Source organism: Delphinus delphis, chromosome 6, assembly GCF_949987515.2.
Source record: "Delphinus delphis chromosome 6, mDelDel1.2, whole genome shotgun sequence".
Lineage (NCBI taxonomy): Eukaryota > Metazoa > Chordata > Mammalia > Artiodactyla > Delphinidae > Delphinus > Delphinus delphis.
In genome coordinates, this window is record NC_082688.1 from 10,569,800 (window position 1) to 10,858,157 (window position 288,358).

General features: G+C 43.9%; 3 protein-coding genes, 1 long non-coding RNA gene and 1 pseudogene across 5 annotated transcripts; 3 read left to right on the top strand and 2 right to left on the bottom strand.

Moving 5' to 3' along the window:
• The first annotated feature begins 294 nt into the window (after positions 1 to 294).
• On the top strand, positions 295 to 201,606 carry NR6A1 (nuclear receptor subfamily 6 group A member 1). Of its 2 annotated transcripts, none has more exons than XM_060014169.1 (10): positions 295 to 581; positions 28,996 to 29,037; positions 167,118 to 167,360; positions 176,478 to 176,533; positions 183,985 to 184,139; positions 185,495 to 185,722; positions 187,031 to 187,285; positions 194,598 to 194,719; positions 199,429 to 199,581; positions 201,318 to 201,606. In XM_060014169.1, exons 1-10 carry the CDS (start codon positions 482 to 484, stop codon positions 201,404 to 201,406), a joined length of 1,443 nt encoding a protein of 480 aa, XP_059870152.1. In that variant the 5' UTR covers positions 295 to 481; the 3' UTR covers positions 201,407 to 201,606. The 2 variants fall into 2 exon arrangements, with proteins under 2 accessions (XP_059870152.1, XP_059870153.1); XM_060014170.1 differs by having other exon boundaries at positions 185,498 to 185,722.
• Positions 17,794 to 18,498, top strand: LOC132426514 (large ribosomal subunit protein eL6 pseudogene; annotated as a pseudogene).
• Positions 35,987 to 86,915, bottom strand: LOC132427077 (uncharacterized). Its single transcript, XR_009519800.1, has 4 exons — positions 86,391 to 86,915; positions 57,055 to 57,161; positions 38,591 to 38,643; positions 35,987 to 36,791 (listed from the first exon to the last, which is right to left on the bottom strand). It is a non-coding gene; the product is annotated as an uncharacterized lncRNA (long non-coding RNA).
• Positions 201,607 to 219,274: 17,668 nt separating the features above from the next.
• NR5A1 (nuclear receptor subfamily 5 group A member 1) lies at positions 219,275 to 239,745 on the top strand. Its single transcript, XM_060013305.1, has 6 exons — positions 219,275 to 219,376; positions 219,519 to 219,660; positions 221,711 to 222,336; positions 229,846 to 229,965; positions 231,860 to 232,007; positions 239,498 to 239,745. The coding sequence occupies exons 1-6, from the start codon at positions 219,275 to 219,277 to the stop codon at positions 239,743 to 239,745; spliced, it is 1,386 nt and encodes a 461-aa protein (XP_059869288.1).
• A 5,145-nt stretch (positions 239,746 to 244,890) lies between these two features.
• On the bottom strand, positions 244,891 to 271,596 carry ADGRD2 (adhesion G protein-coupled receptor D2). The gene is given in 23 exon segments (XM_069540733.1): positions 244,891 to 245,141; positions 251,622 to 251,813; positions 252,639 to 252,761; positions 252,834 to 252,962; positions 253,703 to 253,856; positions 254,138 to 254,247; positions 254,452 to 254,545; positions 255,764 to 255,876; positions 257,059 to 257,099; positions 264,218 to 264,225; positions 264,838 to 264,943; positions 265,363 to 265,486; positions 265,967 to 266,101; positions 266,834 to 266,945; positions 268,121 to 268,387; positions 268,390 to 268,404; positions 268,676 to 268,761; positions 269,127 to 269,225; positions 269,630 to 269,723; positions 269,725 to 270,272; positions 270,590 to 270,802; positions 271,159 to 271,222; positions 271,561 to 271,596. Coding segments are annotated over 23 exon segments (3,114 nt in total).
• Positions 271,597 to 288,358: the final 16,762 nt, after the last annotated feature.

Below are 288,358 nucleotides of genomic sequence, written 5' to 3' on the forward strand. Positions count from 1 at the left end.
AAAGACTCATTCTCGGGGCGGAGGGATACGAGGCGTCATAGCGGATGTTGAACATGGATAAATCACAATAAAGAGAAGGTCCTGAAGCAATCTTTATTCAATTTTTACCAGAAGTTTTCATCAGGGTTCATGATATTGAAAGGCCTTGGCCTTCCCTTCTCAAGGCCGCTTTTCCTTCCTCCCACCCCTTCAGTTGGTGGGGTCCCGCGTGGCCGGCCTCGCTCGGCGGACTCCAATTCCCAGCGTGCCCCGTAGGGCAGTGCGTGGCAGCGGCGCGTGACGTCGGGGGTGGGAGCTGGCCAGTGCTGAGGGGGCGCGGCGCGGAGGGGCGCGGAGCCCGGCGGCTCGGGGCCCAGAGAGCGCCGCGGCCGGCACCCCGCCGGCCCCTGACAGCCCCCTCCCCCCCGGCGGACGACGACGACGACGAGGGCGCCGGTCATGGCGGAGCAGCGAACCGAGCGCGGGCCCTGAGCACCACCGCATGGAGCGGGACGAACGGCCGCCTAGCGGAGGGGGAGGCGGCGGGGGCTCGGCGGGGTTCCTGGAGCCGCCCGCCGCGCTCCCTCCGCCGCCGCGCAACGGTGGGTGAGGGGCGTGCAGAGTCTCGCCGGGCGAGAACCAGTCCCCTACCCCGGGGATTCCTCTCCTCTCAGCGGACTCTCACTCTGGGAAGCCGCGGCGGCCCGGGATCCCCTCAGCGCGGACCTTCACCCCGGTCCCCCTCGGCGCGGACCCTCCCTCTCCTCCCCCTTCTTCCCGGTTCCCCTCCGCGCGGATCCTCCCCCTGCCGGGTTCCCTCCACCCCGACCTTCGTTTTCCCCTCCCCTCTGTCCCCTCAGCACAGGCCTCCCCTCCCCCCGTCCCTCTGCGCGAATCCTCCCCCCTCCCCCAGGTCCCCTCTGCGCCGGCCCCTCTCGCTCTCCCCCGGTCCCCTCACCTCGAGTCCCGTCAGTGGGGAAGCCCCCTCCCCCTAGGGTTCCCTCCGCTCCCAGCCTCCCCTTCCCCCCCCCCGGGTACTCTTCTGTGGGGGTCTCTTCCCCAAAGGGTCCCTTCGGCGACGAGCCCCTTCCCCTCCCCCCCACAACTCTCCCCCACGCGGGTCCCTCCTCCCTCCGTGGACTCTCCCTCTGCGCCCTGCCGCCGCCACACCCTCGACCCCTTGGTTTTCTCTGCCCCTCACCTTTATGGAGCCTCTTTCCCTCTCTTCTGCGGTGCCGCGCTTCCGTTGCTGCCCCAGCCTCCACCTCGGTGCCGACCCCCAGTTCCGTAGCTGCCGGCTCAGCGGTTCTCTTCTCTTTCGGACCCCGCACCCCGCCTTTCTGCGCTCCTTCCCCGCGCTCTCCTGCCCGCCTGTTCCCCCGCCCTGCTCAGCCCCTTCTGCCCGCTGGCTCAGAGCTCCGGCCCGACCGGGTGCCCGGGACACCTGCCTCTTCCCTTCTTAAACCCGTCTGTCTTGGCCCGCGCCTGCCCAACCTCAGTTCTCCTCTTCCTTTCGCGATCCCGGAGCCCAGGGCCGGAGGATTCCTCACCTGGCCCGGCCCTTCCCACCGCTCTCTCCCTGCCCCCACGTCCGGGCCAAGTCCTCAGGTTCCTCGGGGCTCTGGCTGGGCCCTACTCACCCTCCTCCCCTCGGCTCTGTGCTACCCCCGCAGGGTGTTTTATTTGTATCTGTTTGATATTTTCTCCCTCAGTGTTTGCCGCGGAATGTTTTTATTGGTAACGTGTAAGGAGCTTTTGTGAGGTCGTAAAAGGTGAACTTTTGAACTTGGAAAGCTCCCTGGAGCAATTAGCGCAGGCGTTAGCCCCGGGAGGCCTGCATTACAAAGGGTGCTCGTACCGGCCCGCAAACGCTTCGGCGGCAAACCCGATTTATTTATTTATTTGCCCTGCCTTCCACCTTTCAAATCTCCTCATTTCCGAATAAAGGGCAGGCTCTCGGAGATCCGTGTCTCCTCCCCTCTCTGCGCCATAAACGCCCAATTCTCTGAAAGATCTAGGACCGAACAGTGTCTAACAAGTAACAGATTTCAAATTGAATGCAAACACCCGGGACAGTTAGGAGGCACTAAAAATTAATTGCTTTAGCAAGAAGTTTCTCAATCAGGACAGTGACCTGGCAGGTGTGAAGAAAGTAACCTGAAAATAAGTCACTTGGGTGCTCAGTTGTTGAATGAATGAGGAGTTACACAAGGGGAGAAATCTTGGGGTGGATCTGCGCCTTTATAAATTTATTAACTCATCAAACATTTATTGCCAGTTTGAGTAGATCTGGTATTTTTTTTTTACCAGTTAAGGGAAAAGTCTGTTTCCAAGAGAGCCTGGTTAACTTCACTAAATGTTGCTGACCAAATAGTGATATGTTTTCAAAGCTCTTGTCCTTTTCTGAGATGTCTGTGATGTGCGGTATCTAGGTGGCTGGCAGTCCCTTGGGATGTCTTTGGAGACTAATTTCTGAATGTGAACATGTTTGAGATCAATAAAATCCCGTGTCACAAAGGAGGAGGCTGGAATCCAGTTAGGGTAGAAGGAGACAGTATCATAGGAACAAAGGATTTCTTTAGTGCTTTTGACTTGTGAGCTTTTTAAGAGGTGATTTGGTTTGGTGTTAATGTGTTAAAGTTGTAAATCGTGACGTAAAATTTATCATGCTGATTTTTTACCCAAGTCCCAGATCTATGTTATGGCCCATATTAGTGTGTGTATTTTCATAATGCCTTTCTGTGTGTCTATACTTCCTGTATCCACCTGTGCGACACGTAGCTGATGGATTGTACTACAGACAGTACTTTCAGTTCTACTTGAGAATATTGTTGTAAGGGAAGCCTAGGAACTGCATTTGCTATTAATTATTCATTAGTACATTTTAAAGAACTCAGTGGTAATTTTAACTCTTAATCAGATTTCCCTTTCACAGCCTCATTTCCTCAGTCGTCTGGACCATTTAAAAGAATGTTATCAAGCAATACATTTAGGCTAAGGTGGCATCAGTCCAGTTTAGTGCTACAAATATTTCCTTTTTGTTGAAAACAGAATGGGATTTTGGCAGTTTGATGGGCTTTAAAGAAAATATGTGAAACATTAGACTGTTGTGGGAAGTTTTATTTTCTAGTGTAAAAATGAGCATTGTCTACTGTTTTACAATTTATGTTCATTATATTTTATAACTTAACATGCTCACAGAAGAATTACCAAAAAATGAAAAAAAAATTTGGAATGGTGGGACCTTTTTTTTTTTCTCGTTCACTTACTAATTAATATTTTTCTCCAAAAGTAAATGAAACTGCTTAGGTTCCAAGCAGAGAAAATGAATTCTTCTGGCTTTTTATCCTAGCGACTGATTTCTATTTTATATGACTATTTGCAGTAGATAGCTATCTAGATAGGAGGTCTTTTGGTTTGTGTCATGAAGAAATAAACTGGAGGTGGAATTTTAGAAATGTTTTCCTGCCAGAAATGCCACTGATGCTGAATTTACAGTCCTTTAAATGGTTTTAATGGTTTTTATTATTCTATTGCAGTAGAGTTGCTAGCCTTTTGATGCACCATCACCCTTCCAGGAATTCCCTGTGCTGACTGCGCTAGATATTTTCAGTTGTTGCTTTTAGGTTTTGAAGACAAACATGAACTCACTTAGTCATAATTTTAAAGGAAGATGAATGATTTGAGGAAGTATATGCTGAATATTGCACTTGTTCATTTTATTTTAAGAGAATAAGGGAGTAGACAAATATTTCAAGCAAAGGAAGATAATAAGCCACTCTAAGTAATTAAAGGCATGTTTTATATAATTACACTTTAGAGGAATTGGAGAGTTCACTAAATAACATCATGCCCTTTTTTTGCTAAGACCATAGCATCCGAATGTTTATCCCTGAAAATACATTAGCAGTTGTTTTCCATGACAGTCTAACTTTTCAGTTCTGTGGCTTTAAAGATCAAAGTTAGTTCTGAGTCACCTCAGAATTTTCTACTTCCATTAAAAAAAAAACATACTATAGTACTGTTGTTCTTTAGTAAAACAGCAAACAGGTGTTTTTTAGTAGGTTCTGTGACCTCCGAAGAACAGTGAAAGGCAACAATGAACAGATTCATTGGTGATTTTGAGCAGCTGAGGTGTGAGATGACCACATTTCCAATCTCATATTTACCATCCACTGTCTTCTTTCTGAGCATTTCTGTTTCATGTAATCAGAATATGAACATGACATGTTCCTAACCCATAAATCATTTTGAATTCTATAGCAAAATTGTGTGTGTGTGTGTGTGTGTGTGTGTATATACTGCATGAATTAGCATGTGAAAGGGAGTTAGCCAGGGGGAGGAGGGAGATGAGCTAATGAAAAAACTGCTGGTAAATTTCCTAACATATGCCCAAATCATGTATTCTGTATTCATAACTTATTGGTTTCTCAGATTTTTCTACTTTTTCCTGGGGTTGTGGAGCAAAGGTTTAAATATCTAGGTTTAGGTTAGTGGAGATTGGAGGGTAGAAGTGCCAACTGCAAGTATGATATTGGTAAAGGAAGTTTCTACCACTTCTTAGAGCCTGTTGTGCAAGATGGCTTTAAATTGCTAATGATGCTTGCATGTTCTGGGGCCTGGGGCTGTATTTGTGAGTTTCATCCTGTATTAAGACACCATCACTTTGTTTTTATAACTAGGTGGGTATTTATTGGTTTGTGTTGAATAAATTGGTCCATTAATGAATTGTATTCAGATGGTAGCTTTTGGCTTCAGAATTTCAAAAGCCGGGATAGCTCCTTCCACATTAGGAGACTATTTTCAGCGAGCCCATGTAGGACTTCAGGGCCTTGTCATAATTTTTGGTTCTTGTATACTTTTGTGTTGTAGCCAAGTTAAATGACATTTTCCATTTAAGTATTTTTTCCATTTATATAATTAGGTTGAAGGTTAAATTTGGGAAGATGCCACTTACGAGTAAATTTTACATTGTTGGTCAAATCTACTCTATTAAAGTAGGACAATAAAAACGCCTTATTTTGTGTGAACCAGTCGTCTTATATGTGAAAAAGGTTCACAGTCAGAAAAATCAGAAGTTATGAATCAACAGATAAATCTTGCATTTCAGCAAAGAATAAGAGAGTCTTTGAAACAATTTTAAATAGAAGGTAGCTATTGAATATGTCCACACAGGTAGCGATCTAATATACCCAACTCTTTGTAATACTTCGAAAGTATTTCTGAGACCAACCAGTTGTGAAAGAAAACGTTTTCTTTCAAACTTTTGTATTCTTAAGGTCAACTTTTTCCTGGTTCAGGTAATTTCTTAAGGGCTTACGGATGCCTTTGATCGATAACTAGGGTTCAGAAATACCAGCATTATTTAAAGTCAACAAGAAGTACTGAGCAGGTAATTCTTTTTCGGTTGTTGCGTCCCTGTTAGAGCTGAAGATTCAGATTCGTCTGAACTTATTCTTATATTAAAAAACAAACAAAAAAAAAACAAAAAAACAAACTCTGGATTAACTTTGATATACAGTATTCCAAGAATCAGGCCCAGTCTTCTATTTATTGCTTGTTTTCCACCATGGCTTGTCTTTATGAAAAAGATAAGACTGTTAGACCTTAGATAATGGAAAATTAGAAGAAAACCATTGTGAGGTGGCTAACCTGCCTTTTCAGTGTGGTTTAGAAATAACTATAAATAGAAAACTTTACTTGAAAGATTAAAACATTTCCTACTGTATTTCATTCTTCCCTTACTACCTGCTGTTAAACAGTAGCCTGCAGAGAACAGCTTTTCAAGAAACAGATTTTTTTTTGTTTACGATTATTTAAATAAGACTTTACTATGTAACCTGGTAATTCTAATTAACAGTGATTTAATTGGGGAGCGAACCAGGATTTCCTCATCTGGCTGCCGGGGACCTGAATTGCTTTTTTCCCCACCCCCAGCAGCACCAAATCTTTTGATCCCTAAGCTACAGTGGTTGTCATTTGAGAAAGCAAACTGAGAGAAAATAAGTTGCGAAAATAGTCTACTTTGAGGCTTCATTTGCATCTTGGAAGTTGTTCTTAGAAAAAAAATTATAGGGATAATTGAATCTTTAAAATTTATTTTGAAGGGCGCAAACTCTCATGTCTAAATAGAAAATTCCTAAATTTCCTTAAAAATACATTTTTTGCTTTAAAAATTTGGGGGATGTTTTAGCATTGACAATCACTATTTCAAAAGAGAAATTATCCTAATTATAAGTCCACAGGAGGCACTTAAGTGTTTTGAATTTCTTTAGGAATGTGTGTTTGGGGAAAACAAAAGTTAGCCTTTATGCAGTGGAAAAATTTTCATTCAAAGTAGTTGTGGTTTCTCCATCAGCATTATATTAAAAAGTTCAAATAGAGAATCACAGATTCTTATGTCATATACTTAATAAACTGTACAGTTTGTTATATTAAGAGTTAATTTTAAAAAGTATCTTTAAATGATGAAGTCTTTGGATCTTAATTGCGAACCTTACACCTTTCAGTTTGTTTACATGGGAGAAGCTATTCAAGCATAAACCACAGATGGCAGTAGCAGCATATTTTTCTGTTTTCTGGACAAACTCTGGCCTTTAGGTTGGTGTCAATTCTACGGGCACTGTTGATACGTCAGCTGCCAAGTATAATGTTTCCTAAACCAATTCCCTAGGCAGCAACATGTAATGTGTTCTGGAAACAAATCCGGGCAATTGATTTGAAGATACACTCTGTGGGTGGTTTGAACCAGAGTAGTGATTTTGCTCTCATCTCAGAGTGAGAAATCATAAAGAGAAATTGGTAATAATGATGGAATTGTTTGAGTAATAAGCTGTAGCGCATTGGAATGGCAGTGGTGATATTAGCAAAGGATATATCAAACATAGATACTTGCTTGAACAACTGTTTGCATTGGAAACAATTTGTAGTTTTTTAGAAAATATACTCAAGAATTATAATTTTGAGAGAGAGAAATGCACAACTAAATTCTTCATGTGGAAAAGGTAGATAGCCTTCTCAACTCTTTATTTCCAACTCTTTATATTTCATAGTATCAGGGAATTTTGTATCTGTCTATAAAAGCATTTCAGAGGTCTGTGAATGCTTGCTCTTCCATCCCATCATTGTAGTGTCAAAATTTCTGTGTTCTTAATTTTTCCCTTTAAAACCATTGTTTGAAAAAGGACATAATTAATTAAACAGGTTTTTTTTTTTTTTTTTTTTTTTTTTTTGGCGGTACGCGGGCCTCTCAATGTTGTGGCCTCTCCCGTTGCGGAGCACAGGCTCCGGACGCGCAGGCTCAGCGGCCATGGCTCACGGGCCCAGCCGCTCCGTGGCATGTGGGATCTTCCCGGACCAGGGCACGAACCTGTGTCCCCTGCATTGGCAGGTGGACTCTCAACCACTGCGCCACCAGGGAAGCCCCTTTCTTTCTTTTTAAAAACTCTGTAAAGGGGCTATGGAGGAAAAAAAATGAAAATGAGTTCATATTGAGTTTTCTTTACTTGAGACTAAATGAGACTAAATGAAGTTCACGTCACTGAGTTCTCTGATAAGGCTTTTGTTACCTGCTACATGAAACCTGTTGCTTAACTGTTAATTATTTGTGTTAGAAATTTTCCAATAGAACCTGCTTCCTCACCAAGGGTGGATTTATAATTGTGGAAATAAATCTGACAACACAGAAATACTTTATTACTTGATAAGAATCATTGCTATAAAAATTAAATACTTATGAGATAAAAATCCTATCTTGCTTTTTAAAACTTCCATCAAGAATAGTTGTGATAAACTATAATGGAAGAGAATATTAAAAAAAAGAATGTGTATATGGATGTATAACTGAATCACTTAGCTGTACCGCAGAAATTAACACAACATTGTAAATCAACTATACTTCAATTAAAAATATAAGTAAAAGAAAAGAACCCAAAATTATGAACATAAAAGAAAAGAATAGTTTGCTTGTTTGCTTTCAGTAGACATGTTTGGCTTTCACAGAGCCTTCTAAAGTTGTGATTTTGGCAAAGTCAATTTGTAGATTGGTTTTCCTTTAACCTGGTTTGCACTGAGAGAGGTGGTAATAAAATCTGTATAGGAGAAGTATCTCCTCTTCTGGTGTTAAGAATACCCTTTCCTAGTGTGAGTAACATTTTAGTGTAAGTCAGTTACTGTGTTGTTAAAGGGTTAGGGATTTTCTCCTTAGGGTAGTTGCTAGGTAGAATTCATTCTGTAGTGAGCTTGCTGGCAGAAGAAGTGTCACAGAACAATGTGAGTAACAGTAAGGAGTAACTGGATCAGAATTTAAGATGAAGATTGGTGGATGATGAACGATCAGTGTGATATTTGGGCTACCTTCCTGAGAGCTCTCTAGTTATCTTGATGTTCTTGGAGTTTCACGTAATGTACCTTTCAAAGCATTTTTGTGTTCTCCAGGTAGGGTGGGGGGGCAGCTTAGTAATGAGAAGGTACATGCCTTTCCTTTTTCATTTTAATGCTTGGATATTATTTCAAGTTTCAGATGAGTTAAATCGTGCTAATTACTGAGCTTAATAACTGAGGCAGATTTGGTTTTTTTCTTCCATATTTTTGCTGTGCTCTCGAAATCTAACCTGCTAGGAGGCTTCTCTCTAGCCTTACAGCCCTTCCTCCAAAATGCCTTTTTAGCAGGATAATAAACCACCTGGGGGGAATCCCCCACTGATATCTATTCAGAGGGCTTTGTTTTTTTGGAAGTCGCAGTAGTAGTCTCAGCAAAGGAGGAAGGATTTTGGTTAGATAGTGTGAGAGGGAAAGAGCAGGGACTCTGGAGTGTGGCAGAACAAAGATCACAACTGTGTGACTTTGTCACTTGACTTCTTTGAACTTTAGTGTTCTCATTGAATAATAATAGCTAACATTTATATAGTTATTATATAATATTCTTAGCACCTTACATTTATCAACTCACTTTATTCTCATAACCCTATGAGGTAGGTGTTCTATTATCATCTCCATTTTACAGATGTGAAAACTGAAGCCCACAGAGGTTAAGCCCTAGATTTTACAGTTAGTAACACCATTAATCATTTGTTTCCTAGGTTTAATCTCTCCTTCCACTCCTTCTCCCCACATACTATAATGTTTCTGAAATTGAGGGTAGGGTTATTAGGACTTGTGACAAAGTCTGTAGAGTGCCAAGCATAGTGTCTGCCTCAAAGCAGACACTTGTGAATCCAGGCCATTTATAGTTGTTGAGGAGGCCCAGAACTCAACTCCCGATATTAGAGAGTCACAGAGATCCACCCTTAGAGTTGCAAGTGATTTTTTTTTCTTTCTCTCATGTTAGCTTTAATAAGCCAACCAGAAAACAACTGAGCAGAAAATAATTTTGCAGAATCAGAGATAATCCTTGAGTGCTAAGGAAAGAAGGGGTTTTGAGCCATTCAAGGCAGGGATATCATATCTTGTATCTGTAGCGTCAGCACTAAAAACACAAGAAATTGGTGTTTCATGAATGTTGAATGAATGGACGAATGAAAGCGGTCAGGTCAGGAATCTTGAGTCTTTTGCTTTAATCAGAGCCCTTTGAGTCTGAGTTCTTTTGCTGGTAGTCAGAGAAAGTCTGCAAAATATAAGGGAAGGGAATGTGCTTTTCAGTCACTTCAGAAAATTGGGGCAAGTATGTAAGTCAAGCCATGTGTTGAAGCTAAATCCAAGGTTTGACAGGCCCTCCTGGAACCAGAATATAGCTACATTTCTGTTTGGAAATGTAGCTCTCATTATACCTAAAGTGACCAGATACACCAGATTAAGATGCGATGGCCAGTAAACCCCTGGCTGTTTGCTTGACTATGTTGGGGAATGTGGTTTAGGAAAAAGATGAGCTTTGTCCCCTATACCTTTTTTATTTCTGCCACACAAAAGCTGGCTATATGAAAAAGAGGAGGACAAATCTAAGGTTGATGTGACCCTTTGAAAATGGAAATATAAGAACCAGTTGTCTAAAGTTTGTAAAATATAGATAGTGATTTCCTAGCAAGGAGATGGTGAGACTGATGTGGCAGTGGGGGTTAATAGATCGTGGTAGCAATGTAGTTTGAGCAGGAAAGGACTTGCGAGAGGAGGCCAACTACATTATTTGAGGAGGTATGAGGCTCAGGAAATAGTTGATGCGCCTAGGTTTTGCCTGGATTCTCATTCTAGCTCTCTTATAAAGGCATGTCTCCATGGGTCCACGTATAAAATGAAGGAGCTAAATTAGATAATCCCTGAAGGAATTTTCCAGCTTTATGATGAAATGAATTGGGTAAAACAGGAAGTTGCAATTTAGGAAAGCCCTGCCAAAAGCAAATAACTATGGTACTCACAGCCCAAATTCATTGGGATGATTTTGATTACAGATACTGTTCAATAATCCCTCAAACAATATTTAACATTCCTTAATGCTTACCATACCTTGTTTCCCTGTTTAAATTTTAGAATACCTGGCTGCTGTAAAGTCTGTAGGATCACATAATTTACGTGTAAATTCTGTTCTCTGGGTCTACCGCAAAGAAATGTTTGCAGTTAAAGTTATGATATTATGACAATTTGTAATGTAAACTCGAAATTCAGTGTAGAGTTTTCATTTGTGTTTTTTTCTTTTTAACACGATCACTTATCTTCTCATTTATAACCCCACCCCCTCAATGTCACACTTTTCTTTTGTAAGTACATTTTCATTCATTGAGTTAAACCCACAGTTCATTTCAGAGTTTTCTCTTATTCCTTGTAAAGGAATTTTTATCTGCAAAACTCATTCAGCATTGAGAAGAGTCCTATCCTCTTAAGATCAAATGCTCTGAGTTTGAGAACTTGGATTCATTAAGGAAAATTGCAAAACCTTCTTAAATGCTGTTGGTCTGGAAAAAGGGAACCCAGCAGGAAAGGGGCGGCAATGTATGGGGGAGGGGGGGAGGGGGGTTAGCAAGGGAGCTGCAGTTGAAATATTCATCAATCATTTTACTGGCACCAGGAAACCAATCAGCCTTTTAGGGGAGAGAACTTAATCAATCACCTAATGTGGGAAATTACAATTGCTTTCCCACAAAAAAATATTCCCTTACTTGCTGACAGATTAAATCTGAAAGATAGTTGGGCTGGCTGGAATTCAGAGCTAACTGCTGGTGAGCAGTTACTGAAAGTACTACTGTGATGAAAAAATGCATTTAACATTTGAAGATAAAATGCACTATCTGCCGTGAGCCTTTTAAAAATATTTCAAAGTAAGTTTGCTTTTCATATAGTGTGCCCATTAATAAAAAAACAATTACCGAGCATCTATGGGTAGTATGAAGTGTGTGAAGTACTGTAAATTTATTCTCCAAAGCTAGTTTCAGGAGCATAGACAGGGCTCCTGGCTGAAGGATACCCAGTGTTTCCAATGCTGTGTTTGGAAAGCAAGTTTAGAGCGTTGTTTAAGGGACGCTTCCTGGGCAACACAGTTGGAAGTGCTTGCATACAAGCAGGAGGGATTTAGCTCTATCTTGTATTTAGATTTTAAATGGTGTGATCTCTGAGTTCTGTGCTTGAATTGCCTGTGGCCCTTAGGTTCCTTAGGTGTGAGCAGTTTAGGAATCTAATGATTTTAAAATTAGAAATGTGTAATCACTGTAGAAAATATGGAAACTGAAGGGAAAATTACGTATAATCTTGTCTCCAAGCAACTTTTATTAGCATTTTCTTATGTTTTCTTCTAGACTCTTCAAATCCTAGTTTTTTTGCGTATTGTTCTGATCATACAGTATATACCGTTATGTTTTATGCTTTTTGTTTAATTTTAAGCCTTTTTCTCATGTTATAAACTTTACTGATTCAACAGTAACTTATTTAAAACTTTTAATAGCTATATGACAGCCCACTGTTTTTCACTGTTGGACATTAAGATAGTTTTTAGTTTCTCACTGGTATAACAATACTGCTCAGACTATCTTGTGCTTTCTTTTATTTTGGCTTATTTTTGGGGGGATAAATTTTTAGAAGTATGTATCTACCTCGGTGTACCATCGCCAACAACCAGTTTAATTTACACTAAGATATCTTGTATACTAACATCTAGGACTTATTACTATTTTTTTAATAAATGCCTCATGCTTGAGATAGAATTGAGACACTGGTAGGCTATTTCCTCTGTTCTTATGTTATGGAGGGATATGTGAAGTCATTCCCAATGCCTTTTGTCCTCTGAATCTTTTAGATTTCTGGCACCAGGCCCCCCATGCACATTGCCTTCTATCCCCCACCCCAGTATCTCCAGCCTGGTCAGAGCAGTGCTTAAGGACCCTTCTGAGGCTGCCTTCTTTTTCTTATAGATCATGGGTGAATGGGTCACAAAGACACTCTGGAGCCTTCTCTGGTTGCCTCTGAAAATTTCAGGAGGATGGATTGGGGTGGGGGGGTGTCTCTCTGTCTTCAAATACAACTATATCAGCTTCCTCAAAGTCTTGAATATGACCTGAAACTTAAAACTGAATTTGATTGGAAATTAAGTACATGGAGAGAGAAGTTAAACTTACATTCCTTTAGATATCTGCATAATCTGCATGGCTTCCTCAGTGGCTGAAACACTGACCCTGCACAGGGTTTGATAGTGAAAAACCTAAATAAATTTTATGCTAATTTGAAGGGCATTCATAATTTTTAACAGGGCTGGTTTCAGAATGGAAACATATTTTCAGAGTCTGGCTATCTACAAATTTTGAATTAAATCATAAATCATACTTGCTGAAATTAAGATTTAAGAGTCTTCTAGTAATTTTAAAAGTTGAGGTTGATTGAGAGTAAACACAAATGTTTGAAGATCATTTGCTCTGCTTCTTTGTGTTCACCACTGGTGGTAAGAGAGTTTGCAATTTGCCAAGACACAGTTTTTATAAGGCTCTTTAATAAGAAAGTGAATAAGCCAGCTGCTCTTTCCCTCGACTATACCAATTGCAGACCCTCTCAAATCCTGGTTAGTAATTAAAAGCCTTGAGATGACCTTGAATCTAACTGAAGGACAAAAGCTGTCTTGAGTTAAATTTATAGTCCTTGTTGTTTTCACAAGAGGTTAGGAAGAATCATATTCTATTTGCTAAAACATTAAGGGTAGCCTTGGGTATACGTTGAAGATCAGAAATAATAAGAGGCACTTTTAAAGTGCAGAAGAGAAGCCTGGAATGGACCAAAAAAAATTAGCTTTGTCATTTCTTCGTTAAGCATTTGAAATATATATTTGAAGAGGTTTAAGGTAGGGTGATGTTTTTCAAAGTGTCAGTTTGCTTAAAAGATCTTTCTTTTCTCCATCTTAACATAAAGAGATTTTTGAACCCAGTGTTCAAAATCAGAATAAATGTTTAATGCCTTTTAAAAGTAACAGTTTAATTCATTCTTAAAATATTTTACAGGAGTGGGAACTTTGTTAGTAAAAGTTCCTGATTATGCTGAGGCAAAAATGCTTTATATTTGGGCTGTATCATAAGATCTATGAGTAGAGAATTTTTCTGCTTACCAAAAAGAGCAAAATATATTTTCAGTTGTTTAGAGAGCCTTGAACTACTATCTTATTGATAGGAGGAAAGTTGAACATGTTGCTACAAGAAAAGTCAAGTTTTATGTGTCAGTAGGTGAGATAAGACATTTCTCTTAGCATCATAAATGTGATAAATCCCTGAAGACCCCAGTAGTAAGGCAAACAGTTTGAGCAAGCACTGATGTCTTATATAGATTGTGTAGACTTTAGGATTATTTTAGTTTTTACATTTACTTAATGAGGCTAACCTACACTTTGACCAAAATAATTGATCATAAAACTATATACCTGTGTGTTTGTGTGTATGTGTATGTGTGTATATGTACACACACATCAGGGATTGTCAGTGTGGTATCCCTAAAGATGGTAGTACGGGTTCTCAAGCAATTTCAGTTGTGCAAAATTTGATCTAAAATCATGAGTAATAAGGTTGTCCAGCCTAAATAAAGTAATAATGTCTCTACAATCTTGACTTTTGCCTTGAAAGTATTCTAGTTTAGTCTGGCAGCAGCAGTGCCACTCAACCTCTGAACAGCAGATACTAATTTTTGCAGAAGAGGGTAGAATAAATAGTTATTGTAGTATGGTAGACAAACTGCATTGGTATGGGTGGCAATTTAAAATTATTTCAGAGAACTATTATTATGATGTAGTGATTAACTAGGTGTGTTAAGGCATGAGCTCTAGTTGGACCTGGGTTTAAAGCCTGTCTCTCCTACTTTTTTGATTTTTTTGGAGGGTAGTGGTGCTGAAAGGATGTAGAATCACCACACAAGTTACTGGAGAATGAATTGATGTAGTGTGTGAAGAACCTGGAGTGTAGCTGTGTTACAGTACGAAGGTTATTTAACATTTCTCAATTTCCTTATCTGTAAGTAACGTTAATATACCTACTTCTTGGGTAAGCAAGCCAGTTCACCGAAATCCAAGTCATTGAAACTGGTTTGCCAAATATCCACTTTACCCAGTATTCAATTCAACAAAAATCAATTTGCTAAATCTAATTTGTAGAACTTACAGAATTTGTTGTCAGTTTCCTTCTTCTAAATTGCTACCCTGTCATTTTTTGCCCTTTTCTTCTCTCCCTTTTCCTGTACCCCATCTTTTCCCCCATTACCTGCAGCCCAGAGCAGACTGTATCTTTCCTCCAGCAGAGGTCCCCTCTCTGCCCTGGCTCTTTCCAGCTGCAGGAGCAGCAGAGAGCTGGGATAGAGACAAATTGAACATTCTTGAAAATGCTGCTGTGCTAACTATCGATCTTAATTTGGCAGAAATCATTTTTTAAAACATAAATTTATTTATTTAATTTATTTTTGGCTGCACTGGGTCTTCGTTGCTGCGCGTGGGCTTTCTCTAGTTGTGGTGAGTGGGGGCTACTCTTCCTTGCAGTGCACGTGCTTCTCATTGCGGTGGCTTCTCCTGTTGCAGAGCACGGGCTCTAGGCACGCAGGCCTCAGTAGTCGTGGCATGAGGGCTCAGTAGTTGTGGCCTGCGGGCTCTAGAGCGCAGGCTCAGTAGTTGTGGTGCACGGGCTTAGCTGCTACGCGGCATGTGGGATCTTCCCGGACCAGGGCTTAAACCCGTGTCCCCTGTGTTGGCAGGCAGATTCTTAACCACTGCGCTACCAGGGAAGTCCCCATGAATTGATTTTCCTGTCTACTATGTTGTACTTTGTCTGTGCTAGGTTATATCTTTGAACATTTACTGTGGATTCTTGATAAATCATCTTGTGAAACCTATTCCTAATAGGTTTCTAATCCCAGAGGCCAGACTGGTGTAGTGTATGGCAGGTCAAACTTGGTATAATTGATACGTTAATAAAATTTTTCTAGTACTTGGCATAAGCTAAAATATATGATTCACTGTTCTTTGACACTTTGAACCCAGGGTTTCAACCCAGAGCTTATCCCAGGGTAAAATTTGTCAGCATGCCCTGGTATGAAGTAATGGAGACTTTAGAACAAGGGTTTGAAATTTTATTATCTAGCTCATATGCTCTATCTAGAGGAGGATCCTAAGGGCCATTTGTACCTTAAGGAGTCTAGTGTTTAGAAGACATTGCTTTAATGGCAGATGCAAAAATTAAAACCAAACTTCAGAGTTAATGCCACCTCCATTTTTAGTCATGGGGACAGTTGTGCCCCTTGAAAATTGCTTGTTTAAATTCTTAACTTTTTTTTTAAACTGGCCATTTAAAAATTTTATTTTTATTTACTTATTTATTTTTGGTTGCATTGGGTCTTCATTGCTGCATGTGGACTTTCTCTAGTTGCATCGAGCGGGGTCTACTCTTTGTTGTGGTGCGCGTGCTTCTCATTGCGGTGGCTTCTCTTGTTGCGGAGCGCGGGCTCTAGGCGCGCGGACTCAGTAGTTGTAGCTCACGGGCGCTAGAGCGCAGGCTCGGCTCAGTAGTTGTGGCGCAGGGGCTTAGTTGCTTCACGGCATGTGGGATCTTCCTGGACCAGGGCTCGAACCCATGTCCCCTGCATTGGCAGGTGGATTCTTAACCCCCGCACCACCAGGGAAGTCCCTGACCATTTTTTTTTTAAAAGATACCTTTTTGTGTTTCCAAGGAAAAGAATGAAGTCCAAAACCAATTAGTGGTGTTGGAGAAGGATGCTGTTGTGGGATTTAGGACATGTCCTTGCAAACAGGGAGGCAGTGCTGGCCCTGGGCATGTGACACAGAAGTAGATCTCTGTGTGGAATGGGAAGGAATTGTAATACTTAATGGCTTTTAGGAAATAAAGCAAAATAACATTAGGCTACTTAATACTATGTGGAACAAGTTAAAAAATGAATATCGTGGGCTTCCCTGGTGGCGCAGTGATTGAGAGTCCGCCTGCCAATGCAGGGGACATGGGTTCGTGCCTCAGTCCGGGAAGATCCCACATGACGCAGAGCGGCTGGGCGCGTGAGCCATGGCCGCTGAGCCTGTGCATCCGGAGCCTGTGCTCCGCAGTGGGAGGGGCCGCAGCGGTGAGAGGCCCGCGTACAGCAAAAAAAAAAAAAAAGAATATCGTGAACTGAAAACACGAAGACTGTAACATGGTCGTGACTGTAAGCAACCAGTATGTCTACACAACTTCAGTTTCCAGGTCAGCTTGTATTTCAGTCTGCCTTGTTGACCTTATGAGTACTCTCTTCTCATCTTGACATCATTAGCTAATATTCTAAAAATATGGTCACTTTGACTTATTCAGGAATGTGAAGCATATGCAGAAACTGGATTGCTAAAGTCAGATCAGAAGTGCTGTATACCAAGTAACGGTTCCCCACTCTGGAAGCGTGACATTTTTGGTATTTCACTTAGTTTTGAGATACATGTTTGGAAGTAAGAATGTTACATTATGTTTGTGCTAATGCTAATGCATGATACTGTTAGAAGATGAACTTTACCCCTAAGCTGACAGACCTTATAACAGGTATCAAAAGTTAAAAGGATGCATGTATTATACAAGTAGAGTATGATTTTAGTTGGGCAGGGTAGACTAGTATCTGTAGCTCTCAAACATGCCCCAGACATTTATTTCATTGGTCTGGTGATCTGAGATCTGAATGGTTGACCCAGAGGTCAGTTTTCACATGAATGCTATAGCTTCATCAAGAAGCCAACATCTCAATAATAGCACTGAGTGATGACTTAATAAAAGATCCTATTCTCTATGTGTGCACAGAGTGGAACAGTTTCCCTAGAGCTGCTGCAAAGTGGTTTATATTTTTTAATCAAGAAGTCTATTTCACAAGTATACTTATATTTGTGGCTTGGAGGGTGAAGATCAGAATGACTTTCCCAACTATGATAATAATGGCTAACTCTATTTTCCCATCTTACAAGATGGCAGTGAAAAAGCTGAGAAGCCAGATACTAAAGAGAAAAAAATGTGAAGCCAAGAAGGCTGATGTGTAGAGAACAAATGTATGGATACCAAGGGGGAAAGGGGTGGGGTGAGAGGAACTGGGAGACTGGGATTGACACGTATACATTATTGATACTATGTATAAATTAGACAACTGATGGGAACATACTGTATAGCTCAGGGAACTCTACCTAATGTACTGTGGTAACCTAAATGGGAGGGAAGTCCAAAAGGGAGGGGATATCTGTGTGTGTATGGCTGTTTCATTTTGTTGTGCAGTGGAGGCTAACACAACATTGTAAAGCAACCATACTCCGATAAAAATTAAAAGAAAAAAAAAAAAAGGCTGATGCTGGTGACAGGGTTAAAAAGGTTAAGAAGGGGAAGCCCCAGTGCAGCTGAAACCCTGTCTTGGTCAGAGGAATTGGCCAGTATTCCTGATTGGTTATGTATTCCAGAAAGGCCTTGTACAAGATGAAGTATTCAGCAGCTAAATCCAAGGCTGAAAAGAAAAAGAAGGTGATGGTCCTTGCTACTGTCACAAAACCAGTTGGTGGTGACAAGAATGGTGGTACCCGAGTGGTTAACTTCACAAAACGCCTAGGTATTATCCTACTGAAAATGTGCCTGGAAAGCTGTTAAGTCATGGCAAAAAACCCTTCAGTAAACATGTGAGAAAACTGCGTGCTGGCATCACTCCTGGGTCCATTCTGATCTGCCTCACTGGGCGCCACGGAGGCAAGAGGGTCATCTTTCTGAAGCATCTGAGCAGTGGCTTGCTACTTGTGACTGGGCCTCTGTCCCTCAATCGAGTTCTCCGCAGAACACACCAGAAATTTGTCATTGCCACCTCTACCAAAATTGATATCAGTGGTGTGAAAAATCCTGGAACATCTCACTGATGGCTTACTTCAAGAAGAAGAAGCTGTGTAAGCCCAAGCACCCGGAAGGTGAGATCTTCGACCCACAGAGAGAGAAATACGAGATTACAGAGCAGCGCAAGGTTGATCAGAAAGCTGTGGACTCACAAATTCTATGAAGAATCAAAGCTGCTCCTCAGCTCCAGGGCTACCTCCACTCTGTGTTTGCCCTTACAAATGGAATTTATCCTCACAAAATAGTGTTCTAAACTTCTTACAAAGAACCTAATTGAATAACTGGTCCATCTAAAAAAAAAAAAAAAAAAGGCTAACTTTTACTAAACATGTACTATGTACCAGGTGCTCTCTTGAGTGCTTTAAATTTTCTTTCATTTCATTTAATCCTCTCCGGAGCCCTGTGACATGTACATACTATTATTGTTGCCATTTTTAGATTGGGAAAATGCCAAAGCCTTTAGGAAAATGCCAAAGCCAAATTGTTTAAATCAGAGAGATATTACAGATATTACTCCCTTTACACAGTTTCTCCCTTCTGTAAAATGGGGGCTAGAGTGCGATGGAAGAGATTAGGGATGGTTTATAAGGTTTCTTCTAGTTAAAAAAAAAAAAAAAATCTAAGAATCTTGGCAACCTCTTAAGGGTTCCTCAAGTGTTAACGTTATATCCTCTGTATCCCCTAGTATACACAACTGCCAACTTTTGAAAAATTCATAGACTTTAGAGCTGAAAAAATACTAAGAAAATTGGCCAGACTTTCTCCTTTTACTGAAGAGAAAATGGAGCACAGAGGGAGTAGATCCCTTAGCATCACACAAATGGCTTATTAGTACCAGAGTAAGGCTAGTGTTCAGGTGTCTTGCCTCCCTGGTGTATCACTTTATTGATGTCTCAACATTAGGAAATTGCTTTAACATCAGAGTTGGTATAGACGTTTTTATCTCTGTATAAAGAGTTAAGAGTTTGGAAATAGGAATTGATGTTTTACCCTTTCCAAACTTCATGATGAGTCAAGGAAAAGAAGGTTCGAAAAAGTAGCTTTTCAAATGTTGGACTTGCTTATTTCTATGATTTTTTTTTTTTTTTTTTTTTTTTTTTTTGGCGGTGCCACGTGGCCCGTGGGATCTCAGTTCCCCGACCAGGGATCAGACCTGGGCCCTCGGCAGTGAAAGCTTGGAGTCTTAACCACTGGACTGCCAGGGAGTTCCCTATTTCTATGATTTAAGGCCTTCCATGCCTTGCTAAACATGCTGAAAATCGGGAGCCAGCCAACAGGCGCATGAGAAGATGCTCAACATCGCTAATCATCGGGGAAATGCAAATCAAAACTACAATGAAGCATCATCTCACACTTGTCAGGATGGCTGTCATCAAAAAGAACACAAATAACAAATGTTGGTGAGGATGTGGAGAAAAGGGTACCCTTGTACACTATTGGTGGGAGTGTAAACTGGTGTAGCCACTATGGAAAACAGTATGGAGGTTTCTCAAAAAACTAAAAATAGAACTACCATATGACCCAGCAGTTCGACTCCTAGCTATATATCCAAAAAAACCAGAAACACTAATTCGAAAATATACATACACCCCAATGTTAATGGCAACATTATTTACAATTGCCAAGATATGGAAGCTACCTAAGTGTCTGTCAACAGATGAATGGATAAAGATGATGTGGTAATATACATACAATGGAATACTACTCAACCATTAGAAAGAATGAAATTTTGCTGTTTGCAGCAACATGGATGGGCTTGGAGGTTATTATGCTAATTGAAATAAGTCAGACAGAGAAAGACAAATACAAAGTGTTGTATGATATCACTTATATGTGGAATCTAAAAAAAATAGAACAAACTAGTGAATATAACAAAGAAGCAGACTCACAGATATAGAGAACAAACTAGTGGTTACCAGTGGGGAGAGGGATTGTAAGAATCTAGGGGTAGCCAGCTTTATTCATCTTTGTATCCTTTTTAACTTAGCATAGTGCCCTATATTGAAAATGCTAGGTAAATATTTATTGAGTTTAATTTTAGAACGTAGGAAAGTGTAGCATATAAGAAGCAGAAGGGGCTTCCCTGGTGGCGCAGTGGTTGAGAGTCCGCCTGCCGATGCGGGGGACACGGGTTCGTGCCCCGGTCCGGGAGGATCCCACATGCCGCTGAGCGGCTGGGCCCATGAGCCGTGGCCGCTGAGCTTGCGCGTCCGGAGCCTGTGCTCCGCAACGGGAGAGGCCACAGCAGTGAGAGGCCCACGTACCGCAAAAAAAAAAAAAAAAAAAAAATAAGCAGCAGGAGTTTTTCACCCCTAATCCTGTTTGTGGAGTGTCTTTTGCATTTATGTGGTGCTCTAAACATATGTTGGTTTTTGCTCTTCTATCTTGACTCCAGTTCGAATAGTTAAAAAAAATTTCTTTTGGGGTTATTTCATAGATTGGTTAACTAGCAACTAGCTTTGCTTCATATTTGAAAGATTCTGGGGTACAAGTTTAAAGATGTTGTATCTTTTTGTTGCCACACAATGGATTTCTAAAGCTGAGACATGAGAGATGGTACTGAGCTTTAGCATTAATGGTTAACGAGTGTGTCAGAAAGATTAGTGCCCAGAATTATGTTTCTAATAAGAAGTACTTTAAAAGTCACTTAGAGAATGTTTGGGAGGTTTTTTTTTTTTCCTTCAGTTGAACTGGTCAGTTTTAGAGAGTTAAGGTGAATCATTTTGTTCTTAGGCTTTTTCTTTTTTATTGAAGCAAAGTTGCTTTACAATGTTGTGTTAATTACTGCTATACAGCAAAGTGATTCAGTTATACATATATATACTTTTTAAAAATATTTTTCATTGTTCTTAGGATTTTTAAAATGTGCATGTTTCTGTTTATAAAAACAATATATTTTCAATCAGAAAAGTTGAATGGAGGAAAAAAAATCATCCTCAACAGATGGTTCTGAAATGACCTCGAAAGCTCTGTGACCACGGTCAAACAAACTCCTTTGTCTGTAGGACTCTTCTTCAGTTAGTCTTTGAAATGACAATGAGCAAAAAAAAATCTCCTTCACTCTCCCTACTCCTGCTGGGAGTAACATATATTTTTCCAAAACAACCTAGTTCTTGTTTAATTACAATATTGCATTCATTCATTCATGTAAAATTTTATACTTCGGTTTGATCTGGTTAGTGAAGTTACTCTAGCTGCTTCTGATTATCTTGGATTATTCAAGAGGACATTAATAATGGACTCATCTAAGGTGTGGTGTTTTTTTCTTGGACTCTGAAGCCCTGCTTTTGTGGGAATGTCAGGGTTTGTTTTTTGAAATAACGTCAAGTTCCCATCTAGCTGTTGAAAAGCATGTACCTTGCAAAGGTGGGGTTTTATTAGCCCAACTGCTCTGAAGAGAAGTTCTCTTGTTTTGACTTTTGTGGCTCTTTCCATGTAACAGAATACAATAATCTGTTTAAACCTATAAGATGGAGAAAGGAAGAATTCGTGTAAAGCATCACGCCAATGCCAGGCCTATAGTAAAGATTCAATAAATGGCAGCTGAGAGATTATTTTATACATTTTATTGTATGTGTGCATTTTGAAATTTCTTTAACCTCCAAGCTGAATGGAGAATTATCAACAATCTCTTTTGTTACTACAGAGATCCAGGAATTGTAAATGAAAAATGTCAGAGGCTCATCAGTACATGCAGTTTTCTGAGAAATGCCTGTACTATATTTCCATAGAAACACTAATGACCTCTGACTCATCAAACCGAATTGCCTTCCTAAACTGTTTTCACCTTCTGATTCTCTAGCCACAGCCTTGAAGCTTTGTACTGCTTTTATTTTTTAAAATATCTTAAAATTGAAATGTCATAATCTTGAGCTGGTTTTTCTGCCTTCAGTATGGTTTCAAGGCTGCCGTTACAAAGCTAGAAGGCTGAAAAACTGTATGAAAGGTGATGTAGGTTGATCAGATGGAACTTATTAATGTTTCCATAGAAATGTAGACACTTCTTGTAAGCAGCATTTAAGCTGAGCAAATATGTGGGCACAATAGGTTATATAATTGAGAATCCTTGGCTTCTCCTCCCCCCACTCTTTTTTTCTGCCCCTAAGACTTCATGTTAAAAAAATGACATTAGGGAAAGGGCTTTGTTTTTGTTGCAGTTTTTAAAATGTGGCCTTGACATTTGTAGGTGGAGAAAGGGAAATATGACTTGTTCTGCCAGCCAGCTTTTGCTGTGCGGACTTGTGCTGTCTCTGTATTCAAAAGCATTTTCTGTTATTCCTGAAGTATAGTTTATCAGGTTGCCTGTGAGAAACAAAAGCTAATGGCACAAGTGGCATCCCACTCACTGGATAGAAAGGAAAGAGGCAGATGTGAATTTAATGCTCAGCCAATCTAAAGAAAAGTGTTTCTGTATTTGCTTGGGTCTGGGGCTAAATTGTAGGCTGCAGACTGGACTGTAAGGCAGGCCATGGTTTGGCTAACTAATGTTTGTTACCAAAAAAAAAAAAAAAAAAAGCTACATTTCTTTTCAGCCGCTACCTAAGCCATTCTTTGTACCAAAAGCAGTATAGGAGATGGAGTTGGGAGGGGCCCTGAAAAATGGGAAGAGTTCCTAGAATTTCAGGAGCTGTGGATGGTTTGCCATGTGTATCTTGTCTACCCTCTCAGAGCGCTTTCCTCCCATCCCTTTAACCCTTATGCTTATAGTTACCTGGTTGAAATTTTAGAACCACTATATTGAAGTTAGTCAGAGTTGGGCTGGTATTGACACACTTCCTAGGTGTATCCATGTATTTCCTTTACTCAGTGACTGTTGCCTATAGAATAAAAGCCAAAAACTCCCCGTGTATGGCAGTTAAAACCCTTTATGATATGGCCCTGGCTGGGACTCCAGTCAAATCACATTACCAGGTAACACTGTTCACTTTCTCTGTTCATGCCTTTTACATGTGGCTTCCTCTGCATATGTTTCTCAAATAGCCCTGTTTGTCTGGTGAATGCTTATCCCTTGCACATGCCCCTGGCCCCATGGTTGCTGCTGTGTTCTCACTAATATTGATAGCGGCTCTTAAGCGCTTTCCACTGCCCTAAGTGTATCATTTCATTGAATCCTCACAACAGTCTACAGATGAGGAAATTGGCTCAGATAGGTGAAGTCACTTCCTAAGTTAACACAGTAGTAAGTGATGGTGCCAGGACTCAACCTATTCTGATAGCAAAATATATGCTCTTACTACTCTGCAGTGCTTCCCAGTTTCACCTTGTCCATCTGTCCCAATCTGTCCATCATTCACTCCCTACCATTAATTTTTTTAATGTTATTATCTGTTTCACTATCTTTTTTTTTTTTGGCCGCACCACACGGCATGTGGGATCTTAGTTCCCTAACCAGGTATTGAACCTGTGCCCCCTGCAGTGGAAGTGTGGAGTCCTAACCACTGGACCACCAGGGAAGTTCCTTCGCTATCTTTATTTCATTTGGCTTTAATCTTTTCTTATTGTAGTAAAATACATATAACATAAAATTTACCATTTTAACCATTTTAAGTGTACAGTTCAGTGGCATTAAGTACATTCATATTGTTGTACTCTGTAGTTAATTTTTATTCTGTACCCCTCTGGACTATTCATTCTCTGACAGTAGGGTCATTCTTACTGATACCTGTATCTTCCAGGCCTAGGAGCTGCTACAGTGTGGGCAGGTACTTAATAACATTTGAGGAAGTAAGTGACTATATTTGCTAGGCTGATGGAATTACTTTCTGATAACAACCGATAAACTTATGAATTGGTTAGTAAATAACACTAGCATAAGCATTTCCATATTTCATTTACTTTAAAGCTGCAACAGAGTCCAAAAGGTGGCATAATACATTTAGAAGAGGGAGGACTTTTTTTCTAGTCTTATGTTTTCCATTATAATAGCCACTGGCCTTATGTGGCTACTTTAATTAATCAAAATTAAATTAAGTTAAAAATTCAGTTGCTCAGTCACACTAGTCACATCCTAAGTGCTTAATAGCCACATGTGGCTAGTGGCTATCATTTTGGATAATGAAGAGAGAGAACATTTCCATCATTGTAGGAATTTCAATTGGACATTGTTGGTCTAGACTTCAAAGGCAGAGAATACTGAAACAGTTATTTTCTCTTAGAACTTGATATTTTGGCAAGAACTTCATTGTGGTATCATGTGGTTTAGTACCATTGCTTTTTGGAGAAAGAAGTAGTTCCTCCACATTTACTGAGCATCCTTTCCTGGGATCCTGGGATGTGCCTCAGCCTTGAGGCTGGAGATAGTTAGGGCTGAGACCAGGTCTGACTGAAAGAAGGACACAGAGTTTCATTGGGAACCTAATCATGATCAGGGGCACAAAGCAGATGGGAAACTGACACAGATGACCAGAGCTGTTGGTCCAGAAAGTACCAGTGAATGACTATTTTGTATCAGTACAAATCCTGGGTAAAGATTTTTAGCTTTTTTCTTAGGGAGTATGGAAAACAAAATTCTCTAAAACCTGAATTCACGGTCAGTAGCCCTGATGGTGATTTGGTGAGGGAAGCAGAGGGAATTGGGATCACAGAGTAGGGAACCTAATAAGGCAGAATAGTTTCAAAATCCTTCTAGATCCCTGACTTCCTTCTGGAAGCTCTGCTTCACTTCATATCTCACATTTTAAAGTACATGAAACTTGAATTGCAGTTGACTAGGTAAAATAATGTTATATATCATATTTAATTAAAACATTTAAACTAATGTTAATATGTGATTTCTGTTTTGGGGAAAGATGAGATGTTTGATTAAAATTATAGAATTTTGCCTTTTAAGGGCCTCACCTTAATTTTGCCTTGTGGGCTTCAAAGTAGATTGGCAGAATCCTGACCAGGATCCAAGTCTCTGTTGCACCATGCTGCCTTCCTACAGTCAAATTGAATGAAATTAAAACATTCCTAGAGTAACATTTAACTTGCTTTTGTAAAAAACACATTATAGATTACAATTAGCTAGTGTTTTAGACTTGAATTTGTTAAGTGGCATTACCCATAAGCTTTTATTTGTTCATATTTGGAAAAAAATTGGATACTCAAAGTTTATTTAAGATCCTATTGTGGTAAATATATAACTTTATAGCCAAAAATAGTAAATAAAGAAAAAAATCAATATTTTCAAAATCTTTTACTGTAGCCAATCACAGATTAAGGAGTCACTGATCTTTTTGTTTTTGCCAAATTCTTTCCTATTGGAGAAAAGCTTGTCAACTGGATCTTCCTTTGTATTAAAGAAAATTCCTAGACTGAGAGCCATTTATTGACTCTTGCCATAAAGTAGGTTATTTATATATATTCACCAAATCCCACAACAGTTGAACAAGATGGTTATTTTTATCCCCATTTCAGGAAGTAGCTATAGGGTAGTTAATTAAACAAAAATAGTGGCAGATATGGGATTTGAATCCAACTCTTAACTCAGACCCATGTCCTTTTCGCTATGCATCTGCCTTTTAAGTTAAGCCGTGGTAACAGAATATATATAAGCTTTGCACTAAATTTCAGATTGCTTATGAGCATGCTGATTTAGTGGTATATCTATCATTTTAGGAACCAATCTGTGTCTCTTGTCTCTCCCTTTTTAAAGCAATTTAAGTCACCAGCCAAGGACTCTGGATTTCTCAGAACATTTCCTAATCTGTTTAATGTGTTGTATTTTGTGAGGCAGAAGGTTTTGGGGTTATATTTGTGTATTTATGTGCCTTAGGAGTCTGCTTTTTACTGAACAATTCTGATATCCTTTGCCTCTGTGTTGAATTGAATTGAACACACATTGGGGTTATTTCTAGCAGTGGTTTGGATTCTTCTAGCTAGGAATCATTTTGCTAGCTGGATCTGGTTGCTGAGAATCTGGGTGAGACTGTTTGAGAACGGTAGCCAGATCTAGCCATTCCATTGACTTGTCAGGAGGTAGGATTAACATTGTTCTCCATATCTCCTCAAGCCTCCTGCATTAGTGATGATCTGTAAAGCCAGAGACAACATTATTAGCCAGTGGTCTCAGGACTGGATGGAGGGACTATAGACATAGTTACTGAATTCCATAATCAGGGATCTTTGTGACCACTGGAGGAATTCGTTTTAAGGCAAATATAAAGAGTTCTTCTTTTCTCGGGGGGTAGCGTACTACATCTGGAATTATTGCATCAAGCAATTTATAGGCTCAAAATATTAAAAAAGTTCAAGAATCACAGCAAGTAATTAAACTACATTAGTGATGTTAGGGGGTTCCATTCCAGGTCTTTGAGGATGGTGTCATGAATGAGTCAATAGTTAACCCTCCTATAATCTCCTCTTTGGTACCACAGATACAGCACTAGATTGGATGGACCCTTGGGGTTAGTTGGTTAGTAATAGCTCACATATGTTGAGCTTTGACTTTGTCAAGTACTGTGTAAAGTCTTTACATGCACTATCTCATTTAATCCTTTTAACAGACCTATAAGGTAAGTGCTGTTGTTAATCCCAGTTTATAGCAGGGTTAGGGTCAATCCTACTTGGGTCATATCAACTGAAAGTGTAAAAGGGATAAGTCTCCAAAGTAAAATCAGAATGCCATTAACCAGAAGGGGGGAGTGGTTGCTAGGCAGATAAAAGCAATAGATGTCCACTTTAACTATTTTTCATAGTATTTCTTTTTTTTTAGTCACCCTGTCTTTATTTGTGTTTGATCTAGTTACTTTGAGTTCCGAATGTTGTTTTTAGAAAATGTGTTAGGCTTTGTCTTTTCTTGAGACTTCTAGTACAGCTTTTTCATTTAATGTCCAGAATCTGAGGTCCAGAATAGGGAGTGACTTGCCTAAAGTCATATGACTAAACTAAAAGTGGCTTGAACTATAACTTGCCCATTATACTATTCTGCCTTCCCATGTTTTTTGTCCTATTTTTGAGTCAATTTATGTTAAGTGAGTGCTTATTCTCAGTTTCATTTCTGGCAGGATGTTCAGTATTGGACCCATGTGTAATGAGTGATTTCCTCATTGCCTGGCATCTCTCCACAGCTTTTCTGATCCCCATGTGTTTAGGTAGAGACGGTTTAAAGTTGCTCTGAGGTGAGCCTTTTTAGGCATCTCATCCACTTTAGCAGCTTCCAAACTCTGGTTTTCCAGATCAGATTTCCTCATTCGGACATTCCACACACTTTCCAGGCTAGACTTAGATTTTCTGATCCTGTGACTTCCTTCCCCTAGACTGTGATCTAGAGGAGGGTTGTGTTTTCTGTTTAGTTCATCCTGCATTTGAGCACCTTACGTAATGTATCGGCAACTGTTTCGGGCGTAGAAGCAGCTCTGCAGATGAATATGGCACTGTCCCTACCCTTGAAGAGCTCACTGTCTAGTGGAGGAGGCAGTTATTTAAGTTGTGAATGCAGGAGAGGCCTCTTCTGTTTTCCACGTTTCATAGTTGTTATATTTGAGCTGGGTCTTGAAGGATGATGAATAGTTCTTTACCAAGAAGGACTGTGGCTTGTTTGGTGAATGCCCAGGAGTGCAAGGACTTTAAAAGTGGTGTTTAAACAGTCTACTTGCTGTTTGAATCCTTCTTCTCCACATGACGCTCAGTTGCTCTTTTGGCTTCTGATTGCCTGGCTCTGATGACAGAAAATGTTCTTATATTCCTCTAGTCCTAGTTTTGCTCCATTGTTTTTGAATTTACCATTGAGATACTACAGTTGATATTTATTGAACATCTGCTTTGTACTAGGCTTGTGAGACATAATGGGGTTACAGCTGTGAACAAGACAGGCCAGGTCCCTTCCCCTGGGGTGGTGGAACACTGTTAGTGGAACAGTCTAATAGTGGCATGAGACATTGAGCCAATAATTCCTTGCTGATGAGTGCACAAAACATTATAGATAATTATAACAGGGGGCTTTGACCTTGTGTATGAGACAAGGATAAGGGAGGCAAGAAAAAGCTTTTCTGAGAATGAGTAGAAGGCAAACTGGAGAGAGTAAGCAGTCATTCCAGGAAAATAGAACTTTCATCACCTGTGTATATAGAACACCTACTGGGTGTTTGCCACTCACTGTGCTTGATTTTTCTCTTCAGTGTGATAGTTACACACCAATCAGAAAGATGTAGCTCAGATTTTTTGGGCCTGAAATGTGCTTTGAGAGGTATTTATTCCGACTTGAATAGCATATTTATTAATGGAAGAATTGCTCCCATTTGTGTGTATAGGTAAAATTCTTAAGCAACTGTGAAAATTTTAAGTAAAATTATCCTGTTGGATATTTTATAAGTTCATATTTTGTATATTTTACTTCCTTTTGGAAAATAATTCATTGATAACATAGTAGAACATGACGAGTATTAAGTACATTGTAATTTTATTACGAACTTTTTACAGCTAACTTTGGCATTGCTTACTCATAATTACTTGTGCTGTTGTTTATTGAGCTCCTCTGTGCCAGGGACTGTGCTAAATAAGCATTTAATATTAGTGTCTCACTTAATCCTCATTACTATCCATGATAGGTGCTGTTACTATCTCCATTTTTTTATATAAAGATGATGAAATGGAGGCTCAAAGAAGGATGTACAGTAGCTAAACGTTATAGAGCTAGGATTCAAATCCAGATTTGACATCTGAGTCTGGATTTTTTTTCCCGCTATATGATACTTGATTTTTCATATTTGGAAGCACCTTGGAGTAATTCATGAATTGTAATCTTTTTTTCCTGTTCTTTTCTCTTTAGGTTTTTGTCAGGACGAACTGGCAGAGCTTGACCCAAGCACTAGTAAGTTCTGAATGTTCCCCAGTGTTCATGTGTAAGAAAAGTGTATGTGTGTGTACTTTGAAATGTATAACTTAAGATGACATTTATAGACCTATTGACAGATTTTTTTTTTTTTTTTGCGGTACGCGGGCCTCTCACTGTCGCGGCCTCTCCCGTTGCGGAGCACAGGCTCCGGACGCGCAGGCCCAGCGGCCATGGCTCACGGGTACAGCCGTTCCGCGGCACGTGGGATCCTCCCGGACCGGGGCACGAACCCGTGTCCCCCGCATCGGCAGGTGGACTCTCAACCACTGCGCCACCAGGGAAGCCCTATTTACAGATTTTATTTCACTTTAATTTATGATTATGGGGAGGGCATTCTCTCTTTTCTAGTTATGTTTTCTTTTTCTTCTCCTAATGTTATTTGGTGGCCAGAGTCTAGCCGTTTAATAGAAAATTCTTTGCTGAAAATTTCTGTTTAATACTAGTTTCTTGTTCTCCATCATCCATGAAACCACCACCAACAAAAATTGTGCTTTCATTTATGCATACATACAACCATATACCCACAACCACTTTTTAAAATGTTGACATCATTTTGATATAATGTATTTCAAAGAAGGATTATGTAAAGGTTTAGATACTTATAGTTGATAACCTTCATACCACAGTTTAATTTCTAAAGCATCTTCAACTACATTCTTAAGTTTAAGTTATGAGAATGACCATTTCAAAGTCTAATTAAATGATGCTTTTCAGGACTATATAAGTCTTGATCATAGATAATCATCTGTGTTTATAGTGCTCTCATAATGTGGCATACACCATTCCAGGATATGGAGAATATTCAGTGTATACATACCTTATTTTGCTATAATACCAAAAGGTCGAATGATACTTTAGATTGAGACTCCATGAGATGATTTAGAGTTATTTTTTCTAGTTCTTGTACTTGTTAGGGTCATGGGGCTGGTTATTGGTCACCATTCTGCTGTTGAGGTAAGCGGTAAAGTTCACCTTCTCACCATCCTGACTAATATCAGCTGTGGCCATTCTCATGTTATCCTCACACACTTTAATAGTATAAACATTCATGTTTGTTCAACTAACTTATTAATTACAAGATAAAATAAGTCTCATAATGCTTATCAAACACCAGGGAAATAGATTTGTCTTTCTACAAGTCATAAAGTTCAGAATCAGCTTTGTAGGTAATATAGGCTCAGTTTACCCCACCTTCCTACCTGACATCCCATTACCTGTGAGTGAACACACTATTTTCACTGTCTTTCTCTTAATGAATAGCCGTCATTTAGGAGGAGGAAAAGGTAAATTCTCGAGTCATGGTCCTCTCTTAGAAGCATTTTTGAACACTAGGAAGGATATTGACATGCCCTGTGGTCTTTCAGGTAGAACTACACATAAAACAAGCCAGATAATTGAGAACTCAGTTTAACATTGAATGTTCTCTGCAACAGGCCCAGTTCTAGGCTCTAGGGATACACAAATAAATAAATCTGTGTCCTGCCCTAATTTATTAATAGTCTATTGGAAAATATTTCCTTGTCTGGAATTATTTCAAAATACACTTTTTTAAACCTCTAATTTAGCACATAGTATCCAAATTTATTCTTTTTTTCTGCACTTAGTAGCAATTGAAAATACTCATGCCCATCTTCTAGGAAAGGCACTTGATATTCTTATGAAGATTATTATTGGATTATTGTTCTTTCTGGGCCAAGTAATTCTAACTCATTTAACATTTCTGCATAGACTCTCTAGCTAGATATTGTGCTTTATATACCTCTCCATTCCATGAGAATGAACAGATATTGAATCATAATTTTATATATCAGTATAGAATGGGAATTACCTAAAAAAATCATTTTTCTTTTAAAAGTCCTACTTAGCTTATGTGGCCAATATTTTCAATAGTCCCCATGTTATTTTTGTGAAGTTAGTAGTTTTGGTCTTTCTCTTTGAAGAAATACATAAAGATCTGACATTATAATAATGAATGGGAAGAAACAAAAGTTTATCATCTGGTCTGAGTCAATCTTGGGGTTCAATTGAGCATGCTCAGTCCTACCAAGTCATAGCACACCTCAAGATTGAAATGGGCTGTACACATGTGTTGTGTAAAGTTGGTTATGGTTGTTGATACTACAAATTCCATGGCTTCTGATTGGGAAGGAATAACATCTGTGTTAATATTTCACAACTTCTGCACATTAGATGGAGAATAATAGGGTTTTCTTTGTGATGCATCTTTGGAATTTAGAGGCTCCAATGTCTCCCTTACCCCCCAAATTCCTGATAAGGAAGGCCTACTCATACTTGCTTATTTTGGACCAGGAAATACCATTGTTGCTGATTTCCCATTTTGCTTGGCAGTGGTTGTAGACAGCAAATTTGGGACAACATGTTGGAACTGGATGAGGAAAGACTGACTTTGTAAAATTTGTATAGCCTTTTTTTTTCCCCTACATTTTTTGTGATAGACCATATGGGTAGCATGCTTAGAATATGGGCAGCTACTCACACTCTGGCTGCCTTCCTATGGTTCCTGGGCTTCCTGGAGTCCAATGTTACAGCACAGGTTCAGGCTAAGTTCATTTCTACAAGAAGCATCTCTGTACCCTGCCTATTAGCATAAGGGACAAGGGCAGTCAAAGGTCAAGAGAAGTTCAAAACAGCATAACCTTTCTGTGCTTCTGTTTCCAAATAACCCCAGTCTGCCCTGCTCCGCAAGTATTTTCCTCAGCCATCGTGCTTACCGTGTAGTTGTAAAACTCAAGAGAACAAGGACTGACTTGATGTAAGGGAAGTTAGAGAATAGAAGTCATTGTTTCTTAAAACAGGAGAAATAATTGATTTATGTTTGGGGACCAATTAGGCTATAAAACAAGAACAGTAAAGGGACCTATGACTTCAGGACAGTTACTTGCTCTGATTTCTGTCCCACAGACAAGGGGCTCCCCAATAAAGGCTGTCGGCTATCTAGACTAAATTATTAATTCCTTTCATGCCTCTCAGGGCTTGTAAACAGCACATAATACAGGAAAACAATTGATACTGTTCAGTTATTGGCCAGATAGAGGGTCAAAGGGTAAATAGTTGGATTAGCAACAGCTGTTCTTCCTCCCTAGTCAGACTTTTGTCCCTTATTCTATTTCAGCAAAACCATTCCTGGGTTCTTGGCCTCTAAATAGTTTAATCCATTTCTCTTCTTGTAAAATAATCCTACAAATAATTAGAGAATAAACACTGACCGAAATTGAAAATACTCGTATTTTAATTCAGTTTCCAAATTTGAAGATGAGCATTCTTTTTGGTATGTGCTGACTATGTTGTTTCGTGTTCAAAGGGTATTATGCCAAGGAAAGTTAACTACTTGAAGTTTAGACAGGTTAGAAGCTTTTTAGCTGTTTATACCAACTGCTTGAGGATTTTCATGCAGCTTGATTAAAAGAAAAAAATTGCCTTTGTTTAAACTGATGGTAGGATAATGCGTGTTCATTGTGGAAAACACTAAAAGAAAACTGTAAACACCCCTAATCCCACCACCTGGAAATAACCATTGTTTCTTATTTGAGAATATGTCCTTCCAGTTTGTGTCTGAGCTTATTTTTTACATGGTTAGAAATCATATATACAATTTGTATGCTGTTTATTGCTCCCCCACTCAACATTACATTGGGAACACTGTCCCAAGTCATGAAACAGTTTTCATAAATATTTTTAATGGCAAGATAATATTTCATTGTAAGTGAATAAGTTTACCATGGTTTATTTAACCATTTACCTGTTGTTGGGCATTTAGGTTGTTTGCAGTTTTTTCTACATTATAAATAGTGCCACAGTGAACATAGTTTTTTTTTTTTTTTTTTGCGATACGCGGGCCTCTCACTGCTGTGGCCTCTCCTGTTGCGGAGCACAGGCTCCAGACGCGCAGGCTTAGCGGCCATGGCTCATGGGCCCAGCCGCTCCGCGGCATGTGGGATCTTCCCGGATCGGGGCACGAACCCGTGTCCCCTGCATCGGCAGGCGGACCCTCAACCCTGCGCCAACCAGGGAAGCCCGTGAACATAGTTTTATATAAATTTTTTGTCTGCATTTCAAGTGAGCCCTTTAGCTTTTTATGTAAGCCAAAACTCTTCTGAATTAAGAGCATGGACTCTGGCTCAAGATTGCTTGAGTTCAACTTGGCTTCAATATTTACTAGCTCTGTAATCTTGGCTAAGTTATTTAACCTCTCTGTGCCTTAGTATTCTCATCTGTTAAATGGGGACAATAAAAAAGTGCTTCTACTTCACAAGGCTATTGTGGAGATTAAAGGAAGTAATATATGCATTTGGAATAATGCTTGGCAAATGGTAAACACTATTAAGTGTATGCTGTTCTAGGCTATGTAGCATAATGTTGAAATTCTCAGTCTTTTTGTACCTAACGACTGTTGTAACCACTTTATTCAATTAAACTATCCTCTGTTGCCTAATGACACAAAGATAAATCATTCCAGATGTTAGCAGGTGTAAGTTACTGCTTCAAGTAAATAGTTCCCTCAAAGGAGTGGAGCTCACGTACTGCTGGCCAAGACTGTTCTTACCATCTGGTTGACTGTTAGGGTGTTTTGGGCCCCTTCGCCCAACCAGCAGCAGGTAACCAAAATGACCATCTGCCAACCCATTTATTTAACCTCTTAGGAAACTAAAGTAGTTAACCCTCTGCTTATTTAAAATAAATACTCAGATTATGCACTTTCTCTTTGGTCAGTAGCAAGGTCTTAGAGCATGCTGAGGAAGAAATTTGTGTAATTAAAGACGTGCCATTACCATTTAATTTAATTTATTTATAAATCCTATGATACTTTTTAAAAATTATTTTTTTTGGCTGCGTTGGGTCTTTGTTGCTGCGTGTGGGCTTTCTCTAGCTGCAGCGGGTAGGGGCTACTCTTCGTTGCAGTGCACGGGCTTCTCATTGCAGTGGCTTCTCTTGTTGCAGAGCATGGACTCTAGGTGCACGGGCTTCAGTAGTTATGGCTCGCGGGCTTCAGTAGTTGTGGCTCATGGGCTCTAGAGTGCAGACTCGGTAGTTGTGGCACACAGGCTTAGTTGCTTTTCGGCATGTGGGATCTTCCCGGACCAGGGCTTGAACCCATTTCCCCGGAATTGGCAGGCGGATTCTCAACTACTGCGCCACCAGGGAAGTCCCTACCATTTTTAAAAGACTGCATACTTGGGATTCTTGCTGACTCAGACTTATATATATATATATATATATATATATATATATATATATATATATACACACACACACACACACACACACACACACATACACACACACACACATACATACATACATACATACACATATGTATATATTTTCCCCTACTGAGCAAAGACCTGGATAAATGAGCATTTTAGAAGAGACTTGAAAGTTAAATTAATCTTTGCCCTCTGTTGCCATACTGATAGATGCCCACCAGGCAGAGATCCATGAGTGATGTGGGATGAACAGGCAATTTAAAGAACAGCTTCAGAATAAGACAGCCTAACATCACTAGTTTGCTCTGGCTTTGCATTCATCTGTCAAGTGTTTTGGGATCCCAAGGAGACTTTTTGTGGATCCTTCAAGCTATAAAAGAGAAATGTACATCTCAGCTAGAGTTACCCATAGGTTCATTCCAAAATTCCAACATTCTGTACCATGTCCTATGGGTCTATTCCTAGTTGTCAAACTATATGTCACAATTTTTTTTTTTTTTTTGGTACGTGGGCCTCTCACTGTTGTGGCCTCTCCCATTGTGGAGCACAGGCTCCGGACGTGCAGGCTCAGCGGCCATGGCTCATGGGCCCAGCCGCTCCGCGGCATGTGGGATCTTCCCGGACTGGGGCACGAACCCGCGTCCCCTGCATCTGCAGGCGGACTCTCAACCACTGCGCCGCCAGGGAAGCCCTATATGTCGCAATTTTTAATCTCAGAAAACAGTTTATATAAACCCAAGTGTGGTCTGCAGATAATGAACTTAAGGTTGAGTGTTAGAGATCAAAGAAAATTAACATTTATTGAGTATTCCTTATGTGCTAGGTACTTTGAACATATTCAGTGGGAGTGAGAAGGGTTGGTTATAGCGTATAAAATATCTAAACTTAAGTTTGACTTTGTAATACCTAGTCCACTGTTTCCTTCCCTCCCCATTTCTCTTTTTCCCTTTGATGTGTGTGCCAAGCCTAAGACTCAGTTCCTGCCCTCAAGGGACTCTGGTTTAGTCAGGAACGACAGACACAAAATTTGATGATATGTGGCTTTTACTACATAATAGTAGTTAGTAATAATAATGACTAATATTTATTACACATTAAATGCTTCATGTGCATTTTTCATTAAGCACTCATAAAGCCTGTTTGAAAAGATACTATTCCTATCCTAACAGATGAGACTGCTAAGGCCTGGGGAGGTTAAATGACTCATCCCAGAGTACACAGTGGAGAAACATCTGGGACTTCAGAGGTGCTGTTTTAATGAATCTTCTATCCTGTTTCTAGCTCTCTTGACTGTGACAAGTCTCAGATGCTAATGGAAGAGTTTAAGGCAGTATAAGGATTTATAACATATATAACGGGGCCTTTTATGTACAGAATGAAGACTATTTTCTAAGTGTCATTTGGGCTCTTTTGCATATATTAGAGTTATTTTGGATGTAAAGTAGAGTAATTCACTGTGGAATAGGTTCCCAAAGAGATTTCTTCTGAGGTTCAGGATTATTCCACTATGTATTATCAAACAGGTTCTTTCCTGAAACAAATGAAGGTAAGTTCCCTTGGTTTTCCCCTTTATGTCACCTTTCCTTCACAACATTCTGTTTGTGATATTGGTATTTCACATTCATAACAGTTCCAAGAGCCTTGCTTCCAAAGCTTCAGCTGAATCTGCTAGATCACTGCAAGATCACGTCGCCTGAATGTGGCCTTTTGCTGGGGAGTTCCTTTCTGATAAGAATTCTTTTGAACAGGGTGGGGGTGGGATGAGATCCAGAGTTTAGGCTGAGCTTCATCCCCTTGACCTTTGCCCCTATTTCAGAGTTTATACTGACTTGATAGAGACTCCCTATGGAGCCAAGAGTTTAGGACTTGTTTACAGTTGATGAAAAGATAGTTGCATTCAAAGGCTCTTGTTGGATCCTTGGATAGTCATGGATCTCTGCCATTATCTATGGTGGGTTCAGGGAATGCTTGAACATCTGGGTCTGGAGATATGTAATGGATGACTAAGAAGGAATGAGAAGAAACTTTGAAATTAGATAGGTTGCTGAAATTATTTCTGTGGGAGCAGTATTGCAGTAATATTTTGAGAGCAGAGAAGGATTCCTATAAACCTGTGCTTTATTTCTTTTTTTTAAAAAAGCTGAAAGTGGTTGTTTAAATTCAGCATATGATAACAAAGGGGGATGTGTGGGAATTCTGTTCTTTTTCTGATGTCTCACCAAGAAGAAGATTTGCTTTGTTAGGCAAATCTATTAGGTAGTGGAGGGAAACCCTGGATTATTAAAGCCACCCTCTTCAGAGTTATACATAATTTTACAAATTGGTGTTTTCTCTCAAAATCTTGGGGTTCTTTAAGTATGTTGAGGAGAGTATAGCAATTCAGTCCCAAGTGAGTCTTCATAAGCCTTTTCTGGGCATACAGGTCAGTTAAGACTCTTAGCTTCTGTATTTGAAGTTACATATCTTTTTTTTGTTGGTCCAGTATTTGTTGTTGTAGATTTGAATCTGAAAGAAAAGATAAGCATCTTTCTTTGAAGGGTGCTGACAGTATGAACCAAAATTGAATAGATATATCCTCTGTTGGTAAGCATAGGAAAAGATAAACTGCATGAATAATAAGATTCACAGTGAAAATAGTGTTATATCATTTTCACTGTAGCACAAAATTCCATGTGCTAAATGTAGTCTGGCTTATAGATGTGTTTTGTTTGACTAACTGGATGTTTAAATAAAAGCATGTTAGTTGTCAACATTTAAAACTTGCAAGAGTTTCATAAAAATTTCCATTTCTGGCCTTGATAAATTGGATGGTCCAGCACCGGGCCTGGATTTCTGTTGATACATGGCATCTGTTGGCTGGAACAGAGTAGTGGCTGCCCTCTTTATTTTTTTATTTTTATTTAACATCTTTATTGGGGTATAATTGCTTTACAATGGTGTTAGTTTCTGCTTTATAACAAAGTGAATCAGTTATACATATACATATGTTCCCATATCTCTTCCCTCTTGCGTCTCCCTCCCTCCCACCCTCCCTATCCCACCCTTCCAGGCGGTCACAAAGCACTGAGCCGATATCCCTGTGCCATGCGCAAAGCACTGAGCCGATATCCCTGTGCCATGCGGCTGCTTCCCACTAGCTATCTACCTTACGTTTGGTAGTGTATATATGTCCATGCCTCTCTCTCGCCCTGTCACAGCTCACCCTTCCCCCTCCCCATATCCTCAAGCCCATTCTCTAGTAGGTCTGTGTCTTTATTCCTGTCTTACCCCTAGGTTCTTCATGACATTGTTTTTTCTTAAATTCCATATATATGTGTTAGCATACGGTATTTGTCTTTCTCTTTCTGACTTACTTCACTCTGTATGACAGACTCTAGGTCTATCCACCTCCTTACAAATAGCTCAATTTCGCTTCTTTTTATGGCTGAGTAATATTCCATTGTATATATGTGTGGCTGCCCTCTTTAAATGAGCATGCACACTCAGGTTTGTCACAAACCCACATGGCTTCCTTCATCCATTTATGTTTCCTTCCAGTCTTCTCTACGCATTTGAGTTTGCAGTTCCTACATTAAAAAATGATAATTAACAGTGCAGATGAAGGTGTGGGAAAATGGGAAGTCTGTGAGTATAATCTAACAATATCTGTCAACACTAAAAATGTTCGGGTTTATTCTTGCAGATTTAGCAGTTTAAAATTAAAAATTTTTAAATTTAAATTTGCAGATTTAGCAGTTAGTACATCTGGGTATTTATCCTATAAGAAATGAAAGGTGTGCAAAATGTATATTCTCAGATACTCTTTTCAGCATTTATAATAGCAAAAAAGGAACAGCTCAAAAGTTTAATAGGGGACTAAAATGGTTTGTAGTTATCCATGTAATGGAATACTATAGAATCATTAAGGAGAAGGTAAATTTTAGTCTGGAAGAAGATACACTGAACAGTTAACAGTGATATCTTTGGGCAGGTGGTATCACAGAGTAACTCACTATTTCTGTTTTAATTTTTATAAATTAATTTATTGGCCACACTGCAGCTTGTGGGATCTTAGTTCCCTGACCACGGACTGAACCTGGGCCCCCGGCAGTGGAGGTGCAGAGTCCTAACTACTGGACCACCAGGTTTTACCCCTTAATTTTTTTTTAACAAGGCTCTTGTATTAAGAAATGAGATATATATTTTTTAAAAAATCTGTGGCTCTCATTTCAGCTGCCAAGCTTCCAAGCTATTCTGTCAAATTGAGTCACCCAGGCTACAGCTTCCCATTTAGATGATAGATTTTACATTCACAATTCTCTTACCTTGAAATTGCTCTGAGGAATGGGAACCTGTATCCTCAAGTATCAGGAACCATCTTGAAGCCAAAAAAGAGGATAAAAGCTTAGAGCAGCATTTTCAGGCTTCTGCTTGCAGCCCTGCCTCCATTCACTAATCAAGCTATCAGAATTGGCCTCCTTTTTACCCTGCTATCAAGAATGTAGGGAGCCTTAAGTAAGCTTCTCGTATGAATTGTGCTGTCCTGGCAGTTGCAGGTCATGTTGCTGAAAGTGACCCTAATGGACACGGTGTGGTGCAGTGGAAAGAACATGAGAGTTTGCATCTTGGCTTTTGCCAGTCCTTGCTAAGTGACCATAGGCAACCTGTGAAGGTCAGTTTCTTCATCCATAAAACAGTAATAATCTCTGTTAGGGGTTGTTTTTAAAAATAAGTTAGATAGTATATGTGAATTGCCAAGTATTTAGCTGCTCTAGCTGTTACTGCATGTTTCTTCGTTGCTGAAATAGATGATGAAGGGTTTCTAACTTTTTGGGCTAATATTTAATGAGCATTTACTGTATGCTAATGGAGCAAAAAAAAAAGTGGTATGATTTACGTACAGTGAAACACATAGATATTAAGTGTAACGTTCAAGCAGTTTTCACAAATGCATGTACCCTTGTAATTCATGTTTCATCAAGATACAGAACAGTGCCATCCCTTCAGAAAATTCCCTTATGCTTTTTCTCAGTTGATCTCACTATTCTGCCCCAAGAAGCAATAACTTCGGATTTCTGTCATGATAGATTAGTTTGTTCTGACATGTCTTATAGATGGAATCATACAACAGGTGCTTTATTGTGTCTAGTGTTTTTCAGCATAATGTTTGAGACTCATCCATGTTGTTGCAGGTGTTAGTAATTCATTTCTTTTTATTACTGAGTAGTATTCAATTGACTGTATCATAGTTGATCTATTCATCTGTTGATACCCGGGCTATTTCTAGTTTTGTACTATTATGATAAAGCAGCTATGAAAATTCTTGTACAAGGTTTTTGTGGATATATTTTAATGTCTCTGAACGTATCTAGGAATTGTTGGGTCAGATGGTAGATGTATGTTAAACTTTTTATGAAATTGCCAGTTTTCCAAATGGTACATTTTACAATTCCAGTAGTATGGTTTCTAATAGTTCGACATCCTTGTAAGTGTTTGGTGTTGTCAATTTTTAAATTTTAGTTATTCTAGTGCGCAGGTAATGGGACCGATGTGGTTTTAATTTGCATTTCCCTGATGATTATTTATATTGATTATCTTTTCATACCCTTATTGGCCATTCATATTTTGTCTTTTAGAAGTGTCTATTCAAAGTCTTTTGATAATTAAAAAAAATTGTGTTCTTTGTCCTATTATTGAGTTGTGGGTATTTTTTATTATGATACAAGTCCTTCATCACATATGTATGTTGTGAATATTTTCTCCCCACCTGTGGCTTTCTCTTCTACTTTATTGACATGATTTTTGATTAACAGAAGTTTTACATTTTTATGAAGTTCTATTTATTAATTTTTTCTTTTATGATTAATTCTTTCTGTATCCTCCCTAAGAAATCTTGGCCTAACCTGAGGTTGCAAAGGTATTATTCTATGTTTTCTACTAGAAACTTTATGGTTTAGCTTTATTCAAGTTAATTTTTTTTGTATGGTGTAAGATAGGAATCAAAGTCTTTATATATGAATATTTATTTGTTTCAGCACTATTTGTTGACAAGACTTTCCTCATTAAATTTTTGATGCACTTGCTGAAAAATAATTTGATCTTATATGTATGATCTACTTGTAGACTCTGTTTTCTTCCATTAACCTACTTATGTGTTCACTAATAGCACAATGTTTTGAATACTATAGTTGTATAGTAAATCTTGAAATCGGATGGTGTTAGTTCTTCAACTCCATTCTTCCTTTTCAAAGTTGTTTTAGCTGTTTTGGCTATTCTAGGGTTTTGTTTGGTTTTGTTTTAATTTCGTTTTACATTTTAGAATCAGCTCATCCAAAAAAAAAAAAATTTTTTTTTTTAAGTGAAAGCCTGCTGGGATTTGATTGGATTTCATTGATTTTATCAATTTGGGTAGAGTTGTCATTTTAGAATTGAGTCTTCTAATCTATGAATGCAGTATATTTTCCCACTTATTTAGAACTTTATTTTTTCTCCGTGATGTTTTTGAAAGATTAGTGTTGAGATCTTGTGCAGCTTTCTTTAAATTTATCCTTAAGTAGTATGTTTTTTTAATGCTGTAGTAAATGGTATTATTTTAGAATTTTATTTTCCAATTGTTTGTTGCTAGTATATAGAAATGCCGTTGATTTTTGTATATTGTGATTGTATTATACGACATTGTTACATTTGTTTACTAGTTCTAGTAACTTTTAAAAATAAATTCTTTGGGACTTTTTATGTGTACCGCTATGAATAAAGACAGTTTTACTTCTTCCTTTTTAATGTTTATGACTTTTAGTTTTCTTACCTTATGGCATTGGCTAAGATTTGCAGTCCAACAGTAGATAAAAATGTTGAGGATGACATTCTTTTTTTTTTTAATTTTTAAAATTTATTATTTATAAGTTTATTTTTTTAATTTATTTAATTTTGGCTGTGTTGGGTCTTTGTTGCTGTGCGCGGTCTTTCTCTAGTTGTGGCGAGCAGGGGCTACTCTTTGTTGCGGTGTGCAGGCTTCTCATTGCGGTGGCTTCTCTTGTTGCGGAGCAGGGGCTCTAGGCACGCGGGCCTCAGTAGTCGTGGCACGTGGGCTCAGTAGTTGTGGCTCACGGGCTCTAGAGTGCAGGCTCAGTAGTTGTGGCGCATGGGCTTAGTTGCTCTGCAGCATGTGGGATCCTCCCGGACCAGGGCTCAAACCCGTGTCCCCTGCATTGGCAGGCAGATTCTTAGCCACTGCGCCACCAGGGAAGCCCAAGGATGACATTCTTGTTTTTGATCTTAGAGGGAAAGAGTTCAGTATTTCACTATCAAGTGTATGATGTTAGCTATAGTTTTTTTCTTACTATTTATTTTAAAAAATTGTGGTGAAATATACAGACCAAAACATTTATTATCTTAACTATTTTTAAGTGTACGGTTTAGTGCCGTTAAGTACCACACTAGTATTGTTATGAAACCATCACCACCATCCATCCATAGAACTCTTCATATCTTGCAAAAATGAACCTGTAACCATTAACAGTATTTCCCCATTCTCCAGACTCCGGCACCCACCGTTCTACTTACTGTCTCTATGAATTTGGCTAATCTAGGTATCTCATATAAGTGGAGTCATGCTGTATTTGTCCCTTTGTGGCTGACTTCTTTCACTTAGCATACTGTTTTCAAGGTTGATCCATGTTGTAGCGTGTCACAATTTCCTTCCTTTTTGAGACAGACTAATATTCCATTGTTTGTTATATACCACATTTTGTCTATCCATACATCTGTTGATGGATACTTTGGTTGCTTATAGCTTTTAGCTATTGTGAACGTTGTGAATAATGCTGCTATGAATATTGAGTGTACAAATAGTTTTTCAAGTCCCTATTTTCAGTTCTTTTGGGTATATAGCCAGAACTGGAATTGCTGGATCATATGGTAATTCTATTTTTAATTTTTTGAGGAACCACCATACTGTTTTCCACAGTGGCTGTATCATTTTACAGTCCCATGCAGCAGTGTACAGGGGTTCTGATTTTTCTGCATCCTCCTATTTTCTGTGTTTTTGATAGTATCACACACACCCAGTAGTATCTCACTGTGGTTTTGATTTGTATTTTCCTAATGATTAATGCTGTTGAACCTATTTTCATGTACTTATTGGTCATTTGTATATCATCTTTGGAGAAGTACCTATTTAAGTCTTTTGTCCATCTTTTAATCAGGTTTTTTTTTGTTGTTATTTTGTTTCTTTAGTTCTAAGATTTCTTTATATATTATGGATATTACCCCTTATCAGGTATATGATTTGCAAATATTTTCTCCCAATTTATGGTTGCCTTTTCACTGTTGTGTCCTTTCATATACAGATGTTTTAAATTTTGATGTAGTACAGTTTACTTATTTTTTCTTTTGTTGTCTGTGCCTTTGGTGTCGTAGCCAAGAAATCATTGCCAAATCCAATGCCAGGAAGCTTTTCCCCCTTTGTTTTCCTCTAAAAGTTTTATGTCTTATATTTAGGTCTTTGATCTATTTTGAGTTATTTTTTGTATAGTATGGTATAAGATGACATTCACATGCATCCTTCTGCATGTGGATATTCACTTTTGCCATCACTGTTTGTTGAAAATATGGTCCTTTCCTCATTGAATAGTCTTGGCAACCTTATTGACAGTCATTGACCATATAGGTGAGGGCTTATTTCAGGGCTTGCTGTTCTGTTTCTTTTGTCTATATGTCTGTCTTTATGCCACATTGTTGTTTTTGTTTTGTTTTAAGTTATGTATGTTTCAAAAACTGTAGATTTTAAAAAATATTTATTTATTTATTTATTTGGTTGCACTGGGTCTTAGGTGTGGCAGGTGGGCTCCTTAGTTGCGGCATGTGAACTCTTAGTTGCAGCATGCATGTGGGATTTAGTTCCCTGCCCAGGGATCGAAACTGGGCCCTCTGCATTGGGAACGTGGAGTCTTGGTAATTCAACTTGGTAGTATTTATTGTAGATTTTTGTGATTTTGTTCAAAAGAGTCAAAGCCTATATCCTTAACCTCAGTGTCACACGTTTGCTTTTATTTGTGTGAGTTTTTATTAGTTTTTTGTGTAGTCTTATACCAACTATCTGGTTTTCTAGATAGGTTTAGGCACTCTCCTTCTGCTTCAAATTTGAAGTCTCCATCTAGTGGTCTCTTCTGAGAGCACAGTGGTGAGAAGCTGTGATGATGTATTGGCATTTATTCCCACTTAGTCCACTAGGTGGCAACAGGCCCTAACTGAAGAGCCAAGAGCAAGGAATCAGACCGAAAAACGGAAAACAATGCTTGTAAAACTCATAATTAAACGGAACAGAAAACCAAGATTTTCTGAAAAGTAATACTGCTAGCCCTCAAGATATGAGAGATGGAGTGAGCCTTTAGCTCATTCTAAGAGCATGTTTGGAAACTCTAATTAATATTATATGGGAATCCATTCTGCTGCCTTCCTTCCATTGCCTCTCATACTTCAAAATCTTGGCTTATTCAGTGGCTATCCAGTTGCTTTTTTTTTTTTTTGAATATTGGGGGATGGAGGGGAAAGGTGATAGAGCTGACCGTTAATGCAAAGAGATCTGAGTTTGGGGAGTCGGGGCAAGAAGGATGTGCTTTTATATCCAAGAGCTGACAATCTACTTCCAGGGAGACTGCAAAAAGAGGCATTAATAGCTCCCTGTTGTCCCTTGGGTCTGAGACTTCTTTCCTTGGGCGTGAAGAAGAGTTTTTATGAATGTTATAGTCGAAGGTGTGGGTTTCCCTTATAAAAATGGAAATTGAGAGAACAGAAATTTTCCTGAATGAGGATTTGTTTAAGGTAGTAGTGAAGGAAGAAGGTCGTTTAAGGGGATGTAAGATTCTAAGAAGCCATGAGTAGAATTCTCAGGCTGTGAAAATTAAAAGATGATGGGTGGGGTGAGTTTCTAATGCTCCCTGAAGTAGTTAAGAAGAGAAAAGGTTTGGGAGGACAACTAGGCTGGAAGCAGAGTGACCTGGCAGCCTGTTGCAGCTTGCTTGATTATGGCAATGGATGCCAACTTTTTTGACCTCAGTGACTTAAGTAGGTTAGAAACACAGCTCACTTAGGCAGGACCCCATTATCTACTTAACCTTCCTTTTCCTGCTTTCCAGTTGAAAATTCATTGACAATGGACTATGACGTGCAAATAAATTTGGAGGGAGGATGATAAATGTGCATTAGCAATTGAGGTCTGGTTCATATTTGAAACATGGCATATACATGTCAAAGTCTAATTACAGTACTAGAAAATTTTAAAATAAGGATACTGTTGGTGTACTATCATACACAGCATGTATCAAACTAATTTGAAAACGATGCTGAATGAGCCATAAGATTAAAAAGCAAGAATAACAGTAATTGAAAACTACCACTAATTCCCTCAACAATGATAATGGAGTTCAGAGAACTGCAAGATTTCCAGTTGATTTTCTGTGTGTGTTTGCAGTAGGATCTTTGCACCATTGCCATCCATTTTGTGGCAGCCAGGCTTATTAGTAGAATGCTAAAGAGTCTCTTGTTACTTTTAGTTTATAAACACCAAATTTTATTGACAGTCCATTAACAAGTTACTTATAGCCTTTATTCATAAGTAGAAATGAACTGAACATCGGTCGCTCATAAGATGGATGAAAGTTGGATTAATATACCATGAGGATCCTTTAAATTCATACCTTGAGAATCATGGGGCTAAAAGGTTGGGAAGGAGGAGGAGAAGGTAGAAAACAGCCACAGGCTAGCTAGAAGAAGGCTCAGTGCAATGGGCCTTTGGAGCTAGGTGTGAAATAGAAAAAATATATGTCTTCTGTGACTTAAAGCAAAATCTCACCATTGTGTGTGAATGTGTGTCTTCACTATGTATGCGCAGATGTTTATGATAATGGCTCCAATACTGTTGATAGAATTACTACTCATGTGATCAGTCTTATTGACAGAATTATTTGTTACGTGAGTCTAACAACAAATGAGTCTTCTAGGAATTGTTTTTCCTTATGTTGAAGGGTAATCAAGAAGGAAGTAAAATCCTTTATGTAATGATTTTGTGCTGGGATTTTTGTTGATGTTTTTTGGTGTGTGCATTATTTAGCATCTCAGCTGTCCAGAAATTTTTCAACATAACTAAGATGCAATAAAAGCCAGGCCCTAAACATCATTTTCATCAAGATAATCTTAATTGTGAAATCTAATCTCTGTCCCTTTGTTTCTCTCTGTCTCTCTCTTTCTTTGTGAGAGGTTTTGTTAGACAAAAACTTAAAATTAAAATACCTTAGTCACCCTTTCCTAATAGTCATGATAATTTTGACCCTTAATTATCTTTTACCAAAAATATATTCTCTTAAGTTTTATAAGTTAAGTCTGACCAGTCAGTTTCAACCTCTGACCTTTGTTTTCTCTTTTGAAATACCTTGGATAAAAATATCACCGAGCAAACAAACCTCAAAAGCAACATTGGTAAATTAGTGGAAATGATCCTACAAATGCAGATGAAAGATAACAGGGTAATTTGAAAAGCTTCAAAAGTACAGTGGGGCTAGAAACAAGTTTGGAAGAAATAGATGTTGATTGAGAGTTGATACGGCTGCTCACATGTTAGTGATGTAGTGCTGTCATATAAAAAGATTGCTGCCCGGCAGGAATTACTCTTGATTAGTTTTCTTGATATACTTGGTGCCATTTAGATCCTAAATATTAGTGATATGATTTTTACCTATTGTTCAGTATGTACAAGTTTAATCAAGCTATTATAGAAAAGAGCTACCTTTAGTGGGGCTTGCCATATGTCAGATGCCGTGCTAAGCACTTTATTCTCACCTTATATGATCCCCATCACAACTCTATGTAGTAGGTGGTAGTTCCCAGATGAGAAGCTAAGGCTAAAAGGTTAAGACCACACTGCCTTTCATTCCCCTGTTCATCATAGCCAAAGAAAACTTTAGAGCTTTGAGAATATGATCTAGTCTTAGAGGTTTGTAAAGAAACTTGGCATAGTCAGAAAAACATGAGTTGAACACAGGGAGCTGTATTATGGCGAAGTAACACACGAAAGTGTGTGAACAGTGCTGGTGCCTGGGAAATATAGACTGGTAGCAAGGGAGGAAAACCAGAGGTGTTGACTTAAGTAGTTAAATTGTAAGAAAGACACTCTCCTTAAGCTAGTTTAAAATGGGGACATTGGTGGAAAATACAGGGTTTCTCTTGGGGCCCAAGGAGGGAGCATTCAGTTGGATTTCATGAAGGAGCAAGACCAGGATTTCTTTCCCATCTCTCTGTGGAGGCTTATCTCTGCTTCTCTGGTGCTTCTGTTTCATATTTCTCTTCTTGTTCAGACTGATACTCTTTGCTTCTGTGTCCATGATGGAAGATGGCTGCCCCTGATTTGCCCTGCCTTGTCATGTCTTTCCAGCAGCCATGCTCAACACAGACTAACTGAAGCATTTGTGTTCAAATCTTAAATACTCAGGAAAGAGGATAAACCCAGCTTGGTGTCCAGATATCCATTTACCTGGGGCTATGGCCACTGACTATCCAGTAGAAGCTGCAGGTGCATTCTAAGGAGAATATTAATAGAGCAGACAAATTTTCTGGTATGATAGTTTCAGTCAGGAAACAGGTAGCATGGAGATTGTAGAAACTCCCCATTAAGTCCGGTATTTGAGGGATAGTGCAAAGGTAGGGCAAATTCAGGGGCATGGTTGATTAGGAATTATTTGCTAGCCCTGGGGTGGGAAAGGATGGGGATCTGGCAACTGCAGTGAAAATCCAGGCATTAGGTAATGCTTGAAGTTTGGCAAGTAGAAAAGATACTTTCAAACCACTCAGTTATTGGCTGGGAGTTATAAGCAAGCTGATGGCTTAATTGAAGTGGCCAGGGCCGCTTGTAGCCCTCAGTGTACTTCACTGCATAACACCTATTTGAGTACCTACCTGGTGACAAGATCTGAGGCTGTCCAGGTACTCTCGCCCTAGCCATGATTGGCTCTGGGGCTGGTTCAGATTGTATACACACACAGAAGATACTAGTGACTCCAACAGTTAGGGCTTTTGGTAGTGGAAACTGAAGATAAATCTTTGATATTCAAGTTTTTGTATTGTTGCCTTTGGGATTTGAAAATCATTCCAATATTCCAGAGTGAATTTATTCCTCTGCCTTCCTCAGGAAGTTTTTCCTCCTAAGTGTATTTTGGGTTTGAGTTGTATTTGAGCAGTTTGTTATGGTATTTGGGTCTAATTTCAGGAAAATAGACTGGAATTCAGACTAGCTGTTTGGTTTCACCAAGATTAGGATTTTATCACTTATGAGGTTTGTAAAAACATACCTGAGGAGGAGATTCATTTCTGGCATGAGTGAGTGAGAAGGTCAACACAGCCTGTCCCCAAAAAGCAACTGTAAAGCTGAATAAAACTATCAACAACCACCATAGGCTTATAACAAATTGAGAAGTAATCAACCAACTTACCATAGCTCATGTTTATTGAATACTCCATGCAGAATATACATTCTTTTCAAGTACACATAGAACAGTCTCTAAGAGTATTCTGGGCCATAAAATAAGTCTAATAAAATAAAGGTTAAAAAGCCCCACATGATCATCTGAGTAGACACAGGAAAAACATTTGACAAAATTCAATACCTATTCATGATCAAAATCTCCCAACAAACTAGGAATAGAAGGTAACTTCCGCAATTTGACCAAGGAACATCCATGAAGAGCCTAAAGCTAACATAATACTTAATTGGGTAAATATAAGTACCTTTCCCCTAAGATTGGGAATAAGGTAGGTAAGAATGTGCTCTCACTACTTCTTTTCAACATTCACTGGAGGTTCTAGCTAGTACAGTAATGTGAGGGTTAGTGGGGAAGGCATCTAAATTGGATGTCTTAAAACTGTTTTTATTCATAGGTGACATAATCCTATATATAATCCTAAATAACTCACAAAAAACCCACAAAACAAGTAGAACTAATTGAGTTTAGCAAGGTCACAGGATACCAGATCAATATACAAAAATCAGCTGTATTTTTATAGCTAGCAATGGTCCAAAAATGAAAGTGAGAAAACAATTCCATTCACGATTGCATCAAAATAATAAAATACTTAGGAATAAATTTAACAAAAGAAGTGTAAGATTTGTACACTAAAAACTAAAATATTTCTGAGAGAAGTTTACAAAGACCTAAATAAATAGATTGTGGCTCTGATGGACTGTCTATGCTGGTGACACGTATACACAGAAAAATGCCTGCATTCAGCCCCAGGTTATAGATTAATAACCTCAGCTAGACATCTTGCAAATACGTGCTTCTGGTTGACAAGTAGGTGAGAGTTTGGGGAGTGAGGGAATCTTATCTACTAAAAGTGAGGATAAGCCATGGAGTAGTACCGTCAAAGGCCAGGATGCATTGGGCTGTACTGCTGTGTGCTGTTTGCAGCACATTTTTTCACTGTGCTCTCTCTGAGGCCTCACAACAATCCTGTGAAGATAGGAGAGGTGTACTTAGTCTCTCTTTCATGGAGAATTAAGGCTTAAGAGGTGACTCACTTGTCCAAGAACACATAACCATGGCAGAAATTGGAATTAAATTCAGGTTTTCTAACTCCATACTATCCCAAACCACTTATTTCTTTTTTACTCTACTGTTTTGCCTCAGCTATTTACAGTCGTCCCTTGGTATCCACAGGAATTGATTCCAGGATCCTCCTTGGACACCAGAATCCGAGGATGCTCAAATCCCTTATATAAAATGGTGCAGTATCTTTGGTCCTCCACATCTTGGATACGGAGGACCCACTGTACTGGGAAGAGAATAGAAAGGGGCATGTGATTTTGATGGATTGTGCATGTAGTTTTCAGTAGATTTAGTTAGTCCGAAGAGTAGGAGGGGAAGTTGGGCTACAGTGTAAATTCAGGGGTTCAATAGCAAGTATAATCAAGATAGCTTTGTCCTGATATCTGGTAGATATTAAAATTATACCTGCGTTGGAACTGTACTTCATGGCACAGATGGTTTGAAGGTATCCTATGCTTACTTCAAGGAGTTTCATAAGTTATAAACATAATTGTGTCATAAAACATAAGGGAATTCATTTGGCAACCATTTATGGAATGTCTATTCCATGGCAGGCCCCTTGCAAGATTTGGGATCACCCAGTTGGATCCTATTGAGATATAGCCTGAGAGGAGAACAGAAGTAGGCTGGAATTTGCTTTGTAATTTTCATTCTCTGAGGCCGATGTGTCTGCCCTCCAAAGTGACCACTTCAACCATGGACCTGGAGCCCTTTACTTTCCACTGTCCCTGCAGCTGTGCTTTCTACAGGTACCCTTTCTTAATAAAAATAGTCCGTCATTTCTTCCTTTCCCTCTGTGGATTCTTCCATATGCTTTTCAGTCAAACGTAGGTATATCTTGCATCTAAAAGAAATCTTTGCTTTTTAAGAAAAGGCATTTAAATAATTTTTCTTAATTGTTGAAATAGTTCATATTTATTGCCAAACGCTTCTAAGACATAGATGAGTTGTAAATGATAAACTTAAAAATCACCTTTAATCCTACAACTTGGAGATTGCAACTGTTAACATTTTTGCTTCCAGTCTGTTTGAACTTCGTCAGTATCTTTTCTGTTTGAGCCAGTTACAAGATGGCTCTAATCCTTTGACCTGGAAAGATGACCGCAATGTTTTAAGTGAAAAAAGCGTTACGGAAAATTATGTGTAATTTGTGATATTTTCTCTAAATATAAATACATGTATTAATATTTTAAATATCTCTGAAATATCTGGAAGAATAATACACTGAACAGAATGATGCGAGCGGCGGGGGCAACTGGTGGACTTTAGTTTTCTCTTTTGTATCAATTTTTCAGTAACTATGTAGTACCCCTCCCCCCCCCCCAAATCTATTTGAAAAACAAAAGGCAACCAAAACCAAAAGCTAAAATGCCTTTTTGAGATATCCTTTTCATTCTGTCTATTCCTGCTGCCTCCCTTTTAGCTTAGCTCTTTTGTGCAACAGATTTCTATTTCTTTTTGTCTCAGATCTCTCCTCCCTTCCTCCTACTTCATCTGCTTGGTGAATCTTCCCAAAGTCTTGCTTTCGTTATCTCCTTGCAGAGCTAACCACTTAAAGTGGCTTCCTGTTGCACTAATTCTAAACTTTTCTGCCTGGCTCACAAGACCGTCCGTCATTTACTTTTTCAGTGCGCCCAAACATAATCTCTGAACTATTCTGCTCTTGTCCACTATACATGCCACATATTTTCTCTGTGCAGGTATTTATTTACAAGTCCCATCTGCAGGAAACACCCTCAAACTCACATAAGTTCTCCCTTCCTGTAGCACTTAGTTTTATCCAATAGAAACTATAGAGGATTTTGGTGGCTAAAATATGTAATTTTTTCATTGGCATATATAGAGACTACTGATTGTCTGGGTAAATAAATGGCATGCTTGTTCAGTTGTACATTTTTCAAAGAACATGTCGGACATTCTTTCTATTTATTTTTTTGGCTGCGTTGGGTCTTTGTTGCTGCGCGCAGGCTTTCTCCAGTTGTGGTGAGTGGGGGACACTCCTCGTTGCAGTGCGCGGGCTTCTCACTGCGGTGTCCTCTCTTGTTGCAGAGCATGGGCTCTAGGCGCACGGGCTTCAGCAGTTGTGGCTCACGGACTCCAGAGCGCAGGCTCAGTAGTTGTGGTGCACGGGCTTAGTTGCTCTGCGGCGTGTGGGATCTTCCCGGACCAGGGCTCGAACCCATGTCCCCTGCATCGACAGGCAGATTCTTAACCACTGCGCCACCAGGGAAGCCCTGTCAGACATTCTTTTCTAATGTTTTCAGAAATTTGGAAATAATTGGTGGTTGAAAGTAAATACCTATAGGATGCATGACATCCTGACAAACAGCGATATGTGAATTACCTCCTATGTGTCCACCAGTATGAAAGAAAGAAAAGTTTTTGATTTCTGTAAAGACTTCTTGGGTGGGACAGTCATCTGAATTTAACCTTGTTCATTCATTAGGTTCTTTATTTTTAAAGAAACTCTAATGGCTGCTTTCTTTCTTTTTTTTAAAATTTATTTTATTTACTTTGGCTGCGTCGGGTCTTAGTTGCAGCATGTGGGATCCTCGTTGCGGCATGTGGAATCTTTTGTTGTGGCGCGCGGGCTCCAGAGCATGGGCTCAGTAGTTGCGGCACGTGGGCTGTCTAGTTGTGGCATGAGGACTCAGTAGTTGCACCATACAGGCTCTCTAGTCATGGCATGCAGGCTCAGTAGTTGTGGCGTGTGGGATTAGTTGCCCTGCAGCATGTGGGATCTTAATTCCCTGACCAGGGGTCGAAGCTGTGTCCCCTGTGTTGGAAGTCAGATTCTTAACCACTGGACCACCAGGGAGGGTCCCATTCATTAGGTTCTTTAGGTAGGTTTTAGTTTTTGAGAGAACATAAACTAAAGTGCATCTGTTTCTATAAAACATCAGATACAATTTGATTTGTTTGGCTGCCACAACATGGTGCAAAGTTTTATTCACTCTGAAGAGAGTTACTCAATAGCAACATAAGTATGGCTATAGTTTTCTGTACTCAGAAGACTAGTGGCAGTATCAGATGGTGGCACAGAAGTTTGGGCAATAGTTGCGAAGTGGATGACATGAAGTGTGGTGGTCAGAATCCAGTGTTAAGTTGGTGGGCTTGACTTTGCTTCAAACCAGCCTCCGGTGGCTCTAAATACCTGGTGAACTTGTTATATAATAAAATACGGATTGTAGGGCCCTACTTGTGATCTGGGGTAGAACTCAGGAACCCTGCATTTTTAAAAGCAACTCTAGATGATTCTGATGTACAACCAGGTTTGGGAAACACTGGCCTGAATCCCATATTTTTCCTGAATTCTCATCTTTTTTTTAAATAAATAAATTTATGCATGCATGCATGCATGCCAGTGTTGGGTCTTTGTTGCTGTGCACAGGCTTTCTGTAGTTGCAGAGAGTGGGGGCTACTCTTTGTTGCGGTGTGCAGGCTTCTCATTGCGGTGGCTTCTCTTGTTGCGGAGCACGGGCTCCAGGCATGCGGGATTCAGTAGTTCTGGCACGTGGGCTCAGTAGTTGTGGCGCATGGGCTTAGTTGCTCTGTGGCATGTGGGATCTTCCTGGACCAGGGCTTGAACCTGTGTCCCCTGCATTGTCAGGTGGATTCTTAACCACTGCGTCACCAGGGAAGTCCCAATTCTCATCATTTTTTGCATTTTTCTTTTGGCTTTGATTTGTCTTTTTAGTTCTTGTCTCACTTCACGGGCACGTCACCTTCCTTCCTACCTCTGAGAAAAAAATTTTCAGAAGGCTAAGTTGACAAGCCTCTTCTCCTGCTGCCTTATTTAATTTGACTTTTGCTATGAGAATCTCTTTCTATCTCAGACTTATGTGTATGATAAATTATTCATGATCAGTGCATTTGTTTTCCTGTCATTATCATGAAAGATTTAGTGGCTTATCTTATTTTAAAGGATTCAGAGAGTTGATCCTACATTTTAATTTTTGCTAAGAGAAATGAAGTGAATCTCCCATCTCACTTGTTTTTTTCTCTTAATTGAGGGATGGGAGTTGCAAAGGTCAGAATGAATGGACCTTATAGTTTTGGTCAAAAGAGAATATTTAAATATATTTGAACAATAATAACCAGGGTGTTCATACTAAGGCATATAACTGTATAGTTAATATAACTATAACAAGATTGTTGTGGAAGGCTATCCGTAATGTATATCTGAGTGAAAAAGAAGATTGTGTGGGAGTAAGTATAAAATGAGGTAGTTTTGGGGAGTTCCCTGCTGGCCTAGTGGTTAGGATTCTGGGCTTTCACTGCCGTGGCCTGGGTTCAACCCCTGGTCAGGGAACTGAGAATTCTGCAAGGCATGCGGTGCAGCCAAAAAAATAAAAATAAAAATAAATAAAATGAGGTAGTTTTTGTTTTAAGCCACCCTCCAAAAAACCACGAAGTTGTGGTATGTATCTGTTTATATGTTCATGGATAAAGGTCTTCAAGGAAATAAAATAAATATTTAGTTTACTTATGATATTTATCCTTTTAATGATAGATAATACAATAAATAGTTTGTTATAATTGTATTTATTATTTTAAACAAGTTATTAAACTGATTTATTATAGTTATAGGTGATTTCCATTGAGGAGATGATTGTAGATGATGAGGAAAGGGATTTTCAGTTTTTATTTATTTCTTATTTGAATTTTAAATAATGAGCATGTGATTCTTTTAAATTTAAAAATTATGAAAACATTGTTTTTTAAAATATGGTATGATGTTTATTCTTTCTATAAAATATTCCCTTAATTCTAAAACATCGTTTTTTTTAAAAAATAAAGGGAGGGGGGCGAAGAAAAGTATTAGGAATGTAGAGGGCTTACTCTGTATTAGAACCAAAGCCTTTAGCCAGTACATTGGAGACAGCAGCAGCTCCCACCCAGCACAGTAGCTGATACACTTGGGTGATTCTCTACACACGATTTTGCTTCCCTTGGGTTGTTTGGTCCGCAGTTTGCATTCATTGATCAGTGAGTTGACTCAGACTCAAACCCACCGACAGCAATGAATGTTGAGTGCAGCCATCAGTGTTTCAAGTTGGTGAAGTTGCCCTGGCCTGTCCCAACTCCTGGCTCTTCTTTTCCACGCTGGATTTTTGAGGTCTGGTTCTGGCATCTCTCTTAGTAACCAGCCGTTGAGGATCCACACAATTATAGATAACATTGACAGTAGAGCTGGGAGATTCTTAAAGATGGAGAAACTATGGTTCAGGGAAGGGAAGGAGCTCTTGGAAAAGCTAACGGGTAGCTCTGTGACTACACAGGCAGTGCTTGCATACTGGTAGGTATAAACAAGAGCTGAGGACCCTATTTCTTTCTCTCTGTTTTGAACTGAGAATTACGAGTGCCTTTCAAAGTAAATTAGCACAGATTATGCTTTGGGTTAAATAATAATAGCTTACATTTATTGAGCATTTTTGTGTGCTAGGAATGGTACAAAGCACTTTATATATTATCTTATTGAATCTCAAAACTCTATGAGGTAGGGATACTTATTATCCCCCATTTTATACATGAGAAAGCTGAGACTCGGACACTTGCTCAGGGTCACACAGCTAGTTAGGGAGTTCTGAGCCAAGATTCATCCCAGATCCTTCTGACTCCAGACGTGACTTTTTACTTGAATTTAACGAACATGGAAATCAGCTTATGTGTGGATGGAAATGGTGAGGCAGTTGCTGTTTTCAAACAGCTCATATTCTAATGGGGCTGTCAGAACTTAACTACCTTAACTGTAATTGGAGGTAGAATGTGTTAAGAACTGTGCAGACATTGGACAGGTCTGTGCTATTTTTGCTTATTAAATCCTCCCCTTGTCCCTAATTAAAGGTTTTGAGGGGACATGGGAGAAATGGCTGTAAAATACTTAACTGGATTTTACTCCAAAATGAAATACATGTTTTTAATAAATCTCTTCTTGCTACATCCAGTTTCTCTCCAGAATGGCCTATTTCTAGGAGACATTTAAAAACGTTAGGTATTATCATGGAGCTTTCCTTATCTTGTTGAAATGAAACACTTGTTTGTCGAAAACACAACAAAAAGCAAGGAACAATGGGCAAGAGAAATAGAGGGGAGCTTTTAAAAAGTTAACTGGACCACCTCTGGGGGATGGGGAGCGGGACTGATTTTGGTGATCTAATGTGATATGTGAAGGCACAGCATGCTCCTTTGCTTCAGGAAATATAGTGTTGTCTATAAGGACCCCAAGGTACAGTCAACGGTCGGTGGTTTTTTCAAATCCCAAACTCACCGACAGCGTTGAATGTTCCTTGGAGTCCTCTGAAGACTGGGTCCTGGCCCTGGCAGCCCTTCTTCAGCCTGCACCCATGTTTCAGGAGCCAGTGAGCCTGAGAGACCACTGCTGATGGAGCGTCTCACATTCTTTTCCGGGTTTGAAGTTGTATTTAAGAAATCACTTTGTGTACAGCGCAGAGCTAACAAACTTCAGGATTGTGAGGCTGCAGTTATTTATATATAAGCAGACTCAAATGGATATCTGAGAAAAGAACTTTGAATAGTATTATTTTGTAATTCTGAAAATATCAGATATCCCATTTTATAGTAGTACTTTAATTATTAAAGGGCAAGGATAAGAAAGAAATTAACATATATTGAGGACTTACTGTATACTGGGATTTATATATTTTTATCTCCTTAAATTCTCAACGTACTTTGACCTCATGAGAAAACTGAGTCTTAAGTGATTTGCCCAAAGTTACACAGCCAGGAGCCAAGGTTGCAAGCTAGACCTTGAATACTGGACTTTATGATAGCAAAAACTCACTGATTGTACTGCCTCCTCCGTTGACCACCACAAAACTTACTGTTGTGTATCTGGGGGCAGGACCTTCAGTGAGATCTAAGTCAAACAAGTAAACATCCTCTTCTTATTTGCCTGTAATAATAGTAGGTGAAATGTTTCATAGAAGAAGGTAAAAAAAATTGACCTTTATAATTGGTGATCTCTCTAGCTGAGATCCTGGATCACCAAGTTACCACAGAGGTTCAGGGGTAGTCTATTTTCCATATTGAAAAAGCAAAAAATAAGAACTCTACCACCTAATAGAAAGCCTGCATTTCTCCTTAGTAAGGTCACAGAGAGTAACTAAAATGTCAGGTGTCTTAGCTTCTGGCAGAAATGGTATCAGTGCATTGTAGACATACTGGTTATTTTTTATTGCCTGTTGAATGTCCTTGATGAAAAATCTGGAAAATGAATTAATTACATGGAATTTTTCAGAATATAGGGTTTATAATGGGAGGGATCCAGGCATGCTCCGTAGAAAAAGTGCTTATAGAACTGCTGGCTGAATTGAGGTTAATCTTTAATCCAGGATAGTTATTACCATTTGCTTTAAGTTTAAATATTAAAAGTTGACTGTTCTCAAATTCATTTTTAAACAGCCAAATGGTACACATTAAAAAAAAAATCAGCCACTGAGAATTTGGTTTGGATATAAACTGTTTACGTTCTACATCAGTTTAATTATCTCACCCTCTGTCAAAACACTTCAGTTAGCCAGCTTTGTTGAGTCCTCAGTATTATGACAGTAAATTGTATACAATCGACAACAAAACGTCAAGCAACTGTTACTGTGTGGTATTTTAAAAACTCTTTAATGGGTTTATTTTAAATGGTCTTCTCCTTGGCCTGATAATATGAAGAGAAGTCAATGTCTTATTCCATTTTGATAATAGTCAGGCTTTAAAAAAATACTGACCTCTGCTCCCCCAAACCATTAGATGTTTACAAAATATGATTTCTTAAATTCATGGCATTCTAAAAAGAATGCTTTTCGTAGACTTGCAAAACTAGAGAAGAGTGAAAGGTTTCTAAAGTGACGTAGGGGTGTTTCCCATTGTGTTTGAGACAGTTAATTTTCAGGGCAATAAAGGCCTTCGTTATCTTCATTCCTTCAATTTGTTTTAAATCCTTAAGTTTAGTTTTTATCATCAAGCAAATTTAAGGCACGCAATGGATCTTTTCAGTGAGTTTGGCCAAGAGATGTATGTACTCAGTGCAGAAGTCTAGGGGTTAAAAAAGTTGAGGGTTAAATTAGCCAGATTATAGAAGCTACTACACATTTAATAAATTGGTCCAAATTAATAAATTCATTTAGACTGGTTCTGAGTTTGTCAAAACTCACCATGCCATCCTTTATTGTTTCACTTACCTCCTTTCTTTCCTTTTCCAGAGGTACTACGAAATATTGTGAAACCCACATTGCTCTGAGTTGGAGATGTAAATGTTTTCATAGTCCTCTTGAGGCCTCTTGATATACTTGAAAGAAACAAGAAGCATAAATTTAATAAAACAATAGGTATTTGAGAGATTAGTAGCATAGAAGAGGAGTCACCGTCTCAGGTGGCTGTCTGCCCATAACTTCCCAAACACTATACAGGGAACATCTCTAGAAGTGTTTGAGGTAATGTTGCTATTCTTGAGGACAAAGTCTTAAGTTATAAAGATGACAACAAAATGTCAGCATGAATCCATGTTTCTCTGAGCCAGACTGCCAATGTTCTGCTTCATCCTTCTACTAACTCAACAGCAGAATCTTTTCTAGGAACCCTTTCTCCTACATACAGCCCTTGCCATCACTGAGCCCAGTGTCTACGCAGAGAACTATACATAGACACAGCTGATGACAAAGAGGATGATTGCTGTGCTGAGGAAATGGTATGGACTATGTTAAGGGAGAATAGAGAAAAGAAGGGTTAATTCTGCCTAGGAGTGAGTGCCAGGAAAGGCATATCTTTTAAATGGTCACATCTGATCTGGGCCTTGAAGGTTTAGTTGAATTTTTACTAGACTAAGAAGGAAAGATATTCAAAACTCTGTACAGGAAATCCTAGAGGCAGGGAAGTTCAGATAATGGTGAATAGTATTGAGAGTAACCCCTCAGAGCCTCAGTTAACTCATCTTTAAGATGCTGGACAAATAGCACTCGCTCTTCCTGTGCACTCAGCTGTGAAAATCACAGGAGGTTATGTATGTGAAAGTAACATGCAAATGTAACTGGTAGGTCTCTCTTCTCATTGCTCTTGGTTCATATGTGCTAAATAGAATAAATGAAGTACCTTATCATGATAGACTTCTCCAATTTGATTTTTATTTGGCTTTTTTTTTTCCCCTTTGAAGTGACTATAGTTTACATTTTTCGTATATTAATTGTTTGGGGAAGCAATATTAAAAGAGCACAGACTTCAGAGCCAGAATCTTGACTTTGCAACTTAATAGCTATGTGACCTTATTTAACCTCTTTGTTTCTCTGTTTCCTTATCTATAAAATGGAGATAATGATAGTATCTACCTCATAGGACTGTTCTGAGGACTAAATGAGGTAATACATGTCAGGTTTGTGTTTTTATATAAGTTATTTCAAAATGATTTAAATTGTTAAAATCATTTACAACTATTATTTATGTTACTAAATAAAATTGCATGTTTTGCCCAGAATTTGGTTTCCAGTGCATATACACTAATGTAAAAACCTTCTTTTATAATTAAAACAATGTCTGACTAGCTAATACATAATATACATATGTATATGTGTGTTTTAAAGACATTTTGAAATTAATGCTCTACCACTTTCTTTGTGACCTTATGTAAAGTTTTTATCTCCTATAAGCTTCGATTTCTTCAATCTGTAAAAATGAGAATAATGTTAGTACCTATCTCATATTGATTGTGAGAATTAAGTTAGGTATATAATTTAAAACTCTGTGGAAAGCTATGGATTCTCTCCCTAAATACATGCACGTAAACACAAAAATTTGAAAGGAGTTTCATTTATGGAATCTAAGAACCCATCCATAGCCTCCCTACGAACTTCAGGATGAGAAATTCTGACCAGAGCTTTAGACCAAGATTTTGCAATCTGTTGTCACTGGTGTAATATTGCTAGTTTTGGAAATCTCAATCTCCATCTTATTAGGAGTGGCTGCTTGCCAGCAGTAGTGCAGACTCACCAGCATCTAGTCACACCTTTCCCTATAGCATAACCTGTGCAGTATAACCTAGGACAATGATAACTATAAAGATGTAATATAATGATGGTCTCTGGAAGAGTGGATATTTAGACTTCATCAAGTTTTGTACGAATTGCAGGTACCAATCATTAATTAGTAACTCTGTGCTTGTACAGTTAGCAGCTTTCTAAAATAAGTTGCAGGAAGAGAAGTTAACACAAATATTTGAATGAATTTATCTTATTTTGCAGCAGTTCCCTATCTCGCGCCTCCCTGCAACAACTTCCCCAGCAACCATTTGGTTTGGATCTGATTCCAGCACTTTGACTACTAATTCTGGCTTTAAGTTAGGCTGAAAAATTGTGTTGTTTCAAGGCAAAGCTTACAAAGGAGGCTGCTAAATTCAGAGTATTTACTTGAATATTAGGAAGCGGGGAAAAAAGAGTCTGCCAAAGATTGCAGTTGTATATGGAATTATTGGTCTTTATTATATTTAGCCTGCTTGAGGTTTTTACCAAGGAGTTGAGAGGTAGGAATAGAAGCTTAAACTTAATAGCTTGGAACATTTTACTATTTGACATGGCAACTTTATATCAGGTTTCTTCAGCTATTTTAGATGAGTCTAGAAGACAGGAGGTGGGAGGCCAACTCAGTGAGATAGCAAATTGGTCAAGTGCCAAAGGCATTATGGGATGCACACTTCAAAGCCTGTCAAAATATTCTAGAGGCCACCTGAATTCTCCATCCTTTAATTACAGTGACTTCATGTGTTTTGAGGTATTACTATTTTAGATTATTTTGCAAACCCACTGGAAGCAGGACTCTGTTTTTCCATGGTAAATTAATTCACAGGATATCTGTTATCAGTGAACTCTTCTAAGTAACTCTGTACCAAGGATTGTTGTCTAGCTGAGACAAATGAGTACATAAATGAGTTAGGCATTGAAAGTTGTAAAAGAAATAGGAGCCCAAATCATGCAGTAGCTAATATTCATGGGAATTAAGGAATGAGCTGGAAAGAATATTGGGTTTTGTTACAGTGTGTGAAAAGTGTTGGAGGAGATTTTTGAGAGTCCTTTAGAGCAACAGGCATGTGTTTGCAACAACCAGTTAATGAAACAGTTAATGAAATAAACAAGAACAGCGATCAGAGGACTCAATCTTTCCTTTTTTATAATGAAACCCTGTTGATGTATCAGTAACATAGGACTTTGATTTCTCCTCTGGCCCATTTTATTTTATTGGGTTAAAAATTTAATCATATGGTATTTTATTGATGCTTTAAAAACTTGACCTCTATTGTTACAAAGTTTTTTATTGCCTCAGGTAGATTATAGCTTTGTGTTAAGGCATCATGAGTCACAAGTACTAATTAAGTATATTCATGCCATAACTTCTTAGTTATTCATAACATTTAGGTAAAATGCTTTTTAAATGTTGTTTTTCTTGACTGTTTCCAGCAAATAGTTGAATCTTTGCAAAATATGTCTTAAAAGTTTTATTTTTCTATGTATATTGTGTAGAAAAGCGATGCTTAGATCTGCTTTCATAAATGAAATAGCAGTGTACTTGGTTGGGTAAGCTATTAATACTTGACATACTGCTCTTAGACTTATGTCTCCATTGCTAACCTGAAATTAGACAATCCTGATGTTTGAGTGGGAATGCTAATAGTGGATAGGGGAAAACATTCTGGGATGAAAGAATAGAAAATAAGTTCCAGTCTATAGTTTTATAACTTTCAAAGCTATCAAGAGTCTTACAGGTCATTTAGTCTAATGATTTCCAAACCTGACTTTGTATCAGAATTAAAAGTGGCGGTGGTGGGGAATATAGGTTGCTAAAAATGCAGATTCCTAGGTATCACCCTAGACTTAGTAAATCAGATCCTTTAGGAATAGGTTCTGTAGTTTTCACAAGCCCTCGGAGGGTTCTGATGTAGCCATTCCACAGACATTTGGGAATCTCTGATTTAGGCTAAGATCTTTCTTTAATTGATAAGGAAACAGATGTTGAAGGGAAATGAAGTCACACAGCGAATCAAAATTGAAATCCTTGACTCTGTGTGTGTGCTTGCATTTTTTGTGTGTTCACTTATACCACACTACCTCTCCACCAATGAAAAAGCCAGTTTTTTGTGGATGTTTCCTAATGTCCTCTTGGGCATCTGCAGAGCACGTCAGGTCATCTGCCTGGCAAGTCAAACATCTTAGCCTTAGGGAGGCACTCAGAACCAGTGCAAACGGACCATTGACTTGAGTTTGGTATGCTGACCTGAAGCATTTGACTAAGTAAGCAATGCTGAGTGGTGTTGGCTTAGAAACTGTTCATGGTATGAAATGAGAAATAGCCGTAAGTGATCAAAACTCTGAAGGCCCTCCAGGCTCTGACATTTATCAGTTGCTGCTACACTTTAACACTTTTCTCTAATCAAAGGTGACTACCACTGGATGGAAGAGGCTTGCCCAACCTCTGGCTGTTCTCTGGGGAGGATTTTATTTTAATTGCCAGTGAGAAGTTAGGAATGATTTCAAAAAAGATCAAGAATCTCCAAATCCACTTCAGCTTGGGCTCCTGGCCAAGTGTCCATCCTCAGGAGGGAGTTGGTGTCAGCTGCTGCCTTGTGACTTGAAGTATTTTTTAAAAACCCAAAGCCATTACAGAAGTCTTTCCGGAGTTGGCAGGCAGGAGTAGCACCAGGAATCAAGGTCTGACACATGTCATCAGCCTGGAAAAAGTGGAGTTTGGACACTAATGATGGCTCTTGTCGAGCCTCAGTGTGATAAAGCCAGGAGGACTCAGCTTGGGGGTTAGTTTGCATAGGAGAGGAGTTATAGCTTAGAGAACACCTGCCAGGAGTTTTCACTGCCCCAGCTGTGTGTCAGTAACAAATCCTTCACCCTTGACTCCTGTCACTTCTTTTTAATGGGTGATGGTAGAGTCGCTAGATGGGTGAGGAAGAGAGGCATTTGGTTATATATCTAGCACATCTCCCTATTTGCTTGCTTTCTTGCCATTTAGTGTAGAACTAAATGTGTGTGGCCATACTCCAGGCTAGTGTTTTGTTCTGTCTACATCTGAAGGTGTACTGGGCCAGAGTCACAGGTCCTGTATTTCCCTAAATGCCCCTGCTGGTGACCACACAAATGTTTTGATTGAGAGTTACGAGAAAGCTTTTTTGCTGATATATCTCTCTGTTAGAAGTGTTATTTTCACATCCCATCTCTGCCATTAAGTAGCTCTCTGACTTCTGGTTTAACTTCTGCTTCTCATCTAGAGGTTAGTAATTATTTGTACTTATATCACAGGCTTGTGAGGATTAAGTGAAAGCAGCAGTATAAAAATACCTAGGACATAACATTCAAATTTCAGTTACTGTTACTATTGTAATTAATTATTTGGTCAAACTTCCTGCTTACTGGGAAGAATGGAATGAGGGGCTTCTAAATTATTGTCTTAGTGAATTCAGGAATCGTGGTCCAGAATGAATGTAAAATTGAAATCAGGAGACCCAGTCTTGACTATGCTGTATGTTACTTCAGTTTTCATAGTTTTCCATTAAGAAAAATTATATCAACCATACCCAAGGTCAGATCTCTAAGATCTTTTGCCATACAAAAACTCTACATTTGTAAAAATTATTGAGGTTTCCAGGAGCTTTTGTTTATTTGGATTATAGCTATCACTTTACTGTATTAGAAATTAAAACTGAGAAATTAAAATATTTATTAATTCATTTGAAATAAAAACAAACCCATTACATACCAACATAAATAACATTTTAAAATAAAAATAAGTATAGGGCTTCCCTGGAGGCGCAGTGGTTGGGGGTCCGCCTGCCGATGCAGGGGACACGGGTTCGTGCCCCAGTCTGGGAAGATTCCGCATGCTGCGGAGCGGCTGGGCCCTTGAGCCATGGCGGCTGAGCCTGCGCGTCCAGAGCCTGTGCTCCACAACGGGAGAGGCCACAACAGCGAGAGGCCTGTGTACCGCAAAAAAAAAAAAAAAAAAAGTATAAAAGTAGTTATTTTTTTCTCCAAAAAGCTTAGTGAGAACTGTGGGATTATTTTATATTTTTGCAGCTCTCTTTAATGTCTGGCTTTATAAAAGTCAACTGAATTCGCATATCTGCATGTATCTGCATCTGCTTTCTATCTGTTTCAATATGTTATTTTGGCTGAGGTATACAAAGAAAATCTGGCCTCTATCCATACATATATATGGAAAAGGGAGGAGAATTTTAATAGTTTCTTCAGATAATTGTATATATTATTATTTTTTTTAAAGATTTATTTATTTTTTTTGATGTGGACCATTTTTAAAGTCTGTATTGAATTTGTTATAATATTGCTTCTGTTTTATGTTTTGGTGTTTTGGCCGTGAGGCATGTGGAACCTTAGCTCCCTGACCAGGGATCAAACCCACACCCCCTGAATTGGAAGGCGAAGTCTTAACCACTGGATAGCCAGGGAAGTCCCTAGAAACACTTTTAAATATTGGGAAGCTGTGTTAAGCACACAGTGGCAGATATAAATTTTCCAAAATTCTAATTTTTGTTTAAAGCCTTGAATTTTATCATTGGCAACAAAGACTGTCAGTTATTCTCCTTGAAATGACATGCTCACTTTGTTCATTTTCAAGAAAATCTGTCAAACATCCAAGTCTGAATTACCATAATTTTCTGTTAGTTGTTCTTTCAAGTAGATTGGTGATCCATGAAAAAATTGGCTAGTTGAGTATACAACTCAAACAGTAGCTCAAAGTGCATTTCCTTTGGGACAGCCAGTGTACAGTAGAATTGCTTTATGTGTACTTACCATTTTTTTCACAAAATATAAAAAAACTATGTACTCAAGCGTCAAGATTTAATAAAACTGATAAATCTTATTGCTTCATCAAAGACATTCTTCAGTTAAAATGTCTGGGTTCCCCCCTCCCCTGCCGCACCTGTACCCCCCAGTGTGTGGCAGTGATGAATACAATGACTATCAGTATATTTTGGTGCCACTGCTTTAATTAGTGCTAAGGCCAGCGATTTAACTTAACACTGTCTTTGCCCCATCAGTGCAAATGTCAAGTGAAAAAGGCAAATAATGTCTTATAATTAGTACAGAAATAGCTTTGATCTTGCAGACTCTATGAAAAGGGTCTTGGGGACATCTATGAACCACACTTTGAGAACCACTACTATGGAGTTCCAAATGTTAGGAAACTCTAGGCAAGTGGTAGAAACTTCCTTAATCCCATCAGACTCAGAGGGCTGCTGTAGGCTGCTGGAGAGAAGACAACCTGTTCTGGGATCCCCAAAGGGCTTAGTTTGCACGTAGTGGAGCTCAGTATAGGTTGATCAATCAATATAAATTGCCAAATAATATATCTAACAATTTCTTTTTTGTGCTATACTTAAAAAGTCAGTTTTTTTATGTTCTCATGGTAAACACTGTGTATTTTCTGAGTCTTGCTGATCCTTCTGTTTGTTCAGTTACCTTTTTATAACGAAGTTAGTTCAATTTACTTAACAGATGGCAGTTGGACATGTGTTACTATGTGTGTTTTATTCTCATTGTGGGTAGATAAGAAGTAAATCACATGGGATTTGCTCTTTTATGATCTTGGGGAAAATAAGCAGTTAAACAACATATCAAGCGCTGTCCAGATGCAGAGGTGAATAGTACCTGGCATAGGGTTCAGTGTTTAGTAGGTATTTATAATAAATACTTCCTTTTCTTGAGCATCCTTTCAGTGTCAGGCATTGTGATTTTTTTTTCCAGCTTTATTGAGAAATAATTGACATATATCACTGTGTAAGTTTAAGGTGTACAGCATGATGGTTTGATTTACATATATTGTGAAATGATTACCACATTAGGCTTAGTTAACATTCACCATCCATTGTGATTTTATGTACATATACATATATGCACACACACACACAAATATACTATATTCAACATGTCACATATATGTAAGTATATATTTACAATAAAGTTTGTATAACTAGATAAAGTATATAGATACGTATTATATATGTATATGTAGTATATAAAAATCTATATACATATGTAAATCATTCACATTTAATCTTCACGACAGTTCTGCCAGGTATTTGGTATTACACTTACTTTATACATGAGACTCTAATAGGGGGTGTGATTTGCTCAATGTCACAGAACCTTGGTCTGTCTGCTGCCAAACTTTCCAGTATATGCCTAATTGCTCAGAGGGGTGAAAGCAATATGGGCTGGACTGGATAGAATTAATTATTTTCCCAAAGCAGATTTTTCCTAAAGCTTTCCTAGACATCTTCCTGGTATCTTGTCTTTCCTCCTTGATTCTATAACATTTCTCATGGTGTACCTTGTATTACAGTTGTGTAAACTCAGTGAAAACAAGCATTTTGTTCAGATATGTATCAGGCACTTGATAAATATTTATATAAACATATTTTATTAACAGTGAATTAAATTTAATTCATTGTTTATCTAAATAGTATATAAATGAAATCATTTAAATATAAAGTTAGTTTTTAAAATATGCTTAATATTTCCTTTTGAGATGTGACTAATAACCCTATAATCTGTCTACTCTAAAAGTTGCAGTATGCATCTGTTTTGGTGGAGCGGAGTGGGTTCAGATGTTTTATTTGCAACTCCTAGGTTTGAAAAGCAATGAAAAATATGAAGATTTTTGTTCATATTTCTAGTGTTGATTAAGTAGTACCCTTTTTGGCTCCTGAGAGATGGTTCTATGATAAGATAATTGGGGAGGGGTTGCTGATTTGAGTTGATACTACATTTACTTTCTGGATGAAGGCAGATGGAAGAAAGTTGTAAAAGTTCAGCTTGCTAGTCTTTTTAACATAAGAGATAGTCAGTTTGCAGCTTAATAAATCAATTTAGAGATCAAAGCACCCTCCATAAGGTGTCAGTCACAATAAAGCCAGTAACTGGCAGGGGGTTATTTATGTCTCCAAAATAAACAGTAATCAGAAGCAGCCAGTATGATAATTGTTCTATTTTTGTATAGTCTCTATAAAAAGATTATTTAAAGAGTAACATCTGTATAAGGGGCTGACCATAAATGCTTAGCTAGCATTGTGAGTGGAAACTTGAAGTCTGGGTAGAGAAAGGAGACTAGTTGTCAGTTCTTTGTAAGCCACATGCCAATTGGGTGTCTTTGCTTCCTAATAAACCCTCAGCTTATCTTTTTGTTTCTAGGAAGTACATAGGGCTGGAGTTCTTCCCTTTGGGGCTTTCTTAATACCATCTCAAATTTTTATTTCCAGTGGAGTCTTAACTAAGTTATATGAAAGCAAACCAACTAAAGGAATTTATCCCTAAGTTCAATTCTTAAGTCTTTCAGAGATACTTGGTTACACAAATGAATTCGTGAAAATTATGGCTTTTAGAAGTAGAATATTTGTGTTGCTCTAGGATGTGGAGGTGAGGAGAGGGCATTTCTGGCAAATTACAGCTTAGTCCATGTAAATCGAAGGGAGTGAGGAGTGCTGAGGAGGTGAGAGAAGTAACACCCTTTCTTTGTGTTATCTTAGTTAATGCTTCCAACAACACTTCTGATAAGGTAGTGGTTATTGCATTTGTCACTGCACTGAGATATGCTGTCCCACTCCACTGTTTTCCAGTTGACCCTAGAATTGCTTGGTTTGCATATACCAAAGTAATTTAGTATATATGTTGTCCAGTCACATGACTATATTAATTTAACAGTGGTGCATATTGCTAAATATATCAGATCAACTAGGTTGTGTCATTTGATTGAAATACTAAATTATGCAGTAACTGACAGGTGGTTAGATGTACATACCAAACATAGGACTTTACTCCATGAAAAAGCTGTTGATTAGCTTTAAATTTGTATGTGTACTAGGTCTAATATTGTGTAGGGATCTGGCTCATTTAGGAAGAATGTCAGCTTTTAGGCATGAGAGCATGGCCTTAAAATGGTTGTGAACTTTAAAGAAAATGTAATTGGGGTGGGATTTATTCAGACATTGACAGGCAATAAAAATCAACATATGAAGGGTTTAAATTTTCAGTTGAATGTTCTTTTAAAAATGGCTTAGAGGGGCTTCGCTGGTGGCACGGTGGTTGGGAGTCTGCCTGCCGATGCAGGGGATGCGGGTTCATGCCCCGGTCTGGGAGGATCCCACATGCCGCGGAGCGGCTGGGCCCGTAAGCTGTGGCCGCGGGGCCTGCGCGTCCGGAGCCTGTGCTCCGCGGTGGGAGAGGCCACAGCGGTGAGAGGCCCGTGTGCCGCAAAAAAAAAAAAAAAAAAAAAAAAAAAAGGCTTAGGAATGTACAGACCTTCTTATTTAAAAAACTGTCTAGTGTATTTTCTTTAGGATTTATTTAAATCAAAATGAATTCCACTTTTCCTTTTGGTCACTTTTATGCTAGCATTCTCAGTCTTCTGCCCCCTTTCAAATGTTGGGGGGCTTACGGGCATTCTAAATATGTAGACTCTTTTTTTAAACTACACTTTTTAGGTCTTTTGCCTGTTTCTACTATTACTACTTTGAGTCTTGCATAAATTTCTTTTTTTTTTTTTGCATAAATTTCTTATGTTTAATGGGATCATTATGGCCAAAAAATGTACGATTGAAATAGACATTGGCAAACTATTTAAGAAAACAGAAAAGTAAAGCCTAGATCTGATTATTAATGGTGAAAGGAAAACCTAACAAGTGAAGAATAATGCTATCTGAGTTCAGAGTATTAGATACATTGGGAGGAAAAGGTTACAAGGGAATCTGTGGGCTGCTGTAAATGTTCCATAATTTTGTTCTGGGTGGTAGTTACATGTATGTATACATATGTAAATATTAATCAGACTTATTTAAGGTTTGTTCACCTTACTGTGTGTAAATTATACCTCAAAAAGTAAAATAGTAATAATCTTTTCTGAAGCAAATGTGGCAAAATCTTGATCATTGTTGAATAGGAGTTGATAGTTCATTTTACTATTATCACTGTTTTTATGAAAATTTAAAATGTTTCATGATAAAAATGAAATGAAAAATCCTGTCACTCTAAACAAGTCAAATTACATCTACTTTATGAGAGCTACAAGTGGTTTTTTATTCTCTCTTTTCTTTAACCTGTCATTTTTCATATTTGGAATTTTGTGTTTTATTGGATATTACTGGAGAGGAGAATGAAATCTTGTTTTTATAATATCACTTGTTGAAAGAGGACAAATCCGGTCTTGATCTTAAAACCAGCTTATATGTAAATTCTTTCCATTCTTGAATCTGAGTGGAGAAAAGTCGGACCACTTAGCTCTATTAAGTTCTAATTTAGCATCAGTTTTAAAGGGTCTTTCATAAGTCTATCTAATACTTATTGAGGATTTGCCATATATTTGGTATTGTGAGGAGTATCTTGTGGGGTGATGTTACTATTTCACTTAGCATTTGAGGACACTGAGGATCTGACGTCAAGTAAGTTGTCCAAGTTCTCATGGCTGAAGTAGGGAGGGCTCCCCATTCTTGGCCTCCAAAGGATACTATCCTAAGCTGCCAATGTCAGAGTATAAATATGAAGAAAATTAGCATTCTTTGTAATTGACTCTTTATTACCACAAAAGGATAATCACTAGTTTAAGAGACATTCATGTACTGTTTTAGATGTCTTTTTAGAGCTTGTGTTGAGTGGCCTTTAAAATCTCAGAATCATTTCTAACACTTTCTTAATACCTTGGCAACATGGCTTTGTCCTTTAAAACAAAATCTGGGGTAAAGGGAAATACTTATTTCCCTGTTGTATGAAAAAGACTATTTGTAGGTCATCTTTTTTAAAAAAGGCAAGAACTTCTCTCTCTAAACCACATTAGAACCCACGCCAACTTGGTACAGGGCCCTTACCAGAGTAATGATGTCAGAATTTGAAAGAGTACATAGTGCAGCTGCCAGAGCTCACACTGTTTAATTTCAACACTGTCTGTCTGCCAGAGTCCACAGCTTGATAAATTTTTCTGTATGTACCGAATTATAATCACATATATTTATCTCATTGGGGGAGGGGAAATAAAGAATTATTGTTAGATAAACTTAACTGCTTTCTGAGGTAATGGTGCTGTTTTGCCTCTCACATACTTCTGAGCATCCCCCCCAGCCCCGCCCAACTCCCAAGTATTTATTATCCTGCGTGAATTTTTCCAAAATGTGACACTGAGGGGCAATTCACACCTTGCCTAGTTTATGTTTTGTGAGGAAACCCTTCCCTTTGCATGGTTCTCTATTCAGAAAGTTCCACGTGCTACATTCCATCCATTTGCCAAGTCTTGGACTCTTATCCATACTTATTTGAGTATGCAATTACACATTACACATACTGGCAACAGCATACTTCTCCCGGCCTCTCTTAGAGAAAGCTCAAAGCTAGAGGAGCAAATCCAGATGGTCTTGAGTCTGGCATCCTCAATTCAGAATTCTAGATGGCAAGACTTCATTTGGAAGCGTACCAGGCTTACTCAGCACCTGTTCTTGCTAACATCACATTTTTATGACCAGAGATTCTGGAGTTTTCCTCCTTTGCTGAGCAGAAAGAACACCACACCAGAGCTGCATGGGAAGAGGCTCTCCATCATTTGAGGGAAGTATTTAATTTGCTTCCACAGGCATGCAGAGGAGGATAGCCTTGCTGCTCGGAGTTAAGTCTGGGATGAGAGCGGGTGCTACTGCAGCTGCAGCTCCTTAACCAAATCTGGCCTTGTTTAATTTTTAAATAGTCTTAAAATGTTTTGGCATCAACATAAGTGAACCATTACAGGCTCTCTGGCACCTAACATAGTACCTTTTACAAGGGGGAGGTGCTCAATGACTAAATTCAGTCACCATTTATTGAACTCTCTGTGTGTACTGGGCAATGTACTAGATGCTAGCGATGAATAAGATCTTTTTTCAAGAAGCCCACAGTCTGGTAGAAGGCATAAACTCTTGAACAGATAAGCTACAATTCATTGATTTTATTTGTTGTCGATGCAGTTCAGTATTTTGTTCATTTTGTGAGTCCGCTACAAAAACCAGTCCACAGGATTGACATCGTGACCTAAGAACAAGCATGGGATTTCTTTTTAATTCTAAAATATGGTACTCGCTGGCATTTTTGCCTCTTTAGATACCTCTTCTGACTTGCCCAGGAAGGAATGAAGATTTGTGGAGTGTGGAAAGATGTCAGAATAATGCAGAAAGACCTTTCTAAGAAGGCTTCCAGAATTGATTATTCTGTTCTAAGCAGTCTTTATCTAAAAAAGATAGGAGGATGTACCAGTCTCTCTAGATAGCTCTGTTGGTTATCAGGCTCTTGTAAGGTAAAAGTAGGAAAAATTATATCCTTCTCTCTGTGCAACGTAGGCTTCCTTCATCTGAATTGTTGCACAGTTAGGGCAGAGCCAGAAAACACATTTTTCCCCCCTATTTCTGGACAGATGAGGTCATATTTCCTTAGTAGTGATAACAGTTCTTGTGTATAACTTGTTATTCTTTCAGCCTTTTTCCCTCCATTTTTGAGGATGAGTATTTGAATATTTTCATTGGGCTTCTCTTATCCATAAGAAGAATGTTAAATTGTTTATGTCCAAACTTATTTCCCCATTGCTTTTTTTTTTTTGACCGTGCTGCGCAGCTTGTGGGATCCTAGTTCCCCGACCAGGGACCGAATCCAGGCCCTCGGCAGTGAAGGCATGGAGTTGGACCGCCAGGGAATTCCCTCCCCATTTCTTTGATGCAGAAGTCTCAGACAAAACATGTATACTGCTGGTATTAAAATAATAACAGCTTATACTTATATAGTACTTATGTTCCAGGTTTTGTTTTTAGAGCTTTACAAATAAAGCAATTAAAAAGAAGGTTGTTTTATCCTCACAACAGTCCAGTGAGATAGATGGTTATTATTTTTTACATTTTAAAGATAAAAACAGGAAGGCAAAGTAAGGTAAATAACTTGCCCAAGATCACATAGCTAAGTGGCAGAGCCAGGATTTAAATTCAGGAGTTTCAGACCCATTGTGTTCTTAATAAGTGCACTATACCATTTCATATGCAGTTTGACATTGAATGATACAGAGTTCCCTAAAAGTAGGGGATAATAATAATATCTACCATTTGTGTGCCTCCTATAGCTAGGCATTATACATGTCACTTTACTTCTTTTCAATCTTAATGGGTATGTGAATTGGTCCCATTTTGCAGATGATAATATCAGCATTTATGGAGAACGTAACTATGGGTCAGGCATTGTATTTAAGTGCTTTACTTTGTATTATCTCATTTAATGTTCACAGTAGTTCTGTGGATCATTACTATTCTCATTCTGGATATGAGAAAACTGAAGCTAGAGATGGTCACTTTCCTGGAGTAAAATAGCTAAGGAGGTCTCTTGCCTATTTTTGCTGTATACCTGAAACTAACACCAATATTGTTAATCAGCTATACTCCAATATAAAATAAAAAATTTTAAAAAAATAGCTAAGGAGAGATAGAAAGTTAAGATTTAAATACAGGTTTGCCTTCTCCAGACCCCAAGCTCTTGATACCACATAATACTTAAAGAGAAGCAATAATTAGCTATAGATATTCCAATGATAAGGCGAATCTCAGAAGACTGAGCCTAGCTCCAAATCTGTTTCTCGTCTTTAATCCTCACATAGTTTGTTGATTAATTGTGAGCCTTTCTTTTCTTCTTCATGTGCTCATAATAGAGAAACTTGAGGTGTCACAGATAGTCTTCTTGTTTGAACACAGGAGATCCTTGTCTATCTGATTTAGTGAACTTGTCCTTTATTAAGGCTTTGAATTTTTCTTTAATTCCATTTGCTGGACTCATCACTCTTTATAGATTTGTTTCTGTTATCTTCACAGGAATTTCTAGAAGTTATAGTGGGGAAAATCATAAGCATCTATGAGGTTCTGTTTTTGAAATACTGCACTTTAGTGTATCTTTATCTTCCTTTGGATTGTAAGTTTATTTTCTTTACCACCTAAGATGTGGTGTTGGAGATTTTTGTTTGTTTTAAATTAATTTTTAATGTGAGAACCTTTACGTGTCTGTCCCGTTGAGTCTCCGTAGTTGCATTCAAGTCTTGAATCTCATGTATCACCCATTTCCATTGGCAGAGTCATATCTAATAATTTCAGAAATGAGTATGTTTTCTGTCCCTTCTTCCTTTTCTAAATATATTTCCCTTTTCTATCATTCTAGATTTTCTCTTCTTTCTCTTCAATCGGTTGGTCACTTAGATTTATTAAATCTACCTCCCAAATACCTATCAAACTCTGGCCCAAAGTACTCAGCATCACTAGATATCAGAATAATGAAAAAATTTTAAATAATGGCCACCAGAATGGCTAAAATTAAAATAACAAACAAAAAAACTGACCATTTAAAGCATTGCAGAGAACAATTGTAACACTCAACTTCTGCCAGCAGAAGTAGAGTGTAAGTTGGTACAAACATTTGAAAACTCTTCAGGAGTACCTTTGCAAGTTGAACATAAGCAATTCCATGTCTAGGCATATACCCAACAAAAATGGATAAAGTGTATGCTGAAAGAACATTTATGAGAATGTTCATAACAGCATTATTTGTAATAGTCCCAAACTGGAAACAACTAAATATCTATCAACAATAGAATGGGTAAATGAATTGTGGTATAATCTGTAAAGTGGAATACTGTACAAACTGTCACAGTATGCAGCAGCATGGATGAATGTCCTATACAAAATGTTGAGCAAAAGGAGCCAGACACAAAAGATTATAGTCAGAATAGTGGTTACGTTTACTGAGAGGATATAATGACTGTGAGGGGGTACAAAGGAGGTTTCTGAGGTATTAGTAATACTCTATATCTTGATTTGGGTGTTGGTTCCACAAGTGTGTTCACTTTGTAAAAATTCATTGAACTGTACATTTGAGATGAGTGTGCTTTACTTTTTACACTGGAACAAACACAAATTTTAAAAAGCTAGGCAGAAGCTTGGTTTAAAAGTTTGAGGGGAAGCATAGGGCTCAAGGACTTGTGTTAAGAGACCATTTCTAGTTAATGACTTGGAGTTAGTCACTTAACAGAGGCCTTAAATTATAACTTTTTAAAATTTACAGTAAAGGGCTGGAAGGAATCACACCAAACCAATAATACTTTGGGTCAAGAGTAGGGTTGTGAGAGAATTGGTGGGGTTTTACCTTTTATTCTGTTTAGTACTTCTCACATTTTGAGTTATTTTTCAATAATATTTTAAGCATGCTTTTTTAAAAAGCAATTTTAGTGAAGGAAATGTTAAGTAAGTAGCATGACAAGTAATAGTGAAAGATACTTGAGGTCAAGTGGAACTTCGGTGCCCTGCAAATCAGATCTCATTTAGCCATAGTTATTTTACAGTTCAGTAAAACAGCAAGAGAATTGCTCAGAGGTTGAATAGAGCAGAATGTCAAAATAAAACAAGCCCTGGCCTCCCATTTGCATCTTAAAAAAAAAAAAAAAAAAACTGTGGTAAAAAACACATAACGTAAAATTTATCATCTTAACTTTTTAAAAATACATAGTTCATAAGTGTTAAGTATGTTCATATTGTTCATCAACAGATCTCTAGAACTTTTTCATCTTGGAAACTTGAAACCCTGTATCCATTAAACAACTCCCCATTTTCCCTTCTTTCAACCCCTGGTAACCACCATTCTACTTGTTTCTATGAATTTGACTACTTTAGATAGCCCATATAAGTGGCAGTATACAATACTTATCTTTTTTTGACGGGCTTCTTATTTCACTTAGCATAATGCCCTCAAGGTTCACCTGTGTTGGAGCATGTGACAGCCTTTGGTCTTTACTGCCACTATTGTGGTCAAAACCATCATTTTTTTCATCTGAATGATTGCAGTAGCCTCAGTATTCTCCTTGCCTCCAGTCTTGCCCACCTCTAACTTACCTTCTACCCAGTGGCTAAATGCAAATTTGACTTTAAAACTTGATGCCCTGACTGCCGTTAAATAAAATCTAAATGCTTTCAGCTGACAAAGGCTTTCACTTATGGGGCCCTAATACACTAGTTCCTAAATCACATCCGTTTCCTTATTGCTCCCAAACTAGGTACACCGTTTGCTCCCAAGCTAGATACACATCTTAATTTTTTTCTTGATCATACTGTTTCATGTTCCCAATCTGTATTTGTTGACAGTGAATCATGAATGAATCATGACTTTTAGTGAGGCACTTTGTCATTTATGACTCTCATTCAGCTGTATGAGGGACTTAGTATTTTCCCATTTTACAGCTGAGGCAACTGAGGCTCAGAGAATTTTAGTTAGAAATTCTTTGATTAAACCCATGTTTTCATACTGTCTCTGCTTTTTCTCTACATTTTACTGCCTGCCCAAAATTAAGGATCTTTTCTGGTGAATTCTAGTTATCTGTTATCAAAAGGTAACCATGAATTTCTAGGAACTATTAAAGCAGAACAAGTGCCTTAAAATAATGTTAATGATAATTTTGCTTTACTATTTACAACAGGCTTTCACATTCACATATAATAATCCAGAGATGCTGTTCTTTTAAGATATTATATATCCTTTTAAATAACATTACAATATAAGCATAGAGCATTGGTGCAATGGACACTAGTCTATTTTAGCAAACACTGAATGTATTTCTCCAAATTAGACTATATTGTTTATACTTAAGTAAATTTTTAAGAGAGATTATATAGTTATTTCTGCTTTTTCTGGAGACTTGAAGCCTAATAAATAAATGATGTCTAGCTATTTTTAAAAGTTCCATGCATAGTTTAGACTGCATACTTGCTGACATTCAGAAATCTATTTTCATCATATGTAAAATTACATCGTACTGTCCCATATTCTTGTGATCCTGGAAACTAGTTCTTTTCAAAGTTAGAAGCAGAAAAAAATTTATCTAGTCTTTGAAAGGAAAAATTTTAAAGAAGGAAAAAGTCCCACCAAACCATAGAAAATCAAACTGCTATAGTGAACTGAGCAGTTCGCCTAGGAACCAGTCGTCTGGACTGTGCTGTTTCTTAGCAGTTTTGACAGTGGACAAGCTTTCCAAGCTTCAATATCTTCATCAGTAAAATAGGTGCTAATAACAGTACTGGATTCTTTAGATGGTTGTGTTTATTAAATGACATGTTTAGAAAAACATTGCACAGGTTCTGACATGTAGTAGACCCTTGATAAATGTTATTTGCTATTATTTGGGGAGGGCGTATTTTTGAAACATATTAGGTATATATAAGTATCAAAGTCTTAGCAGATGGGAAGCTTTACCAGAAATCTGACCTTTCACACTGAGCTGATCAGCTTTCATTTTTGGACCATGCCGTTACTGTGACAATTTCTCTTCTGTGTGATATACATATTCTCAAATATCTGCAGGAAACCTGGGGCATCATTTTCTCTTAAGGAGAAATCCGTCTTGTCAGACTGAAATTAAGCAGGATTTACAGGGAAAATTACAAAGAAATGAAAACTGATAGTAATTTTATTAGCTATTCTGTGGGAAGTAAAAGTTTTTTTTCTTCCTGTCAGTGTTTGAATTCCTCTTGACTGTAGGTACTTGGGTAAACATTACTTTGTGCTGGTATGAGGCCATGTAAGTGGAATCTGTTCAATTGGATTTTACTGACATTGGGCTTTTTTTTTTCTTTCTTAAGAAATTTTGATTTTTAAGTTGATTATTCAGTACAGTGTGTGTCCTCAAAGGTTTTCCTTTTTCTAGTTAAGGCCTGAAATATTTAATGTTTCAGCAATTAGGCAGGGCAAATGTTACATGATGTAAGAGGGCCAGATTGGGAAGCATACTAAAGGCAAGCTTTTTGAGGAAAGAACTCTTTTTAATGACTTTGGATCTCTTATACATAAAAGTACCTGAAACAAAGTTGTCATTCAGTAAAGCTTTGTTGAATAAGTGATATTATTGGTTATTTTCTTGTCTTGGTAAGAATTTATAGGACTTCCCTGGTGGCGCAGTGGTTAAGAATCTGCCTGCCATTGAAGGGGACACGGGTTCAATTCCTGGTCTGGAAAGATCCCATATGCCGCCGAGCAACTAAGCCAGCGTGCCACAACTACTGAAGCCCACACACTCTGGGGCCCATGTGCCGCAGCTACTGAAGCCTAGAGCCCGTGCTCCGCAACAAGAGAAGCCACCGCAATGCGAAGCCCGTGCACCGCAAGGAAGAGTAGCCCACGCTCACCACAACTAGAGAAAGCCCGTGCGCAGCAACGAAGACCCAACGCAGCCAAAAAAAGAAAAAAAAAAAAGAATTTATAGTAATTTCTATTATAAATTTGGGAAACCAAAAATTTATATCCATAGTTAATACTCTTTGCTCACTCCTAAAATTTGAAAATAATTCAGGTGTGAAAATACTGATTTTGTGCATTTTAATTTATCACCACAGTTTTCCATGTTGTTTTTCTCGCAAAGGTGGGATTAATTCTTGATTCATGTCATTGTTTCCAAGTAATGAACACATCTACAAGATAGAGTGATTTGATTTGATTTGTTTTTACTTCTGAGATTTGGGGAGCCTAATGTTCAGCTTCCCTGTATCCTGTTGGAAGGTTTTCAAGATTTCTGTCAACTGCCTATCATTTTCAAGGGTGTATAATTTATCTTACTAGGGAGTTTCTTCTATTTTCTTGTCCTTATTTCACTTTGAGTTTTCCTTTAGAACTCTTCTTTTTTCATTATTGAAGAAATGGAAACCTTATTATATTTGGGTACCAGCTAATTATGTATAGCACATTCTCAGTGTTATGAGCTTAGGGTGAGACAGGTGCTATCAGTTCCTGTTAGTAGGAGTGTAAATTGGTCAAACTAAAAAAATTATCAGAAATGTAGTTAGTGATTTCTGTATAAATATGTTCACTAAAGTATTACTTATAATAGAAAATAACTAGAAACCACCTGGATATCTAAAAAATATGTCATTTTTACAGACTTTTAAAAATGCTTTTAAGGGAACAAATTAGAATATAAAATTGTATATAAAGAATTGATTCCATTGTATATGAACTACACCAAGATATTAATAAGAATTTTCTCTGTAAGTGGGGTTATAGGTGACAAATTTTCTTTACATTTTTTTATTATCCAAATTTCTGTATAGATCAGGTGTTAGGAATATAATGACAAAAACTCCTGGTATTTTAAAAATCACTGATAACTACAAAAGAAGACTAGAGGGAAATTTATTGACAGTGGTTATCTTTAGATAGTGGGATGATGAATAACTTTTTTTTAGATTATGAATAACTTTTTGTCTTCATATTTTTGTGCTTCTCAGTCTATCTTCAGTAAGCATACTATTTTTATAAGATGAAAAAATAAGTTATTTTATAAAGTATATCACTATAGTCAACCAGGAATTTTCTTTCTCTATGAGACTTCCATAATGATCTTTAGGGGAAAGACATACTTTCTTTGCCCTGCTTGATGGCTTTGGTAGACTTGAGAATACAAATCTTTTTTTTTTTTTCTCTAGTTGTGGCGAGTGGGGGCTACTCTTCATTGCGGTGTGCGGGCTTCTCATTGGGGTGGCTCCTCATTTTGTGGAGCAGGGGCTCTAGGGCAGGCGCGGGCTTCAGTAGTTGAAGCACACAGGCTCAGTAGTTGTGGCTCACGGGCTTAGTTGCTCTGTGGCATGTGGAATCTTCCCAGACCAGAGATCAAACCCATGTCCCCTGCATTGGCAGGCGGATTCTTAACTACTGCGCCACCAGGGAAGTCCCTCCAAATTTTAGTTATGTTTCTTCTATACAATTTCTGATTAAATTAACTGAAACAGTAATACTGCTGGAGATAAAGTGCTCTACCTTTTGAAATCTGTGTGAGTGCAGTGATGCATTTCACCATTAACATCCCAACTTCAAAGTATTTTTCTCACAGTATTCTTGCTATCTTGTGTTTAGCATATACAACCAGAAACTTCAGTAATCAGAAGTAGCAGTTGATCCGTTAATGGATCTTGCTCTGCTTAGCTCTTAACGTCTGAAATAAATATTTTAGATATACATAAGCCTTTAAAACCTGTTATTTTTTTTAAAAAACTAGAGTGATTCTCATATACATGGATATAAAAGCAGAATGGATAATAGTAATATCCGCTATTTGTAAAACTTTAGCTATGTTTGTCAAACATTTGTGGTATTCCAGGCACTATGCTAGACGCTGACAAACATATTTTTCACAGCAGTTCTTTGAAGTAGTATTATTTTCCCTTTTTTCTCCTAGAGGAGGTATCTAAGGTTCAGAGAGGCAGATTTGTCTTGGGTCATGCAGTCGGTGAGTGCTTAAGCTGAGACTGGATTCCAGTCTTTGTGACTATGATGCTTGAAGGACAGGACCTTTGTCTGGTTTGCCATTGTATATTCAGTGCCTACAACAACGCTTGGCATATATACTAAGCATTCAACAGATAGCCTTTGAAAGAATGAACTATATACCTAGAAGCTTTTAAGTGGCCAAGCAGAAGAGATTGTCTGTTCTAGTAATATAGGATTATACATAGAAGTGAGCCTGATAAAATGTAATGCTATTAGAAAGCCAAATGGAGATACTTCTAACAAAATCTAGGTCATAGTAACAGATGACCAGATTGGGAGCCTTTTTTTTTTTTTTTTTTTTTTTTGCGGTACGTGGGCCTCTCACTGTTGTGGCCTCTCCCGTTGCGGAGCACAGGCTCAGCGGCCACAGCTCACGGGCCCAGGTGCTCCGCGGCATGTGGGATCTTCCCAGACCGGGGCGCGAACCTGTGTCCCCTGCATCGGTAGGCGGACTCTCAACCACTGCGCCAGCAGGGAAGCCCGGGAGCCTCGTTTTTGATTTAACTGTATAATTTGTTCTGAGTACATTTGCCAGCTCTCTTTTCCAGTTGACCTTGCTATTCAGTGAACAAAGGAAAAGCAAAATACACATGATATTGGGTCCTTGCCGGTGGGGAAAAAAAAATCTGTGTGGAAACCCAAGTTCTGTAAGTGTCAAGGAACAAGAATGGGAATTTCTTTTTGTTTGTTTGTTTGTTTTTTTGTTTTTTTTTTCGTTACGCGGGCCTCTCACTGTTGTGGCCTCTCCCGTTGTGGAGCATAGGCTCCAGACGCGCAGGCTCAGCGACCATGGCTCACGGGCCCAGCCGCTCCGCGGCATGTGGGATCCTCCCGCACCGGGGCACGAACCCGTGTCCCCTGCACCGGCAGGCGAACTCTCAACCACTGCGCCACCAGGGAAGCCCGGGAATTTCTTGATTGGGATTTGGGTACTGGGAGCCTCAGATTCTGTGGAAATAACATTGTGCCATTGTGGTATATGGAGATACTTTATTGTTAACAGCAACTTCTTATATAGTCCTATGACAACAAAGACTAAATGCCAATTGGAAGAGAGGTTAATATTTAGATACCTCATAGACATGGTACTAGTTTGTACGATAAATTGTTACAGAAGCCCGGTTTTGACTCTAGCCCTAGCCCTGCCTTCTTTTCATGTTTATCATCCATGTCTGAAATATTCTTGGTTGCTAAGAGCTAGCTGAGTCATGGGTTGAGCATTAGCTAGCTGTGTGGTCATGATGTCATAGCATGCGCCATTAAAGGAAATGGTAAGTGCTAGGAATTTAGTCTTAAGGAAGGGGGTGAAGGAAATATGTATCACACCTAATGCTTCAGTGTATCACGGTCTGCTCCTGGATTGTTTTTCTATGTTCAGACACCCTTTACTCTTTCCCCTCCAGAAATGTTCTTGTTTTTAATCATCATCTGTCAAAAGGAGACTGAATTTTTGTATGAGATAGTGGTTTGCCACAGATCTGAGTAATGGTCACTGTGAAACCACCCTATGTTTGTTTGAAGGTGTTGGGTTGGCCAAAATTTTTGTTCGGTTTTTCTGTAAGATGGTTCTAGTAGCACTTAGTTGTCTTTAACCTCATTCGAAACGATTTTGTTAGCTTATAGTGTGACAGCTGTCGTATCAGCGTGCATTTAAAAAAACAGCTTATCAAAATTGGTGAATTTTTATGTAGCCATTTTAATATTAAAGATGGAAAAAAAAGCAACATTTTCAGCATATTATGCTTTATTATTGCAAGAAAGGTAAAAATGCAGCTGAAATGCAAAAAAAGATTTGTGCAGTGTGTGGAGAAGGTGCTGTGACTGATCAAATGTGCTAGAAGTGGTTTGTGCAGTTTTATGCTGGAGATTTCTCGCTGGACGATGCTCCACGGTCGGATAGACCAATTGAAGTTGATAGCGATCAAATTGAGACATTAATTGAGAACAATCAACGTTATACCACGCGGGAGATAGCCGACATACTGAAAATATCCAAATCGAGCGTTGAAGATCATTTGCACCAGCTTGGTTATGTCAGTCGCTTTGATGTTTGGGTTCCACATAAGTTAAGCAAAAAAACCCTTTTTGACCATATTTCCACATGCAATTCTCTACTTAAACATAAGAAAAACATTCCGTTTTTAAAACCAATTGTGACGGGTGATGAAAAGCGGATAGTGTACAATAATGTGGAACAGAAGAGATTGTGGGGCAAGCGAAATGAACCACCACCAACCACACCAAAGGCTGGTCTTCATCCAAAGAAGGTGACGTTGTGTATATGGTGAGATTGGAAGGGAGTCCTCTATTATGAGCTCCTTCTGGAAAGCCAAACGATGAATTCCAACAAGTACTGCTCCCAATGAGACCAACTGAAAGCAGCACCCGACGAAGGGCATCTGGAATTAGTCAACAGAAAACATATAATCTTCCATCAGGATAACGCAAGACCGCATGTTTCTTTGATGACCAGGCAAAAACTGTTACAGCTGGCCGGGAAGTTCTGATTCATTCGCCATATTCACCAGACGTTGCACCTTCGGATTTCCATTTACTTTGGTCTTTACAAAATTCTCTCTCTCTTTTTTTTTAATTTTTACATTTGTTGTTTTTTAAAATATTTATTTATTTGGTTGCGCCGGGTCTTAGTTGCGGCAGGCGGGCTCATTAGTTGTGGCTTGCCAGCTCCTTAGTTGAGGCGTGTGAGCTCTTCGTTGTGGCATGCATGTGGGATCTAGTTCCCCGACCAGGGATTGAACTCGGGCCCCTGCATTGGGAGTGCGGAGACTTAACCACTACCAGGGAAATACCACAAAATTCTCTTAATGGAAAAAATTTCAATTCCGTGGAAGACTCTAAAAGGCACCTGGAACAGTTCTTTGCTCAAAAAGATTAAAAAGTTTTGGGAAGATGGAATTACAAAGTTGCCTGAAAAATGGCAGAAGGTAGTGGAACAAAACGGTGAATACGTTGTTCAATAAAGTTCTTGGTGAAAATGAAAAATGTGTCTTTTATTTTTATTTAAAAACTGAAGGAACTTTTTGGCCAACCCAGTATTTTGTTTCCATAATGGCTTGAAATCCATTAAGGTCTTGTAGTTTACCATCTCTCTTTGCTTGAATCAAACGGAGCTGAGGGTGTACCTTCTTTCGTATTCTTATGAACTATGTTAGTTCAGCTTCGAAGGATGGCACGGCAGTTTCTCCAAATCATTTGGTCCATTCTCAAAGTTTCTGAACTCAGATCCCTACCATTTTTTAAATGAGATGGCCTCTAGCCATGGTTATCTCAGTTAATAGCTTATCAGCTCCAAGAGGGCAGCTTCTGTATCTATTTTGTTCATCATTCAACCTGGGTCTAGCACTGTGCTTGATAAATATTTGAATACCCTCTTGCAAATCGAAATTGCTGTCTGTCATTTAGCCTCCAGTATAGATATGTTTTTTGGATCACCACTGGTAACACTTGGAAGTGACTTTGTTAAAAATCGCCTAGCTAGATAGTGGCAGAGCTAAAATTTCATGTCATATCTAATCCAGCCAGTTTCTGGGATTATGAACCTACCTTTTCAGATTTTACACTGTACCACATTATCTCCCCTATAATGTTGTTCTGCTGTTTGCTTTGGAAAATCTCTTGCCTTTCGTACTCTGAAGAGATTTTGTGGCACGTTCAACATTTTTCAGTTATTTGGCATCATCATTAAGAAACACCTACTTTTTCTAGTTTCTGCTAGATTACTTTCAACTTTAAAATGAGTCTACAGATGTAGTGCAGGTCTTGCCTAGGAATTCCTTCTATGGCTTTGGTTTTATTTTATTTAAAAAATTTTTTATTGGAGTATAGTTGATTTACAATGTTGTGTTAGTTTCAAGTGTATGGCTTTGATTTTAAAAGACATGAATTTTCTTTCCCATACCTGCAGGAGGCTATTTTAATTTCTTAGTCATAGGCAATATTAGAATTTTCATGTTTCTGTTTTAATCACCAAGAAGAATTAGTAGAAAGCTTATTCCAAAAAAGTCTCCAGGAAATATTATTTCTTAATTTAAGAAAAGGATTCTTATATATGTAATAGCATTAAATTAGTATCAGTATTAAATACACCTCATGATATTAAAATCTGATATTCCACCTCACTTTTCAAATGATAATTTTCCTGTATTCATTCAATCAGTTCATCTACTATTTCTAAGACTTTGTGAGATTCTTTGTGCAGTGTTGACAGCTTTCATCTTCATGTTTGTTTTAATTAAAATTTAAACAGAGAATGGCCTGTACTATAAAGCAGCCTGGAACCCTTCTATTTCCATTCTCTGTGTTTGGGAAGAGTCTCAGACAATGAATTGAACCTCAAGCCCTTAACTGTGTTTTTACAGAATCGACATTTCCAGGGTGTTTTCCAATGTGCCAGGAGCAGTTCAAGATCTTTTATATATATGATCCTTGAACCTTAAAACGACTGTCAGGAAGGCATTAATATTCGTGGTTTATACATGAGAAGTCTGAGACAAAGAGAGGAAGTGACTTATTCAGGATCACATAGTAAATAAGTGGCAGAACCAGGATTCCAACCCATGTGCACTTGACCCTAAGACCCAGTTTCTTGCATCTAGCAGGCATAGGATGGGTTGAGAATGCATCCAAATTGAAGGACCTCATATTCATGTTTATCATGTCTGATTATTTGATGGTAGATTTGGAGGTTAAGACATGTAGTCATAACACTAAATGCCATTCTGGAACATTTTAATTACTCTGGCCACTGCTACCTGTCTGCTGCTACCGTCTTAATATTCTTCATAACCTTTATTATAGACCAAGGAAAAAAATGAAACCTTTGTTTTCAAAATGCTTCTTTAGACATCTCTCAAGTATCATAGTGCTAGCTACCTTGTCTTGTCGTATTTTTTGCTTAGAGATCACTTTCTTTCATGTCTAGCTGGATGTGCAGTTGAAAACAGGTGTTCTGGATATAAATATGGTCTAGATCAATACTGTCCAATAGAACTTCCTGCAGTTGGAAATGTCCAGTTTCTGCATTGTCCAGTATAATAGCCACTAGTTACGTGGGGCTGTTTAGTGCTTGAAATGTAGCTAGTGCAACTGTGGAACTGAATTTTAAATTTTATTTAATTTTGACTAAATTCAAATAAAAATAGCCACATGTGATTATAGCACAGTTTGAGGTAGTAATTGATTCTTGTGTTTGATGAGTAATGATAGAATTTGAGGAAATCCAATAATTAGTAGTTTAAAAGTTGCTGATTGGTTTTCCAGCAACATAAACTTTGGCATGTGTTTATCCTTAAAGGCATAGGACCAAATAGAATAGAACAGTTCATATTTCTAAAGCACTGTTTGATTATTCATGATCTCATTTGATGAGTATTTCAGGTATGATATCATTTTGGACTTGTGTTTGCTAATGGATCACAGTAGAACAAAACCATTTACAACTTTCTTGTGCAGGGGCTACTCCTGTTGAAATGGACACCATTCTGGCCCCTTGATGCTCAGGTTGAGGCTTGAGGGCCTGGACAGGAACCCATGAACTGTTTTCCACTGCTCATTGAGATTGGAGAATTATCCCTCTCCCCTCACCTAGAATGTCCATTAATTTCATTTTTTATATCTAAAGAGAGGGAAGTAGAGACAGTTTCTAAATTTAGCCAGGGAGCTATAATAATTTGATAACCAACAAAAGAAAATATAGTTTTCCTTTCTAATATTTCAAAATAAATCCTCAGGGCTTTGATTTTAGTTCTTTGTTTTGGAAAATACAACCCAGAACTCAGAAATGTTCTGTGTAAGATGAGTTTTTAAATTGATATATGTCTTCTGAAGAAACTTTTGATGGAATTAAATAGTAGATTTCATATGATATTTTGAAGAAAAATTCATTTCCCTGGAGTCTTGATAGATTTGGTTTCATTTTGATTGTCTGGCCTTATGAAATAATTTGTAAAATATATTAATTTTATTATGTGTTACTAAGTAGCATATTTTTCTCTGTCATTTTAGTTGTAAAATGCTCCTCTCCTTTCTATCAGAGCTCACAACTAATCGACTCTGGGTGCTTTTGATTTTTCTGACTATGCCAAGGCATTGAATGAAGTTCGCTGTAGTGAGAAAAGAGAGCACATGGAACTCGTGACTTTATGTACTCCAACAATAGAGCTTTTATGACATTGGAGGTGGTTAAAAACGCTAGAAGTAGCTCTTAAACATGGCATCGCTGTGTTGCCTTTTTTTTTTTTTTTTTTGTATTCTTAGAGCTGCCAGGAGTGCATCGGGCCTGTAATTTCCTGTTCTCTGAATCCCCCATCTTTTTGCAGCTCCAAGCTTTGTGTCCCACAGCCTGTGACTCTGTGCTAACAAATCGCTATTGTCCAGTGGGGCGAATGGTGGCTGGAACTAAAGAATTGCTGTCTGGTTTCTATTCAAATCCAGGTAGTGAGATATATGAATGGACTTTTCGAATCGTCATGTGAATAACGTCTGCTCGGCATGAAGGCTCAGAGCCACACTAGGAAAGATTAACTCCTGGGCTGACCACTAACATCTTTTGTAGTAGGAGGTAGAAACATTCCCAAGTATCATTTTATTCACACTTAATTTTCCATTTCATCTTCCAAAAGTAGAGTTAGCCGTTGAACTATTTGGCTACTTTTCTCTTAAGTTTAAGTGTTTCTGTTGATAATATGGAAGTTTGGGAAAATGCTAAGTTGTTTTTCTCTTAGAACACTTTTTTTCTGTCAAAAGTTTTCTACCTTACATTTATAATGGCATAAAGTTATCTTTATAGCATACATGCAAAAATGAGAGAGAGGGAGCTGCTTTTTCCAAGAAACCAACCCTTTAAAATACTTTCCAACCATTGAAGGGAAAAATCTCCTTTTTTTCAGAGCATTCTACTTATTTGCATTTTTTCCTCCCAAAGCACAAATTTATAAAGAGAAAATAGAAACAACTTCAAATGCGATGTATTAACCAAACAAACAAGCCTCCTTCAAATTAGGAACCAACTTAAGCATTTGTAAGTAGAGCAGAATCAGGATTTTAAAAATTAGATTTGGAAGCTTGACTATAATTCATAATTTCATTATCCTTGGAAAATTGTTATATTATCTTTCTCCTGTATGCCTGAAAAAATGTCCACAGGCTTAAAAAGGGCCATGCTTTTTACATTCCTTCCATATTGCAGGTACTGTGCAACGGGAGAGCCTTTTATGTTTCTTTTTGTCTTAAACTCAGACAGCTTTGTAAGCAGTAGTGTGTAGATTACAAGAGTTAGACAAAAGCAGGCGCGACTGAGAAGAGTTGAGGGGGGGGAGAGCTTGGGGCACTTCCTGTCACTCAACACATTCCAGATCACTAAAAAATTTCCACACCCTCTGCATTCCCTCTTGCCCACCCCAGATCCCAGTATTTTCTGATTACATATGTTGTGATATTTATCACACTCCTCGCTATCACTGGGCTCTGGCAAGACTGCTTCAGAGGAGATGCATTCCTTTAGATTGCACAAAGCATAGCTGGGAAAATGGCTGGCAGTTTCAGAATCTAGTCACGATCGCACGCATGAGCACCTCACACATCCATGCCCCTTTCCCCCCTCTCCCGCCCCTGCAGCTGGCTGACCTGTCTCACCCACTGCTGGCCTATGGAACGGCCAGGACTGTCTGGTTTTGGCTCATGCCTTTGTCCATGTCTGGCTTAGTTCCTCTCTGTCTACGCTTGCCTCTACCCCCACCGCCCCAGGCAGCACAAGTGTTTGGCTACACAAAACTACAGATAGAAAAAAGGTGGTAAAAACTTCAAACTTTGCTAGATTCTCCAACAGTTTATTCTTTTGTTTATTCACTTTCTCTCTTCTTTAATACTTCGTTTTAAGAAAACAAATACAAAATTAATTATCTAAAGGCAAAGAATGCAAAGCAACCTTTGTGTTCCTTATAATAACTGACTTCATAACTCTCTCCAGCTGCGTTATGGGGTGTGTATAAAAAGCTTCTGTTCTGAGAACAAAGGAGCACGTGCAGAAATGAGACTAAAAAATCCACTGACAGTATTTCACCACACAAATTACTTAAAAGATTTTAGTCAAGCCTCTCAACAGATTCAATGTTAAAATGGTTTTTAGTTTAAAAAAAAAAAAAATTGAAAGTGCTTACCCAGTAAAAGAACCGAAGTAGTCCTGAACTGTTACGTAAGACTTTTTACAGTTGGATCTTTGTCAAAAGGGGGTGGGGGTGATGGGAGAAAGCAGCAACAACAATCAAAAAAGTTCGAGCTGCTGTGGCTTAGAGGACAACTTCTCTGTTTCCAGATAGGATTCTTGCTGTAGAAATGGAACTCCCAGCCAGCACAGCATCCTGTCCCGGTAGAGAAATGAGTTTGTCAGTAAAAAAAAAAATTAGATACTGGAACCCAGACTAGATGAGGTACTGAACCGCGCCAGATTTCCTTGCAGCCCTGTCTGCTCAGCTCGCATTGAACTATATATGACCCAGATGATGGACAGAAGCACATTCAGTCATGTGCACACTGGAAGAAAGCGGATTTGCTGGTCCCTGGCAGTGCAGGGGTTTGTCTTCTGATTGGGCTGTGCCCTGATCAGTGAAATGTGAAGCCCTCACCATTCAGAGGCCGTAATTCAGGACTGGCAGTTTGAGTGTCTGGCTGCCTCTAGTCACTGAGAGAGACTTTGAAGGTGTTGCTTTTGTTTGGTGGCATTACCCACTCAGAGGTTACTTACACCTATGTACTAGCATTAGGAACAATGCTAGCCTTCCTGAAATGCAAGAAGGAAGCCGACTTTTCCTGAATTCTGTCATCTTATTGTTGATGAACTTTGCTCTAACTTAACCCAATTATTTGATTTGAGAATTTTTGTGACCTTAACCAAGGTCCATGTCCAGACCACACCCTGGCCGTGATTTTATGGGTTTGATAAGGTAAAAATAAAGGTGACATTTGACTTTGAAGCTTCCTAGATGATACAAATTGCTCTTAATGAAAATTGGATGGATGGACAGCAGAGAAGTTAACTTTTGGATTTTGGAGTCTTTGAATGTCCTAGGAAGAAACTTTATCTCTTATCGCCTTTGTGAAGCCGTCACTCTTATCCTAGTCCTTAGTCACATAGGGGACTGCTGGGACGAAGCTACCAAAGTATAGGATCCCACTGAACTGTGACATAGGCTTTATGCAAGATAGGCACAGTCTACTCTCTCTAGTCTGTCTGAACTAGGGTCCTTGGGATTATTTCCTGTCTTTCTGGGCCACTAGGAAATGAGGCCATTATTTGGACTGTCGGTTGTGACATTTTTGTTTAGTATATGAAAGTTGCTTTGTTTAATGCAAATTAACACTATTTTTTAAAAATTTGAAGCAATAAAGGAATTAGCTTATATAATCCTAAACTGGTGTTTAGACATATAAATACTGTTTTATTTTCTGCCTCTCTTACACTTGTGGAAATAAATCCATGGTCAGTGTATAGCGTCTGTCTGTTTTGCTGTAAATTCTGGGTTTGGATGTTTAAGTATTTGTAATTTCTTAGATGTTACACAGCATCCTATATATGGGGACTGCCCAGGAATTTTTCTCTTGTCTTAACCTGGAGAAGCTGGGTTGATATGCTATGGGATATAACAATGATCAAAGTCAGAAAAGAAGGGATGCACACCCTCTCTTTCTGTAAACTACAGAACAATCATTCCTTTTTTTCTTTAAGTTGTGGTAAAATATACGTACAGTAAAATTTACCATTTTAACGTCTGTAGTCTGTAACATTAGGTACATTCACATTGTTGTATCATCATCCCCACCACCTATCTCCAGAATATTTTTATTTCCCCAAACTGAAACTCTGTACCTAACATTAACTTCTTATTCCTTCCTCCCCCAGCCCCTGGCAACCACCATTCTTTCTGTCTCTATGAATTTGACTGTTCAAGATACCTCATAAAAGTAGAATCATACAGTACTTGTCTTTTTGTGACTGGGTTACTTCACTTAGCTTAATGTCCTCTAGGGTCATTCATGTTGTAGCATGTGTCAAAATTTCCTTCCTTTTTAGGTTGAATAATATTCCGTTCCGTTGTACGTATAGACCGCATTTTGTTTATCCTTTCATCTGTCGATGGACACTTAGTTGCTCCCACCTTTTGGCTCTTAAGACAATTATTCTTGACCATTCTTCTTGTAATCTTGTGAGGGCTTCTTTACAGAGCTGTCTGACCCATCTTAAAAGCTATTCCATTTTATCAGTTAGAAGGGTTTTGGTATGCCTTTTTACTTTAGAGATTAACTAGGCCCTAATATCAGATTTGCTAGAGAAGGGCAGATTCTTTTCAGCCTTCTTGGATGAGACTTAAAACATAATTCTCTCTATTTATTTTTTATGGGTTTATCTTTTCCTATTACACTGTGAGCTCTTCCTGGGCAGGGACTGTAGTAAATTCCTTCTGAATTGTGCCTGTGCCTCTTGTTTAGGAAGTAGACATCAATAAAAATTAGTTGGAAAAAAATGTGAATTAATGAATAATAATAGAATAATAGCTAATTTTGTTGGATTTTTATTATAGGCAAGACACTGTGACAGATGTTTTATTTACATTATTTAACTTTCAAAACAGCTCTGAGATAAGTATTGTTATCTTCATTTAATAGATAACTTGTTCAGGACCTCATAGCATGTAAAAGATAAAACTGAGATTTGAACCCTTGTCTCTTTTGGCTCCAGAGCCATTATGCAAACTCCATAGTGAGGTGATGATCAGTGGGTTTGGAAGCAGGAGATTAAGGCTAAGCACTGATTCCAAATCAGATATTCTTTCATTAGGCATCAGGAGCTAGAGCCCTGTGATAGAGATGGTTCATGAGTGGATACTCAGAGGAAAGCTTTGCACATTATAGATCTTTAGCTGAACAACCCCTTGTTGAACTCAGTTCACAGATATTCCTGTGTATGTAAATTCTCTTAGGTTATTTCGAAAGTGCAGTTAAGTGAATGCACTAGAACAAATGAATCGATGTTGCTCATACATATATGAATGATACTGTTCTAGGTGCTAGGGTGAGTCAAGAATAAACCAGAACAGATTCTTATGGATCTTGCATGCTAGTGAGGAGACAGAAAAATAAGTTTACAAAGTAATATAACGTAAAACAGGAAACCATGCTATGAGGAAAATAAAATAGGGTAATGTGATGACGGACAATGCCTTGGGGGTAGATTTGGATGAGGGACTCCTTAAATGAGGAAATACCCAGGAATGCTTCTCTGAGGAAGTAAAATATACAAGCTGAGAGCCAAACGATGACAAGAAGAATCCTAGAGGATAAAGAGCTAAAAGAAGTGTGATCTGAGCAATGAGAACGAGATGTAAGAGCTCTAAGATAGGATTGAGTTTGGTGTGTTTGAGGAGCAGAAAGAGTAGCATGGCTAAAGTGGAGTGAATGCAGGTAGGAGATAATGTTGGAGAGGTAGGGTGGGATCCTATCATGTAGGGCCTTGTGAGCTGTGATAAGAAATTTAGATTTTTCCCCAAAGGTAGGAGATTGGAAGGTTTTAAGCATAAGAGTCCTCCTGACACTACCTTTTTTTTTTTTTTTAAATTAAATTAATTTATTTTGGGCTGCTCTGGGAGGCATGCAGGATCTTAGTTCCCGTGCCCCCTGCAGCGGAAGCACAGAGTCCTAACCACTGGACTCCTAGTGAATTCCCCTGACACTACCTTTAACTGGAGTCCTTCCCAAGCTGGAGACTTTGCCAAGGCTTTCGCATGTTAGTGGCCAGCTCTAGATGTCCTAGCAGAATGATACTTCTTTTACAAGAATGCTGGGGCAACCATTGGTTTCATTGCTCTTTCCACATCAAAGAGGGCTCGTTCAACAGGAGTCTTGTTGTTTTCACAACATCACTGTTGTGTGGATAGGGTTTTGTATGCTGGTTTTCTGTATTAATTTAGGCTAAAATTCAGTTCTTAATTAGACCTGATCTTTCTGTGTCAGTACTTTGAAGGACGTGTTCTTGGCAGTTGATGATGGCTGTTTCATTTATATGATATACTTAAGGGCATACTGATGGGAATCTGAAATTGACAAGTAAAGAGGAACTTTCCCAGTATTATTTTTATTTTTTGGCCGTGTCGGGTCTTAGTTGCGGCATGCACGGTATTTGTTGAGGTGCGTGGGCTCTTCACTGTGGCATGTGGGCTTCCTTCTATTTTCTCTCTCTAGTTGACGCCTGCCAGCTCAGTAGTTGTGGCCCACAGGCTTAGCTACCCTGTGGCATGTGGGATCTTAGTTCCCCAACCAGGGATTGAACCCACCTCCCCTGCGTTGGAAGGCGGATTCTTTACCACTGGACCACCAGGGAAGTCCGTTTGCCAGTATTCTTTTTTTTTTTTTTAAGATTATTTATGTATGTATGTATGTATGGCTGCGTCAGGTCTTAGTTGTGGCATGTGGGATCTTCGTTGAGGCATGCGAGATCTTCCGTTGGCAGTGTGCAGGCTCTTCTTTGTGGCGCACGGGCTTCTCTCTAGTTGTGGTATGCAGGTTTTCTCTTATCTAGTTGTGGTGCGCAGGCTCCAGGGTGCGTGGACTCTGTAGTTTGCGGTATTCAGGCTCTCTAGTTGAGGCGCACGAGCTCAGTAGTTGTGGCCTGCAGGCTTAGTTGCCCTGCGGCATGTGGGATCTTAGTTCCCTGACCAGGGATCAAACCCACGCCCCCTGCATTGTAAGGCGGATTCTTTACCACTGGACCACCAGGAAAGTCCCCCCTTCCCAGTATTCTTAAGTAAGGTTGTATTCAGGTATTCTGACTCTAGTAGGGTTAATTGCTAACATTTTTCCCATATTATTTGATTTTTTCAAATACTGTGAAAAATACCGAACATAACATTACACACCTGATAGTTTCATTTTATAGGTCAGTTGTGTTCAAATGGTTTTGACCATTATTCTCTGTAAGAAAGGTATTTTATATTGTAATCCGTTATACACGTACTTGTATCTATGTATCAATATCGATATCTGAAACCATATTTTCATGGTATATAGTACTTGTCCTTATTACATGTAGTCATCTACATTTTTTTTTTTTACTTAAAAATATTATTTACAAGCCACTAAATTGATTTTAAAACCCACTGAAGGGACAATCTGAACTTTGAAAAAACATAGGGGAGAAATCTGAGGCTCGGAGAGGTTATGACTTGTCATTTGTCACATAGCAAGGAAGTAGCAGAGCTGGGACTTAAACCATTGCTAATGATTCCAAAGCCCTTCCTTGTTACCACATTGTATAGCTTTTCTAGTGATTATAACCTTCAGTGAAACTGAACAAAAATGAAAACACCAAAAATGACCTTTAATAATGATTATATAAAATGTAAATTTTCAAAGCAGAGGCTGTAGGATGGGACAGAAATATTCTTCCCCTGATGATGTCCTCTGCCTTTTTCAAAGAGCTGTTGGCCACTTGGCGTTGTCTTCCATATCTTGGACAGCATGCAGTTGATATTACTCATTACTTGTACTGCGAACCAGCAGTTTCCCAAAGCACTTGTATCTCGTTACTCAGCCTACCCCTGAGCTAATCTTGGCTTCTTAAAATAATAGCTGTGTGATACCTAGCTGATGAGAGTGAGAATGTGGCCTCTCAAAAGCGAGCTGTTGCAGTGTAACTTGGAGTCAGTGCTCAGATACAAGACAGGAAATATATCTAGCATCTGAGTCCAGCCCTGCCGTTTTCTGACCTGGTTACGGTACTGGTTGAGTTAATTTTGCTGAAAGGAGAAACCATGTCCTCCTCTCCTGCTGGAGGATAAGGCTGTATCAAAGGGAAAGGGTAGGGAATTAATGCCTGTTGTTTACTATGAGCTAGCCATGCACTGTACTCTAGGCCAGGGGTCCCTAACCCTCGGTCCACGGCCCATTAGGAACCAGGCTGCACAGCAGGAGGTGAGTGGCGGGCAAGCAAGCAAAGCTTCATCTGCCGCTGCCCATCACTCCCCATTGGTCGCATTACCGCCTGAACCATTTCCTCACCCACACCCCCACCCCGGTCCGTGGAATAATTGTCTTCCAGGAAACTGGTCCCTGGTGCCAAAAAGGTTGGGGACTGCTGCTCTACCCACCCCACCCCCGCCTTTTAATCTAATTTAATTTAATTTATTTTTTGGCTGTGTTGAGTCTTTGTTGCTGCATGCAGGCTTTTCTTCAGTTACAGCAGCAGGGGCCGCTGTTGTTGCAGTGCGTAGGCCTCTTATTGCGGTGGCTTCTCTTGTTGCGGAGCATGGGCTCTAGGCATGTGGGCTTCAGTAGTTGTGGCACATGGGCTTCAGTAGTTGTGGTGCTCGGGCTCTAGAGCACAGGCTCAGTAGTTGTGGCACATGGGCTTCAGTAGTTGTGGTGCTCGGGCTCTAGAGCGCAGGCTCGGTAGTTGTGGTGCATGGGCTTAGTTGCTCCGCGACATGTGGGATCTTCCTGGACCAGGGCTCGAACCCCTGTACCCTGCATTGGCAGGCAGACTCTTAACCACTGTGCCACCAGGGAAGCCCTCTAGGCCCTTTTGACATAGGTTTTAGTTTAATTCTCATGACAGTTCTGTGAGGGGAAAGTTATTATCCCTATTGTTTTCATTTATTATTTTTATTTCTTAAAATTAGGATACAGAACAATCAGGACACAGAACAGTTACAGTGCCCCCAAAAACTATTTTGTGTATTATCCTTATTTTACAGAAAAGAAACATTGAGGCTCAGACAAAAGAAATGATTCTTAAACAATCACAAAGTCAGGTAGTGGCTGAGGTTGGGATAGAAGCTACACTATACCTACCTTTAAAAATTGTACCTTCACCTCAGAGCTGAATTGGAGCTCTAAGTTAATGAGACTGTGTAGAAGGGGACATTCCTAGGCTTTAAGAATAAAGGGTTATGTCAGAGGATTGAAACCTTTGAAAACCCAACACTGTGGAAATAGAGCTGCTTTCTTATTCCTGTGTAGTGTGGGGTTTGTTTAGGATACCTCCGACACTTGTTTTTGTTTTTTTTTTTTTTTTGGCTGCGTTGGGTCTTCGTTGCTGTTCGTGGGCTTTCTCTAGTTGCGGTGAGTGGGAGCTCCTCTTCGTGGCAGTGCACAGGCTTCTCGTTGCAGTGGCTTCTCTTGTTGCAGAGCACAGGCTCTAGGTGTGCGGGCTTCAGTAATTGCAGCACTCGGGCTAGTTGCAGCACGTGGGGTCAGTAGTTGTGGCTCAAGGGCTCTGGAGCGCAGGCTTAGTAGCAGTGGCACACGGGCTTAGTTGCTCCGCGGCATGTGGGATCCTCCCGGCGCAGGGATCAAACCCATGTCTCCTGCATTGGCAGGCAGATTCTCAGCCACTGCACCACAGGGGAAGTCCCACCTCCAACACTTTTTTAATCAGTACAGATTTATGTTTTTAATCTTTATGCAGTTGCTTTTCAGTGAAAAACAGGAGTTTAATCTTCTGCTAGCTTCCTTTCTTAACCTGCTGGGTTTTGTTTTTGTTTTTCCTTTTTTTCTTCTGCCATGACATAGACATAGGTTTTTTTCTCTTTTGAGCTTGAACTGGGTTGGCTCTCCAAAGCTTCTGGACCTCCTTGTTTCTTGGGTAGGCAAAACTAGTCAGGTGCCCCAGCGTCTGCTAGGGAAAAGGGTAAAATCACGTGGGTAGGATTGGGTCGAAGGCATGGGTCATAAAACATTACTCCTGTGGCTGCCAAGAAAATGCTCATTTTTTTGTGAAGAGACTGGTCCAATGTTAGTCATTTGATTATATAATTAAAGCAGGGATTTTGGATAATTTCTTTAGATACATGATAAGGCCTACATTTTCTCCCCCATTTTGTCTTCTCATGGATCACATCAAGGGTAAAGATGGGACTTTGCAAAACTGTTATGCAAAACTGTTACTTTGAATTCTTAATAACATCCTTACTAAGTTGGCATTGTCATTTCCTCCTTTATACAAATGAGGAAAACTGAGGTACAGAGAGGTTAAGTACTAGCTTCTTCAAGATTCCTAAGACAGAGCCAGTAATCTAACTCAGGTTTTTTGTGGGGTTTTGTTTTGTTTTGTTTTTGGTGTGTATGGATTTTGTTTTTGTTTTGGTGTGGCTCCAAAGCTGTCTCTTTGTATTACCTATTTGCTGTCTTCACTAACGCACTTCCAGTGCCTCTCAAGGGCATTGCCAGTGTTCAGAGAATGGTGGTGGTGTTTATACCCCTTTTTTCCCTTTAAAGTATCAAATCATTCTTGAGCATTTTAACTTAAAAAAGAGATTCAGTTCAGAGTTGTGTTATGGTGACTTCAACATCATTTAAAAATTCAGGGCATCAAAATCTTCAGGAGCTGATTGTAACATTGAGGAACTTAGGGCTGTTGAGATTTGGAATATCCACTGATCCAGAGCCACATGGTTACTGGGCTGAAGGTGATAGGGCAAAAAGGTACTTGGCTATGGGCTGAGCCCACGTGGGGTCAGACTGTGTCACAGGAAGAAGCCAGAGCTGAATTCCAAGTCACAGAGGGCTGAATCTAGACAGGTACCAGCACTCCCAAGGGATATGGTTCAGATGCAGGCCATTGGTGGCCAGTGTTTTGGCCTGACTTACCATTTGTAATTACTACTAGGCCTCTCCAAGCAGGTTTATTAACTTTTATTATTATTTTTTAAATAGTTATTTATTTATTTGGCTGCGCTGGGTCTTAGTTGTGGCATGTGGGATCTAGTTCCCTGACCAGGGATTGAACCCAGGCCCCCTGCATTGGGAACGCAGTCTTAGCCACTGGACCACCAGGGAAGTCCCTATTAACCTTTTAAATATGTAGAGAGGTCATGTTCAGGAGATACCTGCCACTGAAATTACACACTTTCTAGAAGTTTACATGGTCACCATTCCCATTAGAGTCATAAGTGCCCACTGACAAAACATGGCAGGGATTAATTCACTTAAGCAGTTTTAAGGGAGCCTTTTTTAACTTCAAAAATTGTGAATATATGGTTTTCTTCTTTGTAAAAATTGTACCGCCGTTTTTTCTCCAGGCTTCTAAAGGCAATAGCTATTAATACTTGAAAAGTTAGAAAATTAGTGTTTTTTCTTTCATATGTATTTTATTTAACTAATAAACTTTATTTTTGGAGCAGCTTTAGGTTTACCCCCAAATTGAGTGGAAAGTACAGAGAGTTCCAATATACTCCCTGTTCCCAACGTGCATGACGCCCGACCAACTATCAACATCCATTACCAGAGTGATGCATTTGTTACAGTTGATAAACCTACACTGACACATCATTGTCACCCAAAATCCATAGTTTCTATTTTTTTTATTTATTTATTTATTTATTTATTTATTTATTTATTTATTTATAAAATGACCATTGCTGGTTTCAGCCACTGCTCTTTTAAAAAATATATTTATTTATTTATTCATGCATGCATGCATACATTCATGAATGTATGTAGCACCGGGGGGTCTTTGTTGCGGCGCGCAGGATCTCTGTTGCAGCGCACAGGATCTCCGTTGCAGCCTTTGGACTCTTGGTTGCGGCATGTGGACTTCTTAGTTGTAGCATGCGGACTCTTAGTTGCGGCATGCATGTGGGATCTAGTTCCCCGACCAGGGATCTAACCCAGGCCCTCTGCATTGGGAGTGCGGAGTCTTACCCACTGGACCACCAGGGAAGTCCTCATAGTTTAGATTTCACTCTTGGTATTGTACCTTCTGTGGATTTTGACAAATAGGTAATGATGTGTATTACCATTGCAGTATGTTACAGAATAGTTTCACTGCCCTAAAAATTCTCTGTGCTCTGCCTATTCATCCCTCTCTCCCTCCTTCCTAACCACTGGCAACTACTAATCTTTTTGCTGTCTCCATAGTTTTGCCTTTTCCAGATGTTATACAGTTGGAATCATATAGTATGTGGCCTTTTTAGAGTGGCTTCTTTCACTTAGTAATATGCATTTAAGTTTCCTCCATGTCTTTTCATAGCTTGATAGCTCATTTCTTTTTAGCACTGAATAACAATTCCTTTGTCTGGATGTACCACAGTTTATCCACTCACCTACCAAAGCGCATCTTAGCCACTTTCAAGTTTTGGTAGTTATGAGCTGCTATATATAAACATCTGTATGTAAATTTTTGTGTGGACATAAGTTTTCAGTTCATTTGGGTAAATACCAAGGGTGGTTACTGGATCATATGGTATGAGTATGTTTAGTTTGTATGCAACTGCCAAACTGTCTTCCAAGGTAGCATTTCTACCAGCAAGGAATGAGAATTCCGGTTGCTCTACATCATCCTCCCCAGCATATGATATTGTCTCTCTCTCTCTCTCTTTTTTTGGTGTGGGAGTCATTCTAACAGGTGTGTAGTGATATCTTGTCATATTAACTTGCACTCCCCTAATGACAGATGATGTTGAACATCTTATGCTTGCTTGCCATCTCTGTATCTTCTTTGGTGAGGTGTCTAGTAAGGCTTCTCACCTATTTTTTAATTTGGTTGTTCATTTTCTTATTGTTGAGGGTTTTTTCTTATTGTGGAGTTTTAAGAGTTTTCTTTTATAATTTTGGATAGCAGTCCTTTGTCAGATGTATCTTTTTTTTTTTTTTTTTTTTTTTGGCGGTACGTGGGCCTCTCACTGTTGTGGCCTCTCCTGTTGCGGAGCACAGGCTCCGGATGCACAGGCTAAGCGGCCATGGCTCACGGGCCCAGCCGCTCCACGGCATGTGGGATCTTCCCAGACTGGGGCACGAACCCGTGTCCCCTGCATCGGCAGGCGGACTCTCAACCACTGCGCCACCAGGGAAGCCCTCAGATGTGTCTTTTACCAATATTTTCTCGTAGTCTGGTCATCTCATTCTAATGACATTGTCTTTAGCAGACCAGAAATTTTTCATTTTAATGAAGTCTAGCTTACTAATTATTTCTTTCATGGGTCATGCTTTTGGTGTTGTACCCAACAATTCATTGCCATGCACAAGGTCATCTAGGTTTTCTCCTGTGTTATCTTCTAGGAGTCTCATAGTTTTGTGTTTTTCGTTTAGGCCTGTGATCCATTTTGAGTTAATTTTTGTTAAGGGTGTAAGGTCTGTGTGTAGATTGATTTTTTTTTTTTTTTAATATATGTAGATATCCAGTTGTTCCAGCACCATTTCTTGAAGGCTAACTTGGCTACATTTTATTGCCTCTACTCCTTTGTCAAAGATCATTTGGTTGTATTTATGTGGGTCCATTTCTAGGCTCTCTATTCTGTTCCATTGATCTATTTGTTTTTTCCCCAGTACCACACTGTCTTGATTACTGTGACTTCATAATAATCCTTGAAGTCAGATAGTGTCAGTTCTTCAGCTTTGTTCTTCTATTTCAATATTGTATTGGCCATTCTGGGTCTTTTGTCTCTGCATATAAACTTTAGAATCAGTTTGTTGATATCTACAAAATAAGTTGCTGGGATTTTGATTGAGATTGCATTGAATCTGTAAATCAAGGTGGGAGGAACTGGTATCTGGTGATATTGACTTTTCCTATCTATGAATATGTAATATCTCTCTAGTACTTTTTTGACATTTTTTTCATCAGGATTTTGTAGTTTTCCTCATATAGATCTTGTACATATTTTGTTAGTTTTATACCTAAGTATTTCATTTTGGGAGGGTTGTGCTATTATAAATGGTAATGTATTTTTAATTTCAAATTCCATTTGTTCATTACTTGTATATAGGAAAGTGACTGACTTTTGTTTATTAGCCTTGTATCCTGAAACCTTATTATCACTGCTTATTAGTTCCAGGAGTTTTTTGTTGATTCTTTAGGATTTTCTACATAGACGATGTGAACAAAGACAGTTTTATTTCTTCCTTCCTAATCTGTATACCTTTTATTTCCTTTTTGCTGTCTTATCACAATAGCTGGGACTTCCAGTGTGATGTTGAAAAGCAGTAGTGAGAGGGGCATCCTTGCATTGTTCCTGATCTTAGCAGGAAGGCTTTGAGTTTCTTATCATTAAGTTTGGTGTTAGCTGTAGGTTTTTTGCAGATGTTCATTATCACATTAAGGAAGTTCCCTTCTATTCCTAGTTTCCTGAGAGTTTTTATTGGGAATGGGTGTTGGATTTTGTCAAATGCTTTTTTCTGCATCTTTTGATATGATCAAGTGTTTTTTTTCTTTAGCATGTTGATTCGATGGATTATATTAATAATTTTCAAATGACAAACCAGCCTTGCATACCTGGAATAAATCCCATTTGGTTATGATGTATATTTCTGTTTACATTGTTGGATTCCATTTGCTAGTATTTTGTTGAGGATTTTTAAATCCGTATTAATGAGAGAAATTGGTTTGTAATTTTCTTACAAGGTCTTGGAATGCTGACCTCACATAATAAGTTAAGAAATATCCCTTCTGCTTCTGTATTCTGGAAGAGATTATAGAAAATTGGTATAATTTTGTTCTTACGTGTTCTGTAGAATTCACCAGTGAACCCATCTGGGCCTGGTGCTTTCTGTTTGGGAAGATAATTAATTATTGATTTAATTTAATAATAAGGCTATTTAGATTATTTCTTCTTGTGTGAGTTTTGGGAGATTATGTCTTTCCAGGAATTGGTCCATTTCATCTAGGTTATCAAATTTGTGGGCATAAAGTTGTTCATAGTATTTCTTTATTCTAATGTCTGTGTGATCTGTACTGATGTCACCTCTTTCATTTCTGATTTTGGTAATTTGTGTCTTCTCCCTTGTTTTCTTAGCCTGGCTAGAGGCTTATTGATTTTATTTATCTTTTCAAAGAACCAGCTTTTGGTTTTGTTGATTTTCTCTATTGATTTCTTATTTTCGATTTCATTGATTTTTTTTTCTCTAGTTCTTATTATTTCTTTTCTTCTGCTTGCTTTGGTTTTAATTTGCTCTTCCTATTCTAGTTTCCTAAGGTGGAAGCTTAGATTATTGATTTTAGATCTTTTCTAATATTCAATTTTCAACTCTAATATTGAATTCAAATTCAACTCTAAAACATTCAGTGCTATTAATTTTTCTTCAAGCACTGTTATTGATGCAGCCTATGAATTTTGATAAGTTGTATTTCATTTGATAAGTTGTATTTTCATTTTTAAAATATTTCAAAATATTTTAAAAATTTCTCTTCGGATTTCTTCTTTGACCCATGTGTTTAGAATTGTATTGTTTAATCTCCAAATATTTTAAGTAATTTTCCAGCTATCTTGCTGTTATTGATTTCTAGTTTAATTCCATTGTGATCTGAGAGCAGACATTCACTGTATGATTTCTGTTCTTTTAAGTTTGTTAAGGTGTGTTTTATGATCCAGAATGTGGTCTGTCTTGGTGGACATTCCACATGAGCTTGAGAAGAATGTGTAATATTGCTGTTGTTGGATAAAGTAGTCTGTAAATATCAATTATGTTCAGTTGATTTGTAGTTCAGTGTAGTTCAGCTGTGTTCTTACTGATTTTATGGCTGTTAGATCTGTTCATTTCTGATAGATGGGTGTTAAAGTGTCCAACTATAATAATAGATTCAAATCTATTTCTTTTTGCAGTTCTACCAATATCAGTTTTTACCTCATATTTTTTCATAAGCTAAAAAATTAGTGTTTACTGTATTATTATGATGATTTAAATTATACATACACATACTTTTGATATATGTCACAATAAAAATTGGACACACAGACATAAATAAATATTTTAAAATGAAACATTATGAATAAGTATTCAACCACATTTTGGGTCAAAGAATTGTAAATTTAAATAATGAGTTTATCTCATATTTTGATGCTGTGTTGTTAGGTGCATACACATTAAGGGTTGTTATGTCATCTCTGGAGTACTGATGCCTTTATCATTATGTAATGCCCTTTGTTATCCCTGATAACTTACCTCACTCTGAAATTTGCTTTGTCTGAAATTAATATACCCATTCTTAGTTTTTTTCTTAGCCTGTTAACTTGTTTTTAAAGTTTATAAATTTTATTGTGGAAATATCCAAATATATGCAGATGTAAAGAGAATGGTATAAAGAGCCCCGATGTACTCATCAGTCAGTTCCAAAAATTATAACTTTTTTGAAGTATTTAAAAAACTTTTCCCCAAATATTATTACAAAAATTTCAAACACCAGAGAAGTTAAAGACTGTAGAGTGAATACTCATATGCCCACCTCCTATATTCTCCCATTGTTTCACTCTGCTTTAATCCATATCTATCCATCCATCTGTCCCTCTACCCATCTGTCAATTCATTTACTTTTTAAAAAATAAATATAGGTTACATACAATATTATGTTAGTTTCAGGTGTTCTACATAATGATTTGACATTTGTATACATTGTGAAATGATCCTCATGGTAAGTCTAGTAACCGTCTCTTCCTGTACAACTTTCAATATTATTGACCGTACTCCTTAATGTATATATTACAACCCCATGACTTATACTATGTAACTGGAGGTTTGTACCTCTGAATCCCCTTCACCAATATCATCCACTCCACCAATATCATCCACTCCACCGCCCCCCTCTTTTGGCAACCACCTGTTTGTTCTTTGTGTCTGTGAGTCTGTTTCATTTTGTTTTGTTCTTTAGATTCCAAATGTGAGATTGTGCAGTATTTGTCTCTGTCTGACTTATTTTACTTAGTATAATATCCTTTAGATTCATCCATGTTGTCACAAATGGCAGGATTTCATTTTTTTAGTGACCAAATAATATTTCATTTTATATACATAACCACATCTTTTTACCCACTTGTCTATTGACGGACACTTAAGTTGCTTCCGTATCTTCCTATTGTAAATAATGCTGCAATGAAGATTGTTATGTATGTATGTATATTCAAATTAATGTTTCTGTTTTCTTTGGGTAAATACCCAGAAGTGAAATTGTTGGATCTTATGGCAGTTCTATTTTTAACTTTTTGAGGAACTTCTATACTGTTTTCTATAGTGGCTGCACCAGTTTACAGTCCCACCAACAGTGCACAAGATTTACCTTTTCTCCACATCTTCACCAAGACTGACTTATTGTCTTTTTGACTAAAAGTAAAAGGGTGGAGAAAGATATATCATGGTAACACCAATCAAAAGAAAGCAGGGCAGGGGTGTCCTTAAAACACATCAAACATCAAAACACTTGTTTTTTGATGACACACGTGCTTTCTTTTGATTGATGTTACCATGATATATCTTTCTCCATCCCTTTATTTTTAATCTATATGTGTGTTTCCAATAGACAACATGTAGTTGGGTCTTGTTTTTGGATTCACTCTGACAATCTCTGTCTTTCAATTAGTGTATTTAAGATGTTTAAGGTGATAATTGATATAGTTGGATTAATATCTACCATATTTGTTAGTATTTTCTATTTATTGTCCTTGTTATTTGTCCTTAATTTTGTCTTCCACATTTTTTTCTGCCTCTTGTAGTTTTAAGTGAGCATTTTATATGATTCTGTTTTCTTTCTTTTCTGAGTATGTCAGTTGTACTTCTTTTTTAACTTTTTTTTTAGTGGTTCCCTAGAGTTTGCAATATACATTTACAACTAATCTAAGTTAGCTTTCAAATAACACTATACTATTTCACAAGTAGTATGCATACCTTATAATAAAATATTCCTAATTCCTACCTCCCATCCCTTATATCATGTTGTCATTCATTTCACTTACACGTAAGTATATACAGTAGAATACATGCTATTACTGTTTTTTTTGGTGGTACGCGGGCCTCTCACTGTTGTGGCCTCTCCCGTTGCGGAGCACAGGCTCCGGACGCGCAGGCTCAGCGGCCATGGCTCACGGGCTTAGCTGCTCCGCGGCATGTGGGATCTTCCCGGACCGGGAAATGAACCTGTGTCCCCTGCATTGGCAGGCGGACTCTCAACCACTGCGCCACCAGGGAAGCCCACTATTATTATTTTAAACTGTTACTTGTTAGAACTAAGAATAAGAAAAATAAGTTTTAATTTTACCTTTACTTATTCTCCAGTGCTCTTCCTTCTTATTATGTAGATCTGAGTTTCTGACTTTATTAACATTTTCCTTCTCTCTGAAGAACTGCTTTTAACATTTCTTGCTAGGCAGGTGTACTGGCAATGAATTCTCTCCAATTTTGTTTGTCTGAGAAATTCTTTATTTCTCTTTCACTTTTGAAGGATAATTTCACAAGATACAGAATTCTAGGTTGGTGGGTTTATTTCTCTCATCACCCTAAACATTTACTCTGTTCCCTTCTTGCTTGCATCATTTTGAGGTTAACTTGGATGTAATTATTACCTTTGCTCCTCTATAGGTAGGATGTTTTTTCCCTCCGGCTTCTTTCAAGATTTTTTTCTTTTAAGTTATGTCACCCTTTTTTAATTTTTATATTTTATTTTATTTTATTTTATTTTGGCTGCTCTGGGTCTTAGTTGCGGCATGTGGGATCTTCACTGTGGCATGCGGGCTCTTAGTTGCAGCATGTGGACTTCTTAGTTGCGACATGCGGACTCCTAGTTGTGGCATGTGGACTCCTAGTTGTGGCGTATGGACTCCTAGTTGCAGTATGCGAACTCTTAGTTGCAGCACATATGCAGGATCTAGTTCCCTGACCAGGGATCGAACCCAGGCTCCCTGGAGTCTTACCCACTGGACCACCAGGGAAGTCCAAGATTTGATTTTTTTCTTTTAACCTTTGATTTTCTGAAGTTTGAATATGATGTCTAGGTGTAGTGGGGTTTTTTTGGCATTGATCTTCCTTGGTGTTCTCTGAGCTTCTTGGATCTGTAGTTTGGTATCTGACATTAATTTGGGGGAAATTCTCAGTCATTATTACTTCAAATATTGCTTCTGTTTCTTTCTTTTCCTTCTAGTATTCCCATTACACATACGTAACACCTTTTGTTGTCCCACAGTCCTTGGAGATTCTGTTCTTTTGTTTGTTTTAGTCTTTTTTTCTCTTTGCTTTTCAGTTTTGGGAGTTTCTACTGTCATATCTTCAAGGTCAGAGATCTTTCTTTAGCCATGCCCAGTCTACTATTGAGCCTATCAAAGCCTTCTTCATTTCTATTACAGTATTTTTTATTTTCTAGCATTTTATTTTGATTCTTTCTTAGAATTTCCACCTCCCTGCTTAAATTATCCATCTGTCTTTCATGTTGTCTGTTTTCCATTAAAACCCTTAGCATATTAATCATATTCTTTAAAGTTCCTGGTCTGATAATTCCAACATTTCTGCAGTGTCTGACTCTGATTTCTGATGCTTGTTTTGCCTTTCAGTATGCCTTGTGGGGTTTTTTTGTTGAAAATTGAATGTGGTGTACTAGGTAAAAGGAACTGCTATAAACAGGCCTTTAGTAATGTAGTGGTAACATGTGGGGAAGGGGAAGCATTCTATAGTCCTTTGATTTGGTCTCAGTGTTTTGGTGAGCCAGTGCTGCAGAACAGCGAACTTTACTAGCACTTCTCAGGGTTCTTTTCCCCCTTAGGTGGGACAGGATGGCTGGGTGGGCTGGAGTTGGGTTATTCCTTTTTCTTCATGTGGGATGTTAGAGGAAGCTAGAGTTGGGTATTTCCCGTCTCCTAGGTTGGTTAGGCTCTGATAAAACTCCAGCAAGTTAGGCTCTAATAAAATAATTTTTTCCTGAATGCAGGCCTTGTTAAGAACAGAATGCTCTGGTATATTTCAGGGGTCTTTTTCCCCTCTCTCTTCTGGAAGCAAGAAGGAATTTTCTCTGATACTCACTGTGAGGTCCTGGTAGAGGTTTTGGAGGTAAAACTCACAAAAGTGTGGAGCCCTCCTGTGACTGGGTCCCTCTGGAGTTTTTTGTTTTTGTTTTTGGCCGTGCCATGCAGCATGCGGAACTTCCCCAACCAGGGATTGAACCCGTGCCCCCTGCATTGGAAGCATGGAGTCTTAACCACTGGACCACCAGGGAAGTCCTCCCTCTAGAGTTTTAACTCTCAGAGTTATCCACACTTAGCTTCCAACAATTCATCAACTACAGCTTAGGTGTTCTTACTCTGGCACTGGTTCCTGTGGAATTTTCTGCTCAAGAGTTTCAGCTTTAGTAGGTTGTGATTCTCTCTTAACTGTATCTGTCTCTCCAATTTTGGGGACAGTGTTTTGCCATCTGACCTCACTTCTCTGCCACATCTATGAAGAGTTGTTGATTTTCCACTTCATTCAGCTTTTTCTTGTTGTTAGGACAGAGTGGCAACTTCTAAGCTCCATACATGGCCAGACTGGAAACTGGAAGTGGTATTGATTTTTTAAAGAATTTGAGATAGGGATGTCATTTCTTCCTACTTTTAACCTTATCCAAAAATTGTCATTTAGTTTAGAGAGCTTCCTGACGAGGCATTTACTCACTTTCTACACCCCTCTTTGTAAATTTGGCACATATAAATTTACCCCATGACAAAAATGGGAGTCTTTATCCAGCTGCAATGAGAAAGCTCACCATTTGGATTTCTGTATTTTTTTTTTTTTTTTTTTTTTTTTTTTTTTTTGCGGCACGCGGGCCTCTCACTGCTGTGGCCTCTCCCGTTGCGGAGCACAGTCTCCGGACGCGCAGGCTCAGAGGCCATGGCTCACGGGCCCAGCCGCTCCGCGGCACATGGGATCCTCCCAGACCGGGGCACGAGCCTGTGTCCTCTGCATCGGCAGGCGGACTCCCAACCACTGCGCCACCAGGGAAGCCCGATTTCTGCATTTTTTGATTGGAAAATTTTATTTTCTTCATGACAATTCCAGGAGTTCAGAGCTTGCTTTCTCAGACCTTGTCTCTGGCCCTTAGCATAAGTCCTCTCTCTGGCATCTGCTCCTGCACATCTACAAGGATCACGTTTTCCGAATCCAAAATCAGAACAACAGATCTCACATGAAATTTTTTTTCCCCTTTTAAATAGACTATTTTTTAGAAAGGTTTTAAGTTCACAGCAATATTGAGCAGAAAGTACAGAGTTTCCATATACTCACTTCCAAACATATTGTACAATCTCCTCCCATCAACATCCCATACCAGAATGGTACATTTGTTATAATCAGTGAACCTACATTGATATTGTACAATATTATCACCCAAAATTCATAGTTTACATTAGGGTTCACTCTTCATATTTTATACTTTATGGATTTCGGCAAATGTGTCATGATATCACATGGGCTTTTTATATGGAGATTTAGTTTGAATTCCTGAATATTGGAATTTATAGAACATTGGTTCATGGAGACCACAGAACATAATAATCTTGGAAAAATCAAAGTACGGTCACTGTATGTAGATGTGTCAGGTCAGTTTCAGTGCTTTTCTGCTTTGACTAGTGCTTGAAAGGGCCTTGGAATAGACTACGTAGCAGGTGACAAGCAGGGATGCAGTCTTGTTTGCTCAGGTGGCTTGGCAAAGGCTGCAAGAGTTGCCATGGGGGTCTGCTGGGGACCGGGAGGCTATAGAGCCAGATAGATCTGACTTTTCCGAAAGGTATCAAACTACTGGAATTTGAACATGCATAGGTTTTGGATTCAACTTTTTTTCTTTCACCAATATCTCTAAAATATATGGCACATACTAGAAGCCCTGAAGTTGGTTTAATCTTCGGAAGATCAGTACATACCAGTTTTTCAGTTTTCTGGTGAAAGGATGGAAAACTAACAAAGTCTGTCACTTTGTACAAATTTGTAGTGTTTTTTTTAATGTCTTATTTGCTTTATATTTTTTTTCTGATTATATTTCCTTCTGAAAATAGAATACCTTTTTTTCTGATTTTAATGACAATACATATTCATTGTTAAACATGTCTTTTAAGTTTATTTCTCCTGAGAGCTCTACAATTAAGGCTTGTGACTAGTACTCACTTTGGAACTATAGCTGAAAACATTAAAAGCTCAGGAAACATAAAGAGTGATTTTTATATTTGATTCATAGACCTGCACTGACCCTTCTCCCTAGCTAAAGACCAGAATTCTTAATCCTTTCAAATATCTTTATTTGCATGTCTCTTGGTCCCTTAAGCCTTCACACTCTCCTTTCTTTCTTATTTGTTTTGGTTGGATGAATCACACAGAGTTAAAGCTGTGGTCACCTCCTGTACCTTCTTCTTTCATGATCTCCATATCCAGTCAGCCAGGCAATTCATCTTATCTGTCTTTGTTTTACTTTTACATTTCTGTTTTCATCACTGAGTAACCACCTTCCCCTCCCTTCATTCCCTGCAATTACTTTTTAAAGCTTGTATTTATTGATACTTTATATGCCAGAAATTATGCCAGGTAGTTATCAACCGGAGTTTATTTGGCCATGTCGAGCGCTTTTTTTTTTTTTTAAACTTTTATTTGCATTTATTTTTTGCAGCATTTATTCCCGGGCCATAAGTTTTTGTTTCTTCAATTTCTTCTGGGATATCTTTTTCTTCTGGGCAACCTCCTCTTCTGGTTTAGGAACAATCTGTTCTTTTTCAGTAAGGATCATCTCAATGTGGCACGGAGAGCTCATGTATGGGTTGATCCGACCATGAGCTCTCTAAGTCCTGTGCCACATCTTGGGGGCTTTGTTCACCTGGATATGCTCAATGACCAGAGAATCTACATCTAAGCCCTTAAGTTCAGCATTACTCTCTGCATTTTTGAGCATGTGCAGTAAAAATTCAGCACTCTTTTTGGGCCACCGACCCTGCGTCCAGCCCCACTGTTTGGCCTGGGCACACCTACCAACTCCGCCACTGTAACGACGGAATGGCACACACTGCTTCTTTAAAGTGACATCCTTCAGATACTTGGTGGCTTTTCAGATATGCATACCCTTAATGGCCTGGGCTGTTTCACGAGTGTTCTTAAAGTGAACACGAAGATTTGAACCTCTCGACTTGCATGATTTTGTGGCATTTTCTGGGTCAAGTGAATAGTGAACCATTTTTAGAGGTCACCTCAGGCCACTAACCGGAAAAGGAAGATCGAGCACTTTTGGTTGTCACAACCTGGGGACCAGGGCGGGTGGGGAGGGGACGGGTAGGTAGAGACCAAGGATGCTGCTAAATATCTTATTAATGCACAGGGATAGCTCTTCCATAAAAAAAGAATTATTTGGCCCAAAATGTCAATAGTGTAGAAGTTGAGAAACCTGAATCACATTAATTGTTTCATAGCTTACTTAGTCCTCACAACAACTCTTTACATGGGTTTTATTATCCCTACTTTATAGATGATGAAACTGAGGCTCACAAGGTTTAAGTTAACTTAATCAGCATCACATAGCTAGTAAGTAATGGAGCCAAGTTCAAACTTAGGTCTGACTCAGTCTGAGCTTACAGTGGTCATGATATATAGCTTGCTCATAACTCAGACCCTTAGCTTTTACCTGGTCTACTATAATGGGCTCCTTCCTGATCTTCTTGCCTCTTGTCTCTCCGTTTAAGTCTGTCTTAAACATGGCTTAAGTGTCTGATTATACTCCCTCTCTGCTCACAGTCTTCCAATGCATTTGGAATGTAGTTTTGGTTCCCCAGTCCAGCATTTAAGGCCAGAGCTGCTGCAGTCAGTCCCTGAAGTACCTTTCCAACTCATTTTCCATAACTCTCTTCTTTTCAAAGACATCTTTTCTAAGACATGCTTTATTTTCTTATTTTTGCTTCTTTATATATTTCCCAATATTCTATAACATATATACTGCTGTTTTAATTTAAAAGTTTTTTTTTTTTTTTTTTGGCGGTACACGGGCCTCTCACTGTTGTGGCCTCTCCCGTTGCGGAGCACAGGCTCTGGATGCACAGGCTCAGCGGCCATGGCTCACGGGCCCAGCTGCTCCGCGGCATGTGGGACCTTCCTGGACTGGGACACGAACCCGTGTCCCCTGCATTGGCAGGCGGACTCTCAACCACTGCGCCACCAGGGAAGCCCTAAAAGGTTGTTTTTAATGGCAGAAAAGAATATCCAGCCTGTCTTATGATTTAAGGATTACAAAATAAAATGATTGTATTTTTATTTTAAAGCCCCCAGATTTCCTCTGTGTAATCCTTTGTTCATGCTGTGCCCTTTGGACTCCCATACAACTCATTATCAGCTATTCAAATTCTTTTTGGCCATCAGGGCCCAACCTGAACACTACTGCCTGCCACTGATCCAAAGAGCAAAGAGGTTAAGAGCATGTGCTTTTTACACACTGACAGGGCTAAGTTTGAGATCTGTTTTTTTCTGCTAACTAGCTGTGAGACCTTGAGCAAGTAACCCAACATCATTAAATCTGTTGCCTCATCTGTAAAATTGGGATGGTGTCTAGCTCACAGAGGGTTTTTGGAATTAAGTAAGAGCTCACATGTGAAGTGCTTAGCCCAGGCCTGGCACAATATGAGTGCTCAATGAGTTCATTAATAGACTCCATTATTTGTTACCATATTATTTCTCCACTTCTTTAATTCATGCCTCTGCATCTCTAATAGTATGAGCTGTAGAGTCAGAATTCATGCATTTCAATCCTGGTATCACCACTTACTAGTTGTGTAAACTTAATCAAATTACCTAGCCATCATGTGCTTTAGTTTCCACATCTATGCATATAATAGCATGTGCTCCATAGGGCTTATTTCAGGATTAAATGAGATAATATAGGTAAAGCATCTAGACTAGATCTGGCCCATGCTAAGTGCTCAATTATGTTAGCTATTATTACCACTCTTCTAGCACTTACTAATTCTACTACTTCTTACCTATATTCCACTCATTTGTATACTTGTAGCTCACTTATCTGAGGGTTAGCCCCTTGAAGACAAGGATTATAAAAAATAGTCATCACTGTGCCCTGAGCAGAGTTTTGAGCTTAGTTATAATGACAGTTATTTTTTACTGATACTTGATTAAGGACTTTCATAGACATCACCCTATTTGAGCCTCACAAAAATCATATGAAGTAGGCAGACAGAATGCTAGCTAAGTATGTATGTAAGTGTGTGTAGGAAGGGTAGGTTTGGGTGCCTACCATGCTGTAGGCTTTGAGTCCTTCCTTCTTCACCTTATTTATACTATTTAGCTTTCATAGCTATCCTGAAAGGTAGTGTTTATTACTACATTTTTAATGTAAGGAACTTGAGGCTCAGAAAGTTAAATAACATAATCAAAATTCAACCAACTTATGTGCTTCAGAGCCTAGACATGTTTCAACAAAGTCGTGTGTCCTCACTGTTGAATTTTCACGGCCAGGTGTCAGATTTGGTGGTATCTAAGCCACAGTCTCATTCTGTTCCTATTTCTGCTTTGGGGAATCTGGCTACCTTGTCTTCTGAAATAGCTGTTGATGTAAAATACTGCAGTAATGTCAGGAGAGAGAAAACCTTCAGACAAGGACCATTAGAAAAATTGATCTTAGATTTCTTAGTATTCCTGTGTTTTAGAGACTGCTAAGAATGAGTAGATGAACCTACGTGGTCTGATGCCACTGATTTCAAGGGTTCCTTGAACATTTTTTTTTTTTTTTTTTTTTTTTTGCGGTACATGGGCCTCTCACTGTTGTGGCCTCTCCTGTTGCGGAGCACAGGCTCCAGACGCGCAGGCCCAGTGGCCATGGCTCACAGGCCCAGCCGCTCCGTGGCATATGGGATCCTCCTGGACTGGGGCACGAACCCGCGTCCCCTGCATCGGCAGGCGGACTCTCAACCACTGCGCCACCAGGGAAGCCCCCTTGAACATTTTTATACCACCAGTTTGCTGTAGGCCCAAGTGAGAGCATTCTGAAACTTACATTATAACGTACATAGTATGTTGGAAAGAGCCCTAGATTGTTTGGAATCAGAAGTCTAGGAGTTCCTATACCAGGAATCCTTTTTTGGGAGATTTTGTGTAGTCTTTGAAGTCAAACAGACCTGATTTGGGTTACCTGACCTCTCTTGAGTCTTTTTGCTTGTGTGTACAATGAGGCGTTTTGAACATCAAATGCACTAAAGTATGTAAAACACCTTGCCTTTTTCATAGCAGGTATTTAACAAAATAACTAAACTGTAATAATATTAAATGTATGTTATTCCCACCTGCAGGAAGAAGTCCAGCTGTTTAGCCTAGTATATAAGACCTTTCTAAATCTGGCTTTCCTCAACGTCCCTCAGTCTCTTTTCCTGCCACTCACTGTCATGTGTCTTAAACCCACGCTACACAAAAGTATTCATATTTTCAAAACAACCTCTGCTTTTATGCTGCCATGTCGTTGTACTTGCTGTAGGTTTTGCCTAGAATGCACTTGCCACTTCCTCCCCCTTCTCTGCGTGTTGGTAGTCTACTCCTTCAAAATTGAGCTCTAATGCCACTTCTGACTGTGACGTTTCCATCAGATCTATCCCCACTCCACATAGATTTATCACTCCTGCCTGTGAGTTCCCACTTAGCACCTTGTTTGTGCTTTGCTTGGGCACTGTAGATAATTTCCTGGTCTTTCTCCCCCACACTTTCTAGAGGATGGTGACCCTGTCTTAGTGTCTCTCTAGAATCTGGGGCAGCAGAGTGCATTACTATATCTCACTTGGGGCTTCCCTTTCAGTTTGAGTTCTAGATGTGAAAAATGTGATGGCAGATCTGTTTGTTTTAAACCTCTATGAGATATAGGCAGTCCACATGGAGGTTAATCTCATTGCTCAGATTCAGACATCACCATGTGTGCAGTTTCTTTAATCCTCCTCTAGCTATCAAAATGGATTTAGCAGTTGACATCCTCTTTTTTCTGTCTGGGGCAAATGGAGCTTTGTAGAATTTAGCCTGGAGGAGCAATGACCTTGCCTCCCCAGTTCAGAATGATCCTAGGGTGTAGAACTGGATGTCATTGAGGACCTAGCATGGCTACAGTGTAGCCAGTGACAGAGTACCAGGGCCCTTGCTTACATTTATTCAGGAGACCGGGAATAATATTCAGCCTCTGATTTAATTTTCTGTGACACATTGAGTCTATGTTTTAGCCTACAGAACACTACAGCTGTGTCCTAATTCTCTTCACCCCCTCTCCCTTTCCTAACTTGTGATCTTCATATCACTACCTTTTAAGGCATTTCTGTTCTTGGCTGATAGTCTTGCATTGGAAGTCACCACAGAACAGTGGAAAAGATAGCTCTGAATCATCCATGTAAACAAGCAAAAATCACCACTGCAAAGGAGCTGAGAGCAGTGGCGTGTGTTGGGATCAGTGGTAGGTGATATATTCCTGGGACTCACTTACTGGGGTCTCTCTATGAAGTGGGACAAAGGTCTCAATTAACAGAACAAAGCTGTATAGTTTGTGTAATGATCTAGTGGTCACTGAAGGGCAGTAATCACAGTAATAAGAATTACCATTTTCTGAGGGTATACTGAGTATCTAGCCCAATGCTAGGTATTAGAGGCACAGAAATAGGTTGGGTAAGGTCCCTATTCTGGAGGAGTTTGCAGTTTAGTAAGGGAGATAGATTCATAAAACTGGTTGTCACATTGCAGTAAAATCAGCTCAGTAGTGCCGACAAGTACAGGGTGCTAAGAGCACTGAGGAGAGACATATGTCTGAGACTTTGGGAGCAGAAAAGGCTAGACCATTTTTTATAAAGAAATCATGTGTTTTTTTCTGTGGATAGTTTGCTTTCTGCCCACTCTCCTCATATTCCATTGCTTGAATGTTATTCCACTTCTCCTAGGCCAAGTTTGGTCCTGTAATTGTTACCCATACTTTCTGTACTTACGACAGTTATTACACTTATCACAATTATAATTAAATATTTCTTTATATAACTGCTTAATGTTTGTCCCTTCTACTAGTCTGTAAGGGCAGTGACCATGCCAGTCTTGTTTGCTCTGATCCCCATCATGAGGATTGTAAGCACCCAATAAGCATTTGTTGAATGAATGATTGAATCCTCATGAACTCGAGTCCTTGGATTGTCTCAACAATATATAGTGTGTCTGAGGTTTAGGAAGAAATAAGCCTATAATCTTGTGGGAGAAGCATGTCATATCAGATTTAGTTTCTTCATGGTGACATTGTTAGGTAGTAGCCAAACCTCTGTCCTTTACAACAGCAGTCCCCAGCCTTTTTGGCACAAGGGACTGGTTTTGTGGAAGACAGTTTTTCCACAGACCTGGGGGGGTTGGGGGAGGTGGGGATGGGGATGGTTCAGGTGGTGATGCGAGCGATGGGCAGCGGCAGATGAAGCTTCGCTCGCTCGCTCGCCGCCGCTCACCTCCTGTTGTGCGGCCCGGTTCCTAACATGCTGCAGGCCTGTAGCAGTCCTTGGCGGCCCGGGGGTTGGGGACCCTTGCTTTACAAGGAAATCCTTTAGGTTCTGAGCTACAGTGCAGAGTAGACACCTCTGACACTAGGTCTTCTTTCTCTTGCATTTTCTGCTCTTGGTTTTTGAATAATGATACCACTATTCCCTGAAAAACACAAAAAACGAAAACAAGAAATGAGTGCTATAAATGGCTGACATAGTATTTTTTTTAACATCTTTATTGGAGTATAATTGCTTTATAGTGGTGTGTTAATTTCTGCTGTATTATAACAAACTGAATCAGCTATACATATACATATATCCCCATACCTACTCCCTCTTGCATCTCCCTCTCACCCTCCCTATCCCACTCCTCTAGGTGGTCACAAAGCTGACATCGTATTTTTTTTTTTTTTTTGCGGTACGCGGGCCTCTTACCACTGTGGCCTCTCCCGTTGCGGAGCACAGGCTCCGGACGTGCAGGCCCAGCTGCCATGGCTCATGGGCCCAGCCGCTCCGTGGCATGTGGGATCCTCCCGGACCGGGGCATAAACCCGTGTCCCCTGCATCAGCAGGCGGACTCTCAACCACTGCGCCACCAGGGAAGCCCCCTGACATAGTATTTTGATCCTCAATATCTCACCTAAAAGCTCCTCTCTCAAACTCAATATGCAATTACTTTTCTTTGAAACTGCCAACTTTTAAAGGCATTGGTGTAAGGTAAGTTATTCTCCAGGTATAGCCAGCACGTATTAAGTGTACCAGACGTGAGGCTGAACCTTTTTATAGTCTTTCCATTTGACTGTTGAGGGTCAGGGTTTGAAATTGACCTGGGTACGATCTGTGCCTGCCTTGAGAAGCTGTTGAGACTCTTGACAGGAATGCGTATCTAGCTCACATTCTGTCCCTAGCACCTAGAAAAGTGTCAGTTGTATAATAGTAGGATGAATGTATTTGTGGACTACATAGTACACAGGCTGTATGTATTTCCTTGACGTGTGCCCACTTTTTTCAGTTAGATAGCACTTTTCTTTCTTCTCACCAGGACACTTCCCACCCTTACCCACAATAATTGTTCCTATGCTTCTTTCTTTCTTTCTTCTTTAAATATTTATTTATTTACTTACTTAATACTTAGCTAGCTAGCTGCTCCAGGTCTTGGTTGCGGCACGCGGGATCTAGTTCCCTGACCAGGGATTGAACCCAGGCCCCCTGCATTGGGAGTGCGGAGTTTTAACCACCAGGGAAGTCCTGGCCCTATGCTTCTTAGCAGTCAGCAGAAAAGATATTGAAATTTCTTCTGTTCACCTTTTTAGGGTTGCTGAGCTCTTGGACTGAAGCACCTTAACACAGGTTAGCTCCAAAAGGGTATTTGTTTTCTCTTCTGTTCATCCTGTCTGGAAATTTTGAGGCTCAGAAAATCCCTAGAGCATCATAGCTGAAAGATAGCCTTGCACAGACGTTCCCACAACTTTCTCGTTAAGCAGATGAGAAAACTGAGGCCCACAAAGGGCTTACTGTACCTAAGGCTATCCAGCAAGTTAACCCAGTCCCAATCATTGCATCTTTTTTTTTTTTTTGAAGGTTAAATAACTCTGGCAGGAAGCATTCACAAAAAAGCAAAAGTTTTTTTAAAATGAGCTTGTGTTGAGGCAGTAATTCCAGATCATGACACTTCTGTTATAAGCCTGTTATGAGCAGCACTTTGCAAATTTGGAGAGATTTCACAAAAGGCCTCATAAATCTTCAGAATTCCAAACTTTTGTCCTAGTTCGAAAAGAAAGCAGTAGCTGCTAGAATTGAATAGATTTCAATTTTTCATCCTTATGGGAGCAAATGCCAGAAGAGTTGCAGTGATTTTTGGGGAGAGATTCTTGGCCCCATTTTCCCTACAACGTATGCATCTGACAGCTGGCCTATCATCCTATTTTTAGACATAATCTGTGGGATTACAGAGTGGTTTCTTTTCTTTCAAAGCTATGCTGCAGAAATGCAAGCTGTGTAGAAAATGGTTTTGCTTTGTAGCAATTTGGAGACTATTGAGTACACACTATATTTAAATTTTTGAATTTAATCAACTAATGTAGACCCCTTTATCCAAATATTTCATCTTAAATTCCACTTCCAGTTACAATTGTATTCTAACAAATTCGGGAGAAATAAATGCTGAAATGCTAGAAATACTAGAAGTGAAAATAAGTTTCTACTTTATGTCATACCACTAATCTTCATTTCCCTTTCTCTGGGTCATAGGAGGAACAATAGACATATTCATTATAGGGTTTTAAAAATAATTTATAACAGCATTCATTAAGCACCTATTGGCATTCATTGAACACCATCTGTATCCCAGGAGCTGAGCTTGCCTGATATAGTAGTTCATTTATTTTATATGTTACAAAAACCATTAAAGGTTAAGGGATGGTATCCCTGTTTTGTACGAGAAAGCTGTGAGACTCCAAGCAATTGAGTAACTTGTCAAAAGTATGAAATAGTAGAGCAAGAATTGGAACCCAGATCTGTCTGATCTCAGAATCCGTGTGCTTTCCCCTTTAGTGTGCAGCCTGTACTAGTTTGAAGAAGGAGCTGATTGGTAGAACTGGAATGGCTAAGTTCTGAAAGGTATAATAATTCAGAATATAATTGGGGATTTTATGTAGGTATTTGTAGCTAAAATAGACTAAAAAACCATAAAATAGAATTAACATATAGCTATGTGTTTATAAATATTCATTTTGATTTAGAACTATTGTTTTGCAGGTTATGTCACTTTTGATTACACGAATGAAAAAATTTAGAAAACGTGGCATACTACTTTAGCATCTCAAATGTTCATCTGGAAAAGGTTCTTGCTTTTAGTTCACAAAATGTTTACAATTTCACAAATGATTAACGAGATCAAGTTGCCCAAAATTTTGGAGGAAAAAAAAATCAGTATCATTGGAAGTTAATCTTACCTGTGCCAATGACTACATTATCTAGAAAAACCACGCTAAATGATTTAGAACTTGGCAGGCATGACTTTGTTGTTCTTTAGATTGGAATGTCTAAGACACTACAACTACAGTAGTGTTTATCTGACATTGTCCTTAGAAGCAAGACACCTCAAGAAAGTGAGAGGCCTAATAAAACAGGACCTTGATAGCTTTGGGAAATTGACTTGAGAAAGGAAAAAACACTCAAAACTTAGAGTCAGATCCTAGCTCTGACCACTTAAGCATTTGACTACCATTCTGAGCCTCAATTTCTTCACTGATAAAATGGGGTAATGATACCTTCTTACAGAGTTATTCTGAAGTCATGGTTATAAGTGGATTTTTTTTACAATCAAGATGAAGGAGTATGTTTTGAAACTACTGGAGTTGCAACATTTTATCAGTGATGTAATTCCAACAGTAATTATGTTTAAATAACCTGCTGTCACACTTTGTTGCAGGAAAATATCTTCTCATGCAGTTGGTCTACTTGGCCTATTTTAATGTAGTTGAAATGAACCTCGTTTGGCTTAATAGCAAACAATTCTTGTTTCATTGCTTATCATTCTGCTGGTTCCTATCCTTGGTTGGCAGGCTGTGTACAACAATACAAAATGTGAAATTAGTTTTCCCTGTTAAGTGTGTGCATTTGGGGTAGAGAGAATGTGAATTAAGGATGTGTCCTGGAAGGCCATCTGAGATGTGAAAAGGGAAGCGCTGCAGGAGACAGACCTCTTTGGCTTGGCTTTGGCTTGACTTATCACTTGGACCTGAGGCCGTCAGCACAAAGAGGATGTGCTGGCTTGTTAAGATTAACAACAAAGACCAAACAGATTCCCCCCACCTCACAAACCATCTTTCCCCCATCTACATTTACAGTTCATTGGGACCACTGCATTTTCTATTGCTTTCTTTAAAAAAATAAAAACCAAAACCCTCACTCTTGTTTGCCAAGACATTGCTCTTTACATCCAATCTTTTGCTATAATGATAGTGCTCACATTGACATTGCTGAAAACCCCTCAGCCTGTAGATTTCCAAAGCCTGCTTTACCCAGTGCTTCTTATTTTCTACCTTTTGTGCTTTTTTTGCCATCCCACATCTAGGAATGAGTGGAGGAAGGGAAACAGGTCTGTCATAGTTCATCACCCCTACTTTTTTTTCTTTTTTTAATGTATAAGGGTAGAGACTATTCAGTATGTCTTTCCTACAGTCTGAGATGGGTCGATGGAGTCATTCTGATCCCAACTTTACCACATTCTAGTTGTGTTGGACCTATGCCAAAATTGTCTCATCTTTCAGAGCTCAGTTTGTCATTTACAGAAATGGGAAACATTGTCTTTGTACTACAGGTATTAAGGTTGAATAAAACAATATATGTGAAACACCCAGTACAGTGCTTACTTAACACATGAGAAGGGTTTAATAAATGTTGTATTTTTTTTTTTTTTTAATTTTATTTATTTATGGCTGTGTTGGGTCTTCGTTTCTGTGCGAGGGCTTTCTCTAGTTGTGGCAAGTGCGGGCCACTCTTCATCACGGTGCACGGGCCTCTCACTATCGCGGCCTCTCTTGTTGCGGAGTACAGGCTCCAGATGCGCAGGCTCAGTAATTGTGGCTCACGGGCCTAGTTGCTCCGCGGCATGTGGGATCTTCCCAGACCAGGGCTCGAACCTGTGTCCCCTGCATTGGTAGGCAGATTCTCAACCACTGTGCCACCAGGGAAGCCCATAAATGTTGTATTCTTTTCTTCCAAAAGTATTTTCTAAATAGAACAACATTGATTCTTGCACTTATCTAACAAACATATATTAATCACTGTGTTAATCACTCTTATAAGGATAGCATCTCAATCCTTTGTCTTTAAGCTTCATTTTATTATTGAGGAAAAAAAGCCTTTTAAGTTCCAGGCAGCTGGCTTAAAAGTGACTTTTGGAACATATGTAATTTATAAATCAGGATCTGTCAGCAAAAAGAGCTCTGGAGATAAACCTCTGGATTTATTGTATACATGATGTTTCTGTCCCTTATTATTAGAGCATAGGATGGTCCTTGTGAATCCTAAACAAAACTAAGTCCTAGATATATTAGTCAGGATTCTCCAGAGAAACAGAACCAGTATGGGGTATGTGTGTGTGTTTGTATGTATATGTAGATAGATAACTAAAGATTTATTTTAGGGAATTTGGCTCACATAATTACGGAAGCTTACAAGTCCAGAATCTGCAGGGTTGGCCAGCAGGTTGGAGACCCAGGAAAGTCAGCGCTGCAGTTCCAGTCTGAAGGCTGACAGGCTAGAGACCCAGGAGAGCTGATGTTCCAGTTCAAGTCCAAAGGCAGTCTCCTGGAGATTTATGTCTTGCTCAGGGGAGGGCCAGTCTTTTTGTTCTCTTCAGGCCTTCAATAATGTGGATGAGGCCCAAGCACATTATTGAGGGCAATCTGCTGTATTCAGAGTCCACCAATTTAAATGTTAATTTCATTCAAAAACACCTTCATGGAAATACCCAGAGTAATATTTGACCAAATGTTTGATGTGATGGCCCAGGCATGTTGACACGTAAAACTAACCATCACATTAAGTTTAATGAAAAACACAAGACTTAGAGATTCTTATCAATATTGGTCATTGCTTTTGTGTCTCTTAATAATAATACAACTGCAGCCCTTTCCAGAGTATTTTCACATGCATTATCTCAGTTGACCTTCATAGAAGCTCTTGTTAGGTTATCAGATATAACTCCACTTGTCTGAATAGAGCACTAAGACTGAGACAGATTATCAGACTTGCCTAAGGTCTCACAGCTAGTGAGTGGCAGAGCTACAATTTGTCCAGGTACTTCAAACCTGGACATTTTCCTCTTGGCCATTCTCTCTGTGCTAGCTGGGAAGTTCTGGAAATGGTTTTGAGAATCTGGTGGCTTTTCTTCTTAGAACTATCATACTCCTCCTTGGAACCATTTTGTGATAAAAAGTTAACAAAATATATACTGGTGGAACCTAAAGATCTTTTCAAATGATTCTAATGATGCCCTAAGGCAGAAAGGAAGAAAGAAAGAGGGAGGGAGGACGTTGGCAGCAGAAAGAATAATGTCAAAAAGTAATTAGAGCAGGACAAATGGATTGTGCTGCCATGTTCAAGACTGTTATTTCTGTAGGCAGTGAGGAGGAAGGGCACTAATGCAATGTGACGGATTTGGAGCAAAACCCCGGGCACTGCACAAACTGCAGGGACTCAACCAATAGCAAGGCTCAAATCACAAGGTTTGACTGAACAATATTTGATATCTCAAAGAGTTGTTTCATGTTGTTTGGAGAAACTATTGTGTCAGGGGATCTACTTTCTTGATTTTAGTGCTTTTGGGAAACAACCTCATGTTCTTATGTAGGTAGTTGGTGTGTCCTAGGATAACCCATCCCAGCATTTTGTCCCTACACATCTCCAGGCTGGGCCGGGACATGATGCCAACAGGGATTTTGAAGAGAAGATAACTAATATGAAATGAATTGGGGTATTACCTATTTGGAGAGAGAATGAGATAAAAAAGGAGTCTTATCAATATGCAACTTGGTATTAGAAAATCAACCTAGAAAAAGGCAGAAGGTAATACTCTCATCTGTCTGAGGACAGATTTGCTAGCCTAGATAACCTGTATCCATGATCCCACTGCTGCCACCACGTACGAGGAAACTGCCACAACCCTCAAGAAAGATAGAACTTCCATATTTGCCTGGAAGGAAATCTTCACAAGTAGTTCAGCTCTCTCCCCTGTAAGTAACCATACCCTTGAGGTCTTTTACTAATTGCTGCCACTGCTGTGGCAGGGTAATTAAGAGCTTGTGCCTTTAGTACTCAGACATTCCTGGGTTCGTATTTTAGCTTTGCTCTTTATGAGCTGTTTGACCTTGGGCAATTTACCTAACCTCTCTAAGACTCAGTGTTTTTATTTCTAAAATTAGGATAAGAAGTGTATTTCCAGACTTCTTATGAGATTTTGGTAAGATGATACACATAAAACATGTAGCACTGGAGCCAGGCAGAAAGTCAGGACCCAGTAACGGTAGAAGAAAAAGTATGGAGTGGGAGGGTATGTGTGTGGGGCCAGGGAGCTTAAGTTGTCTACCAAACAGGCCTCAGTGGGGGGCTAAACATCTTCAGATCTCCGGTTTAAGCAGAGATAAATGGTTTATCCCTCAAGACCCCATAGTATAGCTGAGGTAGGGCTAAAAAAATTAAACTAGGGTCTCTTTACTTAGTACTCAGGCAGTAGGAAGGGGAAATTAAGACAGAGTGTTATGATTCTAAAAAATTGGACTCACAAAGTATAGATTATTGCTCTTGGTCATGTGAAGGGACTCACCTTTCATTCGTGGCTCTTGGCTTGCCTGAGCTGCCATCCATCTCTCAGCCCCATCCCTGTTCCCATCCCCACTCTGAAATCCTCTAACAACTCAGAACTGACCAACCAAAGATAGTCTTAATACCCTGCCATCGTATACTTACTTTCTTAAGTTCACTTCATTTTGACAATTCTTTTTCTTGTCACGCCACCATCTCTGCAGAGGGCTGACTGCTAAGAGGGGCAAAGAAAATCCTGCCACAACCTATAGAGACAGACCTTTTATTTGGCAGACTGCAACAGGAAATGTATTTCTGGACCTTTAGAAGTACTCTCTGCCTGGTGTTGGGCTCATAGCCCCCTTGTTAAGATTCTATAGTTATATCACAGTGAATCTTCTGAGGTACTACCCCCAACAACCGTGGATTTATGAACTATTTTCTAAGGTCTGTTTGTCTATGCATAAAATCATGTAAAAATTGAGCCCACTTGTACATTGTGCCTTGCTTGTTCTGGATCTATGTCTCTATGAGAAGGCCTCAGGAGCCAGAGTTGAGCTCAGGTTTTTCTGTCAGATTTTCTAGTGCTTTTCTTGGTCTGCCCAGAATTCCAAAACCCTGTTTGTTTGTGGCTTGTGGCTTTTTCCCTGATAGTCTTTACCTTCTGTTAGGTGCCCAAATCCTAAAGAATATAATGTCAGGTGTAAAGACAAAAGTAAATCCCAAATATGTTATAATGGTCCAAGATTTATAACTTGCTGATATTATATCTTTTCTAGTTTACCAGTTATCTCTAGGCATTTCTTTTCAGAGACCGTGATTAGGTAAAATAATCTCAATTGTCAAGGTTTAGTGCAAGGTGTATTAGTTAACAGTTCAAGGAGTCTTGATCTTTTTAGCTGTGATCAACAGAAAATGCTAAGAAACTTTGACATTTTGCCTGCCCGCACTTAATTTTCCAATGGGAGTGAGCAATATCAACCACATTATCAACCCTATTTAGTGTGACAGACACAGGATTTTTCACACAGAACCAATTCTTTCCTACTAGGTAGTTCTCTGCACCTAGTCAGTAAGAGAAAGCTGTGGGGAAATTATTGGTTGATCGTACTAGGTTTTCATTGTTTTTGTTTTCTTAGTTCCTTGCCTGATGCTGGGAAAGCCTGTGGTGACTGCAGATGCAGGTGGCCTTTTATACTTTTTAGCAAAATGGTTGCCAAAAAGTAACCATCTGGCAAAAAAAAAAAAAAGAAAGAGAGAGAGAGAATCTTCCATATGGCTTATGGTTTGAATTTTGTCTCTTGTCATTTCTCTCCAGTTTTTCTATACAAAACAAAATGCAGGATACATTTAGAATAATGTTCAAATAAAGCCTTTTAAAATTTATAATTATTTTTCATAGATGTTAGAATCATATATTGAATCCCAGTTGTGTGCTGAGCATTTTATGAGCTACTGAAAAGGAAATATCTTGTTGCTTCTGGGAATTGGTCTGTAATGATCTCACTTTTAGCGGAGTGTATAAGGGGGAAGAAAAGCATCTTTTACATAAAATTTCTTAAATACACACTTATTCAAAAAGTTTAAAAAAGTTTTAAAGCCTCTGTCCTTCAGTATTCATCTGAAGTGTGATCACTGTTTGGTGACTATCCCTGGATCTTGCAGGCTTGGCACATTTCTGCTGCCACTTGTATTGAGTTAGTTATGTTTAGGAGCTGCGCTCCAGTTGCTTTACGTGCTGCAGTGGCTATGGGCTAGTTATGTTAACTTCTCTGAACATTATTTTCCTTTTCTCTTCGAAGGGCATGATCCTTACTCTGCCTCACATGATTCTTATGAGGGTCAAATAGGATAATGCATGTGAAAGTCCTTTTCCAAGGGGCAAAGCATTATATGAGCATAGAATAATGCATGGTTTTCAAGGATATCTTTTTCCAACTTTTTTTTTGTTTCAACAACTTCATTGAGGCATATTTTACTCTGTGCAATTTAGTGATATCTAGTAAATTTACCCAAGTTGTGTAACCATTACCATAAATCAGTTTTAGAACATTTTCGTCATCCCCGTAAGATCCCTTCTGTCCCTTAACTGTTAGTCCTATTCCCAACTCCTGATCCAGGCAATCCCTAATCTATCTGTCTCTATAGATTTGCCCTTTCTGGACATTTTATCTAAATGGAATCATACAATATGTGTTCTCTGTGTCTTGTTTCTTTCACTTAGCATGATGGTTTGGAGGTTTGTTCATGTCATAGTATATATGAGTAGTTCTGTTTCTGAATAGCATTCCATTATATGGATATACCATACATTTTGTTTAGTCATTTTTGTATAGTTGTTTTGTTTAGTCCACCAGTTGATGGACATTTAGGTTATTTCCAATTCTTTATTATTATGAATAATGCTGCTGTGAAGATTCACATACAAGTCTTTGTGTGGACATGTTTTCATTTCTCTTGAGTATAAAGATGTATCTTTTAATTATAAAAGTAATACATGCTTGTTCTGAAAAATTCTTTATATATGGAAGTATGAAACTTGGTAAATGAGTCACCTCCCTAATTACACTTTCCAGGGGTGGCGATGGTAATAATAATAATAATCATCTTCTTAGTGTTTTGAGCATTTACTGTATGCCAGGCATTGTTACCTTACATATTCAATTCAATTCAGTTATTTCATATAGCATATATATGAAGTAATCCTTTTAAGTTGATACTGTTTTTCCTTATTTTATGGATGAGAACACTGAAGTTGAAGGACTAAATGTAAAATTGCTTTTCTAGTAAGTGGAAGAGCCAGAATTTGAACTTGGGCATTCTGGTGTATGTTCTTCCAGACTTTCCAAAATATGCAGTTTTTTAAAAACAAAAATTATATACTTATTTTATTCTGTAGCTTGTTTTCACTTAATTTGTCTTACAGATTATTCCATGGTAGGATTTATAGATCTATCTCATTATTTTTATGGTTTCATGAATACATATGCCAGGATTTTTTTAAAAATATTTATTTATTTATTTAGGTTCTACCAGGTCTTAGTTGCACAGGCAGGCACCTTAGTTGTGGCTCACCAGCTCCTTAGTTGTGGCATGTGGCCTCCTTAGTTGTGGCATGTGAACTCTTAGTTGCAGCATGCACGTGGGATCTAGTTCCCTGACCAGGGATCAAATCTGGGCCCCCTTCATTGGGAGTGCAGAGTCTTATCCACTGCGCCACCAGGGAAGCGCCAGAATTTGTTTAATTCGTCTTCTATTAGTAGACATTTGGTTGCTGTTTTTTTTCCTTCTCTATTATGAATAGGGCTGCAGCAAATATCTTTGTATAATACTTTGCTTACTTGTGTTACTTTTTTGGCCTTAAGTCCTAGAAGTGAAATTTCCAAGTGAAAGTGGAAATTTTGGTGCTGTTAAATACCACACCCCCCATAGAAGGTGGTAAATAACCCCCTCCAATTCCCTCACCCTTGTAATCAGCATATGAGAGCCTGTTTTTCCAGCCTCATCAATGTTGCATTATTATCTCTGTAATGTGGTTATATGTTATCAATCATATAAACATTCTAGAGAGAAGTTAATATATCAGTGAAGGGCAGTGGTGAATAGCTAGTAAATTTAAGTAGTTTCCAGCCTTTTGATAGGTAAGGATTTGGCATTATCTAGGCTCTCAAGAGCTGCAGTATTGGAGTAGCCCAAACTGTAATTCAGATTAATTTAGGTTGACTTACTTGGTTGATGATTTAAAATGAACACTAAGACATTTCAGCCACAGCCATTTCCATTTTCTTAGGCCTGTTCCCTAACTGCTCTGGCCTGCTGGTTACCTTTCACCTCATTGCTGCCTACACTATCCTTGTCTTGCCCCCCAACTCACTTTATTTTTTTTAACATCTTTATTGGAGTATAATTACTTTACAATGGTGTGTTAGTTTCTGCTTTATAACAAAGTGTATCAGCTATACATATACATATGTCCCCATCTCTTCCCTCTTGCATCTCCCTCCCTCCCACCCTCCCTATCCCACCCCTCTAGGTGGTCACAAAGCACCGAGCTGATCTCCCTGTGTGCATAGGCTGCTTCCCACTAGCTATCGGTTTTACATTTGGTAGTGTATATACGTCCATGTCACTCTCTCACTTTGTCCCAGCTTACCTTTCCCCCTCCCCGTGTCCTCAAGTCTATCCTCTAGTAGGTCTGCGTCTTTACCCCCAACTCACTTCAAAGTGAAGCCAAGAAGAAGGGAGATGAGAACTTGGACATCTGGGATAGATACGTGTGCTTACCATTTCCATTCTTTCCTTCAATGGAAACTGCCAGAGTGAGGCCAACAGCCTAATGCTATCCTTTTGTAGTCTCTCCAGAGGTAAGGCTCTAGTCATTTCTGTTGCTGGCAGAATCCAAGTTGGCATGGTCTCTGTGGCCAGTATATAGCGCTGTATATACCTGTTTAGGGGGAGGTAGCTTTTCCATCCTGGTTCCAGTAAAGGAATCAAGGACACAAGAGTGTTGGATGTTGCTAGTTGTGGATGATCCCCAGTTGTCTTGCAGGAGCCAGAGCTTACCACATCTCTCAGATATTGGGAACCCTGGTTAGAATTTTCCTGTAGATTTTGCCTTTGTCTTCTGACTATCCCTTTCCTCTCCACTCTCCATGCCTGGTGTCTTCATCCCTAGGCCCTGTTAGTCTGGGGGATGCTGCCCTCTGCTGGTGGACTGTAGGATACCCACAGCAGTTTAGATGGATCTGATCACTAGAGGAACTGACAAGGCTATATAGAGCCGGAGTCGTGAAGCTCTCTAGTCTCCAGTTTCATGAAACGGTCCTAAGACTTTCTGCTGTGAGAATAATTCATCAATCACTAGAATAGTACAGAGACTTTCATTGTAATATCTATTGTGGCAAAAGAATAAAACCTAGGTGTCCAGCACTCGGGATTGTACTTACAGGAGCTAAAATTGGCTGTGTAAAGACAACATAGAAGAATGAAAATATTTGTCACAAAACAAAAAAAGCAAGCAGAATATAGCAATTGCAGCCATGGGAAATATTATATTTCTTATGTAGGATAATGGCTAATTTGGAATCCTCAAGACTAGTTGTCAAATCTAGGATGATCTCCTTTGATATTTCATTAATACTGTTAGTAAAACAGTATGCCCAATGTTTCTTTAGTATTGCTGTATATCTGTATTTTCTCCTGAAACAAATACTTGACATTTGAGTGGCCTGCTACAAACATTTCTATGATGCGTGGTCCTCCCTCAGACCTGATTTCCTAGGACAATAAAGTGGTGCCTTAGGTAGCAACTGACTAAAACAGGTACCCCAGTTGTGACAGGAACTTCCTAGGCAGACTTTTCACCTGTAGTCTCTTTTATAATATAGGAGGCCACATAGAGTGTAGACATTACTTTGTATGATTTGATGAGAGACTGACTTGCCTCCTTGGTATAGGTCTCTACCTCAAATGATGCCCAGTAGGATGGTGACAACCTACAGGTTATGATGTTTCTGAGATTTTCCTTTTGTAAAGAACCATAAGGAGGGAAAGGAGCCTTTTGACAAACCACAACTTCTGTTTTCTAAAACTGAGCACCTCATTACATAACATTTGGATGAGAATAAAAAGTATTGACTCATATATCTTGATCCTTTTCATTTAACAAGTAAATTGCTCAGTTTTCAACAGCAGGACTAGAATGAGGCAAATGAGATACCTATAGTACAAAATTTAAGACAACATTCACTCTCAGGGTCGTGCAAGTTCAGGATCAGCCCTGTTTCTCAAAAAATCCCTGTCAGGCCCTTTGCTCCACTCTGAGGAAGACATCATTCCTGATGTGATAGGATAGATTGTTTATTATCCTTTCTCAGTCTAAGCCTGGACTAGAGCCTACGGCCCCTGGGCTCTGGAAGCAGCTGTCTGGTTGAGCAGGTTTTGATCAACCACTTGATTTTTGGCTGTGGGTTTAGCACAGGGGGAGTAGCCCACTAATGACAGCCTGACTAAAATCCAGAATGAGTCTTGCAAAATGACCGAGTAAGGTCTAAAAAGTCTGGTTTCTTATCTCCTTAATCATTTCCCCGTTTCTTGGCTTTTCCTATATTGATGAATATTTGAGTTTCTTCCAGCTTTTAAAAATTGTAGCATATTCCAGTGATCATCCTTATATGTATATCTTTGTAAACCATAAGTATTTCCGTAAGATAGAGGAGTAAAAGAGGGATCTTTGGGTCAAAAAGTGTGCACAGTTTAAATGTTAATAGATACTATAAGCTGTATTTAAGCTGTGTATCAACTATCAACATTGTATAAGCATACTCATTTTCTCAAGCCTTTTCCAGCACTGAAATATTCTCAGCATTTTAAATTTTTTGCCAATTTGATGGATAAGAAATAGTACTTAATCCTTATTTGTCGGATTTCTTCATGTTTATAAATACTGTGTGTGTGTGTGTGTGTGTGTGTGTGTGTGTGTGTGTGTGTCTGTTTGGGTGTCTTTGCCTTTCAGAAGTTAGACATTTATGTAAACGCAAATACAATCGTCTTTTCCTTAATGATGTCTGGGTTTTATGTTATGTAGACTTTCCCTCCCCGCAATAGTAAAGAAATACATTATTCTCATTTTTTATTCTAATGATTTTCCAGTTCATTTTTTGTATATGTGATTAGTTCTTTTATAGCTCATGAAATTCCTGTTTCATGAGCTGTCAACACATTTTACTGCCAAAGGAAAAATAATGAATTTTTAATTCAGAAAGATAATAAAAACGAAATCAATATGCCCTTTTGGTAATGATTACTTTGGGATTATAGACTTGGGACCAGGGTGCTGTTCTCTTCTCCCTTCTGCTCCAATTATATTTGTCCTTTTCTTAACTATTTTTTTTAAGTACATGTTATTTTTACTAAAAATAATAACTGTTTGACACTTCTGTTTATAAAATGTTTCCACACACGTTGTAATTGGTTCCTCAGAACACTTTTCAGTTAGGACACTTTTCAGTTAGGACAGGTATAATTATCCCCATTTTATGGGTGAAGAAATAAAGATTATATAAGTAATAAGTGATGGAGATTTTTCTGGCTCTAATTATTCTAGCTACGGCTCTTTTTAGTTATCCAAATTCCAAGAACATCTGACTGTTAACGTGTAATCATTCTTCTGTTGTTCATCTCTTTAAAAAAGATTTGTGGCTCAGCATCTGCGTGCAAACTTTTGCATCCTCCTGAAATAAACAAAAACAATATGCCTCACAAATGTTTCTTAGGTGCTTTGTGGGAGGACAGAGAGAGTTGGAAGGTTGGGATAACTAGAAGTTAATGAAATAGTGCTTTCATGAAGTTGGAATAAATATTGTGTTGCTGCTTGCCTGATAACCTTTTACAGTTTCCAGTGTCAGGCCTTTGTAGAATTCTCCATATATACATTTAGAATTTTAAAGGAGCTGGGTGAGTCTTTAATAGACCAGGATTTCACCTCCAGTTCTGTACCTGGCTCCCATTCCAGAACCCCAACTATATGCCTGTCACCAACTGCTTCTCTGAGGTCTATCATGCATTTTCCTTTTGCTGAGTGTTGATTTTCTTTCTTTATTTTTTTTTAAGATTTTTTATTTTGATGTGGGCCATTTTTTTAAAGGTCTTTATTGATTTGTTACAATATTGCTTCTGTTTTTTGTTTTGAATTTTTGGCTGGGAGGCATGTGGGATCTTAACTCCCTGATCAAGGATCAAACCTGTACCCCCTGCATTGGAAGGCGAAGTCTTAACCACTGGACCGCCAGGGAAGTCCCTGAGTGTTGATTTTCATACCACTGTGACTCTTATAGTGAAGTACTTACTGTAAAAAGTACCCTACCCATTTTCCTTTTGTTTAATTTCTCGTTTTAGTAGGTCATTAAAATAATGGCACTGCAGTGTCTTAGCCTGGAAAGTTATCAAATTCATTTTACACTGCATTTATCTGAGAATTCTCAATGTTATATGATAAAGGATCTAAGTTTCCCAACTTTGTAATAACTTGATCTGAACAGAGATGTTCAATGGAATTCACGTATCTTATTTGTGTGAAAGGTGAACTTCACCAAGACTGAGAAAACACCATTAAAAGGGCAATATCAGACTTCAAATTAATAATTATTTCATTAGTACCAAAAGGTCAAGTAAGATTGTACAGAGTTGTTTTCCAGGAATACGCTCAAAAGGATTGCTTTAATGCATTTGGGTGTCTCTTGCAAAGAAGACATGGTGAATGGGAAGGTTGGCTTTGGGCAGAGTTGTAGAGGCTTGAAAAATATCCAAGAAGAAAAGGAGAATTTCATTGTGGTGACCAGTTCATTTAAGAGGGATTATGATATTGTTATCTTTACAGTCATTTTTGTGCTAATTTGCAAAGGGGAATTCTGCTTATAGTGGTGGATTTTGTCCAAGTCAAGATGAGCCTGAGGCAAAGTTTTAGGATCTGCTCTCTCCAGCTGTTGGATTTATCTCTTTGGCTCCTCTTTTTTTTTTTTTTTTTTTTAATTAATTAATTCATTTTTGGCTGCATTGGGTCTTCGTTGCTGTGTGCGGGCTTTCTCTAGTTGTGGCTTGCAGGGGCTACTCTTCCTTGCGGTGCGCGGGCTTCTCATGGTGGTGGCTTCTCTTGTTGCGGAGCATGGGCTCTAGGCATGTGGGCTTCAATAGTTGTGGCACACGGGCTCAGTATTTGTGGCTTGTGGGCTCTAGAGCACAGGCTCAGTAGTTGTGGCTCATGGGCTTAGTTGCTCTGTGGCACGTGGTATCTTCCCGGACCAGAGCTTGAACCCGTGTCCCCTGCATTGGCAGGCAGATTCTTAACCACTGCGCCACCAGGTAAGCCCTGGCTCCTCTTGACTTTATAATCCATATCTCATCCCACAAACCAACCATCACAACCTGTCTTAGATTCTATCCTGTATGAATTGAATACGGCAATAGGTAACTTGAGAAAACAATCAGTGCTTTTAGGGGAATACCTGAAGGCCAGTTGTCAGGGATATATGAATACTAATCAGGATTTCAGGAAATATATTCTCTAATCTTGAACATTTTTCACTCTGGCTGGTGAGAACAAGAGCTATTCCTGGCTCTTGTGAGCCCTGAAAATAATTTCCCCTATTCCTTTTGGGTGGTTCTTTCCCTAGCCTTGGGTAGTTTCCTCATACGTGTACAGTCATCCATCCTCAGCTGAAGACTCAGGAGAACCCTTTGCACATCTCAGTCATGCTCTCTCCATCTGGCGCTCTCTTTTCCAGCCCTCTGCCCTGTTAATTCCAGCCACGCTAGCCTCCTGGACTCCCAACCCCAAATCCTCAGCTCGAGAAGACTTGTTCGGCTCTACCTGAGCTCTCCCTGTGCTCCCTCCTGGAAACTCTCTGGGCAGTTAGGTGGGATATTCATAGGGCTTTCCTTGTTTCCAGGAATCACTGTCCTTTGCTGCCTAAAATCAATACATGAAAATCATTATTTTATATACTTTGTCCAGTTCCAGTCTTCTCTAGTCAGGAGGCCAAATCTGGTTGCCATTACTCCATCTTGGCCAGAGGCAAGATCCATTTGCAACTTTTATGTACTTTTAAATGTACTTAAGTTTTCATAAAAGGGATCAAACCAATCTCTTTTCATTCACAGCATGTTATGGACTTCTTTACATTGCCAATACATAAAAGATCTACCTCATTTTTATAATAGTTACATATATCTTATAGCTTTATTAGATTGCAAAATTTGTTTTGTTATTTATTTAGCTATTATATACAGTACTACAGTGAATACTTTCTCATTCCTGCACAAGTATATCTGTAGGATACTTTTCTAGAAGTGGAATTACTAGGTTAAAAAACGATATGTGCATTTTAAAGGATAGGCTTGGTTTTGATACATAATGCCGAAAGTGATCTCTCAAAATGTTGTACCAACTTATATAATGAGTGTGTGATGGAAGATGCTAAAAAAAAAAAAAATCACCTAAACTACTTCTTTGCATTAACGCTGATAGGATACATGGAGGAGCTCTCTTTCTCTATAGGACAAGAGTTATCATTGGAATTGGGTAATTTCTAAGGATATGATTTCTTGGCAGGCAAATTCTTTTTTTTTTTTTTTTTTTTTTTTTGCGGTATGCGGGCCTCTCCCGTTGCGGAGCACAGGCTCCGGACGCGCAGGCTCAGCAGCCATGGCTCACGGGCCCAGCCGCTCCGCGGCATGTGGGATCTTCCCGCACCGGGGCACGAACCCGCGTCCCCTGCATCGGCAGGCGGACTCTCAACCACTGCGCCACCAGGGAAGCCCCGTAAATTCTTACATTGATGTGAAATTTGAAACTGATCCATCTGCTAACCCAGTTAAGGTAACTCAGAAGAGAGGAGTTTACTAATGCATGGTGTTCATATATGACTGCCTCTACCCACAGCCCTGATACTATTCCCTTTGGCTGGAGTGCCATTTAAGTCCTGCAGAGATGCTAGTGTTTTGGTCCAAGCAGCATTACCAAGAGAAGATGCTTGGCAAATCCCAGGAAAGCATTTCTTGGAAGTCTTTGGTGTCTCTTCAGGCTTAGGAGTGGTTCTTTCTCTGATTTCTGTACTGGTTTGTCCTCATACAGCTGAGTCCAGGGTGAGGTCAATGGAGGCTCTGCATAATTCACTACTTTTGCTCCAAATGAAGGTTGACTCCTTGGAATCTGGATGGACTCTGAGAGGGGGGCAGGAGAAAGAAGTGATTCAGTTCACCAAATGGAAAGTCTTCCTTTTTTACCTGACATCTGGTTTTAATTCCTTGTTTAGCTTTATTTGGAAATCTTATCAAAAAGCAAAAGTCTCTGTGATTAGCTGAACAGTACTGCTTCGCAACTCAGCTATCACTCTCTCCAGGAAGCCCTTCCAGACTTTCAGTTCAGTTCATCAAATAATCAAATATATACTAAGCACCAAGAACACAGTGATAAGCTGCTTCCACCCCAGCTAAAACAAACACATCTCTTCTGAGCACACCTTATATTTTGCCCCCCTTCTAAGACATATATATCATTCTTTCCCACTGGCTTGAGTTCCTCAAGGACAGAATCTTCACTCATTTGTCTCAATGCAGTCACCTCTAGCTTGGCATAGAACAGGAATTGCTCAGTGTTGAACTGCTCAGAATGCTTAATTCTTTGTCTCTAATTCTGGACTAAAGAAGGGAGAATGGTCTTCTCAAAAAATCACTTTATTGAGATATGATTGACATACAAAAAAACTGTACCTATTTAATGTATAAAACTTGATGAGTTTAGAGACAAGTATATACCTGTAAAACCATCTAATTTCAGGCTGCCTCTTATTTTAGTTAGCTGTTTCTTTAGAATTATGGATTCATCAAACATGAATCAAGTACAGTGGGCCCTCTATATTTGCAGATTCGACATCTGTGGATTCAACCAATCATGGATCCAAAAATATTAAAAAAATTTTTAAATTCCAGAAAGTTCCAAAAAACAAAACTTGAATTTGCTGCATACCAGGAACTATTTACATAGCACTTACATTGTATTTTGTATTATAAGTAATCTAGAGATGATTTGAAGTATACAAGAGGATGTGCATATGTTATATGCAAATACTGTGCCATTTTATGTGAGGGACTTGAGCATCTGTGGATTTTGGTATCCATGGAGGTCCTGGAACCAATCCCCTGTCGATACCTAGGGACTACTGTACCCATTTTGTGCTAGGTTTTGTGGTAGGTGCCAGGAATACAAAGATGAATCACATCACGTCCCTATTCTTGGGGACCCATGGGCAGGCAGGCATCCAACGGGATGGAACTGTAGAAATTCATAGGATTGGAACTCTTAGGGCAGGTAAGAATTGGAGATTTCTTGGAAGATATAATGTCTGAGTTAGCTGAGAATTAAATAATTCATGGAAACTAGCCAGGCAGAAGGAACAGTACATGCAAAGGCACATTTGGGAAACTGTAAATAGCACGGTTTGTTGACAACACTGGGAATATGAGAAGGGAAAATGGAGAGGTTGACAAGAGGCTTGATCAGGAAGGCTCTTGTAAGCTTGGGGAGGGTGCTTTATTCTGAAAGAACTGACAAATTTTAAATGGGAGTATGTGGTTTTATTTGAGTTTTAGAAAGCAGCCAGGATGGAGAATGGATTTGGGAGGGGGGAAGGTAGAAAGGTGGAAAAAAATAGGAGCTAACAAGAGAGACCTATAAGGAGGCTCTTGAAATAAGCCAGATGAGAGATAATGGTGGCCAAGAATAGGATAGTGGAGATGAAAATAAATGTATGGATTCAGGAAGATCTGTTTGTTTTGCTTTATATTATTAGATTTTATGCATACATAGAAATACGTAAAGTGGTACAATGAACCCACGTACACAGCCTCAACAATAATCATCATCCAGTGGCTAATCCTATCCCACCCATATCTTTACCTCCCCCACCCCCCCATGTTATTTGAAGCAAATCTCAGGTATCATTTCATCCATAAATATTCCAGTATGTATCTCTAGAAGATTTTTTTTTTTTTAATCTATAGATTTCTCCTCCATCTCTTTTTCCCTCTCATTTAAGAGATTGGGTGATTTGTCTTGTTGAATTTACCACAGCCCAGATTTTGCCGATTACATCCTTCTAATGTAGATGAATGTGTTTTTCTGAACTCTGTAGCTCTTTAATTTTAGTAGTTGGATCTGGAGGCATGATCACCTTCAGATTCAACTTTCTGGGCAAGAATTCTTCATGGGGATGTTGAATTCTTCCATCAGAAAATATATATACCATCTTGTTTTCTCTTTTTGTTATGTTAGTAGCTGTTGATGATCAGTATCTGGGAGCCATTATAGTAACATTCTAATTCCAGTATTTCTTGTTCACTCATTGGCTGGAATGTTTCTATAAAGAGAAAATTTTCCACTGCTGTTGATTACCCTGTTCTGTATTTCATTTAGAAAAGGCAGGGTAAATACTTGATTCTTTCCCTTTTTAGTATTTAATAATTTCCAATATGCTGTGTTAGTTCCCTAGCATCCTTCAATGGTGACAGATTTTTTAGAGTCATTATTAACTCATGGATTTAAACATTTGTGTTTCAGTTAATTGTAATTATTTTTTAAAAGGATATTCTAATTGTCTCATCTATGGTTAGAGAGTGGCTGATTCAGCAGCTTTTGAGGAGATAGGAAAGATAGGAATGATGATAGGTTTTGAATTTAGGTGGGTTAAAGGGGAGAAAGGAGTTAAGGAGAGTCCCAGGTTTTTGGCTTGGGTGGTTGAGGCTGTTCACTGAAACAGCTGAGAAAGAGGAGCAGGTTTTAAAGCGTGGACATGTCTGGACATGTCTGAGGTGCTTATGATAGATGCATCTTTGTGGAGATGCCCAGGAGGCAGTTGGATATCAAGATGTGAAGCTCAGGGGAGCAATCCATGACTCCAGGACCTAGGATAGGGCTCAGTTGCTATGTGTAGTTCAGTCATATGATTATGTATGTTATATCTTGTTTGATAAAAATCAGTCCCTTTGCCAGCTGAAGCCAGGCTGTACCCCAAAGTAAGATTATTAAGCCGCTATTGCTTTCTCTTTTCTTTGTGCTTATCTTCAGAGAGGTTCAATCTCTAGTAGAGTAGGAAGGACAGAATTGGTTGTAGGTAGGTTTGCCACTAGGCCGGTTTACAACCGGTCCTGTTGGTTTTCCGATTTATTACACCCAGTCCCTCAGTTAGAGGAGAGCTCTGTGTATGGGTAGGATTTACTGTAGTTGGAATTGAGGCTGGGTGAACTGGTTTTGGCTTTGCAGGAATGGCTTAAGGCAATCTTTTTGTGAGTATTTGTATTCCTAAAGGATTTTCTTTCCCTCCCCCATGATCCTGCTCTCTGAAGCAACTCCTTTCCTTTCTTCCTCTAGTCAACAAATATTCATTTAGCACATGCTTTGTGTCAGGTACTGGGGATACAATGGTGAACAGGAATAGGGGGCACAGTCCCTGCCTTCATATAACTTGGAGTCTAGTGGCAGATATATGTATATATTATATATGTTAATCAGAAGATCATCAGCAATGTATGATTCCATACTAATACAGGAACTCAGTAAATAGGACATATTGGTCAGAAATCTTTTATTACCAGTGCTGGATCTTCATTATTGGAAGATTCAGTGTCAGGTAGGTTTACAAATGAGAAAAAAAAAAAAAAATATATATATATAACAAAGGGCCTGACACATAGTGACTCTGAAATGGAGTTTGTCTAGGGGAAAAAAAAAAACCTCCTCTGAAGTAAGATGGAAGAGTTAGAAAATGTGAAAATGAAAGTAGACTATGAATGCACCATTAAGTTTATTATTTATTTTTATTATTTTTTAAATATATTTATTTATTTATTTATTTTGGGCTGCATTGGGTCTTCATTGCTGCGCACAGGCTTTCTCTAGTTGCAGCGAGCGGGGGCTACTCTTTGTTGCGGTGCGTGGGCTTTTCATTGCGGTGGCTTCTCTGTTGCGGAGAACTGGCTCCAGGCGCGGGGCTTCAGTAGTTGTGGCACATGGGCTCAGTAGTTGTGGCTCACAGGCTCTAGAGTGCAGTTGTAGCACACCGGCTTAATTGCTCTGCAGCATGTGGGATCTTCCTGGACCAGGGCTCAAACCATTGTCGCCTGCATTGGCAGGCGGATTCTTAACCACTGTGTCACCAGGGAAGTCCCACCATTAAGTTTAATTAAAAAAAAAATGCATACCACCCACTCACCTACACAACACATATACCAAAAGCCTTCTAATTGCTTTAGCATATTATGAATGCCTGCTGTGTGATATATGCTAAACCCAAGGCTGTGCTCTGAAATTACCAAAGCTTGACTCTTTGGGGTTATATTCAGACTAATAAGGAAGGCAGAACTGTAAAATAAAAACAGTAGGTGGCTTGTGTTATCATGATGTATTTTAGGGATCCAGGCAGCATGGAAGAAGGGTGTGGTTTGACTCTGTCTGATTTGATGCCTGGGAGGATGGAGTCTTAGAATACCTCACAGTGGAGGTGATATTTAAATTGAGTCCAGAAAGATGAGTAGGTGCTAGTGGAAGCTATAAGGAAGTAGTGGGAAGAGTTATTCCAGGTAGATGTTATAGCTTAGCATATTTGCAGTCAGTATGGCAGGAGTGATGGGTATTTATAGGGAATAGTGATAAATGAAGCTGGAGAGATCAGCGGGGGCTGGATTGTAAAGGGGATTGGGATTGTGGACCTTTATACTATAGGTGCCTAAGAGCCATTGACTAGACACAGATCATGCCACAGTTATTGGGAGTTTTTATCTTGTACACCTTTGTCCAGAGTCCTCAGTTATACAGCAGTGAGTTACTTGTAGGCAGAAACCTCTTCCTGTGTCATCTTTTTTTTCCCTCTCAGTCAGGCAAATAGATGGGTAGACAAATGAAACAACAGTGAGAAGTCAGGGCCTAGGCCAGAGTCTATCCAGAAACTACTGAGTTTCAAGTGGTTTTCCTTTTTAGGGGCACCAAAGGAGGAAGGCTCTCTGTCCATTTGCCCTGCCCCCAAGTCTTCCTTTTTACTGCGGTGATCTTTTTTACTTCATTTGCACATGTTGCTTAACAGCACTTGGAGCTGTTGATATATTCAGAGCTGCAATATTTTATTTTCATTCATCTCTGGACTTAATTGTGAAGAAGATAGACAGGTAAGGGTGCCATATGGGATGAATAAGTCCCAACTCGTTCAGACTTCTCAGGAGACAGAACAGTTGGCTGTGTTTATATTTATACATTGTATGTCTGTTTCTTTTCTTTTTCTCTTCATTCAAAAGGGGCTGATTTATTCATACTATAATCTGATACTTTAAAAATCCACGTACAAGATCTTGACTGGAGAATTATGGAGATGTTTTAAAGGAGGGTTCACTCTTTCCAGGTCTTAAATACCCTACTCATATTTAAATTTACTTGATTGTCTCAAAAATGTCTTTTTACAGTTGATTTGTTCAAATCACAGTCCAAGCAAGGTACATATTTTGCATCTGCTTGTTATATGTAAGGCTGTTCTATTTTTTTTAAATTTATTTATTATTTATTTTTGGCTGCGTCGGGTCTTAATTGAGGTGCACGAGCTCTTCGTTGCAGCACGCGGGCTTCTCTCTAGTTGTGGCATGCAGGCTGCAGGGCGTATGGGCTCTGTAGTTGTGGCGCGCGGGGTCCAGAGTGCTTGGGCTCTGTAGTTGGCTGCACATGGGCTCTCTAGTTGAGGCGCGCGAGCTCAGTAGTTGTGGCGTGTGGGCTTAGTTGCCCTGCGGCATGTGGGATCTTAGTTCCCTGATCAAACCAGCGTCCCCTGTGTTGTAAGGTAGATTCTTTACCACTGGACCACCAGGGAAGTCCCTATAAGGGTATTCTTAAATCACACCCTGGAGTCTTTTTTTCCATTGCCAATCATGTTACTCTTCTGCATACAGGTTTAATTCCTGACTTTATATCATAGGCATTAAAATAGTCTTTTGTGATCCTTATTCCTTCACGTCCTGAAATACCTTTCCTACCTGTTTACATGTTGAACACCAAGGTTCAGCTCCCTTTCTGTGGCATGCCATTCCAATCTAATGAATTTTCCTTCATCTGTTTCCTTAACTCATAACATCATGTTGTCATTTATCTGTTTAGTTGTTTGCAGTACAAGTGGGTTAATGTGGAGTGGGGGGAAATGAGGCTGGAGAGAGGTCAGCAGATGGTGAGCACCTCTAAGGTGAGGATCACATAATATTCATTTCTGTCACTTCAGTCAGCATAGTGCCTAGCTCATAGGAGACACTCAGTGAATGTTTGTAGAATTGGATGAAAAACCCTAGTTTCTAAAATATTTTTGGTTTGTAGCTCTGAGTTATTTTTTGTTTGTTTTTTCCTGAACTATGGACTGCCCTTTCCAACTCCAGAAACAGATGGCAAAACTGGAAATCATATCTAAGTATGTTCTTTGTTGCTCCTGTTCTTTTTCTGAACTCAGGAGCTTTGCTTGTTAGTCCCAGGTAATGTGGACTTCATTTGACTGTGTTTCATTATTCCTGTTTAGTTGAATTAAACTCCTGTCCTTGCCATAAGGAATGTATGCATCAAGGATCTGACAGATGAGAACAAGAGACCTTGGGCTTTTGGGTTTTGTGGTTTGCAAGGTTAAAAAGGAATTTTAAATATTTTCCGCATAATTCTGTTTTTCTGAAATGGATAGATTTTCTAACTAGTCCCCCTCCAATCAGTGGTCACATGGCTTTCACTTTGCATCAGACTATCATTGAAACTTCTTAAAGGCAAATAAGGCTGAAATGATTCCAGTGATTGTATAGCCACTAGAATCACTATCATTTGTTTTACTTTGAAGGACTAAACATAATACATCTTGATTACCCCCTTCAGCTTCAAAATCTGCAGTCTTCTTTGAAAGGTGCCATTTGAATAAACAAACATGGAAATGTTGTTGAATAGTAATATCTTAAAAGAGGCTTTGTTGTTTCCTGTCCAAGATATGTGGCATAATGGAGGAGATGAGGGACTAGGATATTTGGATTTCTTCTCTCAGTTGATCTGATGACTCTTGCTTTTTCCTTTCTTTGGGCCTCAGTTTCCCCATCTTTAAAATGAAAGTGGAACCAGTTTCTTGCAAGGTTAACTAAGGTTCTGCCATTCATAATTTGGACTCAACTTTTGAATTCTATTAGATATTCAGTATGCAAATGTCACAGGTGTTGGTTGGATGTAGAAGTTTGTTCATCTACTTTTTTCTACATTACAAAACTAGTATTAGCAAGTAGAAAATGTTGTTTTCTTACCTTCTTTTCTCCCCTTCCCACTCATAAATTCCATGAATCCTTTTAATTTTTTTAAATGATTTTTCTTCTCTGCGGTTGTTTTTAACAATCTTATTGGGAGCCCTGTTTAGATTTAGAGTTTGTCTTTTGTATTCACATGGTCACTGAGGTGCATGTTCATGTGCTCTGCCCCTTCTTCCTAGTAGAACCTATAAAGGGCTCTCAAAAAACTGTGGGACTTTGGATACTGAAGAAATATGACTCTATATCCAAAGACAAAGACTTACCTGTCTTAAACTATGTTGAAGATTTGTTCTCAGGCTTATGGGTACATCAAGGATTATTACTAAGACCCACCCTTTAAAATCAAGAGTGCTGCCTCAGTCTTGATACTTGGACCTTGACCAATAGCTCCCCATTTTATATTTTCCTCCAAAGGTTGGTACAGTAAAGCAAAGAGGCTTACTATACTTTATTAATCTCTTGTCTGGGTGGGAATAGGATGGGAACGCTTGTTGATGTGTTTGTGTTGGAGTGAGGTGTGTGATGCCAGTGGCAGAAAATTTATTTTTAGGCAGACAAATTATAGCCTTTTCTCCTCCTGGAAATCATTGGTCACTTTCCCTTTAGGCCATACTTTGTAAGATGACCTTAATGCTGTCTCTTTTGGTTGGGAAAGCCCTCTAGTAACAGTGGTAGCAATATTTGCCATTCAGTTATATGGCTGCCAGTGACAGATTCCACTCCCACTCCTTTTTTATGGACTACTGCTGTAAGATGTGCCTGACCTTTAAATTATTCCCAAGGCTAGCCTAGAGATTAAAGGAGATTTCATAGGATGAAACACTTTGCACAGTTAAAAAACACTTATCCCTGGCAGTTGGTCTCTCTTTGGATCATCCCACCTTCTCAGTGGAACTTGCCCTGATATTGTGTTCTGATATCTGAATGGAGAGCTGAATGTTTGACATCATGTGTCATTAGCATATGGCTCAGATTTGCCAGCCTCTGCAGCTCTGTGGTGGTGTTTGAACATACTCACACACCCAGGGTGACGTGCACTGGTATGGTTCACAAATCAAGGAGGCATGGCATAATGATTGCTTAAGATCTTAGGAGTTTTAAAGGAATGAAGCAAGAAGCTTACTTTAAAGATTTAAGCTCTTGGCTGGGGGCGGGGGATGAAAATTCTAACCTTTGCTTTCCAAAAGAATATTGCAGACCTAGTTCCCTTTCTCCACATTATTTCAAACTAGTGTGTATAACCACAGCATGAAAATTAAGGGCCAGAGTTAAAGTGGACACTGCAAGTAACTCAGCTTCACATTTTAATTTTCTCAGAAGAATTTGCCTTGTCATTGTTTATTATAATGACAAAAAGCAGGGGATCCCACTCCTACCCCACCAACACATGCATAACACGGAGTCTTTGTTTTTTCTTTTCCTTGTGCCAAAGGTTTTAACTGTAAACTTTCTAATCCAGATTATAAAAGAATATAATATAAAATAGCTCTTGAAAGAAAGGAGAGAAAAAAATCCTACATACTAGAACTCTTTTAAATTAAATGAAAACCAAGTTCTTCTAAAATGGTGCCTTTTAAGTTTAGGATCTCAGCTTTAAAAAAAGACTGGAGGAGTATTTCCTATTAAATGTTCCCATAACAGTTTTCAGAGAGTCATGGTAGGCAGTATTGTTAACTAAAGAAAATAAGTCTATCAGTTACACTTAGATAACCTTTGGAAATAAACGAACTCCATACACGTTGTGACCTTAGCGCCTGAACTTTCTAATCACATGACTGGCTTGTAAACTGACCTGTGAGGATGACTGTTGTAGTACAGGCTAAGAGAGAGAAATTGGCCAAGTGTCGGAAGGGTGATCATCAAGCTGGACTTGTCTTGTAATCTCTGTTTCTTCATGGCTGCAATAGAACTTCTCAGCAGACTACGAGAAGCATGAAATGGAGACATGGGAAGGTAAGGGAGCAGACTGTGTCAGTCTGGGCTCAAATCTAAGGTTTAGAAATTTTCTTTGAAGGTTTAGAGCAGATAGTAGCCTTGAGGGAAGAGGGAGGCAGTCCAATCCTTTTTTTGTGTCTTGGCGGAATTCAGCCAACAAGTTTTCATGTAAATAGCAACTAGCTATAAATGTTTTGAAATAGAGAAAAGCAAGGGAGAACTGTAGTAAATTGGTTATTGTGGTTGATGTTTTTAAGAGAATGAGCAGAAAAAAAGGAAAGAAAAAATGGATTGAAATTTTATAGTGACTTGATAAAAAAATCTTAAACTTCATTTTACATCACAGTCCTTAGGTAAAGTTTACAGTTTAAAAAATTATTCCGTTTACTTCTTGACAGATTTTGTTTATATTTTAAATTCCCTAATCCAGTTCACCATCTGCCAAAGCCTTATTTAGTACTGTTAATTATAGATAGTATTGGGGTCATGAGCCCTTTGATAAGGCATCCTCATTCCCTTTGGGGGAACTTAGATACTTTATGGTTTTGGGTATAAGACTAAGCCATTGCTAATTTCTTTTTAAGTGGATTGTTTTTAAAATGGGTAAATATTCTCTCTCTCTTTAATTTAATAGCAAGTAGTTAGTGTTGAATTTGTATACTTGTAATAAGCTCTTGTGTGAGAAACCCCAGTGCCCCACAACTTTATTATTTGGACCTCAAAAGACATAGGCAGCTAAAGAAACAGCTACAAAATGAACCTTAGTGTTTAAGATTTGCTGTATTTGTTTGCTGTGTTTATAAAGTATAGAGTCTAAGAGTTTGCCAAAAGTTTGGTTTCTCATAGGCACTGCTCAGTTATAGCCAGAAGAGTTTCAGATTCTTTGAGGCAGTTGGTATATTTCTAGGAATGGCATTAATCTATGAAATGCTTTCTTAGGAAAGCTTCCCAGCCCCTTGTAGCATGCCTAACATCTGCCATAGGCAGCTTTGCAGTTTAATTCTAACTCTGAGGATGCGCAAGCTAGGGAAATGGGACCCTCTCTCACAGCAACATTCTTCTTTATAGTAATACTCCCTTATATGTTCTTCCCCAGCACTTTGTATGCCAGAATTACCTCATTGGTTTTTATTATAAATCGGTGGAAACTACAAAGTTTATAGAAATTATCAATTACATGCACAACCTGGTATTTTTTTATCTTGAACAACTTTCTCCCAATAGGCACAGAAATTCTTTGTTAAACTAATCTGCTTATACTAGCTTTTCCAGAAGGGAGTTTAAGAACTAAGATTTGCTCTGGATCCATTGGAATAGTTTAGGGGTAAGCAGAGATACCAGAGCAATAGTTAGATGAGTTTGGAGGGGATAGCTCTGGAGGATTTGGACTTTTTTCAACTAGTTTGAATCTGTTAGTGATATGTAGTCCACCAGTTTTTTTTGTTGTTTTTTTTTTAACATCTTTATTGGAGTATAAATGCTTTACAATGGTATTACACCAGTTCTGAAAGAGAAAAAATGTTTGAACAGGAAGTTCTCTCTTAGTTCTTAATTAAATATTGAAACTTCAATTTTCCTTAGCTGTTCAATGGCAGAAAGTAACTTACGGTACTAAAATGAGAACTTTTATAATACAAAGAAGTGAATTTTTAAAATTTCACCTGAATCATCCATACAAAATTCTAATAAGGCAAAATGAATTATCCCAGCTGAAGGAGGTCTTTGGAAGCTTAAAAAGCAAAATCGAACTACTTACAAAAGAGATCAGTGAAAATGCTACTGTAAAAAAGCGTTGCCTGGTTTTAGATATTGGGCCCTTGTCCATTTAAATTAACCTTTGTCACAGCTGGGCATACAAATGTTTTGTTTTAGTTCACAGAGGGTTAACTCTATTCAAGCTTTCACTGTGGCAGGCCTGATCTGTGGAGTCTTACAATCTGGTCTTTCAGCCCTGCCAGTCGCTAGGCAGGAAGTCTTATTTCTTAAGCTATCTTTCAGAATGGGGGGTTGGGATTTGGAGAAAGGTGGGGGAAGGGCCTTGGAGCATCTGTAAGGATCAATAACAGAGAGCAAGCCGCAGAGAGGCCATTGTGCACACTTCAAGATAGATGTAGCCCTTTTGCACGGCCCCTGCCTGGCAAGACAGACACCTAAAACCAAAACAATGCCACTGAATGAATTCCGTGTGAAAATAAGATTGCTGTTTAAAAGAGAAAAAATACTTGAGTGCCCTTTTAATGTTGGGAATATTCTCATTCCTCAACTTCCTGGGATCAGGCAACCCCCACTAGAAATAACTCCAAATTGATTTTTAAACGCCTTTTGTCCTCATGCTAATACTGTATTGAATTGGAGAGGGTGATCATTTTGGTCTTAGTCACGTGCATCAAAGCTTTGAGTAGTCTTTTTTTTTCTTTTTCTTTACTTTTTTCTTCTCTTCCTTCTTTTTTTTCTTTTTTACTCTAACGTTTGTTTTACTCTATTGGTATTGGAGGCATCATTAAAGGAATAAAAAAACAAAATTTGGTTAGGATTTGAGTAACACGTGTGAAATCCCTCCCCCAACAGCTGGTATTGGTTCTTGAAACTTCAGCTGAGCTAAACAGATGCTCTTAGTGTTATTTTGAGATCGTTTAAACCAGATTTGTAGCCAAGAAATCTACAAAAATTATAGGTCTTATTTTAAAATGCACTGAAGTTGTGATATGCCACACCCTAATGCATATTACATGGGTGTTAAACAGAAATACCTGAGCTTGGGAAAGTGAACAAATTCTGCCAATGAAGTTATGATTTTAAAAGCTACCAAGTTTGTTCTTCTTTTACTCCAGCCCAGATTTTCATTTTTTGAATTCCCCTTTTCCAGGCCCAACTGTAACATTCCTGTTTTACTGTATCCTTTTTCAGAGGACCAAGGCAGTAATTCAGTAGGTATTTTTATGATGCAGATTCTTTATGGCAATTGGAAAGAGTAATGGAGTCTGCTGCTTCTCTTCTGCTAAACCTCCAAAGTATTGGTGACAGCTGATGGTAATAGTTGTGGAAAATGGAGTCATAAAGAACTTCTTCCAGTTTAAAAATCTTCCAGGAATAAATGCATAAGCTAACTGGAGGTCTATAATGAAACTTGCAAATATACAAATGGAATAAGTGGGGAAAAAGACCTATATCTGAAATGAGCCCCAAGTTTAAGTTATTTTGTGCTTCTTGAGTTGAGACCTGACACAGTCTCCTGGACGGTTTTGAGGCTTGAGGGAATACATCGACACTTCACAAGATCATCTGGATATTTTTAACACATCTCTAACCTATACACCTTTTCTGTATATATGATGTATATGTATAAAATGAAATGATGTATAAAAAGAAATTTAATCATCACAAACCTCCTTGATAGCATTGTTTTTGCCTTTCTGATGCATTATAATTCTTCATTACAGAAGGGATCAATTCTTTTAATGGGTATTTTCCAGAGAGACAGATATTACTAGCAAAACTTGGAAGTTCAGTTACCATTTGCATTGTATTAAAATGGGGTATGAAACCTACCATGACCCTTTGAACAATGTGGTCTTTAATGTGCTTTAGGGGGAGGGCCTAGTGAAGGAAAAGCCATAAAAGTCTTCAGGGTTCAAGATGAGGTTGGGATTTTAGGCCATTGCTTTTGTCATTTTCACACACAAACATCACTGCAATCATGTTTGATTTAGCATCCTTAATACAATGAGGTGGGAGAACAAAAGGATATCAGAGGCACAAGTATGGAAGCCAAACATTCTCCCTTCCCCCCAGATTTTTTCAGATCATTTTTTTCTTGCTGTGTCCCTGCTACTGAGTTTTTTAAAGCCAAGAAAATTAGTCCATTTGTTAAGAATCTTCTTTTTGCATGCCTCAGTGGTTTGCTTGGGCATTTGAAAAACAAGATGTTTCTCAAATATTTTTTTGTCACATAAAAAAGTCATGTCTCAAAGACTTGGTTAAAAACACCATAATTAAGAAAAATGTACCCACTCATATTTCAAGGTTGAGGGTTTTGGGGGGTGGTCCCAATGCACAGCTGTTTTACATATTTTGAAAAGCCTGATAGATGTAAAGGTCATTGCTAACTCTTAACAGGGTCTTGATGCTCACACTGTGATCCAAGAACCTTGCATTAATTAGGATGAGAAGCATGGAAGGTCAGGAGTCAACTGACTGTGGGCCTTGGTGGATTGTCGTTGGGGCCAATCAGAATTCATATAGGATTTTTAGCCGTTGAAACCAAACAAAAACAAAAACAAAAACGAAAGAACAAAAAACCTGCTGTTGCTTCCATGGCCTCTGAGCAGATCCTTTGGCCTGTATGGTAAGGACTTGTCCTGTGCTGCCCAGATGGCTCATAAAAACTTGACTGCATCCATTGCTTTTCTACAGAACCTCGGCAGCCTGCTCTGTCACTTGGCCAAGTCACTTGACCTCTGTGAGCCTCAGTTTCCTCATATGTACAACAGGGGATGATAATACCAATCTCCACAGGATTGTTATAGGAATTGAATAAGAGAACCTCTGTCTCAGTGCCCAACACATGCTTAACATGCTTTGACATTGAAATAAGTTTCAAATAGTAGCAAATTTAAGGAGATTAGGAAGGAGAAGATTCTTGGGTGAGGCTGTGGCTGGTGCTGTTTATATTCCAAGTAGAAAAGTCCCCAGGGAATGCCTCCATTCAGTGGGGAACAATCAGGGAAGGGCCCTTTGGAAATTGGAAAATGCTGTACGACCAGTGAGATGAGCTGCTGAGCCTTCTCCTACATCCAGTTGCTGTGCTAATATCCTATTCCTGGGCTAATGAAAATAATTAGTAATGAGTGGGTCCCTGCAAAATTTGTAGCTTTTTCCCCGAGAGTCTTTTTTACAGTTGTTTTGTTGGGAAGGAAAAGGAGAAGGGATGGCCTCTAAGTGAGCACACAGATTGAGTCATTAGAAAAGGAAGGATAGTCACGTTAGTCTTATAACGTGAAAGAAGAAGATATTCTTTCATGCGTTTTGGGAGATAAATAGATGCCAATATAATTACTGAGGCCATGCTTAGTAGCCCCTTCTCAGAAGCCTTACCGTGAGGTAGTAAAGTTGGGAATATTAGTAGCACACTAATCATTGCCCTGCTTAACTTTGGTGTCTTCAGTCTCTCCGCCTTCTGGTTGAGAGGCTATATCAGTGGTTCATTTTCTTATCTCTGTATTTAAAATTATAATTTATGTAGCCAACATTCATTGAGCCCTGGGAACACAGGTGAATCAGACATAATTCCTTACCTGAACTGCAGCTCCTCCTTTTTAGCTACAAAGAGGGAAAAATAATTTTAATGTTGTTTAACAGATATTAACTTTATCACTTAGAGTTTTTAAATTTTTATTTCTATTTATTTACTTAATTTTTTTTGGCCATGCCACGTGGCATGTTGAATCTTAGTTCCCCGACCAGGGATTGAAGTCTCACCCCCTGCAGTGGAAGCATGGAGTGTTAACCACTGGACCACCAGGGAAGTTCCTCATTTAGAGTTTTTGATAAAGAAGATGCACGATGGAATACTACTCAGCCATAGAAAAGAACGAAATTTTACCATATGCAGCAACATGGATGGACTTGGAGGGCATTATGCCACGTGAAATAAGTCAGACAAAGAGAAATACTGTATGATATCACTTATGTGGAATCTAAAAAATAAAACGAACTAGTGAATATAAGCAGCAGACTCATAGATACAGAGAACAAATTAGTGGTTACCAGTGGTGGGGGGAAAGGGGGAAGGACACAGTAGTAGTGGGGAGCGAGAGGTATAAACTGCTGGGTATAAGATAGGCTCAGGGATGTACTGTACAACATGGGGAACATAGCCAATATTTTGTAATAACTGTAAATGGAAAGCAACCTTTAAAATAATATAAAAAGTTTAAAATTTAAGGAAGAAAAACCCTAGTATTTGAGGGCAGTTGCTGGGAGAGGAAGAAGAACATTTAGCTTCCAAAGCATTATTCAAAACTGGCATTAGGATTTTGTTTGCACTTTGGGCCTTATATTTCTTTCGTTTTTTTGACTACATTTGTTAGACATTTCTTGAAATGTTTTTGCTCTTACAAGTGTATGGTTGCAAAGTAGAATATTCAAATACTTTTCTATTTTTCTTAATATAGTAAAATTAGAGTCCTGGAATGCATTTGGCAAAAGTGTGGAGAGACTCTAAATCTCATGTCTGTTTCTGTGTTGGCATCCTATTCACTGTCAGCAAAACGTTTTCCTTCCAAGAGGTTTTAGCATGTGCCCTCAGTGTGATGACTGTAGCAACCCAGCTTTGCTTTTCAAAGGAGCTGATAAGTTATGGATAACTTACTAAATGTCAGATATATTTAATTAAAGTTTATTAACTAACTTCTCTACAGCAAATGCATGTTTTGGACCTTTAAAAAAAAAAGAAAGAAGTAAATACCATTCCAGAGGCCATTTAATCCCAAAACACATGCACTTGAGTCTGTGGAAGTAAGAGATGTGTAAATGAAAGTCTTGGCACCCAATAGGTGCTGGTCGTGAAGCCTTGGCCATTGTTACTATTACAATAATATGTATACATGCACATACTCATATGCATTCATAGTTTTTTTAAGTTTGCCATGAGATAGTTGCTAATTGCCGCTGACAAAAAAATCTACTACCCTCACGTCTTTTATTGACTGGGGGCAGGATAGGGGTGAGGTGATGATGTGCCACAACTAGTTTCTCTCCCTGTCGTTGGGTATAGTCCATACCATTGTTTTAACCATATTGCGTATTTAAATGGTACTTTAAGAAACTGGCCATCACACTGTTCTGTTAGGATTCTAGGTTCCTTTTGAATATGTAGAAATGAATTCTCCCTCAGAACCTCTGCTCTCATCCTCACATACATTTTTTTAAAATAAATTTATTTATTTATTTGCAGCTGCGTTGGGTCTAAGTTGCCGTGCGTGGGCTTTCTCTAGTTGCGGTGAGTGGGGACTACTCTTCATGGCAGTGCGCAGGCTTCTCGTTGTCGTGGCTTCTCTTGTTGCGGAGCACGGGCTTTAGGCGCGCAGGCTTCAGTATTTGTGGCACTTGGGCTCCGTAGTTGTGGCTTGGCGGGCTCTAGAGCGCAGCGTATTTGTGGCACTTGGGCTCAGTAGTTGTGGTGCACGGGTTTAGTTGCTCCGCGGCATGTGGGATCTTCCCGGACCAGGGCTCGAACCCGTGTCTCCTGCATTGGCAGGCAGATTCTTAACCACTGCGCCACCAGGGAAGCCCCTCACATACTTTTTTGAGTGTCATGTACACTAAAACACTTGCCATGAGGTTACCAATCTGTTACTAGAGAAAAACTACCCACCATAGAATATGCTTTAGTATGGAAAGTTGTTATATGTCATATGCTGAAAAATATTTGAACTTAGTTTCTTAATTCTTTATTTCCACCAACCATTAGTCTTAACCAAAGGAAGAGAATGATGAACGTTTAGGGAGTCTTGGGGAGTGGTGGGGAAGGAGTACTAGTTTTATGAAAGTATTGATCCAGGGCCTCCAGGAAGCAGAACCCTGTGGTTCTGATGGCTACATTAGTAAAATAATGTGAGTGTAATTGTGAAAGATTTTGTAATATGCATAATTGTGCATAATTTAAGTTTCATAATTTGTGGTCTTAATTATGAGTGCAGAGAGACTCCAGCACTTATTCTGAACATTGTTTTACATATGAAAGTAGTTACAAAAGCACTTTTTGGCATATAGACTGTGAATCTCCAATAATGCAACATGTCTGTGTTCTGGCTCTTTATACTAAATCTGGTCAGAATTCTGGAGAAAGTGGCCTTTTGGTATGGCAACTATGTTTTCTACCCTTCTAGAACATATGGTTTTACTTGAAGCATGCTAATTTATCTCTCTTTCACCAGGATTTTAGAACTGGGCAGAGACCTAGGTAGCAGAGTGCTGAGCTTTGAGCATTGGCATAAGGTTTCTGGGATGCCTTACCAGTTTCTCATCTAGAGTTCTTATAAACTGTGCACTTTGATTTGCAAGTAGAGAAGCTACGCTATTCATTCATTCAACTGACGTTCACAAGAGGTTGCCCTATGCTTAGTATTGAGCTATATATTAGGGATACAGAAAAAATAAGATACTCTCCCTGCTCCATGGAGCTTACAGTCTAGCAGAGGGAGATAGATAAGTGCAACAAGGTGTTTGAGGCACAGTAATAGTAGTCTTGGAAGGTACAAAGGTTGTACACAGGTAAGAGTGCTCTTTTCTGTTCTCTTTCTTCAACCAGGAAGGCATCATGACAGGTTGGTCAATGTTTGTCAGGCTGTTAAACTGAGGAAAGGGTCTCCCATGCAGAAGGAGCAGCATGAGCAAAGGCGTAACAATATAAAACAATCTGACAGAGTACAGGGTGAGCTGTAAGGCCCACATAAGACAGAAAGATTGGTTGGGTCTAGATGCAGGGGAAACCCCAGAGAGAGCCTTGGTCTGAGACTGTATACCCCTACCCCTGTTGAGCAGAAGAGCACCCTCCTCACATTCCTTTCAGTATACCTCTTGCAAATATGTTGAAGAGATTAATGTACTTTGCTAGAAAAGGGCACAGGTCCGCCCCAGAGCTGGAGGACTGGACATTACTGCTTCTGGGACTTAGGGAGAGCATGCTATATAGCCTTGCTTAACTTTGTTACAAATTGCCAGGTACTGCAGAGGGAGGCCTTGGTTAAATGGTTCTAATAAGTTATACTATTTGTGCCCTGGGGGAATGTTCCAAACAGAAATGGGGCCTCTTGTATTTTTTTAGTTAATAGAGAAAGTCTTTTTTTTTTTTTTTTTTTTTAAATTGTTTGTTTTTACTTTTGGCTGTGTTGGGTCGTTGTTTCGGTGTGCGGGCTTCTCATTGCAGTGACTTCTCTTGTTGCAGAGCATGTGGGCTCTAGGCGCACGGGCTCAGTAGTTGTGGCGCATGGGCTTAGTTGCTCCACGGCATGTGGGATCTTCCCGGACCAGGGATCGAACCCGTGTCCCAATCTGCATTGGCAGGCGGATTCTTAACCACTGTGCCACCAGGGAAGTCTGAGAAAGTCTTTTTTTTATTAATTTAATTTTTATTTTATGTTGGAGTATAGTTGATTTACAATGTTACATTAGTTTCAAGTGTACAGCAAAGTGATTCAGTTATACATATACATATATCCATTCTTTTTCAGATTCTTTTCCCATGTAGGTTATTACAGAATGTTGGGTAGAATTCCCTGTGGTATATGAGAGTCTTAATAATATCTTACCCAGACTATTTCACGAGTTTAGACCAAAAATTTCTTTCGGTTTTCTAGGGCAAGTTGTGTATGTTTTTACTGAGATAATCATTGTATTTTTATTTAATCTTGGTGAAATAGTTGATGACCTGGTGATCAAAGCATTAAAATGTTTTTGAATAGGTAGTATTAGATGCTTTCTAAAAAAATTAACATACAGTAAAATTGAGGGGTTTTGAAAGGGGTGCATAGTTCTATGAATATGGGTTTGTGTAACCACCCTACAATAAAGATACAAAGCAGATTCATTACCTGCTCCCCCCACCAAAAAAAACTCCTTCAATCCCTTACCTTAATCCTGACCCCCTAGCAATCACTGTTTTCTGTTACTATAATTTTGTCTTCTGGACGATGTGCTATGAATGGAATCATACAGTATGTAACCTTTTGAAACTGGCTTCTTTCACTCAGTATAATGCCTTTGAGATTCATCCAAATTGTTGTATGTATCAATAGTTCATTCTTTTTTTATTGGTGAGTTGTATTCCATTGCATGTTTGTTGATTCATTGACGTCTTGAAGGACGTGTAGGTTATTTCCAGTTTGCAGTGATTATGAATAGAACTGCTATAAACATTTCATGTACAAGTTTGTGTGTGAACCAAAGTATTTATTTTCTATGGTAAATAACTAGGAGTAGACTTGATGGGTCATATGGTAAGGATATGTTTAACTTTATGAGAACCTGCCAAACTGCTTTCCATAGTGCTTTTATCATTTTACATTCTCAGTTGCAGTGTATGAGAATTCTAACTGCTCTAGGTCTTCACCATCACTTGGTATTGTTGTTTTTAAATTTTAGCCATTCTATGGATAGAGAAGATGTGATATACATATACAATGGAATACTACTCAGCCATAAAAAGAGATGAAATCTTGGGACTTCCCTGGTGGTCCAGTGGTTAAGACTTCGCCTTCCAATGTGGGCGGTGTGGGTTCAATCCCTGGTGGGGGAGCTAGGATCCCACATGCCTAGGGCCAAGAGAGCCAAAACATAGAACAGAAGCAATATTGTAACAAATTCAATAAAGACTTTAAAAATGGTCCAGATCAACAAAAAAAAAAGAGAGAGAGATGAAGTCTTGCCATTTGCAACAATATGGATGGAGCTTGAGGGTATTTTGCTAAGTGAGCTAAGTCAGATGGAGGAAGACAAATGCCATATTTTTTTCACTCGTATGTGGAATATAAAAAGCAAACAACAACAACAAAAATAAATGAACAAACCAAACAAAAACAAGCATGTAGATACAGAGAACAGAGTAGTGGTTACCAGAGGAGGAGGCAGTTGATAGGGGAGGGTGAAATGGGTAATGGGGATCAACTGTATCGTGACAGATGGAAACTAAATTTTTGATGGTGAGCACACTATAGGGTTGACAGAAGTAAAAATATAATGTTGTACACATGAAACTTAAATAATGTTATAAACCAATATTACCTTAATAAAAAATAAATTTAAAAAATAATGAACCAAATAGCAAATCTGTTTATAAAAAAGTATTATGTGATCAGAATCTTCTAAAAAATTAGTTCACATGTAATTTTATTTATTAGTTAAGGACTTATATTTGTATAAACATATCTACTGTGGGAATACATAGAAGCAGAGTGGTGGAAAGAATTGAAAACAAAATTTTTTTTAGCCATTCTAATATGTAGTGATACCTCATTGTGGTATCTCATTTCTCTAACAGCTAATGATGTTGACCATCTTTTCATGTTTATTTGCAGCCACATATCCTCTTTGGTGAAATGTCCAGGTCTTTCCATTTTCAAATTGTGGTATTTGGTTTTTCATTATTGAATTTTGACAGTTCTTTATATATTCTGGATATGGATTCCTTTTTGGATGAGTTTTCTTTACAGAAATTGAATGACTGAAGATGGAAAGGGTGTAGTGTGTAGTTATTAAAGCGGCTTGCTTATATTTCCAGATTATTCTTAAATCATAGTTTACGCCTCATGCTTTTACAACTGTCAGACTTTTTCTTTAAGAGCCAACCTGTGCTTTATGACCCAGGGGTTTTTCTCACAGTTCTACAGTGGGTTTTCTCACAATTCTACATTCTAAATTCTCAGAGTTTAGAAATGTTAAACAATTGAATTGATGTACTGTGATTTCCCCGTCTGAAATCCTCTCCCTAGATATAAATTGCTCTTTTGAAAATGAGAAAGGATTATTTCCAGTGAGTGGAGGAAGGGTAGAATTCGATGAGGTCAGAGAATTAGGCCAGAACCTGATCATATAGGACTATATATAGGCCATGGATTTTATTTCATGTGCAAGAGGAAGTATTTACAGTCTAATGAGGAGAATTTTTAAAGACCCGCCCCACCCCGGCCCGCCCACTACATTATAGAATGGATTGGAAAATGGATTGTAGGGAGCCAAGGATTGTAGGGAAACCATTATTAGAATGAATGGTCATCCAAGTGAGAGATGATGGTAGTTTAAGAAAGGGCTGGGGGGGCTTCCCTGGTGGCGTAGTGGTTAAGAATCCGCCTGCCAGTGCAGGGGACACGGGTTCGATCCCTGGTCCAGGAAGATCCCACGTGCCGTGGAGCAACTAAGCCCATGTGCCACAACTACTGAAGCCTGTGCGCCTAGAGCCCACAAGCCACAACTGCTCAGCCCGTGCACCACAACTACTGAAGCCCACTCACCTAGAGCCCGTGCTCTGCAGCAAGAGAAGCCACCACAGTGAGAAGCCCGCACACCGCAACGAAGAGTAGCCCCCGTTCACCGCAACTAGAGAAAGCCCGTGTGCAGCAATGAAGACCCAACGCAGCCAAAAAGAAATAAATTTTTTAAAAAAGAGAGAGAGAGGGCTTCTCTGGTGGCGCAGTGGTTGAGAGTCCGCCTGCCAATGCAGGGGACACGGGTTTGTGCCCTGGTCCGGGAAGATCCCACATGCCGCGGAGCGGCTGGGCCTGTGAGCCATGGCCGCTGAGCCTGCGCTTCCGGAGCCTGTGCTCCGCAACAGGAGAAGCCACAACAGTGAGAGGCCCGCGTACCGCAAAAAAAAAAAAAAAGAGAGAGAGGGAGAGAGACTGAGAAAGTAGGAAAGCCAGGAGAGAGTGGTATTCTAGAAGCCAAGGGGAGGACAGTGTTTCAAAAAGGAAAGAGTTGAGATGCTTGTCCAATTTCTTTCATTCATCAAGCAAACATTCTTGAGTACTTTTCACTTTATAAGACTCCATGGATAGGCCCAGCAGTGATCAGGACAGATAAAGTAGTCCACTCTATCTCTAAATATACTGGGTTGGCCAAAATGTTCGTTCGGGTTTTTTGTAGGGTGTTACGGAAAAACCCGAACAAACATTTTGGCCAACCCCATATATATAGAGTCTACATATATATTTTAAGGATTTCAGTGGAAGCTATATAGGGATTTTGAGGGCCCATCTATATTCGGTTACGATATTTAAATTTCAGAAAGTTGCCTTGAACACTTTAACACTCATGATTCCATAGTATTCCCAGTTTCTGTTACTAGAATAGAAGGTTTGGTATGCAAATTCATGTGATCCAGAATAACAATATTATTATAGATACATAGGTCATTTAAAGGCTAAATGAAATGCAGAGGCAACTGTAGTGTAGAGGTTACTTACACAGACATGTGCAAGTTACTTTAATTCTCTGGACCTCAGTTTCTCCATCTATAACGTGAGGATGAGGAACTAGTTTATTTCTAAAGCCTCTTCTGGCTCTGAAATTTAATGACTCCATAGTCCAGGACCAACTAATCAGAGAAGTCACAAATAACTGAGATAATGCAACAAACACATCAACTTTCAATGTCTGTAATATCCTTTTCAGTGACTCCTTCAGTAGCCAGATCACCCTCTAATTGAGTGTCTGATGGTGGAAGCACAGGATTTTGATAGTTGAAAGCTACACTAATGAAAGTCCCTGGGAGTGCCTTTGGAATAAACCCAAAGATAATTTTATATATATACATACTTTCCTAAAGGAGATTTTGATGACTCTGGTTTAATGGTTTGGTATAATTGTACTGTGTATATTTTCACTTTCACAAATCTTTTACGTATTTTAATCTCTTCAGTCTCACAACAGTCCTGAAAGATGAATATCTTTGGCTTTATAGACGAAGAAACTGAAGCTTAGAGAGATTGTCACACAGCTAAAATAGTGATTACCAGGGATGCACAGCTGGGGTTGCTTTTGACTTTATAATAACAATAAAAATAAATAAACAAAAAAAAACTTAAAGGGCAGTTTGCTGCAAAAGCTTAATAAGTAAATTTTTAGTTCGGTTATCTAACCTAAGCAGCGATCTCCAAAACCAAAAGTAAATGTAGAGGGGAGCAATCAGGCACTGAGGAAAGCCATATAAGTGCGACTATAGGTGTTTTTCTGCACCTGACTGGCACGCAAACCCAGTAGGCCCAGGCATGAGTTAGAAGCTCACTCCGGTCAGTTACCACCTTTCTTCACAGGTATCCTGAATTTTAGAATATATGGGGCACTTTCTCATACATTCCTGTTTAGTCCTCATAGGAACGTTTCAGGGGGAATCACTGTGCTCATTTTACTGATGGGTATCCTGAGACAAAATGGTGATGATATAATAATAGTAATAATAATATCGCACATTTATTGAGCTTTTATTGTGTGCCAGGAACTTAATGTATATTAAGTTTGTTCTAAGCACTAAGTATGTTACATGTATGAACTCAGTCCTCACAGCAACTTTGTGATGTAAGTAGTATTATTACCTTCATTTTACAAATGAGGGAACTGAGGCCATACATTTAGTAAATGTAAAAGCTGAGATTTGAATCCAGACAGAGATTTGACTTCATAGCTCATTCTCTTAATCACTATACTTCTAATCATTTCACAAGTCATCATTTCAAGTCATTATGCTGTGCACCTTAAACTTATACAGTACTATATGTCAATTATGCCTCAGTAAAATTGGGAAAAGTTATAAATATAACTTGAATACATTTTGATATTAAAAAATCACTATTTACTGTATTTTTTTTTCTTTTTTTTTTTTTTTGAGGTACACGGGCCTCTCACTGCTGTGGCCTCTCCCGTTGCGGAGCACAGGCTCCGGATGCGCAGGCTCAGCGGCCATGGCTCATGGGCCCAGCCGCTCCGCGGCATGTGGGTTCCTCCCGGACCGGGGCACGAACCCGTGTCCCCTGCATCGGCAGGCGGACTCTCAACCACTGCGCCACCAGGGAAGCCCCAACTGTATTACTTTTTGATAGATCACAGCCTGAGATCACAAGCCTAGCTTAACCCTCACCAATTTTGTATAAAAGCTGGAAGTACGGATGTGGAATGTGCGTTGTAGGCTTGTATTGAACACCCAAACCTAGGAGGGAAAGCTCATATCATCTTAATAGGCAGGAACATCAGGGTGACTCAGACAAGGCAATGAACAATCTTTTATTTGGCACCAAGTTCCAGTTTACAGGATGTGAATGAGGCAGCTTAGCAGCAAAACATGAAAAAAAGACTGAGAGATTTGAGTTACTATATACTCAGGACTGATTAATAATATTAATCCATTATCTTTTATGCAGTCATATATATAGTATTATACTGTCACAAATACAGACACCCTAAAGGTGATAAATCCAATTTGCATTCATTAAAATCACAGTATACAGGTCCAGTAATTAGGACTCTGCACTCTCACTGCTGAGGGCCTGGGTTCAATCCCTGGTTGGGGAACTAAGATCCCATAAGCTGCGCGGCGCAGCCAAAAAATATATACATATAAAAGGGAGTAGGGGAAATACACCCCCTCTGTTACGTACTCATCAATCCACACTAGATTGTGAGCATCATATTTTCATAAGATCCTTACAAGCAGGAACATGTCCAGAGGAGAAGGCAGATGACCAGTGTGATAAGAGGACTAGAAATCCTATACTGTGTAAGTCAGTTTTGGGGACTAGGGATATTAAACTCCGAAGGCTGAAAACTCTTGGTGGAAATAAGGAGGGAGCAGGCTGGTTCAGGTTGGGCAGTGTCCACAGATTGAATAAAGATCAATATGGGTTTTTTTCTTTTTTTGTTTGTACCACATGGCTTGTGGGATCTTAGTTCCCTGACCAGGGATTGAATCCAGGTCCCTTCAGTGAAAGTGCCAAATCCTAACCTCTAGACTGCCAGGGAATTCTCAAGATTGGTATGTTTTTACTACAGGGAGCCATGATTAAGCTTCAGGAGCCATAGTAACTACTCTCAGCCCTTATGAATCCATGTGGTATAGCACCTCTGGTTCACTTCATCCCCAGCCCTCATCACCACCATTATCACACAGATGAGCAGCTTCTGCTTTTCTAGAACAAGGCCATCTTACTGGTCACGTTCATAGTTCCAGAGGCACAGAGAAGTCCTCAAATATTTATTTAGTGAATAAATGTCAAGAGATGATTTGAAGTAAGAATTATTAAATAGTGAATCAATGTCTACTTTATACTTCCAAATTCAAAAATACTTGTTTAGAGGCATAATGTGGGGATCCAAGCTATCTATTAATGAAATATATGTTTACGTTTTTTTTCAGAGAAGACTCCTCAGAATCAACCAACTCTTTTTTTCCCTAAATGAACAAGGAATCCTTAAAAGTTCCCATTAACAATCCAAATAGGACAAACCACAAATCTGCAGGTTTTTTCCTCCAACTGGAAAACCTAAATTTGCATGAATATGAAAACTGTTTTCATTGCAAATTGAAACTTGATTCCTAGTTCAAAGATTTCTACGTATAAGAGACTGGAAGGAACTAGGGACTTTGGTCTGAAACTTTATGTTCTTACCCCCACCTGTTGAGTGATGGGATAATATTTTCCCTGAATTCATTTCCTGTGGCATTCAGTTAATTGTAATTTGTGAACCATTTCATCTGTGTTTCCAGGCCTAAGCAGTTAATGGTGGTAACATTGTCTTTTTCCCATCTTTCATTCAGTGACATATAGGGATAATTTCCAAACATTCAGTTAATACCAGTCTTGTAAATTGCTCGCTTGCTTTCATTCAACTGATGTCATTTTTTAGAAATGTCCTCTGTGGAACTCCATGTGTGGCCTCTGGAAATGGATTTTTATGGTGGTAAGTGTAGAGGAGGAAGAATATATTAGTAGAGGAGAAATCCTATGACTTTTACTTATTTCTGTTTGAATTCTATATTCACAAATGAAATTTTGAGGGTACCTGTTCCCAATTTCATTTCTGCTACACTACCTGATGCCTTCATTTCAGATAGTGGCAACCTATAAAACCGAGTGCAGTCAGTACTTAGACTATGGAACTGATCAGTGAGTTAGAACCAGCAATCCAGTTGAAACAGATCCCCTTTGTTTTTGATACCCTTTAGCCAGCCAAGTTCCAGATTGCCTGAGCTGTCAGCATAATTTTGGTCTAGTGAGCAGCTGTACTCTCCATTTCTTAAATCTGGCCTTCATCACAGTCTGAAAAGCAGGTTTTGATAAAAATCAGTTTCCAAATGTAATTTGCGTAACCTGAGCCCTTGGAATGGGTAAAATGCTCTTTGTGGGGTTGGGGAGGTATTTTTGTAACAGCAGTGCTGAGTGGAGGTATGACAGTAAGATGCATTTCAACAACAGGTTTTGGTCTGCATTTAACCAAGTTAAGGTAGAACTGGTTGCTAATATGAAGGTACTTAGTGCTCACTCACAGCATGGTAAGAATACATCTAGTTACACAGATTTTGTTGTGACTCCAGTTGTTTCTTTGGTTAAAAAAAAAAGAAAGGCAGCAGCAGCACTGAGGCTCAATTTTGATACATACCATCCTTCTCTTCCTGTACCCCACCCCCATAGGAGGTAGTTTGTATAATGGGAAGTCTGTCTGGAAAAGTAGTAAGGTTGAGGTTCAGATCCATCACTGACTAGCTGTGTGACCTTGGGTAAATCGCTTTCCTTTTCTGGCACTAGGCATGTGCCTTTATCTTTTTCTTAATAAAAATAAAATACATAAGAAAAATTTTAATGTTTAATTTTTTTACATTTCATTACTTTTTATTTTGAAAGTATGTCTGGATTACAGTTCTTAATCCTCTTAAAAGGCTTTATTCTTATGTTTATCTTCTTTAAATGCATATGAATTTCTCCTGGTTAAAAAATAAACATTTGCTTAAATCTGTTGCTTCTTCCTGCAAAATGTTTCTCTATCACTCTTGGAGTGATAATAAAATACTAATTTTATATCTTTACCACTCAACCTGTTTTTAACTGAATCTGATTTTTGTTCTAACCAGTTCACTGAAACTTCTCATCAGTGATCTTTGAGCCTTTTCTTATTCCTCACACTTTCTGACCTGCATTGTGTTTGACAGTGCTCTTCTTCTTTGTGAAACCCTTTTTGTCCCTTATCTTTCTCACAATCATGGGTTTATATTCTACCTGTTTCTTCTTTGATCATGTCATCTCACTTTCTTTCCCTAACTTCTTACCTTCCCCTCTCTGTGTCTCCATTTTACCTTCCGGCTACTTCTCCACACATCCCCTTCCTCCTTGGAAGCCATAGCTTCAACCCTCCCTTGGGTTGATGACTCCCAAATCCTTCATTCTAGCCTGAACCATTGTCCTCTAAGTAACTGCCTTTGGAAGACTTCTGTTTGACTTGCCCATCATCCTCTGTTAAACTAAAGCCATTGATTTTTGTCCCTCACTTAGCTTTTGCTTTACTCTTTTCTATTAGTGATATCACATTTCTCACAGCCACCTTGGTTTAGAACCTCGAGTTCATTTTTTAAACACTTTCCTATCCAGTCCTCCCCTCATCCCCCCTCTGGAATCTAGTCAGTCAACAAGCCATCTCTAGGGCTCCTGTGCTTTCTTTTCACTTCCATTCAGCCATTCCTTTGTTATCATTCCTGTTACCTAGATGCCCATGCCATCCATCTTGTGGCAACCTGCACATCATTGTGAGGTTAATATTCCTAAAAATACTGCTTTGATCCAGACATACCTCTATTTTAAAATCTCAGTAGCCTTTTATCAGTAGGATAAAATCAATTGCACTCTGTTCCAAACTAGCTTTCTGGACTTATCTCTGACCATTCCTCTCTACTTAACTATAATATCCTATGCAGTTCCTTCAAACACACCTTACGTTTGTGTTCTTTCATTTTACTATTGATGATGTCCTTTTCCTTTCCTGAAGTGCTCTGCTATCTTTTGTTTTCAACCTTTTTATTGTGAAATATAACACTTAGAGAAAAGTAAATAAAACACAAATTTACAGCCTAATGAATTAATATAAAACAGGCACCACTCAAATCAAGAAATAGAACCTTGACAGGATCCAAAAGCTTCTCTCCACCCCAGCACTCTCTTCACTCTGTGTCTCTTTCCCCTCTATTGCTTGTTTGTTATTGTTGTTGCTGTTGTTTTAACTTACTTAATACAAATGGAATCCTACAGTATGCATTCTTTTTTTCCTGGTTTCTTTTACCCCACACTGTTTGTATGCGTCATCTATGCTGTTGCAGTAGTTCAAATATCTTTACTGCTGTAAAGTATTATATTGTACGAATTACACTGTTTATCTACAGTAAGTTGATGAATGTATGGTAATTTTTAATTTGGGACTTTTATAAAGCATGCTGCTGTGAACATCCTTGAACTTGTCTTCTAATACACATGTGCATGTATTTCTGTTGGGTATGTACTTGGGAATGGGTCATAAGATAAGGTGTATCTTCAACTCTAATAATGACACACTTCCATAGTAGTTGTACCAGTAAAACACTTCTACCAATGGTATGTGAAAGTTAGTTTTTCCAAATTGCCACCATAGCTTGAAGTCATTTTTAATTTTTAGCCATTCTAATGGATGTGTAATAGTGTATCACTATGGTCTTAATTTGCATGTCTTTGATTACTGATAGGTTTGAACATCTTTTCATAAGTTTATTGAGTATATGGATAGCCTCCTTTGTGAAATGCCTGTTCAGGTCTCTTGCCCAGTTTTCTACTGGGTTGCTTTTTTCTTATTGATGTAAAGGAATTTTACATGTTCTGGATGTGAGCACTCTAGGTTGTGTGTATTGCTTATATTTTCTTTCACACTGTGGCTTGCCTTATCACTCTCTTGAAGTTCTTCATTTTAATGTAGTCCAATTTTATTAATGTTTTCCTCTATGTTTGTGCTTTTTATGGCCTGTTTCAGAAATCTCTTCCTATCCCAAGATCATGAAGATATTCTTCTTTATTATCTTCTGAGTGGTATATTATTTTGCTTTTTTTTTTTTTTTTGCGGTGCGCGGGCCTCTCACTGCTGTGGCCTCTCCCGTTGCAGAGCACAGGCTCCGAACGCGCAGGCTCAGCGGCCATGGCTCACGGGCCCAGCCGCTCCGCGGCATGTGGGATCTTCCCGGACCGGGACACGAACCCGCGTCCCTTGCATCAGCAGGCGGACTCGCAACCACTGCGCCACCAGGGAAGCCCTTATTTTGCTTTTGATACTTGGGTCTGCTATCTACTTGGAATTAAATATTTTGCATGGGGTGAGGTAGGATCAAGTTTCTTTTTTTTTTTTTCCATATTAGGTATCTGATTGTCCCAACATTGTTCATGGAAAAGAATTGTATTTTCCTCACTGCTCTGCAGTGCCACTCATATCATAAATTAAATATCCATATATGTATGATGATGATGTAGGATTCTCCATTCAGTTCCTTTGGTCTGTTTGTCTACCTGTGAGCCAGTAAAAGATATCTTAATTACTATAGCTTTAAAATGAATATTGGTATGTGGTAGATAAAGTCATCTTATTTTTTCTTAAGTATTTGTGCTATTTTTGTTCTTTTGCATTTACATATACATTTAAAATTAACTTGTCAGGTATACACACACAGACACACACACACACAGAACTGGGATTTTGAATGGAATTTTACTGACTGAAGATCTTTACAATAATAACTCTTCCAATCTGTGATCATAACATACCTGTCCATTTACTGAAATCTTCTTCAATTTATCTTAGAAATATTTCACATTAAATAAGTATATTAAAATTTTTACATAGAGATCTTATATGTCTTTATTAGATTGCAACCTAGGTATTTTATATGTTTAGGTATGTTACCTAGTTAGGTATGTTTATATGCTATTGTAAATGGCATCTTTTGAAATTTCATTTCTGTTTGTGGCTGGGATAGAAATATAGTTAGTTTTTGTATTTTTTTTAAAATTTTACTGTGCTTGCTAGAACCTCCAGTACAGTGTTGAATGAAGGTATTGATAATGGGCCATCCTTGTCTTCCAATCTCAAAAGAAAAGGTTTTTTAAAGCATTTCACCATTAAGTATGATATTCGGTACAGGTTTGTTTAGATAGTCTTTATTATATTAAGCAAGTTTATTTTCTATTCCTAATTTGCCAAGAGTTTAATAATAATAATTTGATATCTATCAAAGCCTTTTCTTTTTTTATTAAAGCACTATTTATTGCTTTTAAGATGGATTGTTTTTAAACAAAATACTTTCCAGAATGTTTCATAAGTTGCAAATTTTTATCAGGTTCTGATCTTACAGGAAATGTATCTTTAATAACAGTGGCACAACTGACATTTATTGTATTTACTGTATATTAGGAATTGTATTAAGCAGTATAGTGTAGTATGAAAGGTCTCAGATCCTAGTTCAAGATTGTCTGCTTAGAATCCTGGCTCTGCTGCCTACTAGATAGCTAGGTCCTGTTGAGGACCTGGGGCATATTTTTTTATCCTATGTGTGCCTCAGTCTTTTACATCTACAAAATGGGGATAATAGAGTTGTGAGGAATGAGCGAATTATTATATGTGACACATATAGAACAGAACTTGTTACATAATAAGCACCAGGTACACGATGACTGTTGTCATATACCTATAATCGTTTATTCCCTAGCAACTGCATGAGGTGAGTACTATTGTTATCTCTATTTTACAGTTGATAATAAGACTTAAGAGAACTGAGTTGTGTGTCCACAGTTAACAAAGCTAGGATGTGGCAGAGCTGGAATTCATACCCAGTGTGTCGTAACCACAAAATCAGTGTATTTTAAACTTTTTACAGTTTGATCCATAGTACATTGTAATCCACTGCACACATGTACACACAGACATAAAATGCACACACTTTAATTGAAAGGAAGGTTTCACAATATTCACCCTTACTACATGTGATGCACTTTGATATTTTCTCTCATTTCTTCTAAAAACGCTAGTCGTGATGCTATGGGTTATGACATAATTTCGAAAACACTGCACTAAGCCATAGTATTTATTCATTTATTCATTCATTCATTCATTCAACAAGATGAGCTTCTTCTGTGTAGCAGTCATGGTACCAGATGTTACTGTGAATGGTTTTGTTTTTTCTTTTAATATATTTATTTATTTATTTTTGGCTGAGTTGGGTCTTTGTTGCTGCACGCAGGCTTTCTCTACTTGCAGCTACCGGGGGCTACTGTTCGTTGCGGTGCGCAGGCTTCTCATTGCAGTGGCTTCTCTTGTTGCAGAGCACGAGCTCTAGGTGTGCGGGCTTCAGTAGTTGTGGCTCACAGCCTCTAGAGTGCAGGCTCAGTAGTTGTGGTGCACGGGCTTAGTTGCTCTGCGGCATGTGGGATCTTCCCGGACTAGAGCTCAAACCTGTGTCCCCTGCATTGGCAGGTGGATTCTTAAGCACTGTGCCACCAGGGAAGCCCACTGTTAATGTTTTCGATTGAGACTTAATACTGCAGTATAATCTTGGTTAGGTGTAACTAAGGGGTCCTGCCACTTTTATAAGACAAGAACCTCAGTATTGTAAAATTCTGGTCAGATTGACAACCAGATAGATTCATTTATAAATATCCTTGTATTCATTTACTTTTTGTTCTTGCTAAATGATGTAGAAACAGGAACATCGATTTGTGTGAGCGGGCGCGTGTCATTGGTACCCTGAAGAGATGTTGCTAGGGCTCTTACCTGGTTCCGATTGTTATTAATCTTCTAAGCCAACCATATCAGCTGCTTATTCATCATTTTCATTATTTCCTTTGAACTTGATGTTTCTGCCTCTGAAGATTAATCTATGTTCATAGTGACCCTAACCGAGCTCTGTATTAGCCCTTCTCTCTCTACACAAGAGTGTTAATGTGTGAAGAAATGAAAATTATATGATAGTTCCTGTGACCTGCCTTAGAATCATTTCTGATTAAAAATAAATTCTTAAGATTGTTTCTAAGTTTTGAAAGACTATAGCAAAGACAAGCATGTTACCTTCCTTTCTAACAATGCCCATGTGTGGTTACATTTATTTCTCATGAGTAACCAGCAAGCATCCTTGAGAACATCTTGCAGGAGAAAAATTCTGGGCAAATCATGACTGTTTTACATATAGAGGGGTAGGACATAACTTGATGTTGTATCTGTGGATATTTCTGCGTAACTCATCTTGAGTTAGTCTTGCTGAAGATTAGTAAACTATATTGGCTATTCTAGAAATGAATGAGATTGTTTTGAGGAAAACCCAAGTTAGAGGTTTCTAGCGCCAAAATTGAGACATTACTTTGTATGCCAGTTGTTTCTTCTGCTTATACCCTCCTCTCCTTTCACTTGTCTAACTGATAGGCATACTTCAGAATTCACCTCCTCTAGGAAATCTGTTATTACCTTACCCTGCCACCAGACTGACTGAATACTCCTCCTTTGTGCTAGTGGAATTTTTCAAGTTTTTTTAAGTTAGAAAAAAAAAAAAGACAGTCAACAATATTGTCTAGTACTTTAGAGTTCATAAAGCTGTCTCATTCTAATACAGACCATGAGGAAGCTAGAGCTCCATGTCATTTATAGGTCATCTGTTAGCTCATTGATTCTCACAACAGTTCCTTGAAGAAGGTAGTATGATCCACATTTTATATAGACTAGAAACTGAGGTACCTCTGGAGAGGTTAAGAAGCTTTCCAAAGTCACACAGGAAGTAAGTCATAGAGCCTAGATTTGAACCCAAGGATTCTGACTTTAGAGACCAAGTTCTTAATCTCTATGTTCTACTGCCTCTGCTCAGAAGATTTTGGAGAGCTGACAGTTGTCTCGTTCCTTTCCATCATTGAGTTGAGACTTACCTTGCCATGGGTCCCGAGTTCAACTCTACCTCCCCACCCAATCCTCTTCCCTTGACTGCCAGGCAAATCTGTTTACCTAATGCCAGTCTTCTCAATTAAAGTTTAAAGTTCTTAAAAACTGTCTTAGTGTTCACCCTCCTCTCTTCTCTTACTCATGGGGAGGAGAGCAAAAGAGGAAGTTTCCAATAGTTTTTACTTTAATGTTTGATTTTTTTCCCCTTCATTCATCAATTTTCAGAATACTGAATTGGTGTCCTAGAAACCTCCAGTGGTAACTAATGAAGTTTTTCTTTTTAATATTATTATGAACTCATTGATTTTTATATCTGAAGTGTTTTAATCCATTGCCATCATTCTTTTTGATGCATAGTCTGCTCTATTTAAGGCCAGTGGGAGGCTTTTATGTTGCTCCCTGTATCCTTTTGACATAACCCCATTATTAGTCTTGGGTAGTACAAGACTCATCTTGTATACATTCTGCCTCAAACCTGAAATCAACCATTTCTCTTAGGAGTCCTGGCTCCTGTTCATAGGAAATGGTATTTTTAGAGTACACTGTCTGAGCCCTTTTACCTTCTAGTATTCCTGATCAAGACAAACATTGAACTTCTCTGATAAATTAGTAAGAGTCTTCTCTCCTACTGTTTTTTAACCCATTGCTATTTTTGTAGATAGCAAGCTGCCTTGTTCAGAGTTTTAAATACCTATCATTTTTCAAACCCTCAGATTTTCATCAACAACTCTGTCTGTTATCTTACTGAGCACTACAGTTACTAAGAGCCATAGTTTCTACTTTGTTTTTGTTGCTATTGTTTCTGTTGGTGGTGGTGTTTTATATATATATATATATTTTTTAATTCAAGTATGGTTGATTTACAATATTAGTTTCAAGTGTACAACATAGTGATTCAATATTTTTGTAGATTATACTCCATTTAAAATTATAAAATATTGGCTGTGTTCCCATAGTCTCTACTTTGAAGTGCTTATTTGCCTGATTTTTTTCCCCGTTACATTTTCAGGTAGACTAACAGATTAAGAACATTGAATAGATTAAGAGTGCTATATGGTTATGAACATCTCCTTTGTGTTGTTAGGCTCACTAGTAAAAGAATACTGTAGATGTAATGAATCTGAAATTTCAGATTTCATGTGAGGAATATAACATGATATCCTTATGTAAAAGATAGACAAATTTCAGTGAGGCATATAACATGATATCCTTATGTATAAGATAGAGAAATGTCTGGCCTAATTAACAGACAAAACTAGTTGAACAGCTGTTTCCAGCTGGTTAATTTGGTTAAGTCAGATTGAGAAGGGGCTCCAACAGCTTGCCTGAGGCCACATTTCTGTTGAATATTGTTTTAAGGTTGGAAATGAAAATGATCTAATATTGACCATACAGTATTAGAGAAAAGGAGGAGGAGTGAGAAATAACTAATATACTGGGTGGCAGGACCGGATCCCCAAAGAGTTCCATAGACCAGAATGACACATAGAATTTCTTATATAAAGATAAATTTGATCAAAGACAAGTGTAAAGTCCTACCATTGGGTTTAGAAATCCTACACTTCCCAAGAATGGAATAAGAAAGACATGCGTTAATGTTAATATGTGATAAATACTTCAGGATTTAGATGTCTGTGAACCAGATGTGAATTAAATGTCGGGGGGGATTGGAAATACATCAGTCTCAAAATCAGAAAGTCTTGAATTCTAATTTCAGTTCCACTCCTGATTATATAACCAATTAAATTTCCTTACCTCTTTAAGCTTCATTTTTTTCCCATTATAAAATGTGTAGCATTTTTATAGCATAGCATTGATAATTATAAAATACTATGTATATACTGGTGTTGATAGCTGCAGATACATAAACAAAACTAATTGAGTCTTAAATTGAGAAAATCAAACCATTTAGTTCTGGATACTTTGTTTTACGAGAAATTTTGATACTATATGATTAAGAATAAGAAATAGGAGAAGAAAAATTAGGAACCCCACTTATCTTTAAATCTCTGAATGGTTGGTATATGAACTAGGCTAGGTTATACATTTATTTTTTGCCCGTGAGCACGTAACTCAGGGCAATGAGGAAAGCTTCGGGTTAATAGACTCTGGCTCAGTGTAAAGAAAAGCTTTTGAACCATTAAAACTATCTAAAACGGAATGAATGGAATGAAGTACCTTACTGAGTCACTGGATATGTGCAAGTAGAGTTCCAACCCCTTGTCTTGGAATATCGTAGAGGGAGTTCATTTCATGCCTCAGATAAAGGTCTGTTGGAGCCAATTTCTAAGGCCCTTTCTTAACTCTTAAGATTCTTGATTCTGTAATATGGGGATAAAGATACCTCTCACAGTCATTGAGATGAATAAATAAGACAGTAAAAACTTCTTGAACACTGCATGGTACACGCTTGGTACTCACCGAATTTTCTTTGCCGTATCTATAAGATAAAAATAATCCATGCCCTGGTCTTGGTACAAGTGAGATAATGAATGTAAACATACTTTAAATACCCTTCAAGTCCTTTATAAGAATCAGAGGTGCAGAAATCTCTATCTGACATCTGGACAAGCACCGTTTGGGACAGTTTGCTTCTTTCTGTTTGTTCATTTACAAAGGGAGACCTTGGCTTTTTTTAAGCTGTGTGTGTGTGTGTGTGCGTGTGCGTGTGCGTGTGCGTGTGCGTGTGTGTGTGTGTGTGTGCGTTTCCCAAGGGAAGGGCCTGACTTACCTGCGTAGAATGGATAGATTTGCCTTGCCGTGGCCACAGAGTATGTTGGTTAGGTACATAGACTTTGGGGGTTCCAGCCCTAGTTCCCTTTCTTACTAGATGGGTGACTGTTGAAGAGTGATATTACCTCATGAGCTTCATGAGTTTCCTCAGCTGTAAAATAAGGGTACCTCAGTTAGGTTTGTTGTGATGATTCAGCACAATAACACGTGTTAGGTGCTTGGCACAGATCAGAATCTTTGCAGGAGGTTTCTTTTTTCCTTTTTGTTTTTTTAATTGAGGTATATAGTTGATTTACAGTGTTCAGGTGTACAGCAGAGTGATTTGGTTATATACATATTTAGATTCTTTTCCATTATAGGTTATTACAAGACAATGAATATAGTTCTCTGTGCTACACAGTAGGTCCTTGTTATCTATTTTATATATAGTAGTATGTATCTGTTAATCCCAGATTCCCAGTTTATCCCTCCATCCTCCCTTTCCCCTTTGGTAACCAGAAGTTTGTTTTCTAAGTAATATAATATGTTATTTGTCTTTCTCTGCTGGAGGTTTCTTGGACCCGCTACCAAGGTCTGACATAGTTCACCAAGGCACTTTTTTTTGTCATATGCCTGTTCTTTGGCAGTTGCTTGGTCCAAAGTGGAATTTGCTTGGTCCAAAGAGGAAGTGAAGAGCTATATTCCAGCCTGAATATCTGCTTTGACTAATTTGTTTGTTGCTAGACAGTGAGTTCCTTGACTGTGGGGATTATGATGATTTATTTCTGAATACCCAATACCTAGTACAGCGCCTGGACACAGAGTAGATGTTCTGCTGGAATGTAAGCTTCACCAGGGTCTTTTATTCATTGCTGTATCCATGCCTTACAACAGTGCCTAGAAGAGAATAGTTGCTCAGTATATATCTATTGGATGCGTGGATGGCTTAGCTGGGCATGGAAGCTTCTTCGCTTGTTAATAATTATAACTATCATTTATTGGGTATATACCATATGCTGGGCACTTACATACATGGTAAGTAATCCTTACCACCTTCCTACAGGGTAGAAGTGATGGGCTGTTGCTAAAGAAGGTAAGGGAGAAGGAGGAGTCAAAGATACCTTCCAGGTTTCTGACTTGGTTACTGGTCCAAGTGGTGATGAAACTCAGAGGAAGAAATGTGAGTTCTTTTTTTAGTTAGGCTATGTTTGTGGTATCTACAGGTAGATGCAGGAGTCTGTTCCTACAACAAGGGCTTTAAAGATGCCACCTCTTTGCCAGTTAGCCTGGAGAGGGTAATGTTCTGGGTCTATCCAGGGTTGCTAATTTTAGATCTGCAGGCTTAAAGCCATTATTTCCACTGTGTTCTAACTTGCATATGTTCAGTTTCTGTTCCAGATGATCGGGCTGAACAACGAACCTGTCTCATTTGTGGGGACCGCGCCACAGGCTTGCACTATGGAATCATCTCCTGTGAGGGGTGCAAAGGGTTTTTCAAGCGGAGCATTTGCAACAAGCGGGTATATCGGTGCAGTCGTGACAAGAACTGTGTCATGTCTCGGAAGCAGAGGAACAGATGCCAGTACTGCCGCCTGCTCAAATGCCTCCAGATGGGGATGAACCGGAAGGGTGAGTGGTGCTTGTGGCTCTGCTACCCACACTTCACCCATCACTTTATCTTTAGTGTCAGCCATTAAGCCTTGGAGTTATTCATTTCCCAAGCCTGCACTTGTACTGTGTACTCATAACCCAAAAATGAATCTTCCTACAGGGATCTCCCAGATTAGGTGGGAGAAAAGACTGGTGAGATGTTAAGGATCCTGTGAGAATGAATGCACAGGGTCCATGTGACAAGACCCCAATTAACAATCAGGTACTAAGTAGGATTAATATACTCCACTAGTTCTTTTTTCAGGGCATGATGAAAGGAAGCAGGAATTTTATATGAAATGGCAGGAAGGCAGTAGGTCCCCTGAATGTGTTATCATTTTGTTTGGTATAAGCATGGCATACTCAGGTTGGGCATACCCAGAAATCTGCATCCAGGTTGGTGAAGAATTTGGGATTTATTGGGAAGTTTTCCAAGAGCCATTAGCCTAAGATGACATGAATAAACCAATATTCTAAGGGGGTTAATCCAGAGGGCAGCTTTGAAGAATGAATTGGGGTGGGGGAAGCAGAAAAAACACTTAGAAAGTATTTAGAAGAGTCCACAAGAAAGGTATGAAGGATCTGAAGGAGAGGAGGAGGGGAAAGTAATGGCACAGATGGGGAGATGTGGGAGAAGCTCACCTGATAGGAGTTGGTGACATACTGACTATTGGGCAGTACCAGAGGTTGAAGCTGATAATTCGAATTAAAGTAAATTAATTGGGGCTTCCCTGGTGGCACAGTGGTTGAGAGTCCGCCTGCCGATGCAGGGGACACGGGTTCGTGCCCCGGTCTGAGAAGATCCCACATGCCGTGGAGCGGCTGGGTCCGTGAGCCATGACCGCTGAGCCTGCGAGTCCGGAGCCTGTGCTCCACAACGGGAGAGGCCACAACAGTGAGAGGCCTGTGTGCCGCAAAAAAAAAAGTAAATTAATTAATAAAAGAATGGGGCAAAATGTTGACCTTGGTAGGTGCTGAATTTGAAGTACCTGAGAAGGACACACACATAGATGTCCACTAAGGAAGTCGGATTGAAACTGAGCTGAAAAGTCCTGCTTACAAGTAGAAGTTTGTGGAGCTATTGGCATAGAGGTGGTAAAGTTTTGTTAGTGGGTAGAAGTCACCCAAAGAGAGAACTTGGATACAGAAGAGGAAGAGGGCCAATGTCAGAACTTTAGGAGTATTCTCATGGAGGGTGGAGAGCCTTGCAGTGTAGTTCAGTAAAAGAATAGAGGTTCAGGAGGGGAGAGGTTGGTGACAGACTAGCTCTGTGACCTTGGGCAGTTTGCTTTATGTCTCTGATGCTAAATCTTACCTTTAAAATGGTATGATAATACTTAACTTTCAGAGCTCTGTAGAGGATTAAATATGACTATGTATATAAAATACCCAGCGAGGTATTAAGAGCTCATAGTAGTAGTATGGGGTGGGGATTAGTCAGATTTAATGAATTGTTCAAATTGGTTTTGTAGCAGACACTTCAGACTGGTTTTTTAAATTGTGTATGGGATAATAAGATTTTTTTGAAAACTTGCCTATTATGAAGAGAGGTAAGAGAGATATAGAAGGGCATTTAGGTAAATATAGGTCATTTATAATTTACTTACAATACTAATATTTACTGAGCATTGTGTGTACCAAAAAGTCTTGTATACTTTCTATGCATTATCTCATTAAATACACACAACAACCCTATTGTTAACTATTACCCTCAGTGTACAGAGGCAGCTTAGGGAGGTAAAATGACTTACAAGTAGTTGGATTAGTGGTTGTTGTATTGACAGTTAATAATTTTTAAAATGTAATTTGTTATTAATCAAGCAAAACTTGTACCTAACCAGATGGACAACACACTGCTTCACATGTCTACTGTATGGGATAACTAGTTGCGTGTTGGAATGTGCTATATTTACTGAATGATAAAAACATTTAATAGGGCATTTAAACTGTTACCAACTTTGTCCCCTGTCTATGTTTCTAACCTCATTTGTCCAGAATTTACTGTACCTCAAGCATGCCTTGCACTGTCCTGCCTGTGCTAGTTTCCTTCCGCTACCTAGAAATCCTCTCCCTTCCCCACTATCAGTTTACTCCTGCAGAAATCCTTACAAGCCACCAAGTAATGTATTGAAGAGAGAGTCTGGTCATCTGACTTGGTTTTGGTCTACAGTTTTCTCATCTTCCTTTGTTGCCTTCACTGAGAGTATTTTATCAAAGCATATTTATGAGTTGCTTTCTTGACTACTCTCTCTGATGAATCGTCCTGCTTATTCAGTCATGAGTGTGAGATTCTGAGGCTTTCAGCCAAACTTGCCTCTTCCAGGGAGGAAGAAGCTTACCCAACATAACCCCTCTAACCATAGCCAGGAGAAGATGACACATGAGGTGTGAGGGATGTAGAGCTGCCTTCCTAGGCCCGTTTGCATGCAGAGCAGACAGGCTCAGTTGCATGGTGAAGGCTGCGTCTCAGAGAGAAACCCTGCCACCTCCTGGTTGGTGCTGAGAAAGCAGAATTAAAATTGCAGTTGCCGCTGGAGTATTTTTGGGGTGATGGAACTATGATGTTTGACACATAATTTTATGCATCTGTCAAAAGCTATAGAACTGAGCACCACAAAAGAAGTGAATTTCACTGTATATAAATTTTTTTTAAGCAACCAGTATAGTGGGCAGGGGTGGAGAGAGACTGTAGCATTTAGCAAATGAGTCTAATATTACAAATAAATCACATAGCCACACTGAAGGGAATGAGGAAGAAAGGAGCTGGCCTTGGAAAATAGTGTTTTGACTGTATGCTGTTAAAACTGAAGACAAAAAGAACTGTATACAAACAAAGCACTCTGGTTTATAAATTTGATTCTCTCAAGGTTATGGTTTAGGAATTCTTTCACTACTTTGTTTGTATACTAGGGTTGAACAAATAAGGAAATAAACTGTTGATAATGAGAGTTGGGTTTCTCACATCAGGGAAAGAAGTTATAAATCAGGAAAGGGGAAGGCTAGAATGAAACCTCTGGTACTAGATTGGAGTCAGAGGTTATTGTAATATGGAGTCATGTTTAGATAGATTAAAAAAACATAGATGTGTGTGTAGATACATGAGTTGGTATACATACATATATTTCCTAGCTCAGCCATTGAGAAGGACTAGAAGCAATGACACCCCCAATAGTAACGAGCACACCTAGCGTCCATATCTTGGTTTCTAAATATCAATAAAAGGAATCAGAAGTCCTTGGAGAACTGGTTGATTTTAGGGCTGAGGCAGGGAATATATAAGATGAGTCTGGAGCATCTTGTGGTGCCGGAAAGTTAGAAGGTGCTATATATATATATATATATATATATATATTAGTTTATAACCCAAAGAATAAAATATCCATGAGTTCATACTGATAAAATGAACTGAATAAATAGAGGAATGATGATTCTTCCTTACAGAGGAATTCTAGTAAGTGTTGAAAAAATGAGGGAAATAGAAAATCACCATTAGAACACCATAGTAGTTGCTATAGGCAAGATCCACTGATGGATGATAAAATAAGAGAGCATGGGTTTAAACAGAAACAGAATATTTAGAATAGTCTCAGAATATTTAGTAATTACAAAGAGAAAAATAGTACATTTCAATAGGAAATTCTGACAGATATCACTTTAGCCAAAGGATCAAGAGTAACATCAGTGTGTTTACATTGACATCATGTACCCCCTGATATGATCACTAAGAAGGGCACGCATATACATATGCACATATACACACACAGGGATGGATAGATTTATCCCCAGTCTCATCATGAGAAAACATACAAGCCCAAATTGAGCAATATTCTTCAAAATAACTGGCATTCTACAAAATACTCTCCGTAAGTGTCAAGGTCACAAAAGATAAGGAAAGACTAAGCAACTGTCACAGATTGGAGGAGACTATGGAAACATAACTGCTACATGCATTGTGAGATCCTGGATTGGATTCTGGAACAGAAAAGGGACATTAATAGAACTGGGAAAATCTGAATAAAGTCTTTGGTGAATAGTGTTCTACCAAAGTTAATTTTCTAGTTTTGATGAATGATCTATGGCTATGTAAGCTTAGTTAACAGAAGGGGAAGCTGGGTGTAGAGTATACGGGAATTCTCTGTACTGTTTTTGCAATTGTTCTATAAATCTAAACTTAACCTCAAAATTTTAAAAATTAACTGTTAAAAAATACAGCTGTCACGTGTGAGCCTACACTCAGCCTATGCCCCCCATCTCTGGACATAGATATCTTTTCAGACCTTGAACTTGGCTGGTAAGGAAATTAATTAGCAAAGCAATGAGGGAGATTTAAATAAGTGTGGTGAGTAGAGGCTGGGCCCTTTCTGTCCATCCCCACTACTACACCAGTACCCCCGAAACACATCCTCCTCATACATCTTGCAGTCTTTAGGTAAAGTCGGGCTCCTCAGAATGATTCTCAAGACCTCTGGCATCCCTTCCCTCTCCCTTCTGCTCTTCCCACATAATCCAGTTCTCCAAGAACTCGGGGATATTTCATGTTTTGGGGGCTTTGCACATTTGGTTTCATCTTCCTGGAATGTTCTACCCCCTCTTCTTCACCTGACTATATATACTTTTCATTCTAGACTCAGCTTTTATTTGTAACATCCTCTAAGATGCCTTCTCTGACACCACCCCCCACCATATAACCCTTTTGTGCTTCCATCGCCCTTTTTTGCTCTCTGCATAACGCTGATCACCTTGTGCTCTTTGTCTCTGTACTTGTCTGTTTCCCCCACTGCCCCCATTATTAGACAGTGATCCTCTCATGGGCCATGACCAAGTCCTACTTTTCTCGTGTCCCAATTAGTGTAGGATGCTTCCTGGTTTGATGAATTGACTGTGGTGGTGGCGGGGGCAGGGTAGGAAACGGGATGGGAGAAATATTGTTAAAATCATCAGAGGCAAGAGGAAGCTACACTGAGCCACATGGGGAATTCATATCAGTTAAGTAATTATGCGAAAATACTTAAAATTCCCATAACTTTGTTGTCTCATAACTTGCTAGATAACTAGTTCAAAAGTGAAAAGGTTAAGGAAAGCTTGGAGGAGGTTGCTGTTTGTAGAACGACATTGTTGAGACAGTGATCCTGTGGCATTGCCGTATCACTTTACCAGGATAAAAATGGAGCACCGAGAAATCTCAAGGAGAGATAATATTTGAGCAGAATCTTGAAGGAATAGAAGTTCAAGCTCCTTACAAACTTAGAGCTTTGTAAAACTGGCTCCCGCTTCTGTCCCTCTCTCTTCTTCCGTGTGTGTGTTCTTAACTATTTGGGAGTAAGTTACAGATTTCATTCCCCTTTCCTTCTAACATAACCACAGCACTATTATCAAAATCAGGAAATTTAACATGACATAATACTATTAACTAATTGCAGACCGTATTTAGATTTCACTTGTTATCCCAATGTCCTTTGTAGCAATTTCTATTTTCTCATCTAGGAGCCAATCCAAAATCACACATTATATTTAGTTCTTAGGTCTTTTTAATCTCCTTTTATCTGAAGTAGTTCCTCATTCTTTTCTTGTCTTTAATAACATTGTCAATTTTTAAGAAAACAAATCATTTATTTTGTAGACCATCCCTCAATTTGGGTTTGTCACTTTCCTCACAATTAGGTTGCGGTTATGCAGTTTTGGCAAGAATGCCACAAAAGCTATGTTGTGTCCTTTTAGTGCATCCTATCTAGAGCACATGGTGTAAGTTTGTCCCATTATTGGTCCTTTTAAGTTGAGTCACTTAGTTAAGGTGGTGTCACTTGGGTAACGTGGTGGTGTTAGATTTTTCCACTGTGAAGTTTCTTTCTCAATAGAGGCAGCAACACGTGCAGAGGCAAAACTGTGTTGTAAAACAGCATGGCATGTTCAAGAACTAACAAATAGTTCTCTGTAGGTACAGTGTAACATTTTTGGCTAAAGATGAGGATGGAGAGTCCCATAAGAACCAGATCACAGAGGATCTTGAATGCCAAGCTAGGGAGCTTGTATTTAATTAGCCCATAGACCACAGGGAAGCACCAGTGGATTTTGAACAGCGCTTTGATGTAGTTAGCTTTATGTCTTTCTACCTTTCTGGTTTCTGGGTTTGGTTGGCTACCCAGGCCTAAGCAAGTGAGGAATAGTAGGTACATGAGTTCTAGAGCAGAAAAAGTATTTGTGCTTCTTCTGAGTAGATAGAAGAACCATAGCTGGTGCCATTCTCTTAGGCTTAGACGAGAGGTGCAACAGAACTGTTCCTGTGATCCTATACCCAGAAGGCCTTTGTTCTGTTGTTTTATTTTAATAACTTCACTACCAGAAGACTCTCAGCCCTGCTGAAAAACTTGCTCTTAGCTCAGTGTAGCATCAAGGAACAAGCACAACTTTAGAATCAGAAAACCTAAATTGAAATCCCAGCTCTGTTAGTTCTTCGCCGAATAACCTTGAGCAAGTTGCTTTTCCTCTTTGAGCTTTCGTTTCCTCGTGTCTAAACTGCATAGGATAATAATAATGTATATACTTTTTAAGGTTGTTGTGAGGATCAAATGCAATCTCATGTATCTGAATATAAGTTTTAAAATATGATCCAGGTTCTTAACAGAGGCACTGTGACATGTGGTATTGCTGCCCACACCTCAGACAGTATCATGCCGTCTTAACAGATGTTACCATCTCTGATTAAACCAGTTGTTTATGTTCTTCTTTAAATTATATTTTTGAAAAAATCAAAGTTAATTTTCAAATGGAATTTTTATCACTTCAGTGAATGGCAAATCAGTATTTTTAATGCACATTAGGATAAATGTATAATTAAGAGTTTAAGCACCACCTAAAATTAGTTTCTCCAATGGGATGCACACACACTTCAGGAAATTGTAGTGTTGGAAAGAAGGTTGGTCTTAATCTGATAGTCTGGTTCTGATATTTAGTTTCTATCACCCTAAGCAAAATACTTCATTTTTCTGAGCATTAGAGTCATCTGTTCAGTGGGAGTGATAATACTAATACTTTCCTCATGGGTTAATTTTACCGATGATACTATCTAACACGTATAGGAGTTTCTTACTCCAGGTGGGGTTGAGGGACAACACGAGTTTTTAGATATCAGAAGGTGAAATTGGCAAGATGTAAATCTTTAAGATTTGTGGCCCTTTAAACAAAAAGGAAAGCAAGTTGAGTTCCTTCCTCACCTCCAAGACACTGAGAGTGGAGTATCAAGTGAGAAATAGTCAGTGTTCTATCTGCCAGTGACAGATCTTTGTTCTGTACCTGTGAGCTGAAGCAAAGATGTGTGAGATATCAGTATTGGAAATATGAGTATCTGAAGACTGTCATTGACCCTGGAACAGCAGAGGAGGAATTTTAAGTATGTTTAGAACTTGAAATAAGGTTGAAAGAGAGCTTCTAGACAACAACCAGCATGCATCTAGATAATATATATCTAGCTGTCTATGTTTCTTGACCCAAATTCACAGCAGCCTTGTAAAGCAGGCTGTTACCTCCTACTTCATATGCCAGCCCCTGTGCTTGGTGCTTTAGCTAAATTATATATTATCCTCACAATACCCCATAAGACAGGTTCCAATAGCCCTCTTTATTCTTAAGTAAACTGAAGTTCAGAGAGATGAAAAAAACTTGTCTGTAATTACACAGACCTGGCAGAAACTGGATTTAGACTCAAGCTTGTCTAATTCTGAGTGTGTGATCTTCTAAGACTAAGAATAATGGCTGCTTTAAGGAAAATGAACTTCCTGTCAGCCTTTCAGTTACCACAGGTAACTGTTAGACTTGGAGCCCTTAGCTTTTGAGGCAACCAGCCCTGCCCTAACGACTTTACAGGTTGTGCGTGTTAATTTTTTTTGGAGCCAGGTGTATTATAGCAAAGCTTGCTCTCACATGATGCCATTACTTCTCTGTTAATATTACCCTCTCCAAGCCACCTTCCACAGTTGCCATCACAAAGATTTTTCAAATATGCCAACATGACCACATCCTCCCCTGCATTCCATCTTATCCTCAGGCTCCTCTGCTAAAGTCCATACTCTTAGCCTGGCATCCAAGGCTCTCTATGATCTGGCCCCAGTTGGCCTCTTCAGCCTTATCTCTTGCTACTCTTCTCTCCCTCTCTCCCTCTCTCCCTCTCTCCCTCTCTCCCTCTCTCCCTCTCTCCCTCTCTCCCTCTCTCCCTCTCTTCCTCTCTCCCTCTCTCTGTCACACACACAGACACACACACACACACACGCTTACTTTCAACTTGAAGCTTTTCTGTATGCTGTCCACTCAACCTGGAGCACCCTTTTCCTGCCTGCATAAATCATATTTATCCTTAAACACTAGGTTCAGAAGTTATATCTTCCAGAAAGCTTTGCCATACACCAGAACCCTTCTGTAATTGCAAATCAGGGTTCCTCGTCTGTGCCCCGGTATTAAGTACTCTGTAAACAATGATGGTAATAGTGTTAGTAGTTGTTAATGAGGCTGGTACTATTTAAAGTCTGCTTTTTATAGTTAGGAAATGCTAAATAGCTTCTTTTTGTTGAATTACATGAGTGGGAAATCAACTGCAAGGGAACTCTACTGACTGCCTTTGTAGAAAAGAGCCAATGAGGTCAAAATTCTGAGTAATTAAAAAACAAAAAACCTGTTTTCCTCATCCTGCAAATTAGTCTCAAACCTAAACTAGAAATAAAAAATATTTTATTTTAAAATGGGAGTATTCTTTTTATCTCCCCCTCCCCCCGCCCCCTTGAATTTATCAAGGCCTTCAAATGCATTATCTTGGTGGGTTATTTGTAACTGTAGGACTATTAATAAGGCTGTCATCTTTGTTTAGCATATTGAATGTATACAGTGTGTGTAGTGTGTATCCAGTGCTTTGGGGACCCAAAAGTATCTGCTGCCTATGAGCTAGCCTGGAATGATGGAAAGAATATGTGCTTTGGGTCCAGAAAGATCGGTGTTTTAATCTTAGCTTCACCAATTACTACTTTATGCTTTTGGCCAAATAAGTTCTCTTTTTGTGCCTAGACTTCTGTGGGCATGCTTCTTACTGTCTTAACTTATGTTTCCTTCCAGCAATCAGAGAAGATGGGATGCCTGGAGGCCGGAATAAGAGCATTGGGCCAGTCCAGGTGAGTTCTAGGACTTACTCTTTGTGATCTACCCTGAAAGCTCGGGCCTCCAGATGCTCCTGTAGCTGCTCACCTTGATCCTCTTATCTGCTGCTAGGGGGAGCCATCTTTACTTTCATAACTGTGAAACTGCTTTTAGAGCCTGGATATGAAAGTGCTTTGAAAATCTTAAATATATAAGATAATGGTTAAAGCTCCACTTGTGATGCCTCAACTCTTCCTAAGGATTTTTACAGAAGATGAATCCAATTCTGGTTCTAAAGCATCCAGAGGATTTTTTTTTTTTTTTTGGCCACACCACGCGGCTTATGGGATCTTAGTTCCTTGACCGGGAGTTGAACCCAGGCCCTCCGCAGTGAGAGCACGGAATCCTAACCACTGGACCACCAGGGAATTTCCCAGAGGACTTTTTATGTCAATCACTTAAGGTTGTAGTTACTTAGTCTGGCAGAAATCAGCAAGACTACTTTGCTGTTCAGTGTCACTAAAGATATTTCAGCAGAAAGTTCATTGATTGCCTGTTTGTAAAGTAGGGAAGGTAATACCCATTCAGTTCCACAAACATTTACTCAGTATTACTTACTCTGTACCAGGCCCCCTGTACTGTAAATTCAGTGTAGTGGGAAAGACAGATATGTAAACGGACATCATAATACAGTGGGTGATAACAGAGGTTGCCCAGGGAGTACAGAAAGAAAGGGCTTCTTTTCTGTTTGGACCAGAGCCATGGTTGAGGACTGAAGACACTCAGGAAAGACTTCCTGGAGAAGATAAAGTTTGAACTGAGCCTTCAAGGAAAAGGAAGAATTAGCTATGTTGAGAAGGGGTGGAAACCCAAACATCTTTTATTCCTGCTAGACAGAATAGACTGTACAAGGAATCTTCAAGGAATGGCAAGGAGTTCATTCACTCAGGCTACAGCACTGGGCACATGTTGTGAAGTGGCAGGAGATAAGGCAGATTCCTTGAGTTTGGAATCAGTTCTCTAAAAAGTGGCCTTCAACTAACTTTGATTATAGCTCCTTCAGTAAAGCCTTTGTGGGGCCAGCCTGCATCGCTTGTTCTTACTTGGCCAGCAGAAGAACTTCATCATGATAGAGAATTGGATCTGCTTACGACCCATGAAGTGAATCCTTCAGTACCCTAGTGGGCAGGGACCATGATTCAAGAATTATGGGGGTAGACCAAGAGGCAACTACTAAAAGGTTTTAAGTAGAAAGAGGGATATGGTCAAATTTGCATTTTGGAAAGATCGTTCTAGCCATGTAAATTGTTTATGAGGAGCTGGGTAAGGGTCAGTGAAACTGGTAGCAGAGAAAAAGCAGTTAAAAGGGTTTTACAGAAGTCCAGGCGAGAGATATAGACAGTGTGGTTTCAAGTAGAACAGTGATAGTGCAGATTGAAGAGAGGGAATAGATTCAAGAAATGTTTAATAGGTAAAATTGATAGGATTTATCCAATTGAATGTGAGGGAATGAGAGAAAGACAGGAATTCAGAGTTGGTTTGAGACATACGCTGATGATGTATGGGAGGGTTTTCTGTCACATGAGCTTGGTACACATGTGCACTCAGGTGTGGGGTGTGTGCTGCATTCATTCTCTTTTTAAAATCAAACATTTTTATTCATTTATTCAAGTCATATGTGTCTCTTGCAAATTAATTTATTTCGGTCTCCATTCATAGCTGCTCTTTTTTGTGTGGTAAAAAACATGTAACAGGAAATACACCTCCTTAACAAATTGTTAAGTATACAGTACAGTAGTGTCAACTATATGCACATTCCGTACAGCAGATCTCTAGAACTTCTTAATCTTATCACTGAAACTTTATACCTATTGAACAGCAACTCCTCATTTCATCCTCCCCCCAGTTCCTGGCAACCACCATTCTACTTTCTGCTTCTAAGAGTTTGACAACTTTTGATACCTCATATAAGTGGAATCATGCAGGACTTGTCCTTCTGTGACTGCCTTATTTTGCTTAGCATAATGTCCTCAAGTTTCATCCATGTTGCAGCATATGACAGGATTCCTTCTTTTTTAAGGCTGAGTAATATTCCACTGTATGTATGTAGCACATTTTTTGGTTTTTGTTTGTTTTTGCTTTGTGTTTTTAATTTTTATTGGAGTATAGTTGACTTTATGATGTTGTGTTAGTTTCTGCTATGCAGCAAAGTGAATCAGTTATACATATACATATATCCACTCTTTTTTAGATTCTTTCCCCATATAGGTCATTACAGAGTATTGAGTAGAGTTCCCAGTGCTGTAGAGTAGGTCCTTTTTAGTTATCTGTTTTATATATAGTAGTGTCTATATCTCAATCCTAATCTCCCAATTTATCCCCCCCCATTCCCCCCGGTAACCATAAGTTTGTTTTCTACATCTGTGACTTTATTTCTGTTTTGTAAATAAGTTCATTTGTACCATTTTTTAAGATTCTACATATAAGTGATATCATATGATATTTTCTTTGTCTTACTTCACTCAGTATGACAATCTCTAGGTCCATCCATGTTGCTGCAAATGGCTTTATTTCATTCCTTTTTTTATGGCTGAGTAATATTCCATGAGTAGTATGTACCACACCTTCTTTATCCATTCCTGTGTTGATGGACATTTAGGTTGCTTCCATTTTCTGGCTTTTGTAAATAGAATATAGCACATTTTGTTTATTCATCCATCAATGGACATTTTAGGTTGTTTCTACCTCTTGGCTAAAGTGAACATGGCCTTGGCTGCTGGGAACATGAGAGTGCAGATATCTCTTCAAGATCCTGATTTCAACTCTTTTGGATAAATACCAAGTGGGATTACTGTGTCATATGATAATTCTGTTTTTAAGTTTTTGAGAAACCTCTATACTGTTTTCCATAGTCGCCACACCATTTTATTTATATATTCTCACCCAAGTGCACAGGGTTCCAGTTTTCCCCATCCTCTCCAGCACTTCTTATTTTCTGAAGCTTTTTGTTTGTTTGTCTGCTTGCTTCCTTGCTTGCTTGTTTGATACTGGCTATCCTAATAGGCATGAGGTGATTTCTCATTATGGCTTTGATTTCCATTTCCCTGATGATTAGTGACGTTGAGCATCTTTTCATATGCCTGTTGGGTATTTGTATGTCTTCTTTGGAGAAATGTCTATTCAAGTATTTGCTACTTTTTTAAAAATATTTATTTATTTATTTTTGGCTGTGTTGGGTTTTTGTTGCTGCACGTGGGCTTTCTCTAGTTGCGGCAAGTGGGGCCTACTCTTCGTTGTGGTGCGCAGGCTCCTCATTGTGGTAGCTTCTCTTGTAGCAGAGCACGGGCTCTAGGCGGGCGGACTTCAGTAGTTGTGGCACGTGGGCTCAGTAGTTGTGGCTCACAGACTGTAGAGTGCAGTCTCAGTAGTTGTGGCGCATGGGCTTAGTTGCTCTGCGGCATGTGGGATCTTCCTGGACCAGGACTCGAACTTGTGTCCCCTGCATTGGCAGGCAGATTCTTAACCACTGTGCCACCAGGGAAGTCCCTAGTATTTGCTTTTTTTAATCAGGCTGATTAATTAGTTAATTGGCTATTGAGTTGTAGGAATTCCTTATATATTTTGAATATTAACCCTTTATCAGATACATAGTTTGCAAAAATTTTCTGGAAGTCTCCTGTTCGCTTTGTCGATTGTTTCCTTTGCTTTGCCAGAAGTCTTTTAGTTTGATTTAATCCTGTATTTCTATTTTTGCTTTGATGTCATATTCAAGAAGTCATTGACAAATTAGGGGTATGGGATTAACAGATACAAACTACTATATATAAAATAGATAAGCAACAGGATAATACTGTATAGCACAGGGAATTATACCCATTGTCTTGTAATAACCTGTAATGGAATAGAATCTGTAAAAATACTGAATCACTATGCTATACACCTGAAACTAACACAATATTGTAACTCAACTATGCTTCAATTAAAAAAAGAAAAATTATTGCCAAGGCCAATGTCAAGAAGTTTTTTCTCTGTGTTTTCTTTTAGGAGTTGTACTGTTTTGGGTCTTATGTTTAAGTCTTTAATACACTGAGTTGCTTTTTGCATATGACATAAGGTAAAACTCTAATTTTATTCTTTTGCATATGGATATCCAATTTTCCCAACACCACTTGTTTTTTTTTGTATTTTTCTGCCGTACGCGGGCCTCTCACTGTTGTGGCCTCTCCCATTGCGGATCACAGGCTCCAGACGCACAGGCTCAGCGGCCGTGGCTTACGGACCCAGCCGCTCCGCGGCATGTGGGATCTCCCCGGACCGGGGCACGAACCCATGTCCCCTGCATCAGCAGGCGGACCCTCAACCACTGCGCCACCAGGGAAGCCCCTATTTTATTCTTTTTGATACTATTGTAAATGAGATTGTTTTCTTAATTTTCTCTTCAGATAATTCATTATTAGTATATAAAAATGCAACTGATTTTCTATGTAGACTTTGTATCCTGCAGCTTTGCTGAATTCTTATATTAGTTCTAATAGTTTTTTGGTGACATCTTTAAGTTATCTACATATAAGATCATATGTCTTCTGTGAACAGAGATAGTTTTACTTCTTCCTTTTTGATTTAGATGCCTTTTGTTTCTTTTTCTTGCCTGTTGCTCTGGCGAGGACTTCTAATGCTATCTTGAATAGATGTGGTAAGAGTGGGCATCCTTGTCTTGATCCTGATCTTAGAGGAAAAGCTTTCCGTTTTTCACCACTGAGTATGATGTTAGCTATGGGCTTTTCATATATGGCCTTATTTGTATTTCTTCTTTTTATACTTAGATACAATAGAAAGTTTATCCATTGGGGAGAATTCTTAAGCATTTCCTCAATGAAAAACCTTCCTCACTATTACCTAATGTTTTTTGAGTACCCTCTGTGGCTCTCTCACCATGACAAGGGATCCTCAGTCATTTACATCTCCAGACTCTGTGTTCTCTCCAGAATTGAGGAGGCTGATGCTCAGAAAAACCTATTTCATCTGTCATTGCTTTTGGGTTTTTGATACTGGGCATATAATTTTCCTTTTAGTCTTTTACTGTTTCTAGGTGGTGTGTTAGGAAGAGAGAGCTGTTATCTCCAAGTTCTTAACCGTGTTTAATTAAAAATAAGAAGTGGGCTTCCCTGGTGGCACAGTGGTTGAGAGTCTGCCTGCTAATGCAGGGGACGTGGGTTTGAGCCCTGGTCTGGGAGGATCCCACATGCCGCAGAGCGACTAGGCCCGTGAGCCACGACTGCTGAGCCTGCGCGTCTGGAGCCTGTGCTCCGCAACAAGAGAGGCTGCGATAGTGAGAGGCCTGTGCGCCGCGATGAAGAGTGGCCCCCACTTGCCACAACTAGAGAAAGCCCTCGCACATAAATGAAGACCCAACACAGCAAAAATAAATAAATAAATAAACTCCTACCCCAACATCTTTAAAAAAAAAAAAGAAGTGATAGAATTTCCATTTATTGAGCACCTATTGTGCACCTTCACTTAATAACTTTATCTTAGATTAACCTCCCAAGTCTATCTGACTCAAACCTGTATGCTTCTTTGCTCCAGCACCCAGTGGAGGGAATCATGAGCTATGAGGGAAGTGGTATTATCTCCATTTTACCAATGAGGGAGCTAAGGCTCAGAGAACTTGAGTGACTTGCCCAACAGGAAGTACCCAGCTAGGAAATGACAGATGAGATTTACACCCAGATTCAAGCACTCCCAACAAGTTCCATCCCCTGTTCAATACATTAATGATTGCTTAGTGTCCCATGAGACCCTCAGGGAGAGACAAGTACAGTCCAACTTTGACTTCCAGCTGGAATAAGCTTGATTTTACCATAACTGGCCCTTTTTACCAAGCTCAAGTACTTCCATGACCTCGACGTTCTGGTTTTGCTCTCACCACCATCACTGAGGCTGCACATTCGGGGCCTCAGTAGATGGCTTGTAATTTGATGGCACCATTTGTCTTCATGTGTCTTATAAAATGTAAACAATGATTTCAGTGTTATAAGGACCTCTAAGAGAAAAGATTTGGGTTTTTTGCTACATGTGACTGAATAAAAAAAGACAAACCCTCTAATTCAATATGCAACCCAAACTATTTAAAACCAATCACTCAACTTGAATACCAGTTAAACATTTCTCGTTTTCCCTCAAAGTCCTCTGTGTTGGCTAATTTCCAGTTCTAAATGCCTATTTATATCTATGATTGGAGCAGCTCAAGGTTCCCTCACAGGCAAAGAAGTATGTAGGTTTGTGTCAGACAGACTTGGGAGAAAATGTCCTCCCAGGCTTTGCATAGGAACAAGAAACAAAAATTCATTTGGCTCTTTTTCCTCAGCACTCACTCTCATTCTGTGTGCTGACTTTAGCCAGCTTGGCCTCAACTCTGGATTAAACACTTAAGAGAAGAAGTGTGTGTCCACTCCCTATATGGCATAGTAGCTAGAGCACTGGACTGAATACTTGGCTACTTTGGCCTCTTCCTCAAACTCCTGCTCAGACATGGGCAAGTCAATTTGCTTGTCTGAGCTACAGTTTCTTCTTTTATTCAGTAGGCTTAGAAATGTCTTTCTTACTAAGAAATCTCATGCAAAGGTATATAGTCAGTACTTAGTAAGTGGACATTTATTCATTTATCCAACATGCATTTATTTGAGTACTGCTTTTTTCTAGATCCTGTCATAGCCTAAGGTCTTACAGAGGATATTTTTATGATACATTACCATAAGTGCTATAAAAATAACAATAATAATCAGGATATCATTGTCAGCCTTCCATAATAGTTGTTATGTGCTAGGCCCTTTTCTAAACATGTGATAATATATTAATTTAATCCTCAAAACAGTCCTATGTGATAGATACTATTATTCTCTCCACTATACAGGTGAAGGAACTTAGGTTTAAATAGTTGTATGACTTGCCCAAGATTGTACAACTAGAAAGTGGCAGAACCTGGATTAGAACAAAGGTGATTTGAGTGTAAAATTCAAACTCTTAACCGTTATGGTATTCTGCCTCTCTCAGAATACACAGAATTATGAGTGGATAGAAGAAGGACCTAAAATTCTGTCTGCGCTTAGTAATAGAAGGATTCAAAAAGAAGGTGACATTTGAATTGGGTCTTAAATGGCAAGTAGGAGTTTGTTATTGAAGAGTGGTGTTTCAGCGGCAGGAAAGAATAGACTAAGGACAAAGAGGAGTGTTGAGGAACCTAGAGGCTTTGTGGCTGGGAGGAGGGTAAATGGACAAAAGGAATGCCATGGTGAGCCATAGTGCTGGCAGGCAGGCAACCAAGCTGTCCTAAGATTAGTGAGAGAGAGACCTGGAGTATGTGGGTGGAGGGGAGGGAATTTGTCTTTCTCTCTAGAGAGTTCTAAGAAGCCCCATGACATTTAAATAAGTTCTCAGTCCTAAAGAAGGAACACCCAGGCTAACATATATCAATTCCTTGTCAAAGATATCAGAGGAAGAGATCGAAAGGATTATGTCTGGGCAGGAATTTGAGGAAGAGGCCACTCACTGGAGCAACCATGGTGACAGCGACCACAGTTCCCCTGGGAACAGGGCTTCAGAGAGCAACCAGCCCTCACCAGGCTCCACACTGTCCTCCAGGTGAGCTTCAAGGCAAACCCAACATCATCTAGGGATCACCCAAAGAATGGACCCACAAGCAACCTCTGAGCTGGGCTGGGTATTCCTGCCAGTCCGTCTCAGCCATTGTACTCTTGCTTCCTCAGTCTTTTGGGGTTGGGGTGACGATGATGCAAAGCAGCATTTTACAGCCCATTTTTTAGCTAAAGACCTTGAAAATGTCAGCAGTCTCTTCCGCAGATTGATAAAGTGCTATAGCCACTATCCGTGCCCATACATTCTTCACCTAACAGAATAACATTTTAATTGTAGCTCTTTTCTCTCACTTACTTTATCATTTAAAAAAAAACCACATTGACAATATCGAATTAAGTTATCATTTCTCTGTCTCAGCAAGAGTGAAGATTTTCACATTATAAATTTTAGGAAACAGTGAAAACTTTTCAAGTTAGATTTGCTGGTGTCATGAAATACCAGTTTGAAGACTCTTGGTTCTAGAATGATATCTTAAGTTAGTTGTTAGGTGTGAAATATAGCCATCAGCTACCAAGGAAGATTTTCTTTCTCCAGAAATCTTTATTTTAGGACAGGGTTTGAGAAACATTTTTTATAAAGGCCAGATAGTAAATATTTTAGGGTTTGCAATCCACACAGTCTAGGTCTCAACTACTCAGTTCTGCCATTGTGGTCTGGAAGCAGCCAGAGACAATATGTAAATGAATGAGTGTGGCTGTGTTCTAATAAAACTTCATTTACCAAAACAGGCCATGGACCATAGTTTGCCAGCCCCTGTTACAGGAGGGGTCATCTAGGTAAAACTAGTTGACTGTTAGATTTCTCCAAGAAAGGTGGGGAAGATAAGAATATTCCTTTCTCTTGATATTTCATTATAACTTTCATTCATTCGTTTGTTCCTTAGTTTGTTCCTTCCTTTGAATGTTTAGGGAGTTGTTGCCACATGCCAGGTTCTTTGCTAGGTGCTGGATTTGTTTTGTGGCCTGGCAAGGTACTTAGCCTGTTTCTGACTTAGTTGTCCTAGCAGTATAAAATACAAACACTCACCTTTGTCATCATAGTCTATGAATATTCTATGAAACTCTCCAAATGTGGCACCTGTACAGAGAGGTCATTTAACCAGTGTTTTTCAGTACAGCTCTGCCAAGTTCTGGGTGTCCAGAGGTGAGCCACACATATGCACATTTGCACAGAGACCGCATCTAGTAGGGGAGACATGCGTGTAACCATTGATTATGTCCTTAGCTTAATGAAGACAGAGTGCATGGCCAGAGAACACCTGAGCCACCTCCTAGCTCACTTCCTTTGAGTAGGCAGTAGACCTGCGATGTTTCTGCTTGACATGAGACTTTTCTCTCCAGTAGGTCTGTGGAACTAAATGGATTCATGGCATTCAGGGATCAATACATGGGGATGTCTGTGCCTCCACACTATCAATATATACCGCACCTTTTTAGCTATTCTGCCCACTCTCCACTTCTGCCCCCACAAGCTCGCAGCCTGGATCCCCAGTCATATAGTCTGATTCATCAGCTGGTGTCAGCCGAGGACCTGGAGCCATTGGGCACGCCCATGTTGATTGAAGATGGGTGAGTGAGCCTTGGTCTATTTAGCCCTGTAGCTTCAAAGTGGTCCCTACCCCACACCCATCTTCATCCCTGGCTGCTGTACCTCAGGCTTTGGAATGAGTTGGGGGATAATAAGCAATGACTCGAGCATCAGAGGACAAATCTTTGCTTATCGTTGAAGTTAGTGCTCCCTCATTTTTCTCTTGAGCATCTTTTCTCATAGAGTGGGGGCTATTTATCAATCCCTATGGAGTTGGGATTAAAGGACTTTTGTTTCTAGTTGGGCCGAGGTACGCCAGTCTCTGGAATGTGTCTGAGTGCTTCTGTGCCAGAGATGAGGTGTAATTCTGGGAATAATCATACATTAAGTTTAGTCTTCTTAACAGGGCACTCAAGGCACTAACTTGTTGTGGCCTGTCTGTATCCGTAGTCAACATACTCATCAGTAGCCTAGGGCCGTGTGCTGTGTGTGCAGGCCTGAGTGGGTGGAAGGAATACTCTTTCAATCCTGTCAGCTCTGCCTGAGTAGATGATAATTCAGCCCACCCATTACTCTACTCATTATTCATTTAGCCTGGAGCATAGGCTGTTTGAGTGTTATTAAGCTTAGACTGCCCCCTCTGCTCCAAAAGGTATCCTGAGATTTCTTAAGCTAGTTTCCAATTTCAGAAGAGGAAATTCAGATGTCTGCCACAAGAAGGCCACCACCAAAACCTTTATAAATCTGTTGTGGGGGTGTGGGGAAGAGTCATGACAGGGGCCTTGAGAGAAAGAAAACTGGGACCCTATCCCCTCCAGCCCAGAGATGAGAAATGCCCTGCTCCTTCCATCCCGCAGTAGCTTACTTTCCTGAACTCGCACCACCAGGGGGTGCAATGAGAGCAAGAAAAGCTTCTGAACCTGTTCTCTTCTCTTTCAGCCATCTCGCCCCGAGGCTCATTTTTGTGCCAGTCCCTGTATTGAGTAGGCACCAGATTCACCCTAATGGAGCCCTCATTTCCAAAACTGGTGCAAAAGTGACGGAATTTTCTTCTAACACATGGAGCATTAAAAGTCATACTCCCTGATAATTGCACAAATTTCTAAGCCTCCTTTCCCCTTTGCAACCTTTTCTTATCAAATCTGCTCCTCCAGCCCTGAGCTTACTGCTGGCCCCAGTCCTGTCCCTTTATCATTAAACTGAATTGAATGGAGCTGGAGATGCTTGGTCAAGGGCAAGGAGCCCACTGCCAGAGACCCTTTGTGCCCTTAGGAGTACTCTCTCCCTTTGCCCCCATCCTCACCATTCTGGCCACTAGAAGTAAATTTCTCCTGTTCCTACCCCCCCAGATATGCTGTGACTCAAGCAGAGCTCTTTGCCCTGCTTTGCCGCCTGGCTGACGAGCTGCTTTTTAGGCAGATTGCCTGGATCAAGAAACTGCCTTTCTTCTGCGAGCTCTCAATCAAGGATTACACGTGCCTCCTGAGCTCTACGTGGCAGGAATTAATCCTGCTGTCCTCCCTCACTGTTTACAGCAAGCAGATCTTCGGGGAGCTGGCTGATGTCACCGCCAAGTACTCACCCTCTGATGAAGAACTACATAGGTAAGAGCTGCTGGCTGGGGAGAAAGTCTCAGGCAACCAAACCATTGTCATCTCTGCAAGGCAGGGCTGCCTGACACTCCAAAGGATGGGCATTAAAGCCACACGTGGCTGGACTTGAATCTTCACTCTGCTGCTGACTAGCTTTGTAACTTTGGTCAAGTCTCTGATCCTCAGGTTCTGAATTTATAAAGTGGGGTAATGACAGTATCTCCCCAACAAGGTAGTTGTGAGGGATAAATGATAATGTGCAGCAAAGCTTAGCAAGTGCTAAGCTGTTATTTTGGTCACATCTAGATTACTGAGATAAGATAATGTATCTGGAAAGAACATTTCCTACAAGGTGAGGGGCTCTGAGCTGTAGTTTACAATCCAAGAAAAAGACTCAGGAGTTATTGTGGTACCTACTGTGTGCCAAGCACTGGGCTTGGTATTTTACATTATTATCTTTCTTTGTCACAGTCTCCAGCACTGTAGGTGTTGTTATGCCCATTTTATAGATGAGAAAACTGAAGTTCAGAGGGGCCTACCCTTGAGGGTTTTGGATTTGAACCCAGAGCCTGGATTTGAACCTATGCCTGCCCAACTGAAAGTCTAGGCTCTTTCAGTGTATCTCAGATGCAGTGAGATAGGAGAATGGGACTGAAATACTAAACTCTCCTCCTCGATGTTTTCTGGCATAAAGTTTCATCGCAGCCAGCTAGGATCCTTCTAACCTCCCTGCCTAGAGCAGGTCTTTTCCTCACTCACTTTGGAGACCTGGAGCACATGGTAATACCCCAAAATCAGGAAAAATGATCTCTTGATACAATTTTTCTGACTTACTGATTTATCCATGTGAAACATAAAGTTTAAATCGCATTTAAAAGCCCTTTCAATAGTTCACCTTTATTAGACAGTTTAAAATAATGGAAGTCATGGGATTCCAGAGCACCAAGAGAGAGGGAAGAAAAGGTTCCTCCATCGAAGAAAGCTGGAGAAGGTAGAGTACCAGCCCCCAAACTTCTCTACACAGGACTGAGGTGCATCTCCCTCTGCCACTTAGTCACCATGGCGTAAAGATAAGTTGAGACTTAGGCTGGGAGCGAAGCTCTAACACCTTCAAAGGCCCTTTGCACAGCTGAGGGAGGGAGGAGTCTGGGTACTTTCTCCCCCTGGTTTTCTAATATTTCCTTATTAATGATGCTTACAGGCTTGATGGTAATCTATAAATGACAGAGTTTTTAACCCAGATGACATTTTGTCCTTAAACAGAGCCATCTGATTTTGCAGATAACCTAACCCCTTGTCTTGAGCCTCTAATTCATTGTTTCCATCAAATTCCTGTCTCCTGCTCTGTATCTCTGGGCTGACTGAGTGTTTGTATAGCAGTCAGCCTGCTCTAATATTGTCAGGGTTTGCAGAGCTGGCCTAGTGAGCCCGGCCTCCCTATTTGCCTGGAATCCACCAGTGCAGCCTGAGGCTGCCTACAAAGTCAGCCTGTGGGCTCCCCTCTCTATAGAATGGTGAGTTTCCCCATGCCCTCTGCAGGTAGGCAAGGATCACTGGCCATGCAGGGTTCTCCGTGGCTTTAAGCTTCATGAAAGACACCCCATCCCACTGTTTCCAATCCCTTGAGCCCCGAGAGCAAGGCAGGGACCAGTAGCAGCTGAACTAGCTGAGTGCTAGTTCAGCTGAACTAGCTGAACTAGCAGCTGAACTAGTTTTATTTTCTAGGAAGGATCCTTACCAAGGAGAATCTAGAGCTGCACTATCAAGTATAGTAGCTGCTAGCCTCAGGTGGCTATTTAAGTTATTAAAATGGAAAATTCAGTTCCTCATTTACAGTAGCCACAGTTCAAGTGCTCAGGAGCCACATGTGGCTAGTGGCTACTGTATTGGACAGTTGCAGATGTATATATATATTTCCATCGTCACAGAAAGTTGTATTGAACAGTGCTAACTCTGGAACACATGTTGCAGCTGAGCTTGCAAGTGGGTTCTGAGGATAAGAAGTAGATTCGTTGTTAGGACTCTCACTCCACTGTGGAATCCTTCAATGGAAAAATACAAGTTAAACTTCAACATGTTAGTTCAACATGCCCATTTATTGAGCACCTGTTGTGTGTGCCTGGAGGAGGGGTGTTGGGATAACAGATAATACAGACATGGTTTCTGAGATGAGAGCCCATATTCTTGGTTTAGGGGATTGGGGGGCAAATAGAAGCAGATAGAATCTACAGTTCAGGGTGATATTAGTGGAGATTGAGGGGCATATGAGGGACTGTGAAAGCATAGACTAAGGAGTGAGTACCTCTACTTGCATAATCAGGGAATGGTTGCCAAAGAGGAAAAGACATTTGAGCTGCATCTTGAAGTGGCATTTTTCTAGGTAGATATAGAGAATAAGAGGCAGGCAGGGAATAACACAGAGTCCTAGAAGGTAGAGATTCTGGGTGGTTGGTTTGTGCAGATAACAAAAAGCAATCCTGTGGATTAGGGTATAGAGAGGCTATATCTGAGAGCAGAGAAATTAGGGGAGAAATGACAGGAGAGAAAGGTACAGGAAAGACGAGTCATGAAGGTGCTCAAATGCTAATCAGAAAAACTCGGATTTTATTGTGTGAATAGTATTAAGTCATGGGACATTTTTAAGTAGAGCAATTACATGTCAAGTTGCATTTTGGAAAGATCCCTGTGGCTATAAAGTTCAGGATGCATTGCATAGACAAGGCTAGAAGACAGTGGCTGTGTAGGAAGCTGTTCCATAGCCCAGGTAAAAATAAACAAGTCCTGGACAAGGCAGCAGTGACGATGGGAATAGAGAGGGCAGCACAGAGTTAAGAGATGACAGGGAGGTAAAGTCAGTGAGACCTCAGTGAGTGGAAAAGTTGGGGATACTGCCAGGCAGGTGGACACCAATTCTCTTAGCGAAGATAATGGAGCCTGGGAAGAACAGGTTGAGAGATGAGCCGCTCTGAGTTTGACTTGGGGTCTGTTGAGTCTGAGATGCATGTGGAACTGCCCAGGAGGCCAGAGGAAATGGAAGTACGAGAACCTTTGGAATCAGGTTCATCACTGTAAGGCAGTCCCCAGACTGTGGAGAGCATGGAGTCTGTAATTGGCCACAGCTCTTCCCTACCTTGCCTACTCTGGCGTTACTCCCACTCCCACAAAATGCCTTTACTTTTTCACAACTGTTGAGTGCAAGCGAGTTCCTGCTGTCATGAAAGACTTTTCCCAGATGATACATGACCACCTCCTTTTCTCTTCTCAAATATTGAATCAAATTTATGGTGCCCATTTTCCTTAATCAGGCTGTTATCAGACAGTGAGCCGGGTGAATTTGATTTAAAGCAGATTGTAGCACCAGCCAGTGACTGCTCCTGGCCCTAATCAAGACTCCTTCACTCTTAGGAGAAGATGCCTTGCACTAGATGGGCTTTAATGGACACTTCTATCTCGTGAACACTAGCTCCATTTCTGCCAGATCTCTGGAAAGTTACCTCACAGCTTCCCTGCTAAGACCCTAGCTGTAAGGTTCAGGAAACACAGTCTTTTCTTTTTGCTGTGATAACACGAGTGATGCTGCTGCTGCTGTTAATAATGATAGTAGCTAACAATTATAGACTGTTTATTGTGCCAAATTCCATCTTAAGTGCTTTGCAAACATTTGTTTAGTCCTCACCACTTCCCTAAGAGACTGTACTAATATTAACCCTGTTCCACACATGAGGAAGGAGCATGAGGTTCAGAGAGGTGAAAACTCAAGGCTCTAAAGCTAAAAGAGATGGAGTTGAGATTATCATCTAGATCTGTTGTGCTCTAAAGCCCAGATTCTTTACCATTACTAAATTTTTCAGCCTTCTCAAAAGTTTGACTTTCTGGAATGTGTCCTGGAGCTGCAGTCTTACTTTTCTCCTTGGAGTCTATATGTGGGTGCTGAGATGGCAGTTCCTCTAAGGATGTGGCTGATGACTGCTTCTGGGAGTAGGTGCATTTAGATGAGTGAAAAAGAGACAACTGGGCCTTTCAGCCCCCTTAATGGGACATAACTTACACAGTGTCAGCTTCAATTGCTGACTGAATGGTCCAGTGGTTTGGGGGATCCTGGCAGGAATGTTTTCCTTGTCCTAACATGCTTGTGTAATGGTAACCTAGAAGAAGAATGGGTGTGTTTGTCCAACTTTCAGGCTTTGAATGTTGATAATTTGTAGACAGGGAATACAGGGGCGTTAGAACTGTGGAGTGGGCAGATGTGGAGGAGGCACGGCTGCAGGAGAAAGCAGGCCCATGGAACAGAGAACAATTTGTTTATCAAGGGGCGGGATGCGGGGTGTGGAGGAAATCTTTGCAGTCAGGCTGTGGAGATTGAGTGGGGGCTGCTGGGCTGGCTGCCAGGGGTCCATGCTGGTTGCCTATCCTAGGAAGCTTGGGAAAGAGGGTATGTGCTCTCCCCAAGAGAGAGGGCAGATCTGGGTCATATACTCAGGCCAGGCATGTGGGAGTTCCTTTGTGTCCCTCAGGTCAAGACTCAACTGGGAATAGGTTTAGCATTGCTGTCTAGGGGTCTGGCTGGTAGCCACACACCTGCAGGTTCTGCAGAGCCAGAGTGAGAGCTTGCGGCAAGAGGTTACTGATGAGGGGAGAGAGTGTTATCTTTACTTGCTATGCTGCTCGGCCACCAGACAGATGCTGACACTGCTGCATCCTCCTTTTTTAAGCCCTACCCCATCCCATCTCTTCCCCACCCTTCCAAACAGATACTGATGGGCATTTTTAGTAAAGATCTTTTCCCTCGCAAGAACAGAAGTAGCTGACAAAGTACTGTGATGAGGAGTGATCTTCACTCACAGGCATACTGCTTCCTGCCCGTCTCAGCATCATGGAGGCAGCGGAGGGGCAGTTCTATGCACTGCAGCGAGTCCGACACCCACTCTGGGTTGGGCCCTGAGCTGAGTTGCTCTGGGAACACAGACCTCCTGAGGTATCCCCTGTGGTAGCATGTGGTAGCCTTTCCCAGTTGCCAGTTAAGAACAAGACAGTCAGGGAATGGACAGTGTAGTGCTGAGAAAGCAACAGACTTGGAATGAGAAAACTTGGGTTTAAACCTTGTCCCCACCACCACTAATTTGTTTTATTCACTTAGAACTTTGGAGAAGGCATCTCTTCTGCTTCCTCTTCCCTAACATGAAGGTGATATTACTTTTCTCACAGATTATCAGGAGGGTAAAATGTAAGAATACAATAAGGGCACAGTAAATAACCTCTCTGAGCCTTTGTTTCCACAAGTGAACAAAGAGGATTATAGTATCCTTTTTTGTGGATTTATTGGAAGTATCCAATGAAATGATGTATGTAAAATATTTAACAAAGGGCCTGGCAAGTAGCAAACACTCAACAAATGGTAGAATAATAGGTATGGTTATTATAGTGGTTATTAAATGTAAGTGTGTCTATCAGCCAATCTGAGAACGTATTAAAAGCCATCGGGCCAGGAGCAGAGAAAACATGGTAGTTCAAACTAGCAAACTGGGACCCAGAGGGTCAGGGCTCCGGATTGCAAGTAGCTGCTGCTGTGGCTCCCCCTGGTGCTTGAGAAGTACAGGTGCCTCTGGCCCCAACAGGAGCCAGGCTTTCCCCAAGGGAAGAGAAAATGTCCTGCCTGGCCAGGAAGCCAAGCCCTTGCGAAACCCTCACAGTCAACACAGAAAGCAATAGGACCCAGACAGCAGTAGTACATTCCCAGGAGTTCTGGACCCTACCCAGATAGGGGCTTCTTGCCTAGCATGGAGCTGTAGTACCCTGATCTGAACAAGTCACCAGGAAGCAACTCTGAGGCTAAGCATCTCTTTGTGACTCAGCTGCATCAGAGGCCTATCTGGATCACCTAGAAGAGTGGATGCTGGGCCTGACCCCAGCTTTTATAAACTATTTCCCCACTAAGCCTTTGCCTCCTTGGTTTGGGAGTATCTCCATTTCTGGTATAAGATATTACCCACTATGACGCAGAGTATTAGTCCCCCAGCCTAGGGCTCCTTTGCCTAAAACTTGGTGTTTCCCCAAGGAATTAACTCCTAATCCAAAGAAAGCAGCATGGGGGCTTCCCTGGTGGCACAGTGGTTAAGAATCCACCTGCCAGTGTAGGGGACATGGGTTCGAGCCCTGGTCTGGGAAGATCCCACATGCCGCTGAGCAACTAAGCCCATGCACCACAACTACTGAGCCTGCGCTCTAGAGCCCATGAGCCACAACTACTGAGCCCGTGTGCCACAACTACTGAAGACCGCACTCCTAGAGCCTGAGCTCCGCAACAAGAGAAGCCACCGCAATGAGAAGCCTGTGCACTGCAACTAGAGAAAGCCTGCGTGCAGCAACGAAGACCCAATGCAGCCAAAAATAAATAAAATTAAAATTAAAAAAAAACACTCCTGAAAGAAAAAACATTAAAAAAAAAAAAGCAGCATGGTCAGCATTGAGTCTTCTCTGCTAATGGATGCTACCTCAGATATTGAGAAAATCATGGCCTTAGGGAGTTAGCCCAGGTTCAAGGTTCTAGCTCTGCTACCAACCAGCTGTGTGCTTGTGGACCAGTCCCTTCTATTCTTTGAACTTCAGTTTCTCATCTGTACAATGGTGATTATAATCTCACCTAGCACGTAGGGCTGAGAAAACTAAATGAGATAATGCACATAAAGTGCCCAGCACAGAAACTGGCATGACATGGAGGCTCAATTTATGTTTCCCTCCCTCCCTCTCTAGCTGAAATCAAGGGATACCAGTAAAAATGTTCCCTGTACATAACCTCAGCCATGCTGGAAACAGTGAACTTAAATACAATCAGCAGCTTTTTCTTCATTGTGGCAGTAGCTCACATAGAGTCACCATGGTAGCTGCCATTGTTACTACAGGCTGCATCGCAACAACAGCAGTATCTTAACGATGTCATACTTCTCTACATTTACATCCCAAACCCCCGTGACCCTTGTTACCCCAAGCAGGCAAGCATTATTTTACAGAGGAGGTCCTCAAAGCTTAGAGAGGTCAGAGGACTTTCCCGAGGTCTCATAGCTTGTATGTGATGGAGCTGGATTTGAACTTAGATTTGATTGACCCCAACTGACCTGGGGAAGAGCAGCTCGTATGAGCTGCCTTGGCCTCTAGACAAACCATGGATTCACCTGTCTTTCACAAATGTGTGTGGATTCCATTTCCCCCAAGCTCAACCTCTTTCCTATCTTAGCTGCCTTAAGGAGCTGTAGGTGACTTCTGTCTCCCTTCCATTATCTCCACTGGTAATCAGAGCCCATTATTAACACCGGTGTCTGTTCCCCAGATTTAGTGATGAAGGGATGGAGGTGATTGAGCGGCTCATCTACCTGTATCACAAGTTCCATCAGCTAAAAGTGAGCAATGAGGAGTATGCTTGCATGAAAGCAATTAACTTCCTAAATCAAGGTGAGTAACTGGGGGTGAGAAGAAAAGACTTTTTTTTTGTCAGTGAATATTTGCCCTTTTGCCTTCATTTCACCCCTACCCCCTTTACCCTCAGGACTGTCACACAATCTGTCACACCATGTGGGTGCCGATCTTGGAAGTCCTGTGCTGCCCTCATCATCATTCTGCCCCACTATAGCACAGAGCATGGTTTGGATTTTTTTCTTCAAACCTAAATGCCACAGCCTCTATAACTCATAGAGGAAGGAAGAGGATTTGCTTTGTTTAGTCAGTTTTAATGCATTTAAACACAGACATCAAGGACAGTACATGCGTCATTTAAAATATGCACCAAGTTTACCAGTGACTGAAGAAGAGCAGAGTGACTGATGAAACTACTAGAGATAAGGGATCTGTGACAGGCTGATGGGCCCCTTCAGGGCAGAGCGGGGGTGCACAAAACTCACACACCCGTATCAAGCATGGCTTTAATTCGAAGAGTGGTGGGTGTGATTTACATGGAGTATTACTTGCAGAGCGGCGCTTGGTAGCTGCTGGTAAGCAGAGTATGCAAGGAGGATTTGTGTTCCCTTTCTTCCAGAGTAGCGTATGAGTACTCTACTCTGAGTGGGGCTGGGCTGTTTCGCGGCCTACGACATTGAAAATGCTGTGTTCCTGTATTCAGTTTCCTAGTCCAGAGACTCTTGATCCCCTCCTCTTTGCCTACTCCTCCCTCATACTGACCTCTTCCTCTTGCTTCTGCACCTTTCATGCATTTATCTGGTGTTCTGTGTGCCTCCCTTGGGCCAGGCCCTGTGTTGAACATTAAAGACATTGAAATAAATTAGATCCCAGGTTCCTGGCCTCAAGAAGTATACATTCTGATGGCACTTGTTACATTGCTTGAGCCTCAAATGGGGGGAGATCAGTAACAACTACTTGGAGGACCAGAAATCTGAGATCTGGGCCTCAAAGGCTGGGTAAGATTTATGTATAGAATATTTATATTCTATATATGAAAAAGGGGATTGTGTGTGTTTATACGTATATGAACACACTATATAATATATATATATATACATATATGAGAATGAGAGAGACGTCTACAGGCGTACCTTGGAGATATTGCAGGTTTGGTTCCAGACCAGCACAATAAAGTGAATATTGCAATAGAGTGAGTCACATGAATTTTTTGGTTTCCCAGTGCCTGTGAAAGTTATGTTTATACTATACTGTGATCTGTTAAGTGTGCAGTAGCATTATGTCTTAAAAAAGAGTACAGGGGACTTCCCTGGTGGCGCAGTGGTTAAGAATCCGCCTGCCAATGCAGCAGGAGACACGGGTTCGAGCCTTGGTCCGGGAAGCTCCCACATGCCACAGAGCAACTAAGCCCGTGTGCCACAACTACTGAGCCTGCGCTCTAGAGCCTGCGAGCCACAACTACTGAGCCCACGTGCTGCAACTACTGAAGCCCGTGTGCCTAGAGCCTGTGCTCCGCAACAAGAGAAGCCACCGCAATGAGAAGCCCACACACTGCAATCAAGAGTAGTCCCCGCTCACCGCAACTAGAGAAAGCCCGCACACAGCAACGAAGACCGAACGCAGCCAAAAAGTTAATAAATTAATAAATAAATAAATTTATTTTTTAAAAAAAGAGTACATACCTCAAAAAAAATATTGCTATAAAATGCTAATCATCATTGAGCTTTCAGCGAGTTGTAATCTTTTTGCTGGTGGAGGGTCTTGCCTCAGTGTTGTTTTTGTTTGTTTGAATTTATTTTTTAAATTTATTTTTGGCTGCATTGGGTCTTCGTTGTTGCATGTGGGCTTTCTTAGTTGCGGCGAGCAGGGGCTACTCTTCGTTGAGGTGCACAAGTTTCTCATTGCGGTGGCTTCTCTTGTTGCGGAGCACGGGCTCTAGGCACTTGGGCTTCAGTAGTTGTGGCATGCAGGCTCAGTAGTTGTGGCTTGCAGGCTCTAGAGCACAGGCTCAGTAGTTGTGGCGCACGGGCTCAGTTGCTCTGCCGCTTGTGGGATCCTCCCAGACCAGGGCTCGAACCCATGTCCCCTGCATTGGCAGGTGGATTCTCAACCACTGCGCCACCAGGGAAGCCCTTGCCTCAGTGTTGATGCTGCTGACTGATCAGGGTGGTGGTTGCTGAAGGTTGGGGTGGCTGTGGCAATTTCTTAAAATAAGACCACAGTGACATTTGCCATGTCAATTGACTTTTTCTTTGATGAACGAACTTTCTGTAGCGTGCAATGCTGTTTGAACATTTTACCCACAGTAGAACTCCTTCCAAATTTAGAGTCAATTCTCTCAAACCCTGCTGCTGCTTTATCAACTAAGTTTATGTAATACTCTAAATCCTTTGTTGTTGTTTCAGCGGTCTTCACACAGCTTCTTCAGCAGGAGTAGATTCCATCTCAAGGGACCACTTTCTTTGCTCATCCATAAGAAGCAACTCCTCATCTGCTAAAGTTTTATCATGAGATTGCATCAATTCAGTCACATTTTCAGACTTCACTTCTCATTCTGTCTAGTTCTCTTGTTTCCACCACATCTGCAGTACTTCCTCCACTGAAGTCTTGAACCCCTCAAAGTCATCCATGAGGGTTGGAATCACCTTCTTCTAAAATCCTGTTAATGTTGATATTTTGACCTCTTCCAGTGAATCATGAATGGCATCTAGAATGGTGAATCCTTTCCAGAAGGTTTTTGGTTTACTTTGCCCAGATCCTTGAGAGGAATCACTATCTATGGGCAGCTACAGCCTTAGGAAATGTATTTCTTAAATAGAAAGACTTGAATGTTGAAATTACTCCTTGATCCATGGGCTGCAGAATGGATGTTGTGTTAGCAGGCATGAAGACAAAATTAATTTCATTGTACATCTCCATCAGAGCTCTTGGGTGACCAGGTGCTTTGTCAGTGAGCACTAATATTTTGAAAGGAATCTTTTTTTCTGAGCAGTAGGTCTGCACAGTGGGCTTGAAATATTTAGTAAACTGGGTTGTGAACAGAAGTGCTGTCATCCAGGCTTTGTTGTTCCATTTATAGAACACAAGCAGAGTAGATATAGCGTAATTCTTAAGGGCCCTAGGATTTTCGGAGCGGTAAATGAGCATTGGCTTCAATTTAAAGTCATCAGCTGCATTAGCCCCTAACAAGAGAGTCAGCCTGTCCTTTGAAGCTTTGAAGCCAGACATTGACTTCTCTCGAGCTATGAAAAGTCCTAGATAGTGTCTTCTTCCAATATAGGGCTGTTTCGTCTGCATTGAAAATATGTTGTTTAGTGTAGCCATCTTCTTTAATTATCTTAGCTAGATCTCTAGACAACTTGCTGCAGCTTCCGTATTAGCACTGCTGCTTTACCTCACACTTTAATGGAGATAGCGGCTTTCCTTAAATCTCATGAAACAACCTCTGCTAGCTTCAGACTTTTCTTCTGCAGCTTCCTCACCTCTCTCAGCCTTTATAGAATTGAAGAGAGTTAGGACCTTGCTCTGGATTAGGCTTCGGTTTAAGGGAATGTTGTGGCTGGTTTGATCTATACAGACCACTCAAACTTTCTCCATATCGGCAATAAGGCTGTTTTGCTTTCTTATCTTTTGTGTGTTCACTAGAGTAGTGCTCTTAGTTTCCTTCAAGAACTTTTCCTTTGCATTCGCAACTTTGCTAACTCACAAGAGACCTAGCTTTCAGCCTATCTCGGCTTTTGACGTTCCTTCTTCACTGAGCTTAATTATTTCTAGCTTTTGATTTAAAGTGAGAGATATGTGACTTTTCCTTTCACTTCAACACTTACAGGCGATTGTACGATTATTAATTGGCCTAATTACAATATTGTTGTGTTTCAGGGAATAGGGAGGCCCGATGAGAGGGAGAGAGACAGTGGAACAGCCAGTTAACGGAATAGTCAGAATGCACAACATTTATCAATTAAGTTTACCGTCTCATACGGGCGCGGTTTGTGGCACCCCAAAACAATTAAAATAGTAACATCAAAGATCACTGATCATAGATCCTCATAACAAATCTAATAATAATGAAAAAGCTTGAAATATTGCAAGAATTACCAAAATGTGACAAAGAGACACGAAATGAGCAAATGCCATTGGAAAAAATGACACTGATAGACTTGCTTGGTGCAGACTTGCCACACACCTTCAATTTGTAAAAAATGCAATATCTGTGAAGTGCAGTAAAGCAAAGCACAATAAAACAAGATATACTTATACACAGAAAAAAAAACTGGAGCGACCCAGTAGAATACCAGTGGCCCAGGTAGAATAGTATGAGTAGAAGCACATAGGATACCATGTGTAATTGTATGTAGAAATGTGAAGATTTCTGAATGGTTCCAGCAAAGAGCAAATTTAAAGATACTGTGAAGGATAAATTGGGAAAGGTAGATTATTCAGTTAGTTGTTCAACATCCGCTGGTGCCCATTTGTGCCAAGCCCTGTGCTGGGAGCTGGGTACAGAGTTGAGAAAGATAAGCCTAGCCCTCAGGGGGCTCAGTCTAGTGATTGTCCTTGATAATTTTTTCCTTTATCTTATTTCTCTTCCCTGACCCAGAGCTTTTGTTCCTCCCTGTCAGAAACAGAGAAGATCCCCTGTTGAGACAATGTTTAATAACTTTTCATTGAAAGATACACATATTCAAGGAGCCAGTGTTTCTTCCACATTATAAAGCCCCTCCCATTTCCTGTGGTTTTTTTCACAGATATCAGGGGTCTGACCAGTGCCTCGCAGCTGGAACAATTGAACAAACGATATTGGTACATTTGCCAGGATTTCACTGAATATAAATATACACATCAGCCGAACCGTTTTCCTGACCTCATGATGTGCTTACCTGAGATTCGCTATATTGCAGGTAACATTCTGGGTCCTGGGCTTCCAACCCTTCCTTGCTTTTCTTAACTTGTGAAGGGAATGAGGAAAGCAGTGTTTTCAGGATGCTTGATGCCAGGCCTATCACCAGCTCAATAAAAGAGGTACTACCCCTGCCCTCAGAAAAGTTATATTATAATGAGAAGTTTGTTTTTTCTTTGTAGGGAGGAGAATCTAACATTTCCTAAGCTCCTGTGATGTGCAGGGTCCTTTGTGACCTGATATCACTTAATCTCAATTTCTGCAGGACTGGTGGTTGGTGATATTATGGCCATTCTATGGATGGGGAAAGAAGCTCAGAGTTTCTCAAATTAACGTCATTTCCTGAATTATATACGTTAAAAGGGTGGATTTTTTGGCATGTGAACTAACTATATCTCAATGTTTTAATTGATTTTATTTCATAGAATTGCCTATAGGTTTTTGAGGATCTTTCATTAAAAGTGATATCTTTAAAATAATTCTCAAAAATCCTGTGTTCATAAGGAATTTTTGTTTTAGTTGTTTTGTGGTCTTAACCCCTTTCTGAGCTTCTTGACATTTAAATACGTCCATTTCAACATGAAATCCTGGCTTTTGTTGTTGCTTTACTTCATTTGATAAAGATTCTTGTTTATAGTTATCTAGCACATACTGAGGGGCAGCTCAGAAATGTGACCTCTGGGCTGAGATTGTTCCTGTAAAATTCAGCCGTACAATTTTGAAGGAAAAAAATTTTCAGTCTGATAAAATCAAATTTTACTTTTTGGGCCACAAAGTAGTCTAGGAGGTGTGAACTGGACTTAAATAAACTATTGGAATTTTAGGAGTGTTTTGATAGTGTATGTCTCAGCATTTTTAAAACTATGTTCTACCAAGCAAAATATTAATCAGGTGCTCTGTGAAATACAGGTCAATAATTATACCCCACTCTCCCCCACAGAGCTGGGTTGTCAACACTGACAGCCCTTGGAATCACCTGGGAAGCTTTTAAAAAATATCCATTCTTGTGCTGCACCTCTAAAGATTCTGACTTAATTGATATGGAGTGGAGCCTGGTCATCAGTATTTTAAAAAAAAAATTACCAGGTGACTGTAGGGTTCTGTCAGGGAGAAGAACTATAGCCTCATATTTACGAAGTATATTAGCATTCTGAGCGCTCTTAGAAATCCTCCAATAAAAAAAAAAACCTGTTTTAACCCTGAATTTCTCAATTTATTTGCCCCTGTAAACCCCATCTCCTTTTTCCTTGCTACGTTTTATTAACCCATTATACTATTCTGAAGAGCAGTATTTTATAGAATGCTAGTTAAAGAATCTACTAGGAAATGAAATAGGATATAAGTTTCTCATTATTTTCGCTCTAAGAGGACATCAGGGAATACCTTTCAGTTTCAGATTCCTCATCTGTAAAATGGGGATAAAAAGTAAAATCTGTCATACAGAAATACTGTGAGAATTAAATGAGATAATGTATTTAAACACCTAGCATAGAGTTCAGTATTCTTTGGATAGTAGCAACAATTAGAGCTTGCACCATTACTGGACTCCCTAAGGCACCAAAATAGGTCTGGGTAATAGGATGTTAGCCCAGTCTGTTTTACCTTTGTAATAACTCATGGCACTTTCCTCGCCCCAGTCACTAGAAAAGGCAGTGTTCTTTCACCAGCCCAAGAGGAGGCAAACACGCCCTTCTACTAGTGGCCACGGCTAACTCTTCTTTTTCTGCCTTTTCCCAGGAAAGATGGTGAATGTACCCCTGGAGCAGCTGCCCCTCCTCTTTAAGGTGGTGCTGCATTCCTGCAAGACAAGTGTGGGCAAGGAGTGACCTGTCCCCAGCACCCCTCCTCAGGCCAATGGCAAGGCCTGGGGTGGGCAGGACAGGCTCCGGAAGAAAGAGCCAGAGAGACCAAGATGGAGGCTGTGGAGCAGCCTTGCCAGTTGCCTCCATAGCAAAAGAGTTTTTGTTTGTTTGTCTTGTTTTTTTAACCTCATTTTTCTATATATTTATTTCACGACAGAGTTGAATGTATGGCCTTCAACATGATGCACATGCTTTTGTGTGAATGCAGCTGATGCATTTCCTTGCAGTTTACAGAATGTGAAGATGTTTAATGTTACAGTGTTGTCATTGTTTAGAGATAGTTCTTTTGTATTTTGAGGGAGAGGGTGGGATGGGACTGAGATGACTATTTCCATAATATTGACAAAGATGACTACCTCATTGGAAAGGGAGGGGTGTGACCAACCCTACTTTTTCCACATGTTCTCAGCAGATTCATACATTTGTCTGTCAGAGAGCAAACTGCCTTTTTCTAGCTACAGAATTACCAGGTAAGAGAGCACACCATAAAAGGGAAAGTGGTATTAGGAGGTTTACTAAGCAAAGTGGATGAGACATTGGGAACAGGACCAGAGATGGGGATTTAGCTATCTCCTTTCTTTGGAAAGCATGAAAGCTGAGAGTTGGGCACAGTGACCAAATCTAAGTTAGGTGTCCTCCCTCCAGACGAGTCCTCAGGGAGAAGGGTTTCTTCTCTCACACCACACTGTGGGGCCTCCCCTCCCCACCATCCATACGACCACTACTAATTTCTGCCACTGTCACCTTTTCACCTAGGCAAAGCCCTAGCGGTCAGCTAATCCTTGGGATTTGCCTACCATCTCCCTTGGGGCTCACAGCTACCTAGTTTCCTTACTTTCTTTAGACTCATTGCCTCTCCCTTATAAACTTGACTTCCTATTGGCCCTTTGAAAAGAACAGGTGAGTTCAGAATGTCATGTCCAGAATCCTGATGCCCACTACTGATTTACTCTCCTTTCACCTTCAAAGAGTAGTGGGACAAAGGCCAGACTGCTAATAGCATAAACACTCCTCTTTTGGAGTTCCCTGTTTCTCTCCCCACCCCATCCCATTCCACCTCCAGATCTGAATCTGAAACTGCAGTCTCTTTTCCAAACAGCTGGAAGGATCATTCACCCATCTGCTGACCAGAATTTTTGTCCCTACATTCTACTCCATGCTCTCCTAATCTCTCCCAAAATGAAACCAGGTTTCTTCAGAATAGTAAGCCCAAGATCCAGAGTGGCCCAGCTGCCCCTTAGAGTTATCAGTGGCCTGACTGACCAGGGTCTGGAGGGCTGGAGTCCACAGCTTCTGGAAGGGAAGGGGGGCTTTAAACTACCTCATGTTTCTAAAGGCCTGGCTGCCCCCTCTGCAGGTATGGCCTGGAACCCTTGTTCTTTCACTACCTGCCCCACCTAGTCCTGGGAAATGTTCCTTACCCTCTTGGCTTTGGCCAGCAGTCACACAAGGTCTGTCATGGAACTCTTTCAGGTGCTTTTCCCTTCTCTGCCTTACTACAGCAGTTGTCCCTGCCTAAACCCACGTACCTCCCACAGCCAATGCAGCAGACAGGCCAGTTAGCTGGGTACATCCCTGGCTAGGCTTGAGGGGCCTACAGGACCTCCTTTTGCCTGTTTAGTCAAAGGCTGTTTGCTCTCTTCCCCGCTCAGCCTAGCACACTTACTCAGAGGGCCACCACATTGTGTGCATATCGGGTAGTCCGTGTCGGATTGTAATTTTTTCTTTCCGGTGAAATGTTACGGGTACCAGCAGAGTGATGACTTTATCCCTTGATGGATCTAAAACTCAGAACATTACTTCCCAGTGCCGTTTCCCCATTTGCTCTGAGAAAGGAAAAGAAAAAGAAGAGACGTGGTCCTCAGGAAAAGCGCCAACCAGAATGTTTTTCACATGTCAATGGGAAGATTTGTGTGTGTGTATTTGTTTATTTCTAAATTCACAATAGTTTTGTTTTTCCGCTCATTTAACCAACTAGATCACACTCTGGCTACAGGTCAGACTCCGAGCCGCTTTCCTCAAGGTAGGGGAAGATACACATATCAGAGACCCCTTCTCCAGGATGGCTCTTATGTGCTGCATCTTTCTTTGCTAGATTTCCATCGGCCAAATTATTATTATTTTTTGAAATTGCTTTTCTCTTAAATTAAGCATTTTACTGGTTGGGTTGGGAGCCAGAGGGAACTGCTCTCCATGAGGCAGCAACATGTCTCTTTGATAATGCAGCATTAAACAGAGCAAGTTGTTAATTTGTGGAGTGGGGGAAAGGTTCTGCAAGTTGCCATTGTACAAATCCATTTTTACAAATGTTTGCAGCAGATTCCACAAGAACAAAGAGCCCATTCATTGCTGAGAGCCCTGCAGAATCTCTGAGCCAAGTGGCCTTGTGTTCCGAGCTGGAGCCTGACCTGTGGACCACCTTTAATGTCTTCTGCACCCAGTCCTTTTATGACGTGGGCTTTTTTTAAACAGGGTAAAGTGACTGTGTTGCGTCGCAAACTCAGGTATTATGAGAGGAAGGTAGGAGTGTAGCTAGCAGTGTGGAGACATTAGGTCAGCCACTAGATGTATTTGTGAATTCAGTTTGAAGGACACAGAGAAAGGTTGGAGGGGGAGGTTTGATGTGTTTATGTTTTGCCTTTCTTCCCATGATGTTTGGTTAACAGGTAGCCTTTTTGCTAGTGGAAAAGAAAAAAGTTGTGCATGTTGTCTGTAATTCCCCTCCCTTCTGTCCTCTCTCTGATCCCCTGCCACCAGCAGCAATCACTTTGAGTGAGAATTTTTCCACCATAAAAATATGACCCTGAAGGCTGTGTGGTAAAGGAGAATCCCACCTCATTGCACTGCGTTTAAACGTACAAGCTATTCCCTTCCTTTCCCTTTGAATGTTTTCTTGACCGAAGACAGAAGTTTGGAATCTTGGAACTTCACCTACAACTCATGCTCTGTGGCTCCTTTGTAGACTTTTGGAGTCTTTCACAAGGCTTGGTGGTCTTACCCTCAGTCTGGAGAAACTCCCCAGAACCTGTCTCAAAGCACTCCATCTGGCTCAGAGGATACCCAACCCCCCAGCCAGGCCTGATCCGTAAGTGAGGTGGGCAAACCTCCAGGGACAGAAAGCAGCAGGCAAGAACCTCTGTCCTATTCCCCAGATCCAGAGGAGGAGGGATAGAGGGAACTGAGGGGTCTCCATGGCATCATCACAGTCACCCTCTCCACAGCACCGTGCCTCTCACCTGCCACCCAGTATCAGGGAAGAGAGTCCTGCCATGGCCAGTGTGTCACCAGGTCCTTAAAGCCCTGGGCTCTCTGAGCTAGCTGCCTTGCTCTGCTGCCCATATCCTACCTTTGTTTGTTCTCAATTTATTGGGGAATGGGACAGACAGAGACAGACGGACAAACCCAGTATGGGCAACATGTAGGCCATGTCCAAGGTTGGCCAAAGTAAAGGGACTCTGGCCTCCCAGCAGGGCAGGAAGTTGAGCAGTGGTTCCAAGTCTTTAGCTCTGGGCCCCTGGTCTATGTCTTTTTTTCCTTGTTGCTTTTTAAAATTTTGCAATTGTTTTAAGAAATCCAGTCTTTTAGACCAGCCCTTTTATTAAACTTTAAATTTTTCTTTGATTTTTTTTAAAGTAAAAAAAAAAAAAAAAATTAAAAAAAAAAAAACTAAACAAGAACCCCACCACTCTTACTTTCCCTGACTTGATCCATGAGAGTCCCCCTGCACTCCCCTCTGCCTTTGCAGTTGATCATTCCTCCCTTTTCCCTCAGCTTGAAGCATCTATGTCCAGTGTCTGTGAAATGATGTTTTATCTGTGTCTCAGGATAAGAAACGGCAATCATTCCACCAGGTGCTGGAAACTGGTTAGCCTTGAGGCAAGGGTTTCTAGGACCACAGCTCAGGGATGTGTATTTAATTACAGGGTCCCCAGAAACCCCTCTCCTGGCTACCACAAGCAACAGCTTCTTTTCTGGGCTTGGGAGCCAGACCTGGACTGTTTCCTCAGAGGCAGGGCCCCCAGAAAAGATGCTGGGGCTTCCTCTTTGGCCAGAGCTGGGCTCCCTTGAGACTTGAAGAATTATGGCTGTCCTGCAACATGAGCCACAGTGACCCTGCCACTACCGGCTCACAAGATGCCTGGTCCCTCTGCCTAATCCAGTCCCCATCTGGCCTCCCTTCTCTGGGCCTGTGGCCCTCAATGGGCCACAGCCTGCTCAGGAATCAGTTGCAGGCTCAAATGGAAGCTGTGAATCAGGCCAGAGCTTGCTTCGAGCCCAAGAAAAAAGTTGTCTTAATGGTGGAGGCTAGTCTTCCAAATCCGAGAGCCAGCCCTGCCAGCCAAAGGATCATTTTTGCCCTTTGGTGATCATTGTTTTCTTTCTCTGAAATGTCTTATAATAGGTGATAATGTTGTTGACTCAAATTTCCATGAAAAAAAAAAAAAAAAAACTACCTCTTGAGTGACATCCTGGTCTATTCCTCTCTGAGGAATCTTGTGGGAAAAGAATACTGTAGCTCCTGCTCTGTTTACATGTTTCTGTTAGGAAAGAAACCCCGCCTGCCCTGGGGTGTTGGTGTTTTTGTCTATGTTGCCATCCCAGGCCTGCAATAGGGGTTTGTGGCTGTGTTGTAATGTCTGGGCCATGTCTGGGGAGTCCTTCCCACCTGCCCAGCCAGGGACTAGCCACCCCCTTGAAGAGGCTTCCATTTCCCTCCTATGATCCAAGGCACAGGGAGCACCACCTCCCGTGACACCACCCTCAGGAGCTCTGGTGGCACGTGCATCCATGAGCCTTCCCCTGGGCTGCCTACCTGAGGCCCACCTCTACCCACAGTCCTGTATAGGAGTCGAGTAAACAGGATGTCTTTGAGCCCTTGTCCCCAAAGGGCCGGCCAAGGGCTGCCCGCCAACCTGGCTCCATCAATCCTGCATGACCAAGTGATAGTTGGCGGGCTCTGCTACCCAGGCCCTCTGCTACCTCCCACCCTGCCATCTGGCAAGGGATGGGCCCTTTTCTGTGAATTGACTACCTGTGGAAATGTGACCAATTAGTGTGAAATGCATGTTTAGAAAATGTTAGGTACTGTATTTGAACCAATAAATGTGAATCCTTCTGCACATGGCATCTGTTTGTGAAGCGTGTCTGGGGTTCCGAGGAGGGACGATGGGTTGTCCTTAGGTGCTGGGTGTGCCTTCAGACCAATTGCTTCTGCTTGTAGCTGATACTCGCCCACTTGCTATTGCTGAGAGAGTCTGGCAGAGAGATATCTCTCAGAACTGTTTGAATCAGTGAGCCAATACTGACTGAAGTGCCTGCTCTGTGTGCCAGGCAGTGTGTTGGGACTTTTCACAAACCTGAACCTCCTTGAACTTCAAGAATTATTACCTCTATTTTGTAAATGAAGAAACTAAGGTTAAATGAGGGTAAGGGACTAACCAGCCAGAAAGTGGCACAACTAGAGGAATTGAGTCTAGCAGGAGAGGCAAACTCAGACCTTTGCAGTACAGTGGGATCAGGATTGTAATTAAGGATGTATATGGGGATGTGTATGGACGTTTATGTCACTGTGGTCCAACCAATTAATGCCTGCCTTTCCAGAAAATAGATGAGGTTTTCTAGAGCTGAGAAAATGGAGTCTCTGAGAGGAGGTCATGGGACTCAGGAAGAGCTTCACAGATGAGTGTTGAAGGTAGGCCTTGAAGAAAGTCACCAGACAGAGGAGGATAGACCAAGTCAGAGAGGGGTCAACAACATGTTTGAAGGCCCAGCTGTGAATCAGAAACATACGGAATATTCAGACATAACAAGGTTCTGCCATGGCAGGAATGGTGGCAGATGGGAGGTTTTTGCAAGAGTTGAGGCTGGAGAAGGACTTGGAGCCTTGAATGCCACATTCAGGAGTTAGAGGAAGGAAAACCATCTGCTAAATCTCAGGAAAGAGCTAAATCTCAGTGACAGCAGTGTGCTGGTGGGTGGCCTGTCTGTATGTCACTATGGTCCAACCAGTTAATACCTGTTTTTCCAGAAAATAGATGAGGTTTTCTAGAGCTGAGAAAATGGAAGCTCTGAGAGGTCAAGGGATGTGCCCAAAGTCACACAGGAAGTGGCAGAGTCCTGACTTGAACCTAGATCTGCCCAACTGTCCTGTAATCCTGTTGTTCCTACGATCAGAGAAGTGGCAGAGTTTGGGTTGAGGGTTATTTGAAGACAGATAGGAAAGATGAAAGCTCAGTTTGGAAAGCTAAAGGCTGAGGAGTCTGATCAAGTTCTGTTAAATCCCATGTGTGAAAATGAGGGGAAGCCCAGCTGCCTTCCCATACCTCAGGCTCCTCCAGCACAAGGGACCAGAGAGTCCTTGAGGTTTGAAAGAGATGGTTTTAGAATAAAGGAAATGCTGCAGAACTAATTAGTAGATTCTTTTTTGCCCCACAAGAGGGAACAGATAAGACACAGAGGTGCAAGGAACATATTTGCTAAAAGCCTAGTGAGTGAGTGCGTGCCAGGCTCTAGGATTGGTGTTTTACATGCCTTGGCTCCTGTAATCCTCATAACGATTTTGCAAGGTATAGGTCTCAGCCCCGCTTTACTCATAAGCAAATTGAGGCTCCAGGAAGTTAAGCCATTTGCCTAAAATGACACACAAGTGACAGAATTGGCTTTTGAATCCAGGTCTATCTGATACCAAAGTTAAAACAGGCTTCCTCCCTGCTGGGCCTTAGCAACTCAAATAGTGCTGAATATGAATGTCTGGAGTTTGTAACAGAGCTCAGGAATGGCCTTTGGTTGAACTTTTTGCTATTAACAAAACAAAGCTCTATTAAACTAATAAAGGATTAATTTCTATAAGAGGTGAATGAACAGACCCAAATTGATCTGAAAAGCAGTGCTGTCCCAAATATATGTAGAATGCTACAGACACCAAATTGTGGTTTATCAGAACGTAGAGAAGCCACAGGTGTCTCCATGGAAAGAGAAGTAGAAGTTCTGCTGCCGAAAATCTGGGAAATACTGCACTCACTTTACCTTCCTCTTATTGGTTCCCAACCTTCCCTGGCATATTAAAGGCTTTGAGAAGTCCTACCTAAAGAAAACTTTAATTTTGTTTAGCTCAGAGTCTACCAAAAGTATTTGGCCATGGACCATTCTTTCCTCCTGTTAAAATTCTGTTGGGACAGTGTTCCATGAAATAAAATTTAGGACACTGCTCTAAATTTATAAATTGCTACTTAACTAATGCTGAACTTTTGGTTTCTTTGAGTGCCAGGCAATAACCTGGAAGTAAAGAATAATAAAGTAATTAACACATATAGAGCAAAGCTAAGTGCTGTGCTAGTAAGCATTTTATGTTTATTTGATTACTGATTCCTCAACCGTATGAAGTTGATGCTATAATGATCCCATTTTACAGATAAGAAAACAAAGGCCCAGAAAGGGTAAGTAATGTGCCTAAGTTTACATAACTTGTATGTAACCTCAGGAATGAATAAAAACCAGCACTGATTTGAGTGCCTTCTACTAGGATCTACAGAGACCCTTATTCTTATGCAAACCCTCTGAGGTAAGATCATCTCTATTTAACTGAGGAGGAAACAGGGCATGCTGGCAGCTCTGGGTTGTCAGAATCTGAAGCCAGAAACCCCCAGAAATGGTGGGCAGGGGAGGGTGTTAGGATGAGGTTGGATGTGGCTACATGGAGCTCTCTCTCGGGGATCATTTTCCTCAGGCAGATTGTGTGACAGCATACACACCAGCCAGGGGTCTCACCACCTGAGTTCTAATTCCAGCTCTTTCCTTTTCCAGTCATATGTGGCTTTGGCCCAGATAGATACCTCTCTGATCCTCACTGTCCCTGTCAGATAAATGGAGTTGACGGTGCTTGTATCTTGGAGGTTTAAGGAGGATTCACTATAGCTGGTTCAAAGTAGGGGCTCAATGAAGTCAGTTCATAAAAGGAAGCTGTGTGAGGGGAGCTGCAACCCCTCATACTCCAATAGCAGAAACCCAGAAAAGCCAGAAGCCCCCTCTCTGACTTGGCCTGGCTGCCCACCCAGGTTTTAGGTCCACAGTGGTAATCAGCCTCTTTCAGATCCTGTGGCAAAAGTGCCCAACTGTCAGACCCAGGGCTCTTGGAGTCTTGTTCCCTTGGCAACAAGTCTCACCATGGAGACCACAGCCCCATCCTTGCCCTCCCTGCAAGCTCCCTCTCCACAGACCTTCCCTATTCAACACCTAGTCCTAGGAGCAGTGTAGGAACTGAGGAAAGCTTCAAGGAGGCCCTTCCTCAGGCTGAGGACTTTGAGGCACAGCCAGGAAGAGAGGCAAAGGGAACTCACATTTTTTGTGTCTACTGTATGCTTAGCAAGGTTCTGAGGGGTCTACATATGTGGCCTCATTTAGGTTGAAAGTCGGACATTCACCCTATTTTATGTAAGTGGAAACTGAGGCTCAAGGAGACAAGGTGGACCAGCTCAAAGGCTCACAGCTGGTCAGTCTTGAATCGAGACTTGAATCCAGGGTTTCTGAACCAGGAACCCCTGCTTTCTCTACACACACACACACACACACACACACACACACACGCACGCAGTCAAGACACAGCCTCCAGCCTCAGTCTGGGGAGGGTTAGGTAGGTGGGTGAGTCGCCTTTGCCAGGAGCAGGAGCAGCAGTCCTTTGGGTTCTGGGCTGGCCTCTGGCAGCAGCAGTGGAGGAACTGCACTATTTTAAGCCAGGGCCGGCAGGCCCCATGTGGGCACAGGGAGGGTGGCCTCGGGCCCTTGGCCAGCTTCCCGGAAGTCACCATGGCCTCCCTCCTCTTCCCTAAGCAGCTTTCTGAGGCAGTCACTTCCCTACAAACAGGAAGGAGGCTCTCAGGCCGAGACCTCCAGCCCCAGCTTCCTCCTCTTACACCCCCGCCCCCGCAGTCTTCGCTAATACATGGGGGAGCCCACCAGCTCCAGGCCCTTATCAGTGTCCATTATCTGGGCTGTCTCTTAGCAGGTGGGTGGGAGGGGGTCTGGACTTCTGCTGCTTGGGCTGTCCTGGTTCACCCATTACAAGTCTAAGGCCTTCACTTGCCCAGGATCCTCGCCCACAGCCTGATTTCTCCTATACCTTCCCATTGAGGCTGGCCACTCGGAGCCAGAAAGAAGAGCAGAGGTATCCCCAGACTTGGTCCCACTCAAGGACCTTAGGGAGAGACAAACTGGGATATTCCCAGAGAAAGGGGCAAAAACTGATAGACACAGATTGACTGTGGCAGAGACAAAAGCAGAGAGACAGCTGCAAAGGGCTGGGGCCAAGAGGGCAGTGGGGTGTCTCTGAGTGGTTGCTCCTGACCACCTCCAAGTACAGGCTCTGTCTCAGGGCTGTGGGGGCCCACCGGCTGCATGGCTGAAGAGGAATGTGGGGAGCAAGGCTGGGTCACCCCTTGAGGGCCAAGCGTGTGCACTGTAAGATAAACTACCCCAGGAAGGGGGCCCCAGCTGCGGCTGCATGCTCCAGGAGCGTGGCGGAGAGGCCCGGGCCCAAGGCTGGAGCCCCAGCCCTGCCCCACACCCATCTCCTGCATCTCCTCCTGAGGGTCTCAACCAGGCCTCACAGTCTAGAAGGTCTCAGGACCCTCAGCCTAGCCCTTGAGGGCATGCAGATTGCCATTCATAGAAGAGCGGGGTGCCCTGGGAACACCGCCAGCCACAGAGTCTCACTTCTCCAGCTCTGGCTGCAGCCCTGGCTCAGGTAAGGGGGCCGGGGGCGGGGGTGGTCTCTAAGCCAACCATGCAGAGCAGGCCTCCAGCACAGGGGCGCTGTCATGGAGCAGCTCAGCAGGACTGTGATTTGTCCCCATGTGGCTTTGCACACTCATGCACGTGTGTGAGCCTATGTGCACATGTCCGTGTGCTTACATTTCCACGTGTTGCCAGGAGCCCCACTCTGCCTCCACAAATCCTTGCTCTCAGACTAGAAAAGTAGCCCCCAGAGGCACCTGGTCTCTCCCACCCTCACCAGGTGGTCCAGCCCCGAGGGCCATGAGGCAGAGGGAGAAGAGCAAGCAGGTCTTTTGCCGGCCCCCGGCCCCCCTCCCCACACTGCAGCTGAGGCTCCCGCCGGCCACGGCCTTGACCCGGCACTATGGACTTCTCTGACATTGGCATCGGATCTGAACATCTGGCAGCAGGCTGATAAGGGGTGCAGCGGAAACTGCCTCTGCTGCTGCCAGCAGCCCCACCCCCTCCACTGCCCTGCAAGGGGTCTTCATATCCACACTCTCTCTCTTTCCAGCTCAGGGCCCCTGCCCCTCTCTTTTCTCATTCTCTGCTTCAGCCAGTTTCGCGCTCTCTCTCTCTCCCTCCCTCCCTCTCCCATTTCTTGTCTCATTCCTTCTCGACCCCCCCATTCCTCTCTTCTCTGTCTGTCTGTCTCTCTCTCTGGCCATCTCTGCATCTGTTACGCTGTCAATGGGTCTCCCTTTTCTCGCTCATTTTCTGCCTCATTCTTCCCACGGCTTCTCTCTTTTTCTGTCTTTCTTTCTACACTGTACCCCAACCCCAGCCTGATGGTTCTTTTTCTTCTCCATTTCAGTTTCTGGGTCTCTGGTTTGTTTGTTCCTTGTTCCACCTCCAGGAAATAGGCCTGGCACTTTGGGAAAGCCCCCACTTAGAAGGAGATCCTGGGCTTTGTTTGCCTGGGGAGGGAGGGAGGAGGGAGCCTGGTTCAGGACTACACCCCTTCTCCTTCCCCTCTGGTTGGGTCTCATGGTCTGGGACCACCTGGGCTGGAGCGGGAAGGAAAGGACAAATAGGCCACCCAGGGGCCCCAGCAGAGTGGAGAGGACTCTGTCTGAAAGCCCAGGTTCTGGACTCCCACTGCCTAGATTTGAATCCTGATTCCATCACACCCTTGTTTTGTGACTTTGGGAAGATGCCTCATCTCTCTGAGCCTGAGTTTCCTTATCTCTCAAATATTGTTCATGGAAGGTGAGGGGTAAATACTACCTACCTCCCAGGATGGTAGAGAGGTGACTGACCACAGGTGTGGAAAGGTTAATAGGGAACCAAGCAAATAGGAAGCACTTTTGCGTTAGGGCCTTGCACTCCCAGCATGCCTCATCCAGTAAGGGTGAGGGCAGACGGGACAGCACAGAGGAAGAGGATGTCAGTAAACATCTAGGGTGATTGGGGTGAGGAAAACCCAGCCCGAGTGGTGGAAAGTAACAGCTGACTGCATATAGAGAAGGCGGCAGGACAGGAGAACAGGCAACAGAATTCTACACCCACAGGCAGCATGAGGGTACAGCGGCAAGCAGTCATTGAACAGCCACTCGCTGATGCTGGCTCTGTGATGGCTACTGTGGACTCAGAAATAAATCAGCCCTGAGCCTTTCCTTGAGGGTTCCCCAGGCTGGGGTGAGTCATTCTATCACAGAAGGGCAAACAGTGTTCAGGATGATGTTGCAATCTCAGACTCAACACAGAAAGGGCCCCTAAGGACAGACCTGCCAGTCCTTTGGTTGGTCGGTTTGTGTTTTGCCAACATTTACTGAGCACATACAACATGTCAGGCAGCCACTGAGTATGTTACATGTGTTGTCTCATTTTGTCCTCATTTTATGGAGAGGATGTGAGACCCAGGGAGAGGAAGTGACTGGTCCCAGGTCACACAGCTAGAACACGGAAGAATTGGGATTTAATATAGAGTCTCTGCCACTAGCGCCTCAGCAATTCTTCTCCAGACTCAAGGCCTTATGAGGAGACTGGCAAAGCCAGGCTGGTTCTTTCCATGGTGCTGTGATGTTGAAAGACCCTGTTTGTCCTATTTAAGAAGGTGGGGAAATCACCTTTGCACCTCTTCTGATGGGATACTTTGTCAAGTAGTTTTAGAATGACTCAATATATCCATGATTTGTAAAAATTAAAAAAAAATTTTTAACTTCATCCCCAAAACTTCACAAAGTATCCGATCAAAAGAGGTGCAAACGACCATGATTGTTTGTTGTTCAGTTTTGTTACACGTATATGATATATTGGTGATATAAGGTATTTGCTGGAATACTTCTTTTTTAAATGCAGAGGATGAGTGGTATTAATCCAGAAACAAAATCATTATATTAAAATGGGGAGACTAGTTAGGTTCAGTCATATGCGAGAGAAGTGTATCCTGTAAGAACTTCTGTGGGTAAAAAAGACATAATTATGAGGTCATGCACAATGGGGAATAAGTTGCAAACTATGTCATAGGTAGAATTAGAATATATTGAATCAGTAGAATCAGTCAGTTATGATTGTCAGAAAACGTATTGTCTTGTGTGTATTTTCACAATAAAAAAAGGTCTTACCTATCATGTTAATCATTTCACAATATATGTAAATCAAATCGTCATGCTATATGCCTTAAACTTATACAGTGACGTATGTTAATTATTTCTCAATAAAACCGTGAAAAAATGTTTTAAGTGGCACAATGAGGAAGACACATTAGGTTTTAAATATAGTTGGCTTTAGTTATACAGAAAAATCCCTCTCCTCCCAAGCCAGATAAGTGAGGTGTTCTATGTGATCTGCCTGTTTCCTCAAATGAGGGGAGTTGTGTGTGGATTCTCCCATGGTCCCCCTGTGCCCCTCCCCACCACCTAGGACAAGAGGCTGGGAGGTAAATCCTCTGAGGACAGAGACTTCTTTCCTTTTCTTCCCTTTCCTCCAGTGCCTGGACCAGTGTCTGGCACCTAGTGTGCCCTCAGTGACTATGAGATGAATGAAGGAATGCACAAAAGAATGAGTCATGCATGGGAGGAGTGCAGAGCAGAGCAATTGGGCCCTCCGAGACCAGGACGTGTGTGGGCCTGGAGATTGGATAGGGACACCCTCAGCTGCATGGGGAGGCCTGGCCTTCTAGAAAAAAACCCCTTCCCTCTGCCTTGCCCTAAGTTTCCTGGTCTAGCTACCCACTTGGCCTACCCTGGGGCCACAGTAACCAACCACCTGGCTCTGGAGGCAGTCTAAGCCCAGCCTCAACTTTCCCAGCTGCATCAGCAGCCCTCGGTGGATGGTGACGTTCAGAGAAGCCAACGTGGAATGTACACGTGGGGCGGTGTTTATTCAGCTCACCTGCTTGCCGTCTGTCCCCCTCTTCCTTTCTTCACCTTCTGGAAGAGTAAAAAGACCAGGCCAAAGCTGCAGGGCCACCTGGTCAAGTCATCCATGCCCCTGCCTCCACGCCAGCCCGACCTGACTCCACTCCATGTCTGGGACAGGCCGGACCCCGCTCGCTGGGCCAGGCCCCAGGGAGGTAGCCATTCAAAGGGAGAGAGGCCGGGCTGCAGGCTGGGTGGGGGAGCTGCCCATAAATCAGGCCCCACTCCCACCCAGTCGCTAACAAGCGGGGCTGCCTACCCGCCTACGTGGGGTCCCTGCCTCTGGGCTGCCACAGCAGCCTGGAACAGCCAGCTGGCCAAGGCCTCCTTGAGTGCCTTGGCCTCCGCCCCCATCCGCAGCCCCGAGATAGATAGGGGTATTTTTTTTTTCTTTTAGGAGAAGAAAAAAAATAGACCTAAATGAAGAGAAACACCAACAAAGAAGGAGAGAGGCCTGCAGAGTCACGTGGGGGCAGAGACCAATTGGGCCTCCGGTGGCCCCCCCCACCCAGGGCGGGGAGGAGGAGGAGGACGGACGGACAGGGCCAGCCTACTGTCCGCCCGCCGCCAGCCGTGGCGTGAAGGAGCTCCCGTGTGCCCACGGTCGCCACTGCCCCACCTGGGCCGCTGGAGCTTCCGCTAGGACTCCTGGTGCCCAGTGTCCTCCCTCATCCAGCGTGAGAGCTCGCCTTCCGCTCCGTAAGTGAGGGCCTGGGCCCAGGCCTCTAATGGCCAGCCTCCCTCCTCAGTGCCTCCCTGCGGCCTGGGCCGGCCACTGCCCGCTCTGCTGAGTGACTGGTGTCCGCTACTCGGGGCAGGGAAGGGGCCAGGGATCTCCCCAGACCTGCCCTCCCACCATGCTTCCGCCTCTTTTCCCCTGGGTTGCTGATGGGAGGAGCTAGGCCTATGGGGACAGGCCCTACAGGAGTCTGTGAGTGTCCTGCTGTCTATGGGTGTCCAGGTGTCCACAGGACTGTGTTGGCCCAAGCCTCGTAGTCTGTGAGTATGTCTGTGGTCCCTGGGTCTGTCTTCGGGTCTCTGGGTCTCCCTGAGAGTCTGTGCTGTCTCCATGGTTGTCTCTGTGTCTCTGTGTAGATTCATGCATCTGTCTCCAGTATCCATCTGTCAGTCCTGGTTCTGTGGCTGGGCCAGGTCTGTGTTTGCTTCCCTGGGTAGGCGGGTGACGGGCTGTGATTCCCCACATGTTGAACTGGAAGCTGGGGTTGTGAGGGGTGGGTGCAATGAAGCCTGAAGGGTCAACCCAAGGGCTCCCAACCAGTGATAGTGGAACCTCTGGGAGAGGGGATCCAGGTGGAGGGGGCAGGGGAGAACAGGCCCAGAGCCCAGCCGCCACCCCACCTGGGTCCCCAGCCCAGACTTGTGCTTACACTGCCTGGGTCTTCCTCAACAATGTCCAGGAGACCCCCGTGGGCTCCACCCTAGAGAAGCTGACTGGGGGTTCCCCAGCCCAGCCCTCCCCCTCAGTCCCCTTCACTGCGCTGCAGAGGTGGTGCTGCTCCTGTTTTCCACTTTCTGAGGGCCCTTCCCTGACGGTTCAGAGGCAGTAGCGCCCGCCCGCCAGCTCCTGCAGATACTCTTGTTTCTCAGGGGCTTGGGGTGGGGGGGGTGGGGGGTCTGCAATAACTCTCTTTCCTCCCTCCTCACTGAGATTGTTTCATTAACTCTCACGGAAACCACAGAACCCCTTCTGTAGGGCCGCTCTCTTCCATTTTATATACGGAGAAACTGAGGCTCAGAGAAGCGAAGTGACCTGCCAGGGCTTGCATCGCAAGTCGGCTGCAGATTCTGCCCTTCATTCTGCTGAGTGAGCAAGATGGGACGTGGTCTGCGCGGGGTCTCAGGGCCTCGGCTCGCAGGACCAAGGCGCCAGCTCCAACCAAAGCCAGAGGCCTCGGGGTAGAGGCCCAGACGAAGCTGACCGCACCCAAGGGTCCGAGGCTTCAGCCTTCAGATCTGAGCCTTTCGGTCGCTGCGTTGCTGCGAATGCATAATTGTGGTATTTCCCGGCTTGAAGATCGCGGCTTTTTGGCTTTGCTCTTCTCAACACTCTCTCGGACCCTAGGCGCCCCGAGGGGCAGCGGCAGGAGCAGGATGCGAGCAGGCGCCTTCCTCTCTCGGGTCTCAATTTTTTCATTTGAAAAATGAGAGTGACCGAGTAGAGGTCCCCCAGCCCAGAGCAATGGCTCAGCCCGTCCCGGCTCGACCCAAGGACCCCTTTGTCCCGGGGCTGCGGGGCACTCTCTCTTGCCCTGCCCCTAGCCCAGGTGAGAGCGCAGAACAGGAGGGGAGAGGGATTTCTCCTGTCCCTGGGCTCTGTTCTCCCAGCTCCCGTGCTTTCTGTGGCTGGCTTCGGGTCCTCACCAGACTTCGGAAAATTCTCAGGGTGGGATTAGGACGACTCCCATTTCCAGCCAAGCAAACTGAAGCTCACGGAGGAGAAAGAGCTTGTCCCAGGTCTCCCAACCGGACGCTCTCCATCGATGCCGCAGTGCCAGGCATGTGCTTTGCCAACACCACTTCGGTTCATCCGCACGACCACCCTTAAGGAAGTCCAGTCATCATTCCCACTTTACAGATGAGGAAACTGAGGACCACAGAGGGGAGGAGATTTGCTTAAAAATCCAATGAGGAAATGTGCCTGGGCCGGGGGAGAACCGAGTTTCTACCCTTGAACCCATACCTTGGCCACGGCCCCCCACGTTCGCCCTACCTACTTCTACGCTGCCAAACGGCCAGCGCCCCCAGCGTGGCCCTCGCCAAGACTAAGCTGGATTTGCAAATAGGGACTCGCCTCCTTTCACCGCAGGCGGGTGGCCCGAGGCTCCCAGGCGCCTAGCACCTGCTCGGATTCCGGGCTGCCCGGGCTCTGGGAGCCGGGATGAGGATGTGGGGCGAGAGGGTGAGGGGAAAGGCACGAACCCGTCTAGGGGGCGGCGGAGGGCGCGGGCTCGGACGCCGCCCCCGGATACCGAACGCGCTGATATGGAGGGGCCGGCCCCTGGCCCCGGCGCGGTGGGTTCGCGCAGCACGCGCTGGCGGCGGAGGGGCCCGGGTCCCAGGTGCGCCTCAGAGCGGCCCTGGAGGCGGCGGGGGCGGGGAGGCGGGGTGGGGGAGCGCCGGGGCCCCGCGCCGCCAGCCCCGAGCCCCCGCCTCCTCGCCCCCGGCCCGAGCGGCCGTCATCGCGGGCGGGCGGCGCTGCGCCCGGGTGCGGCTCATCGCCGGCAGCGGCGGCGACGCGGCCAGGCGGTGCGGGGCTCGCGCTGGCGGGACGCGGGGCGCTGCTGCTGCTCCCAGGAGCCGCCAGGTGGGCGCCGGGCGGGCCGTGGCCGCCGTCGCGCCCCTTCGCGCTGCCCCGGGCGCAGGCTCTGCGCGCTTCCCTTCTGGAGACTTCGACTCTCCGCCCGAGGTCGCTCCCCCCGCCTCGGGCTCGGCCTCTCTCTCGGGGGCCCGCGGGGTCTCCGCCCGAGGTCTCAGCGCCTCGCGCCCCGCTAGCGGCTCCACGCCGTGCGCCCGCTGTCCCCGCTGCGCCCTCCTCGCTGGCTCTCCGCCCGATGTCTCGGTCTCGGCGGCACGGAGTCGGTGGCACGGCCTCGGTCGGTCTCGGTCTCGATGGCTGCCGCCCGCGGGCTTTGTCTCTCCCGGCCTGGGGGCCCGGCGGCTCCGCGCTTTCGGGCTCTCTGCACGGGTGCCGTCGTTCTCCGCCTCTCTCAGCTCGAGCCCATGTCCGGGTCCGACTCTGCCGGGCCGCGCCTCTGAGCTCGGGGCCCGGGTCCGGCCCCCTGGCCGGCCGCCTCCGTCTCTCCAGGTTTTCTCTCAGTGTCTCTGTCACTCTCTCTGCCTGGGTATCTCCCAGATTTCTCTTGTCTCTCCGGTGTCTCGGTCTGTCTCTCGTCTATCACTGTGTCTCTGGCCTTGCGGTTGTCTCTCTCAGGTTTTCTCTTTGGGCCTCTGACAGTGTCTCTGATCTCTCTATCTCTCTCTTTCGTTCTCTCTCTCCACCCACCCCCCACTCTCTACCATCTCCCTAGCTCTCCGTCGTTCTCATCTCCCCCAGGTTTTCTCTGACTGGGCATCAATGTTTCTCTGTCACTCTCGGATTTTCGTTGTCTCTGTCGCCCCGGGGAACTCTCTCCGTTAAGCAGCGTCTGTCGGTGTCTCTCGCTCTCTTTTCTGCCCATCTCTCGGTCTCTCTCAGACTCTGCGTCTGTCTCCCTCGTCCCTGTCCGATCCCCAGAACGCTTGGGTCCCACTCCGACCGGGTTCGTTGGCATCTCCCCGGCGGGCGAGACAATCTCGTTTTCTCAGAATCGGGGTTTTGTTCTCAAACGAACGAATCCGGATCAAAGCGCATTTAATCCGAGAGTCCCAGATCGGACGCGGCGGGGGGCCGCTCAGGAGGAGCCCCTGGGAGGGTTGGGGAGCACACGGGGCAGAAGTGTGGGGACTGGGTCAGCAAGGGCCCGGCAGGGGAGCTGCTCCAGGCACACGTGCTGCGTGCTGCTCAGGGCGCTCTAATGGGTGGCCTGCAACGGGCGCCCTCGACCACTGGGCGCTGCGGAAGGCACCCTGGGGCGCGCGGCCGCGGTGGTGCAGGACACGCCGGACCCAGGTCCGCGGCGCTGCCAGTCGCAGTCCCGCCCGCGATGAGCCTCTCCTCCCTCCACAGGCGGACGCCGCGGGCATGGACTATTCGTACGACGAGGACCTGGACGAGCTGTGCCCCGTCTGTGGGGACAAGGTGTCCGGCTACCACTACGGGCTGCTCACATGCGAGAGTTGCAAGGTGAGCGGGCAGCTGGCCGGCAAGGGACCGGCGTGGAAGGCTGGCGAGCAGCCGGCGGGAAGCGGCGGAAAACCCTGCTGGGAAGTGCAGGGAAGGGGAGACGGGGCCTGTCCCCTCCTGCGCTGACTCCCCTCTCCCCCAGGGCTTCTTCAAGCGCACGGTGCAGAACAACAAGCACTACACGTGCACCGAGAGCCAGAGCTGCAAGATCGACAAGACGCAGCGCAAGCGCTGTCCCTTCTGCCGCTTCCAGAAGTGCCTGACAGTGGGGATGCGCCTGGAAGGTGCGCACGCTGCGCCTCCTACCCCTGACCTCTGATGGCGAGGGGGCAGGGGGTGGGGGTGGGAGAAGGGGTGAGGGGAGGGTACCATAGGTCTTCTCAAAGTTTCTGGGGCCAGGCGATTAGCCCCTCATGTGACATTAGGGCCCTGATCTCTATGGGGGAGGGGTGAGAACTGATGTCGGTCTGGGTGAAGGGATGCATGCAGGACCAGCCTGGGATGGCTTGAGAAGTATCTAAAAGTGAATCCCAGAGAGATGACCCTCTCCCCAGCCCTTGCAGGCAGGGCAGCACAGGGCAGAGCCCCACAGAGCTCCTCCCTCTGCCAGGAGTTCTGTCACACCCCCACTGACATCTCATACAAGCCAGAGCCAAGGTTTTCAATGCCTTTACTGGAGTTCAAGTCCCAGTGCCACCACTTACGGGCTGGGTGACTTTGGGCAAGTTCCTTAACCTCTCTGAGCTGCAGACTCCCCATCTGAAAGATGGACCTAAGAGTAGTGCCTTCCTCCTTGAGTTAGTGAGAGAATTGTATGAAAAGCTCCTAGCATGGGCCTGGAACGTAGAAAATGCTCAACAGGTTAGCTATTACTGTTATTCTTATTTATGTTATTATCTGTCCAGCATCACTGTGCAGCCTGCACTCACTCAGACCACCCATCTGTTCATCTGTCCATCCATCCACAAGATTCACTCAGTTATTCACTCAGCAGGTTCTTAGCCAGGCCCTAGAGGGCTGGGTAATGGAGAGCAATCGCCCCCAGAGAACCCAGGCCCATCCTTGTCTCCCCACCCCCACCACAAGCTCTCTGTCTGGAGGGGAGGAAAAACGTTTTAGCAGGAAAAACTCAAACTCTTTGAGGGTGGACAGTCATAGGTTTCCACCCCGCTGGCCCCAGCCGGGCTGTGTGCCGAGCAGGCAGCTGTTGGTTAAAGTTTTTAAACAAAGTAGAAGGCCCCTGGTGGCTCTGAGAGCTGCAGGCCACAAGTCCTGTCACCTAGAGGAAGGGCCCCTGATGGAAGGGGGATATCCTGTCCTGTCCCAAGAGGCCATGTGCCCAGCACCAGGTCCTGAGGGACTCAGAAGAACTGGTTGTTGTGAGCTGCAGAAACCCCTCGCGGGGCCTGAGGGAGTGGAGCAGGGCTGCCCACCCCCATGGCAGGAAGATTGGCTGCCTGGGCCCCGGAGACACATCCCTTGCTGAGCACCGCCCTCTCCCTCCTCCTCTCTCCCTTCTCCTGGAGCCCAGGGTGGGGTCCTGTCTGAGCAGGGGCTGGGGCCACACTTCGGCTGCAGAGACACACCTGTTGGGTCCGGCTGGTGACACATTCTTGGCCAGGTGGAGGGACATCTGGTCAGCAAGGGAGGTCCCTTCCCACCAGCATAGAGCCCCAGTCAGCCCTAAACTCAGCTTCAGATTTGAAGGCAGCAGCAGAAACCCGAGTCATTTTGCAACAGGGCTTCAACAGAGTCAGGCAGTCAGTCAAGAAGCAGCTGGACACTGGGGACCCACCTGTGAACAAGGCTGACCAGAGCCCACTTCCTGTCACCATCTCAGACCCTATGCTGGGCACCTGAACCCACTGCTGAACCCCCAGAAGCTCTCAGCCTGGGTCCATGGTACGATAGCACTCAGCAGGACGAGAGTGGGCAAGAGACAGGACATCCGGGGCAAGAACAGTGGCTGCTGCCTGGGTGAATCCAGGAACACTTTAGGCATGAGAGAAGGAAAGGGTTTGAGGCAGAAGGAATACCAAAGGCAGGGTGGAGGAAGTGCCAAGCAGAGGAGCAGAGAGATAGTAAGGTGGAGTGGAAAGAACACAGGGTCTCGTGAGGGGGGGGGGGGCATGATGGAGAGGTGAACAGGGCCTTGAACGCTGCGTTAGGGAGATTGACTTCCTCTGAACGCCAGGTTAAGGGCACTGGAGGAGCCATGAGAGGTATTGAGCTGGAGAGTGACCCAGTCGGATCGGTTTGGGGAAGAACTGTGAGTGGGGTGGTATGGCGGGTGGCCTGGAGGCGGTGAGCCTGCCCCTCTGCCTCTGCCCACAGCCGTGCGCGCTGACCGCATGCGGGGCGGCCGGAACAAGTTTGGGCCCATGTACAAGCGGGACCGGGCCCTGAAGCAACAGAAGAAGGCACAGATTCGAGCCAATGGCTTCAAGCTGGAGACAGGCCCCCCAATGGGGGTGCCACCGCCGCCCCCTCCCCCGCCGGACTACATGCTGCCCCCTGGCCTGCATGCACCTGAGCCCAAGGGCCTGGCCTCTGGTCCACCTGCTGGGCCACTGGGCGACTTTGGGGCCCCAGCGCTGCCTATGGCTGTGCCCAGCGCCCATGGGCCACTGGCTGGCTACCTCTATCCTGCCTTCCCTGGCCGCGCCATCAAGTCTGAGTACCCGGAGCCCTACGGCAGCCCCCCACAGCCCGGGCTGCACTACGGCTACCCAGAGCCCTACTCTGGAGGGCCTGGTGTGCCCGAGCTCATCCTGCAGCTGCTGCAGCTGGAGCCAGACGAGGACCAGGTACGGGCGCGCATCGTGGGCTGCCTGCAGGAACCGGCCAAAGGGCGCCCCGACCAGCCTGCACCCTTCAGCCTCCTGTGCAGGATGGCTGACCAGACCTTCATCTCCATCGTGGACTGGGCACGCAGGTGCATGGTCTTCAAGGAGCTGGAGGTGAGTCCCTCCTCCCACCTGGCTGGCCGCTGGTTCTGGGGTGTCCCCTCAGCTGACCAAGTCTCAGTCTTGGCCACCCCTTGGGTGGGGCTCTCCTGCCCACTGGCTTCAGGCCATATCTGGGGACAGGGAGGCCACCCTGGGGACATGAGGAGTGTTTCTGGTCCATCACAGCCTTCCTTGTCCCTGTCCCACCTCCTCACGCACCCCTCCCTCTTTCTACTTCTCTGTTCCCTGAGTGTCTATCTCTCACGGCCTCTGGTTCTTTTACCTCTGCCTCTGTCTCTTTCTGTTGTCTCTCTCCCTGGTGTGCTATCTCTCTGCTTCCCTGTCTCTCTCTAGTCCGTTCAATCTTTGTCTCTTTCTCTCCCAGTCTGAGTCTCTGTCAACATTTATCTTTCTTTCTCTGAGACCCTGGGCTCTCGCAAAGGACTAGCTCAGTCCTTGGGAGGCTGTCTCTGGTTGCCCCAGCCCAATGTCAGGAAGAGGGTCCAAGCCATCCTGTCCTCTCATTTGGAGAGGACACCACTCCCTGCTAGCCTCAGATATCACAGAAGGGGTCTTAGTATCTCAGAGTTTGGGACGCTTCTCCCTCCCAGCTAAGGTGAAAGATCTTACTGTCCCTGCATCTCTCATGCACGATGGTTAGTCCCACGTGTAAATGTGTGTGTCTGTGTGTGCAGGGAGTGCTAGGTGGGAGGGTAAGTGGGGGATTGCAGGGCCCGCCCCTCATCTTCCAAATGCCTCGGCTGCAAGGCCTTCCATTCCATTGCCCTGGGTTGAGGTACCTGCGACTAAAGTCAGCAGGAAAGCAGCAGGAGAAACTAAGGCCAGACAAGGAAGAACTTCCCAATCACCCTGCCTAGTGGTTTGAAGCACCCGAAGACTGGGAGCTGCCCCTCTAGTGCCCTGGCTCCCTATGATCAGGGTTTCTGCCAACTTCAGAGGCCCCCCTCCCCCAAGCCTGGCCAAGCCCATCCTCCCTGGCCTAGACGGAGACATGATAGGCCTTTAGTTCAGGCCTATTGATGTTTGCCTTTCCCAGGTCAGTCCCCTTGGCTGTTCTGGGACTGGCTGTAAACAGCAGGGCCTGTTGCCCTCCCTGCTGGGGCCACTGCAGCCTTGAGCAGCATTGTCAGTGCTGACGCCACTCAGGCCTGGGATTCCTCCAGGGGCATGTGGCCGGATGGGCCAGGGGTACTGTCTGCAGGGGCTGGGCTGGGCATGGGGGTCAGGGGGGATAATATGAAGCCTGGGCACTGTGAACCCTCGAGGTATCGTGGAGCTGGGCGCCTGGGTTGCTCTGCGGCTCAGAGCAACCAAGCATTGGCTGTAATGCCTTCTGCTTCTACTGTGGGGGGCCTGTCGTGGCTGAGGTCTGGGGATGTGCCGGCTGTCTGTCATGGGGTGGGACTTCTCACCCCTGCCCCCTCTCTAGGCTGACCTCATGGGTAGAACAAGAGGCAGGGCCTCAAACAATCCCATCTGCCTTCCACTCGTGGCTGGAGGCCCTGGTCGGGGAGGAGGATCCCAAGACCCTTCGGTTGGTTGCCAGCTTTCCCTCCAGGCTTCCCTTGAGCCCCCGGTGCAGAGGGGAAGAGGAGCAGAGCATTCTTGGCCTTCCAGAATCCTGGATCCAGGGGCAGGGCACTTCCTCTGACCGCCTTCCTGGTCTCTCGGGGTTTTTCACGCAGGATGGGAAGGGCTTTCGTCCAAGCTTAGCTGAGTGTTTTTTCCTGCTTCTGGTTTCTCTGTGGTCCAAACCTTCCTGCTTCCCCTTCCCAGAATCTCTGAATCAAGCCCAGGAATGTGAACCATCGTTACCAGCCTCTGTAAAGGAGTCTTGCAGATAAGTACCAGCCCAGCCCTTAGGAGGCCTCTCATCAGCCGTGTGGAGCTTCTTTCCCACTGGTCCGATAAGCCCTGGGCTGATGTCTATTTGCAAAGCCAGAGGTAGGGAAGCAGAAAAGTGTGAGGGGAGCTGAGTGACTGTTCTCTGTCTTTTAAAAAAAATATTTATTTATTTGGTTACAGCAGGTCGTAGTTGCAGCAGGTGGGCTCCTTAGCTGCAGCACGTGGGCTCTTTAGTTGTGGCATGTGAACTCTTAGTTGTGGCGTGCATGTAGGATCTAGTTCCCTGACCAGGGATTGAACCCGGGCCCCCTGTGTTGGGAGCGTGGAGTCCTATTCACTGTGCCACCAGGGAAGTCCCTGTTCTCTCTCTTTTTTTTTTTTTTTTTTTTTGCGGTACACGGGCCTCTCACTGCCATGGCCTCTCCCGCCACGGAGCACAGGCTCCGGACGCGCAGGCTCAGCAGCCATGGCTCACGGGCCCAGCCGCTTCACGGCATGTGGGATCCTCCCAGACCGGGGCACGAACCTGCGTCCCCTGCATCGGCAGGCGGACTCTCAACCACTGCACCACCAGGGAAGCCCCTTGTTCTCTCTTTTGACTGACCATTCATTCCTCACCTCCGGGCAGGACACAGCAGACAGCAGAGGGGGGTCCCTAGCTCTGAGAGTGGGGCAGCCCTTGGCCTGTGCATAGGGACACTGAAATGAATTGGACCCAGGAGGTTGCCAGGCTAGAGGAAGAGACAGACATGCACATAGGTAATGCCAACACAGGATGCCTGGGGCTCTGACAGCAGTAGAAAGGGGCCAAGGGACGCCAGCAGGAGAGTAAATGGCTCTGTGTTAGAAAGTCGGGGAAGGTTTCTTTGATCTGCACCTCTCCAGAAAGCAGTCTGAGAAGGTTAAGGGCATTCCGGGAAAGGGGACAGCAGAAGACCCAGAAGTGTGAAAAGGTACCATGTGTCAGGGAGTCCCACGTGGTCCTATGAGGCAGGGCTGGAGAGGTAGGCAGGGTCAGAAGCAGAGCTTGGACCAGGAGTAGGTCCTTTGGCAGTGGGTGATGGACAGCCTGCCTGGGAAGGGCAGACTCCCACCACAGAGCCTGAGCTCTCCCCAGAGGCTTGCTCAGGCCTCTGTGACACTGATGATGTCTTGCTGTCCAGGGGAAAGACTGGGGTCTTTGCTGAGCTGATACTGGGGCTCCAGATGCCCTTTTGGGGTTGTCCTCCTCCAGCCTCTTTCCCAGCTTGGATGTCCCTCTGCCTCCAGTTTTTTTGGGGGAGGTGGGGCAGGCCGTGTGGCATGTGGGATCCTAGTTCCCTGACCAGGGATCACACCTGTGCCCCCTGCAGTGGAAGTGCAGAGCCTTAACCACTGGACCGCCAGGGAAGTCCCTCTGTCTCCATTTATCCACCTCATGCAATCACGGTGTGTTAGATCTGACGTGGTACAGAGGTTAGTAACATATACCAGAATCAGAGAGGCCCACGTTCAAGTTCCATTATCTGCCACTTATCTGGTGCGTGAGTTTGGGCAAGTGACTTTACTCCTCTGGGCCTCAGTTGTCCCTATCTGTAAAAAAGGGGGAGTTGAGATAGTAGCCACCTCATAGGGTTGTTGGAAGGGCTTAGTGAGCTAGGTAAAGAATTTAGCACAGGGTGCAGCGCCCAGAAAGTGTTCAGTGAGTGGGGGCAGTGGCTCCCTCCCTCGCTGGGCCCCTCTGCCGGGGTACCATTGAATCTAACCTTGCAGGTGGTAGACAGGCCTGGCCAGGAAGAAGGAGAAAAGATACATCGTGTCCACACTCCTCTGAGCACTAGAGCTCTGGGAGAAGATGGGGGCCCACCTTGCCCTGGGCTTCCAAAGCAGCTTCATACCTGTAAGGTAGCAGATACTCACCTGTACATACTGCTCCGTGGGGGCAGGGTGTAGGCCCAGGCAGGCAGCCTCTCTGGACAGTCCCCGGGAAGGACAGCTGGGAGGATGCAGGATAGGAATCAGGGAGGTGGAGGCGAGGGCCAAGAGTGCCTAATGACCCATCTTGACATCAGTTCACCCTTGACATCCAGCTCCGAGGCCCCCGATTGGCAACAGATTTAACTGCTTAGATATACGGTTTCATTTAAGTGGCAGTAACTCTGTCAGTCCCGGACTGACAAATGACAGCCCGCCAACCTCTCAGCCGGGAGAGCGCCGTGGCCAGCCCGCGGCTTGTCAGCCACTGGAGAATTACAGAGCCCACTGGCCTTCGACCGCCAGACTGATCAGACCCCAGGGGGCTCCGGAGGGAGGCCTGCTGGGAAGGAGGTCATCTCGGCACGCATAAATACCCCATCTCCGAGGCAGGCTGCAAAGTGTCAAGGCTCCAGGAAGATTTGTGGCAGACCGGCAGGAGGGGTGGGCGGCTGGTGGGCCCAGCAGACAGGCCAGGCTGATGAGGCACCCCAGGGCCGGGACTGCACATGTCCTTGTTCCCGGGGTAGCAGGGTGGACTGAGGGTAGAGGAAGAACCTTTTGCTTAGGGAAAAGCCCACGGAAGGTGAAAACCAACCCTCTTTGGTTAAGTGAGCCTCTTAGCCACCTGCTTTCCCATGGAGAGGGGCTGGCAGCTAGGGCCCTCTGGTTTTCTTTTAAATAAAAAGGGGAGTGTGTGTGTGTGTGTGTGTGTGTGTGTGTGTGTGTATGTGTGTGTGTGTGTGTGTGTGTGTGTATGTGTGTGTGTGTGTGTGTGTGTGTGTGTGTGTGTGTGTTCATCTGTGTGGGGAGTGTTTGGAGTTTGGTGTCTTTATGTGTCCATCTAGGGGAAGAACTAGTAAAGAGTCTGGAAGCACGATTGCTTGGCTGGTGGGGAGGGGAACCCAGGCCAGGACAGAGTCCCCAGAATAGCTGACCATGGGTTCCCAGAACCCTTCACGACTGACACCGCTGTGCTCATATATTTTCTCTAACCAAAAGAGGGAGGATTTATTTTTTTCCATTTCTCAGAATAGGAAATCAGGGCCGGAGAGGGTGTGTGGCTCAGCGGGAATCAGAGGGCACAGGGCACCAAAGCCCAGCCACCGTAGTGCACCTCTCTGCCCTGCACCCCTATCAGCCCCGTGGGCAGGGCTGCCCCCACTCCCGGGGTCTGAGGTCTGGGTACAGAGTTTGCTCCCAGGGCTTGGCCAGCCGGGTCACTGTGACCCCTTCTGCTTTCTGCCCAAAGCTCAGTCAGCTTATCTCCTAATTCTCCCCCTTATCTCTTGCGCTTCCACCTCCCCACCCCCTGTTCCTTTAATTCAGGCACAAGGGTGTCTGCTCCCTAGGGCCCCAATAGGTGGGGAGCAGAACCCAACCCTGCACGTCCTCCCTCTCCCAGTGCGACTGGCATCCCCACCCTCCCCAAGACCCCCTCCCAGTGGGCCAGCGCGACTCCCGGACCAGGCACCTCCTGCTGGAGCTCCAGGAGTGCCAGCCCCCCTGCCCCCCAAGAAGAGCAGCCCAGGCGGGTGGTCTGTGCAGAGCCCAGCTCCTTGCGGTTACCTGAGGGGAGCCTCTGCTTCCTTATCCGTAGTGGGCAGGGGTGAGGAGTCCCGGGCGTGCTGGGAACAGGGCCTGGTCTAGGCGCTCACTGAGCCTTGCCTCCCTCATTGGAAGCTGTGATGGGGAGGCTCTCTGGGGACCAGCCACTTCCTGAGGCATGATAAGGCGATAAGGCGAGGTGTCTTTGCTTGCGGTGCGTCCTTGCCCGGTTCTCAGTCTCTCCCGGCCCCTCCCATCCAGGGCTACCTGTGGCTGAGCCTCGGGTCCCCCTGGCTGTGCTTCCTGTTCTGACAGTAATGGGGCTCTAGGATGGACCTTCTGCTGGGAGATGGAGGGGGAGGTATGGGTTCTTGACACGGAGGGGAGGGGAGGAGGGGAGGGTGGGAGGCTGGGGACTCAGAGCAGGATAGAGACAGACCCTTCCTCTTGTTCTCAGCCACACAGGCTGGGGAAGGGCTGAGCAGGCGAGGCCTGGAGGAAGCCTGACTGTGTGTCCAGCGGCTCACTTTGCTGTTTATCCACTTTTCTCTCCCTTTGTCTGTCTGAGAACAGGCCCCAGGGACACTCCCAGGAGAGGAGCAGAGCAGAGGGGAGCGGGGATGCTTCTAGCCCCCGAGAAGAGAGAGCTGTTGGTTAGACCTGGGCCACTTCCTTTTCAGGCCAGGGGCTGCCTGGGCTACTCTGGTCTCCAGGTTGGGGGTTGTTCCTCCCAGAGCCCACAGGTGTCAGGGAAGACAGAGGCATGAATGGCGTCATCAGATGTTGCAGGTGCCACGTCCAGAGGATGGGGAGAGCTTCATGGGTGAGGCAGTGAGCCTGCCGTGAACTCTAGGGTGGCAAGGGTGGATCTTCCTGCACACCTAGTGCCAAGAGCAGAGATGAACTAGACAGAGCTGTGTGACCTTGGGTAAGTTACTTGACCTCTCTGAGCTCAGTGTCCTCTCTCCATGGATTGGGGATAACATTAGTATCAACTACGAAGGCTTGTGGAGCTGCAGCGCAGTGACTGTTAGCTATCGTGATTTGCATTCACTGTAGGGCATGGCCCAGGAAGGTGCCTGGGGGGTGCCCGTTGGGTCAATGGCAGCTGGCTGATGAGCCACGGATGCTGAAAGGGACTGGAGTCTGCACTGTATCCTCCTAGGATGACACGCTGCACCCAGCGCAGTTCTGAACACCCAGAAGTGTTCAGTATTTGTCACTATGGAGAGTTGTGGACCGAGAATGCCAGCCATGACCCTGGCCTGGCTCTGCCTCTCTGGGACCCCAGGAGAGTCCCTTACCCTCACTGGGTGGCAGATTATTCATCTGCAAATAGGAGTTTAGGCCAGGAGATCCCTAAGGGCCCTTCTGGCTCGGGCATCCCATGGTCCTGAGTCCCACTCGTCATTGTCATGAGGGTCTACTCTTGCCATGCTAGAATGTGGCGATCCCCCAGACTGGAGGATAGGCCCTGCCCTCACACTGAGCGCCCCTCAGTGCAGCCTGGGGATTCAGAATCGGCCCCGTGTGCCCTTCTATTCCTGCTTCTGATGTAGACTGTTGCCAGCCACCTGCTCATTCCCTGGGCCGGACCTCCTCTCTTCCCATGAACTTCAGAGCTCTGCACAAGACTGCGAGGAAGCCCTCTGTTTTCTCTACATGGCTCCTTCTTGAGCGATTCAGGCTGCTAGAGATGTGACCACAGGACAAATGGGCACAAGGAAAAATTAATACTAATCTTTCCTTGCATTTAAAGGAATCCTTCACAAAGCACTTCTGTGGACATTATTCTGTAACATTTATTGAGGGCTTAATATGTGCCAGACCGCCTTCTAATACTTTGGCCACTCTCCAGATGAGAAAACTGAGGCCCAGAAAGGTTACAGAACTTGCTTAAGGTCATACAACTTGTGAGAGGCAGAGCCGGGGCCTGAGCACCTCTGTTGGACCCTCTTATTATTTCGCTAGACCCCTGCCACACTTTGATGAAGAAGACACATGGGTAAACTGGACACAGAGGTTGGGCAGCTTGCCCAGGTCACATACCCAGTTGAGCTGCTGAACTCAGAGCTGGGAGGAGGAGGGGCGAGGGGACGGTCCCCAGCTGGACCGTGGCTGGACCCTGGACTCCTGTGTGCCTCTTCCTTGCAGGTGGCCGACCAGATGACACTACTGCAGAACTGCTGGAGTGAGCTGCTGGTGTTCGACCACATCTACCGTCAGATCCAACATGGCAAGGAGGGCAGCATCCTGCTGGTCACTGGGCAGGAGGTGACCAGACCCTACTGTGCTCTGTCCTGACCCCCCACCATGCACTTCCAGAATTCTGGGCCCAGAAGAGGTCCTAGGCCTCTCCAGGGCTGGCCCTGGGCACCACTGAATATCAGCCCTTTCCCCAGGTTCATGGGATACCCACCAGCCCGACCTCCCTCTGATCAGCCCTAGCTTTGACCTTGAGAGGAACCAGGCCCTGGGAGCCCTGCTCTGGGGGAAGCAGCTCAGGGATGTGGGGAGGGTCAGGGAGGCTCTTGGAGGACGTGATGGTGGCTCTGGGTAGTGAAAGAATAAATAAGGGCTGGTCGGGTAGTGACGGGGTGGAGGGACAATCCCCGCCTCCACACATGCAGAGGAGGTAGCACGGGCCAGGCTTAGAGAGGCAGGTTAGGACTGCTGAGCTGCCGGGGGCTGCTGGTGTGCTGGGACATGGGTTTGGGGGGGCAGGTGCCCTGTGGGGGCTGGGATGAGGTGAGAGATAAGGTTGGAGGTGTGGCTGGGGGCTGGGATGGGCAAGACCTTGCAGGTTCTAAATCCTGAATGATAGATGGAAGGATGGCTGGCTGGCTGGCTGGCTGGCTGGCTGGCTGAATGGGTGGACAAAGGGGTCTGGGCCCCAAAGAGCTCAGAGTCAGAATTTGGGCACTCTTAGAGCAGGGAATTAGGGGCACTAGGATGGGAAGCAGGTGGGGTGGCTCCTGGAATCAAGCAGGGAGCATCAGAAGAGTTTTAAGTGGGGAAGGACACAACCAGGTTTTATATGAGGAAGTGCATGGAGGGGGCAAGATGGGGGGTGAGGAGGAAATGAAGGCAGCCACCCGCCGCTCAGAACACTGGGGACCTGGGAGGGCACAATTCAAGGAGGGGAGAGGAGGTGTAGAGGAAACGGAGGGAAGTAGGGAGAAGGGAAGGGAGGTTGATGCCCAGGGTCTAGCCTGGTGGAGGGAGCATCACGCCTGGGGGGCGATACAGGAGGAGTGGCTTTCATAGGTGCCTGGGGAGAGAGATTGGAGACTGAGGCCCTGCTCCCACCCCCTACCTCCAACCCTTTGTCCTCATCCTCTGTTCTCACCTGGGTGTCTCAGGCCATCCAGGGCCAGCAGAATGCTGGTTGCAAGGGTGTAACTTTGAGGCCACCTGGGCGAGCACGTGAAAGAGTCTGAGGTGTGAGTGTCAGCTCCTGTCAACACGTGGGTGGAAGTCTCTGAGGCTATGGGACAGTCCTGTGCGTGCGTGCGTGCGTGCGTGTGTGTGTGCTCCTGTATTTTATTGTGCAAACATCTCCACACACGTAAGTGGGTCACCATGTCAGTGGGAACATATACACAGACATGTGTCTGTGTTACCCTGTGATGTGACCCTACAAGAGTGTGTGTGTGTGTGTGTGTGTGTGTGTTCACGTCCTGAAGCAGGTGAACAAGGCTGTGAGTGTGTCCCTCCATGTGTGTGAACGTGAGCTGAGGTGTGGCCACATCTGTAGTCCAGGTGTCCATGTGTGGGCCCCGGGCAGTCATGTGGCCGCATCCACGCGGATCCAGGCACGGCTGCCCCACCCCCCACCCAGTGCGACGTGGTGCTCACCGCAGACACCACACAAAACACAAAAGCTGCTTGTACCACTGGGCCTGGCGGCGGCTCTTTGTGCATGAAGGACCCTTCAGCTCTCCCTCTGCACACACCTGCCTGGTGTCGGCTCTGCTGCGCGGGGGCCCTCAGCTCTGGGCAGGGCAGTGGAGCAGAGCTGGGAGCCTTGGAGGGGTCCAGGGGCCTGAGGAAGTGCCGCGCCTCCCCCGCCCCACCTGGCTCAGCTCCAAGGCTGGGCACCCCTGACCCCCAGCTTCCGACCACGGCCTCCCCTCGTGTCCCTGACCCCTGCCCTCTGCCCACCCAGGTGGAGCTGACCATGGTGGCCGCCCAGGCAGGCTCCCTGCTTCACAGCCTGGTGCTTCGGGCGCAGGAGCTTGTGCTGCAGCTGCACGCGCTGCAGCTGGACCGCCAGGAGTTCGTCTGCCTCAAGTTCCTCATCCTCTTCAGCCTCGGTGAGTGGGCTGAGCGAGGCCTGGCCTGAGGGTAGGGGGGTGGGCTGGCAAGGAGACCCTAAGGTGGGGCTCTCCGATGGGGGCCTCTCTTAGTGAATAAAGGGGACCTGGCCCAGGGCCTGCTTCCTCTCTGGGCCTGAGTTTCTTTGTTTGGAAGGACAGAAGGCCAGGATAATGTCTAAGACTTGCCCTTGATGGGACAAGGAACCCTCCTGAGGATGTGGTAGATTCCCAGCTGACAGCCTAGAAAAGTGCCAATGCCACCCCAGAAAATGCCCTTATGATTTCAGGAGCTTCTGATCCCTGACTCCCTTCCTGAGGTCCCTGTGTTTCCTAATTCCCCGCTCTAAGGGTGTCTGAATTCTGACTCTGAGCTCTTTGGGGCCCAGACCCCTTTGCCCATTCATTCATTCATTCACTCATTCAAAAAAGACCCCAAATCCCTGTCTTCAAGGAGCTGACCTTCTGGTGGGGAGAGAGACAATAAGCATAATATGATTAGTAAAATGTATAAATTAGTGAAATGATTCGTAAAATGTATAGCCTGGAAGATTTCGGTAAGTGCTAGGGAGGAAAACAAAGCAGGGCAGGGGCAGAGGGCCAGCCTAGCCCGCCAGCTCGCCTGGCTCCCCAAGTGTCTGGTGTCTCCCTCCCTTTGCCCTCCTGACCCCAGCCCAGCCTGTGCCGCTCAGGTCTCCACCCTCCCTCTGAGCTCTCATCAGGTCAGCCTCCTTTTGTCCTCCTTCACCCAGCAAGCATGTCCAATGCCCTCCCTGTGCCCAGCAATGCTGCGTTCACAGAGGTTTTCCCTGCTCTCAGGCGGCTCCCAGTCTGGGAGAGGCCTCCAGCCAGTGCCATCAGGGCTGAGACAGAGACATGGGGAACCCAGGACGGGGAGCAAAGGATCTGCCCGGAAGGCTTCCTGGAAGGACATCTGAGCAGGGTCTTGGAGGATGAGTAGGAGTTTGCTGGGGGGGGATAAATCTTTTAGCAGAGGTGTAGATGGGATGGAAGGTTGGAACAGAGGGGCGTGAATGCCTTGTCACCTGGGGAGGGGGCAGGATCGAGACGCTGTCTTTGTGGCAGATGGCATCACAGCCATGGTCTGGCAAGGGTGTTCCTGCTCAAGAGTGGGGGCAGCTGGGGAAGCAGCGGGTAAAACAAGCTGGGAGGGGGTGATTAGTGACGTACTGACTGGGGGAAGCCCTGTGTTCAGGCCGTGGCCGTGTGACTGGGTGCCTGGGCTGGGCCTCCTGACTCTGCTGGCGCAGCAGGTTGGTAGCTGGAGGGCGTATCGGCAAGGCTGCAGGGGTTGGTAGGGGTCGAGCATGCTGGGGGGTGAGGGCTGAATCTCGGGCAGCCGGTTAGGAGCCTGAAGCCCTTGGCGGGGCCTCAGGGACCTGAGCCAGGCCGGCTCCAGCTGGGGAAGCCCCCTTCCTCCTCTGCCTGCAGTGGTACCCTCCTCCCCACCTCAGTTTCACCAGAGCCACGGATGTGTGTGGTTTGGGGTGTGCAGGCTCCAGGGGTCATGTGCGTGCCTGTGCCTTCATTTACGCGCATGTATAGACTGTGAACTTTTATGGGCTAGTGGGATTTTATGTGTCATGTGGTGTGAGCAGTCTGTATATGGCTGAGTGGTGACTGTGGAGGTGTGAGGGATTTGAGGGGCGTGCTTGGGACACATTGTATTGTAGTGTGGGTTCTGTGGTGGTTTGTGAGGTGACAGTTCTTGACCTGACCTTCGTCAAGAGGCCACTAGGAGGTCTTGGGGAGGGTGGGGATGCCAGCCACCAGGTTGCTTGGCCAAGGCTCCATCTTGGTGCCCCCTGCAGAGCAGGGACCACGTCTTGGCTCTCCAGACCCCCTGGGGCCTGAGGCACATGCCTGCAGCCCTCAGCCCCTCTTCCTACAAAAGTCCCAGCGCTGGGGACTGCCAGGCCTGGCACAGCCTTGGCCTCCACCAGGTGATAAGTCCAGGATTCCTCCTTCTATGGGGTGTAGGGAGGACATCAAGGCTGAGCCCAGCCCTCCTCTTCTGGGTCCAGGCAAGGGGCTGTACTCAGAACCATGAGTGCACAGCCCCTCCTGCATGCCAACCTTCATCCTGTTTTCCAGAGGAGGCAGTTGGGGCCGGGAGACTGGGAGGGTCTACAGTGCTTGGCTGGAACAGGCTGGAGCAGGTGGGACGGAGGAGTGAGAGTGTGCACGTGTGTGTACACATGCGAGGCAGGGTGGAGCAGTGGTTAGGAAAGGGGACTAGCGATGGACCACCTGGATTCTAAATCTAGACTCTCTCTCTGCTTGTGGGCCCTTGAGCAAGTCACTCCCCTCTCTGAACCTCTATTTCCCCATCTGTAAAATGAACATCATAATCATCTTTAACTTGCTATGAGATTTAATGAGAAAATTCCCCAAAATGTTCAGTGCATGGCCTGGCCCCTCAGAGTATGCATCAATATTGTTTCTACCATAGCCATCATTAAGTTCACGAGCAAATGAACAAGTTAGTGAATGAAGTGAAGGAAGGAACGAGTCTCTCTCTGTCTTTATTGCACACTGTGTGTCTGGCACAGTGCCTTGTCTTTGGGGACAGTGACCCTCAGGGTGGGGGCCAGAAACTCTAGTGGTATTGGGGCTGTGAGGGGAGAAGACCCGGGACCCAGGCCTGTCCGAGCTCGTAGGTGTGCAGTGAGAGGAGCCCAGGGGAGCCACAGGGGCCGCTGGCTGACAGGTTCCAGGTGTGGAGAGGAGCCTGGGCAGTCCAGTGTGATCAGGGCTGGGCCAAAGAGGAGAAGACAACTATGCCTAGGATATCAGGGAAGTCTGCTTGGAGGAGGGGCCTCTGAGCTGGGCCTTGTAGTATGAGCAGGAGTGTTCTGGGTGAAACAAAGCAGGCAGCAGCAAGGGCGTTCCAGACTGAAGGAAGAGCCTGTGCACAGGGATGGGTGATCCTGAAAGTCTGGAAGTACCTGTGGGGCAGGGAGAGGGTGAGGAGGAGGCTGGAGAGGTGGGCAGGGGCCGAGCTGTGCAAGGCCTTGAATGCCAGGCCAGTACGTTGAACCTTCCCTTGGGGAGGATTTTCAGCAGGGAGAAACATGATCAAGTTTGCATTTTGGCAAGGTCCTTCCAACTGCAGCATGGGAAAAGGATGGCAGGTGGCAACCCAGAGCCCTGCAAAGGCTAGACGTGGGGCTGGGGTGAAGTGGATAAATTTGGGCAAGACGACGGGGAAGATTTGCCCAGAGTCGGGAAGGTGGGAGGGGGCTACTCCCATGATCCCACCCAGACCACCAGAGCTGGGTCCCCAAGGGAACTGGGGCGCAGAATGGGGTGGCCACTTGCCCCTTGTCCTCTAGCTGGCATGCCGGACATCACCCCGGGGCAGCGCGTCCCTGGGCTGCTTCAGCCTGAACTTGTGGGATGGCTGTCCCCCAACCCCTCCGCCCTTCAGCCCGCTCAGCGCCTCCTTCTTGCCTGCCTCCACAGAAGGGTGCCATTTGGTGTCTAAATAGCCGGCTCAGGCAGGCGCGAAGGCAGGTAAGGAGGTTTAATTAAAATTAGTGCCTCTCTCCTGGCAATCACGGTGTTTATGAAGATGGGCCCGGCTGGCATTGTTCCGCAGAGGACTTAATCGAAGCTTAATGGATTGACCTAACATTCGATTTTCTGACTTGCATTGAGGCGGCGGCAGCAGCATTCCCTTAAGCGTTTGCAATTTACCCACTGCTCGTGCCAACAAAAGGCGGCCTGAATAGCAGCCCCACTCGAGGGGCCATTGTGCGCGGGGGCGCCTGCCTGAGTCACCGCTATTGGGACAACATTCTTTATGTCTCACTGGAATGAAAGGATTATTCAAATATTCAATTAAACCGTGAAAAGGGGGCTTTTCTGAGAACCTGGGGGCCCCCGGCTCCGCAGAGCTAGCGGGCTGCTCTCGGGGGTGGGGTTGCCATCTCCCAGCCCCCTCCTACCTCTCACCCCCCGGATTGCTGGGAGCTGAGCAGGCCCGGCTCCAGCCCGCGGTGCCTCAAGGCCCAGAGCTGGGCAGATGAGGTCCAGTTCTTTGGTGCCCTGAGAGGCGGGGATTAATTTGCCCCCGTTTTTCAGATGACGGGAAACTGAGGCTCAGACTGGGGAAGGGACTTGCCCTGGGTCACCTAGCTGGTGGTGGAGCTGGGGTTTGAGCCCCTGACGCACGAAGGGGGCGTCTCCAGGTTTGTGTGTCTAAGGAAGAAAGGGTGTGGTGTCCTGAGGGATGCTGGCTCTGTCACATCCAGCATCCCAGCGAATCTTCACGACAGTCCCTTTAGAGGCAGGCTGGGAGAAGGGGCGTGACTTGACCACGTTCCTCTCCAAGAGGGTGTCCAGAGTAAACTTCCTGGGGAAACCAAGGACCCCAGGCTTAGTGGCCCTTGGACAGGACTCCTGAGTTGGATGGAACATAAAGTCATCACGTCATCTAATCCCCCAGGAACCAGGGTCCAGGCTTGACCCCGCATCCAGGCCTGACCCCGCCTCTGCTTGCCCATAGTGCTTTGGAGCCAGAGAGATCTGGGTTTGAATCCCGGCTCTGGTATCTGCTGTGTGCTCCAGGCCTGCCCCACTGTCGCTGTGCATGGAAGACGCCCTTTCCTGCCTGCCTGGGTGTCTGTGGGGATTAAGTGATGGCGGGGGCGGGGGCGGGGAAGGTGCAGCAGGTGCGGCGGAAACAGCTCTCCTGCCTTGTACTGTAGTGGCCAGGGCTCAATTAGTGACCGTGCTTCCCGCCCCCAGCCCTGTAGCCCACCTTGTGGGGGCAGTGGGGGTCTCCAGCCTCCCGAGAGCTGCAGGACCCGTAGAGCTGCTAGGAGGGGGGTGTCCCTGAAAGCTGTCCTTGTTCTGTACCTCCCCACCCTGCACTCCGCCCTGCTGTCCCTGTCACACTGCTGCTGGGAACAGTAAATCCTGGTAAAGCCGAGGCTCTGGTTGGTCCTCCCCAGCCCCCTCCCACTCCTGCCTCTACTGCAGCATCTTATCCAGTCCTCCCCGCACCCTCAGCTGTTTCTTCTGGGCCCCTTTACTGCTGTGTGGCCTTGAGCTGGTCCCTACCCTTCTCTGGACCCCCAGCCTCCTATTGTAAATTGTCAGAAGACAAGTAGGAGAACTGCCCTGGGGATGGTGGGGACTGAAGGTAGATTGGGTTGGAAAGAGATTGGGAAAGGGATGGGGCCAGTTAAGGACCTCTTGCCCCCAGGAGACGCTAGTTAGGTGGGGAGATTTCCCATGACCTTTGAGTTTATTTGGAGAGGGCCAGGCTAGGGAACAGGGCTGCTATGTACAGTTGGACAGGTTGTTTACTAAACAAGGGCACCTAGACAGGGGAAAGGTAGAGGCTGAAATCCAGCCTGCATGCCCCTCACCAAGCTGTCTTTCTGTGGACATGGGGGACCTTCTTTCTAATTGGCACAAGGTGCCTTGTGGGCTAATGGTGATCCTGCGGAGGCCAGGAAGAATATGACCCTGGCTCACTTACTGAATGTGGTGAGGGGGATGGGGACGAGGATGGGGGGAGGCCCAGATCCTGCCATACGCCCTGGGTCCAGCTTGGGTTTCCCTAAATCCGACTTTGGACAACACAGGCCTCGGCGGGCATGCTGGGGGCGGCTGGGGATCAGGGTTGCCAGGAGCGTCCAGCCCTCCTGGCGCAGTGGGTGTTAAGAGGGATTAGAAGGGCCAAGGGCTGTGCATGCTGGGCTCCGGACTCCCCCGCAGCAGCAGGGCTGGGGGTGATGGGAACGCAGGGGAAGTGGATGGACGACCATCTTCTGAATCGCTGGATGATGCATCCCAGGCCTGGCGGGGCTCGGAGCGGGGGATGGGGACAGGTTCTGTGGATTCCTGCTGACTTTCAGCCCCTCGGCAGGGCACCAGCTGGAGATGCTGCCCAGGAGCTGAAAAAAGCCTGCAAGCAGCGATGAGGACTCCCGTGACAGGAAACTGGCCCTCCACGGGCACCCCTGGGGGCCAGGCACCTGTGCAGTGCCCTGGCACCCGAGCTCCCCCCGCTGCAAGGTGGGCACGGCCCCTTTCGCAGAGGAGGAAGGCCTTCAGGTCAGGAGAGGACAGGGCACAGGCCACCGATTCTAAATGGTGGGGCTGGGATTTGAACCACCATCCACTTCACGCTAAAGACACTTAATTTTTATTTCTTCACTGGACCTCCAGGACAGGGGATGCATTCATCACACTCCTCTGTGCCTGGTACAAATGATCACTGGTCCACGCAGAGCCACCCACCTGCCTCTCCCTCCCATCACCAACCGTCCCCTTTACGTTTAACTCGGTTCTTCTTGTTTGTCTCTGTTCTTAACGCAAGGTGCACGCTTTGTGCGCTAGTGTTTTTAATTTAAGTAGGTGGCTTTACCTTATAGGTCTCATTCTGGATCTCCCTTTTTTTGTTTTTTATCCTATTTTTTGTTTTTTTTCCCACTCAACCCCATGCTTTTAAAAGTCCGTCCATTTGCTCAGTACTGTGTCTGCTCCGTTACTTCTGTCTCTACTGCACTGGGCTCCCGGGGAGGCAGCCGCCACCTGGCCATCCAGCCCACCTCCCCATCACCGTAAATATTGTTGCAGTGAACGTCCACCGCCCCGTGAGAAAATTTCCTTGGGGTACCAGAGCCTCTTGATTGGTCAGAGCATGGACCAAAGGAGTGCCTGTCACACTCTAGCATGGGGGATGGGACCCCTCCACTCACAGTGCGCCTCTCTGGCGATGGTGCTGATGGGGGATAGTGATGATGGTGGCGGAGTGGCGATGCTGATGGCGCCTACCCCGAGGATGATGGCAACAGGATGGTTTTGACCATGGGGCTGGGGATGGTGTTGTTCCTGGACACGGTGAGAGTAGGAGTAATAATAACACTAACACACTGAGTCTTATGAAGTGCTGGACACTGTTCTTCTGCGCACTCTCTACATCTCAACTCCCTTAATTCTCACAACAATCTTGTGAAGTAGGCACTACTGCCACCCTGTTTTGCAGATGAAGAAATTAAGAGGTTAAATAACGTGTCCAGGGATACACCTGGTGAGGCTTGGTGATGGCGGTGGGGTCGATGACGATGGCAGCAGTGGTGGTGACAGGAGCTTGCGGCTGGGTGGTCATGGTGGCCGTGTGTGTGATAACCGCAGGCCTGCTAGTGTCAGTGACTGCCGCTGATGGCGGTGTTCAACCAAGGTGGTGATGGTGATGGTGATCATGGTGGTGACGGGAATGACGGTGGTTTGATTGTTGATGGCAGCAGGGACCATGTGTGTGAAAACCAGGGATGCTGGTATCGGCGACTGATGCTGGTGGCAGTGTTCATGGTGGTGACAGGGAGATTGTGGTTCACTGTCGATGGTGGCCGTGCCCGTGTCTTTGGTGATCATAGGGATGTTGGCGTTGCTGATGCCAGTGACGGTGTTGATGATGTGATGGGGCTGGTGAACGGCTCCTCCCTTTGCAGATGTGAAGTTCCTGAATAACCACAGCCTGGTGAAGGACGCTCAGGAGAAGGCCAATGCCGCCCTGCTCGATTACACCCTGTGCCACTACCCGCACTGCGGAGACAAGTTCCAGCAGCTGCTGCTGTGCCTGGTGGAGGTGCGGGCGCTGAGCATGCAGGCCAAGGAATACCTGTACCACAAGCACCTGGGCAACGAGATGCCCCGAAACAACCTGCTCATCGAGATGCTGCAGGCCAAGCAGACCTGAGCTTGGTCCAGTGACGGGGTGGGGGAAGGGGGGCCGGGGCCGGGGGAGGGGCCGCAGCACCCCTGTGGTCTCCAGATGGCTTATTTGATTATGCTGACCCAGGACCCCACCATGTAGGCCCCTGCCCCTGAGCTCTCTGAAGCCCTGCGTTTGGGAAGGTGGGTGAAGGTGGGCAGGGCCTGGCTGAGGTGGGGGGTCTCCACTAACCACTGGCACTTGCCGGCCACTCAGAGTGCCCCAGGGAGGTGGCTGCTACCACTCCCTCCCTCCCCCTGCTCCCAGCTGTCTGTCCTGGAGTCTGGTGCACAGGCCCAGGGAGGAGGTTCAGCTTCCCTGGTGGGCCTCAATGTCCCTTGAGTCAGAGGTCATCCCTTCCCCCTCTCCTGGAAACAGAGGCAGAGAGAAGTTGAGCGGACATCAACTCGGGTGGGGTGGGGGAGGGGGGCGGGGAGAAGAGGATCTCCAGGACTCCCTCCCAGAGACCAGGAGGGAAGCCCTCCGTTTTGTAAACTAGGGATAACAGAGTTTGCAAAATTAGGCAAGGGACTGTTGGGCCCTAGAGGACACTGGGAGACTGGTTAGGACCCAAAGACCTCCTCCCTAAACCTTCTATCCCATCTGACGTCTGCAGGGGAGAATTTTGACATGTTATCTGCAAAGAATTTTGCTGCAATCATCTTTCTAACCCTCTCCCGGCAGAGGAGAAGTTTGGCACAATCAACGTTCTAGCCCCACCCACGGTTGGCCCTCCAGGCTGGTATTTATCTGCAAAGCTGTAGTCAAGAAGTTTTTTGTTTGTTTGTTTTCGTTTAATTTGTTTCTTAATTTAGATACTCCTTGAAAGGTGTGTATGTGGAGGGGCAGGGGACAGATCTGAGGTCTGAGGCTGGGACTGGGGATTAGCACCAAGACCAGCCCATGGATTCTTCCCAAACACCCTCATACCAAGTACCCCATGGGTGGTGCTGGGTCGTTATTTCTGAGCCCTAACTCCAATCCAGAGGAGAGCTTGCCCCCCACCCCCACCCCCACCCCAGCCCACTAGAGGAACAGCAGCCTGGCCTGCGGGGGCCTCAGAGTCTGTGGGTGGGAATCCGGGGGATCGTGGGGAGGATGTATGGGTCTCCGGATCAGGGACATTGCTGATGAGCCGTCTTTCACTGGCCCTTCCCATTGGGTTCCTTACTGTACACCCTTGAAGCTGGGCCTCAACTCCTGTCCTATGTCCTGAAAGACACTCTCCAGGGCCAGACACAGGGGAGGGGCCTCAGCTGTCCTCTGTCGCCGGGCTGGGCATCCAACTGTCTGTCCTGCTTTCACGTTGCGGTTGCAGCTTGCGCTGAGCTCGCCCAGCTGGAGATGACTGGGCATCCCCGCCCCCGCCTTCGACCACCCTGTCTCGGTCCTCCCCCCTGAAACATGTACCCCTGGCCAGGCTGGCGACTCCCAGCCCCCAAATGAGAAGTGCCCTTAAGGCCCCCACAGTGCCCGCAGCCCTGGAATAAATTTTGCAGTTAGTTTCCAGCTACCTTTGCCTATCTACATTCTAGGGCCCAAGGAGAGCCTCCTAAGTGGGTTTGGGCTGTCTAGGGCGGGGCCGAGCGCCGAATGGGACGAAGGCAACACCTAGGTAACTTTCGGTTCCAAACTCGGGGGGGGTGGGCAGGATGGGGTGTGAGGGCCAAGGCGGGGGATACCAGGCACTGCTGGGGGGCCCTTGGGCCCCACCTCATCCCTGGGGCCCTGCCAACCCTGGGAGGCCTGGGAGATACTTGGGCTTTCTGGGCACTCAGCCTCACTGCCACCCTGGCGTGCATCTCAGCTGCCGTCTTGGGCAGAAGGGAACAGTCATTTAATGAGCATCTACTGTGTGCCATCCATCACTTCACTGTCCCTGCAGTAGCCTGTGAGGCAGGGGTTATAATCCAGAGGAGGCACTTGGCAAGGGCCCTTAGTCGGCCATCTGCTGGGCAGATTCAAACCCGGATCCACCTGACTTCAGGGCACTGGCCCTTTCCTCTCTGTCCCCCGGTGGCACACCCACAGGCCCCAGGCCTGGCCCCTCTCACTTGCTTGGTGGCAGCAGTGAGCACAGCCAACTCTGAGGACTGCTTCCTCTGCTCCAGGTGCCCTTCCAGGACGTCGCCTGCCTTGTCCACTGGTCTTGTCCCATCTGCTCTTCGCAGCCGCTTTGGTAGGTGGCGGCCCCAGATTACAGATGAGGAAACTAAGGTGAAGTGTCCTGTCCAAGGTCACCCACTGAGAAGGGCCAACCATGATGCAAACTTCCATCCTCCTGACACGCCTTGACCAACGTGACTGGTTTATCTCCAGAGCCACCCCTGCTCCTCTGTTCAAATTAGAAAAAGCTGTGTGCCAGGCACACAGCTTGGCAGCGGCTTAGGCAAAGGGACAAAGCCTCCCTTTCCCTCTGGCAGCTCCAGAAGCAGACACCCTGGTTCCTGCCCCTGGAGACTGTTCAGTCTTGTAGGAGGACATTACCTTAATCAGATTGTTATCTGATGTGGTGCATCATGTAACTGCACAAGATAAGGAAGTGATTGATTCTGCTCCTGGGGGGACAGGAAGTCTTCATAGCTGACGTGTCATCCAAACTGGGTTTTGAAGGATGCCCAGGGGTTCACCAGCTAGATAAGAGTTGGGGTCAGTCCAGGCAGAGGCAGCAGTGTGAGCAGAGGGATGGAGGGGTGTCAACCAGCAGTGTTTGGGGACCTAAGAGGAGTTATTTTGGCTGAAGAGTGAAGACAGTGTGTTGAGGGGGAGGGAGTGTATGGAGCAGGGGGTGGGGAGACTGGAAAGGACTCCTTGGTCCCCAACCCTGACCACAGGCCCACCCGCCACCCCCCCCCCCCACGCCCATATGATTAGTCTGGGAGGAGGCAGGGGCCCTCTGGTGGGGAGGGGAAGGAGTCAGAGGACACTGCAGGTGCAGAGAGTAGGGACCGCCAAGTGCCCAGCCCAGTTCAGTGCCACCTTCCTGCTGCCCCTCCAGGCCCCGGTCCCTCCACTCCTGCCCCACAGTAGCGGGCGGCGGGCTTTGCCTAACCTGCCGGGGCCGAGCACCCCGGTGGGTGAGCCTCAGCAGTGGTGCCCAGCCTGCCACTCCTCCCCGGGGGTACCGCTGCGTCTTCCCCGAGCAGGCAGGAACTACGCTCCTCCCCACGGAGGCCTGCTGTCTTTTCTCGCTGCCTGGGGCCTTCAAGGCCTTAAACTCGCCTCCACTGTGCGCACGGTCCCCTGCACACCCTCCTCTGGCAACAGCTGACTTTTCCCGAGTGCCTGTGTGTGCCGGGCACTTGGACTAATACACAGGACAGCCTCATGTCACCTGCGGGGTGGGCCAGATGCCCCCCATTCTGCAGACGATGGACTGGGCTTCCAGAAGTTCAACGGCAGCCCCCATGCCCAGAATGAAATACCCAGACCCCTGTGCTGTGTGGTGGGCTAGCTACACCCCAGGTAGATTTTGTCCCAGACTCAGTGCAGGTGGGGCCCAGGGTGAAAGTGACCCCGAGGCCGTAGAGGGATCTGCGAGCAGCTTGCACCTTCATGGGTCTCTGGGCTTCTTCTCATGCAGCCCTGCCCCACCTCCACTCACCTGCATCTGGAGTGGCTATACCGCTCCTCCCTCCCCCCAGGGAGGCTGCTCTGACGCTCCTCAGCTGTGCCACGTCCTCTGGCAGCACTGGAGCCAGGCTGAGTTTAGCAGGACGGTGTTAACAGCCTCTGCACCCTAAGTCCCAGCCCCTGGGCCTCTCCTTCGCCTGGCCCCTACCTTGGGGCCCATCCTGGTGCCAAGCCCTGACACATCACCACTGCTGCTCACCTTAGCTCTGCAACCGGCTCTACCCAAGAGGAGACCAGCACTCAGAGAAGAATCTTGCTCGAGGCCACAGAATCAGTGGTGCCAGGACCTGGTCCCATAGCCAGATTCTGAGTTGGGGTCCTCTCGCAGCATGACACGTCAGACCTGAAGCCGGTCCACCTGCCCTGGTGCCTCCTCCGAGCAGTCTGCCTGGGTGGCTCCCACTCACAGCGACTGCCACCCCCGACCTCTATGTTACCCAGCCGGGGAGACCCAGGTATGAGACGTGGAGACCTTCTCTGAGCCTCAGTTTTCTTTTCTGTACGATAGAGGTGATGGTGGTCTCAGGGCTGAGGTAAGGACCTGCAGCTCTAAGGCAGTACAAGGCTTAGCACCAGCCAGGTACACAGCAGGTGCTAGTAAGTGTTGGCTGCACCTGCCCTGATGGTGAAGCTGGGTCTGTCCTGAGTCCCAAAGCCAAAGTGGCAGCTTCCCTTGTACCTCCCTCCTCCCAGGGAGACTGGCATCCTGTCCCCCTCCGCAGGCCAGGGTGACCTCCAGAGAAGGAAAGGTCACTACAGTACCATTTATTATCAGAGACATCACGGGGCTGTCAGAACTTCAGGGCAGGAGGGGAGGGACAGAGGGGAGGGACAGTCACAGGCAGGAAGCTGAGGACAGAGCTGTGGGACCTGGCAGTGTAAGCGGGAGCACCAGGGCCAGGGCCTCCATTGGAAGGAGAGAGAGGCTGAGGCCCCTGGGAGTGGGTAGTGGTCTAGATGCTGCGTCTGTCCCTCCGGGGCCCCCAGTTGGGCCTTTCAGAGGTCCCCAGGTAGAGCTTGGAGGAAAGTTCCCATGTAATGTCTCTAGAAACCTGGGAGGAAAGTACACCCTTTGGGCTGGGCTGGCAGAGAACCAAGATGGGGGCCCACCCTCCCAATATGGGGACGGGGCTGGGAACTGGGGCTAAGGGAAGACCTTGGGTGGGATTCTGGCCTGGGTGACCCTGGCAGTCTCCCTCTCTGAGCCTCAGTTTCTCCATCCGGAGAACACCTGCAATGCCGGGGATGGGGGTGGTGGGGAGTTGGGGGGCGCCATGGACTTTCTGGAGGGAGGGGCAGGGGCAGGCCCGTGAGGGACACACAGCCGGCAGCCTTCACTCCCCCGCTCTTCTTGCTAGGGCCACCTGAGTGGGTCGCCTGGTGGGGCGGGGGGGGTGGGGCGGCTAGGGCATCGGAGGGCGGGACGGGTTGGGTGTTCCTCCGAGGCCGAGGTAGAAGCGGCTCCGTTGCTACGAGCGGCCTTAGCAACGCACCCATTCAGCAGAGACAAAGGCGCTGTCGCTTGAGTGCAGAGGCACCGCTGCGGCTCTCTTGTTCCCACAGACGCTGCGCCTGCGGGGGCGGGGTGGGGGGCTGGAAGCCGATGTGGGGGGGGTGGGGGGTGCCTCTCGGCCCCTTCGGAACGCCCACCGCCTGCAGGGCGCCTGCGCCCTCCAGGCAGGCCTGCAGGGGCCGCCTCCAGCCCATTTTGCAGAAGGGGAAGCTGAGACTCAGAAGGACTGGGACACCTGCCAGGGGTGGAGGCCAGGTGGGGGTCTGGGGTCATACAGACCTGGGTTCAAATGTGCCTACGCTTACCCCCACGTGACTACTGCTGTGCCTCAGTTTCCTCATCTGCGCGGGTGGGGGCCCTGACCCCAGCTCTGCCACTGACCCTGGCTGGTCAGGGCTCCTCTCTATGCCTCAGCTTCCTCATCTGCACAGTGGGAGGGCGACAGCACCCCCCTTTCCCCAGGTCACCACATGAAAGGAGTCAGCAGATGCCCGGGTTTAGCTCAGAGCTCAGCCCCGGTCAGAGCTCCATAGGCAGGCCTCTTGCTCTGGTGGGAAGGAATTCCCTGCTTGGAGGGCTGGGCAGTGCTAAGCCCGCCCCTCATAGGCTTGTCTCTGGTTTAAGACTGTGGGAACCCAGGCCCAGAGAGGCTGGCAGTGACCAGGGTCCCTGAGGCTCCCCTCAGGCCAGGCCGAGCTCTCCTTGAGCGGGGCCTAGGTGGTCCTGGCCCTGCCCTGCTACCCACAGGCCCCCCCATCACGCCCCCGTCAGCTGTCCAGCTGGGGAAACTGAGGTCTTGGGAAAGTACTTGCTCCTCACCGGGTTTGGAAGCCTCTCAGACCACCAGGCCTGGAGCCCGGCAGCGCCGGCCTGGGAAGGGGTCCCAGACTCACTCCCTGAGTAAGCCCCTCCCCAGAGCACTGCATTATCACTGACAGAGCCCACAGGGCGCTAAGGGGGACTTTCAGGCACCAGCAAGGAGCGGAGTGAGGGGAAGAGCCCCTCAAATTGTGGGAGGTCAGCTGTGGTTGCTTCTCAAATCACTTCCATTCCAGTACAGTGGGGCTGAGGGGGTGTCGGGACGCCAAAGGGAAAAGGGGAACCCCCTGAGGTGGGAGCTACACCTGAAGCCCTGAATGTGGTCAGCTGCACGGCCTGAGGACAGAGGAGGTCTGTCGGGGGCGGGGGCCCGGCTCCTGCTCCCCTTGCTCTGGGGGCCCTCGGCTACCCTGGTGATGACTCTTCTATCCCCAGTGGCCTTGGCATTCAAGTTCTGCCAGCCGCTCCCAGCCCCCTTCAGCCTGGTAACTGAGGGACGGGCCCTCTGGATCCCCAGGGGAAGCCCCACCCCAGGCCCGCCCTGGTCCCTGTGGTTTCCCTGACCCTGCCGGTCACACTTGCTAGCCCCTCGGCAGAGTCCTGCCACCCCTGTCCCAGCCTCATCGGTCTTTTGGGTTCTGCAATGGAGGAGAACGCTGTGGGGATCCTGGGGCCGTGCGTCCCTAGTAGGGGGAAAACACTCCAGCAGGTGAACTTATAGGAGGCTGAGGCAGGAAGCTCTCTCTCTGCTCCCCCCACCCTGGACAGGAACCTCATTATCAAAGACCCTAAGAATCCACTCAAAAGTTTACCTCATAGATTAGCGATGAAGAGACTAGGGCCCAGAGAGACCTTGCCCAAGGGCACAGAGCAGGGGAAGTAAGAGCTGGGATTTAAATTCCTGGCCTGACCCTTAAGTCATTCAACCCGTGCCCTATCTCAGGGCCCTGAACCTCATCCACCTACCTGCCTTTGGGAACCTTCCACATCCCTTCTGCATGGAAACCCAGGGAAAGTGACCCTGGGCAAGCTCTGCCTCTGGGATGGGCACCAGGGACCCTTGTTCCCTGGTGGTGGTGATGGGAGGAAAGGAGCCTTTTCTAAGCCATCCCCTTGGTCCCGCAGTTGCAGAATTCCCCAGGCCTCAGTCTCCTTGTCTTTAAGATGGGCTAATGGAATCTGCCGTGGCCCTCCTAGCTCAGCCCGAGCACTGGGGAGACCGACGCACCAGGTGGCACTTGGACTTGAGGGTGGTGTGGTGTTACCTCTAAGAGCCAGGTGTCTTCAGGGTGGAGCCAAGACTACTGGGTTGTCACGGGCCACCTCCCAGGGACGTGAGGGCCTAGGGTGGAACCCCGGGCCCGCGGGACAGGAGCGAGCCTGAAAGGAAAGGGCATCAGCGCTGGGATCCGGCTGTAGGTGGGACCTCCCACCGTCCCACCCCACGGACCCCCGGCCTGCCCACTGTGAATGCCTCCGCTGCCGCCTTCTCAGTCATCCTCTGCAGGACGCTCTGGACCTGGAGGATGGGGCCAGGGTCAGGCCTGGGACCTTCTCCTGACCTCCACGGGCCAGTCGCAGAGCCCTCTGCAAGTAAGCCCTGCCCGCCTCCACCCACATCCCACCCTCCAGCAGCCAGTATCCCTTGACTTACCTCCCCGTGTTGTAGGCTGCATAGACCAGGAAGATGTATGGCCCCCTGGGGACAGACTCGGGGTGAGGGTGGGTGTCACTACCTGGGAGCCCCATCCCCTTTCCCCCAGTGTCTGGCCTGGCACCGCAGCAGACACACCTCCAGAGACATTTAGAGACACAGGAGGATGAACACAAATCCTGCCCTGCCCCCCAGTCCGCCATGGGGAGCAGGCAGTTGTGGCATTCTGTGGCAGAGAGAACCAGGAGGGGCCTTGCCCCGCTGGACCCCCTGCCTTCAGTCTCTGGTCAAGAGGCAGCCTCTCTGCCCTCTATCCCTCCAAGCCCCACCCCCCTGACCTGCCCCATCCTCACACCCTCACCATGTTGCAAGGGTGGGGAATGGGAGAGGCGACACCTTCCGGAAGCTCCAAGGCTAAATCAGGTCCAGGGACAGCAGACCCTGGTTGCATTCTGATTGTATCTCTAGCTGAGTTCCTCTGGAGCCTCTGTCTCTTCATCTGGAAAGTGGGGAAGAGGCCAGGACTTGCTTCCGTCTGTGTGTGAAGGACTCAGCACAGTGGCTGAGTCATAGCTGGCTCCTTCCCACACATGCGAGGACCACTACGGCCTCGCCACTCACAAACCACCAGCACACTTGGGGTGACACTTGACCCTCACAGCAGCTCCATGGTTGGGGGTGGGGGGATTCATTCTCCCCATTTGATGGAGAGGGACCCTGGGGCCCAGGGTAGGAGACAGAGCAAAAGTGTGACTCAGCGGGTAGCATGTGGAGCCTAGGACTTCCTCAGGTTCCCCCTGGACAATGTAACAGTTCCTCCCCAAGAGGACACAGGTGAGGGGACATGGGGTTCCTTGAGGCCCTCTAGTTTCCCAGGGCTGAGAGCTGGAGCCCCAGAGCCTGACTACTCCCCCTGGCTCCCAGGCACCAACTGGGTTGCTACCAGCCCCAACTCTGCCCCTAAGACAGACTCTGGGCCTCCCAGCCCCCCACACCCAGCCTCTGCTCTCTCCAAAGCCCCTGCACAGCCTCCCCCATCCTGTCTCCTTTTACTCACTCCTCACACCCAAACAGATGCACTCCAACCCAACCACACCAGCACCTGCCTAACATCCTCCAAGGCTCCCTAGTACCCCTGCGGTGAAGTCTGAGCTCCTCACAACAGCTCTAGGGACCCTGCACAGTCTGGCCCCCATGTTCCCTCCTGTCCCCTTTCTCACCAGCTCTCCCAACCCCATGTCTCCCTCCATCTGATCCCACTGTGCTCCCCTGACTTAAAACATTCTTCCCCCTCTCTCCACACAGCGTTCAGGTATTAGCTGAGAATCACTGCCTCCAGGGAGTGCCCATTCTGCCTCCCCATACGGCCCCGACTGCCCCTTAGCCTTTCAGCCTCAATCGTGCCCGCTGTGGTTGTGTGGTTTTGGTGTCTGTCCGTCCCTCAGGCTGAGACCCCCAAGGGTGGGTTCCTCGATCTTGAGTTCCACCACTTTCCCCAGTATGCAGCCCAGCACGGGAGGCGCCGGGGAAGTACGTGCTGAATGACCGAATGACACAAATGTGCTCACGTTCACGGCGCTCCTGATGTGTGCCAGGTGTTATGCTTTGCCCTTTGCAAATATCTTGCCAGTGGAACCCCAGAACGGTGCCACGAGGTGGAGAATATGATCCCCCCCTTTATATAGATGTAGAAACTGAGGCCTGTCTCAACTTGTGCAGGCCTCCCAACAACACTCTCAGGCAGGGTAGGTGTGAGCTACAGCTAGTTGCAGAAGTGAGGCTCTGCTCTTCCACCACAAAACCTGGCACAGGGGCCAGACGGAGACAAATCACCAAGAGTGAATGAATGAGTCAGAGCAGATTTCAGTCCCTCCAGCCCCAGGCCTGCTCCCTGGTCACCTTGGGCAGGTCCTGCCCAGCTTACGCCCAAGACAGAGTGAGAGAGGGACGGGGCTGGAGGTGGGGCAGGAAGAGAAAGACATGGAGAGACCGCAGGTATGATGGAAGAGAGAGGAGAGGGAAAGGCCAGGCCTGGGGAGGGAAGCAGCCGGGAGGGACCCAGAGAACACGGCTCTGAGCCTAACTTGGGGACCTGCCCTGAGACAGTCACAGGAACATCAGAGTGGGCCCAGGTCTCATGCCTTCTGACTCCCCCATAAGGCAGCCTCTCCCCTCCTTTACCAGACCTGAAGTTCTGAGGCTGGTTGGGAGGGGGCAAGAGAGGTGACACTCAGAGAGAGGGAGAAGCAGGGTAAGGGACCAAGAGACAGCGGGTCAGAGCCCAACAGAAGGGGAGATGTAGAGCCAGGTGGGTCCATGCCAGAGGAGGTGGGGACAGGGACAGGAGCCTGTGACAGAGCCTGAAAGACAGAGAAAGAATCCCAGGGAAAACTCAGAGACAGAGACGAAGTAATGAGACACTGGGAGAGGAAAGGACCTGCCCTGAGAGGGAGGCAGACAGCGTGGTGATGGTGGCTCTGGCTCCCTGGCTGCAGCTCTGCCCACCTGAGGGCCACAGGCAGGGATGGAGCTGGAGTAGTTGCCATAGCAACAGGATGCTGGTGCCCTCGCCACTCTGAGGCAGGGTGGAGAGACCTGGGTAGGGTCCCTCTGCTAAGTGGGCTGAGCTGGAATTCCAGCCCGCGGAGCTCTGGGAGTGCAGGGCTTGGAGGAAGGGCTTCTCTTGTGTCCATCTCTGTCTCCAGCTGCTCAGGCCCCGCCAGGTCTCTGGGAGCCGTGCTTCTTTAGGAAGAGCGTTGGAACCCCAGTTTTTCTTCACTCTCCCGGCCCCTCTCTGGGCACAACCTCCATCCTCCCTGAGCAGTCTGCACCCCCTATCTCCCACCGCCCCTGTCCTTTCCTCTCTCCATTCCCATGCCTGCCTGGCAGAGAGTGGCGAGTCCCCAGGGCCCAGGGGGAGAAGACAACATGGATCAGGACCCTGGAGACCAACCCCCTTTGCACCCTCCCTTCTTCCTGCCTCATCCCTCCCTTAACACTTCACTCCCTGGTCTTGGGCATCGTCTGCCTCCCCGACTCATGTCACCTCCACAAGAACAGGGCATTTTGCAGCCTCCTTTGCTGCTGTGTCCCTGGCGCCTAGCACAGTGCCTGGCCTCTAGTGGGCATTCAAAACATCTCGCAGGGATGGATGAATAACTGACTGGATGAGGGTGCCCCCCCGACCCCAGCTCCCCACCCACACTCCCAGCCTCGGCAGCTCTTCCAGGAACCAGGCCCCTCTGCGGTCAAAGCTGAATATCCTGATGGCTGAGAACACAGACTCTGAACTTGGGCCCCAGCGCTGCTCCCTCCTACTGTGAGGCCATGGAATCTCAGTTTCCCCGTTTGTAAGGCCTGTTCAGAGATATAAATATGATCCTGGTCAGGACTCAGAGCACGTAGGCATCCATCAGCAGGAAGCCCAGCTCTGGGACGCAGGGACCCTGGACAGAGTTTGCACTTGATTTCCTGAGCTTGTCTTTGTCAATCCGTGGGACACCTCACTTTTCAGCCCTGAGAGGGACCTGGGCTCGGCAGAGCTGGGAGTGGGGAGTGCAGACAACAGGAAGAGGTGCTGGGGGGTACAAGGGAGGCTGAGGGGCAGGGCAGGGCGGGGGCGGATTGGGCCCTCCTTGGACTGACCTCCCTCCCAGCACTCAGCTCCCAGGGCTGTGGCTGTTTGTGTCTGTGCCTGGGTCCCCCATAGATCTGCAAACCCCCTGAAGACAAGGGCTTAGTCTGACCCATCTCTGTGGCTCCAGGACACAGGACCTGAAAGGCACACATGGGGGTTCCTGCGGTCCCATGTTACTGCTTCATTTATGTGGGTCATGTCCTTCCAGCCAAAACCTTTTCTGAACTGTTGTCCTCACCGATGGAGCAGCTCATGCTGCCCCACAGTAGGCCATCCACAGACCCCAAGGGGAGAGGTCCCTGGTGTCCTGCACCTCCATCCTCAGCTTCCTGCCGAGGCCGGAAGTGGCTCTAGCACGGCCTGGGGACTGGAACTTCTGCTGCGCCCTTGAGCGTCAGGGCACGAGGCATCTTAGCCACCCCCTTTCTGGGCCTCAGATTCTTCACCTGCCAAATGGGCCCCCAAATCCTCCCTGAGATACTGCTCTTTGATTGGAGGTTTGTTTCCACTCTCCCCCTCACCCGCCCTCCCCTTGACAGTGTCCCTGAGGCTGCTGGTGACTCCCATGACAGAAAGGACACTCCCTCCCCAGCCCCCTGACAAACCAGCCACGCCCTCTGGGCTCCAGTGCATGGTGGAGCCCTGGTCCCACACGGGCCCTGGGCCCGGAAGTACCTGCAAGGAATTGAGGCCCACGGTGGCATAGGCCCAGGCCGGGCTGAGGTGCACCAGCATGCTGACTAGCCAGGTCAGGCTCAGGATGGGCAGCAGGACCAACACTGGCTTCACGGTGGCCCCGCGGGACAGCAGGCTGGACTGAGGGAGGCCAGGGGGCCAGGGGGCTCCCCACGGGGTTCTGGGGAGGGCAGCCCTTAGAAGGTGCCTGGAGAGGGGTCGGGGCTGCAGACTGGAGACTGAGGCTCAGGACTTAGGTATAGCTGGAACTTTCAGCTGGACCTGGTGGCCCCTTCTCAGACACCCAGAGTGGCATGAAGTAGGGGTAGTGGCACTGGGGAGATAGGGTCCCAGTCCCAAGCGGGGCTCAAAGGAAGGGAGTGGCAGCTGTCCAGGGGGAGGGCTGAGGCCTGGACAGTGGGTCCAGGGGGCATGGAGTCTGGAAGGGGACCCCTGGGGCTGCCTGGCTTTTCAGGCCCCACTGGCTTGGGCTGCCCTGCCCTTGGCAGAGGGGTGGTGGTGAGGAGGAAGGCTGGGGGGCTGTGCCCGCTCCAGCAGGATACGGTCCTGGAGACTGAGGGGGATTCTTGGCAGGGGTAGAGACCTAGATTCTCACCCTGAACCTGAACTTCTAGGGACTGCCTGACTTGGGGGTCTCCTCTACCTTGTCCCCACCAGGCCATCAGTGCTTTCTGCAGAAGGTGAGTCCCCAGGACAGTGGCTGGTGTCCACACCCCGCGTCATATACACACAGGCTCAATTACCATCCGCACAGGTAACACGCATGGGCACAGACTTCCACACGCCCACACGCATGAGCATGTGTGCACATGCAGCACAGACACACTGCAGACATATGCTCATTTATAGCCTTGCACTCATAAGCACACGTGGCCACACCTGGCTCCCCCCACTTCTTCTTGACTCCCCCAGTCTGGGGCCTCACCACATCTGGATCGGGATCTGCTGCTGCACACAGGGCTGTGGGCTCAGCGTGCGGGCACGGCGGCGGGCCCTGGACACGGTGACAATCACCACACGGACCAGGATGCAGGTATTGGCCTGGAGATCTGGTATCAGTGGGGGTACCCTCCCCCTTCCCCGACACGTCCCTCCTCTGCAGGGGACCCAGGCCTCCCCGCTCACAGCCAGCACGGGCCCCACAAAAGCCCAGATGGCGTCTGTGTGCACATTGAGCTGGCAGTGCCCAGTGGCCACGTAGTCATGGCGGGACACGGCCAGGGTGATGGCCACCATGGCCACAGGCACGCCTAGGGGAAGAAGAGGTGACCTCAGGACCGTGTCTCTCGGGAGCCAGCCCCCGTCCAGAGCTGCATCCTCCAGCTGTCCCATAGTAGTGGGTGTACTGGCGGCACTGGGAGATCCAGGGAGTGGGGTTGGGTGGTCCTGATATTTTGGGTGGCACTGGAGCCCCTAGTAGTTGGGGAGCGGAAGAGCTGAGATTGAGTCGAGGCCTTAGGGCTGAGAATCAACAGAGTTGGAAACTGGCGATTGGCGTGGGGTTAGCTGGCTTCAGATTAGGGAGGCAGTGCCGGGGGCTGGGAGCTGAGGCAGTTGAAGTGGAGGAGGATTAAGAATTGGAGCTGGGGGCTTCCCTGGTGGCGCAGTGGTTGAGAGTCCGCCTGCCAATTCAGGGGACGCGGGTTCGTGCCCTGGTCCGGGAAGATCCCACATGCCGCAGAGTGGCTGGGCCCGTGAGCCATGGCCGCTGAGCCTGCGCGTCCAGAGCCTGTGCTCCGCAACGGGAGAGGCCACAACAGTGAGAGGCCCGCGTACCGCAAAAAAAAAAAAATAAGAAGAAGAAGAATTGGAGCTGGGTAGAGTTGGAGGTCGACGGAGCTGAGTTTGTGTCAGACACGGGCGCTGGCCACTGGGTGGCGCTGCGTGCCGGTGGAGGAGGGTGTTGGGCGGCGAGTGTTGGACATAACAGAGGCCACGCGAGGCAGGGTGGAGGGGAACAGAGCAAGAGTGGGGAGCAGAAGGGCGTCACCCCAGCCTGTGGCGTAGCAGAGCGGCTTCCTGGGGCCCGGGCGCATGCGCACAGCCACCACCTTGCTGCACAGCGGCAGCCCTTCCGCCAACATCCAGGAGAAGACGACCAAAAAGAGGAGGTGCATCACTGCCGTGACGGCCACACACGCCAACTGTGTGGGAGGGTGGGGGGTCCCCACGGAGGCCGGTCATGGGTGCGGTCCACCCTGGGTCCCCTGTCCGTGCCTGGCATTGCCAGCGCAAAGCAGTATGAGCGGGTAGGGTCTTGGGGCAGTGCCCTGGGCCCAGCTCCAACATTCAGGGTCTTTCCTCTCTAGGCCGCACTCCTCTCCGGAAATGGAGCCAAGTGAAGATATGGAGGGCAACCTAGAAAAGGCTGAAGGTGCTTTCCCAGGCCCCCCTGAGCTCACAAGCCCACCCGCTGGCCGCCCACCTTGTTGGCCTTTGCCCACTCGTTGGCCACGAGGAAGCCCTCGGCGGAGGCCAGGGAGAAGGTGAGGTTCTTGTGGACTGTGGCTCGTTCTGACTGGGGGACCCCGGACAGGCAGAGGAGTTGGTTAGCAAGGACCCCCCCCCCCCGCCCCACCTGCGTCCCGGTGAACCGACCAGTGAAGGAGGAAAGGGCGGCTCCACAGGGGCTTCTAGGACCGAGGATGGACACCCACCTGAGGAGGGACGTGGAGGCCCACGAGGGGCAGGGCGGGCCCAGGGTGCCAGGCAAGGTGGTGAGCTTGCCTCACGCGGCCGCCAGGAAGAGCAAGAAGGTGGTGGCGAGGGCACAGGGCACACCGCAGCCCACAGACGAGAGCGTCCTCAGCAGGGACGCCCCGTCGGGGCCCCTCTGTGGGAGGCACAGAGACCCCGGATGACAGCAGCCCCACCACCGCCCTGGCCCGGCGGGACACTCTCCCGCACCCCCCACCCCCCGGCAGCTCCCAGGCTCCTCAACCGCCTTCTCTGCCGTGAAGCAGGGATGGCCAGGCCTGCACACAGCGACTTGATAATGAGCATTTGCATGTCCTCTCCTGCTGGAGAGGGGCCCAACTTTCACAGACTCCTCAGATACCGAGAAGCACTAGACTGTAAGTGACCACCGATATGCCCATGGGGAGGAGGGGTGGCATGTGACAACCACCCACTGAGGGGGACAGGGAGCTGGCACGGATTACTCACGATGTGTCCGACGTCCACGCTCTGTTTTTACAGGTAAAATGCATTCGGTAGCATGTTTTTCAAGCGTGCTCCCGAACAGGCCAAGTGACCCCAGCATTCCTGGGCTCAGGCACCGTCTCACTCAACGTGAGTCCCCTTCTGGTCCAGCGAGCCCACCTTGCTTGGCCTCCTCCTGGAATGTGGCTTCCCCCCAAGGCTGTAAGTGCAAATGCCTCTCAGGGGCCTGTCTTTAGTCGCGACTCATTTTACTTCTAACCTCACCTTGGCCATGGCTTTACCTACTGGCTCTTGGGGCCAGCTGAGACCCCTCCCGCCCCGAGCACCGGACCACAGACTCCACAGACCTGCAAACCCGTTGCCCACCTGTGCCTCCTGAGACGAGTCCCTCATCTCCCGGTGGCCCAGGTCACCCCTCCTCCTCAGCCAGTCTTCCACATCTCCCCACTGCTCCCTGGCCCGGGGCCCCTCCCCTCTCCTAGGCCAGGCCCGCAGCCCCCGAACTGCTTTTCCCCCCTGGTCCCCACCTCAGCCTCACTCCCCGCACCAGCGGCCTCCCTCATGTAAATCTAACGCCTGCTTCACGCTCTTCCACATCTGCCCTCTGCAACAGGACCACGATCCAAGCGCGTGGGCCTGGCCTTCCAGGCCTGTGCCATCTGACCCATGCCTACCTTGTTCACTGCCATCCCCTGACCCCGGGCATCGCACTGGAAGCCCCAGACACATTGCAGTTCTAGAACGTGACTCGTCTGCCGTTTCTAGCCTCCTTGCCTTTGCTCAGAGGGGCCTCTGCTTGGAATGCCTTTCTGTTCAACTCCTGTGCATCCTTTAAAACTTGGTTCTGACATCACTTCCCCTGCTTCCCTGCCCCCTCCCCAGTACTCACCTGGACGTCGTACACCTGCAACAGGACGGCGCTGTGGTTGCAGAAGCAGGTGGTTGAGTCCTGGTACAGAGCAGTCACGGAGCAGCCAGTGGTGGCCCAGGAGCCCCCTGAGTCTGGGCTTGGGGTGAATAGTGAACAGAGGGCTCTAGAGATGGGCTGGACATGGGGCTGGGTGACAGGTGGCAAGCAGGGGAAAGCCTCTCCCCAAAGCCTGGCGTCCCTCAGTGCCCTGCCTCTAACCAGCTATGTGACCTTGGCCAAGTCACTGCCCCTCCGTGGGTCTCAGTTTTTCATCTGTAAAATGTACTTTTCTCAGGAATGGTAGGAGGATGGGGATGATACCAATGATCACCATTGATTAACTGCGTTAATTACTAAGCAACAGTGATTGATGTTCATTCCCTCATCAACTCTAACACCCATTCCACAGATGAGTCTCTTCCTAGGTACCCCACAGAGTAGGCTTACATACCTACTATGATAGGGAGCTCACTGCCTCCTGGGTAACAGGCTCTCCTGCCCCAGCTTGTCCCCAGTTGAGTGGAGCTTGGAACCACCCCTGCAAGGAAGTTGGTGAATGGAGGCCAAAAACATGCTTGAGTCCTGTCTCATCCTCAAGTAGAACGGACGCTTTTTTTTTAATTTTTAAAATTTTTATTTTTTGGGCCATACTGCAGGGTATGCGGATCTTAGTTCCCCAACCAGGGATGGAACCTGGCTCCCTGCAGTGGAAGCGCAGCTCTTAACCTCTGGACCACCAGGTAAGTCCCTGGATGTCTTTGTTTTTTCAAGTGCCTTATTTAAAGAACTTGGGGGACTTCCTTGGTGGTCCAGTGGTAGAGAATCAGCCTTACAACACAGGGGACGCAGGTTTGATCGCCGGTCAGGGAACTAAGATCCCACATGCTGCGGGGCATCTAAGCCCGTGTGCCACAACTACTGAGCTTGTGTGCCTCGGCTAGAGAGCCCATGTGCCGCAAACTACAGAGCCCACACACCACACACCACAACAGCTCAGGCTGGAGCCTGAGCACCACAACTAGAGAAGAGAAAACCCGCACGCCACAACTAGAGAGAAGCCCACACACCACAACAACGATCCCGCATGCCTCAACTAAGACCCGACACAGCCAAAAATAAATAAAATTTAAAAATTAAAAAAAATAATAAAGAAAGAACTTGGAAACTCACCCGATGCTGAAGTTCCAGAAAGCACAGACAGGCTCCACCAGCTTCGGAGGGAAGGCCTAAGGGCAGCCAACAGGGACAGGGCAGGTGTGTGAGCACATGTGGGCAAGGAGAGAGGCCAGACGATGCAGGGGGATGTGGAGGCCTCCTGCGTTTGAGGGACCAGGGGGTTGCCCAGCATGGGTCGTGGGTGCAGGGACTGGAGAAGAATGCCGGCAGGGCGGCAGAAGGAAGGTGACGTGAGTAGAGTTTCAGGTTGGCATTATGGTTAATATCGAAATCCTTGGAACAAGCTAACAAGCTAACAAACCACTGTGAGTCTTCCCTTCAGGATGCTCTGCCTAGTAAGAACACACAGGTCTCTATCTGCTGTTGGGGAAAGAGCTCGCCATATATATATATATATATATATATATATATATATATATATATCTTTTTTTTTAAACATTTTTATTAGAGTATAATTGCTTCACAATGGTGTGTTAGCTTCTGTTGTATAACAAAGTGAATCAGCTATACGTATACATATATCCCCATATCTCCTCCCTCTTGCGTCTCCCTCCCACCCTCTCTATCCCACCCCTCTAGGTGGTCACAAAGCACCGAGCTGATCTCCCTGTACTATGTGGCTGCTTCCCACTAGCTATCTGTTTTACATTTGGTAGTGTATATGTGTCCATGCCACTCTCTCACTTCGTCCCAGCTTACCCTTCCCCCTCCCCGTGTCCTCAAGTCCATTCTCTATGTCTGTGTGTTTACTCCTGTCTTGCCCCTAGGTTCTTCAGAACCATTTTGTTGTTGTTGTTAGATTCCGTATATATGTGTTAGCATACAGTATATGTTTTTCTCTTTCTGACTTACTTCACTCTGTATGACAGACTCTAGGTCCATCCACCTCACTACAAATAACTCAGTTTCTTTTCTTTTTATGGCTGAGTAGTATTCCATTGTATATATGTGCCACATCTTCTTTATCCATTCATCTGTCGATGGACACTTAGGTTGCTTCCATGTCCTGGCTACTGTAAATAGAGCTGCAATGAACATTATGGTACATGACTCTTTTTGAATTATGGTTTTCTCAGGGTATATGTCCAGTAGTGGGATTGCGGGGTCGTATGGTAGTTCTATTTTTAGTTTTTTAAGACACCTCCATACTGTTCTCCATAGTGGCTGTATCAATTTACATTCCCACCAACAGTGCAAGAGGGTTCCCTTTTCTCCACACCCTCTCCAGCATCGCCATATGTTTTTCAGTACAGGAAAAAGCTGCCTGACATTCTGCATAGTAGGAGCCCATTTACGGTTAAAAAAAAAAATAAGGTTCTATGTAATTGTGAAGACACATGCACAAAAGGTCTGGAATCAGACACACAGCCAACTTAACAATAGTTAGGTCTCAGTTTGAATGTGTTATAATGAACATGTTAGTTCTTTTGTAATGAACAATGACAACACTATGGACTTTATGTCATCAAGCAGAAAGAAGACATCAGGTGGCAGGTGGTACCTGTCCCAGACCAAGCAGGGAGGCAGCCTGAGCTCAGGACTTGGGCTATTTGTCCCGACTGGGGAGGGTAACAGCAACATCACCTCACTAGAATATGATACTTTGTGTTTTGCAAAGTACTTTCATGTCCTTTATTGTTGTTGATATTCATAACAACCTAGGGGACGGGTATAAATTTATGTAATTTCAGATGAGGAAGGTGAGCCTCAGAGAGGGGAATTAATCTGTTCGAGGTCACACAGCAGAGAGCTTAGACTGGGTTGTGACTTGGTCGACTCCATGCTCCTTCCACACTCAGTGACGTTGCCTCCAGGGAACATATTATTCCTTGGGTTGGCTGAATTATTACCACATGTATTCATTCACTCATAATATTTTTCCTGGGTCTCAGGTACTATGTTAGGTGCTGGAACACAAAGAAAACCTGCTGTTTGCTTTTAAAATGGACGATTGTTACACCGCTGGTAGCATTTTCAAGTGGCACAAACTGAAATATCAGTGCAGCTTATACACTCAAAAGCCACAACACTGTTGGTGTCCAGTAGTTCCATACCTGGCCATGTATCCCCAGGAGACAGTCACCAGAATCAAAACACATTATAAGTGAGGATTTTTACAGGGTTAGGCAGGGTTAATTGTAATAGAAAAAACTCTGCAGATACTCTGGATGCATGGAGGGGAAGGGGTCAAGTTCATTTTGGACCATCCCCTGGGAAGGGGGTGGGCGGTTCTGGACTTGGCCGCAGTCAAGGCCTACGCATTGCTAGGATCAAGCAGCAGGTGAGAAAGGACAGGATGGCAAAGGGACATCTGTGACAGAGACAATGCAGAAAACGCCTGTGGGGAAAATGAAAAACACAAATGTTTACATGGCTCAGCTGAAAGCGCAAGGGCTTTGATTTTGCAAAAGGGAAAAAATATATATATATATATATATATATAGTATTATGTACCCAGAAAAAGGCTGAAGGGAAACACATGGAAAAGTTTAGGGCAGCTATCTCTGGGTAATAGGATTTGTCTTCTTTATCCTTTTCTACATTTTCCAAATTTGCCACAATGAGCAATCCATTACTTTTATTTATTTTTCATTTTAATGTATTTTAATTCATATAATTAATATCTAAATACAATCTCAGAAGTTAGTTGTTTGAAAATATAAACAAAATCGGTAAACTTCTAGCTAAACTGATCAAGAACGAAAAGGCAAACATCATTATAAATCCTACACATGTGAAAAGGATAATAAGTGACTATTATGAACAACTTCCTGCTAGAATTGAACAACCTAGATGAAAGGAACAATTTCCTTAAAGGGCACAAATTACTAAAACCATCTCAAGAAGAAATAAAGCACCCCAAACAATCCTATATCATTTAAGAAATAACTCATACTTTAAAAACTTCCCACAAAGAAAACACCAGGCCCGAAAGACTTCACTGGTCTTCACTGGCCTATCAAGCATTTAAGGAAGAAATAATACCAATTCTGCAAAACTCTCTTAGGAAACAGAGGAGGAGAGAACTCCCAACACATTTTATGAGATTAGGATTAACCTGACACCAAAACCAGAGGAAGACAGTATAAGAAAACTACAGAACATATTACATATTCAAGAATATAAACACAAAAATCTTTAACAAATATTAGCAAATTGAATCCAGCAATATATACAAAGGATAATACACCATAACCAAGTGGGGTTTATCCCAGGAATCCAAGGCTGGTTTGACATTTGAAAATCAGTGAATGCAATTTACTATATTAACAGAATAAAAGAGAAAACCATATGATCCTATCAATGTGGAAGAAACATTTGGCAAAATTCAATAGCTATTCATGATAAAAATTCTCAGCAAAGCAGGAAGAAAAGGGAACTTAATCTGACAAGGGGCATCTACAAAAAGCCCACAGCTAGCATCACATTTAATGGTTCAAGACTGAATACTCTCCCCCCTAAAGTTAGGAACAAGACAAAACTATTTGGTCTCATCACTGCTATTTAATGCTGAACTAGAGGTCCTAGCCACTGCACCAAGGAAGGAAAATCGGGAAAAAAAAAAAAAAAAAAAAAAAAGACATGCATTGGAAAGGAGAAAAGAAAACTGTCTTCATTTGCAGACAACATGATCAGGGATGTAGAAGATCCTAAGAACTCTATAAGAGAGCTACCAGAAGTACTAAGTGAGTCTAACAAGGCTGCAGGACACAATCTCATTATATAAAAATCAATTGTATTACTATATACTTGCAATGAACAATTTAAAATTGAATTAAGAAAATAATACCATTTACAGAAAAGGGTATATCTAACAAAATACCTTCAAGACCTGTACCCTGACAACTGTATATCACTGCTGAGAGAAATTCAAGAAAACCTAAATAAACAGAGGGATATACCTTGATTAAGGATTGGAAGATTCATTGTTAAGATGCCAGTTCATCATCTTATTTCAATTTGAGAGATTAAATGCAATCCCAATCAAAATCCCAGCAGGTGTTTCCATAGACATTAACAAGCTGATTCTAGAATTTATATGGCAATGTGAACACCCTAGGCTAGCCAAAGCAATTTTGAAAAGGAAGAACAATGTTGGAGGACTTACACAACCTGATTTCAAGGCTTACCATACAGATACATTAATCACAACACTATAGGGTTAGTGTATAGATCTCTGGAACAGAATAGAGAGCCCAGAAACAGACTTACACGTATATGGACAATTGATTTTCAACAAAGGTGATAATTCAATGGGAGAAAGAATAATCTTTTCAACAAATGATATTGGAATGGGATGTCTATATGGAAAAATAATGAACTTTAACCCCTACCCAACATAGTACACATAAATGAATTGAAATAAATCATAGACGTAAATGTAAAGGTTAAAATGATAAACTTCTCTGAGAATATCTTTGTGACCTTGGGATAAGCAAGATTTCCTAGATAGGATGCAAAAAGCGTAAACCATGCAGGATAAAAACTGATAAACCAGACTTGATCACATTCAAAACTTATCTTCCAAAGACACTGTCAAGAAAGTGAAAAACAATCCAGAGACTAGAAGATATTATTCACAAAATGTATAGCTGACAAAGGACTTGTATTCAAAATATATAAAGAATTCTTACAATTCAATGATAAGACAAATAATTTAAAAATTGGGGAAGAACAAAGCAGGAGGCATCATGCTTACTGATTTCAAACTATATTACAAAGCTATAGAAGTTAAAACAGTATGGTATTGGCATTAAAAACATACACATAGATCAATGGAACAGAATAGAGAGCCCAGAAATAAACCTATGCATATATGGTCAATTAATTTATGGCAAAGGAGGCCAGAACATACAACGGGGAAAGAACATTCTCTTCGATAAATGATGTTGGGAAAACTGGACAGCTGCAGGCAAAAGAATGAAACTTGACTACCATCTTACACCATAAACAAAAATTAACTCAATATGGACTAAAGATTTGAACTTAAGGTCTGAAACCATAAAAATTTTAGAAGAAAATATAGGTGGTAAGCTCCTTGACATAGTAGAAACAAACAAACAAACAAAACAAAAAACCCAAACCATCTGATTAAAAAATGGGCAGAAGATCTGAATAGGCATTTCTCCAAAGAAGACACACAAATGGCCAACCGGTACATGAAAAGATGCTCAGCATCACTAAACATCAGAGAAATGCAAATCAAAACCACAATGAGATATTACCTCACACCTGTTAGGATGGTTATTATCAAAAAGACAAGAAATAACAAGTGTTGGAGAGGATGTGGAGAAATGGGGACCCTCATACACTGTTGGTAGGAATGTAAGTTGGTGCAGCCGCTATGGAAAACAGTATGGAGGTTCCTCCAAAAATTAAAAATAGAATAAAAATTAAAAATACGATCCAGCAATTCCACTTCTAGGTATCTATCCAAAGAAAATGAAAATACTAACTCAGAAAAGATATATGCACCCCGATGTTCATGGCTATTTACAATAGCAAAGATATGGAAGCAACCTAAGTGTCCACTGATGAATGAATGGATAAAGAAATTGTGGTGTATAATAACGGAATGTTACTCAGCCATAAAAAGAATGAAATCTTGCCATTTGCAACAACGTGGATGGAGCTCAATGGCATTATGCTAAGTGAAATAAGTCAGAGAAAGAAAAATACTGTATGATCTCACTTATATGGGGACTCTAAAAAAAAAAATCAAGCTCATAAATGCAGAGAACAGATTGGTGGTTGCCAGTGGTGGTGTGGCAGGGGCAGGGAGAAAAAGAGTGAGGGAGTACAAAGATAAAATTTAAAAAGAGAGGATCTATATGGCTTATGTGCAGAAATGTCAGTAATCAGAAAAGCAAACAGCAGACTAATGCAAAATTTTGGGAAAAAAATAATAAAGAGCATTTCCTATTAAAAAAAAAACCAGTGGCTCATCTTGAAATTTATTTAATTAAAAAAATGAAAATTGGGGAAAAGATTTGAACTTATATTTAACAAAGGAAGATATATGAATGTGCAATAAGTGTAGAAAACGATGCTCAAAATCATTGGTCTTGAAGGAATTGCAACTTAGAACCACAATGAGACATCAGTACACAACCATTATAATGAACAATATTAAAAAGGCAGTTAAGGATGTTAGCAAAGGTATGGAACACTGCAATGCTCACACACTGCTAGTGGGAATGTAAGATAGTACACGACTCTGGAAAACAGTTGGACAGTCTCTTAGGAAGTTAATGTATACATATATTTATCATACAACCCAGAAAGTCCCCTTTTAGGTATTCACCCAGTAGAAAGAAATCATATGTCCACAAAAATGCTGTATATGAGTGTTCATAGTGGATCTATTCATAGCAGCTCAAACTGGAGACAACTCAAATCTCCATCAACAAGTAAATGGAAGGTCTTCCCTGGTGTCGCAGTGGTTAAGAATCCACCTGCCAATGCAGGGGACATGGGTTGGAGCCCTGGTCAGGGAAGATCCCACATGCCGCAGACCCACTAAGCCTGTGCCTGAGCTCTAGAGACCGTGAGCCACAACTACTGAGTCCGTGCGCCACAGCTACTGAAGCCTGCGCACCTAGAGCCCGTGCTCCACAACAAGAGAAGCCAACACAATGAGAAGCCCGCACAATACAAGGAAGAGTAGCCCCCGCTCGCCACAACTAGGGAACTCTCGCGAGCAGCAACAAAGACCCAATGTAGCCAATAAATAAATAAATAAAATAAAATAAAATAAATTAATAAAAAAACAAGTAAAAGGAAAAACAAATTATGGTCTATCCATATAGCAGAATTCTACACAGCACTAATGAGGAGTGAATTACTGAAACAGGCAACAACGTAGATGATACTCAAAAATACCACCTGAGCAAAAGAAGCCAGACCATGGCACACGCTGTATGGTTCCATTTATACGAAGCTTTAGGAACGACAGACAATCTAGAGTCACAGAAAACAGAGCAGTGATTTCCTGGGTCAGCGTGGGGAAGGCTGACGGGGAAGGGGCACGAAGAAGCCTTTTGGGAAGGTGGAAAAGTTCTATACCTTGATTGTGGCAGTGATACATGAGTATACACACTGGTCAAAACTCATCAAGGTATACACTTAAAATGCGTGTTTTAGTCTATGTAGATTTATATACCTTAATGAAATTGATTTTTAAGAAGTCTTGAGATGATATACAAAAGATATAAGCTGTGGGGGGTGTGTGTGTGTCCGGGATTGGTGGTTTTGAGCAAAGGAGACTTTAGCTTTCTCTGAAATGCTCTAAAGCTTCAAAAGCGAGAAGGAATTTGTGTATTACAAATAATGAATTAAATGACGTATCTTGGTGATCTTTTCTTGTCAATTTACAGCAAAATACCTCATTCTTTACATAACCTCAGCTGATATTCCATTTTATAGCTCTATAAGGCTAAGTAATCCCCTATTGATGGACATTTAGGTTATTTTTATGCTTATGAAGCATACTGCAGTGCAGGTCTCTCATATCTCCCTGTATTATCTGATGGGAACCACCAGTTTTTCAAGTCATGCAGACCTATAATGAAATCCCAGCTCTGCCACTTATAAGCTGGTGCCAGGCACAGCACCTCTTCCAAGCTCACTTTTGTGGAATGGGCCGTTGGAAGATTAAATGAATGCTGCTTATTTAAGGCACCCGCCATAAAGTAAGTGTGCAATGCACTACTGCCCTTCCCCCTCTCTCGAGGACAATGGGATGGCTTGTGGATGAGTATTTTTCTTGAACATTTTAGACCTTGGTTGTCCAGTGAACAAATACTGGGATGTAGCGGGGGGCACCAAACCAGGATAACTGTACCAGGTGGCTGTTTCCCAGAAGCATCGCCCAGTACCTGCACCCAGTGTTGCAGGTGAAAGGTCACAGCCGTGTTGGGCTCCCCGGTTTCATCCCACACCTCAGATGAGATGATTGCTGACCCCACCTGGGTGCTTAGGAACCTGTGGGGAGAAAGGGAGCTTTTAAGGGCACCAGGTATCTGTGGGGGAGAGGTCATACATGTCTGGGGTCATGTCACCCAGGCCCCTGCAGAACAGATGATACCCTCTGTGGAAAAGTCCTGTGCTGGGAATTAGGGCAGCTGGGTTCCATTCTTTCTGGTAATTTGAGTAAGCCCTGTTCCCTCCCTGAGAGTCAGCACTGAAGCCAGGACCCCAGGCAGGAGCTGAGCCATGTTCCCACCAGCCCATCTTTGGCAGGCCCAGAAATCTGTGTGTGTCAGGGGGGAGCAGGTTTGGCCCTGGGCTGCCAAGGGCAGATATGCCTAACAGAATGGGGGCTCTGGGAGGGGATGGAGGCCTAGCCTTCCCTGGTGAGGGGATCCAGGCCCTCAGCTGCCTGCTGGGTGGGACCCACTCACCTCTGCATTCTGCTTGCCTCTTCAGAGGTGTCAGGGGCCTGGGGCTCTCGGCCAGGGGCCCCCAGGGTGTACTGGAAGACACTTGAGCTGAACCAGCTGTGGATCATGGTGACTCCAGAGAGGCCTGGATGAATAGAAGGGGGCCTAAGACCCGCCCAGTGACTGAGCAAGCACCACAGGTTGGTCCTGAGGGAAATGCTCTGCCCACCTCACACATAGGGAAACTGAGTCTCATAGAGGTTAAATGACTTCCAGAAGATCCCACAGCTAATAAGTGGCAGAGTCAGAATTTCAACCAGCCATAGTTGATGTGCTTAAGCTGCCGGCTGCAAAGCCCTTTGCCCCTTATCCTAATCCTCCACCCCTGGATGGCACCGAGGGAAAACGTGTGGTTGAGGGGAGGGGACTAAGTGAACACCTACCATGTGGCAGGCGCTTTAAGCTTATGACAACCCGAGGCGAGTGCTAGCAATACAGGTTTACAGATGAGGAGGCAGTTCTGAAAGGTGAGGTGACTTATTCAAAATAGCAGAGCTAGCAGCTGTGAGGGCTGAGGTTTGCCCCAGACCCCAACAGGACTCCACCACCCCTCTCCCTCACCCGCCTTTCCTGAGGAGCCGCCTCACTTCAGCAGCAGGGGTGAGGATGTGGCCAGGCCCCTCTGGATGCCCACCGGGCATCGTGAACACTTGGCCCTCCGTGCTGGTCTCCCTCAAGCATAGGCTCCGCAACTCCAGGCCTGGGAGCAAATGGGGCTCAGGGGCTGGGCCTCAAGAGGGAGGTCTTTCTGCTGGGCTGGCCGTGCTGGCAGGGTCTGCTTCCCCTCTCCCTGCCACACACCTAGGAGGCCACCATTCCTGCACAGAGAGGTTCAGCAACTTACCCTAGGTAAGTCTGTCTTCTCCAAGTCAGGGAGAGGGGGTCACTGAGAAGGGGGAGTCTCTGGGGGGATGGGACATGAATATTAATGAGCTGCCAGAAGCCACTGGGCACCTGAAGGACCCAAGTTTTACCTGAAGTTCCACTGTAAGTGCTACCCCACTCAATCTACAAACACTCACTGAGTGTGCCCTTGGGTCTGAACCTGAGATGCAGAAATGACTCAGAAATAGCCCTGGCACTCAGAGAACTTCAGGTGCTATTATGTAATTACCATAAAGGCGATAAAAGATATGTTCAAAACACCGGGGTAACAGAGGAGAGAGGAACTATCGGGAGAGAGCTAGAACTGGGGAGCCTTCCTGGCAGAGCTGGTGCGCAAGCAGGGTTCTGAAGGATGTATGCGAGTTTGCTAGGAGACCAAGAAAGGAGGAGTGTTCTGGATCGAGGGCACAGCATGGGCAAAGGCAGGAAAGAGAATGGAGTATCTGTGGGAGTCCGAGAACTCCCAGTGACCAGGGCTGAGGAGGATGTGTGAGCCCAGGCCCCACCCGGAGGCCAGATGTGTGGGACGGGTGGTGGTCAGGCTCACCGGCATGGTGGTGCTGGATGTGCGTTCGGGGCCGCTCAGAGGTGAGCATGGTGCTCAGCAGGGGCGCCAGGCGCTGCTCGCTCACCACCAGGGCCTTGGGTCCGCCCACCACCTGGGAGGAGGCCGCAACTCAGCCCTCTCTCAGACGCCGCGCCCCACAGCTGCCTGCCCTGACCACTGCGGTTAACAGGATCTCAATGATCTGTGAGGTGGCCTGCAGGCTCCAGACCCTCAGTGGCTCTGCAGGGCCTCCAGGATCAAGTCCTGGCTCCTCAGACTGACACTTGAGGCCCTGCCTGATGAGCCTTCTCTGGCTTCTCCAATGCTCTCCTAAGCCACGTCCTCCTCTAGTCAAGCTGAAGGCCTCACAGTGCTCTCTGCCTGCTGGCAGGTTGCTTGCCAACCAGGGTACACTCTGAAGGCAGGGCCGTGCCTCCTGCTTCCTTGGTCTGGCTCAGTGTTAGATCTCTAACAGGTGCTCAAGTTTTAGGTTCCAAAAAGGAAACCACGCGGGGTGAGGACAGAACAGGGAGGGGGAACATGCACTAATGGGACACCTCCTCTGTGGTGGGCAAGTGACCTGATAGACGCCTACTCCTCTCCATTGCCTAAGCAAGGCAGGTATGATCATCCCCATTTTCCAGGGAAGAAAACTGAGGTCCAGAGGCCAGTTTTCCCCAGTCTGTCACGGTGTCTCAGATCCCCAGTAAAATGTGGGCTTACACATCCCCTAGGATGAGGAGCATCACCTGGACAGGCGAACATTCCACTGAACCAGCCTCCTGTGTGTGCCATCCCCACCCCACCCCCAAGCCCAGTTTTGAATTCTGTCCTGAAGTCACAGGGGGACCATGTCTGCCTCTTAAGCCCCAGAGCTTTTCAGGCAATGTTCATGACCCCTCATTTTCTCCCTCTCTGGGCTGATGACTCCCAGGCCTACAGCCACTTCTGCCACGATGAGATTTCCAACACCCTCACCATCTGTCTCTTCTGTTCTCCATGGCTGAACACTCAGCAGAGAGGACCTCCTGCTTAAGGTGGTCAGTGGACTGTTGGATATGGGAGGCCTTTATTGACTAGTGGCTCTTAATTTTTAACTGCAGAAGTTGTTCAAGAGCAGTTGTATGTGGAAGTTCAACTTATAAAACAGACAGAAGAAGGGCTTCTCCTGATGGATGGAGAGATGGAGCTCAGAGATGGGTGCTGACTCGCCCGTGGCTACACAGTCGATGGCAAGGTAGGAACCAGAGCCCAGGCCCCTGCCCCACCGAGCCCTGCCAGCCTCACCTCGCTGACTGACAGCCACACACCAGCCTGCTGCTCCTCCAGGACCAGGCTGGCCCCAGACACGACGGCCTGGCCCAGCTGCTCCCAGGGCCGAGTCATGGGCTCTGGCTCCCATGTCCCAAGGGCTGCCACACTTTTCAGGAAGTGCATGACAGCCAGCAGCGCAGCTGGCCCCAGTGGAGCTGTCTCCTTTGTCAGGACTCTCTCCAGGATTCCCAGGAAGCTGGAGGCCTCGGCCAGGGACAGGTCTCCGTGGGCTTCAGAGAGAGAGGGTCAGGGAGGAGCTGTGGAGCAGAAGTGCTGCTGACTGCTGGTCTGTCTCAAGGGGACCCCCCGCAAGGGGCTGTACTTGGCCTCTGCCAGTCTTCTTGGGGGGTGTGGGTCTAACTAGTCACAAGCCCCCAGCTCTCAGAGGCTCCAGAATAGGGGGCATGAACAACCTTAATTCCTGCACACACATTAGGTGGGTGTCCCCTTTACAGGTGAGGACACTGAGGTGCAGGGATGCCACCCACAGTGCCCCCAGACTCTCCAGCCTCCTGGGACGGGGCTCACCACAATGGCATTGGCCAAGGCATTGACTTGGCTGATAACATCCTGGCCAGACCATGACTGGGCGTCCTGCAGCTGCTGGTAGGTCTCTGCAAAGGAGTGGATGCCAGACTGAGCCCTGGGCAACATCCTCCGCAGAGGTGCCCCCTCCCCCTGTGCCGCTCGGGGAAGAAGCGCACGCTGACGGCTGTGTGTCTGGAGCCTTAGGTGTCCTGGATGGGGAAACAAGCAAAGAACGGCAAAATCGCCTGCTCGAGGTGACTCCCACACAGCTGGGATTCACCCCCAGTTCCGTATGGCCCCATTGTCTGTGGTCTAGACTCCGTGGAGGCCCCCAAAACTCTGAGAAGATTCTGAATTCCCAGGCTGTGCCAACTGCTCCCCCTTAGCCTACACTGGTCCATACCCAGCGTCCCCTTCAGCAGAGCCCAAGGCATAGCCGGACAGGGCGCACCTGTCCGGTAGCAGCAGAGGAAGTGCAGAGGCTGCAGGCAAAACAAAAAGCCCTCGGTGCGGGGTCCAGGGTCCTACGTAGGGCATTACTCTGAGGGCACTGGCCAGGGTGGGAGAGATGTCAGGGCTGCATCCTGGCTTCCCATCGGTCCCTGTGACCCACAGCCCGTTCGGGCCTTGAAGGCGCCTGCACACTTGAGGGGGCGCCAGGACGCGCGGTCCCGGAGTTAGGGGGCGACGTGGGAACCTGGGAGAGCAGTGCTGCAGCCAACACTGGGAGGAGCAAGGTCGCCAGGGGGCGAGCCCATTCAGGCTGCTAGGACTGGGCGGACGCCCGAGGTACTGGAGGCCTGGAGAGGGCGTGGCCAGAGGTGGGCGTGGCCCGGTGGGCAAGAGGTGGGCTGGGTCCCCCAGTCGGAAGGGAAGCGGATGGGAGCCAGGAGGTTGGGGGTGGAGCCAAAAGGTGGGCGGGGCCTGACAAACAGGAGGCTGGGCGGGCCGTACCCAGACAGAGAAGCTGCACCCGCACCGGCGGTAGCAGCGAGGGTGTGACGTCCAGGGCGCCCAGACCCCAGCGGAAGAGCAGGCCGCCGGGGGTACGGCGCGCAGGCCCGTGCCCGGTGCAGCTGCGCGGGGCTCAGCGCCCGGGCCCACAGATGGAAGTCGGTGAGGTTGCCGCTGAAGGCGTCACGCGCCTAGAAGCCGCCGCCCAGAGAATCCTGGTCCTGGCCCAGAACGAGGATGCCGCCAGGTGGCAGTGGGTGGCTCGCGCCTAGGCCCCGCATCCCAGCGCGTCGCCGCCCGTCGGCGAACAGCGCCCAGCGCCCGCCGAGCTGCTCCCACGTGGCGCACACGTGGTGCCAGCGGCCATCCGCGCGAAAGGCAGCGCGGAAAGGCGCGTGGCGCTCGCGCACCGCGAGCGCCGCGTGCGCGGCGCCGCCCGGCTCGGCGAAGGCGCGCAGCTGCAGCGCGTTGGCCAGCGCGGGTACAGCCAGGGAGAAGAGTGCGGCCGCGTCGGATGAAGCGGCGTTCCACTGCACGTGCACGCACGCTGTCAGCGCCCCGAGCGCCGGCAGAGGCGTCCGGAGCCACGCCGCCTGGCCCGCGGTCCTCTCGCCGAACGTTAGTGCGGCCGCCGTGCGCGCGCCTCCGGGGACACACGGGCCTCGACCTCAGTTTCCCCAGCTGCACACACCGTCCTGCTTCTGACGGCCCTTTGGCGCAGCTGTAGGGCCCCTTCTGCGCTTCTGGTTCCTCCCTCCCTCTGGAAGGAAGAAATGGGGCTCCAGTGCCCGTGCCCAGGAGTCAACCCTCTACTTTCAGTCCAGGACAAGGGAACCTGAGATGCGATGTGGACTTCCTCTGGGCTCAATCCACAAGGACTGTCACGGTGGGCTGCCATCTCTAGGTCACCGAAGCCCCCTCCCCCCAGCCCTCACTTCCCAGGCCCCGGCCCACACTCACGCCTCTGCGGGGGTCTTTGCAGAGGGGCCTCTCTTTTGCCCACCCAGGTGGGGTCAGGCAGCCGTGGAGTGAGGACCGCATCTGGGTGCTGCAGTACTACGTGGCCAAACCGCTGCTCACAGGACTCTTGGGGCTGCCACCAACTCAGCCGCTGCCCTGGGAACTTGCATACCTCATCTGCAGTCTCCACTACCTCTCCAGGGGCCACTGGAGCTGCAGGGCGAGAGGAGGGTCAACGTGGGAGAAGTGTGTGGGCATCTGACCCTTGCAGGGTGAGTAGGGTAGGCAGGGCCAAGGACACTGAGCTTGGAGTCATTTGGGGCTGAACCCTAGCTATGCTCTATGACCTAGCAAGTTTTGTCCCCTTGCTGAGCCTGTTTTGTCATCTGTATAGCGGCAGGAATGAGATGGACATGAGTGATGCTTTCAGCCCAGGGCCTGTTATAGGGGTGCTGAACTACATGGCGCCTCCTCCCTTCCTCTGCATTCGAGGCCGGTGTAGCACATGGGCCACGGGCTGGCTGAACTGGGGGCAGGCAGAGCCTCTCGGTGGCATCCCTCATACCAACCTGTGACCCAAGGGTTCCTTGATTCACCTGGGGAGTTGGAATGGGTCCCAGAGAGACTCCTTATCTGAGAGAGAAGAAGAGAGGTGGGGTCTGAGTCAGGTCCCCACGCCCATGTGTACAGTTATTGAATGCCTACTGTGTGCTCCAGTGGGGTGCAGTGGAGGCTGCAGGCCCTGCAGTCAGACCTGGGTTCACCCAGAGGGTGATCTTGGGCAGGTCACTTCATTGCCCTGAGCCTGTTTCCTAGCATCCGGTGGATGTTTTTATTTCTACGTCAGGGGTTTAGCTTGTGTGACCTTTGCAGTTACCTCATGATGTGAGGTGGCCACTTGGAACCCTAGCAGCTTTGAGTCCCCTTGGCCTCCTCCCCTACACCCCTCTGCCTCCCAGAAGTTCAGGTACCAGGAGGGCAAGGAGGCAGTAGCACCAGGGGGCCATTCTGGATCCAGCAGGGGCAGGCGAGGAACAGCAGGAATCATAGGCGTGGCCAATGTGGACTGGGGAAGGAAAAAAGCACAGGAAAGCAGCTCACTGTCCTGCCTGCCTTGCTATGCTACCCGCTCTGTCATCTCGCCCCTTGTTTGGCTCCCAGACCCCACTGGGCTGGAAGCCCAGGATGGGATGGCCCACCCAGTGGGGATGACATTTACTGCACAAAGGGATGGTCTCCAGGAGCCTCTTCCAAGACCGCAGATGGGAAACACTGTAGCCCTGGTGAGCTGACAGGGGGTTGGGGGTGGGGAGGAGGGCAGCAGCTGTCCACGGGCCAGAGAGTGGTGGAAACAAAGTGCAGGGTCTCCTGGGGTGCGAGGGGAGGGAGGGAGAGCGAGCTCCAGGCCCTGTAGGCTTCCTCATGTCCTTTGGGCTTCTCAGTCTGGCATTCAAGGTTCTGCTCTATCAGGCCTCTGCTGAGCTCTCTGGCCTCACCAGTGCCACCATTCCCCCATGCAGCCGCCTTTTCCCTTGCTCCCCAAGCTGCTCCCGTTTCCCCAGGCAGCATCCCTTGTCCAGACCTTTGGCCATGCTGTCCCTCCTGCCTAGACTGGCATCCCACTCCCTCAGAGGCACCACCTGCAAGATCAGCTTGTGATCACTTCATCGCAAGTTTCAGTCTGAAACTTCACTTCAGACCTGCCACTGCCAGGCGCTGTAGTAAGCTGAGGAGACCCTAATCACACGTGATTTGGGGGTTGCTCTTGGCAGCCTGCGGGGCTTCAGGCCAGCAAGAGCCCTGGCCAGGCACAGATGGGTCTCAGAAAACACTGGAAGTGAAGTAACGCCCGCTGTGTCCCACCATTCAGCCTCATGCCACCTGGAAGTCTGGAGCCATCACCAATGATGCTTCATACCCTTTCTCCTTTCCCAGATAAAGTCTATAAGCATGAAAATCAAACAGATCCCAGCGCGGGAGGACACAGAGGTTCACACATTTTGGACTCTGAAAAGCACCAATTTATTGTCACTTTCTCCCGTTTTAAACAGTACTTGCGTCCACCAGGCCCCAACCCCAACCCCAAGTCGAAGGGGAATTATAAGAGGCTGGTCCAGGGCATACAGTGTGGGCTCAATAACTGCTGACGGCCCCAGCTTTCCGTTCACATCTGCCCGTATTTGCTCCCAGAGACTCCTTGGCACCCACCTTCCTTGCTCGCCAAACACTCGTTGGCATTCAAGAGAGATGTGAAGTTTGGTCGTGCCACTGCACGTCCCTTCTCCACAAGGCACCAGTGGGGAATCCCTCGTAGGCTGATGGGCCCCGGGGGCAAAGGGCTCCCCTTCACCCGCACTGATCCCTTCCCTGTTCACAGCCCAAGTCCTCACCGGCTTCGCCTGACCTGGTGGCTGTGATCGGCTCAACCTCTGCGGGGTGTTTCAGGGACCGAATCCGGCATCTGCATCTGCGTGCTTTCCGCCTGGCAGCTGTACGTGAGACCGACGGGTGCGGGGCGGTGCTAGGAGACCCCGCCCCTCGGCCCCAGCCCGCCAGTACCGGGACCCCAGCCCGACAGCGCGCAAGGGACTGGGCAGGCACAGGCCAGCAGGAGACACGTGAGTCCGCGGGGGAGGAGGGGATCCTCAGTCTCTGGACGAGACCTGCGTCACACATCTCTCCACAACGCACAGGTAAAGTCACCCTATTAGAAGGGGCACCTTGTGAGCCTCGGATCCCAGATCAGTTTGTGGAAACCCAAGGATCCTTGAACTCCCTAGTCCTTTCTCAGGCCAGGATGAGGAGGGAGCACCCAGCATCTAGTCTGCTACGTGCCCTGAGCTGGTCCCCTACAGGCCTCATCGCCTTTACCTTCAACCCGACGTGAGGAGGGGCTGTCATGCCCGTTTTCCAGATGAGGACTGAGGGCTTTCATCCCGAGTTAGACGGCTGGCCAGTGACAGAGCCCGGCCTTGAAGCCGGGCTCTGGGTCTTCATCTAGGTCATTCAGAAGGTAACACGAGGGGAGTTCCCTGGTGGTCCAGTGGTTAGGACTCTGCACTTTCACTGCCGGGTTCAATCCCTGGTGGGGGAACTAAGATCCCACAAGCCGTGGGGACCAAAAAAAAGGTAACACACGAGGGGGGAGAGACCCTGTTTGGAGGAAAGGGAGTAGGATTTTGGCTTCTGGGGGGGTCGGGGGGTGGCAGTGCAGAGGGAGGAGCCCCCACATCCCGGCATGGGAGGTGTGCAGCTGGGTCCAGAGGTAGCTGTGCTGCCTTGGTAGCAGGGATTCCTGCTGGGGAGGGAGGTCAGACATCCAAGTTCATCTTGACGCTGGAGCCACCTTGCATAATTTCTCTGAGGCCGTGTTTCCCCGTCTGTAATATGTGGATGATAAATAGTACACAACTCATGGGGCTGCTGTGCAATTTAAACGACTTTGACTTAATATGTACAAAGCCCATGGCTTGTACCTGGTGCCTGGCACACAGTTCACTTAGCATTCCTGTCAAAACTTAATTTACGCTTAATAGCCAGCCGGCAACACAATGATTTATTGTTTTCTTTTTTTCCAATTTTTAAAAATTGTGGTAAAATACACAACATAAAATTTACCATCTTTTGATTTTTTTTTTTTAAAGAAAGAGGAGGGGAATCAAAGTGGATGATACATGGGTGTTCAGTGTACCCTTCTTTCAGCTTTTCTCCAGGTTTGAGAATTTTCAAAATAAAAACTGGATATAAGAGGTCCCCACTTGGGGCAAAGCTCTGAGCATTTCCTGGGTTCCTGGGCCAGCAGAATGCACGCAGGACTTGGCCCTGTGGTGTCTGTGACCTGCTCACCCCCACCCACCCAGCCCAGTCTGGAGCCAGCGGGAAGGAAAGCGGGGGACAGAGCCCTTGCTCTGCCCGGCCCTGGGTGGGCCTTTCCACACTTGCACCATCTCCTTCAAGACAGGATTCAAGACAGGGGCCCAGGTCTACATCTGTGCAAACTGAGCCTGGAGAGAAGTCAGGACTCACTTAAGGTCACACAGCAAGGAAGAGGTGGATCCCAGGTCTGCCTCCTAAGCCAGGCTCTTTCTCTCTGTGGGTGGGTGGGCTTTGTGTCGACCCCAACTCTCCCAGCCACTTTCTTATGCCTTCTGGTGCTCCTTGCCTTCCTGTCCCTCCCAAATCTCTCCCCTGTAACCTGTTATGACCTTCCTATCCTTGGCAACACCCCTGCCTCTGGGGCCCCCATCCCACTCCTTCCCTTCCTTGGGGTCACATTTCCCAGGAGTCACTCCTGGAGATGGCCAAGTACTATGAGGGTGTGGGTGTGCTCCATGGATTCTGGGACTGTTTGGGGCTGTGACTCTGCCTCATCTCGCTTCCCCAGAGCCTGGGTACTATCTTACCGGCAACCGGGGGCCATTCATCGGCGTTCTGGGCAGGCGGCTTCGACAGGCCCCTTGTCTCCATAGACAAGGCCCGGAGGCCATGGGTGAATGATGGCCATTGAGGCTCATTGTCCGTGTAGATGGTGGGGGGATGGCGGAGGGTGGGTGGGGGCGATGAGGACAGCCAGGGTCCTTCCTTCTTCCTGGGGCCTGGCCCTGTGCCAGACCCTCAGCCAAACTGTCCGTAGTCCAGGGCTAAGGATATTGGAAGGAGGAAGCCAGCAGCCGGAATGTTCTCACTTTGGGGTTACAACAGACCCCACACAACTGGGATTTGGCCATCAACCAACTTTAATGTGACCTGGGCGAGTCTCTCTGCTTCATGTCTTCTTGCACCAAATGTGGAGAGTCACTCCTTCCTTTCAGGGACATAGAAGGTGGCTGTGAGAAGAGCTGTGTGAGTACTGGGGTTGGGAGAGCCCCAAAACCTGGGCCTATTGTCATTTTTCTCTGGGGAGGATGGGCTTCTGCTCTACAGACCAAGTCCCTTCCTCTCTCCCGACCCCTGCCTACTCTGGATCCTGAGAAACCCGGACAGGCCCAGAACCAGCCGTGCCTCCCCTCTTACCTGCCCCAACCCCTTCTCCACTGGGCAGTCGGAGCAGGCTCTCTAAAATTTCCATCCCCTGCTCAAACCCTTCTGTGGCTCCCTGATGCCCCAGGAGAAAGTCCAACCTTGGACACATGGCTAACGTGACCCATGTCTGCCCTCCTTCCTCCCTCACTGTGCCTCTTCCCCTTCACTCAGTGGCCCAGCCTGTGACCAGACTGAACATTTTGCCATTCTCACCCCCGGGCCTTTGCACGTGCTATTCCCTCTCCCCAAGACTAGGCAGGAGTACCCCACCTCCAAGTCCTTTCTGGCTCATTTCTACTCATCCTTCAGGTGTCCACTTAGACCTTCTAGGATTCTTTCCCTCCATCCTAAACTGTTTCAGGAGCCCCCAGATCCCTACAAAAGCCAGGGAACTGTCTGCCTTCCCCCTACGCCCCCAGCACCCGGGAAAAGCTTGACAGAGAGAGCACTTTGTGTTTGTTGAAGGACAGAAGGAATGATCCCACAGATCTAGACACACCCAGACAGACACCTTGTGACCCTAAGGTTTGCATGTGAGTGTGTGCCCGGGGGTTGGTGTAGGGGGCAGTGGGGAGAGGACTTGGCTTCATGGCTCCCAAGGCCTGACAGTCACACCACCAGTTGTGGCCACACAATTGGTGAAACAACTATTTAGTGCCAACCTGTTTAGGGCCCTCCTCGGCCCGTGCACAAAGAGATGCCCCTCTTTCCCCCTCCCCACCTGGCGCCACCTGTCACTGGGGCAGCTCCAGAAGCAGGGAGGCGGAGGCAGCTGATGTAGTGGCCTTGAGCTCGAAGTCAGACTCCCTCCCGAATCCCACCCCCAACTCCAGGCCCCTCTCTGCCACCAACCAGCATAGGGACGTGAATGGCTACATGTCTCTGCTCTTGGTCTTGGCTTCCCTCCTCTGTAAAGTGGGGCTCCTCACCCCACATTAGAGAGAGCAATCAGGAACATCTGTGACACACGTGGCCTGGAGCCTGGACACAGTGAGCGCTCTATTTGTATTAGGAGGAAACCCAGAGCCAGGGGAGAAGTGACCTGTGGTCACGGAGCAAGTCCAATGGCACAGCCTGTCTGCTCTGCTTTCTTCGAACTGCTCACCCCACCCATGTCTTTTCTCCAGGCTTAAACATATTTTTACCTCTACCTGATGTGACAGTGAATAGCCAGTGTGTTCAAGGTTTCTCTTGGGGGCGATGAAATGTTCTAAAATTGATTGTGGTGATTGTTGCACAACTCTGTGAATGTGCTAAAAACAATTAAGCTGGGTGCTTTATTTATTTATTTATAAATATTTATTTAGTTGCATCAGGTCTTAGTTGCGGCACGCGAACTCTTAGTTGCAGCACGCGAACTCTTAGTTGCGGCGTGCACGTGGGATCTAGTTCCCTGACTGGGGATCAAACCCGGGCCCCCTGCGTTGGGAGCATGGAGTCTTAACCACTGCACCACCAGGGAAGTCCCTTGAGTTGGGTACTTGAAATGAATGAATTGTATGCTTCGTGAATTATATCTCAATAAAGTTGTTATTTTTTTTTTTAAAGAGCAATACTGTACAAGAAAAAGTGCTGGGCTTGGAGATGCAGGCTCTGCCTGTTAGTAGCTGCACGAACTTCTTGAGCCCAGTTTGCTCATTGGTGACTTGGGTCCTGTTCCACACCCTGCCTTCCTCCCAGGAACTTGTAAGATCAGATGGGAAAGTTGAGTTGCAATATGACCAGAGGTAATACCAGTACCAGTATGGTTTCTATAAAAATGGGTTTCTTACTCCAGATATTGACTGGATAAAGAAATGAACATATACTTCACCAAAGAGGAAATACAAAGTGAAAATACATGGGGAAAAGTGTTCCTCCTCAGTTGTAATCAAAGGAATAGAAACAGTAGCAGCTTTCAGGTATCATTTTAGTATACCGATTTTGGTAAAAACCTTTAAAAAGTGGTAATATACTCTGTGCAGGTGCAGTTATGGTAAAATCAGTCCATCCAGGTACTGTGACATAATATTAAATAGCATAATCCTCTTGGAAATCAATAAAGCAATATATAAGAGCAGAAATAGAGAGTAATACGTTAACCAAAAATGTTAGCATCTTTGATTCAAGTAATTCCACTGTATGGGATTTATGTTTGGCAGGCATCCACCTAAATGAACGTGAAGATGTTCGTCACAATATTATACATAATATTGAAAACATTGGAAGCTTACTATGTCCAATAAATACATTATGGCTTATCCACCTGAAGAAATACTATTAAACCATTAAAAATGAGAATTATAAAAACAACATAGTGATAAGGAAACTGCAACTGACCTAACAGTAAAAGAAAAAAGTAGGAAGCAAAAAGTATGTGTGATATAATTGTAACTAAGTACAACTCTATGTAGACTGTGGCAGATACTGTGGGTGGCCAACACAACATTTGTTCCTTTGTCCTTCTCCTCTGTCCTCAAAATACTTGCTTTCTCAGCTTCACTTGAGCTGTGGTAGCCATGTTACCAGTAAGATATAAACCAAAGTCTCCCGGAGGAATTCAGGGAAATATGTTGCTTTACGGATAAATGGGATTCTCACAGCTTTCACCATCCCCTCCCTCTATCCTCATTCTGCCTTGAATTTAGGCAAGATGCCTGGAGTTGCAGCAGCCTCCTTGTGACAGTGAGGCAGCAAGCATGTTAAAAGGCAACCTATCAAGGATGATGGAGCAGCGACATTGAAAGACCCTGTGTCCATGACATCATTGTGCTGCCTCCCAACCCGGAAACAACCTGCTGCCAGTCTTTTGGTATACAACGAAAATAAACCCCCATTTTATTTAAAGTATTGTTGTTAGCTGCTGCTGAGAGCGTTACTAACTGATACATGGACAAAGACTTGAAAATACAGTGGATGGTGTACCAGATTTGAAGTTGGACAGACTGGGGTTCCAATCCTATTTCTCCCACTCTGTTATTGTGTGATTTCAGGCAAGCCACTTCCCCTGTGAGCCTCAGTTTTCTCAGCTGTAAGATGATCTAATGATACCCACCTGTTGGGCTTTTCTTTTATTTTCCTTTTTCTTTGAAAAAAAATCTTATTTGCTTGGCTGTGCAGGTCTTAGTTGTGGGATCTTTTAGCTGCAAACATGTGAACTCATAGTTGTGACATGTGGGGTCTAGTTCCCTGATTAGGGATCGAACTCGGGCCCCCTGCATTGGGAGCGCAGAGTCTTAGCCACTAGACCACCAGGGAAGTCCCCCACCTGTTGGGCTTTTCAAGAATGGAATGACTTTGAAGCGCTTAGGTAACAGTAAAGTGGTATTCAGGTTTAGTCTCATCAAGCTAGAAGTCAGAGGTAAAACAAAAAGGAAGGAGCTAGTGTGTTAGAGGAGGGGAACTGGTTATGAAATTTTTTTTCCCTTTTTTTGTCTCAAATCTTCTTCAAGGCTGCTCTGGCTCTCTCTTCTCCTGTCGGTGACCCCAGCTTGGCATGGAAGGGTCTGGATCCAAGTCAAAGGGCTGTTTCCTGGTCCTATGTGGAGGCGGCGGTAGGTGGAGCTCGAGGCTCTCCGCTGAGCTGGGCCGGGGAGTGGGACTCTTCACCTGGCCCTGGCAGGCGGATGGGCGCTGGGGAGGCTCGGCGTCAGCGGCTGTGGCTCGAGGTAAAAATAATCAGGGAAGGACAGCTGCTTCCTTGTCAGCAACCAAGAGGGAAATAAAGCTCATGTCCCCTCCAGCGAAAACCTGCTCTCCGGGTCCCCTGGCTCCTGCCACCAACTGCTCGATGTCTGTGTGCCAATCCAATTTGAATGCCTGCGAGTCACCCCAGAGAGGGCTTATTTTAACTTCATCAAGTGCAGAGAAAAACATCCAGGCTGGAGTGTGGGAGGGGAGGAGTAGCTGCTCGGGGGCCCCAGCAGGGGATGGGATCCGGGGGCTGCTGCCCCTCCAGTGGTTGGACCTGGGGTCCCTGCCTCCTAATCTGGTTCAGCCGAGGCTTGGTGAGCACCCCCTGCGTGTTCCCCGAGCACCCCGTGCATGTTCCCTGAAATCGGGAGGATAACGTCCCAACCCCTTGGCCCCGCTCAGGAAGTCCTTTCCGACGTCCTCAACCTCTCCTATCCCCTCTCTTCTCCAAAACCCTCCTCCAGCCTGTCCCAGGCTCTCCACGAAGGCCCAGACGGCCTGTTCTCTCATGTCTCCATGCCTTTGCACTCACCCTGCCTTCTCTTTGTTTCTTTGCCTGTTGGATGTCTACAAATTCTGGAAAGTTCCTAGTCATGCTTCAAGACTCAGTGTCACTGGCTGCTTCCCCACCTCTCCGGGCAGAGTGAGATGTTCTCCCTGGATCCTCGCAGGATTTTGTATCCGCCTCTGTTGTCACAAGTAAGTGGGGGGGGGTCTCCCTCCCTTCCTTCTCTATCCTTCTATCCCTCTCTCCTACCCTCTTCCAACAAATGCACTGAACCCTACTCTCCACCAGGCCCTGTGCTGGGTGTCCAGGACAGATGTGAACCCCAGCCGGTCCCTGCAGCACGAGGCTAGGTGAGTCTCTGGCCTCGGGGAGAGCACAGCAACAAAGCTGCCCAGAAACGGCTGCCTCCAAAGGACAAAGTGAGGAATCACGTTTGTTGATGTTTCTTTTTTCCTCCTTTATTTTTTAATCAGGAATGTGCGCAAGAGACTGTTTCTGACCGCGACTCCAATGACAAGAGACTTACCTTTTTAGTTCATTCATTTATTGTTTTTCTGTGCATGTAGTGGTTTAATAATGAAAATAACAAGAAATGTTTCAATAATAAAAATGGAAATAATGTCAATAATTTAAAAATTAATGTTGACCTTTTTGCCGGGCTTAGCCTCTAAGACCTGCCTCCCCCGGAGGTCATTTTACTTTGCCTGCACCCTTAAGAGAATAGAGCACAGTGTTCAAGGCAGCCAGAGCCGGGGACAGAGAACCAGGACTTTTGGACACTGCCGCCTCCCTGTCCCCGAGTGGGAACAGGGGTGGTTGTTGAGCCCCCGGCCCACCTGGGATCCCCACCTCTGTCCCGGGGTTGGGGGGTCAGTAGTGCAGGGGCAGGGCTCTGGCCTGGGTGGAGGTTGTTTGTTTTGCATGTTTGGTAATTTGGAAACTCTGAAAGTTGAATTGTTCCTTAGGGCACATTAGAATATGCCGGCGTCAAGGAGGCTGTGCCAGCATGTCTCAGGCTGAGTCTCTGGCTGGGTGTGGTAGGAGCTGTGGAGGTGGGCCTCTTGGAGGAGGATGGGTAGACGAGGTGAGAGGAAGAAGAGGGAATTCTAGGTGTGCAGGGCTGGGAGGGAGGGAGTGAAGACAGGACTGGAGACAGAAATGGGGGAATTAGCAGGGAGGCTCAGAGAGGTAAAGCAACTTACCTGAGGGCACACAGCTGGAGTGGCTGAGATGGGCTTTGACCTCGACTCTGTCTGACTCTAACACTTACACTCATCTCCCTCCTGACCCCACATACTGGCCTCCAGGTGGACTTTCTTGAGAGAGGTCAGACCGACCCAGTGGGCTCCTGCATGGTCCTGCTCCTGAGAGGTCAGACAGGGAAGCCCCTTCTGTTAAGACTGAAATCCTGCAGAGTAGGGTGGAGAGTGCCCAGCTGGGAGTCAGGCAAACTGGGGTTCACCACACACTAGCTGTAGTGGACACCTGTCATTTCCTAGGTGTCTAGCACACCCACTTCTTTTGGGGAATTCTCCTCCCCCACCCTTCATGTGATTCCACTCTGGATGTCCTTAAAAGCAAACGAGCAAGCAACATTAAGCACACCAAGAGTGGGCCTGGGACATGGTTTGGCCATTCCTCTAGTCATAAGTATGTGACCCTAGCTGTGCCATTCAGAGTTCACTAGATGCCTTGTGAGTGAGAAGAGCAGGGGTCCTGACTCTGGAGTTTCTGAGTTGGATAGATGTGAAGCGGAAGCTGCCGGTGGTCACGTATCATGGGGTGAAGTTTGGCTGCATATAACAAAAACTCCAAATAAAAGTGGGTTAAACGTGCAGTAGTTTGGGGGGGGGGTTGCATGTAAAAGAAGTCTGATGGTGGCCAGTTCAGGGCTCATATGACTGGCACTGGCATCCAGTGCATCCTATGGCCCCAAATGGCTGCCAGAGCTCCTGCCATTACACACATAATTCTAGGCAACAGGAAGGCAGAAAGGGGAGAAGGATAAAAGAGGTGCTCCTTTCAGCTGAGTCAGCTTGCCTCCCCATAGACAAGCTTCCCGGAATTACTATAGAATATTTCTATTTACATGTCACTGGTTGCAAGGGAGTTTGAGAAAGCTCATTTATCACCTGGGCACTTTGCTGCTTCAGAGAAGACCAAGCTTCTGTGTCTGCCACAGGCTACGTTTTCTGTCCTATCCATATGCAGTGGGAGGGAATAAAGCCAGCTGAGAGGAGGGCACTCATGAGATAGGAGACAGAGTGAGGGAGAACCAGAGTGCTGTGGGCAGAGGGAGAGAGAAAAAGAGGGAGAGACAGGAAGAAAAAGAGGGAGAGAGATAAAGAGGGAGAGACAGGAAGAGATGCAGGTACAGAGAGGCAGGGGGAGACGAGGACCTCACTGAGTCCCCGAGCAGAAGGGTACCTGAAGCCAGCCCCACCCCTCGACCTCCATGTTGCACGGATCAGCACACGCTTCCTTTTCTCCAGCCAGGTTGAATTAGGCTTCTGTCACTTGTAACCGGAAAAGTGTGCTGACTGACCTTGGACAAGGATTTGCGCCTTCTCTGAGCCTTGATTTTTCCTTCCAAGAAATAGGGATCCTATTGCCCACCAGGTGGAGCCGTGACAAGGACTAATTGTGATAATACCTGCCCAGTGCCAGGCAGGGAGCCATGCCCAGCAGCCTGGCGGCCTGAAGGCTCTGCTCTTCCTCCTGTTACTTCCTCCTGTCCAGCTCCAGGGATTCTACTCCACGATTGCTGGGGGTTTACATGGAACCTACTCCAAGTCTGACCTGGGAGTCTGGCCAGGCTTGGGGGAGTTTTCTGGACACCTGAGTAGCAGGGTGGAAACTGAAGAAGCCCCCAAATAGAGAGAAGAGTGGAGGGAGATCTGGAGAAACTCCTGGAACAGAGAAAACAGCTGCCACCTTGTCGTAGGGGGCTGTGGCCATGGGCACAAGCAGAGGGGCTAAGGCCCCTCACCTACGTTGGTCTGAAACTTGGGGTGGGACCCTCACCTTGGCAGTGCCTGGGTGCTGGGCAATGGAGAATCAATTTTCAGCTTGGACACTGTGGTCAACTCTGCCCAGGCCCCCCCACTTCTGGGACCAGCGCCCGATCTGGGGAGCCCACTTCTATGATCAGTCCCTGTGGTGTTGGGAGGGGCTGGCTCCACCCCATTCTCCACGGGTGGTGTATTTGTTTTCTATTATAGTCACGGCAAATTACCACAAATTTAGCAGCTTGAAGCAACACAAATCAATCAGCTCACAATTCTGTAGATCAGAAGTCAGGTTGGCTCCGTTAGTTCCTCTGCTCTGGGTCTCAGAAGGGTGAAATCAAGGTGTCGGCAGGGTTGCCTCCCTTTCTGGAGGTGCTGAGGGTAAACCGTTTGTAAGCGCATTCGGGCTGTTGGCCAGATTCTGTTCCTATGGTTGTGGGACTGAGGTCCCCATGTCCTTGCTGGTTGTCATTCAGGGGCTGGTCCTTGTCTTACAGGCTGCCTGCATTTCTCTTCATGCTTTTCTTGTGGCCTCCTCCAGCGAGGCAGGGCAAATCCCTCTCCTGCTTCATGTCTCTCCAGCTTCCCTTTCTGCCACATTTCCTTGTCCTCCTCTTCTGCCTTCCTCTACTGCTTCTAAGGGCTTGTTTGATTATACTGGGCCACCTAGATAATCCAGTGTAACCTTATTTTAATGTCAGCTGATTAGTAACCTTTATTATATCGGCGAATTCCACATATCAAGGTGAGGGGGAGGGGAGATTTTAAAGATTATTTTTAGAAATTTAAAGTGGTTTACATGATTGTAGAGGCTTGGTAAATCCAACATCTGCAGGGCAGGCCAGCAGACTGGAGACCCGGGAAAGAGATGTAGTTCAAGTCCAAAGGCGATCTGCTGGCAGAATTCCTTCTCGCTCTGGGGAGGTCAGTCTTTTTCTTCTATTACGGCCTTCACATGATTGGATGAGACCCACCCGCATGACAGAGGGTAATCTGCTTTACTCAAAGCCCACCAATTTAAATATTAATCTCATCCAAAAACACCTTTACAGAAACATCCAGAATAATGTTTAACCAAACATCTGGGCACTGTGGCCCAGCCAAGTTGACGCATAAAATCAACCGTCACATAGTCCTTAGGTTAGTGTTTCGTTGAATAACCCAGGATGGAAATCAGGAGAGGAGGCACTTTTAGAATTCTGCCTTCCACGTGTGGGTATGTAGCCCAGGCTTACCCAGTCAGGGTATTTCATCTCCTGGCCACGGAGAGTCATTCTAGAGTGGGCACACGAGACAGGTGGTCTTCTACTGGAATTGCTGGGAAAATCATTCTCTTCCAACTGGGGAAGCCAAACCAGACGAATGGTGGCCATCTCTGCCCCAATTTAGGGAAAAGTCAAGTGAAAGCAAGGCCAGCCCAGAAGAGAGCAAATCCAAGAACAGGAAAGAGTTCCTGAGGTCATCCTTTGTGTACCAGAGTCCAGCCAGCTCTGAAGCCAGCACTGACCCATTTTGCTAAAAACCAATTCTCCAAAAGCCAGTTCAATTTAACATGATTGTCACTTACGAAATGGGCAATTTGCCAAATGAATCAAAAGTATCTATTAAAAATTATTTCTTTTAACTAGGGTTTAGAAGCAAGTCCATGACTTCTGCTGCAGAGAGCTACTCACCCTTAGAAAATCGGTGCCTGGTACTCTGCTGGACCCTAGTAGAGACTGATGACCACAGGACGCTGTGTAGCTATGAGATCTGAGCTGTCCCTCGTGAGCTGGTGTTTTTTGATCCTCCAAATCATAAGGTCAGTGGGCCCAGCAGCACTTCATCCTATGGTGAAAATAGTACATTGGAGTTTGGGCCCAACCAGGTCCGGAGAACAGAATTTATGTGACTGTAGCCTCGATGTCACCTCGGTCCACTGCAGATGCCTCTCCCTCAACTCACACCTCAGGCCTCAACTCTGAGCCTGCCGCTTGCCTCTTATAAGGACCCCTGTGATTACACTGGGCCCACCTGGATAGTCCAGGATGATCTTCCCATTCAAGAGCCTTAACTTAATTGAAACTGCAAAGTCCCTTTTACCACGTAAGGTAACATCTTCACAGGTTGCAGGGACTGGGCCATCAACATCTTTGGGGGGCCATTATTCAGCCTACAGCATCTACCAATGATGCAGGCATTCACCCATTGGTTCCGGTTCCATTCATCCATCCAACGGCCCAGTGATCAGCCAGCGCCTTGCTGGAGGTGGTAAGAGCCCCCATCCTCAGATGTCCTGCCCCCACCCCCTAGAGCCTCCAGCTGCAGCTCCACCCCACGTGATCCCATGGCTCGGCCACTGGCTTTCTCAGGACGTGGGCACACACGTGCAGGTCACTCTGAGCTTATTTCTCTCTGAGCTGGAGAATGAAATAAATACAGTCTGCTTCTGATCCAGCAACACTCACAGAGAATAGCATCTGTTATGTGCCTGGCACTTCACTGGCTTTTCGCCAACCCATGGGGTGGGCTTCTCTCTCCTTTATGGGCGTGGAAGGCTCAGAGAGGCCAAGTGACTTGCCCAAGGTCACACAGAGTGGAAGTGGCAGATAGGATCTGAGGTCGAGGGGACTCCATATCCCACCTGTTCCCCCTTCGTGAAGCCATAGACGGGCCTCAAGGATGGTGGCCTCTCCTCGTGTCTGAGTCATTTTCCCTTGGCCCCCAAATTTCGAGTTCTAGCTCAGCTCCCTCTGAGTTCAGCCAGAGTCGGCTGGTGGCTCTTGGGAACAGAAGACATTAGGCTTTCTGTGGTGGGGGCCCCTGGTCACCCGGCCCCCAAGCTGCTGCCACCTTTTAATAGATTTCTTGGGGAACAAGTAATTTGTTGCTGGTGCGGGCTCGGCGTTCAGCAGGAAGTCCCTGCAGGCCTGGAAGGTCAGTATGGAGCGACTCAAAGGCAATGCTGGAGGAGGATGCCGGGTCAGTGCTGGCCTCTGAGCACAGCCGCGCTGCCAATTACTGCCCGGTCTGCTTCCTGCCACGGACGCGCCCAGGGCCAGGGCTTTGAACCCTGGCAGGGAGGCCAGCTTCCAGTAAACAACCCAGGGCAGTGGGCAGATTGACAGCAGAAATGCAGGAGGCCGGCCGGCTGGCCAGTGGCGCTGTTCACTGCTCCTGCTGGCAGATGGACAGGACCACAGTCCCCCTGGGGTCCCCATGGTCAGGGGACTGGGGGCCGTCAGCGTGTCTGGGCCTCACTGCTGGGTAGAGAGCCTCCTGCTATGTCCAGTGGGGTTTCTAGGCCATCGTTTCTGGGCCACAGAAGATGATTTTCTTTCTGGGTGGGGGAATGAGCTTGGTCTGGGTCCCCTTCTTGGTCAGCAGCCTGGGAGCAGGGATCTGGGGAGAGAACCCACAGAGGGCCATCAGTGTCCCGCCTCTTTCCCCCCCGGGAAAGCCTTGGAAATATTTTGGGGGCAATGGTGGCACTGCCAGGCTTTCCACCACCAGTTTACTTGGCAGTTAAAGGAGGTGTGCTTGCTGCATGATTTCGTTTGTGTGACGTTTTGGAATTTTGAGATATTAGAAAGTGGTTGCCTTTATGAGGGATTGACTGGAGGACACATGAGGGATCTTTCTGGGGTTGGTGGAAATGTTCTGTGATTCGGTTGGGTGCTGATTACACATTTGTTGAAACCCACCCATCCTTCAAATCTGTTCATTTTACTGTATGCAAACTCTACCTCCACCAGAAAAGAAATAAGATAAAGAAGAAAAAAGGGGATGCAGAGGCCTGGAGAACCTGGGGACAGACAAACAGACACACACACACACACACACACACACACACACACACACACACACTTGCAGGCACACGTGCTTTTCCCTCCTAAAATCAGGACATTTATTCCCTGCCTTTTCCTTTCCTCAGTGAAGTTATGAAAGAACACACAGGTTTTCTTCATCTTTGTACTATAACTAATATCTTTCCGCATGCAAGGAGTAAATGAATGGGATGTGAAGTGAGATGCCTGAGCGGGCTGGTGCCCTGTTCCGAAGCTCAAGTCACCTGGCCCTGGGCCCCTGGAGTGGGGCCATTAATTAAAGCACCGGCTGTTGATGTTCTGAGAGAATTAACTCCGAATGTCCACCCAGCCCCCGCCGCTTCACTTGCTGCCCGCTGACCTCCTTCAAGTCCCCCCTGGATCCAGAGGTGCGTGACTGTTTCTGTGGCCCAGAGGGCTGGATGGACCCAGCAAGTGCTCCACTCCATGCCTGGAATATGTCATTGTGCCAGAAAGCAAAGATGATCTCAAACTTGTGGGGAGCCCATTTGAAACGGCTCCAACGGCTACATTTGGGACAACTGGAGATCAAAATGATTAGTAACAAGAATGGATCGTAATGCATAAAATTGAAAAAATATCCTTGATTTAAAAAAAAAAAAAGACCCAGAGAAGTCAGGTTAAGGGAAAGCTCTTCCTTAGAAGAGTGCCAGCTGAGGAGGAGTCATAGAAACAGAAAATGGCATCTTATATCCAACATTGTAAAAATGGATTTGGGCAAAAATCATCAGTGCGTGCCACGCCATTGGGCCGGAGACCATTGGGAATAGGCTGTGTGCACAGTCTGAAAGAATCACCTGCAAATTACTTTTTAATTACAAAGAGAAAATGTTAGCTTTACAAATAGAGAAACCCGGCAGACCCCACCTTACCCAAATGATAAAACTTAACACCCCTAATAATGGGACAAGCCAATATCAGTGCCCCCTGATGTGGTGCCCCAAGAAAGGACACATCACTTATGAGGACCTCCTGCCAAAAATGCTTACCTGCCAGGATCATCAGACAAGTCCACGTTGAAGACGGTGCTTCAGAACGGGCCTGGCCTCTTCATGCAAGACATAAAACAAGGCTGGAGACTATTCCAGCTGGAAGGAGGCTAAAGAGTCATGGAGATTGAGTTCAGTGGGGCTCCCTGACTGGATCCTGATCACAAAAATCATAAAGGTGATATTGGGGAGATTTACATGTGGACAGAGTATTAGGTAATAATCCTGAACCCATATTACATTTCCGGAATGTGACAATTGTATTGTGGTTTTGTAGGAGAATGCCCTGGTTATTAGGGGACTTTTGCTGGAGTAGTTATCAGGCAACTAAATTCAGTGTGTGATCCTTGATGAGATCCTGGCTCACAAAAATCATAAAGGTTTTATTGGGATAACTGGGGGAATTGAAAGTGGAGTGAATATTAGATAGTAATGCTGAATCCTCATGTTGGTATTGTGTTTATGTAGGAGAATGTCCTTGTTTTCAGGAGATTCGTCCTCTAGCATTTAGGGTGGAGTGTTGTGTGACTTTCAATTGATTCAGTGGAGAGAGAGAGAAAGAGAGAGAGGGAGGGAGGGAGGATGGTTCATTGTACTACTCTTGCAACTTTCTGAAGACTTGAACAACTTCAAAATATTAAAAAAACTGAGAAAAAAATAATGCATAGATAGAGAATTTGAAAAAAAAAAAAGCAGAGGCTCAAAGAGGAAAATAAGAATGACCTGATAACCTACCAGCAAGG

What these genes read in the sequence shown, in the direction of transcription:
- NR5A1 (XM_060013305.1), top strand. Translation starts at nt 219,275, where the DNA reads ATGGACTATTCGTACGACGAGGACCTGGACGAGCTGTGCCCCGTCTGT. An exon ending in TGGTCTTCAAGGAGCTGGAG is followed by an intron (nt 222,337 to 229,845) that starts GTGAGTCCCTCC and finishes TCTTCCTTGCAG; the next exon opens with GTGGCCGACCAGATGACACT. An exon ending in TGCTGGTCACTGGGCAGGAG is followed by an intron (nt 229,966 to 231,859) that starts GTGACCAGACCC and finishes CTGCCCACCCAG; the next exon opens with GTGGAGCTGACCATGGTGGC.
- NR6A1 (XM_060014169.1), top strand. Translation starts at nt 482, where the DNA reads ATGGAGCGGGACGAACGGCCGCCTAGCGGAGGGGGAGGCGGCGGGGGC. An exon ending in GGCTCCACACTGTCCTCCAG is followed by an intron (nt 184,140 to 185,494) that starts GTGAGCTTCAAG and finishes TTTTCTCTCCAG; the next exon opens with TAGGTCTGTGGAACTAAATG. An exon ending in TCTGATGAAGAACTACATAG is followed by an intron (nt 187,286 to 194,597) that starts GTAAGAGCTGCT and finishes TCTGTTCCCCAG; the next exon opens with ATTTAGTGATGAAGGGATGG.